This window comes from Strix aluco, chromosome Z (genome assembly GCF_031877795.1).
Source record: "Strix aluco isolate bStrAlu1 chromosome Z, bStrAlu1.hap1, whole genome shotgun sequence".
In the NCBI taxonomy this organism is placed as follows: Eukaryota; Metazoa; Chordata; class Aves; order Strigiformes; family Strigidae; genus Strix; species Strix aluco.
Genome location: NC_133971.1, coordinates 15,181,225 through 15,443,743, shown reverse-complemented (window position 1 = coordinate 15,443,743; position 262,519 = coordinate 15,181,225). Strand labels below are relative to the sequence as shown.

General features: G+C 39.7%; 2 protein-coding genes, 1 long non-coding RNA gene and 1 pseudogene across 7 annotated transcripts; 2 read left to right on the top strand and 2 right to left on the bottom strand.

Annotated features, from left to right (window-relative positions):
- Positions 1-48,319: 48,319 nt before the first annotated feature.
- Positions 48,320-105,660, top strand: SCAMP1 (secretory carrier membrane protein 1). Of its 2 annotated transcripts, XM_074813442.1 has the most exons (9): positions 48,320-48,549; positions 63,956-64,033; positions 78,734-78,832; positions 79,100-79,211; positions 90,018-90,146; positions 96,938-97,097; positions 98,818-98,919; positions 100,729-100,846; positions 102,684-105,660. In XM_074813442.1, the coding sequence occupies exons 1-9, from the start codon at positions 48,493-48,495 to the stop codon at positions 102,846-102,848; spliced, it is 1,020 nt and encodes a 339-aa protein (XP_074669543.1). In that variant the 5' UTR covers positions 48,320-48,492; the 3' UTR covers positions 102,849-105,660. The 2 variants fall into 2 exon arrangements, with proteins under 2 accessions (XP_074669543.1, XP_074669544.1); XM_074813443.1 differs by lacking the exon at positions 63,956-64,033.
- A 3,358-nt stretch (positions 105,661-109,018) lies between these two features.
- LOC141918676 (uncharacterized) lies at positions 109,019-112,070 on the bottom strand (annotated as a pseudogene).
- Positions 109,019-238,306, bottom strand: LHFPL2 (LHFPL tetraspan subfamily member 2). Of its 4 annotated transcripts, none has more exons than XM_074813448.1 (5): positions 238,221-238,306; positions 173,939-173,991; positions 168,458-168,689; positions 127,227-128,013; positions 109,019-113,023 (listed from the first exon to the last, which is right to left on the bottom strand). In XM_074813448.1, exons 4-5 carry the CDS (start codon positions 127,654-127,656, stop codon positions 112,767-112,769), a joined length of 687 nt encoding a protein of 228 aa, XP_074669549.1. In that variant the 5' UTR covers positions 127,657-128,013; positions 168,458-168,689; positions 173,939-173,991; positions 238,221-238,306; the 3' UTR covers positions 109,019-112,766. The 4 variants fall into 4 exon arrangements, with proteins under 4 accessions (XP_074669549.1, XP_074669545.1, XP_074669546.1 ...); XM_074813444.1 differs by having other exon boundaries at positions 168,469-168,689; XM_074813445.1 differs by lacking the exon at positions 238,221-238,306 and adding an exon at positions 192,767-192,898 and having other exon boundaries at positions 168,469-168,689.
- Positions 143,995-147,618, top strand: LOC141917886 (uncharacterized). Its single transcript, XR_012621497.1, has 3 exons — positions 143,995-144,508; positions 146,215-146,352; positions 147,488-147,618. It is a non-coding gene; the product is annotated as an uncharacterized LOC141917886 (long non-coding RNA).
- Positions 238,307-262,519: the final 24,213 nt, after the last annotated feature.

Here is a 262,519-nt window from a genome sequence, read left to right as displayed (position 1 = left end):
TGCCTCCTGTCAGCGACCGGCCGCAGCAGTCAGGCTGCGACGGGAGCCCCAGGGCCTGGCTTGCCCAGGGGCAGAGATACCCAGGCTGCTTGGGAAGCAAGCTTTGCTTCCCAGCCCTCCGCTGTGCCTTGGGCCTACAAAGTATGGCCTATAGCATCAGCTCATTTGTTGCTTCTAGTAATCCAAACAACAAATTTACATGTTTTGCAGTAAATATCGGTACCTCACGCTGACCTCCACAGTCACTATTACAGTAGTTGTAGCATAGCCTAGGCTAACAGCAGCAGTCTACATATGGGAGGCCATAAAATATGAAAGGATAATTAGAAGTCGTCTGACGAAAGCTTCTCCTAATTATTTTCTACAATCTTATTTTCTTATGTGCATCTTCTCCCGCTCCCCCCAGTGTCTGAGGAATAATCTGTGTTCATTAAAATGCCTTTCTATCCATCTCCTGACATAACACATTAGTGGAGTTCAACCTTTTCATCCTGAGAACTGAAATAGTTTCCAAAAGGTTACAGTTCTCAATCAATACTTTTTATCTCAGAAAAAAAAAAAAGGGGGGGGGGGGAGGGGAATGGATTGTCATTTTTCTGAAGCAGCTTTTTGACTTGCCTGTCTTTCTGCAACTTGTATATTTCTGGTTGAAAATGAGTCATTACCAATCAAATAAACTTGACAAAAGGAGTTACCGATGCAGAATTTTAATTATTAAGAGTGCGGTGATGCTATAAGGGCAGTTGTCAATTGTTGCCTTCTGTGGATGCCAACATTTCGGTTTTGGTTTATGATCTCTCACAACTTTTTTCTCTGTAGCACCGTCTCTTGAAAGTCATGGCTTAGAGTGTAAAAGTACTAGTGTGAATATTCTTGACCATCGCCATTTTACCTGCTGGTTTTTTAGACTTCCATTTTTGTCCTGCCGTTTGCATCGTTTACTGTAACAGCCATCATACTTTTCTTTCCCTGTAGATGGAAATACCTTGTTATAAGTACCATAAATGGTCACAGTAACTGTTGATACTCTTCCAATAATATGACTTGAGGCAGACACCTCTTGATCATACCAAGTCAGACAGCATCCTACATTCCAAATTTTAAAGGATCAAAACCCAGAGTAAGCTGGAGAACTGGGTCTGAACCAGGAAAAAATGGACACTTCTCTCCTAAAAGTTTAAGATGTTGCTTTGATCTACAGAGAGATCCAAGAATTCCTATCAGCAGTCATTAAAAATTGACTCTCTCTTTATCAAACCATGAGTTAATTTAAAAATGTAACTGTGAGAACGTTGAACTTTGGTCCCAAACATGGTTATGCTTACATGACAGGGCCCCTGGCTTACATCTTTTATTTGTGTATAAGGCACATACAGTGTAGGAAGGTATAACCTATACTAAACGAAGTCCACAGTTTGACAGGTAGATCTATTGTAGTTTCTTTTAAGACTGCCTGCTTGTTCTCTGAAGAGGTTTAAACTGCTTGCTTCTTTGTATAAATCTATAAAATAAGTATTTATTGTTAGCCATAAGAAATATCTCAAGTACAACAGACTAATTATTTTATTACGTATATCACTTAAAGAGTAATCTTAGAGGAAGGATTAAGAGAATATTTAGAGAAATTTGTGGGAGTACAAATATGGGGAGAAGCAGACATGGACTATTGAGGTAAATGATCATGGGACTGTGATATGAGGAGCATATAATAATAGTGAAGGAGAGCTTGGAAGGGCCTTGAAACTGAGAACTGAAAGCAAATATATGAAGATTTATTAAGTATCATTAAACAGTCATATCAGGATGGCTAGCTATAAGCTCTTGCTATCAACTCTTGCTATCTAGTTTTAGCCTGACATATGCCACAACTGTTCAATAGTCTTTTTCTGGCTATATTAACTCTTCAAAATCACCATGCAGTGATAACATATTTGCACAATGAATTTATACCTGTACTAGATTATGTCAAAATTACTGAATTATGAAACACAAAATAGTACCAAATCTGAATTCTCCAGTTACATCATTGATTATAGTATTCTGTATTTCAAGTTTTTGTGCAGCATAAGAAAAGTAACAGACAAGGCTTAAAACAGTGAACATAGAAGGCTTTTACTTCTCAGTTTTCCAGACATCACGTTTCTTTCTGAAACCATTTCACCTCCATGATTCATACCATTTTCACAACTGCTACTTCTGTAGTATCTGGTAAATTCATAGTTTCTTACTCTTCCACTCATAGATGTAAACAACTATATAACGTGATGTATGGATGTGGGAGACATCGGCCTGTCAGCCTTGCACAGCCTCTGAGAAAAAGCTAGGCTTTGCTGAGAAACAGGCCTTGGGAGAAAGATCAGAAACTGCTGAGTTGTGCCAAGGTGGCAGGGAAAAACAACGGACAGCTGCAGCACTGAACTGTGGAAAAGTACTGAACTGTGGGAAGTTACCGTTGCATGAACAAGAAGGTGATTGATCTGCACAGCGCATGTTAGAGTGGTCTTATGCTGATAGGAGAAAAGGTTGATAGCTGTCTAGTTGCTGATTTGCTAACTATGAAGTAAGAGCTTTGGCGAGAGCATAAGTATGTACTATTGGAAAAATAAACGGCTTTGCTGGATATAACTCTCATAGAGTTGTGCAAGTCTGATATCCTCCCGCAACAAATGGTGACCCCGATGTCCCAGGATGGAGCACAGAAGACACCGCAGGAGGATCCCCGATTGGAGGTACTGTCTACAGCGGGACTGTGACAGGGAGGATGGAAAACAGTCGATCGACGGAAAATCACCCGGGAGAGGTGATCCATCGGGGGCAGCATGGGGCAGAACAAGTCCGCAGAGGAGATGGCCACTGTCAGACTCCTGCTGCATATACTCTCTAAGAGAGGGATAACTTATAACGAAACTTCTGTACGAAGGTTACTTAAATGGTGCAGAAACCACCGCTATCCTGCCGATGCTGTCACAGCCTTTGAAGCAGCAAAATGGGCTGAAATAGGTGAACAGTTGTGGGGATGCTATTTCCAAGGGGGGGTCAGCATGCCAGTGAGCTAGCGACCACTTGGAAGTTGGTTTTGGACACTCTTAAAGCGCGGAGTTGGCGGCGGGGCCCTGGGCCTCACCGAGCCCCCCCATTGCAGAGCGACTGCCTGCGGCCATCTGGCACCGCGCGATCGTCTGTCCCGCCTCCCCCGAACACCAAAAGCGGCAGTTTTTTACAGAAGGTGCTGACACTGTGATGCGGAGTCCCTTGTCCATTCTAAAAGGACTAACTTTAAACCTTTCTGATGGTCAGTACACTAAAGGCTTGATTTAAAAACAAAGAAGGGGGAATTTTCTGGGCACACCACATAATCAACAAGCAATGGATTTATACATTCTTAATGGTGTTTTGATGTTTGTAGTATTTCTCATTTTATGTTGTGTGAATAATAAGTGTAAGGGCCCCCTTTGTGTGGTTGTGTGATTGTTCTGCGTGTGTGAGACGCAGCCCAGCCGCAGCTGCAGAGTGCAGAGTTCTCTACCCGCAGTCCCGTTATCCCGTGAGGGAAGGGGCCGGAGAGGAACGAAGCGCAGGGCAGACTCTGTACCAGTGGGGGGTAGTGCAGGATGAGGGAACATTCCTTAGTACAGAGGCCCCTAGTGCCTGCCCGCTGGGTCAGTGGTGCTGCCAGTTTGTTCGGGCTGTGTTTTAAGTGTCGTAGGTGAAATATCTCCTCTAGCAGGAGGCAGTAATTCTTTGTTAATTGTTGTCTTGAATTTAGGTGCATACTCCGTGGGGAGAGTGCACCCTTGTACCATCTGCCTGAGGGGGATATTGTCAGCTAATCGCGTAGCATTTTAAGGTAAAGTAGACAAGATGGGAAGCAGCCAGAGTGGGGCAATAGTCAAAAAGAGTCCCCTAGGCTGTATTTTAAAATGCTGGAAGAAGATAGGGGGACCTCCAGGCGCAAGTGTGAATAAAAAGACACTAATCAAATATTGCAATCAGTGGTGGTTTATAATAATTTAGTCACTATTGATCAGGCGTGGACCTAGCAGCCTCCGAGCCAGTAACATTATTAGATACCACAATATCCTTGATACCAACAGGAGTATATGGACCACTGGGAAATGGAAAAACTGCATTATTACTGGGAAGATCATCTACAACCTTACAGGGGTTGTTCGTTTTACCAGGGGTCATAGATGCTGATTATGAAGGGGAAATCAGAATTATGGCCTGGACCCCTGTACCCCTGTGTTCAGTAACAAAAGGGTCAAAAATTGTTCAGCTTGTTTATTTTACTGCAGCTCTGAAGTGCTAAGGCTTGGACAACAGGCCCAAGCCAGGGTTGACCTATAGATGAATCCTGTATATTTTATAACTGATAACCATTGTGCTAGTAGGTATTGTACTAGGTTATAACAAACCACCTATACTGATGTAAAAAGTGCTAAAATGTTGAAGTATTGAAGCCTGAACAACAGGCCCCGAGCCAAAGCTGCTAACTTAGTATGTAGTCATTAGCAAAATATGTATGCTCATTAATGAAAGATGTAGCTTAGATATCATATACTCATTACTGATGATGAATGTAATGAAAACATGTCTATCCTGAACGTATCTTTCTTCTTCTTGGTGTAGAGGCAAGTTAACAAAGCCATGAAGCCAGCTGTCCAGCCTTGGGACCAGACGTGTGGCCTTGTTCTAAAAAGAACATAAATAAATTAGATAAGCAGGGAAACTCCCTTAGCTTCTCCCTTGAGCCCTGGCCAGGCTCTGGGGGGGAATCTAGTGTGAGATTGAAACCAGATGTTCCACTGAAAACAAAGGTGCCAGTTATTCTGGCTTGCTGATTTTTGGTATATAAGGCTGGACCCACTCACAGCGACTTTGGATGCCTCACCTACAGATGGATGCATCACGTAGGATTTCCCACTTGCCGGGACAGGCTCTCCAAATCCTCGCTGTAACCGGGGCTGCCCAGCGACTGCGGATCTGGGTGATGGTAACGTATGCAAGTGGTGAGGTATCTTCTTAATCACTATTCTCTCTCTCACGTAGTAATGATTTTATGCATTACCCTGTATTTTCCTATTTGTTTAAATGCACTATTCTGTCTTTTCTTACTGTATGTTTTCTGTATTATTCTGTTATATTATTTAGTTATTTCTGGTAAAATATGCCTGCTCTTTTCACTCTGGTGTCTGAGTTTAATTGGTATCCCTAATCAGCAAAACAGGCTCCCTCTAATAGTATGCCGAGAAGCCAGGGTGACTCAGGATTTGGATCAACAGGTGCTCCTCAAATATTTTGGGCTCAGACAGTGACACAAGGTCGACCTCTGGTAAAATGTACCCTCACCAAAGCAGAAGAATCTGTTGAACTGACAGGCATTTTAGATACTGGTGCGGATGTGACCGTAATAGCTGCGAGCAGACTGGCCATTAGCTCGGGTAACTCAAGCACTTTTCGGGGTTGCTGGTCATGCTGTAATGTTTCAAAGTAAATATCTCATTCATGTAAGGGGCCCAGAAAACCGGGTAGCAAATATTCGTCCATTTATATTGGAAATCCCTGTTACATCATGGGGTCGTGACTCTATGGCTCAATGGGGAACTCAAATTGGATCAAATTTGTCTTAATTGCCACTGCAGCACAACCCACTGCAGCACAACCCCACAGAATCACCTGTGTGGGTGGGTCAGTGGCCCTTGCCAATGGAAAAGTTGCACCACCTTAATGATTTAGTTCAGAAACAATTAAGTGCACGACATATTGTACCTACCACCAGTCCTTGGAACTCCCTGGTGTTTGTTATGTTAAAGAAAAGTGGTAAATGGCGGCTTTTACATGATCTCTGACACACCAATGATGCCATGGAGGATATGGGTACATTACAGCCAGGACTGCCCTCCCCAACAATGATTCACTGAAACTGGCATCTTGTAATAATTGATCTAAAGGATTGGTTTTTTTACCATTCCCTTGCATCCGGATGATGCACCTAAATTTGCCTTTTTTGTTCCCAGTATTAATGATAGTGAACCTGCAAGACGGTACCACTGGGTTGTTTTGCCACAAGGCATGAAAAATAGTCCCACGATGTGTCAGTGGTTTGTTGCAAAGGCTTTGAGCCCTGTTAGAATGCAGGTCCCCCAGGCTGTTATATATCATTATATGGATGACATCCTTATAGCAGCAGAAACACAGGAGATCATGGAAAAGGCTCTTGCTTTAACCAAAGACTCAGTATCTCAAATGGGGTGACAAATAGCACCTGAAAAGGTACAGCGATCATCACCGTGGCAGTACCTGGGGTGGAGAATTTGTGAACAGACCATTGTCCCGCAACAGGTTAAACTTAAAACTGATGTTAAGACTTTAAATGATTTACAGAAAGAGTTAGGAGCCATAAATTGGATACGGCCATTGTTGGGCCTAACTAATGATGATCTGCATAGCTTGTTTGATATTTCGCGAGGAGATCCTTCATTGACATCACCAGAGTACTTACAGAGGAAGCGAAACAAGATCTCCACCGTGTAGCTAACGCCATCTCAGAAACACAAGCATCGCGATGTGTGCCTGGCCATCCGTATCAACCGACATTATTTAACCCTCCAGGGCAGCCCTATGCCCTGCTGTTTCAGTGGGATGAAACACTTAGTGACCCTTTTGTTATTATTGAATGGATTTTTGTTTGTCACACCAAATGCACAAGACGGTCACTGCTTGTCCAGAAATGTTTGCCAAACTGATCATGAAAGGTAGGCAGCACCTACTATTACTTGCTGATCAGGAACCTGTGTGTATCATTGTTCCAGTTACTATGCACATGTTACAGTGGCCAATACAAATGTCTTTGAGCAAACACGGCTTTCACATGCATTTTTTCCACCAAAACGCCAGAGCAATACAAAAAATGTTTTCTTTATCAAGGCGTCAGGCTATAGACATCATTGTGACTTGCCCTGAATACCAGAGGACTCCCTCTCTTCAGCAGCTAGTGGTGTCAACCCTCAGGGACTCACCTCCTCAGAATTATGGCAATCTGACGTCACTCACTTCGCTGCATTTGGAATGTTAAAATATGTACATGTGTCTGTTGATACCATTTCTGGAGCAGTGTTTGCGTCCTGCCATACAGTGGGGAGTCAAGCATCTGACCGGCATTCCCCACTCACCGACCAGACAGGCCATTGTGGAGCGCCCGCATGGCACGCTAAAGCGTCTATTACAACAACAAAAAGGGGGAGATGGAGGGTATCAATCTACACCTCACAAAAGGCTAAATAAGGCATTATATGTCATGAACTTTTTAAACATTTCCCCTGTCTCACAGGTGCCACCTATATTGCGTCACTTCTCATCAGATACCAGATCAACAAGAGGTCCAGGGCAAGGCTCAAGTGTTAGCAAAAAAACCTAGAAAGTGGTAACTGGGAAGGACCAGATCCTTTAATAACCTGGGGAAGAGGTTATGCTTGTGTCTCCACAGGTCACGGTCCCCGGTGGTTACCAGCAAGGCGTGTGTGACCATACCTGAGGCGTGAGAGGCAGCTTCTGGTGGACACTCAGGAGCCGGCTGTGGGTGCTGTGGATGCCCCTGTGCTGACAGTTTGCAATCTCTTCGACTGATCATTTAAGCAGAATGGATGGGTAATGCTTGTTGCTGCAATAGGACAAAATACACTATCTCTGTCCTTAATCACACTACGGTTGCCAACTCTTTTAAGAGAAAATGCTAATAGTAATTACAACTCCTTAATGAAATATATAGGCTTACTAGTCACTAGTGAAAGATGTAGCTTAGACAAAATGTAGTTATTGATAAGGATGAAATGCTGTAAGAATGTGTGTATTCAACTTTCTTTGTTTAGCAATATTAAGAATTAAGAACTCGAGTGTTTAACCTTATTAGAAACTCCCTTGGTTTTCCCCCTTGAGTGGTGGCCAGGCTCTGGGTGGAACCCAACAGGAGGATGAAATCAGATGTTTCCGCTCAAAGAAAATTGCCAGTTATTTTGGCCTGTTGATTTAGAGGCTGGACCTGCTTGCAGCAACTTTGGATGCCTCACCTACAGATGAACGCATCGCGTAGGATTTCCGGTTTGCAAGGAAGGGCACTCTAAATTCTCGCTGCACCCAGGGTTCCCCAGCAATTGCAGATCTGAGTATTAGTACCGCGTTAAATAAGTGTGCTATTCTGTATTTTCCTTATTTTGTAATACTTAGTCATATGCTTTATGGAAGTGATTAGACTGCTTGTGTGGTGAAGACGTGTGCTGAATCTGATTTTGTGTGCATCAGTGGTCAGTGTGATGGCAGTGATGAGAGTGTGCCTAACAGATGGCAGTGTGATGGAGATGCAATGCAGCTCAGGTGAATGCATCCACAAAAAGTGGTGCTGTGATGGAGATCCTGACTGCAAGGATGGAAGTGATGAAGTCAACTGCCCTTCTCGGATTTGCAGACCAGACCAGTTCAGATGTGAAGATGGGAACTGCATCCATGGGAGTAGGCACTGTAATGGTGTGAGAGACTGTCTGGATGGCTCCGATGAAGTAAGTTGTAACAGTGCTATTCAGTGCTCTGGACCTGGCAAATTTAAGTGCAGAAGTGGAGAATGTGTCAATAAAGTGTGTGACCAGCAGAGAGACTGCAAAGACTGGAGTGATGAGCCCCTCAAGGAGTTATCTTCTTTATTTTGTAATTATTTTATGTATATTGTGTTTTCTGAAGTTCGTCTATGTATACTGTGTTTTTTGAAGTTTGTCTAAACCTTAATTGATAAAGCTCTGAAACAAGTCTTGCAGGTGCAGCTGTAAAACAAGGAAGGGGGAGATGTGGGAGACATCGGTCTGTCAGCCCTGCACAGCCTCTGAATCGACAGCTAGGCTTTGCTGAGAAACAGACCTTGGGAGAAAGATCAGAAACTGCTGAGTTGTGCCAAGGTGGCAGGGAAAAACAACGGACAGCTGCAACACTGAGCTGTGGGAAAGTACTGAACTGTGGGAAGTTACCGTCGCATGAACAAGAAGTTGATTGGTCTGCACAGCGTGTGTTAGAGTGGTCTTATGCTGATAGGAGAAAAGGTTAATAGCTGTCTAACTGCTGATTTGCTAATTATGAAGTAAGAGCTTTGGCAAGAGCATGAGTATGTACTATTGGAAAAATAAACGGCTTTGCTGGATATAACTCTCATAGAGTTGTGCAAGTCTGATATCCTCCCGCAACATATGGACATAGCTTTTAATAAGTAATAGCTTCTAATAAGTAATTGCACTGAGCAATAACTTCCAAGGGTCTATGGAAAGGAAGATGTATTTGTCTGGATAAATACATATGCATTTTCATCAAACTCATATATTGTATATAAATATGCATTTAAGGGAAAAAAAAAAAAGATTCACGTTACTCAACAACCTATAATTTTGAAATTCAAACAAACATTACTTTGCTCAGATTTCTAAAGCATCTACAGAAGATATTTTACAATGTTTTTTACCAAGTTATGTCCATTTTGGGTTTTTTTTAAACTTGAGTTGAGCTGCCATATGCCTATTTAGTGCCCTCTTGTGGCTCAGATTATTAATATGCTATTTGTCATGAAAAAGACAGGATGCATTGGTAAGGAATGGAGTTCAGGCTCTGTGTAACAGAAATGTCAAGATATTAAATGCTTTGCTCATATTTTCTATATTGCTGATAGTTTCTGATATACCTAAAATATGCTGGTATTGCAGATCCTACACAAATTAAAAGTTTTGACAATATTTTTTCATAGTAAATGTCATTGATGAAAGACAATGATACAACACAAACTTCTGAACATTTAAGATTTTTCATTCAGTAATGATTTAGAAATCTGATGTATAGTCAGTTACTTTAAAATTAAGCACTGAGAACTCATTCCGTAACCTGGAATAATGGGTTTTCAGTCTGAGGCATGAACTCAGCTGCTAGTATTTCTGAGTAGTTCAGGAAAACTCTTATCCAAATGGAAAAACTAATGGGTCTGAAAAAAACTTTGGTCTGCTTCTTTCCAGTTGAATCCAGATGTGGGACTGTAACCAGTGTTCTTTCCAAAGCACCTGTTCTCCATTCCTTCATAGCAGAGCTGGCTACTATATTATTCACACAAGCTGCTCACATACATGCAGTTGAAACCAGGAGACTCCAAATTTTCTTTTGCTCCTACAGCTCCTCTATAAACTCTAAAATTACACAATATGTGTCTTCTGGCTTCATAAATTAATATTCCTTCGAACATTAAGAAGATTTTGGTTAAACAATGAATAGGAAAAATAGAAAGCAAAAAGCAAAAACATAGAACACAAAAGAGAAGATGTTTGAAAAATAGAACAATTCTTCAATTACACAAGTTCTTTGTAATTTCCTCAAGCATAAACATGAAAAATAGGTATTACTAGAGTTAGAATTATAACTTTCATGTATATATAAATTTAGATTTTACTTTTAGGTAGAGACTATTTTGGAATTAAAAATATTAAGATTATGTTCAAAAGTATTACAAATTCCCAGTCATACATAATGCTCACAGAACTCAAGTAATGAGTTTAAAATGTTCAAAACAATGTTCAGATGTTTAATTCACTGTATCCTAATTTTAAAAAATACATACTACTATAGAATGAGAAAATTTCTTGTATCTCAGATTTATCTTAACTAGGAGAAGAAATTTAGGGTGTGGTGGGTTCTATCAAATACCTTCGCTAGCCACAACTACCTTCCTAATGCAGTCGCAGGTTACAGATTCACTCTTGATCTACCTTGTTCACATCGGTTCTAGGTTTCCCCCTAGATCTGTTGGAATATCAACTATAGGTATGGGTTGGCCAATTTATCTTCTGCTTTTCTTAATCTAGGCAAGCACAGGTCTAAATTAGAACAAAATATTTAACTGTTTTAAGTAATGCAGCTTAAATAACTTTTTAAAACCTTGTGCCTATATAAACAATTTATACTGTAGTGTATCTGGCTGGGTAAGGTTACAGGGCCGAGGTCAGCTCCAGACTTCTTGAGGGATTTGCCTTAACTGACAGACTAAACCAGCGGGGTTTCTGCCTTTATTAGTATTTCACAGTTTGATAGTTGTGTCTCCTAGCCATTATCTAGAAACTCCACTGGATTAGGCTGCCTTTGAAATACATGCCTTGACAGTTGGAAATAGTCCAACTGCCTTATTGGGTCCTGAGTTTTAAAAGAAAATCAAGCTGCGCTTAGTAAGGACTTCAACCTTCACATTTCTAGTGTACCTGTGCATCCTCCATGTTCTACCTTCAGACTGCACTAGAACAGATAACAGATATTTGTCTTTGCTTCCTACTGGTACTGCAAGTGAGTTGTTTGGTAGAAGTAAAGGGATGAATATTCATAGCAAGAATGGCAGGATAATTAGATCTTCTCAGAGTTTGTCTGTATCTTTCAGTCAGTGTACACAAATATTCACTTTTTGAGTTTTGCATTCAGTTTACTGCTGAATAAACAGCAATTACGATGCGTACAACAATAAAATGAAAAATAAGGCAATTTTGAGCAACTAGTCCATAAGCAGGGAGAAGGCTAGATATAAGCACTTCCTTGGTATGGGGTCAACTATGCATCAGTCCTGATGTGGATTACAGCAGTATGGGAACAGGTTTTACTGATGTTGAATGAACATAGCATCCAAATACTTTCCACTGTAGCTGGAGCACAATGTCCTTCAAACATACAGCCTTCTTCTGCAGCATTCAGCATGTACCCTGTCCCATGGGGTGAGAAAAGAGTACACAACAAAAAAGTCTGCGCCCAAGGAGATTTAACTTATTTTCTAGCATTTTTGTGTAATTTGAGGACACAAACTAATCCGACTGTAATAGAAGCAGGCCCATTATGTAAAAATAAAGTGGAGCCTGAAATCAGATAATAGAGGAAAGGAGAAAGTTCTTTTTAGAAACAGGAATGAGCAAAAATGAGATGTGAGGGCTCAGAAAAACCTGGCATTTTTTTCAGGTGGTAGTGATCACAAAAGATAAAATTCTTCATCAGAACGTATATAGGATTTGGGGGAGAAACATAGGAGAGTCTTACTGGAGCAGTAACAAAGTGAGAAAATAAAGGCACTATATCAAGAATGGGTTAGTCCTCACATTTTCCTAAGGGTGAAACACATTACTTATCCTACTGGATTTTTTAAAATGTATGATAATTTATAAGTGGTTTCTGGAAAGAACATAATGAACTGGCTGAGAATCAGGTCTGTAAGCAATTGCTACACTCAAGTGCACTTGTATATGAAAGAGGTGAAAAGGCCAATAAATTATTTTCTTGGCAGATTAAGAATGAGGAAGTTTAAAGATTTATATTGGAAATAACACTGGATACACGGAAGATAATTCAGACAAGGAAAAAAAAAAAAACTTTTTTGTCAGAGACTCCCCTTGCAGTCATGTCTGAATAGTGACCATTCCTAACCTGGAACTCTGAAGTCCATGGAAATGTGTGTTCCTGTTGAACAAGATTTCTGGCTTGCCTTGGAATGAGATAAAGGTTTCTCATCACCCTACAAGTGTGATTCTAAAGCTAGCTCACTTATTTAGTTAATTAAACCTGAAGGTTTTTTCCTATAATTAACTGTTATCTCTCAGACAAGATGTATGTCCTATTTCTTTAAAAAAATGCAGGGAATCCAAAGTAAAGAGAATTTATGTGAAAATTCTCATTTAGAAATATATTTATTTTAATGATTTTATAATTATAATTATAAAATTATAATAAATTTATGTTTATTTTAATTACATTTATTTAATATTGAAATGTGATTGTATTTATAAGTATGATCCTGTAATTATCTTAAATTTAACATTATTAATTTATAAATGAAAATAATTCTACATGTAAATTTTTGTGAAAATATCAGCCTATGTCTCTGATACTTATTTTTTTACTGATTAGACACCTTATTCCACTTATTTAGTGCTACTGAATCACTGTAAACTATGTCATTTTTTCATATTTCTAAAAAGGAACTTCCTTAAAAGTTATGTGAAGAAAAATAGATTTCTCTCATTCATTATTTTAAAGATTAAAACAAAGGAAATATAGTGCATATTTATAAACTCTTATTGTTAAAGCTATTTTGCATGTGCATTCACAACCCTTTTTTCATAATGTAGTCTGCATTTAAATGCAGAATATTTGCAGTCAGTCCTGGTCAGTACATCTCATGATGTACTTAAGAAAACTTGAAATGATACAGAGAGATTGAGATAAAGAATGACTTACATATGAGAAAAAAATGTAAATAGACTTGAACTCTGTGGCCTAGAAAATAGATATTTGATAGAGATCTGTCTGTTTTATGATAGAGATCTATAAGGTCATGAATCACACAGAGAACATGATTCATTTTCTCATCTGCTAGGAGGTATCAAATGAAACTGGTAGATCGTAGATCCAAAATAAAGGGATTTTTTTTTTTTCTTACAGCACAATTGAAATGTGGATTTTAATAGTTGCCATGGGATATTGATGATGGCAAAAGTTTTAGTGAGTTCAAAGAACAACAAGACAAATTCATGGAAGAAAAGGTTATTAAATACAAAGATAACATCTACAGCTCAGGAAGTTCCTGAACCACAAGTTTATTAGAGTGTCATTACATACTCTCCTTGTTCTGATACTCCTCCATAAGAATCTGGTACTAGTCATACTTAAATATAAGTATTTGGAGCTAGATGGACCTTTGCAGGTGCAACTGTTCTTATGTGATATATTTCAGTTGACTATTCCTGTTGCAGTTATGTAAATATGTGGATATTCTGCTGTTTTACAACACAGTTTGGTAGCTGAACTATGGGAAACTGCAACTGATAAGCCAGGTTTGTACAAACCACCCAGAAGTGCTCTGTGGAGCACCAATAGCTCATACACTGTAACTAGAAATTTCAATGCAATATGAAAGAAATAATAAAAATGAAAGAAATTAGCACATGTATTATCCAATGTCATGATTCAATTTCTACCAAAGACTTGTAGTTCAGTAGAATGGGAATTAAAGTTGTGCTACCCTTCTGTTTCCTCTTCTAAGAAAGGGAACACACCAGTCTACCCCATCTGTAGTTGAAGAATGCCACATTATGAGGCAAGTCAGATGATATGGCCTATTCTGATCACAAAAGCTGAATCTTTAGTGAGGCTTCCTGTTTTATTGGAAAGAATCACAGAATCAGAGAATCATCTAGGTTGGAAAAGACCTTGAAGATCATCTAGTCCAACCATTAACCTAACATTGACAGTTCCCAACTACACCATATCCCTCAGCACTATGTCGACCAGCCTCTTGAACACCTCCAGGGATGGGGACTCCACCACCTCCCTGGGCAGCCCATTCCAATGCCTAATGACCCGTTCTGTAAAGAAATACTTCTTAATATCCAGTCTAACCAGAAACATCCTTTGTTTTCAGTCTTATTTATCCCCTCAGGTCGTGTTTGCCATTTCTGCCTTTGAAGTTGAGAAAGAAAATTTGTGTTCACTCCTGCCAAACCACTGTGATCACTCTAAAAATACTACATGTTTATAGGACCATTATAAGTATCTTTAAAATGTACTTGAGATGTTATAACTAGGATGGCCCTTCTGTTCTAATGTCAGGGACACCAAGTCCCAACTTGCTGGTTGTCTAGTCCTTCAGTTGTAATGCTTTGGTGCTGTACAGTTATTAGATCCAGTGTTCCATGAAGCAGGTCACTCCTTCTAATCACTTCACTCAAATCAGACAATTTGACTTACACAGAAATTCTTTTTTCTCTGTAGCAGTAAACTACGGTCTAGGTTTTAATTTCTAGGTTCCAAGCTACTTCAGTCATTCATTTTCTTATGAAAGAAATATGAAATAAGATGATGATGCTGAAGAGGCAAAATCCTATTTTGCCTTCTATACCTCTTTGTTCCATAACTACACTCAAAAGAGAAAAGCTTTCTTACAGAATTTCATTGGAAATGAAACAGTATCTTTGGAGATAGGAGAATTACGCAAACATCAGACAAGCAACTAGGAACTGAAAGCAGAGGTCCTAGACATAATGTACTTCCTTTCAAACCTTGATAAAGTGTTTAAAGATTTGCCAATATGTCATGCAAATCTTCTGACACCATTCTCATCAGAAAATTCTGCTTCTATGGCCTTTGATGTCTGCATTTCTTCCTTATTTTTATCATTAGTGACTGAGTCATGAAATGCCAGTGAAAGAAGACAGCTGCATTTCCATTACCCCCCTTTTATTGGTTGTTCATCAGGGAAAGATAGTTGTTTGTTACTGGTCTGGGTTACTAGCCAATAATCAAGGCTTTTCATGCTTATTTTAATCGTAAAAAGAAATTGATGGGATAAACAAAGTCAAAGTAATGGCGAGTGTTGTGTAAAACAAGCAGCTCTACAGGGGCACTCAAAAGGAGTGTCAACTATTCTGAAACTGCAAAACTGAGCATGCAGCATAGATGAAGCTGGCACACTACTCCAGATAGTGAGCGTATGGGAGTGGGATGAGGAATGCAGTTGGGACAACAGGGAATACCACACCTACGCAGTGGCCAGGGTGGTCTGCATCTGGTTCTCCTCAGCAGAAGTTTGTGTATTGGGCTTTGCTTCTGGGGCAGAAGATAACACTGAGCTTTGGAGAGCACGACCCCACCCATGCACACATTCACTTAGATGTGGGGTTGGGGGGAACTGGGGAAGATGAAAGGACCAGAGAATTCTCCCTTGATACCAAACAGCCTTCATTCTGCTTTGAGAAAAGCATTTCTTTGATGCAGCTTTGTACACAATGTCCTATTCCCTGAAAACAGAGGCAAAGACCAAATAGCAGTTTCCTTCTGCACAGTTTCCGAGCCACTTTTTCAGCAGATCTGGGGCCTCTGTATTCACTCAGGTTCCCATTCACACTTGCTTTTTCTGATAGCTGACAACTTTCTGCCTCTTACCTGCATTTTACCAATCTAGTTGCTTTGGCGAGAGCATAAGTAGTACTATTGGAAAAATAAATTACTTTGCTGGATATAACTCTCATAGAGTTGTGCAAGTCCGATATCCTCCCGCAACATATGGACATAGCTTTTAATAAGTAATAGCTTTTAATAAGTAATTGCACTGAGCAATAACTTCCAAGGGTCTATGGAAGGGAAGATGCATTTGTCTAGATAAATACATATGCATTTTCATCAAAACTCATATATTGTATATAAATATAAATAAGGGGAAAAAAAGATTCACATTACTCAACAACCTATAATTTTGACATTCAAACAAATATTACTTTGCTCAGCAAAAAATCTGCTTGATTTCCAAAAAAGATGAGGACTTACATCTTTTTCAGCAAAAATTAATTTAAGCAGAATTAGTACCTTTAAAAGCAGGCTACTTTTACCCAAGCCTTTGCTAATGAATTAAAGTCTCTAAATTCAGACACTCTCATTTTAAGTGGTAGGCAGTTACAAACACTGAAACACCGTACACCAGCAAAACACTTCTAAATGGAGATGAACTTTCAGTCTTCCTGAAACAACAATAGGTTTAAGCTTTAAGCTACACAGGAACTGAGTAATTTAGCTGCCTAAGTACATCCCTTCTCCAATACTTCAGACTTTCATTAATACTGCTCTTCATTTCTTTCTGTACATTGTTAGTTCTTTTTTAGTCTCTCTGAGTGGCACTCAACTTCCCATATAACAGAAATGCAGAGAAAATTTCATACCAAACACTGAGAAAATCTGGGGGAGCTCTCAAAAGTATTATATATTTTTGCCCTACTCTTACTCTCCTTTGGAGAAAGGAGACTAAGAGATGACTTCATATTCTGACCCACTATGGCCTTTCTTATGTTCTTGTAATTGAGATTGTGGCATGAAAGTAGTACGTTAAAATCTTTTCTATATCAGTAAGGGGAAAAAGTAGTACGAAAGCTGCATGGAACAGAAAATGGGAAGTCAGAAATAAAATTACCTAGAAAACATGGTTTTAGAAGAAGGGTTGGAGGAATACACAATAGAAACCCTTTCCATTGTCTCCAGAACACATAGGTTAAAGACACCAAATCTGATTCTCTGAAGATCTTGATATCATTTACTCATTCCTACCCATATAAAGTAAATTAAAATTCTAAGGCTCCAAGCAGCCAAATAAAAATTGATGTTCATCAGGCACTACCTTTTTTTTGCACTTGAAGTTACTTTGAGATTTGTGAAATAAACTTAGCTTTGGTATTTAATTTAACTTAGTTGCATTAGAAACCAGTGCTTTTAAAACTTCTTTTACATGGACTGATTTCCTGGCGTGGCCTCGTCCCCTGGGAGTCCCTGGCCCTTGCTGCACCCTGATTTGTAAATCCAGAGACAAGGACTGGCTATAGATCCACATTCTCTTTACAGTATAAAGAGCTGTATTCTTAGTATGAATCAGTGTCAAAGGGAAATAATATATATTCAGTTTTATTCTATATTGATTAATGAAAATTAGCCTTGTCTGTGGCAGTTCCAACTTTGGGCACAAGAGGTAGATGTTTTCACATGAAACTTTCGGCAAGTACAACATTACTGAACACTCCCTGTTGAACACCAAGGTAAGCGAGGATCAGGAATTGTTAATTTCCTCTTCTATGTCTATTTACAGAAAGTGAGATTAGTTGTAAAGATGTAATGTGGAGAACGGGGGTAGCCATGAATTGACTTATAATGGACTACCATGTGTTATTTATATTTTCTTCAAGGGGATCTTGGGACTTCAGAGGGGATGCAGTGTCTTGTTAATATTTTGTTCTCGGGACAAAATATTATTATATGCACTTACATGCACTTATGAGATCAGAGGACACATAGTGAAGCCGATTTTGTGGGAGATGGAGAACACATTTCTCTGGCATTCACCTACCCTGCACTGAATCTAATGATTTTCTGCATGGGTTTGGACTGCTTTGTGAGTTACTTCTTGCTCTCTGCAAGCTAAGCAATTAATGACTAAAAGCCAGGAGTAGCTGTACCCTCAGACACTATTAAGTTTTAAACAGTGTTATGTTTACATTATGTGGCTGAATTTTTTTTTTAGTAAGTCATAGGGAAGAAATACTTGAGTCTATTAAAACATTTGAATTTTTAGTATAGTGAGAACTTTTCCACTTGTAAATATCATGGAGAAAAAGTGACACATTACCTGTATAAATTTTCCATAGGGACCCTCACACACTTTGTCTGGTTAACTGCTACCTAGCAGAAGGATTATCAATGATGATTTTTTTAAAGGGGACTATGAAAGATTTTTATATTAATGCAAACATGAGAATTGCTTTACATATGGACCTAAGTTAGATGATTACATTAAAAATATTATCTGTATTTTAATCTTCCAATAGTTACCTAAGCATGATTTTTCATTTTTTAAAAGGCAGCAGTGTAGGCTTTAAACATACTTTTTCATGGACCTGTGAGTTACCCAGACTTACAGTATTCAGTGTAATAACTAATCTTTTTCATTCTACATCTGTTTTTATCATCTGACATGACCAATATAGTAGGGTCTGGCTTTGCATGTATGTTCATTAGCAGACTTATTAACTTTAAGGTAGTTATTTATGTGAGTCAGGATTGCTTGCACAAATAAATGTTTCAGAAAGGGAACCTACTTTATTATATGTTCTGGACTGGAAAGCTTTTGCAGGAACTGTAGTCAACGACAGACAAGGTTTTTTCAAATCACCATTGCTACATGTTATCTGAAGGCTATATTTGTGTTGTCACTAAGAAAATTACTGTATGGAGAAAAATATTTACTTCAAAGGAGTTTGACATTTTAAGTAATTACTTGGTATTAATTTTCTGAAATCCTATGGATCAGTTCCTTTGTTATGTTTCATTTACGTGACAAACATAACTTTTCTGTAATGGAGCCTTCCACTATTTAGAGCATCAGCTTATGCAGTTATTTTGTGATCATCTCTGTTCAATGTGAAAATTGACCAATGCAGATATCCGTATCGACTATACTCACTTTCTTCAGGTGTCTTCGTATTGAATTGTATCAGTTCAATTTCGCTCACAGGTTTGATGCTGTAAGTACATAATCTCTGCCACAGCAGATCTGTAACTGCAGTCTCACACGCTGCAAAATGAAGACAGTATGTAATAAAAGTGCAAATTCTGCATGAGGACGATAGCATTAGTTATGGGTTTTTTACTTGAAAATTTTCACTGTGTACGTTATAACACTAAGTATTTAGGTTATGTTAATTTAATAATTTCTTCACACACATACAGCATTTTCCATGTAAAAGAATCACATTGTCTCATAAATATTAAATCAGTTGTGGAACAATAGCTGAAGAAAACCCCAGCTAATGCAGTTTTGTACTTCCAAATTCACTTCTTCCTTAAGTAACCCTTAAAATGAACAATCCAAATTGATTCTATTAATGTTAGTCATTGAGGAATTTAAGCAGGAGGAACAGAATGAGACAGGCTTGCACAGTTAAGTGCTATCACTGATTGCCTTGGGGTGTTTCTAGAAGTTTCTGTCAGCACAGACTGATTACAGACTTGGTAGGTAAAGAGTCCATGCTAAGCAAAACCAGTCCAGCCTGCAGGAGCTGAATGTGTAAGTGAGCTGCCTTTCTTATCAACCAAAAATCGTTGTTTCATGCAGAGAGACCACAGACATACCCTATCCTGTCACCCAGGCAGCGAGAAGCCAGAAGCAGTGGGTCTCCAGTGGTACAGCAATACATTATTTCAGGTCATAGGCTGGTTCTGTGAGCACAGATTGGCTACCACAAAACACTTCTGTGGTGGTTCCTTTTTTTGGCTCCGCATCTTGACCGACCCACTTGACACATTCTTAGTAACAAGGTTCAGAGTGCAGCTGACACCCCAGATCTTTGCTCTACAAAGAGCAAGAGCAGCCTAATGGAAGGCTGTCATATGCCATAATCACAGAATCATAGAATCACAGAATCATCTAGGTTGGAAGGGACCTTGAAGATCATCTAGTCCAACCGTTAACCTAGCACTGACAGATCCCAACTACACCATATCCCTCAGCGCTATGTCAACCCGCCTCTTGAACACCTCCAGGGATGGGGACTCCACCACCTCCCTGGGCAGCCCATTCCAATGCCTAACGACCCGTTCTGTAAAGAAATGCTCCCTAATATCCAGTCTAAACCTTCCCTGGTACAATTTGAGGCCATTCCCTTTTGTCCTATCACTTATTACTTGATTAAAGAGACTCATCCCCAGCTCTCTGCAACCTCCTTTCAGGTAGTTGTAGAGGGCGATGAGGTCTCCCCTCAGCCTCCTCTTCTCCAGACTAAACAACCCCAGTTCCCTCAGCCGTTCCTCGTACAACATGTGCTCCAGACCCTTCACCAGCTTCGTTGTCCTTCTCTGGACATGCAAAATTTAAAAGACCAGCATAATACATAGAGCAATGCCATAGTACATAGAGCAAAACATAAACTACAGCTGATGAATATATAAACTAGCTTATGAATACATGATCTTGCCTATGATGTGTGATTAGTTTCTATGAAGCAAATGGTCACGATGTACTTATGCAATAAATGCCAAATATAATGAATTGCACCAGGAAACTGAAGCACAATGAAGTTACAAAACCAGACAAGTTTGGACTTCAGAGCTGGATTGAGTTTCCTGTTTGAGCACCCAAAATGTACCAGGCAAGAAGGTAAATGAAGCTTGCAGAACCAGTGAGAAATAATGGGATGATGAATTGTGATCACTACTTCAAATTCAACATCTGCTACCTTAAAATAAGGTGTGTGATATTTAATGCTATGCACTTTACAATTTTTAATGTTTTAGAATAACAATGTATGGAAAAAAACTAAGCATAGTAGAACTCATTTGAGACATTGAACATTGAGAAATATTACAGAGCAGTGCTAATCTTGAAAAGTAATTCCAACTATTAATAAAATGTGAATGTTTTGCAAACTTACTTTTGGAGTTTATTTTTTATATTTTTCAGAAAATTAATCCCATTAATTGAGGGGTTAAAATGCATATTAGCAGTGAAAACAAAATTTAATAGTGAAGTACTGCTTAACAGTAGCTCTCCAGTGACTACGTAGATAACTGTGAAAATGCAATAAACCAGTAATTCCTCATATATGTTTCTATTTTAGCACCATGTAAACTCACATGTTTAATTAAAATAATTTCTTATATGGCTCCAGTCAGTCTTTTTATCATGAAATGAAGATTTGATACGGCCTTCTACTTGCTTGTTAGTTTAATCAAGCTGAGCTGTAAATATTTTTGGGGTTGTTTTTTTTTTTTTAATTTTCATTGTTGATTCCATTTAAGCTATTGTTCTTTGTGCCCTCCAGAGTAATTATCTTATAGGTATCCCAGTCATTGTTCAACAACCTAGTCCTACCAGTATGGCCACAGTAGCATAGACATGATTTAAACATTTGCAGAATGAGTTAATTCCAGAAAGAACCTGTGTTTCTTCATCTGATCCCCTTCATAGACCAAGATACAGAATATGCATTGACTCCTATTTCAAATTAAAAGTATTCTGTACTGTGACTACCATTTAGGAGAACAATGTATATCTTCACTGCATTGACAAACATCCATTAATTTGACACAGTATCTGATTACTCTTGTTAAAATTCAGTGTATTTGAACCAGAATTCATACAATTCAGACTTAGCCTCCATTTTTCTATCTTTATTTGCTAGACCTAGCAATCATGGTTCACTGTGCATATATTATTAAGCATTAACATATACTAACTCTGGCTTAGAACCAGAGTTTGTCATAGTTTTTCCAGTTTTTTTAAAGAAGCCTATGTGGACAGCATGGAATAAGTCACATTTGATGCCTCATAAATATATCTGGAGATATACATCTTTATTTGAATTTTGTACTTTCCTCTGAGATTTTTAAGGGAAGTACTAGTAATGAGATGGTCTACTTCACTGAGAGGCAGACAGCCTGAAAACCTCCTGGTTTGTGCTTATCATGAGATCCAACTGAAAAGTGCACAAGACTTTTTATACAGAGCTAGAGAGGCTTAATTAAACTGCAGTTTTCATTTGAGGAAAGGTGTTGGATACTTAGATATGGGAATGATACCAACAGAATAATTCTGGCCATTTTGCACAGGGAGAATCAAACTGTTGTCAGAATGGGGCTTGTGAAGATTTTTGGTCAACTGCCCTAATTGCTAATAGCATTGGTAATTCTGTGCAGAGCTAAGTTTCCAAAAATTTCTGGACTAATGAACTTGCAGTGAAAAGAAGCCTTTTCTCTAAGTTAATAGCACAAATTCGGATTATCCCAGAAACATGATTATGAAAGTGTGGGATAAACTAGCTAAGCTATTTTAGCAGCTTTATCTGGGAGACTAAAAATCAATCAGAAGTTTTGGCTATTAATTTTAATACATGGCCTCCAAACATATGACTGAAATGAACATTGCTCTCTTTGCTGTCACAAAATGTGAAATTCAAGGAGCTGGTTATATTTTGCAAGAACTTAAGCAGCCCATGTGCCACATATTTAAATTTGTCTCTCTCTTTCATCCTACTGCTTGACTTGCACTAGTCTAAAATTTTCAGATCTGTTTCTTGGAAGATAAAGCTCATTGCTGTTCTTCCAGGACTGCCCTTCTACAATTCATTTCTGCCAAATTATGCTTAAGCATAATTTTCTCCTACTTAAGAAAAGTGAAAGTTAAATCCTATTGTCCAAGTTTTTACAACTAATTATACACAGTTCAATAAGTGGCAGGTTCCCATTTAGGCTGTTGCCTAAAAGGAAGAATAGGAGGATATTTTGCTCTTCTTACTTAATTGAATAATTCTATTGTGCAGATTCTGTGGTAAATTATTTCTTTGTTTCTTATTTTATCTTGAAATTATCAGAAACAATGTAGTAATTTCCTTCATATAAATGCTTGTAATAACAATGATTCATCTCTTTATGAACAAAACCTAGCTTTGGAAAAATATATTTCTATTTAATAAGGAGAATATTGCTATTTCTACCACCCTAACTTTGTATCTCCCTATTGCAAATCCTGAAAAACAGTAGGCACTACATAATTCAGAAATTTAAAATGCATGAATGCTTTCACTGATTAGACTATATGAACATAATTTTCATATTTGCATTTGAATAGTAAGGAACTAAGCAAACATATTCTTTGCTCAGCCTGGCTAAACTTTTCAAAATATACTACCTAATTTGAAAATACCCTTCAGAAAGATGTCAATGCACAGAAGTGTGTGCCAAATGATGATGCTTTTGGAAGCAGTTTGGCAGCGAATCAGACAGCTGCCAAATAGCAAAATACTAAACAGAATAGCTATTCCTGAGACAGTAGTTTTGGTTTTAGTGATTATGGAACAGACCTTAGCACCAGCAAAAGGACACAAAAATTGAAGAGAGATATTATGCTTAAAATTAAGGAAAATTTGCAAATTTCCAATGCTACCTGAGATTTCTAAACTTTTCTAGAAAAAGTGTAGCAATCATCACCAATTATTTCTTATTAGGAAGAATGGCAGAGAAAGGATCCTAAGGAATAGGATTTATTACTGTAGACCAAAGAATTTCATTCTAAAGTAGACATCGACGCTCGGTCAGATATTTCACACCCTATTTCTATTTACTTCTATTTCTATGTCTATGTCTATGTCTATGTCTATTTCTTGCTATGAACTGTAAATGAAGTTTTTGATAAGTAGATCAGATGTGGAGGGATACATTGTAAAAGACAGGTTCGTTTAGTCAAATGAATTCTATCCAAGAAGAGATGAAAATCTGGGCAAGGTTTTGGAGCTGTGAGGCAAGTTTCTGCTCATATTATGTATTTGACCATGTGTCTGAAGACCTGTTGGAATAAGCAAGTCATTGTAGACTTCATGAACCTTGAAAACAAGAGGAAGAATTGCAAGTAAATTTACTGGAAAGCATTGTAGTCCCATGACCAAGGGAAAAGAGAGAACAGAGAAGGCAAATAATTTGTTATATAACTAGTATGAAAATTGTAAGTTCTTTGGAGCCCTAGGTTATGTTCCAAGAAAGTAGTTAAAAGTAGTAGTAGTTACAGGACTATAATGTTCAGTTCTACTATAATTATAAAAAAAATACTGATTAACAAGAGAGGGTATGAAAGAGACTGAAAAAAACTTTTTCACAACTTGAAAAAAAAGTCTTACAGAAACTTATAAATTTATCAGTTCAGTTTGACTGGCTTATCAAAAGAAAGATGAAAGATGACTTTTTGAGTGTGTACTTGTATCTTATGGGGGGAAAATAAAAGTTAACAAAGAATGAAGTCATCCAAGATAAGCACAATAGCAATGATTTGAAATTAAAGCCATAAAAATACAAAAATAAGCTACTTATCCATAAAAATTAAAGTGGCTAGTCATTGGAACAAAAAAGCATATTCAAATGAGGACTAAATGTTTATTTCCTTAAACAGACTCCATATTGTTTGGCTCAAACCTGGATTAACCAGAAAGCTTTACCATTGATGTTACATGGGAGGTCCTTCAGTTTCTGAGTAGTTATCACTGCCCTCTCCCTCTTCTCCAGTAGCATCAGCTATTGTATGTAAAGGGCTCAACCCTCGTCCTGGAAAGCAGTCACTGTATGGTCTGCCTGAGGAAATAATGTGGGTGGCTGTTGTGTTTATGGTGAGAATAAATTTAGTAAGAGATAAATCCCCTTGCATTCTAGCCAGTCCTCAGAGATGAGGGGCTAGGGGCGGCTGGACTTGTTCTTTAATAGGTATGCCAATTGGAGCCGTAACTATAGGTCTGACCTGGACGCCCAAACAGCCTGTATGCTGTAGGTCCGGTTGCGTTCACAAGAAGCTGTCAGATTCACAAATAGTGTGGATTAGTGGCCATCTCTATAGGTCTGACCCAGCCCAAACAGCCCATACACTGTACGTCTGGTTGCATTCAAGAGAAGCAGTCAGATTCACGAATAGTACAGTTTATTTTCATGCAACATCTACAGTTCTTTAAGATTGCCTACGATAAATGCACAAACTGCAGGTTGGCTATATAGCACTACACAAAAGAAAAGGATTGCAATCACACACACACAGTTCCCGGGTATACACCCGGCGTAGCCGAGGAAGTCTTACCAAAAGGCATCCCTTCTTGGCGGGGGGTGAGAGCACAGACCCGTTGATCTGTCCCTCCGATTTGGTGTTGGATCTTCATCCCTCCAAGTTAGGTACAAACTTGGGGTACTATTTATCTTAGTAGGTATGGTGAGTGGGTGGGACTGTAGTCAAATCATTATTCTGTCAGTAATGACATAATTCATTTTGTGGTGCCAAGGGGTACAGCTGGTTTTTGTGGGAAAAAGAGGGAGGATGGAAAGCAAGGTCGACTTGGTGCGAGGGGTGCAGCTGGGTTGTGTGGGAAAGAAGGGAGGGTGAGGCACAGAGTTGGACGGATGTTACAAAAAATCATATTTCAAGGGAAACGAGTAGAACAGGAGATAAATCTGTCCTTGAGAGAAGTGAAAGAATGGGACTGTGCAGCCTGCACCCCGCTTCGCATTCCTCCTTAGCGCCACATCAAACACAAATCACTGGACCTTCATCCCATCCTGTGTTTGTTCTGGGCACTCTGTGTCAAGGAAAATGTGTGCTTCACAGATTTCTCACTGTTTTGTTGTTTTGCCTTCTTCACGTTTCCAGTACCTAACAGTGGCTAATACATAATAATGAAGATACTGAAAGACAATTTAGTAATATGATGAATGTCATGGACAGCTACTTAATTGCACAGCAGAAAGTTAATTCACTACTGAAGTGTCATTATTTAAGTAATGCTTGTCTGTTCAACAGGCATCTGTTTAATAGAGATGTTATTAAAGCTAAATTACAGTAAAGCTGTGAGACATCTCCATCTAAATAAGACAGGCAAGTCAAAATGAGTGATGAGATACTTATTTTAGTAATTTTCAGTTTAGCCATTTATTGTAATTACTATTGGATGCTATATCTTTCATTGCTTCATTTGTCATTTCATGTTTGGAGCCACCTGATTTGTATTTTTGTTGTTCTAAGTATATAAGTAATAAAAAGTAATATGGAACTTTTTTTTTTTAAATGTAAACAGTTATTTACTTGAAGAAGTGGTATGAAAACTGGATGAGATATGAATCAACAGAAATTAGGATTTAATATGACCTAAAATAACCTCAACTTCTAGATGAAAATGGGCATGTGTGAATATCAACTTTAAATTTTCATTCTCTCCTGGTTGCAACAGAAAAGCTTTAAAATATAATAAATTGTTACCTGCAAGATATAAAATTAGAATAGGTATTAAAAACCCTCTGTTGCTATTATTTAAATCTGATTGTTTTAAGGCAAGCTTTTATTCTGGAGCAGAGAGAGGAGTTAAATATTAATATAAGTAATAGACTGCAGTAATACAGATCTTGATTACTGAACTTGTATCAAAACAATACCTAATCTAGACAAAGCCTTAAAAACATGTCCAAAGAAATTTAGGGGAGAAGGAATCCCTCTAAAGCACTCGTGTGCATTTCCTGTTATCTTTATATTTTTAGCACCTCAAAAAATACAAATAATACAATTTAATGATTCCAAAGGCTTCATTGCCAATCAGCAGTAGAAGATAAATGCAACATGTACCCACATTTCTGCAATATTTGGATGGTAATACAAAACTGAAACTCTTTTGTTTTCTATTTTTATGTCCATTACATCTAGAGATCAATATATTGGGGCAGCCTCACAAATTCTGTTATCATCAGAAGTTATTCTGCACTAACTTTGGTGAGGATACAATCCAAAAATAGACTCTTCAAATTTCATAAAGGGGTACTAAGTCTGTTTTCCTAATAATCTTGAGATTTTCTATACAGAATCTTCATTGTTTAGAGCAGGTGGAATGGGAAAATTGAAATTATTTATATTGAATATATTTTTTTATTTCAATACATAATAAAATTTGTATATTTATTTTGTTCTTGAAATTTAATTCAATGCGGACAATTGCCTGTTACATTAATGTGTTCATCTGTTTTGCTTCCTTGGTTCTCAAGTACATCACAGTGGTGTAGTAACTTGTATGAAACAAAAAAGACCACTGATGTCTAAACAAGTTGGTTTGACTATTTTGCATTTACACATTTTCTTTTAATGCTACAGTTTGTAAAATAGTTTCAAAGTTTATTCTTTGTGTATAACATTAGCTTTTTAAATTGCTTAGTGCATTTATTCTCATAAAATATTCTTTCAGTAATGCTAATTATTTAGCAATACTTAGTAATATTTAAAATATAATGACTACTGATACAACATGTTTTTTCATTCCATTGATTAAGATTTGACATTGAAAAAACTTCTTTTCTCCACCTCCAAAGAATGGTTAAACAATAAAAGATGTTTATTTACCCATGGGTCATGTCACGGTTTTACATTAGATTTTAATGTATTTTGTTGTCTAATCTGCGTTTCTTAAAATATGGAAAAGTGATCTGCATTGTGATTTCCCTTTTTCTGCTAGATGGCTAAAGGTTCAGACGAAGGTCCTGACTTGTCATTCTTTATTTGTGTGAGTACTCTTTCATCATTTCAGTAGTTCTCCAGTCTTAGTTGTGTATTCATACAAATAAAGGATGTTTCAGTTAAGCATAAAGTGTGTTTATGCATTTATGCATTCTGCTTTAATTACTTATGCTTGGATTATTTTCATTTTCACTTATGAATGTTTGATATTTTAATCTTTTTGTTCCTTTGATCAATCAATTTCAGAAGTTGTGGCTTCATTTCTTCTTTCAAGAGGTCTGGAGGAAATGTTGCTGAATATATAGCTTAATGTTGCACATTGCTAGTGCAGTATTAAAGGAAATTGTTAAAAAGTCAAGTTTAATTATTCCAGTCTGTCACTGAAGACAAAGAGAGTTTTGATTACAGAGGTCTGACCTCTAAAGTATGCCAGATGTTGTGGAATGAGCACTTAAGAACCAAAATAGGTGTTTACTCTTCACAAATTTGGGCATGTTCCTTAGAAAAGAGGTCCTTTAACAAATTACTCTCATCTGTCCATTTCTACATGAATTGGCTTTTTATTTTACTATATTGAGTGCCTTCCTCCCTGGTAAGTAGGAAAAAGGCTTTATTACTCAGATCGTGACATACTCCATATAATTCCTGCTTCAAAAATAATAACTTAAGAGTAAGCTACAGGCAACATATGATTTCACTTATACAAGGCATCACCTAACACAGTGGAGAAAGTCTCAGTAATTCTTTATCTCTTCACAGTATTTTATGGCATCTTTGAAAACTTTGTTTAACTGTGTCCTTTTATTTACTGATAACTCCCCATGCAAATTAGGACAGTGTTAGTAACTGTTTCAGTTGGCCGTTTTGAAATGTGCTCTTAGACTTAAACATCTAGTCAGATCTATTTTCCAATTAATATTGCCTTGCTTATTAGGCTTAGAAAGGAGGTTTCTTATTAACCAGCATTGGTTTGACCTGGTTTTGCCAACACTTCACAACTTTCTATTTTAACAACAATTTTAAAATATTCTGAAAATGGGACAACTTTCCAAAGCAAGCCTATGGGAACCAGAGCTTACTCGTGAGAACCAACCTGGTGAGAAGTCAGGCTGAGAAATCTGTGAAGCCTTCTTCTTCACTCACCAGCTAACCTCTTCATAACATCATCTTCGTTGTATAGTTACCCAGACTCAGAGTTCTTACTGGTTGGCACCCCTCAAATACTGTAACTTGCCCATATTTGTGGAACAGGACAATAGTGAGAGCCATGAGCTCTAGCATCACTTCTAATAGTGATGTTTAATGATTTGTCCACTTCATAGCTTTTATGTCTTCTAGAAAGCACTAATGTGCCTTCACTTTACAAATAAAAAACAGTAGACTTGCAGAGGAACATTCCAGGAAGAGGTGATGTTAGACACCATATATCCAGCGTGACAGACTGAAGTTTTGTCGGCTGAGTAGAAACACCTTTCAAATTCACAGCTATTCAGTATATACACTTACCTGTACCTGCAACATAATTGCTCTCTTACATGCTTGCTCAGTCAGACTGTACTTATTGGATGCTGTGACAGATCAGAAAAGTACATGAAAGTGCATTATTTCAGTTGTTCCATGTCTGATGTATTAATTCAGTAGCATGTTATTTCTGTTGACCAATACAATGGATATGACACCCAGATTGGCTAATACAAGCAATTACATGTACTGCATTTAATAAATTACATCAGTGCAGAATATCAAGGTTTCTGTGTTGGGGTATTTTCGTTTGTTTTTTTTTTTTTTTTCCAGTTTAGTGTCTAACAGCTTTAATATTTCCAATATATGATACTTGGATTCAGCTTAGAAGAAGGAGTAAATTAGGGAAGAGATGTTTCTCTTGCTGTATTGTGTTGTGTAAACATATTTTAAAACTCTTTCAAATTTTTTTATCTTGTATCAGGCATTAACCAAACAGCTCTTATTGTTTTGAATGGAAATAGTGTGATTATACTTTGGAAACTCTGAAAATTTGCACAACACATAAATACACATTATATCAGATTCAAACTATTGTGTATTTCTGCCTCAGACCAGCTGTTTTTCATTTTAAAATTCATGCAATGGATTTCTATATTAATATTATAGATCATACATTATATTTTAAATATTAATATTATATTTTATATTTTGTTATACAATGTTTTTAATGTTGCATTTTATAGTAGTATTAAGTAATAGTAACGCTTTGGTATGATAAATAATTTTATATATTTTATACATTATACATTGTACATTATATATATTACATCTTAGTATATATTCAGCTGAGTAAATGACATACAGCTGTATTTGAAATCAGAAGGGAAATGCACAGGTCACACACAGAACTTTAAATTATCTATTTCTTCATGACTGGAATTCTGAAATGATAATTCTGTTTCAACCACACATTCTTACCCTGTTTACCTCTAAGATGTACAAGTGCCACTCCTCAACAGTTTCTCCTGTCTTGCTTTAGGATCCATTTGAATAATGCAGAATATTTACCCTAAAGTCTAATATTCTTTTAAAAAGTACAATGCTTTCCTGCCATTCAAGTCATGAAAATGTAAATTCTACAGGATAAATTACAATACCAGTAAGAATGTAATAATTTAGGGTGTACTGCTTATTCAATCATTGGGTGTAATGAGAGACATATAGATTCACAGAATAGTAATAGGACATAGGAGATTCCATATGTGGCCTCCTAAATGCCTTGACTGCTCCTCCTACTTCAATCTTGTATCTTTTGGGAGATGTCCCCATAAGAAGTATCCTCTAAACACAGAAGTAGGTAGGACCAAAGCTGTAGTGGAATGGATGCTTGGCCAGCATTAGCTTTTGGGTTGTGCTTCTGTGGTGGAAGTAGTCTTGCTGTTCAGGGCATCCACCTTCTGTTATACAAAAATACCCCTTACATGGGCATTAGCTGCTATGAGGGCTGAAGAAGACGAGTAAGAGTGCAGGAAAGGCTGTGTGTCTTCTCTGTAGTTCTCTGTTACAGAATCACAGAATCGTCTAGGTTGGAAAAGACCTTGAAGATCACCTAGTCCAACATTAACCTAACATTGACAGTTCTCAACTACACCATACCCTTAAACACTATGTCAACCCAACTCTTAAACACCTCCAGGGATGGGAACTCCACCACCTCCCTGGGCAGCCCATTCCAATGCCTAACAACCCCTTCTGTAAAATAAATGCTTCCTAATATCCAGTCTAAACCTTCCCTGGCGCAACTTAAGGCCATTCCCTCTTGTCCTATCGCTTGTTACTTGGTTAAAGAGACTCATCCCCAGCTCTCTGCAGCTTCCTTTCAGGTAGTTCTAGAGGATGATGAGGTCTCCCCTCAGCCTCCTCTTCTCCAGACTAAACAACCCCAGTTCCCTCAGCCGCTCCTCATAAGACCTGTCCTTCAGACCCTTCACCAGCTTCGTTGCCCTTCTCTGGACACGCTTGAGTAATTCAATGTCCTTTTTGTAGTGAGGGGCCCAAAACTGAACACAGTCATCGAGGTGCGGCCTCACCAGTGCCGAGTACAGGGGTAAGATCCCTTCCCTGTCCCTGCTGGCCACACTATTTCTGATGCAAGCCAGGATGCCATTGGAACTTCTTGGCCACCTGGGCACACTGCTGGCTCATGTTCAGCCGGCTGTCAATCAACACCCCCAGGTCCCTCTCTGACTGGCAGCTCTCCAGCCACTCCTCCCCAAGCCTGTAGCGCTGCTGGGGGTTGTTGTGGCCCAAGTGCAGCACCCGGCATTTGGCCTTATTGAAACTCCTACAGTTGGCCTCAGCCCATCGCTCCAGCCTGTCCAGGTCTCTCTGCAGAGCCTCCCTACCCTCGAGCAGATCAACACTCCCACCCAACTTGGTGTCATCTGCAAACTTACTGAGGGTGCACTCGATCCCCTCGTCTAGATCATCAATAAAGATATTAAACAGGAGTGGCCCCAAAACTGAGCCCTGGGGGACACCACTCGTGACCGGCCACCAACTGGATTTATCTCCGTTCACCACAACTCTTTGGGCCCGGCCATCCAGCCAGTTTTTTACCCAGCAAAGCGTGTGCCCATCCAAGCCACAAGCAACCAGTTTCACCAGGAGAATGCTGTGGGAAACGGTGTCAAAGGCCTTGCTAAAGTCAAGGTAGACAACACCCACAGCCTTTCCCTCATCCAATAAGGAGGTCACCCTGTCATAGAAGGAGATCAGGTTTGTCAAGCAGGACCTGCCTTTCATAAACCCATGCTGACTGGGCCTGATCATCTGGTTGTCCCGCATGTGTTGTGTGATGGTACTCAGGATGAGCTGCTCCATCAGCTTCCCAAGCACCGAAGTCAAGCTGACAGGCCTGTAATTTCCCGGATCATCCTTCCGACCCTTCTTATATGTGGGCATCACATTGGCCGATTTCCAATCTGTCGGGACCTCTCCGGTCAGCCAGGACTGCTGATAAATGATGGAAAGCAGCTTGGCAAGCACCCCAGCCAGCTCCTTCAGCACCCTCGGGTGTATCCCGTCTGGTCCCATAGACTTGTGTGTGTCTATGTGATGCAGTAGGTCACTGACTGTCTCCTCCCGGATTGCGGGGGGGGTCGTTCTCCCAGTCTCTGTCCTCTGGCTGAGGAGGCTGGATTCCCTCAGTACAATTAGTCTTTTTATTAAAGACTGAGGCAAAGAAGGCATTAGGCACCTCAGCCTTTTCCTTGTTACCATGTTTCTCCCTGTGTCTAGCAGGGGATGGAGGCTCTCCCTGGTCTTCCTTTCGCTGTTGACATACTTATAGAAACATTTCTTGTTGTCCTTGATTGCCGAAGCCAGATTAATTTCTAGCTGGGCTTTAGACCTCCTGATTTCCACCCTGCATAGCCTCACAGCATCTTTGTAATCACTGTGAGTGGCTAGCCCCTTCTCCTGAAAGCTGTAAACTCTCCTTTTCTCCCTGAGTTGCAGCCAAAGCTCCCTGTTCAGCCAGGGTGGTCTTCTCTGTTGCCGGCTTGTCTTACAGCACCTGTTAGATGTGTTCAGATTGAAATGGATAGGATCCTGACTTAGACAAAGAATTGATACCACATTATCTTAACCAGAGAACTAGAAGAACTCATGCAGCCATCTTTCCTTTGGCTGTGAGATTACCAATAGACTTCAAGTCATTTAATGAAGAATGAACTCCAAAACTCTTCCTATAATTGGAGACATTTGTAATGCTCCCTTTATAAATTTTCTGGTGCCTAATAATATAGTTTAGTTAATGTTGCAAGTTTTACCTCATTTGGGGTGCTAATACGATCTCTCACCTGTACATGTATTCATTGAAACTTGGAGGAACATGGTATTTTTAAGGGGTATTGATGCACATACAGGCACACACATTGACTGAATAACGGCAATTCATTAGGAAACATTTAATGCAGAATTCCTATGCCTTTCTGCCAACTCTAAGAAGCTAGATGACCCTCTAACAAAACTATGAGATTCATCTAACAGACTATCGCTACAAGAATTACTTTTTAACACTAATAGCTTTAAAATTTGTTTTATTATTTATGTTCCAAATATGCCCAAACCAGCATGTTATACCGCTTTCTTGCCCAATATTAGACAAACAAATCTCACTTCATTCCCAACCTGCTTGTTATGCACATAATAGCAAATCAGTGTGGTTACATTTCTTAAAAAGGTCCTATTACAAAATAAACACTTTGTATACTTTGCAAGTCTAAAATTTTACTTAAAGCAATAAATGGCTAGAAAAGCAGCATCGCTTTACACAGTGCAAACCACAGAGCTACATAAAGAGCAAAGAACCTTGAAATGATAAAGTGGCTTTTTTACCTCTTATATGAGATATTTTCAGATGAGGTATATCCCAAAAACTTACATGTGAAACTCTGACATTTTCTGCCTAATAATTTTAGTGACACTATTAATATACCAATAGGCTACCTTTAGAGTATATATGTATTTTACTTGCAATGCACTTAAAATGTCACAATAAACCAAACTCCTGCCCAGCACTCAAACATGTTCAATATTCAAACATTTTAGTATGTGCAAGAAAAGCCGGATCTTCCCTAACTTCTCAGCACATCCCGAGCCTTAAGCCCCTGCCCCAACATACACAGAAATTAACATAATTTAATGGAATTTTTCAAATATAACCCTGCAGAGACTGGAGGCCCAGAAGCCAGCATACTTCAGAGTCTGGAAATGCCTGCTTTGATATGTAATGAAAAAGAGGGAATAGAGGATCCAATAACACAAAATAAATAGAGGAGTCTTATAATTAAAAAACACAGAAATATCCTCAATCAGATGGTTACATCTTTAGATACAATCTTTTAGTGTAGGTAGGTATATGCACTCTGGTCTTGAAATGCAACAATGAATTTATTAGGCTTCTTCCGTCAGACAAACACAGCTTTGATATACAAATCAGGTGAAGACTTCTTTAGATACAACAATCCATAAGCCTTTTTTCTTTAAGGAATATTTTAAAAGAAACATTTTCATCAAAATGCTGGCATTCAGATAAAAAATTATAGCTAAAATTTACTAAATGTAAACTAGCTTTAGAAAAAAAAGGCCTGTATGCAAGATAAAATATTTACATGAGATACAGAATTCTAGAACTATAAGAGAGACCTACTACTTTAACTAAGAAGAAGTATTTGAAATCACCAGGATATTCTCTTTTATTCAGAACATAGAAGAAATCTGTTTTGGGGAAGACTTTCAGAAATAAACTTAAAATAATGACTCTTCAGTTGTTGGAAAACAGTAGCAAAACCCAGAAACAATAACATTATACAGAAGAAAAAGACACAGACATTTCTTATCATACTTAGCACTTGTTTTAATTATAAAGCCATTTAGGACAGTTGAGCAGGGACACAGCAGAAGCTGGAAGGATTTACCTATTGGAAGCAGAAATTAATATTTCATTATATGCTTATGACTTTATGTTCTTCATACAATATACATACTAAAGTTGGGAAGGATTATAGGAAATGAAGGGTTTTTTTCACAATGTGGATATGCATTAAAATACTGTAAGTTATAGATACAGCATTGTGGCTTAAAACAGTAAAGGATGACAGATGAGTTCTAAAATGTATAGATAATAAATTCAGGTATTTTGGCACTAATGTTCCAGAGAAGGAAGACCTGTTTCAATGAAATATGGAATGACAACTACTTACTCTGATGTAAATGCAGAAATATTATTTCCAGTGAAATTATTTCAGGGCTTTAAAGGAAAAGTTGGACTTTAGTATCTCTTTTGCCCGAATCTCTTAATCCATAGAAGAATCTTAAAGAACTCTATAAATAAAAATAATTAAATGACTCCTAAAGGTTAAATTGTAAGTTAATATGCAAAATAGAACAACTGAAACAATGCTGCAGCAGGACAAACCAGGGCAGTGCTGACACAGAATTCCTGGAGGAAATGCTTCTTCAGAAACACTGATAGAACTTACTGACCTCAATCCTGCAATGTAGCTCAGCCCAAACCCTTCAGTATGAAAATTCTGGCATGCATGAAACAGTGTCCAGAAAGCACAAGTGGTAGTATACAGCACTTTGGGCAATATGGAATTAGCCAATATAAATATATAAGATACATACACATACATTTACATATACAGAGAGTGAGAGGAGAGAGATGTCACTCAGACTCAAAAATTGCACAAGTCTTGAAACAAGGGGAAGTATTTGTTCATGGCATGCAACCCTAGATAACATATTTATAATAGATGTATTTAAAGATAACTATCTGTGATAGAAATTTTTAAAAGCAGTCCTTTATGAAAAATCTCTTAGAAAGCAAGCGGATAAAGCTATTTACCATATGAAATTTCATACAGAAATCTGAAACATGAAAAGGGAATTGAAATTGTTTAGTAATGTATTATTTCAAGGTTATGCTTTTAAAAGACAAAATTCAAAGTCTGTAAATTTATGAAGTTTATTGTTTATGAAGTTTAATGAAATTTATGAAGTTGATGAAATTTACGAAGTTTATTGTTTATTAATTTTATTATTTATATTAAGTTTATTTCTTTTAAATATGAACCAACAGCAAAACATTAGAATGAGCTAATGCAGATCACAACTGTTTAACTCAAAATTAACCAGATAGTGTAAGTTCAGTACTGTCTGTTTCATGGAACATTTTAATCTTGATATAATTAGATAGTACTGTTGTTCCAGATATCAATATGAAATGTAAAATTACACAGGCCCTACTTTATAGAGGACATGATGGAGAAGGGAGAGCTCAAGCAGGGCTGCAAAACTGATGTGGAAATCAATTTTTCAGCAGCATTCTGGGAAGATATGAGAAGTGAAAAACAAATTAGTCTGGGAAAAGTTAAAAAAAATGAGATAGAAGATGATGAAAGCCTTGCTGAAGGTTTTTAGCTATTGGGGCGGATAAGAAAGGGGGCCACTACGACTGCATATTGGTAACATTTTTACTTCACTTTAATTTATGTTTCATTGCAAATGCTTGGCAGAACCACTGACCGAGCTTATCTTTTAGATGGGACATCTAGGTGAAACTGCATCACTTTTTAACATTTCTCGTATAGTTACCAAGTGAATACTTATTCTCATGTTGCACTTTTCACATAAATGTTCCTCTCAATTAAATACCAAACGTGTTATTTTGCTGACTGCATTCTCTTAGCATTTCTACATGTTCCAATAGATGCCCTTTCACAAAAGTAGGAATGGTATGGTTTAGTTGCTAAATATTTCTCAAATGCAAAGTGCATCTCAGAGCAAAGGACATGAGCAGGTAGCAGAAAGTATACAGCTTCTTTATTCTGTTACTATGAATATTGCAAATTGAAGCAGAAATATTTTACAATGCAATTACGCTTTTGAATAGAAATTTTGCAAAATCAGTATTCTTGATTCAAAATTTTGCTCTTTGTGTTCTGTACCACGTCTGGGTTCTGTATGATTCAAATTTTCACTAACTGTAAATATGGATTTTCTTCTGATTCATACATCATGAAAAAACTAAGCAAGTTTTAGTCATAGTTTGTATTAAAAAACAGAAACTCCTGAGTCTAAGTATGTATTTCTTTGTACATTTTCTAAAACCTAACTAGCAAAATTCTCCATTCTTTGAAAGTTGTTCTAACTAAGTTTAGAAAGCAGACAGGCAATAAATATGGAAGACTTTTATTACTATTTTTGCAAAGCCACATTTCACAGCAGGTCCAGACTTTACAGTGCCACTACCAAATGTTTTAAACATCCTGAAGGATGGTGCATTTTTACGGTGTGAATGGAAGTCTGTTTCTAAAGGAATGGAGTTGCACACTCACCAACATTAGTAAAAAAATGTAATTCCTTCCCTTGCTATTTATTTTTGTGGATGGAACTGGAAGGAAGAGGGGGAATAAATACCAAGAAAAGTGTTGAAGACAGATAAGTAGTATTTGACAGACATGCTGGAATAAGTACTTGGACACAAATTGAAAGAACATTTTCTTATTTACAAAAAACTCACAGAATTCCATGTATGAAACTGGTTATTAACTAGTTCTGTAACATAACATACGCAAGGGCCATTCTCGGTTGAAAGCAAGCAATTACTTTCACAAACTCTTGTTTATGTTATGAGTCTCATATTTACTGTTAATGTCCAACATATAACCATACTTTTTCCTTGGAGTCAAGGTGCTAGGAATTCAGCTCTCACCTGCTATTTTTTGAACCATATGTCCTCTCAGGCATTTGATGAACTCCAGTGGGGTTTGTTGCTTACATATTTAGGTCTTAATTCCACAATTTTTCCCCAACAGTTCTTTCTTACTGATGACTAATATCTACTTTCTTGGATCTCTGCAGAGTTATTGTACCATGACAACCAGAAAAATAAGTCTTTTTGAGGACAAAAAAACAATGCACACCTGCTTGAGGGAACCAAGGAATTCAGTAACTAGAGATTGTAATTATTAAACATTGTGAAAAACAGATTTCAAGGTTGTCTGCTATCAGGCTTCCTTTCCTACATCCTCCGGGAGCCCAAGATAACTCAAAACATACCGCTACAACTGAGACTGTGATATCTCTTCTAAGGCCTTTCGCTCCATCTTTGGAAGGTATTTTAACAAACGACCTCAAACGACCCGGCAAGATCTATCTGCTGAGAGCATAACACCAGCAGCTTATGTCTGCAGCAAAGATGCCAGGCCAGCCACGATAGTGCTGGAAGCCTGGGCTAGACAATGGGGTATCTGAGCTGATCAATTGCTGACCTGGCCCTGAGTTTTGTCAGCGGGGCTGGAGACAGGGACAGCTAGTTGTTTCACTCCAGAGGGGATCCTGGTGCTCAGGCAGCATGTAAGGCCCTGGCTGGGTTGGAGAAAGATGACACAAAGCAACAGTAATAGGTGCCCACATTGTCACAAGTACCAAAGCCTGAACCATTCCTTATTAAAATAACAAGCTCATCAATGCTTAGCAAGCACTATGCAGTAATATAATCAAGTTTGTTTAACAGGGTGGTACCATGTTTCAAAGTGAACTTCTTTACACCAATCAGATCATACAACTTCTGGTGACTTTTTTTTATTGAGTTTAGTGAAAGCGGCATCTCACCTATCAAACCAGACACACATATCAAATGCTAACATAAAAAAATGGAAAAGAGGTTAGGGTTTTCAAGGCAAACGTGCTTTGAGAACTAAAATAATAGTTTATTATCTCATCTTTTGCTGGCCACTTCAAGTATTAAACCATGCTGCTAGTCTGTATATATTGATAGTCTAGGATATTGATAGTACACTAGTAGATGAAAAATGAATTCTTAATTTCCGCTAAGAATGCCCATGAGACTTATCAAAGGGTAATAGCTAGCACTTTGTAATATCTGGTTATGAGCTGCACTCCAGCACTTTCAGTGGCTGGAGAGGTTTACATTTATTTCAGGGTTCTACTACAGATTCATAAATTAGTCTTTACTAAAGGACAGATTGAATTTTCTAAGGGGAAAAACTTGATTTGCATTGATTCACAATATTCTAATGGTACACACATACCTCTAGATTTTTTTTCATTCAGTAAACACACAATATTTGGCTGCAGCAGAGCACTCTGTATGGACTACAGCTCTACCACACCATAATAATGATACCATATGATATTTGAAATGGTTTGGCAACCCAGTTTAATAGATCTGCACTAAGTATATATTCTGTCCATCACTCTTTATTCTACATAAATGTTAACAATATTCTCTGCTTCATCTGCAATGCTCATGGAAAGACTGAAACAAGAATATCAATTAACTTTGTCAGTGGCCAATCTCTTTCACCAAAGACCTACATGTTTCCTCCCCAACACTTCAGGTCTCTGTTTACTGAAATGATGATTTGACATTTACAACATCTAGGTTATTCTGAGCTTTGAATTTTCAAGTATCGTATAGAGCTTGCTGCACACTTGTACTCAGATATGTCAAAGGGACTATTGATTTGACTTTAGCATGCTTAGCATTAGCAGTTCAGAGTTGGCATTACTGTCTTTAAAGTTAAGCATTTTTATGAAGTCTTGGATTTCCTTAGCTATTTGTTTTTAGATAATGCTAAAGTTTATCAGTGTATAAAACTATTTTGTGATGTAATTTTTCATTATCTTATCATCCACATAAAAGGCTACATGGTCAAGAAGGGCAATGGGCTGGAATGGTGATTAATGGACATTCTTGACTAATTCTTCAATTTAATTTAAAGAGCTACTTTTGAAACTATAGAAAAAGCAGTTACCTTTTCTAAATGGGAGACAAGGGGATGTGATCTTAACAAGAAATCTCTTGCTTATGAATTGCAGACTTTCCTAGCATGTAAGCCTCTGCATAACTTTAAACTTTTGAGCTAATAATGCAGTTTTGATTCCCTTTTATGCAATGCTTCAGAGATCCAGAATATTTTTCAAAGGCAGCAAGATATTTTTCCACCACTTTTGTTTCCAGTGAGGCTTGATTTAACCACTGAATGAATGAAATTTTAGTAACTGTTAACATTTTAAAGATTGTAATTACAACACTTTTGTACACAACAGATCAGGGTCACAATAAAATGACTGATCTGGTTCCCTTGTTGTATTTCTTTCCAGCAGTTGGATTTAGTGATATGCCTGCTTTATTTTCTTTTTTTCACCCTTTTTAAAAACAAATCTGTCCTAATAAGGAATCAATACAAAATGGAATCAATGTTGAAATACTTTCCTCCAGAGATCTGTAGTGCTTTAAAGAAACAGTACTTTCCGTCTTGAAAGCATGCACTGAGCTACAGTTATTAGAAAAGAGAGAGCAATTACTGCATTTTAAAGATAAAATATCCTTCTTTTATAATTAGGCTTAAATCTGAAGAGGCACAAGTTTAACAAACATTTCATGTATGTTCCTTCTTATTCAGAGGAAGGCTAATCTGCGTGCTGAAATCTGTCATTTTTCATAACCATAATTTGTCCCTTCTGAAAACAAGCCTCTCAAAATGAGTGGGTGGGGTTTTTTAGTTCTGCCAAGATGTTTTTCCTTTTAAGGATCTGAATAATAACCTGTTATGAACATCAAAGGGCAAATTCAAAGAAAGAGTTATTTATTTAAAAAATTGGAAGTATTTTTTTATATAAACCTTTCTGCAATGTCTCTCATTTCAAACTATGCTGTCTCCACAGCTGTGTGCATGAGTAGCTATCAGAAACTTCCACAGCTCTTTTCTGTGTCCATCCCCACGGCTTGCTCAGTTCCCTCCCCCTTCCTGCACATCTTTTTACATACACGAGTAAGATGCAAAAGGTTTTTCAAAAGTCAGCCCTTAAATGGGTGTGCTTTTAAACCCTACACACAACTTCCATGAGGACATAAACTTCTGGAAAGGAGAAAACAAACTCCACGTTTTATATGTCATCAGCAATAGACCACTATCTGATTTTTTTTTGTTTTTTGTTCACAAAAGGAAGGTTCACAGAGATTCCTGAAAGCTGTTGTTCCTATGGATTATTTTATAAAGGGATGCCATATAATAGAAAATACACACTCTGCTTTAGGTCACGTGCCTACTACATGTGATAGGCCACTGTTTCTTGTTCTGTCATTGCCCTAAAAAAAATTCTCAGGAATAAAGTTTGAGCAGAGAAAAACAGGCAAAATCCTGCACGCCATTAAAAAAGATAGTCCTACCCAAACTGGAATATCTGGATATCTGGTTACCTAACTTACGATTTACTGTCAATTCTGTTCCTTTCAGTTGCTGCCATTTCTGGGAATTATTCCTTTTTTTTCTTTATATAAAAAGCAAACATCAACACATAAGAATCATGCCTATCCAAATTAAATCAAAGTCTGCCTTATTTTCCTTTAACACTGTGTCTTTCTTATTTAATGTTTAAATCATAGAGATATGAATCCTTCTGTCAGCTTCACTTCACATCTGTTATTGCAGCCTTCAGAATATCTCCACCACACCATATCTCTCCAGCAGTGTGGTAATCTGCAAGACTAATTTCACCAGTTGATCCTTAGATTTAATCTTAGAATTATCTTTTTTTATATCCAAGAGTTAGCTTCAGACTGCAGGTGACTGACTTAAATTTCACTCATTGTCTAAAGCTGTGGTTTCATGTTTGCAGCTGTGCATTGTCATATTACCTTGGAGTACAGGATTGAGTCAGTTCAGACAAAAGGGCACTTTTCCAACTCCACTGTTCACTTAGCAAGAGCTAATGGTAGAGGTTTTTGGATGTCGAGAAGCCTGATACTCTGACTGCTGCATATGCAGCCGTTCACTTGTCCATCCTCTTTCCCCATGGGGCTCCCTGTGGACTGGCCTCTTTGAAGAGCTGGCCTTCTGTTTATAATATAAACCCTACATTGCTGGCCAGAAACAACTGTCCTTAAAGCACTGCTTCACTACCAGGACACCATTCAGCACTGCAAAAGCAATACATAATTTTTGCTTTTGACTAAGCAGTGATTGCAGCAGCAGATGCATGGATTCTTGCTTGATGACAGCTGTACATGCCCTGATGCAGCTGTATTGAGACCCTCTGTGCCAGGCATGAGCACTTCTCCACTAATGGTCACATACGGGGAGAATAGGTTCATGTAGAAATGGAATGACACCAGGCCAGGCTGCCCCAAGCTTAAAAATTCTCAACATATTGTTGGGCTTTGTGTGAAGATTAGTAACTACTTGCACTTGCGCATCAGAATCAGGAGAGTCAAACTGTGAAGGATGCCCTCTGAGCTATTTTATGCAAAATCCCACAACTGTTCTGCAAAACTGTGTACAGCTGAATTGAAACCAAGAAACCATCATTCCTCCCACCTTTTGTTCTCACTCCTTTTTCCTTGTCCTATGTTGCAGATCAGAACTTCTGACATTTGAGGACCACAATTTTGAATCAGTCACTCCTCAAAGGTATACACATTCCTCCCTGAATTGTTTTGCAGATCCAAGAACTGCAATTCAATTGCTTTCTAACTGGAGTTTAATTGCTTAATAATTACAATTTAATAATCACTCAGTGAAGAAAATACGAGTGATTAGAAAGCAATGCAAAACATAAAATAATCAAAATGCAGACAACTATTTATGTTCAACTATTTACATACAGTTCTAAATTGGAAAGGTTGAGAGACATGCTGAAAAGACATTTGCCAGAATCATTTGGCTGGAAGGGATCATAGCACAAATTCTGCTACTGTCTAGTCAACTCCCACTGAAGTCCACTGGTATACCTCTCCTTGAGGGGTATGGATATGAGAAGAGGTTGGGGACATGTAAGAAAAGGGCTGCAGAAGCCAGGCATCTGCAGTATAATACAGCAAAGGATAAGACAGTGGGAGGAGGAAACAGGTGAGACTGAGGTCTGCTCACTGCCTGAACTAGCTCTTTTATCACCTGCCTTAGCTTCTGCTCTTCCTGCTTGGCTTCACTCCACAGCTGCCTGGAATGCTCTCCCCACTCCCAAATAGCATGCGTTCACTTTGCTGTATCTTCCTTCATGACTGCAGCTTACTATGCATTGCTCCCGTGTGCTACCTTCCACAGTAGGTTAGCTACCCTCTTAAAGGCAGCATTGGTGGCAGTGTATGGCTTCATCCACAGGTGTCACAACTCTTTAGACAAGAGGGGGAAAACTGCTACTCTCCTGTCCCCAGCTTCATGGATACATAAGTCTTCCAGCAGGAATAACTCTTCTATCATGATTACATCCTGCTGCCTTGGCCAGTGCTAATGATTGCTGGGCTCTGTAAGTGTGCTTGTGGGATGGGAAACAGGCAGACACGTTCAGTACGGGAGAAAAATGAAGACACCTTGCTGGTGATAGGTAAGCTGTGCCTGCATGTTCCTGAAATACAGGCATCCCCTGCCATGGGAGAACTGCTTTACTCCTTGGATGAAGGCCAGCAACTGGTCCACAGAAAAGAAGCAGAGGGAAGGATGCTTTGCTGATGATCTACACTTTGTACAGTCCCAGAACAGATGGAACAGAATAAGACTAAGGGGAATATGAAGAGCAGCAGAGCCTAATGGTTCCACTGGGGACAGGTTTTGCTTTTCATATCTAATCTTCATTTTGAATGACATGACACTGAGCAATGTCATTCTAGGTCAGCAAAAATGATTCTTTGCTCATGCCAAGAATGACCCAATTTTCTTATTACATAGCATGCTCTCAGAGCACCTGGACATTAGTGGAATCAGTTACTCCAAGTAGCAAATATGAGATGTTGGTTCTCTGCTGTGAACTAGAGTTCAGTTCTGGTTCCTCTGAGGGGTGTGAGGAACAGTGGCTGGATGCACATGTCCTTATGTCAGTGCAAGTCTGGGGTAGAGCATACAGGGCAGGGTTAGTCACATCAAGAGAGTGGGGTAGAGCATGGGCATGCAGGGCATGAGATCACTGGCAGTACTAGACTGACCTTTGGCAAAATGACCACAACTGGCTATGCATCAGTCACCTGTTCCCTGCTGCAATTCAGCTATTGTCCTGGGAATCCTTCTCCTACCTCTGAAGAGGTGAGCTGTCCACAGAGAAGAATTCCAAATATCTTGCTACAGTTCTGGAACACAAAGATGAAAATCTAAGTGTGGGGCTTCAGAAAGTAGTCAGGATTCTCATAAAAAGGGTGAGATGCTCAGCAGCCTGTGAGTATTCACTGTTGCACTTGTTAGGCGACCCCAGAGGTTTGGCTTGGCCATGCACTGTAAGCTGGCTAAGATGGTTCTACTCAGAAAAGGGTGCAAGAGTACTATCTGACAATAGAACAGGCAAAGCTGCCCCACTCCCAGAAAAAGACTAAAGCTACCTCTTCAAACTATTTAAAACAAGTTTATATTAACTCAACACTTTGCATGATGGAAACACAGAGACTTCAGCAATCCGCACATTAAAACTGGGTTTATTATCTTGTGGAATCAGAGCTTCTTCATTGATTGTAAGAAAGGGAAAGAGAGGTTAAATGGGAGTCTGTATGTAGCAGACTTTTGGAGTTCTGAATGCTGCTGTGATTTCTGCCCTTACTCTTATCTTCTCCACACATTTTTCTTTTAAACTGATGCAAAAGGTTTTGGGGAATATTGCAGCTCATGACCTTCAAGTATTGTATAGAAATGCCTGTTTATCATGCTTCTCTTCCCTCTCTCCTAAATTACAACCTTTCCAACATTTTGTGAGTAAATATCACTGCTGTTAAACCTAGGAAAAGGTTCTTGCTATTTTAAACTGTTCCAAGAGCTGTTATTGAATAACTCTTCAGGTAAAGTTACACCTAACAGACTAGGTGTCTTCTTCCTAAACTTTCAGCAAGACTTTAAAATTGGTATCTGCACATGATCTAATTTGAAGCTGTAACTTGCACTTACACTACCATAGAGTTCTCTTGCTTGTTTCTGCTATAAGTGTGGTTTCAGCTGGGATAGTGTTAGTTATCTTCCTAATAGCTGGTATTGTGTGGTGGTTAGTTGCCAGCTGGGGTTAAACCACGACAATGAGTTTCTAGCAGTAGTTCAGTCTTCTATGCCAGTCATTTTGCCCAACTTCTGTAGCAGAGCCTTAGCTATGTGCTCATGTGGCACATTGACATTCTCCATCCCTGCTTTCTTCTAACAATTACACTTGCATTTGATGCTGCATAGACTGCTCCATTTTATGAAAGGAAACACTTACAAGGGTTACTAAGGCTTATTTCTTACAGTTTGGTTTCATGTTTTGAAGGTCCATCCTCTGTAAAACTGTGATCTACTTTACTGGGACTGCGAGCTGATCAAGACAAATCACGTGGTTGTCTACTCACCATTTGAACATTTTGGTTTGAAAAAAACCTGATGAATTTTCCTCTCAGCTGATACGAGCACTCCTCATCACCATCTGAGGTTGGCATAAACATTGTAAATCCCACAAGTGATAGAAAATTGAGAGAATCAGGACTGAAAGGAACAATATCAAGTCAGTTCCTTACAGAAGATTTCTTAAACACAGTATACAAGTACAGGACTCACACAAGCAGTTCAAATCTACTGTTCTATGAAGATTAAACTCTTCTTTCTGAGAAAATGGCCAATACAGATTAAGATAATTTTGTTTGCTAAGATGGCAACTATTTCAGAATTATTGAAAACCACTGAATGAAACCAATTCCAGGAGGCTGGGGAATTTTCAGTTGAGAGATTTTTAGCTAAATAATGTTACTCATTCTCTACCAGAACTTAATTTTCAATGAACTTAGTAGCATATTAAAAATAAGATTGATGTATTTATGAGCTGTATCTTGTACCAGAATTAGAAATAGTTAATTGCAAGTAGGTAATTCTTACAAAAAAATTAAATTCTACTATTTGGAAAGCACAGTGTAGAGAGGACTTGTAAGGGGGTGGGGGACATCCTTGGCTAATCATGTCTGTTTTCTAATTCTGAAACTCCTTTGGAAGATCATTGACAATATCAATCCTCAGCATCAAACGATGACTATTTATATTGCCCATTATTGCCCATGTTGTTTACGTATAGTACAAACTACTCAGTTGGAAGCATAAACTAATTCTCATTTTCTATTAGCTTGCAGTCAGTTGGTATCTCCCAAACTTAACACTTTTAGTACTAAGCAAAGATGCACTATGGAAGTTCCATCATTTATTCGTGAAATACTTATTATCCTTGCCAAAAACATCCTAATGGAGTTTCATTATTGTCTTGAAACTCACATGAGATGACAGACTATTCCCCTTTAACTGTGCACAAATTATTATCAGAGAAATGTCACAATGTCCATAATTTGAAGCACGAGCAACCACACAGGAAAAGATACTATTTTCAGCCAAACCTTCATTTGTTCATGCATGCATTCATTCATGTTCAGCTGAAAGAGGATGGAATATACAGTTGCCAACACACACAGCTTTTGAACTATCAACACATATCATTGAGCAAGTTCTTCAGGCCCAGTTGTGTTTCATCACATTTTTAGCATCTGCCACAATAGCTATGGGCAAATACTGGAAAACAACATGATTTAATTTGCGGTCACCATAAGTGAGCTATATGAATGATTATGACTAATACTGTAATGTACTTTTGTGATTGTACAACAGCTGCCTTTGTGTTTTTTGAAGTATGAAGTATTTTACACTTCATAGCAGCAAAAAAGTTGAAAGTGTTTTGTTGTTTAGAAGCTATGCTTTTATGATTTGTCCCATTTGCATACCATCTTATAGTTGACAGTCCTTCACAAATAACTGAGAAACTTATGCATAAATTAGAGCAAGCCTTGAAGCAATTATTGCTTTCTTTACTGATCCATGCAAAATCAATTCTCTTGTACATGTAGGATTTTTCCTGACTTGTTGACAGAACACCACCATTGTAATGACTGCCAGTGTCAGGATCAGAGTAACGATATATGTAGAGCCATTAAAATACATAAAAGTGTTAACTTTCTGAGTCAGTCTTCAAAAAACCCTGGATCGTGTGCCCCACAGTTAGTTTATGATTATTACATGGGATAAAGCACATTTGAATACCAAAAGTTAGGCAGCCAGTTTTACTCTCATAGCAATTTCTGTCTGACCTGCCTCAAACCTTTTTTCTGCATTTAAGTGAAAGTTTAAATAATTTCTTTAGAAAGGATGTAAAGAAATTCAGGATTTGCTGTTTTTTAAAGTGTTGCATCAATGTAGACCGTGATATCAAGTATATGGGATTTCAGATTTCAACCATAGCTCGTTCTTCAGTGCTTTAAACTGCTACTCCCATTTATTTGCATCATTCGGACCATGTTCTTCAAACTGCACTGTATTTCTGAGGAAGTACTTGAAAAGTCTTTCAAATAGTTTGAAATGGTTGAACACTTCTAAGGCCTTTTAATGGGTCCGCCAATGGAAGCAGGATTTTGTGACTGTGGTTCAAAGCTATACCCTACCTACAGCCCCTGTTGAACCTTTGTGCAAGACATCTGAGAAGCCATCTGCTTGTCAAGCTATTTATCATGCTGTTTTGGTTTTGGCTGGGGTAGAGTTAATTTTCTTCCTAGTAGCTGGTACAGTGCTGTGTTTCGGATTCAGTGTGAGAATCATGTTGGTAACACACTGATGTTTTAGCTGTTGCTGAGTAGGATTACCCCAAGTTAAGGATGTTTCAGTTTCCCAGGCTCTGCCAGTAAGCAGGTGCACAAGAAGCTGGGAGGGAGCGTGGCCAGGACAGGTGACCTGAACTAGCCAAAGGGATATTCTGTACCATAGGATGTCAACTTGGGGGGAGTTGGCTGAGGGGGAATTGCTGCTGGGGCATCGGTCAGTGGGTGGTGAGCAATTACACTTTGCATCACTTTTCTTGTATTTTTTGTTATATTCCTTTAAATTACAATTATTATATTTTACTTTAGTTATTAAACCATTCTTAATGCATGAGTTTTACTTTTTTGTTCCAATTCTCCTCCCCATCTCACCTGGAGCAGGGAGGAATGATGGAGTGGCTGCATGGTGTTCAGTTGCTGGCTGGGGTTAAACCACAACACATGCCAACAGGAGAATGGAACCAGAGAGTAAATCTGCGGTTTACCAAATAAGGCTCAAATTTGAAGGCTTTCTTGTTACCTTCGAATGTGCAATTTACTTTCCAGACGAGAGGGGCTGTCCTGGCCCACTCTGAGGGGGGCAGGAGTGGAGGAGAGGCCCCGCGCGGTACCGAGTAGCCCCCAAGACACGGTTACCGAGTGGGGGCGACCCTGGGCGAACCGGCGTCTCGGAGCCGCCCGGCCGGGCGCCCGCTCTCTGAGAGGAGGCACACCGCTCCCGCCATGGCCGCTGGCAACATCCGCACGCCCCGTCCAGCTGCCGCGCCGGGCCTGCCACAGACGGGAAGCCCCGAGCCTCCTTCCCCCACGGCTCCCGGCTGGTGCTGGCAAGCGAGGGCGGCGGGACAGAACCCCCCCATCCTGCCCCACCAGCCCAGGCGGAGCGGCGAGGACAAGGAGCGCCCAATAGCCCTCACCACAACAGGTCTTCAGTCCCCACCCACTCTGGCAATGGTCTCTTCTAGCCCTCCTCTCTCCCCGCCCCAGGAATGGTCTCTCTCAAGTCCTGCCCCGCCCCGTCTCCTGCCCGCCCCGGGAATAGCCGCTCCCCCTGCCCCTCGGGACCGTCCCGCCTCGTAACCTCACTTCCGGGGCGGCCATTTTGGGAGGTCGGTGCTCCGTGGCTGGACGGTGGCGGAGGGGGCGGGCTCGGGCCCGGGCCGCAGCGGCGGGTGACAGCGGCGCGGGGGGGTAGCCCGTGAGCGGCGAGTGTCGGGGGCGCCGCAGGGGAAGAGCCTCCAGCTGGTGATCGTAGCGCCCGCCTGCCCCCACCATGTCGGACTTCGACAGCAACCCCTTCGCTGACCCGGACCTCAACAACCCCTTCAAGGTGAGGCTGGGGGCGGGGATGGGGCGGTGGGCCGCGGTGAGCCTTCCTTGGTGTCGCGGCGGGGAGAGAGCGGGTTGCGCCAAGCCACGGGCATCTCGAGGGAGGGGCGGGCCCTGGCCCTGGCCCTGGCCCTGGCCCTTCTCCCGTTGCTTGCGGGGGGGCTGCTCTCTGCCACGGGAGATGGGGAAGGGCCGACGCTGCGGGGTAGCGCTGGCCTGGGTGGGGCTGGCGGGCCGGGGGGCGCTGGCCGGCAGCGCCGGCGGGGGCTGCCCTCCGCGAGGGTTGGGGCATGACGGCTCTTGGGGGGCTTGTAGGATAATCAGCGTTTTTGGAAGCCCTAGAAACGGTTCACAAGTTCAGTTTTCCGTGTTTCCTTCTGTTGCTAAAATAACAGAAATCGCGTTTCGGATGCATTATTTTGAAGGAAAAAAAAAAGATTTCTGGGTTTTGGCGGTAACTTTGTGTATAATACTACTGCAGTCTTTTTTCTTCCGTTTGACTGACCCGGATAGTTTAGCTTAGTGAATTTACCCACTTTTTTCTCTCTAGTTTCCTCACAGCTCCCATCAAGCTTATTTGCTTCTTTACGTTGTTTCTGAAGCGTGCAGAATACTGATGGCTAGGCATAAGTTCTGCCTGTATCTCAAAATGATGTGTTGTAATGTGTCCTAACCTTTGTGTAACCTAACCTTTTAGGTTTTGCACTACTGACTTGCCATACAGCTGAGAATAGTTTCATTACCTGTTGTTCTGGCTTGAGCTGGCAAAATGAGCTGACCTCCTTGGATGCTTCCCTTCCTTACCTTTTCTCTCTTTGTTATTTGAATCCACTTCAATTAATTTATTGAGCTTCTTACGGAACTTTTTTATTGACGAATTTTATTTCATGCTGACACTTTAAAGCATGCACGTAGTATGTGACAGTAAATTTAGAATGTCAGCTGGAATAATTAAGCCTTTTAAAAATTGAGCTGCCACATTTCAAGGATAATTCTGTGCAAGTAGCTGCTGGAAGCATAGTATTACAAACATTTATTTGTTGAAGTTTGTCTGAATCATTAGTTTAGTTTTTATGGTCATAAACTTCAGTTGATAGTATTCCTTAGGCTACACACTGTGTTTTTACTTGATGTTGTACTGAGTGCAGTGACCTTCCAGATGAACACCAGCCTTGTTGTTGAGGTTGCTTCTAATGATAGCTTGGACTGGCACCAGTGGCAGTGAGCACAGTTCTTTTAAATACTTTTGGTACCAAGCACTGAAAAGGTGTCATTGTTCTAGAATGTGTCTTCAGCCACAAAAATACATAATGCTTTTCCTCACTTTTTGTAACAGTTATGCAGATACCATCTAGCAAAATTATTGTGTATAGATACCCAAAGTGGTTAGGGGTATTGGAAGCAGTATAGTTGCCCCTGCATCACTCATCAGCTGAGGTAACTTGTTCTGTGTAGTGTTTCTGAGACCTAAGCTGAGACTTACCTCAACCATACTTCCAGTTTGAAGACACTGGTGGAAGTGCAATAGTTTATTCCAATTTCTCTTCAGGGAAAGACTTATCTTGTAGCTGTCAGGCAGAATCCACACTCTACTTATTAACTGCAATGCATCATGATAAAAGGACTCTGTAACAGCTTTCCTGTAAGTTGAAGCTCACTGTTAAACACAGTTCTGGATTTCTTTTATTTGTAGAAGTTGATTTTGGAAGGCTGTATGCTTTGCCTTCTTCAGAGGATTTTTTCACTTCTTTCAGCCTTTGCTAACTTCTGTCCCATTCCAGTGCAAAAGGCAATCTCGAGTACCTTTACTCATCCACACATTTAACTTGAAGTGGCAGAAGGCCTCATATGTAAGTCAAACCTTGATTGCCATCTTGTGGACATAACAGCTTTGAAATTATGGGTATTAATGCATGTCTGCATTTAAGTTTTGTCTGACTATGCCTTTTAAAATATTTTACACATAGAACCAGTATTTCCAGGTGGACAGTCATGTTGTCTGAACACCTTATTCAAATGTACTAATTTTTATTTGTCTTTGCCTGATAATTTTATGTATGATGTGATTAGTTGTTTTCCTTACTTTTGAAGCCACTTCCTGCGCTACTGTGAAATCACAAAGTAATATGGCAGAGAAGGGGAGGTGGAAGGGTGCATCATGTGGAAGAATTGTTGCCAAGGTCTAAAGATGGATCCTTCTTTTTCTTAAAGATCCTGGCTTTACTGATTGTGATCTATTTGTGAGGTTTCCTGTGACTAGTCTCATGACTTTTAATAAAAAGATTTCATCAGAGATTCTTGCTTAATGTTGAATCAAATAAATATGTTCTCTGGGAAGATAAAGGTAAAGCAGAAACATCTAGTTTGCTCAGTATTTTGGGTAGTTAATTCATTTGGAAACCTAAAATTAAATTTCTGTTTTGTTATCTACTGGAAGTAATGAAATTTAGTTTGTATAATAGAATTTCTTGTTTCAAGTATTAGCTTACTTGGATTGGTGATAAAATGTTGTTGATTTTGAGACAGTGTCTACTTAACCTCTGCTTTTTCTTTTGTTATTTAAAAAAAACCCAAATAAACTTGGAACTGAACCCAAAGGCTGATACGCTTTTGAAGTCATAGTACTCCTCTGTAAATAGCTGTCCTCTGGATGCCATACCAACAAAACCAAGATATGTTTTTGTTTGAAAGACAGGAGGTAATGAAACAAACAGACAAGTAACATGCAAACATGAAAAAGCTTTTGTTCGCAATAAAGTGTGTGGAAGAAAATGCATTCATGTACCATACTGATGAAGATGTGATAATCCTGCTATTATTTGATGTAGCAGGGCAAGTCCATAGAGGGGAGGCAGATCTGAGCCCAAGTTAGAAAGTCAAGTCAGGATCAGGCCCAGTGAAAGTAACCAGGGTCAGGCAACAGTCCCATGATGACTAGGCAAGTCCTTAGTGATGAGGCGAGCACATAGGAGGGGTTTGGGCATCCTCAAGGCCCTGACAGTTTATTCTTGAATAGACTAAACAAGCATGAAATAAATTTTGTATGACAAAACAAAGGCAGTTTTTTAATGTAGCTGTGTTCTTGTTGCCTTGTGCTTTTTTTTGAATGTCATATGATAGGGCATAGTTGTAGTCTTCTGTCTTGGGGGGTGATACAGATACAAAGGGACTGCCCCGGGCAGTGGTGGAGTCCCCATCCCTGGAAGTGTTTAAGAGTCACATTGACCCAGTGCTGAGGGACATGGTGTAGTTGAGAACGGTCAGTGTTAGGTTAATGGTTGGGCTAGATGATCTTCAAGGTCTTTTTACAACCTAGACGATTCTGTGAAAGGTTCTGAAACCGCAGTCTCTTGAAATCCAGCATGTTTCATTTACTCTAAAGCAATTTAGCAATTCATTTACCATAAAAATGTGTTGGTTCTGTGGGGTTTTTCTTTGTTGTTTTCTAAGTGAATGATACTACTACTAAGAGAAGAAATTATTTTTTTAAGTAGAGCTATGAATTTCACAGGCCTTTATGGCTTGGCTGACAGATTATGAAAGGTTTGAAGGATGTTTGTTGCAGTTGTCCAAACATGTGAAATGGTTACTTAGGAGTGGCTGTGGAATTTGGACTTTAAAAACTGAGTTCTGTGTTGAGTTGGTTCATCTGATGTATTTAGAGCTCTGAACAGGTGCAGGTATTTGATACTACAGAAATGATGGTAGGACTGAAAACTGAGATACAGTTGTTTAAATGTGAATGGTGACCTTCAGGTAAAAGCCAAACCGCTATGTGATGTGAATAAAGATTTAAACAGAATAGCCCATGTCTTTTAAGTTTTAGTGTGTAAGGACACAATCATGGAAACCCTCATATGTATGTAATGTTAATTATGTGAGTAGTTTTTTTGGGTAGGATTAGGTATCCAAATTGTTAGCTTTGAGTTGTTGCTCCAAAAAGACAGAGTTCTTTTGTAGTTCTGTTATGACTGCCATTCTTGTGTCTGAGATGCTCTAAGATACCTAAAAATGTTGTTAGGCACCTTAATTGCTCCTACTGAGATCACAGGTTTACTTGAGTCACTAGAGCTAAGTATATCACAGAATCGTCTAGGTTGGAAAAGACGTTGTAGATCATCCAGTCTAACCATTAACCTAACACTGACAGTTCCCAACTACACCATATCCCTAAGTGCTATGTCGACCCTACTCTTAAACACCTCCAGGGATGGGGACTTCACCACCTCCCTGGGCAGCCCATTCCAACGCCTAACTACCCGTTCTGTAAAGAAATACTTCCTAATATCCAGTCTAAACCTTCCCTGGCCCAACTTAAGGCCATTACCTCTTGTCCTATCGCTTGTTACTTGGCTAAAGAGGCTCATCCCCAGCTCTCTGCAACCTCCTTTCAGGTAGTTGTAGAGGGCAATGAGGTCTCCCCTCAGCCTCCTCTTCTCCAGACTAAACAACCCCAGTTCCCTCAGCCGCTCCTCCTACAACATGTGCTCCAGACCCTTCACCAGCTTTGTTGCTCTTCTTTGGACACGTTCGAGTAATTCAATGTCCTTTTTTGTAGTGAGGGGCCCAAAACTGAACACAGTCATCGAGGTGCGGCCTCACCAGTGCCGAGTACAGGGGTAAGATCCCTTCCCTGTCCCTGCTGGCCATACTATTGCTGATACCAGCCAGGATACCATTGGCCTTCTTGGCCACCTGGGCACACTGCTGGCTCATGTTCAGCCGGCTGTCAGTCAACACCCCCAGGTCCCTCTCTGACTGGCAGCTCTCCAGCCACTCCTCCCCAAGCCTGTAGCGCTGCTGGGGGTTGTTGTGGCCCAAGTGCAGCACCCAGCATTTGGCCTTATTGAAACTCCTACAGTTGGCCTCAGCCCATCGCTCCAGCCTGTCCAGGTCTCTCTGCAGAGCCTCCCTACTCTCAAGCCGATCAACACTCCCACCCAACTTGGTGTCATCTGCAAACTTACTGAGGGTGCACTCAATCCCCTCGTCTAGATCATCAATAAAGATGTTAAACAGGAGTGGCCCCAAAACCGAGCCCTGGGGGACACCACTCGTGACCGGCCGCCAACTGGATTTAACTCCGTTCACCACAACTCTTTGGGCCCGGCCATCCAGCCAGTTTTTTACCCAGCAAAGCGTGTGCCCATCCAAGCCACAAGCAGTCAGTTTTGCCAGGAGAATGCTGTGGGAACCGGTGTCAAAGGCGTTACTAAAGTCAAGGTAAACAACACCCACAGCCTTTCCCTCATCCAATATGCAGGTTGCCCTGTCATAGAAGGAGATCAGGTTTGTCAAGCAGCACCTGCCTTTCATAAACCCATGCTGACTGGGCCTGATCATCTGGTTGTCCCACATGTGTTGTGTGATGGTACTCAGGATGAGCTGCTCCATCAGCTTCCCAAGCACCGAAGTCAAGCTGACAGGCCTGTAATTTCCCGGATCATCCTTCCGACCCTTCTTATATGTGGGTGTCACATTGGCCAATTTCCAGTCTGTTGGGACCTCCCCCACATATGTTAGAGCTTAAATTTACTATGGAGGTTGTTCCACTTATAAATTGGATATTACACTTAATCTGAATCACATGAGCACAACTTCATCTTCTGTCTTGTTTGGCAGGAAGTACAAGCTGGAGGTTTGATGCTGAAGCTAATAGTGCAGATGACTGCTGCTTTGTGTGGCAGCAGAATCTATACATTTTACACCTTGATTGCTAAAGTGATAGAAATGGACAGAAAGAAAAAGAAGTCTTAATTTTTTCTGAAGGATCAGAACCCTAATTACTTGAAGTGTTTCTGCAGTATTTGTGCTTTACAATGTTTGTTGTGTGCCTGTATGCATAACTGAGTTTTAATTCTTTTATGTGACTATAAAATATACCCAATTAAGTTCCATCTTTAAATTAACAAAGGACATAAAATACAAATGTTTTTCCGACTTTATTACCTGGCTTCCCTTCACGACTTCAAAATTTATAAATTCCCCTAAATCTTGCATAATTTAATGCTGAACATCATTGTATTGGAAGAGCCTTTTACCTAGCCTACATGATAGCTTTCAAGAGTGCTTCATCAGTGCTGCAACTGCACTGTAATCTATTAAACCTGTAAAGTGTTTTAATAGATACTCAGTATCAGTTATACCTAGAATTTTTTCCAGATTTTCAGTAAATTTTTAGCACATATTCCATTAGTAGTATTGTCGTAATATATATTGAGATTTAATGTTGCAAAGGAGTGTAACAGACATTTCAGAGCAGAGGAAGGAGAAATATTTGAGAGTAGCTATGAGATGGAGCTGATGCTTTCTTAGGCATCCAGTATGCCATTACAGGATGCTGCTGGTGCAAGCTTTAGGACAAATTTCGCCTTGTGGGCCTCTGAAGTTCTTTTTGGTTTCAGAGGTGGGGAATTTGCCTTGCTCAGTAGCTCAGGAACCCTCCATAGCTCTGCTCCTTGAGATAATGTGGCATGTAACAGGCAGTTATTGGGAGCCAAGTATAAGAAACCCCAGCTGGCTACTTGTGCACTATCCTACTTAATAATGGTGTTCTGGCAGTGCTAGAGTCAAAATCTTTTAAATATTATTCTGGGAGGGGGATGGGAAACGGCTGATCGGTGAATGAGATGTTAAAATTGTGAAAGAACTGTTGTAGTGGTTACTCAGATTTTTTTATTTTTTATTATTAGAAGTACAGAAATAGTCTTTATTTTGCATCTAAGTCATTAATTCCTCCAGATGTTACATGTGTAACTTTTGAGGACAATTCTTTCTTGTAGTAAGTGGGTTTTAATCATACGTTAAAATATGCTATTGTAGGTGCAATACATTAAGACTTCCTTAATACTGTTAAATGTAAACTGTTTATATTGCTAATGTACTAATTATTGGAACAGTGGAACATAAAATCTCAAGTTAATTGCTGTTTGTGAAGTTTCTGTACCTTTGCTCATTCTTGGACCTGGGATGATGAAGAAAGAAATAAAGTGTGAAGACCCATCAATGTTTGAGACTGCATCAAAACCCTAGTAGCTTCTTGAAACTTAACTTTTTCATGTGCAACTTGTGGCATGAACAAGGAGTCTTTGGGGAGTTTAGCTGTTTGATTTATACCAAATGTTTACTGAACATGTGCAAGTTGCAATTTCAGAAGCTTAGTCTATCTGAATGTAGAATGTTATGGGACTGAAAAAAACCATCCTTCATGTGCAGGCTGTCTTCTTTTCCAAGTGTCAGGTCCTAATTTAAAAGCTGAAACCTAAGAGTTAACACAGGAGGAAAAAAGCTTTGATATCCATTACTGGCCAAATAAACTTTTTTTCTCCCAATTTTGCTCTCAAAAGCTAAGTTTTGTCAGAAATCTCTCCCAAAAAATGCTCCTGAGGACATAGAGAAAGCAAAGTCTATCATATGGAGAGTTTCAGCTGAAACAGGAATAGCTTTTATTGCTCTCTAGGACTCATTTATGAAGAGTGGGATGGATAGTTTTCTCTTTGATGAAGAAATCAAAAACCTCAGACCAACAAACATAGTTTCAGATATTTTTTCATTGTGTTTTTGCTTAATTTTCTGAGCCAGTGGTGTGATTTTTAGGAAGCACTCAACAGAGCAGGAAGTACAACTGTTCTATAAATAAAAAAACCAAACCTCAGGATGAATTCTTGCTGAAAAGTATACAATTAGTGTTACTCATATTTATAAAAGGCTAATATGAAGTGGGTATAGGGAATAAGTTGTGGTAATGGAGAGCTTAAGTTGAAATGAGAAGAGCTTATCCTTTTCATGTAGCAAAACAAAGCCTTTCAGTAGGAGTGGTGGGGATTAAAAAATCCTAGTTGGTCAACATTGAGTTTGCTAGACTTGTGGATCTGATCTTGTTACTTCCCCAGGGTGGATTCACCAGTCTGGAATCAGTCCTGCTAGACCTCTGGTTTCCGTTTCTATTCTATATACATCAGAGGTTTTTGAAGGAATAACATCTTTGCTGAGCATGTTGAGTAGTTTGGAGGATAAGATTGGGGTTATGTCACTGTTACTTTCTGGGAAATTTCTTCCAAGCACGAAAAGCAACAGGGAAAATGCATAGCTAGGTGAAGGTTGTTATGAAACGGTAAATACTGAAGAAGGTGGTAAAGTGAAGGCTGGTTGATGAAGGCTGGTAAAGCAGTTAGCTTGGATAAACTTATTTGTGGGGATCATGAACTAAAATGAAAAATGTATGGTGGCAGAGCATAAGTGACTGATGAGGAAGGTGCTAGGATTGATATCGTGAATTATTGATAATATAAAGAGACTTCATCTTCTAAGCGTTTTTGCCATGAGAAGGACTGTTTTGGATTGCAACTGCTCATGTCATTAACAGATCATTCTTAGCTCTTGAATTTTAAGGTAGAACTAAGGTGAAAAATGAAGATTTCTACAGTTGTCTTCAGTACCTTCTTCTTCCCTTTGCTGTACTTAAGGAGCTGTGTAACTGATAAGGTGTTTTCCATGTTTTCTTCTTCTGATTTGCTTCACTAAAAATAATTAATCCTCTTCTTTTAAAACCCATTTTTGTGTTCATAGTACATTGTTTTCCTTTGGTCTTTTTTTTCCTAGGACTAACCAGGTGTACTTCTGTCAGTTTACTCAGATATTTGGTGCTGTCCTATTAATTACATGTAAATTTAAAAAAGAAAAATTCTGTCACTCTAAGTGCAGCATTTCAGTTTTATATTCTTTTCCAAATATGATTATTGTGTTATTTTGATTTACAATATTCCTGGTATCCAGGTCTTGATAAATATTTAGTTGTCTTACTTACTTTCCCTTGTCAATCAGTGTTAGAAAATGGGACAATTTTACCCCCTGTTCTTCTTGTAAAAGTCTCTTATGCATTTTTCCCTGTTCCTTTTTCCAGCAATTTCTTTTTTTATCCACTTAGGTTATGTGTTTTTTATTTGAAATTCTTGTTTTCAATTGCTGATGTATTGTAAAACTGTTTCACTCTCTGTCCAAATCAGTGTTAAGAATGAGTGCTTATAAACCCTGTTTCTTGACCTCTGCAATAAGGTATCGCTTTTACTTCCCTGCTAGTTCTTGAGAGCAAACTGAAAAGTAGTAAATTAAACGTTCTGTGCAGACCGCTGATGTCACTTTTGTAGTTCCACTTAGGGGAAAAAAAAAAAAAGGCAACACAAGCACATATTGTCATTGTAACATTTTTAGCCTGTTTTTTCCCCTCTTTCATTCCATGTTAAGTAATTTGTGCATAAGATAAATGCTTTGGCCTTTTTGTAGAAGAAATCTGTGTACCTCAAAAGTGAAAACTTTTTTTAACTACCGAAAGGACAGTTTGGAGTGGACAATTCCTAGTTCACTGGTTTCTTTTCACTTAAAAGAAATCAAAATCACAACTGACAGTGTAAACTTAGCTGATGGTGTTTTTCAGAATATTATTGGGTTATGTATGCCGTCAGAGCCTCTTACTAATGGTAGAACAATGCTGGACCTATTCCCAGTGAACAGTAATACAAAGAATCATTACAGATGTATCTAATTCTTCAGTCTTTAATTTGCTAATCTCTTCTGTATTAATGAAGAATGCTGATGACTAGTTTTGGTCTCCTAGACAATAGAGGTCTCTGTTTAATTTGTTTGGTGTTTTTTTTTTTTTTTTAAAAGCTGTAAAAACTTGTGTAGAATGGATTATTACGCTCCATTTTAAACATTCTCACTTGTAATTAATTATGTTTGTACACCCTCTGTGATAACTGGGTTTACAGTTAATTTTATCTATATCTGGGTGATGCCACAGGAGATGTTTTTCAGTAGGTCTATAGGTGCTCTTACAGTATGAGATATAAATGTGTTTTCTGGTTTTGGTTTGTTTGTGTTTGTTTTGGTTTGGTTTTTTTCTGACTTGTCCATTCTTGATGTAAAGACTGGGGTGCTTCTTGTACCTGACTCCTAGTCATTCAAAGAGTGTGATGCTAATCTTTGCTTTTGAGATTGACATTACAGTAGAGAGAGTACAAGAAGCAGGTAAAATGAAAGATTGGATGGAAAGCAATTGTCCTGGTTTAGCCAGGATAGGGTTAAGTTTCCCCAGCAGTGGGGGGGAGCTCTAGCTGGGTTATTCATATATCATGCTGATGTCACATCCTGGCGTGAGCGCGGGAAGAATTGGTGATCATGTGGGTTGGTGCAGCCAGTTCTCTCTTTGCTGTATCGGTATATACTTTGCTCTGTTCATTGTTATCACTGTTATTGTTATTGTTTGTTGTGTTGCTGTTGCTCTGTTGTATTAAACCTTCCCTTATCTCAGTCTCGGGGCTTTGTATTTCACTCCCTTTGTGGGGGAGGAGCAGCGGCCGTGTGGTCTCAGACCCTGGCAGGGACTAAACCATCACAGCAATTAAGTTTTGCTGGTTTCTTAAAACTCCAGTCTCCTGAACTAATTCAGATCTTGAAAATGCAATCTGAAATGACTGTGTGTGACTTAAATTTGCCAATAGCTACAGTAGCTGGGTATGAAAAATGTCCTGTTCTTAAATTCTGTTCTGTGGTTGATAAAACTAATACTTAAATAAAAAGATCAGAAACTCAGGGGGCTGAAATGGCAGGAGTTTGAGCGAGATAAGGCTGGAGAAGGAAGTATCAATTGGAAGGAGGGAACAAGGGTTTGCACAAGATGAGAATTACAGGGATCGGCACTCAAAGGAGTAGGGACTAGGACTGGCTGGGTGGTTGTGGCGAGGTGTTAGTGCAAGGGCAGGTCCAGTTTGGGCAGAAGTACTGGTCAACCAGGACATAGCTTTCTCAGCCTGAGATTGGACTGCGCATTTTACAGTTGATGCACTCAGTGGTTGACATCAGATATTTACAGTCTGTCCAAGAAATTCCCAATCTTCTGTATTTGCAGAGAGTAACCCTATTTTTAATTACTTAAATCATGCAGCCAGTTGAGGTTCCTGGGTATCTGATGGTTCTAGCCATGCTGGTGCTTTGTGTTGGTGTCTGTATATTACCACCTATTGGAACTTGTCTTTGTGGCTTTTTTTCTGTTTCTTAATATGAAAAACCAAAAATAACCTGAGAAGCATGCATTTTAACTTAATTATCTGGGTGGAATATCAAATATAGAAAAATAAGTTATGCCAGCCTAGGTTTACTTATTCTTGTAGAGCATTAAAGTTTTTGCTGTTTTTAACCACTAGAATATACGTGTCATAGAAATTTGATAACACTCACTTAAATGCCACTTTTTCTTTGAGTATGTGGTCCTGCACGTTTATTATTCAAACCCTGATTAACTTCAAAATTCAGTGTTTTATTACTCTCAAGCAGTGAGTGTAAGTGCTTCACAGGTTGTCTCACTATTTAGACGAATTGGCATTTGCTCCATTTTTAAAATGAGCTGCAGTGAGTGTAAGGTAAATGATTCAAAGTAATTCTTTGTGTTCCTTCCTGATGTTGGGTCTGATCTCTTCGGAAATACTATAAGTAGTGTTTTGAAATATGAAGTGCAGTCCTGTTGGCATCAGTTGTTCGATGCACTGTAGGTATTCAGAACAATTTGAAGTCTAGCAGACTATACCTGGGCACCCAGACTACGAAGAGCTTGTTTCTTTCCATACTGAGGATAGTTCTAGCATTAAGAGAAGATCTCAGCAAACGAGTATAGGAGACATACGGATCTCCAGGCTAGTGATTGCCTCCTTCACCTGTGAGGTTACTCTTCTTCTACTGTGATCTCTGGTTAACTTCTTGACTCTTTCTGCCTGTGGAAGAGATCAGGCCATGAACTTCCATTGAAGTCCAGGCTGTAATTGAGGTTTTCTGAGAGGAGAATTTGAATGCTACTTGCCATAGTGGAGTTCAATTTGTGTAATTCAATACAATTATAATTTTTTAGTAGGTAATGAAACTTTTCTTTAATAGAGCTGATATTGAATGTCCTGAGTCATTCAGGTTTTTTTGAAAGCTGCTGCTGCTTTTGCAAACAATAACAGTATTTGGCATAAGTATAGCAACTGTTAATTCAAAATGATAATGGACTTCTGATGGAGGGCTTCTTGCTCTACCCACTGTGTATTTAAACATACAATTTATTTCTAATACTAAGACATTTGATGTAGTAAGCTTGTTTGGTTCAGCATGTGTTTCCTGTTGTTTGTCAGTGTTAGAATGTCACAACAGCTGTGTGAAGACAACTGAGAAACTTTTTCCCCATAGTCTTCTCTAAAACACTCAAAGAAAAAAGGCTTTCTTTCATCAGATATTTATTATTGTTTGCATATTGTATTTCTAAATATAAATTGCTCTTCTGGATTTGACTTGACTACTCTTTCCTGCTTTTTGGAATCTGTTGCTGTTCTGCTGCTTGCTTTCCTGTTGTTTTTGGAAATCTGCTGCTTGGCAGTCTCATGAGTCTGATATTCTAGTTATTTGCATTTATTGTCCTTTGCAGGCACAGTCAAGCTAAGTTACTTGGTTAGTGCATTCTTCACAGAAGTTTAGTGTTGAAATGTACTTTTTAAGCAGATAAAGTACTAAGTGCTGTTGGAGTTTAAATAATGTAGACATACTGTTTCACTGTGTGGCTGATGGTTAGCTATCACTAGTTTCGTATGTGTATATACTTGAACATTTTTATGTGTGGAAGAGGGGATGATAGCAGAACATTTGTAGAAGGGGTACCATACTGTATGCATGAACAAAGAATAGCATATTTTATGCTCTGCTAATTCATGCTAACATATAAAGGTGAGAATGAATGTACTAGGTCAGGTTAGGATGGAGTTAATATTTTTTCATAGCAGTCTCTATGGTGCTGTGTTTCAGATTTGTGACCAGAACAGTGCTGGTAAGGCACCAATGTCAGCTGTAACTGAACAGTGCTTGCACAGCACCAAGACTGCCTTTGTTTCCCACTCTGCTTCCACCTGAGAGTAGGCTGGGGTTGGGCAAGAGGTTGGGAGGGGACACGGGCAGGGCAGCTGAGCCCAGCTGATTAAAGAGATATTCCATACTATATAGTATCATGCTTGGCAGTAACGTTGGTGGTGCTGATAGTGGTGGTGGGGATGTTCCAAGGTTGCTCAGAGGCTGGCTGGGTATTTCTCTGCTGATGGGAGGTTGTGAGTGGTTCTCCCCACTTATTACTGTCTTTTTCTTTACACCCACAAGTTTTACTTGGTTGTGCCCATCTGATTCTCTAACCCATCCCACAGGGGAGGGCAGTGAACCAGTGACTAGGTGGGAGCTTAGCTGCTGGCTAGGGTGGACCCACCACAGTAAGTTAAAAGTTTTCAGCTGTGTACAACTTTCTACCATCCTGTATATTGAATTATGAAATTGTCTTATTTGTATTAACTTTAAGTTCATCTTTTTTGATCTTGTCCTGATAAGTTTTGTAAACTAATGCCTAATTCAGATGTGAAATTTAATTCTTCCCTTATTTTTTATGATCTTTTTATTCATTGTTTCAAATGTCTCGTAGTTGAATTTTGACAGCAAACGTTCTCCACACACACTTTCCGTTGTTTTTGTTGTTCATGGCATAGTATTTTGTGCCAGTCATTTAATGAAATAGTGTGTTACAATGAATTAGCCCATAGGTTTATACAAGATCTGGTGATATTTTAGTTGGAACAGTGCATTCAAGTCTAAGATGGTAACTAAAAAATAAGGCAAACTTTTGGGGGAGACTGCCACCAGGGTGTCTTTATTGAAATCACTAATTATAGTATGAGTCAAATGTAGGAAAGCTGATTTTGTATTGCTTGTAATGATGTTTTGTATACATTTATAGAAAGGGTGATTCTTGCTCAGTCACCATTAAAATACTGATTTGCAGCTAACTCTATGCTTTAGTCAAATGTGGTAGCATTTTATGTGACCACAAGGGTAGTTTTTTATTTATGCTTATGCACACGAATTTGATTAAAATATGCAACATAGAATTTTTTAATTTTTGAAGCAATGATTTGCTTGTCTTAAACTTTTTTAAATAAAAAAATTTTTTTTATTACCTCATTAATAAATTTTTGAATAAAGATAATGAAAAAACCAGACTTGTTTTCATTTGCTATATCCTTCAGGATTTTAGAGTTGATAGATGTTCTGCCCTGGTTTTTTTTCTAGGTGTAAATAAGTTGACTGCAGCTGTTAAGAAAATACTATTCTTGCATCTGTAGATTAAGTTACTGCTGTCAAGACTAAGCTAATGTCGTAACAGATGCAGATTCTAAGAATCTAGATTATGTTTTTCAGTATCTTAATAGTTTGTATATTTACTTAAGTATAGATTAAGTCATTGTATTTTAAAAAATTAGACAAATATTTCATGTAGAGGTTTTAAATGTAGCTGTCTTTAAAGGAAATATTAATGTAAGTGTATAGAAATGTAAATACTTATGTTCTTCCTGGTCTTTATCAACTCCAGTTTGTTTTCTAATGGTGAACTAGACTGTTGAAGTTAAGAAAATACGTATATCTGTACATAACAGTTACAAAATAGCTGTAACATACTATTTACTATTTATATGTTTGATGTACATATAAAATATTGTACACTTGTTTTGCGCATTTATGTAAATATAAATGTAACCATACTGAATAAGTGGATTTATTAATTTTCAAGAAAACCTTTCTTTCATTCATTCTGATGTTCTGAAGATGCAACCCCTTAAATTAAGGCACAGAAACAACATAGTGGAACCAGGCATCACATGGAATAAGTGCAATTTTTCTTCATGTGAAGTTAGTGTGGTCCATGGTAGTGAGCACTTCTGCTCTTCTGCAGAACCAAGCCTGCCTGTCTCTAGCAAGATAAATGTTTCATTCTTGAAATTGCTTTCTCAAGCTAAACCTCAAGCAGTCTTTCTTACTGTATAGTTCATTGGAGGAAAAAAATTACACTTTTTTCTTAATTTTACGAGTTTAAGTAGAAGCTGAACCAGAGGTGCTTTTAGAATTGTGGGACAGTTTCCTCAGCTTCATTTTTCTGAAATGCTTTTCCTATTCCTGAAGGTGTTCGAGGTACTTCTGGGTACGGAAAACCAGGAGTTACAGAAAGCTCTTTTCTTCTGTTGTTCTTTTTGGGTGTGTAGTTTTGGAGTCCAGTGGTCAGCATAGCAGGGTACAGTTTTATTCTCTTCTCTACTGAGAGCTTTTTTCCTTATAAGTGAAATGTATGACAGATGGAGTTTTCGACTGTGTTAATCTAGGTTTATAAGAAGCTCAGAATGGAATGATGCCATTTTGGAGACACAGAGATGGATGTTTACAGGCTTTTTTAGTGAAAACAAACCTTTTTTAGATCAAAACTAAAGCTGAGTTTTATATGATATAATTATATAGGTGTTGACTTATTGCTTATATACATGTGCATACAGTTACAGAACTGTTTTCTCTTCTAGGATCCTTCCGTTACGCAAGTGACAAGGAATGTTCCTCCAGGGCTAGATGAGTACAATCCTTTCTCTGATTCAAGAACAGTAAGCATATTAATTTCTTAATCATGCTGTTAATATTTTTAGGTAAGATTTGTGACGTATTGTTTTCAGAGTTTGGGACTGACATTGTAAAACATGTGACAGGCTCACTAGAGGTAGTGGAAGATGTGTAAGGATAGATAGTCCCATAAAGTATTTAGAGGATTGAGTGGCTAGGTTGACTGAAATTGAGCTTCGACCTGTTAAGGAAGAGTGGCTCTCTGAATGGGGGCCAAACCAGAATTTAGGTTTTTTTCCCTGTTCAGTAAGACTTCTGGTAGTCTGTCCCTGTGCTTTTATGAATTTTACTTGCTTCAAAGCTTGTGAATGTGGCACACTTCCCCAGTGTCTTGCTTTTGACTTCCATTTCACTTAATGAAAGTGCTACTCAGAATAAGAAAAACATTGCATTTAAGTACAAGTCCACAGGCTATGAGTAGTTTTGCTGTAGTAAAAGGAATAATTTATGCCCAAGAAACACAGTTGCTTTTTGCCTCTGATATGTATAGTTTTAATTTACCTTGTCCTTATTTTCACCCATGGCGGAGGGGAAATACAGTGAATGGGGTAGTAAATTCATACTGAAACAGCAATTTTCAGTGGTTACTTTTGATAGTAATGATCTTGTACAAGATTAGCAAGATCTGTGGATGATTGTTGTCTGTCAGTATAATTTATAAACATTCAAATACTGTATTTTTCAGAAGTAGGCTTATTTCCTATGTTAAATCTGGTAGTGCTGATAAGGAATGTTAGTATTTGAGTCTCTGCAATGCAACTGTAAGGTTTCATAGAGTGTTAAAATGCTAGACTGGAAGAAGCTTGGTTTTGAGTATGCCTTGGATCAGCTTATTAAGGCAGAATATTTACAGCTAGCAACAATATTAAATAAGTCCCCAAAATTTTTTTCTCCTAATTCACAATATGATGAGTTACGCTTGATGTGACTTCCTGAAGTTTGAAGAGTTTCAGAATTGCTTTATATTGACCATAAATTACAAAGACAGTAAGTCTTGTTAAAAAAAAAAATAAAGTTACTCTGACTTTTTTATTACTTATGTACTTATTTTAACACACAGCTCAGTGGGAAAAGGAAAACAAGTATGTAGCTAAGGTTATCTGGCTTTGAACAGTCACCTGTGCATGTATAAAAAGTTCTAATTGCTCATTACAGATGTCACTCATTCAGAAAAGTTGGGAGGATGGAGAAAATCTTTAAGTCAGTGTTCGTATCTGCTGAATATGTGCTATATTCATGCACTGTGATTCAATTAATCATGAATTTGTTAACATCCCATAGATAAAAACCGTCTATTGAATGAGCAGTTTTCTTTCTGTAGAGGGAAAGAAATTTTGCAGGTATTTTTGCAGAAAGCAAGACTGAAGAAATAAAGTATGTATTCAGCTAAGAGTGCAATAATAAGCAACCTTTAGATGATACTCCCCTTCCTCTCTGTGTATCTTGTGGATGATGAATATGTAAGTATTCTGTAATTACATGCATTTGCTTAGATACCTAAGGTTATGATCGCAGTTCCATGTTCTCACCTCTCTTTTCCTGCCAGCGCTGTATGCAAGAGAAGGACGTACTATGCATGTACAAGTAATTGTATGTGACAGGAGTAAGGAATTAGAGACAATGGAAGTGAATGCTTTTAAAGACTGGATGAACAGAGGTAGAAGTAGGGTCTGTGAATTTTAGACTTGGAGGATTGCAATGTCTGTGAGAGTAGGGACAGAAATTAGCATTTTGTGTGCTGCTCAGAGCAAAATCATTCAAATAATTTCTGGGGGCCTTGATTTGCTGGTGTTCCTTGTTCTACCTTTGCTGGGGAGCTGAGTCATCTTGAACAGTTCTGTGCAGGTAATCTCATATCTTACATTTGAAGACCATAATGGCGCTAGTGAGCAGGAAGGATACAAGCTGGTGGTAGCAAAATATGTCCTGGAGATTTCTGTGCTCTTTAGTTTGAGAATTGCTGGACTGTAAGACTTAAAACAGTGTTTGTTTCACCATGAGTAACTATGTGTGGTTGTAGTTTTAAGGAAGCTGAGAATGGTATGCTTCAGTTAGAAATCCAGACTTCTAGGGGTAATGGTGAGATGGTATCTTGCAGTCTATAGCATTAACACAGCATTAACCTTCTTTCCCTTTTTCCTCCAAATTCAAGTTAATAAATTATGCTGGACTCCAAAAATATTTCTCCATTGCAAATCCAGACAGGGATGTTTCTTCTGTGAGAAAGTGACTTCAAACTCAATACTGACATTTGTTATTTTAGCTCAGTTGTATTCTCCCTTTGCCAAGTATTTCAGTGTATTCACCTTTTCTCAGTCAACTTATATCTGTCACATCTGCAGTGGGAAATTTCATAGAGAAATAACTTGTAAGGCATAATAAGGAAAGTGAATGGGCACAGGAGATTTTAGGTCTCAAGTGCCACCACCTTAATATCTAACATGAGAAATCAGGAGGAGTTTGGGGTTGGTTGTTTTTTTTTGCTTCTTACCAAGTTTCAAAGCCTGTCTTATTTTTGATTGTTAAACCAAAAAACGTTTTCAGTGAATGGTATAAATGTCAGATTAAATATCATTGCCTGCATCTTCAGTGGTTTTGTTTCCAGCTCTTAATAGTCACCATGGAGATAACTTTGTCTTTTGTCATGTTTCTGAAATTGACAAGGAAGAGATCAGATTAGACAATTAGTATTTCTGCCTCATGGTTTAATGAAACTATTGTTAAAGAAGACCTTTAATCCCTTCCTGCTTCTACAGGTTTTGCTACTGCATGTTGAATTTATCTGAGCACTCTGTGTATATATGTATAACATGTATAGACACAATAATGCATATAGCAATCACTTTCAAACTGCTGCATTAAAAATTTTGAAAAAATCATTAGTGGAGTTGGGGTGTTTTTCATTTTTAAGAGGCATATTTCAATGGATTTTCTTTTAAGTAAATTCCTGGGCAGCTCCCCTCCTCTTTTGCATCCAAACACAGTGAAGTGTTGATAAGAAGTGAGATTGATCATCCACACCTGGTTTCTATCGGAAGACATTCCCCCCCCGCCCCCCCGCCCCCCCCCCCCCCAATAAACTTTCACCTACATGGAGAAATCTGTTAGAGATAACTTCTTTTGAGCATTTATCTCCAGCCAACCTCTTCTCTTCAAGAGAGGTCGTAATGATTGCTTCCTCCCCCAGTGCAGCTGTGAGAACAGGGCATGAAGTAAGAAGATCTATCCCAGAAGTACCATTTGTGGTAGGAACAAAAAGGGATGTTGTAGAGTGGTATCGGTTGAATTTCAAGGTGCAACTACCTTATCATAATGTGTCCGAGAGGGTCAAAGACCATGGATCTGTGAAGTAAAGTCTCTAAAAACAGTTGAGTTAGTTCCCCTGTCCAAATGTGGGTGGTATATCATGATATGATACTATCCAGTGACGACTGGAGTTTAGTAGAGTTCTCACAATACAAGTCTGAGTAATTATTGATAGAGTTACTCTCTTAAAAAGACAGAATTGCTGACCACCTGCCTTGCTGTGAATGTCTCATCAGTCCTGTGCAGGCTCTAAGTCGGTTGGGTATCTCTTCCACACCCAAATCCCTAGGCTACAAATAGCACTTAGGCAGGCAACCAACAGCATGTGGACAGGCAGGTATGTCAGAATAAGTGCCAAGTCATAGGTTGCAATAGACCTCTGGAGGTCGTCTTTTTCAATCCGGCCTATTCAAAGTTGGTCACTAAGTCACATTGCTCAGCATCTTGTCCTGAGGAGTTTTGAGTTATATACAAGGATGGAGATCCTGTGACCTCCCTGGGCAATCTGTTCCAGTGTTTGGTAGTTCTTACAGTGATTTTCTTTTTTTTCCCCCATAGTATCTAATTAATTTGCTGTGTTCCAAAAAGTAACATGTTGTGTAATAAAAGTAGCATGATCTTTTCCCAACAACCCCATGTGTATACTGATCCATAAGGGAGTCAAAATGTATTTGTTTCATTTCTTATATTTAATAAATTATGTATTAATTACAGCAGAATTCTACAACTTTATCCTGATATGTGAGTGTCCTGGTTTAGCCAGGATAGGGTTAAGTTTCCCCAGTAGTGGGGGGGGGAGCTCTAGCTGGGTTACTCAGATACCATGCGGACGTCACATCCTGGCGTGTCACATCCTGGCGCGGGAGCACTGGGCGTGTGGTTTCATACATCTGCTCCTCTCACTCCTGTATTGGTAGATATACTTTGCTCTGTTCATTGTTATCACTGTTATTGTTGCTGTTTATTGTGTTGCTGTTGCTCTGTTGTATTAAACCTTTCCTTATCTCAGTCTCGGGGCTTTGTACTTCACTCCCTTTGTGGGCGAGGGGCAGCGGCCGCGTGGTCTCAGACCCCATCAGGGGCCAAACCATTACAGTGAGTAAGCCAACCTTTCGTCCAGTAAGTATGAAATTAGGAACGAAAGAATTTTTATGGGATTACTGTGACATTCTGCGCAGTTGAGAAACATAGATCAAGTCTTGTTTTCAAATTTTCATTATTCCTGACATGGGGCCAATTCTTCCATGTTCCAGAAGGATGGATTAGACTGCTAAATTTGAGAAGGGGAGGAAGAAGCTTGACTTCTACTTCCCTGAAGCCACCCGAGAAGCCTATGTCTACTCACCTACTTCTGAGACAAAAGAAGACAGTACCTTTTGGGATGCGCTGGTATGAACTGCATAAGATGTTGGTCAAGGTTCACAGAATTACCTGGCAGGTGCCAGATTCACTGGTTTCCTTCAAAGATGGCTCAGCAATTTTTATTCCTAGAAATCCTGTCAATAAAAATCATAATAACATAGACAAAAGTATGCTAACAGATGAGAATTCTTGTTCTGCTTACTTAATAGTTACGGATCTCACTGTCTTTATGAAACGTCCATTAATTATCAAAACTAGTTCCTGCAGATACCTAGTTTGACATCTTCAGGGTTTTGATAGTTATTGACCAAGTGTGTTTCTCCCACTTGCATCTTTTGTGCTCATAAAACATTTGAGGTGACCTTAGAAAATGGGTGTTTGCTTTTGGTTCTAAATAGCAAATCAGTTGCTCCTATACCTAGCTGTAATCTGACTGCTTGGTAATAGTATTTCCTCAGTAAGATTTACATTTACTATGTACAGTTTTTGTCTTTGCCAACCTTTTTAACAATTTAAATTTGAGCTACTGCTTTCCAGAATGCCTCCAGTTTTAGACTTCATGCATCTTGTACACTGGGGTCATTGCAGACAATTTTTCAATACAACAGCTTGCAAATGCATCTCTATTTCAGAATGTAAGGAACCTAATGTATGCTAGCTAACATTCCAATAAATATTTTTACTGGAATTGTTCTGCAACTTTTTTTATGAAGTTAGTTTAATTCTTAATTGAGCTAACTTCAGAGATGGCAATTGGCGCAAACCTGCGCTTACTCTATATTTAGAAATTGATGTGAGACATTAACTTCGAGAATTGTGCTTTGTACTGTTTCTTTGTACTGTTGTACTGTACAAAGAACTGTCTGCCTTATGGTTTTGTATACCAAGTCAATAAATTATTATTTTGTGTAATTTTATTGAATATGTTTTAATTGCATGTATGAAGCAACACTTGTTTTGAGTCCCTTGTCTGCATTAAGGCTTAGTGTGCATAACCTCTGTTCTCCCTGATTCTTGTTTGTTTGCCTTGTATGCATTTTTATTGTACTTCTGTTTTTCCAGTGATTGCTGAATACTGGGAAATATATAGGACAAAAGACATTAAGTGGTTTCTGATATACTGATATCCTGATACTCAAATAACTTTTTTCATCTTCTTTTTGCCTGTACCCTTTTCTTACTGCTTATGTCAGTCCAATAATAGAGAATCCTGTTATGTTGGCTGAACTTTTAAGTCCGTGCAGTTCTCCAGATCTGCTGCACAGTGCTAGAGCTTGAAGATGTGCCTCCTCTGATTTAACTTCAGTACTTCTTGCTTCTAGGAAAATCCCAAGCTGTACAGCTGTGTTTTGCAGGGGGTTTTTTGTAGTTTTTTTAGGTAGCTGAACAATTTTGCAAGGCAGCTGGATGCTTCTGTTTGTTTCACGTTAAGTGTGGGGTTTTTTTTGCTTCTCAGCTTTGAATATGGTTATAAAAATGAGTACTTCAGTTTGATAGGAAGACTTAATGCAGCCTGACTTTAAAATAGTTGCATGCTTGTCACTTTAAGAACCGTATCTTATGAGCACAGGGGCAGGCAATTCCAAACTGTTGGAAGTCAAGCAAGCAGGGCAGAAGGCTGGTTTGGCTGAGCAGGGGTCTTCTAGAACTTAGGTGGAAGAGAAAGGTGTACAGATATTGGAAGCAGGGACAGGTGACACAGGAGGCCTACAGAGAAGCTGTTCACCACTGTAGGGAGAAAATTCATGCTTGATCAGAGTTCAAGCTGGCCAGCACTGTGAAGGACAACAAAAAGGTCTTTTTAAAAAGTGTTAAGGAGGATCAGAAATAATATTGGTCCATTGCTTGATGAGGTCAATCACTTCACAAATAGGTATGGTGACAAAGCAGAGATGTTTAATGCTTTCTTTGCCTCTATCTTTAACAGCAGTGATGGGCCCTGGGACCCCTGGAGACTTGTGACTGAGGGCATGACAAACTTCCAGCTGACTCTGAAGTTGTTTGAGACTTGCTGCTCCAGCTGGATGCACATAAGTCTATGGGGCCTGATGGGATTCATCCCAGGGTACTGAAAAAGCGGGTTCATGTTATCATAGGACCTCTCTCCATTATTTTTCAATGGTCTTGGGAGTCTGGAAAGGTACTGGTTGACTGGAAGCTAGCAAACATTGTTCCAGTTTTCAAGGAGGGTAAAAAGGAAGACCCTGGTAAATACCAGCATGTCAATCTCACTTCAGTGCCTGTTAAAATTATGAAGAAGATTATTCTGGGAGTTACTGAAAAACACTTGAGAGACAATGCAGTCACTGGTCATAGCCAGCATGGGTTCATGAGGGGAAAGTCCTGCTTAACCAACTTAATTTCCTTTTATGACAAGGTCACCCATCTAGTTGACCAAAGGAAGCCAGTAGATGTGAGGTTTTTGGGTTTTAGCAAAGCTTTTGATACTGTCTCTTACAGTATCCTGCCAGACAGAATGTCCAGCACACAGCTAGACAAGTCTGTAATACGCTGGGTGAGCAATTGGCTGATGGGTTGCACTCAAAGAATTTTAGTGAGGTTACATCAGGCTGGTGGCCAGTCACCAGAGGGGCTCCCCAGGGTTCAATTTTAGGGCCAGTTCTCTACAATGTTTTTATAAATGATCTGGATGCAGGAGTCTAATGTACTTTAAGTAGTTTTGCCGATGATAGTAAACGAGGAGGAGCTGTGGACTCTCTCGAGGGTAGAGAGGCCTTACAGAGGTGTAGATAGACTGAGCAGTCACAAGCCATATGAATTTTAAGAATAGTCAGTGCCTGATTCTGCACCTGGGGTGGGTTAATTCTGGTAATTTGTACAAACTGGGGGACGAGAGGCTGGAGAGCAGCCCTGCAGAAAGAGATCCAGGGATCTGGGTTGATGGCAAGTTGAATATGAGTCAGCAGCATGCCCTGGCAGCCAAAAGGGCCAGCCGTGTCCTGGGGTGCATCAAGCACAGCATAGCTGGCTGGTCAAGGGAGGTGATTGTCCCCCTCTACACTGCACTGGTACAGCCCCACCTCGAGTACTGTGTGCACTTTGGGGCGCCTCAATATAAGAAGGACATCAAACTGTTAGAGAGTCCAGAGGAGGACAACAAAGATGGTGAAAGGTCTTGAGAGCAAGACTTAGGAGGAATGGCTGAGGTCACTTGGCTTGTTCATCTGGGAGAAGAGAAGGGCAAGGGTTGACCTCACTGCAGCCTACAACTTCTTCAAGGGGAGCAGCAGAGGGGGAGGTGCTGATCTCCTCTCTCTGGTGACCAGCGACAGGACACGAGGAGATGGGATGAAACTGTGTCAGGGGAAGTTCAGGCTGGACATTAGGAAAAGGTTCTTAACAGAGAGGGTGGTCCATCACCAGAACAGGCTCCCCAGGGAAGTGGTCACAGCCCCAAGCCTGTCAGAGTTCAAGGAGCATCTGCATGATGCTCTTAGTCATATGGTTTGGTTTAGGTAGTCCTGTGAGGAGCAGGGAGTTGGACTCAGTGATCCTTACATGTCCCTTCCAACTTGAGATATTCTATTATAACAATGCTTTCTTCATTAGATTATTGATCTATAGAAGATGATTTATACTACCTATGCCTGTTGTGCACTGAATTGTGATTTTTTTGAATAATAACCTGGAAAAATAAACACATTAAAGCAATATTGAACTTCTACCATTTGAGGTAGATTTGAGTACTTGCACTTTATTCCCCTGTGCACACACTATGAAGTGATTATGAAAACACAGTAGTATACAAAAACATCCATGGCTTTTTCTGTTCTTAATGAAGAAATACTACTGCATTTCAGCAGCTGGCTGTATCCTGTGAATACAGTGTCTGGAATGCAACTTTGCTGGGATTGTATTCTTAATATATATCAACCTAGCAGAAATTCTGGAGTGATACCCAGCAAAAATGAACAGCAGATGTTGAAGCAGATACATGATTTTTTTTCTTACCTTTTTCTTACTACTTCTGCCTCTCTCTGCTTTTTCTAACATCATGCACTAATACCATCAAGTGATACTAAATAACTCATGAGTGATAGTATACACACAATAACATTCATGAATGGTGTAGACATATTTATTGTAGCTCAAAAATAGCTGCTTTAGATGCACCATAAGAAGAGACTGATCATGTGGGCTTTTTGCTGTTTTGTCAAGTGTGCTACTGGGGTGAGACAGCCTTTAGAAAAGTGGAAGCTATTTTCAAAGAAAACTTAGAATCTTAAACTGTGCCAAGTGTGAAAATGTAGGGCAGCCTCAGAGCTCTGAGGAAAAACTTGTAAAACAATTTGGAAAACTCTTTCCTGGAAGCAGGAAGCTTCTCCCATCTTTAAGGTTGTAAGAGTACATATAGAAGATAATGATGTAGGAAAAAGCTAAATGAATCATTTCTTTACAGGGGAAGTGTCTTAAACTTGAATTCTCAGCAGAATAGGCTTTAGAGAAGCGATAACTTGGCAGAAATAGGTAGTCAGCTGAGCGTTAAGAAAACTAAGATGGGAAATTGCTAAAGCATGAACTGGAATGTACCTCAGCTGGCTTCATACCAGAGGAAGTAAAATTGACAGCTGTCATACTCACTGTAGAAAAAGCTTTTAAAAGGATTCAAGAAATTAAGAGGCCAGAAGGTACAAGTTCTTTACTGGATTAGTCAGGGTGGGGGGGAGTCATGGAAAAGTCTACTAATCATAAATGGGTTTTTGTTGTTTCGTTGGGCTTTTTGTTTGTTTAGGGTTTATTTTGTTATTTTTTGGCAGACCTTTACAAAGATAGGGGCTTTAACCTTCAAACAGACATGGAAGTTGCCTTGATTCCTGCACCATTCCTGTGTTAAGTAATGAGCTGTAGCACTCGGCTCTAACATCATCATGAGACTCAGTGCAGCTGTTTCCTTGCATTGCAGTGCTTGAAATAGTAAGCCTGGGGTGTCTTCCTTCAGGTTACTACGATGATATGACTGTATGTTTTTTGAGGGGCTAAGGCCTGAAGGAATGTCATAATCCCAGTCATATTATTACAGAGTATCCAAAGGTATGCGTGATTCTTAATCACGTATAATTCTTGTAAAAGTCACGGTAGCCTTTCAGTTGCAAACCTCCATGATGGTCCAAATAATCAAGTCAGTTATACTGGTTACTGTAAGGATATGTAGAATATGAGAGCATCTGCTTCATTAAGGTTATAGACTTTTTCAGTTTAAAGGGAGTAATAAGTAAAAGGGAAAGCAATAAACAAAGGCAGAAGCACAAACCTGATAGATAAGAGATAACAGAGACAAAATGGAAGACAGGAATTCTTCAGACACTGATTTAGGGACTTTGAAGAGGGTCAACATGGACTTTTTAACTGATAAGAAGGGAGAAACAAGATAAGCATGAATATTATGGATAGTTGAGGGGAGTCTGTGGGACTATGCAAAATTTGTTAAGTCCTATTTAGAGGTGTCCTAGTTTTGGCTGGAATAGAGTAGATTTTCTTCCTAGTAGCTGGTACAGTGCTGTGTTTTAGATTTAGGAAGAGAATAATGTTGATAACACACTAATGTTTTAGTTGTTGCTAAACAGTGTTTACACTAAATCAAGGACTTTTCCAGCTTCTCACACCACCCCACCAGCAAGTAGGCTGGGGTGCACAAGAAGCTGGGAGGAGACACAGCCAAGATGGCTGACCCAAAGGGATATTCCATACCATATGAAGTCTTGTTCAGTATATAAACTAGGGGGAAAGCTGGCTGGGGGCTGCTGCTCAGGCTGAGCAATGGTCAGCAGGTGGTGAGAAACTGCATTGCGCATCACTTTTTTGTATATTCTAATTATTTGTTGTTGTTATTGTTGTTATTTTGCCTTCCTTTTCTGTCCTATTAAACTGTCTTTATCTCAACCCATGGATTTTTTTTGTTTCCTTCTGATTCTCTCCCCCATCCCACTGGGAAGTGGGGGGAGTGAGTGAGTGGATGTGTGGTGTTTAGCTGCCAGCTGGGGTTAAACCACAACAAGGGGAATAGTCAAAGATGTGGAGCAATTGGAGTCTGGGCAGGAGCAAGGAGACTGGAGAAGAGGATGGATTAGAAGGAGCTGGTTGTATGTAAATTGCTACCAGTCAGTACGCTTGTCTGACAGCCATGTTCCTAATCACTGCAGTTATTGTTAAATCCTTTCTTAACTGTCTTTCTGTGACATTTCACACTCTACCACATCTGTGAGTGCTGCAAAGTCTAGGTGCCAGCAACTGGAGACTAGAGCGAGAGATTTAGGTGTCAGCAACATGGTCAGATCCCAGGTAGTAGCGGTTCATATGTTTGTGTTTTAACAGCTGAGCATCTGGGTGTCAGCAGCTGGAGGGACCATGGGTCACAGGGCCCATGTGTTTGAAGTTCCAGCAACTGAAGGGACCAGTGTGTTTTCCTCTGTGTATATATGTGTAATTCACGAGCAAACTTCAAGCTGGACTAGCTGGGAAATAGGAGAAAAACCTCTCTATGGAAAGACTCAAAGTCTGAGCCAAAAGTAAGTAAGTAAGTGAGTCCACAGTCTGGACTTGAATATACGATAAGCTGAGAGCCCATTCCGGTGTTTGAGGGAGCTGCAAGTGTGGAGGTTGCTTGTGACACGAGCGTATGAGTGCATGAATCTTGTAGTGAACGTCAAGCTGAGCTAACTGGCAAACTGGAGGAAACCCATATACCAGGTAAGAGACCTCCAGATCCAGACAGCTATATCGGACAGGCTGAGGGCCCACTGCTCATATCTGAGGGATCTGCAACTGTGGGTGTGCTTGTAAATCTAGAGCATAGCATGTGCTTTCAATAGCGAACTTCAGTGCTGATCAGCTGGAGAGGAATGGGATATGACTCTGTGTACCTATGTTCTATGTAGTTTTGATAGTGTTATGTGGGGGTGTTATTAAAGGCACTCAGCTTGCTACTAGCTGAAGCTGGAAACAGGAAAGCCATAGGTATCTCTATCAGCCTGGAATAAAGAGCCCTCAGAAGGTCTCAGGGTGTGCTGGGCTGGGCTCCAGCAGCTGGAAAGGGGGAGTCCCCAGGTCTCTGAGTCTGCTGGAAGGGGTAGCCTTTGTAACATCCCTTAACAGCTTTTGTCCCCCAGCTCCTCTTGACTTAGGTTTCCAGAATGCACAGCCCCTGCTACAAATCACTGGTGTGGTCTCATTTCCTCCAGGGAGCACAGGCTCTTCCCTAGGAACCGGGTATTTTACACAATTGTCATTGCGTGCACAGTGGACAGAAAGTCTAACACCATACAGATGGCCAGCTAGCATATAGTGGAACCTAAACAGTGTAGAAATCTGAATTGGAAGAATCTTGTACATAATTTTGTACATATTAATGTCATATATCGTCTATGCTGTTGGCTAATATCTTTGATTATGTAGGTCTAGTGAGCTTTCTGATTGGTTCCTTTATTCATAAGCATATATGCATGTTCCAGTCATTAGCAGCACTGTAGGCTGTTTGGACAAAGCATCTTTCAACGATGAATATTTTGAATTCATTGTTCAAATATTTTCTAGTCTGACAATCCACCTTTTTACACTATTACAGGTAATATTACTATTACTTTTTACAGTATTACTGGAGGACTACTGCAGTTCTTGCTGGAGATTGTGAACAGTCTTGCTCATTAGTTTAGCAGACAGCTGCTTATGAGTTATGCTTTCAAAGCTGTTGTTAATTTAGCGACGAAGCTACAATAATCAGACTTTTATTTTTGGCTTTTGTAGCACTGCTCTGGCCTACAATGCATAATGCATAAGAGTTTTTGTTCAGTAGCTTTTTGTTACTTTGCTGTAAGTTTTGTATCTTGTATTTGAAGCAGGAGGTGATCATTGTGTAGTTTTGGTAGGAGTTCTCATACAGGCCTTTTTCCTTATCACAGAACACTCCAACGTAAGGAATAGCAGTATTAACTGTCTTTAACCAGCTTCATAGAATCATTTCAGTTGAAAAGACCCTTAAGATCATTGAGTTCAACTGTTTATCTAACACTGCTAAGTCCACCACTAAACCATGTCCCTAAGCACCACATCTACACCACGGATGGTGACTCAACCACTTTCCTGGGCAGCCTGTTTCAATGCTTGACAACCCTTTCGGTGAAGAAATTTTTCCTAATATCCAATCTACACCTCCCCTGGCACAACTTGAGGCTGTTTCCTCTTGTCCTACGCTTGCTATTTGGGCAAAGAGACCAACACCACCTCGCTACAACCTCCTTTCAGGTAGTTGCAGAGAGCGGTAAGATCTCCCCTCAGCCTCCTTTTCTCCAGGCTAAACAACCCCAGTTCCCTCAGCCACTCCTCACAAGACTTGTGCTCTAGAACCCTCATCAGCTTTGTTGCCCTTCTTTGAAACACTCTAGTACCTCAGTGACTTTCTTATAGGGAGGGGTCCAAAACTGAACAGTGTTTGAGGTGCAGCCTCACCAGTGCTGAGTACAGGGGGGGACGATCACTTCCCTAGTCCTGCTGGCCACGCTATTTCTGATACAAGCCAGGATGCTGTTGGCCTTCTTGGCCACCTGGGCACACTGCTGGCTCATATTCAGCTGGCCGTTGACCAACACCCCCAGGTCCTTTTCTGTCAGGCAGCTTTCCAGCCACTCTTCCCCAAGCCTGTAGCATTGTGTGAGGTTGTTGTGACCCAAGTGCAGGACCTGGCACTCAGCCTTTGGCTGTCTACATTTTACAGCACTGACTAATCTTTCTTAGGATGAAAATCTTAAGTCACCAAGCATTTCTGAGAAATGAGACCGCTTTGATATATCAGTATTCTGTTAGGAGCTGATGTATGAGGTGGAAAGATAATTTTGAAACGCTGGAATCAGGTGATGTTGCTGAGATACGCTGCAATATAACACACAGAGGTGGAGTTTACTCAGGCATGATGTTTTCTCCTCAGTGTATTGCATTTGTGTATTTCAAAAGATGGTTAGAAAAGATGCAGATAATCTGGACCAAGTTATAATTTGCTACATCAGTGGTATTTAGTTGATTCATGCTTTGTTTTAAGGTACTTTTGTATTGAAAACATCACACTTCTCACCATATTTTTTTTCTTCATTTCGGTCTTACTAGGAACAAGTGTTTATCTGTCTTACAAGATCACAGAACAGGGAAGCCTTTCATGTTGCCAGCTCTACACAAAGAAAGAACTGTAGTTTCCCCCCAAGCATATTTAAGAATAAAATAACATCATAGTAGTGCTACACTGATCTGCTTTGGAAAAGTTCAATTGATGACTTCAGTCTAGGCAGTAGTTTTTTCCTTGGTTTGATAGCTACTGGTTAACATTGTGTATAATAGATAGAGATGTGGAGAAAGTCAGAGAAGATGACAAATGGGAATAAGGAGGAGAGGATTTATTAAAAAAAGAAAAAAAACTGCACTGAGCTACTAAAAGCTTCTTGTAAGCTGTATTCTTATAGGTAGTGACCAAGTGAACAAAGTGCCAGTGGTACTTGAAACTAGATACTACGGTATGCACTGGTGGAATAGTTAAGAAACAGGTTATGGATCTTGAACTGGAAAATTTAATATGGTACATTGCTTCTCTAATTAGCCAGGTGATACAAGCCTTTGTTAAGTAGAAAGCTCTGGAATACATTAGTAATAAATGGCATTGTGTTTCAGAATAAGAATAGATCACTGTTAAATCCTGCAATTCTCTTAAACAGTAACTGTCCTTACTCATGTCTGAACAAAATGAAATTTCTATTTACTTTCTACTGATCCCTAAAATTCCATGTGTGTTTACAGCAAGTAGTGCAGTGTAAAAGCAAATAAGAAAAACACTGCACCACAGAATATAGTTAACTTCTTTTTCCTAAAGGTTATAAATATTGCAGGCAGCATATCAGATTTTCAGTTTATCAGTAACACTTCCTTTAAAACAACTAGATTGGTTCTTACAGAGTTAATGAAAAGATGTTTATTAGAATAGGAAACTGTTTCCCTATAACTGTCTCTTGTTTTCTTAGCCTCCTCCAGGAAATGTGAAAATGCCTAATGTACCCAGTACCCAGCCAGCAATAATGAAACCAACAGAAGAACCACCTGCTTATACACAAATTGCAAAGGTTTGTCTAACTTTGAGGCACTAGATTCCTCTTAATTATACTTATTTAAATACACTTCTGGAATAATGTCTTTTATAAAGCATTGTTCTCCTAATGATTTATGAAAAGTAATACTGCCTTTAAGTAATCGGTTAATGCATGAATTCATGCAGTATTAGGTCAGTCTTCATCCATAACTGGAGATGCTTAATTATAGAAAATAGACTTGGAATATTTATTTTATGTTCATATTTTTTATCAATACTTAACGATGCTTGTTTTCTTTAGGAGCATGCCTTGGCCCAGGCAGAACTGCTAAAGCGTCAAGAAGAATTGGAAAGAAAAGCAGCTGAACTAGATCGCAGAGAAAGGGAAATGCAGAGTCTCAATCAGCAGGGGGGTATGCATGAAAAAACCACTTCTTTAAATTGCAGAAATTTCACTTTATCCTATAAACTGTTTTAGTTTTAGAGTTACGTTGTGAAACAGATCAAAGATGGGGTTTTATAATCTCTTCAGGAAAAGAAAGTTTTATCTCCCTTGAGACAATGCATACAGTGAATAAAAACTGTCCTGTCCTGTGCAGATTTTCACTGTAAAAATTTTAAATGTGGATTCTGTTACGTGTTACTCTCTGCTATCAGTTATTTTTATTCTAGGAAGTAATACTATTTAATAGAAATGGAGCATTTTGAGAAGTAAAAGTAACTTCATAAGTAACATCTCTTTGATTTCTCTTCTGCCAGTATTTATAGCCGTAGAACTTCACTGTTTTGAAACATTTTCTTATCTTTTGCTATGTTACAAGCATAATATTCTATGCAAATAGCAAAAAGATCTATTATTAATCTTTTATTAATTTTTCATATGACACTTTGGAACCCATAATCAAGATCAGTATCTCATTTTACCACAAACTGTAAGCGTGCTGTACGAAAACATCAGTTTTTGTATGACAATTTCACAAATGAGAACATTTATGTCTTCTTAACTGAAGTTACTTGCTGGTAGTAGATCTATGAGAGTATTCCCTTACAAAAGGAAGAACTTCAGACAAGTTAGGAGGAAAAAAAAAAAGCAAAACACAAAACACTGTGTGCAAGGCAAACTTTGTGTAGTCTTTCCACTTGTATCTAGAATTCTGACACTTTTATTTCCACAGGTGCTGGGTTTTTTTTGAATACACAGTAGTACAATTCCAGATTGCATAATTGTTTAGTAATTCAAATTCTCAGGGTATTTTATAGAATAGAATAGATTCAGTTGGAAGGGACCTACAATGATCATCTAGTCCAACTGCCTGACCAACTCAAGGCTGATCAAAAGTTAAAGCATATCATTAAGGGCATTGTCCAAATGCCTCTTAAACATGGACAGGCTTGGGGCATCAACCACCTCTCTAGGAAGCTGGTTCCAGTGTTTGACCACCCTCTCAGTAAAGAAATGTGTCCTCATGTCCAGTCTAAACCTCCCCTGGCACAGCTTTGAACCGTTCCCACGTGTCCTGCCACTGGATCCCAGAGAGAAGAGATCAGCACCTCCTTCTCCACTTGCCCTCCTGCGGAAGCTGCAGAGAGCAGTCATATGCCAGTCATTTCCTAGGATCTGGGAATGGGGAATTGCTGTGCTTCTCCTAAGGAAAAGAATCATGGTGATATTGTCCCTTCATTAAGCCATTTTTATTTTCTCAGTACTTGTTCTTTTCAATCTCTATTAAATTTCTGTACCTCTTCTCCCAGATAATGATTTTTTGGCTGTTTTTTCATTTTCTTCTCCATGTATTGCCCTTCATCTAATTTTACTAGCTTATGTAGATTGTCTGGATTGATTACTTTTCTCTTCCAGGCTTTAGGAAAATGACAGTTTTGTTCATCTATGTCTTAGGGAATGTAACTCTGATACCCCATGCATGTTTCAGGGTATTTCTAAAATGGGTATTTGTTATTAGGTTGCAGTTGTTCACATTAAAGCGCTTGAATAATCCATGAAAAATTTAACAGATTCTTTGGGAAAGCTAAACAGAAGAGAGAGCTCTTAAAATGTTAAATAAGACATTAGTTTTTTAACAAATGACTGTACAAAATGCTGCAAATCAGGAATTGTATATTGTGACTGAGGAGAAAAATAGAATGACAGAATCACAGAATCAACTAGGTTGGAAAGGACCTTGAAGATCATCTAGTCCAACCATTAACCTAACACTGCCAGTTCCCATCTACACCATATCTCTCAGCGCTATGTCGACCCTACTTTTAAACACCTCCAGGGATGGGGACTCCACCACCTCCCTGGGCAATCCATTCCACTGCCTAATAACCCGTTCTGTAAAGAAATGCTTCCTGACATCTAGTCTAAACCTTCCCTGGTGCAACTTGAGGCCATTCCCTCTTGTCCTATCACTTGTTACTTGGTTAAAGAGACTCATCCCCAGCTCTCTGCAACCTCCTTTCAGGTAGTTGTAGAGGGCGATGAGGTCTCCCCTCAGCCTCCTCTTCTCCAGACTAAACAACCCCAGTTCCCTCAGCTGCTCCTCATATGACATGTGCTCCAGACCCTTCACCAGCTTCGTTGCCCTTCTCAAAATATTTTCTTTCTGATTTTTTTTTTTTTCTTTTGCTCACTCATGGAATCATAGAATGATTTGGATTGGAAGGGACCTTAAAGATCATTTAGTTCCAGTGCCCCTGCCACAGGCAGAGACACCTTCCACTAGACCAGGTTGCTCAAAGCCCTGTCCAACCTGGCCTTGAACACTTCCAGGGAGGGGGCAGCCATGGCTTCTCTGGGCAACCTGTGCCAGTGTCTCACCACCCTCACAGTGAAGAATTTTTTACTTTAAGCTAAATCTACCCTCTTTCAGTTTAAAACCATTGCACCTTGTCCTGTCACTATATGCCCTTGTAAAAAGCTCCTCTCTGGCTTTCCTGTAGGCCCCCTTGAAATACTGGAAGGCTGCTGTAAGGTCTCCTCAAAACCTTCTCTCCTCCAGGCTGAACAATCCCAACTCTCTAAGCCTGTCCTCATAGGGGAGGTGCTCCAGCCCCCTGATCATCCTCGTTGCCCTCTTCTGGACCCGCTCCAACAGCTCCATGTCCTTCTTATGCTGGAGGCACCAGAGCTGGATGCAGTGCTCCAGGTGGGGTCTGACCAGTGCAGAGTAGAGCAAGAGAATCACCTCCCTTGACCTGCTGGTCATGCTTCTTCTGATGCAGCCCAGGATGCAGTTGGCTTTCTGGGCTGCAGATGCACGTTACTGTGTCATGTTGAGCTTCTTGTCAACCAACACCCCTGTCCTGGTTTAGCCAGGATAGGGTTAAGTTTCCCCAGCAGTGGGTGGGGGGGGGCTCTAGCCGGGTTATTCAGATACCATGCGGACGTCACATCCTGGCGCTGAAGCGAGGCGGTCGGTTAACACGTGTGTTATGCCATCGCTCTGTTCTCATTGCTGTATAGGTACATACCTTGCTCTGTTCATTGTTATTACTGTTATTGTTATTGTTATTGTTTGTTGTGTTGCTGTCGCACTGTTGTATTAAACCTCTCCTTATCTCAGTCTCGGGGCTTTGTATTTCACTCCCTTTGTGGGGGAGGGGCAGCGGCCGCGTGGTCTCAGACCCCGGCAGGGACTAAACCACCACAACTTTTGGTGCCCAACGTGGTGCACGAGAAGGCTGAGATAAGGACAAAAGGAAAAGGTGTGTTAGAGCAATCCGTTAGGTGCAATTTTTCTGTTTTTATTTGTATTTGTTTGATAAGAAACATTTGCAATGCTGACCAATTTGCTTGCGTGGTGGGGCTGGATTAATCCTTATATCCACTGTGTGCTCCTAGTGCTGGTGTTTGTTCTCGGTGGAAAATGTGTCAAGGGTCTTGTTTTGCTGTATTGCCTGCAAACTACTTATAATATGGTTGTATCACTGCTTGTGGGGGTGAACCAGTATCTGTTTGCTGCCTGGGCTTTTGTTAGGGGTCTCACCCCCTCTATGGGTGAGCCAGGGGAAGAGATCCTCTCGGTTTTTGAGAGTTTCAGCTATCCCTGGAGCATCCTGACCACTGTGTTTGCGGCACAATGCTTTCTAAATGCCTGCCAGATCTTGTTTTGGGCCATGCGGTACTTCTCCAACCATAGCACCACCCGGAAACTTGCCCTGAGGGCAGATAGTTATAAATGGCAAGGTGTGTGGGAAAAGATGGGCAAGTGCCTGAGTCAGTGGTCACCCCCAGTGCTTTGGGATCTCACTCTTGAACAAGTGCAGAGTCCTGATAAACTGGTGGAGTGTTTGGAAAAGGTGTGTTGCCAGTCTGACAAACCCCGGGAGACACAAATCCTTGCGATGTGCTGGGGGCTTGCCCATGCTTACCGCATCGCCCTTAACACTGATCACTGCCCTCAAGGGGGAGAAAGGGCTGCAGGATCTGAAAGTGAACCTACTGGTACAGCAGCTGGGCCAGGGGGACAAGCAGTGCCAGTACCAGTCGCCTCCACCAGCACAGCAGCTGAGCCAGAGGAACAAGCAGTACCAATATCAGTCGCCCCAATACGGAAAACCAAATATACCAAAAAATCCCCTCGCAGTGTACAGGGTGGTAATGAACCAGGCCCATCGCGAGAGCAGGAGGAAGAGCCGGAGGTAACCATCTGATCCCTATCCCTGAGTGAGTTGCGAGATATGCGGAAGGATTTTAGCCGCCTTCCAGGCGAGCAAATTTGCACCTGGCTGGGATAGTGGAGCTGCTGTTTTTGAATTGGAGGGGAGAGAGGCCAAGCAGCTGGGACCTTTAGCCAAGCAGGCTGGTATTGACAAGGCAATAGGGAAACAGGCTCAAACCCTCAGCCTTTGGAGGCGACTCCTGCTCAGTGTGAGGGAGAGGTACCCCTACAAGGATGATGTTCTATGTCGGTTGGGCAAGTGAACCGACATGGAAAAAGGCATTCAAAACCTCAGGGAAATGGCTGTGTTTGACATGGTCTATGGTGATCTGAATGATGAGCGGTCACCAATGGATCCAGATCGGGCCCCTTGCACACAGCTGATGTGGCAGAAGTTCCTGCAAAGTGGACCAGAGGCACATTCCAAAGCATTATCAGTAGCGTCCTGGTGGCGAGACACCCAGACTCAAACAGTGGACGAAGTGATTATCCAGCTCCGGCAATATGAGGGAAGTCTCCCTTCCTCCCAACATGCTTTGGTTTCAGCTGTTGAGGAACTGTCTCAGAGGCTCCAAAAAGTGGAAGAGGACACGTCCTACATTCCACCTGCACAGGCCGATGTCTCAGCCATTAGAAGCAGGCGTTTCCCCACCCAAGAGAAGGGCAATGGAAGACACACACCACGGGGCACCCTGTGGTTCTTCCTCTGCGACCATGGGGAAAACATGAGGAGGTGGCATGGACAGCCCACTTCCGCCCTAGCTGCACGAGTATAGCAGCTGAAAGGGAAGACCACCATGAAAGGGGAGTCTTCCAAGAGGGACGCAGCTCCAGTGTCCAGTTGGAAATCCCCCAGACAGAATGGAATGGCCAACACTATGCTTGACCCTCTTGAGGGGACCAGGAAGTCATTCTTGCAGGAGTCACTCTTAGATCAAGTGAGTGATGGTGAGCAGGATTAGAGGGGCCCTGCCTCCAGCCAGGTGGAGGAAAGGGATAATCGGATTTACTGGAAGGTGTGGATCCGATGGCCTGGCACATCAGAACCACAAGAATATAAGGCCTTGGTAGACACTGGTGCACAGTGCACCCTGATGCCATCAAGCCACAGTGGGGTTGAACCCATCTGCATCTCCGGAGTGACAGGGGGATCCCAACAGCTGACCCTGTTAGAAGCTGAAGTGAGCTTAACTGGGAAGGACTGGCATAAGCACCCCATTGTGACTGGCCCAGATGCCCCGTGCATCCTAGGTATAGACTACCTCAGGAGAGGGTACTTTAAAGACCCAGAAGGGTACCAGTGGGCCTTTGGTGTAGCTGCCCTGGAGGAGGTTGAGCAATAGTCCACGTTACCCGGCCTCTCAGAGGACCCCTCGGTGGTGGGGTTGCTTAAGGTTGAAGAGCAGCGAGTGCCAACTGCCACCAAGATGGTGCACCGGCGGCAGTACCGCACTAACCGAGATTCCCTGGTTGCCATCCATCAGCTGATCCGTTGACTAGAAAGCCAGGAGGTGATCAGCAAGACTCATTCACCTTTCAACAGCCCTATATGGCCAGTGAGAAAACCTAATGGCGAATGGAGACTGACTGTGGACTACCGTGGCCTGAATGAAGTTACGCCAGCGATGAGTGCTGCAGTGCTGGACATGCTAGAGCTCCAGTATGAGCTGGAGTCAAAGGCAGCCAAGTGGTACGCCACGATTGACATCGCTAACGCGTTTTTCTCCATTCCGACAGCACCAGAGTGCAGGCCACAGTTTGCATTCACTTGGAGGGGTATCCAGTACACCTGGAATCGATTGCCCCAGGGGTGGAATCACAGCTCCACCATTTGCCATAGACTGGTCCATACTGCACTGGAGAAAGGTGGGACTCCAGAACACCTGCAGTTCATTGACGATATCATTGTATGGGGGGACACAGCTGAGGAAGTCTTTGAGAAAGGAAAGAAGATAATTGAAATCCTCCTGAAGGCCAGTTTTGCCATCAAGCGACAGAAGGTTAAGGGGCCTGGAAGGGAGATTCAATTCCTAGGAATAAAATGGCAAGATGGGCATCACCACATCCCAATGGAGGTGGTAAACAAGATTAACAGCCACGGCCCCACCAACCACTAAAAAGGAGACTCAGTCCTTCCTGGGCGCTGTGGGGTTCTGGAGGATGCACATCCCAAACTACAGCCTGATTGTGAGCCCTCTCTACCACGTAACCCGCAAGAAGAATGATTTTAAATAGGGCCCAGAGCAACAACAAGCCTTTGAACAAATTAAGCAGATTACCCAGGCAGTGGCCCTCGGGCCAGTCCGGACAGGGCAGGAGATTAAGAATGTGCTCTACACCCCAGCCGGGGAGAGTGGCCCTTCCTGGAGCCTTTGGCAGAGAGCACATGGGGAATCCCGAGGCTGACCTCTAGGCTTTTGGAGCCGGGGATACAAAGGCTCTGAAGCTAACTATACCCTGACTGACAAGGAGATACTGGCAGCGTACGAAGGAATTCGAGCTGCCTCAGAAGTGGTCGGCACTGAGACACAGCTCCTCCTGGCACCCTGACTGCCGGTGCTGGGATGGATGTTCAAAGGAAAGGCTCCCTCCACACATCATGCAACAGATGCCACGTGGAGTAAATGGGTTGTGTTGATAACACAACGGGCTCGAATAGGGAACCTCGACTGCCCAGGATTGGTGGAAGTGATCATAAACTGGCCAGAGAGCAAAGATTCTGGGATGTCACCAGAACAGGAGGTGAAACGTGCTGAGGAGGCCCCACCATATAACGAGCTGCCAGAGGAGGAGAAGCGATATGCCCTGTTCACTGATGGGTCTTGTCACATTGTGGGAAAACATCGACGATGGAAGGCTGCAGTGTGGCATCCCGCACGAGAAACCACTGAAGCTGTTGAGGGACAAGGTGAATCGAGCCAGTTCGCAGAGGTGAAAGCCACCCAGTTGGCTTTGGAGATTGCTGAGCGAGAAAAGTGGCTGAGGCTCTATATCTACACTGACTTGTGGGTGGTGGCAAGTGCCCTGTGGATGTGGTTGTAGCAATGGAAACAGAACAAGTGGCAATGCAAGGGCAGACCCATCTGGGCTGCTGAAGTATGGCAGGATATTGCAGCCTGGGTGGAGAACCTCGTTGTGAAGGTGCGCCATGTGGACGCCCATATACCCAAGAGTCGGGCCACTGATGAACATCAACACAACCAGCAGGCAGACCAGGCTGCTAAGATCGAAGTGGCTCAGGTGGACTTGGACTGGCAGCGTAAAGGTGAACTGTTCATAGCCCGGTGGGCCCATGAGACCTCGGGCCACCAAGGCAGAGATGCAACATACAGGTGGGCTCGAGATCGAGGGGTGGACCTCACCATTGACACCATCGCAGAGATCATCCACGGATGTGAGATGTGTGCTGCGATCAAACAAGCCAAACGGGTGAAGCCCCAGCGGAATGAACATCGATGGATGAAATATAAATATGCAGAGGCCTGGCAGATCGACTACATCACACTGCCACAGACCCGCCGAGGCAAGCGCCACGTGCTCACAATGGTGGAAGCAACCACTGGATGGCTCGAAACTTATCCAGTGTCCCACGCCACCGCCCGGAACACCATCCTGGGCCTTGAAGACCGAGTCCTGTGGCGACACAGCACCCCAGAGAGGATTGAGTCAGACAATGGGACTCACTTCCGAAATAACCTCATAGATGCCTGGGCAGAAGAACACGGCATCGAGTGGGTCTACCACATCCCCTACCACGCACCAGCCTCTGGGAAGATCAAGCGCTACAATGGACTGTTAAAAACTACATTGAGAGCAATGGGGGGTGGAACCTTCAAACACTGGGACACACATCTGACAAAGGCCACTTGGTTAGTGAACACAAGAGGATCTGCCAGTCGAGCTGGCCCGGCTCAGTCAAAACTTCTGCGCATGAGGGACCTGCTGGGAAAAATGGTCTGGGTTAGTCCTGTGCCAGGCAAAGGCAAACCCATCCACGGGATTGTTTTTGCTCAAGGACCTGGGTGCACCTGGTGGGTGATGCAGAAGGATGGAGAGGTCTGATGCGTGCCACAAGGGGACTTGATTGTGGGTGAAAACACACCGTGAATTATACTGTGCTTTTGTTAATTTTTCTTTGTTATTGCTAATTGCTAAATGGCAGCTGGATGTGATGCACATGGTATAGAATAAAGGGGTGGATTATGTCCTGGTTTAGCCAGGATAGGGTTAAGTTTCCCCAGCAGTGGGGGGGGGCTCTAGCCAGGTTATTCAGATACCATGCGGACGTCACATCCTGGCGCTGAAGCGAGGCGGTCGGTTAACACGTGTGTTATGCCATCGCTCTGTTCTCACTGCTGTATAGGTACATACCTTGCTCTGTTCATTGTTATTACTGTTATTGTTATTGTTATTGTTTGTTGTGTTGCTGTTGCACTGTTGTATTAAACCTCTCCTTATCTCAGCCCCGGGGCTTTGTATTTCACTCCCTTTGTGGGGGAGGGGCAGCGGCTGCGTGGTCTCAGACCCTGGCAGAGACTAAACCACCACAACCCCCCAAGTCCTTCTCCTCAGGGCTGTTCTCAGTCCACTCATCACCCAGCCTGTATTTGTGCTTGGGATTGCCTCGACCCATGTGCGGAACTTTGCACTTGGCCTTGTTGAACTTCATGAGGTTCGCATTTGAACTCTTTTGGAAACACTGTAGTTGTCTTGATTGGAGGACAGGGTCTTTTGCAATACTCCATCTATTTGCATTCAGTTTAAGATGCTGGCTGCACATCTAGGACACTGTGGTCATATGCAGTTGACTACAGTGCAAAGATCTTCAAGCTGGTAGGTCAGCTCAGCTTGATGCCTTCAGTCTTCTCTGCTCAGGTGCTGTGCAGCATTGCATTTGAGTTAATTAAAGCATGCTGCTTCCTGTTACAGCTAGTTCATTTGGGCATGCCTGAAAATGTCTTTCTGTGCTTGCACGAAGCTAATTTGAGGGTGTCTACATTCATAGTGTAGACACACCATTGAAGTTCTGTTAATAGGCCTGGTGGTAACTTTTGTTGAATGAAGTAACTCTGAGCTAGCTCTTTGCTTATCAGGATGCAATACTGGAATATGTGTATCCAAAGTGTATTTAGAAAAAAACAGCTTGGTTTTTCATCTCAGACCATCTCACCAAGCTCTTTCAGTCTTAGTTCAGAATTTTGAAACCTGTACCACAGCAGCAGGAAAACACATGAAATATGATTCTTAAATAGTAACTTGAATTATTATAACTGAATTTTTCCATAACTCTGCCTTGAAACTATAAGTCCTGAGAGAAATAACCATATACTGCAGAATGAAGATCTGAATTATTATCAGATATTTTTCACATAAGAAATACCAAAGTAGTTTTTAATATGGATGGAAATATTACTTGATTGCCTTTTGTATGCTCCCTCTGCCAATCCTCTGCTCTGAAGGACTTGGTAAAAATTTCAGTAGAAGAGGCAGGAAACTTAGAAGATACTCAGTGCTTTGGACCTCTTTGGACAGAACTGACAGCTTCATCTTGTCTGAGTGGGGAAACAAGTAAGAAATAATGCAAGTAAGCTTTGCAAGATTTCTGTTCTTACCAGATGTACTGCTAGTAAAGGTATGGTTGAAGATAGAAATTGCAAGCAAAACCTTGCCAGAATTTCAAATAAAGGTGCCTTTAGGTTAGTCTGTAGTTCAGCTCCGCTTCTGGAATGTGGTGATTAATTTATCTCTTGCATCCAGAATTTAAAATGTTACGGGAAAGGTTTGTTGCAGTTACCTCAGTTGAATCTCTGCCTCTGTGCTTGGTATGACTTGTGTTTGGCAGAACGTATACTCTAGCCTGTGAGCAGATCAGCATACGGGAAATCCAAGTGTCTGATACTGTGTCCGTTGTGGTGTCCTCACTCTGGCATACAACTGTATCAAAATACAATGATGCTGTAGGGCATCTTCTTGTAACAAAAAAGTAGTTCACACCATTTCAATAGCTGCCTTTCTTGAGCCTTATGGGCTTTTAGGTAAAGCTTTGACTATGAACTGTATTGGGAACTAGTTCAAAGTGTTAGAGATAGCCTGGCATTAAAATACCAGAATTCTGAGAATGAAGAATGCTTTTCAGTCCTCAGTCTGTGTGTTCAACAAAGTATGCAAGTATGGTGTGACTTTAGGGAAATGTAAATTTAAAAGCCAAGTAACTCTGAGAAGTTGGTTTTCTGCCCATATCTGCTTGTTTTGTGAAGAATTATCTTTTCTCATTACTTTATAGGAACTCTCAGAGGCCTTCTTAGTCTTTTACACAGATACAATATTGTACTTTCCTTGATCTGCCTGCACTTCATTGTGTTTTATTTCTGAAGTTTATTTTCAGTATTGTGTGAGGATTGCTGATAAAACTCTTGGGTTTTTGTAGTGCACATTATCCATATGGTTGTGAAACTCATGCATAAAACAATTTGAACAAGTCCAAATGCATATCTCTTTCTAATATACAGAGATTAAAACTGTATTATAAAGCTCTTTTTTTTTTCTGTTTTGCAGGTAGAAAAAATAACTGGCCACCTCTTCCTGAAAATTTTCCAGTAGGTCCTTGTTTCTACCAGGATTTTTCTGTAGACATTCCTGTAGAGTTCCAGAAGACAGTAAAGATTATGTACTATTTGTGGATGTGTAAGTATTTTTTTTAAAAGAAAAAGCAAAGCGCCTATTCAGCTTGATGATGCATACCTGCTACTTTGGCTTTTGCAACATCTGTAATGAGAAGTTGTTTTAAATCCAGAAGTCAAACATTGCAGTGAAATCTTTTTGTTAGCTTCAATTTTAAAAGTATTGAATTATGCAATAGAAACTTCCACAGAAAAAAAGGAGGAGGATTATCCTTAGGCAGTTTGGTTCTAGTATATTTTATTTTTCTGGTTTAAGTATCTCTGTTGTTGTAAAATGAGCTTTGGCCATTCATTAACTTAGAAATAATTTTACTCTTTTTAAAATCAGCTTATATATTAAAAAATATAATTCACAATCAGTGTTAATAGACTTGCGAGTTTAAGAAGTAGAATATCCATTTGCTTTAATATACATAGTTTTATATAGTTTTTTGTCTGTAGTGGAGACTTAGTATCATTTTACTCTATTTAAAAAAATAGAGTAAAGTCAACCAGCTGAAGAATCAGTCCATGTTAAAACTATACTTTGTACACGAGGAATGCTCTATACCATCTTTGTGGGGTTAATTTTGCCCTCATTCGGGTGCTGTGTTTTGACTGGAGAAATGTGGGATAAACCAAATGTACAGTTGCTACAACGTTTGTTTCTTCTGCCTTGTCCATTGTGAAGGGAGCCTAATAATTACTCTGAGACTGAGGAAATTCCAAAGATGTAGGTGCTTTGATGCCTTTAACATATTTTTAGCATACTAAGGGAATGTGAATTTCAGAACTTTTCTGTGTTTTTTTCAGGGCTTCAGATTTAGTTAGCAAATCTCCATAATTTTACCTGTTAATCTGATAATTTTATTACTGTGATTGAACCACATAATTGAAACACAAAATGAGCAGTCAGCACTGAATCAAGTGAATTCCACTTCGTCACAATCCACAGCTTTCTGTATTCATTGCTGGGTCATTAATCTTCAAATAAGCAAGTAAATCTAGTGTAGAATGTGTGACTAGTCACTCTCATAAATCTGACAGACATTTAGGATTTATACGCAATCTAAGATCAAGTACTCCAAAATTTTAGGATACTTACTAATTCTGACCATTTGCAGGACTGAGTTCTGAAAGTGCTGTATGTTTCAAACACAAGATGAAGTTGGGCAGTGAGAATTGGAATATTAATACTGGTTTATTTTTTCTCTCTTACAACAATAAATAAAGGAAGCAGCAATGTTACAGTATTTCAAAATATATAGGAGTTGTGCTTCTATACTAACATGACAGATTTTCTTCTACGTAGACTGAGATTTTAACTGAGCCCTCTTGCTCTTTCCCTTCTTTATCTCTAGTACTCTCCGATTTAGGGATTACTCAGGAAGGAAGGAAAAGGGCACAATAGAGGAAAAGAAAGACAAAATCTATTTCAGACTAAAAAAAAAAAAAATAATTGAATACTGAACTCTGGGCCTTAGGGCTGGCTGTTGAATCAGTGCTTGTGACTCTTCTTTCCCAGGATCATACTTACATGGTTTGGCTCACTTTTCATTAGATCAGCTATGCTTCCTCAGTGGAAGCACTTATTACCATAGCAAACCAGCCTGTTTCTGCATGCTGCTCTACCGTACATTGTATTTCCTCTTGCAGAACTTCATAGCTCTTGTAAGGCCTAGGGGTTCTGTGAACATAATCACATTTGGATAAATCTAGTACTGGGTGCTCAGCACTTTGTAAAGTAGGTTAGTTTTCCTCTGCCTTTTTAGTGGCCAAAAGAAACAAAGCTTTCAGTTCCAGTTTTCTGTGAGTTTCTGTGGTTAGTAGGAATTTTTATATCCTTATTCTTGGTCTTTATGTATCTGAGGAAATTTTTTTACTTGTTTCAGATCTAGATTCTCTTTATTTCATGAGAAAACAAGTCTTGTTTGTATCCCTATTCCATAATTTCATCAGTCTTTTCTCTATTTGTGTCAGAAGTCAGAGTTTTCTTATTCCTTGATGTGGTTTTATCTTTGCACATTTTAAAATTTTTTTTCTTCCCTGGAGAGAGCCTTTTTTTTTTTTCCTGCCTGCTCCCGTGTTTTTGTGAACAACAGCAATCAATTACCAATGGTTTCTGTTAGCTGCCAGTGGAGCTTTTCTATTCTGTCTTGGTTTTATGACCACTGCTGTGCTAGTAGCTTGCAGATAGAATGACAGTTTTCCTGGCTCTTTAGCACTGAGCCCTACTTTTTAGATGTTTCTATGTTGTTACTAGTGAAATGTCATGTCTCTTGACCTGTATCTAACACTATAACTTTTTTGGCTCAAAAGCCTGTGTTTTTCAGCTTTTTTCCCACAGGCTGATAACATGTACAAAATGAGCAGTACTGATTTTCAAAGAATATTTCTTACTTGAAGTTACAAACCAAAGAGCTGCTTAATGTCATGGAAAGGTTTTGTGGTGTTTGGGTTTGTTACTTTATATAGGTTGTGAATGTTTCCATTCTGTATGAACAAGACTTTTAAAAGTTTTCAAAGGCCAGTGACTTAAACTGTAGATTCTGGTAGAAAAACCTGAAGTGTCAACTTTTATGGTATTTTTTCTGTTCAGGAGAGTTTCATCTCATCCATGCTTCTGTCTGAGGGTACGATCAATAGTAACATATGTCAGTTTGTGTTGATGTTTGTTCTGCCTGTTCCTGAGAACCTCCAAGGATGGACACTTCATAAACTCCCTCCAAGCCGGTTCTAGTGTGTTGCTGTTTTTTATCATTAGAAGATGTTTCCCAGTATATAATTTAATTCTCCCTTCCTGTGTTTTATCTTCCATTTTCTGTCCATTGTTGTTATGGAGAACACATTTATCCCCGTTAGTCATCTCCTTTTGGCTTAATTAGCATAGTTATTCAGTCTTTCTTTCTAGGTTATGTTTTCTAGAGGTCTGACTGTTTGGTTGCTGCTTGGCTCACTCCATATTATTATGTATATTTTGGTGTGTAGCATCAAGAATTTTACAGTGTGGACTGTGTCCAGTATTTTACCTGAAATCCTAATGTACTGTGTAGAGAAAAAAAACACCTTCATATTTTTGATAGCATGTGCTTATGTGTCAGAGAGCAACTGAGCACCACACAGCTGCTCGCTCACTCCTTCCCCCTCAGCGATGGGGAGGAGAAAATAGAACAAAAGGCTCTGGAATCGAGGTAAGGACAAGGAGAGATGACTCACCCGTTATGGTCACAGGCAAATGACTGACTCCTTAGGGGAAGAAAAAGAACATAAATTTAATTTAAACACCACCACCTCCATTTAGTTTAACAATTAAACAGCAGGACAGTGAGAAGTATAACCACATCTTAAAAACGCCTTCCCCCCACCCCTTCCAGGGCTCAGCTTTGCTCCCAGTTTCTCTACCTCCTTCCCTGCAGCAGAGCATGGGGACAAGGGATGGGGGTTACAGTTAGTTCATCACCCACTGCTTTTTCCTCCTCCGGAGGAGGATTCCTTCCCCTGCTCCAGTGTGGTGTGGAACTTTCTCCAACATGAGTCCTTCCCACAGGCTGCAGCTCTTCCTGAGCTGCTCCAGCATGGGTCCCTCCCGTGTGTTGCAGTCCTCCCAGCAACAGACTGCTCCAGTGTGGGCTTCCCTCAGAGTCCCTGCCTTCTTTGGGTGCAGCCGCCTGCTCTGGCGTGGGGTCCTCCCCGGGCTGCAGGTGGGCATCTGCTCCACCAGTGACCTCCATGGGCTGCAGGGCACAGCCTGCCCTCTCACCACGGGCTGCAGGGGGGTCTCTCCTCTGGCGAACCTCCCCCACCCCCTCTCCTTTCTTCAGCTGATCTCACAGTTTGCATAGGTATCTCCCTCACAACTCCAACTCCTCCTGTCAGGTTCCCTTTCTTAAATATGTTATTGCAGAGGCATAGCCACCATTGCTAATTGGCTCAGCCTTGGCCAGAGGCTTGGAGCTGGGGGAGCTTCAAGAAGCTTTTCACAGGGGCCATCTCTGTAGCCCCCTCCCCTGCTACCAAAACCCTTGCCACACACACAAACCCAACACGTTATGTTGTGTGCTGATCTAAGCCTGGTTTATAATACATTTTTTCCTATGGAAAAGAATTCTGTCATTTGTAAGGCATGTTTGCACATGCCTTACCAGCCCCCTCTCCAAAAAGAGCAGAACAGTCAAGAAAGAAAATCCTAAACTACATTTGAAGCCACACTGTGCTCCAAGGTTATGTGTGATCAAGCTTCAGCAGCTTTGTTCTCCCTTGTCAGTTGCCTTGTGGCTTCAAAACCCTCTGCTTCATAGGCATCCCATTCCCCTTGAGGCACCTTGAGGGTGACAGTCCAGCTGATTCCTGGGAAGAGCGCATTCTTTTGTCATGTGTCCTGGTGAGGACTTCGGTTTCCTGAGAATACGGTCAATAAAACACTACTGAAATGAAACTTACTACAAAAATCTGTTTTCGTACAGTCCCAAATGGGATTGCAAAACAATCATCTCTCAATAAGGTAGATGCCAAATAGCATCAGTGCAACTTGTTGTCTTTATTTACAGTTTACTTTCAAACTTGGATTTCTATAAATCCATTTATAATTAATGGATTGTAAAGTGTAGTTAATTCAGATAGAAAAGGTATATCTAAGTAGGATTCTTCTGTACAAGGAAGTTTACACTAGTAAGAATGAAGTTGAGTCTGAATATTTATTAAACTGGTGTAATTTCCCATTGTTCAGTCTGGCATGAATGCCCTTTTATTTTTTTTAACCTCAACTGCTTCCACAGCTAAACTAGGAGAAGACATTCTTAGATCAATTCACACTGAGTACCTTATTGGTATAGCTGTGAAGTTATTGTCATACAGACATTGCATGTTGCAGACTTCTGCCAAAGCCTTTGGTCATTTCAGTCCCTAGGTGGTCATTGTCTTTTAATAACTTGTATCATGGTTTAATCTGAAGAGGCAAGTACGTAGAAGATACTTAAAACCATTACCCTGAACATAAAAACACCTCTGTTCATACAACAGCAAAGCTTATCTAGGTCACTTAACGAAGTTCTTTGAGCCAACATGAAGGTGTTGGCTCAAAGAACAAATGCCTTTCTGTACCTTGCAGCAGGCAGAGAGAAGGGTGAGTGGAGCAAAGGGAGAATTGTCAGTGCAGTCCTTCTTCATCTGTAGCTTGCTAATACTTGATTTTTACAGCAGAGATTCTCTGTGACAGTAGTGAAGCAGACCCCTCTGTGGCTGGTTTTATTGTGCTAATGAGTATCAGTAGTGGGTGTTCGTTTCAACTCTCTTCTGCACTGATGGTATTCTTTTAAAACTTGTTATCGTAATTGCAATTACAGAAAACATAGTAATTTTGGAAAGTTCAAACCACACCAGAGTCTGGATGTTTTAGTAATCTAGGGGGTCTCCCTGTTTTCCAGTATTAAGTGGAAAAACAAAGAATACCGCATGGTAAGCTTTCTCATATTTATCAAAGGAAGGCAGGAATTTGGATTTGTATCCTTTGTTGTGCTTTGAGGCATACACACACAAATTCTGAAATCAGTTGCTTTGCTGACCTCTTTGAACAGTGCTAAGATATGTAGGTGCATTAAATGCTTATTATTTAAAAGTGCAGAGTTTTCTGTTTCTGGTGTCTCTGGAAAATATGATATGTTTGAGGGAAATGTTTTGATTTTCATCAGCCTTTCATGCAATGATGTGGGCATTTTTTTTTCAGAGTCTTTATTATTTTTCCAGTTCTTCTCTTAACCTTGCCTTCCAGTAGAATGACTAAAATATGTCGCTGAACTTAAATAAAAAATCATTGCTGCAAGGAGCAGCTTGTGCGCTCTCAATTATAAATACTCAACTTTATCTTGGTCCACAAGATTAGAAATGGTCTTCTAAGATAGTAAAATCACTCCTGAATCATTGTTTATTGCTGAACAAAGACAGAAATTCATGTTCATCTTTTAAGTCTGGCAGAACTAACTTCTGTGCCAGATAGCATGAAGGTAGTAGTTGTAATGTTTCTTAATACTCCTGTATCTTGTTCTGAGAACTAAATATGTTTGAAAGAACCTCTGAAGTTGGAATGCCAATGCATTTTCTTCAGTAGAAACTCAATAGTTAACCTGTAACAAGGTCTGCCACTGAGAAAATGCTAGTAATGAGCTAAGAACTGAGCACCAAAAAGGCAAATGTGTAAGACCAATGTCATAAGAAATACTTGAATATGCAATATGTCTTAAAGCATCTAGAACAGCTTCTTGCAGGTCTTGTTTTATTGAGAAACATTTTTACTGAGTTGGGTTTTTTTTGCTTTATTACGTGGAAGACAAACAGCTTTTCGTTGGAAGAGGTTTTTTTGAAATTTTTATTTTCAAACTAGAATGTGTACAGTGCTAAATTTATGATGCGTTTTATATAGTTTATAAACTTTCTCTCCAGAAATATTCAATTGTCTGTTAAATATCTGTATCCAGTTCTTACTGTAGAAAAAGCATCAATTATTGCAGCTGTGGAAACCTTTTTTCATCATTTTAAGTTTGAAGATGTCTTATTTTTGTGACAGGATTTTTTTCCTTCATCATATACCTGATAGCACTTGAATTTTCATGTTCAGTACTTTCACTTGTGAATACAGGGTTTACCTGAAAGTTAGAAAACTGTATGAAAATCAGTGTATTGCTGAGGGTGTTGAGAGAGATTTATTGTTAGCATGCTGATGTTTTGTTTAAAAATGCTCAGTTTAGGTATTACTTTAAAAGTTGTAATGATCTATTGTATAAACATAACTTAATAAAGACTATTTTGCTTTTGCTTCTACAGTCCATACAGTGACACTGTTTCTTAATATCTTTGGATGTTTGGCCTGGTTTTACGTTGATGCTACACGAGGGGTTGATTTTGGATTGAGTATTCTCTGGTTCTTGCTTTTTACACCTTGTTCTTTTGTCTGCTGGTACAGACCCCTTTATGGAGCTTTCAGGTAACAACTTCAGCTTGACTTAGGATATTTAAAAACTTGTCAAAATGCATTAACATTCCAGAATTTGCTTGATTATTATTATTATTATGATAATCCTTCAATATGCTTTCATTAGAAACAATTAGTATGTTTGCCATTGATCTAGTTGTTGTATTTGAAACATAGATGGCAATAGTTAGGAATATCCTTTGAAGTATTTATAGCTTCTACCACTGACAAAATATTTGTAGGAAATATTTAACTTTGTTTTGGGCTGACTACAATTTTAAGGAAAATTCTTATTAAATCTCTATACGTTCACACCGAGAATTTCAGTAGGTTAATAGTTAAGAGTGTCTTAAATTTTTGGCTTCCTAATGAACTTCATAAAGCTCTACACTTAAAAATCTCGTATTGGCGAGTGACCTACAGTGTCTGTAATTGAAGTAGACTGAGATTCTTAAGAATGAGTAGAGCAGGTCTATAATCAAACTCTAGTGGTTTTCCTAGCTTTTAGCAATCTTTGCAGACAAGTGTGAGGTTTGGTAGTTTTGTGTTTAAGAATAGAACGGTTGATTTGCATACAAAATTGAACTTTTTTTTTTTTGTGAAAATCAGCATGTAGAGATTCTAAATTTGGTACCTTTATAGCATTTCTTGGTTTGTTTGTTTTGTTTTTTACATTGAAGTGATTCAGGATATTCTCATTTAAAATATACTGATTCTTGTAGAGAAAGATTGATGGCCAGAAATTGCAGTTAAGTGTAACCTGTAGACTAAATGAGATGTTTCTTTTTGCTAACCAAGGAGGTATTTCTGTACCCACACATCTTTGAGGAATCATGTAGTTTAATTTGCATTTGCTCTCTAGTAAATCCATAGCTTTTCTTAGTAAATATTGATTGGAAAAGGAGAATTACTACCTCCATATTCAACTTTTGGTCAGTTGCTCAGAAGAAAATGAAATAGTTATTGAACTGAACTGGTTAAATAAACAGAATTAACAAACTCCCTTCTGCAGGAAGAGTTATTAAGGGCAAAATCTGATTCTGTGACTTAACTGATTTCTACTTTCTTGAGAACTCTGGTAACAAGAAAATCATATGATCATTAGTTTTGATAGTAGTAAGTTGAGGTCTTCATTGAGATTTTGCCTGTACATTCTTTTATTTTATTTTTTAAAAATTTTTACTTTCAGTCTTTGTCAGGCTGGCATTTTAGTCATTTTAACAGTAAACCTATTTTGTATATTTTGCTTTTAAGCCACACCCACTTCAGTATTCTGGTCTGCACTATGTTCACTATGTTTCAGTAATTCCATATTAGATTTTATTTTCTTTTACAAGTAAAATATTTTCTTCCCATCCTGCCAGCATTGTGAGCTTCAGTCTGAAAGTGGAGTAGAATTCTGTTCTTCATGCATTGTAGCAAAACTTCTATGTTTAGTCTAAGAGGCCCTGCTGTGTGCTGAACAGAACACTAAGGAATAGTATCTTGCTGCTATTCTCACCTCTGTTAGAGGTACAGATGGCAAAAATACTATATTAAAGATGAAGGAGCAGCTCTTGTAAATAAACACTCTACAAACCCACAGAATTACTGATACTTCAAGTCACTGTCAATAAATGAAAGCACTTTTCCTCTAGTTAATGCAGAAAAAAGTTTTTAGATTGGTACTACAGTATTTGCAAAAAGTCATTCATTTCCTGGCTGCTTTAATCTTTTTCCCCCCCTCTTTCAGGAGTGACAGTTCATTCAGGTTCTTTGTGTTCTTCTTTGTATATATCTGTCAGTTTGCTGTACATGTACTTCAAGCTGCAGGATTTCAAAGATGGGGAAACTGGTGAGTATTCTGTTTGCTGTAGCATTGTCTGTAAGACAAACACTCATATTTGATATAGCAACTGCAATACACTCTGTGTTCCAGAAAAATCTTGTGTTCACTGGAATTGCTATATTTAGCACTCAAAAAAAGCATTTTTGCTTTTTTAGGAGAAGTGAGAGAAATTTACCCCAAGACTGTGAGGTACTTCTGTTATTAGGCTGGTTAAAAATTCATCCTTCAATGTTAAGCCACTTTGAACTGTTATACATGACCTTGTCTATTTTGGTTGTGTGTGGAGATACTGCTTTCTCTGTATTTAAGATAAAGACATAAGCAAAACTTAGAGAAGATAAAAATAATTTGGACAGTAATAATATACTGTTTGCATATTATTTTGTATCATTAGTTATTTCTAATATATAGTTACTACTTATTAAGGAAATTTATGGCTAAAATTTGAAGAATGAGTCAACAATGTATTCAAGTGAATATAGTTGTATATCTGATATTATTTGAAAAGCTCATTTGTCCAAGTCAGCTCCTTATTCTGTAACAGTTGATTTTTCTTTTTGATGCTTGTAAGTATATAAGCTTTTACATGAAGCTTTTATGTATATTATCATTTATTTGAGTCTTCGAGGTTTAATACTTAGCTTTTACAAGGAAAAGCTATTGTGAATTGATTCCTGTCCCTGGAAAAAAAACCAACAAACTTGTGTTAACTAAAAGCATGGTTGTAGTAGCCAGCTGGTAGGACGGAGAGCTATGACTGGCAGTACTGTGGCTGGGTAATGACACTTCTCTGTATCAGTGCTTTTTGCTGCTAACCTCCAAACATATGTAAGGCAGGCAAAATAGCATTGTTTTAGAACTGTAGTGTAAGGAAAGATCCTGTTTCATTATTTTTGCTCTTGAATCTGCTGGTTTTCTTTTTCATAGATACATTGAGATCAACAAAATAAAAAAGTATTGTAGTATCGAAGTATGTGGAGTGTGCTTTTAAGGATGCTTGGGGATGGGGTATGAAAGAGAGCCAGATCATCAGAAAATGCTAATTACAGTTTGGATTTTGGAGTTCTGTGGTATAGTCCAGTTGGACATAGGGGATATCAAAGCAATCTGAAACAGTGGAGGAAAGTTTAAGGTTGATGATTTACAGAAATTTTTTGCTTTTTTTTCTGTGGAAGAATCTTTTCCATTTCAATGTTTTATTTTTCTTAAAGTCAACCTTCTTTTTGTGGTTTCAAGTTTGATACTGTATTTTTCTGTTGGTGTTTCAATTTTGAAGAATGGAGAAATGTTTGAAGTAGATACTGATACAGCAAACTTTTCAATTAGTTAATGATGCTATCTAGTTCAAAAAATCACCATATTAACCTCAACTGAGAAGCATCACTGTGTGGATACAGTTAAATGAGGCTTCCCACATAGAAGCACTGTGTGTATGGCATGTTTTTGTTTTATGGTTAAAGAAGTTCGAAGCTATTTTTCTGGGGACATTTTCTCATCCACAGAATTATGTAGTCTTAAATTAATCTGAAATAACAGTATGACCAAAAAAACCCCAAGAAGTTGATGAGCAACTCTAATTTGTTCACAATTCTGCTACAATTTTTCATATAGTTTCACTGCATGCATTGGTAAAAATGGAAATTAAGCTCTAAAAGTTTACTAATAAACCGAAATGTGCTTATGTAAAATTCCCATTACTTCAGAAGTACTCAAAGTCAGAACCAGGAGGTTATAAAGCTTACCTCGATGTGAATACCCGTGATTGAATGGTTCATGTGCTGTGCTAGTAAAGTTTGTCCTTTCTTTTTCCTTCAGTGGGTGGATTTCATCTCTTACTGGTCTTAATAAGAGTATTCCTGTTGGCATTATGATGATAATCATAGCTGCACTTTTCACAGCATCTGCTGTTATCTCATTAGTTATGTTTAAAAAGGTAAGTTACATATTATTTCCCTCTTCTGTTTCCTATATTTGTTCTGGATCTGGCTTTCCTGTTTGAGAGGTACTCTCTCACAGAGTAAGATTAAGGGGATTAAATAATATTCTTGGGGGTGTGCCTTACCTATTAACAACTCTATGTTTTTGCTTATACTGTTGTGGAGTTAGGAAATGCAGTTTGTAGAAGGCACATACTTTCTGCAAACTAAAATGGTGAAGGATAGCTCTCAATAAGAGAAATTGGGAGGTAAACCCACAATGAAAGGGTAGGTGAATGCACTGGACTCTATGATTGTACCTGTAGATGCCAGGTTGTAATTTTCAAATCTATAGTGACTCAGCTGAGTGAAGTGTGATTCAAATTATTGTGAAGTTTCAGCTCTTAGGAAAATCATTCCCATTAAAATCAATAGAAGAGGGAGGGAGATGCCTGGCACTTCATAAAAGGATTTTTATTTCTCTGTTTCTATTATTTTAACATTTTGTTGTCAATTAATATTACATAGCATGAAAGCTCAAAGAAAGATGCTTTTTTCTCTTGGTTCCTTTTTGTGAATTTCCATCCAGAAGACCTAAGTTTAGATACTAATATTAGTAAGTTTTTGATGTTGTTTAGATAAAATGTAACTGAGAATTTTGCTGATGATGTGCTGGCAATTCTAATAATTCAACCTCAGTTACAGTTACACTTAAAGATTTTCACATACCGAAACTCTTCTGGCGTATTTACAGGTAGCTAGAAGTCTTAAGGATTGCTTGGAGATGTCCCTTCTCCATATTTCTCTTCTGCATAAATACTCAGGTACAGAAGAAAGAAACAAGCAAGAAAAGTGTACGGTGGAGCATTCTTTTTTACACTCTTCCTACCGTATGCATCTGGATTCTTTTCAAAAACCTTCATACTCAGCTGTGACCTGGTGTATCTTTATGGATGAGAAATAGTCACATTTATAACAAAGAAAAAATTTAAAACATTAATTTTCCTGCTACACTTGAATGAAAATGTCTTTGCAGTAATATTTGATAACTTTATTGTGACTTGACTGAATATGAGTCAGAAATAGCATTTGAATTTTGATAGTCAGGTAATTGGAAGTTACTCAGGCTTTGTTTTTTTGTTGTACTAGAGATTACATGCCATATTATTTAGTGCTTGTAAGACATCGTTTAATACCTCGGCTTATTCTGCAGAGCTATTGGTCATCACACTAGTTTAGCAGATACATATCTGCATTATTATGATATTTTATACTTTTTAATATTCAGTCATAGCTTAGCTTGTTCTTGTAACTATCAGAGAAATGAAAATGTTTCTAAAAGTTGACATAGAAGAAAGTTCACGAAAATGTTACTGACACAGTGAACTCAAAACTACTTTTTTGGTTTTGTTTCCTGCTGTTTTTTTTTAACATGCACGCTTATTAACTCTCTTAATGAGTAGGACAAGTTGTATACAAATTGAGACAGAAGACATTTTTGCAAGCTGTGAGCCCTGTGTTATGCTAAGGATGCAGCCTGTTTGTGTATTTAAATATGCTATTTCAGACAGTAGATACCAGGCACATTTTAGTAAAGATTTATGAGGCCCCTCTGAACTTGCAAAAAGTTACAGGTATTCCTACAGTCAAACTGTGCATGTGGCAGGGCAATCAAAAGTTACAGTATTTGTGGGGAAAAAAGTCCCATTTTCTCATTTCTGGATTGTCCCAAACACATGAGCAAAACAGATTTCCCCACCACACAGTTATGTTTCATGTTTGAGACTTTGCTATTAGCCTACCAAGAAATGGAAGGCTCAGCACCACTTTCTCACTGCTTTTCCACCTCCCTAGGTGCATGGTCTCTACCGCACGACTGGTGCTAGTTTTGAGAAGGCACAGCAGGAATTTGCAACAGGAGTGATGTCCAACAAAACTGTACAAACTGCTGCAGCCAACGCCGCATCAACAGCAGCAACCAGTGCAGCTCAGAACGCGTTCAAGGGTAACCGAATGTAGGGGAACATAGAAAGTCATCACCATTCTCTTTGATTGTACTTTATTTTCCAGTCACTTACTGTATTCCCTAAAAGCCTAGATCAAAATTCACACAGCATGTTTGTGTCTTCTGCAGCTGTGCATGGGTGAAATGGGAAATGTTTGGTTATTTTATTATAAATTTATTTATTTTAAAATGATAACCATTCTTTGCCCTTCTTTAAGATGTTGCATTCTAGAATATAGAGCCATCCATATTTTATGGAGGATAAATAATTTTAGCAATTGCCCTGAGAATTAATTGTGGTATATAATGATCAAATAAATGTGTTAAGAATTTGGAAGTTTTTTAGTGGTTCACTCCAGTATTTTTTTTAACTTCAGGAAAGCACTTTGGATCAATTATTTTTCTTCGTAAGAATTGTTTTCCCTATTTCTACTATAAGAAGTGGGGTAGACTGGGAGATGTAGAAAGTTAGATTTGGCTACTGCTTTTGCAATTTCAGCAGCTGCTGGAGGACAAATACAAGTAAGGTAGATATTATAAATTCTTTTCTTGGGGTTTTTTTTAGGATAAGTCTTTTGATATAAACCTGTAAGTTTGCATGAATACTGTTGAGTTATCTGATCTTGTTTAAATAGTGTTTTGGTCCAGAATTTACCTGCACCACTTTATAATAATAGCACTTGTTTGTATCTATTTTCATGGAGTATTCTCTACATGTGAGAAATGACTATGGTGCATAAACATTCTCTGTAACAGAATGTGTAATGCGGTGTACAGTTTAAGGAAGTTAACTGATGGTTTCAATCACAAAGCTAAATGATTATATATTTGCTATTTTAAATTTCAGATTCATGTCTTGGGGTAATAATTTTGCTGGCAAAGAAACCAGTATTGACTTTTTAGAACACTAGTTTCTTGCCCCCCTCCCCTCTTCTACGTGCAGTGGTATTTTTGTTGTATTTGGGATTTTTGGGGGGGTTGTTTTTTTTTTTTTAAGTGTAGATTTGTGTTTAACAGTGGTACTAAATCTCTAGCCTAGTCAGTCACTCTGTTTACTGCTTGTCCAAAAACCTAACTATACAGTATTTAATCTTCTACCAGAAATACTGTCTAAACCCAAGCTTCTTAAGCAATGGCATTTAACAGATACTTGAATTCATTTTAACATTAACTCAGCCATCTCTGTGTTGTGAATTAAGGTGGAGGAAAAAAGCTTTTAAACTATTTTGAATTGGAAACGTGAGAAATATTCATCTTTAACAATGTTAATTTTTAAATCATTTATCTGGAGGCCTAAGAGGTTAAATTGGTGCAGTGGAACGGAACAATCCATAATGGTACATACCATCATAATATAATAGAATATAATCAGATTTTAGTATAACATCTTGTTTTTCTCCTTTGAAGATTATATTCTTGAATTGCCTCATGAGTCTTATACACTATACTTGGACTGTTTTTTCAAACTCTGTTTTCGAAAATGAAAACAGGAAGGACCACATCCCCACAACCTGTGTAAGTATACACTGTGGCTGAAATGAATTCAGCTCTTAAGGTGAATCACCTTAAATTCTGAGGCCCCTCCATGTTCTGAACATGGACTGACTTTCATAGATTCTTTTTCACTACACTGTATTCATAATAACAGAAGAGCATTACAAAAAATAAATGCCCTAGCTTAATCCCTGGATCAGTATTGTACTGTTATCATGAAGTCCCTATTAGTCTCCTTTCTTCTATAATTTCTTTAAATCCAGCTTGAATTTGGATAAATGTTGTAGTTTCACCTATGCTGAAGTTCTTATTAATGAATATACTTGCTTCTAAATGTTCTTTGCATCATGAAGTTAAAAGCAATTTAAATATTCTTCGTAATAGGGGCTCTAAATTTTCATACTAGTGGACATGCTAGCATTGAACTTAAATTTGTGTGGAGTATTATTAAAAGCTTTCCAGATAAAACCCACCATTTGCTGTTGAGATCAGGCATCATCCTTCTAGCAGCTGTATATCAAGACTGTTCTTTTGATAGTGTTTTAGACTTAACTTGGGGGTTGTATCTAGAAATTCTATTATGGATTACTTTTAAATCTAAATTCAAGCAATTCTCTTGGTATCTTTTGGATAGGAATCACAGGGACATCATCCTTGCAATTTAACTGAAGTTGAAGATTGTATAATAACATACCAGAATATATTATGGAAAAAAAAAATTAGGAATAAAATCTGAATTTGGCAGGTAGATTTTTTTCCCCAAATGTTTAAAGGCTCTTTGAGAAAATACATTTAATGTTCTATGTATAGGGAGTGTTGATTTGTAATGTGATGGGTTGAATGTATGGATTTTAAACTGAAGTGAAATTCAAGGTTCAGTTACACAGGAATTGTTTAAACCAGAAATGTCTGACACTTTGCAGCCCAAAAGGCAGGGAGAAGTTTGAGTTTAGCTTTGACAACAGAAGGCTGGTATTTGTTAGAATATTTTGTACCTAATGTAAACCAGATTTCACAGTCCGTTATTAATCAGAGTATGGCGCCCACTTAAGTGTCATTTTGTAGTATTGTGGCAAATTGAGTACAAAGTACAAAGTTTAAACACTGGAGTGTCAGTAGTCATTGATCTGTAATTTAGAGTTGATTTTATTTATCTGAGGGATGTTTGTATATTTTGTAAATTACTAACAATGCTCCGCCGTCCTGGTGAATGTCATGGTTCTGTACAAATGCACTTCTCTGTCCCTCTGTTGCATGTCTGAGTAGTTCAGAAGTTTTGTATATTTATTGTATTAACACAGTGTCATAGAATAAAAAAAGACTTTTTTCCTGGGTGTTTGCTCTGTATAGTTTTGACCAATATAGGGATTTTTCTTCTAACAGTCAGAATAATGTGCAAAGTGGATGATCTGTGTAAAAGTCTCACTTGTTTTTTATAAATCTGTATATAAATGCTGTAATTCTGCTGAAATGGGGAGACAAAATGTCAACTGTCAAAATAATACATTAGGGTATTGAGAATTGGTCTACTCAACTGTTACGAAGAAAATTCTTGAACACTTGCAGCTCACTTCCTTGTGTTGTAAACTCACGAGTTAAAATCTTAAAGATGTTCTGTCATTACTGAATGAAATTCTACAGGTATTAAGTGAATCCTAAAATGCTATTGAAACTAAAATGAAATTGCTGAAAACAGCATTGCTTTGATAGTGTTTATCTTCCTAATTTCTGCCTACGAATTGACTTTTTCTGTTATCACTGCTGTGTCTTGCTTTTTCTGGCTTTTTAGGCACTATCACAGTCTGGTTTTTTTTAAATAGGATCAACTGCTCTCTAGTACTGAATTTATTAGTGGGTTTTCTTTGAAAGGCAGAATGACTTCATCTAGACTACTGTGATGTAGTTATGTTTGCAAATGCACAGTACAGAGAACAGTGCTGTGAGGTACAGTCAGGATTATTTTGGGAGATAGCAGATGTGAGTTTTTGAAGACACCTGTGCACGCATGCATCATTTACTAGTGAAATTCTTCATCAACTCGATGTGTTTCTTTGTAATGTACAGATCTAGGATGGCAGTGGCAGCAGACTAAAGGGATGGTTTTTGTACAAATGGTAAGCACAGCTGTGCAGCATGATCCAGTCGCGTTTTATGGTTAGAATTACTACACAGTTTAAGTGCTGGTGTGGGGACCTAATTCCTCTGGTTTGTGGAGGCTAGTTTTCCCCAAGAAGTTGTATGCACAAAGTTGGGAAGGCATGCACACACAGAGAAAACAGCACAGGGAAGAGACTGTGATTAAAAATAATAATACTTCTGCAAAGATATTTCTGTCAAGGAAAAGGCAGGCACCTAGAGCATTCTGGTTATGAATTGCTAGTAAGGCACAGTGGATCAGATAAGCAAAACAAGTGTGTGTTAGGTTTCACTCAGTCACATTAAAATGTGTAAGAATTAGTCTGTACTCTTTTTCCTACAAATTAATTTTGTGTTTGCAAGTAGCTTTTCCTGGTTTTTCTACTGATAAAATTAAGACTTAGAAAAGAAGTGGTGTAGATTTCTTGTCTTGGCAGCAGAATACTAGTTTAACTTTATGCTAGGATTAAACTAGGTAGCATGTCACACACTACTGAGGGGGCAAAAAAAGGCGTTGATGGGAAATATGACTTGTGGATCACACTGCTGTACGTTTTGTTCTGGAAAAAAAGTTGTGCAGCTGTTTAGTGGAAGCATATACAGCTCATCTGAAATGTGCTTTTTGTTGGATGAATGGATAGTGACTACACCAAACAACAGTGCTTTTAATTCGTTTGACTGTTTTACTGCCTCTCAACACACTTGGTGCTGTGATGTGACTAAGTAATGTGTATATATATATATATATAAAATGTACTGTCCCGCTTTAGTGAGTGTTCCTGCACCTTGTTGTTATGTCACTCAGAGGTGAAGAAGAACAACACTTCAACACGGAGGAGTTGCTGTGCAAAATGTTGAGAAGACCAGGTTTTACTTCTTTGTACCCATGATTCAGGAAGGAAAACTTTCAGCTGGTGAGATGGGAAATGTCAGAGACCGATTTTTGGTAATAAAGTTGGAGGTTGTATTAGTTGTTGGCAGCGTGCCTGGAAGAGGGCCATTGTAGGCCTGGAAGATGCAGCCTGCTTTGGAGTCCAATTACCTGTGACCATTCACTCTGCTTTTCTGCTTTGCAAATGTGTACAGCTAGAGCTGGGTGGGATACACTGGCTGGAGCCCAGGCCATCTGATGAAAAAACAGCTGCCTCTGACCACTGATGCCTCTGCAGCATCAGCTGGTCTGCCACTGTTTCAGCTGACAGTGCTGCAAGTAGGTTTTACAATGTTTATAGCCTAATTAAACAATCTTAGATCATCTGAGCTGTAGTCATGGCACGCATGCCAAAGCATGCGTTGCCATTTTGCAGTGCAGGGCTGTTGTCTTTGCTATGTATGTATTTTTGATGTTTAGAGAAAAAAGTGGATATGCTGGATTGGGCAGTCAAAGATAAGAGAGCAATTGGAAGTGGTCAGAATAATGTGATTAAATTTGGAATTATTTTTTCTGTACCTTTCGCAGCTAGACCAAATTACTGATCCCACTGCATCTGAGTGATACCTAAAGCTGGTTAGGGACACGGATTCCTACGCTTTCAGAATTTCACTCATGCGAAGATACCAAATCAAAGAAAAGAATCTATCTGAAAGCAAGCTTTTGGTGAATCACAGGATCAAGACATCTTTATATTCATGTCCCCCTGATATTACTAATATACATTCACCTTCTCAATGCATCACCATTCTAAACCTAGTTGGAGCTTGGGGAAGAAGTTACTAGAACACAGAAATCTGCAGTAGTTCACACAATTAAGAGAACTGAATTCTGCATTCCCTATTCCAGCTCCATTAACCTTACTGAAAAAGGGAGGTAGTACTTTTAACTATACAAATCAGTACTTTGTGATTTCTTTCAGCAGTATTTTGTATTTGTAGAATAACTGCTGTATCTGTACCTGCTTTGAAATCCATAGTTGCCTAATGTGGTAGTGCACTGAGTGATGCCAGTCCTCTAACTTCTTCTGGACTGTAGGTTTCTAAATGTTCCAAGTTTTAGCCAAGTACTACTTCTCGGAAGTTTAGAAGTGTAATTAAACTAAACACAATTAATTATATGTAAATTTAATTGAAATGGACCACAACAACTATGAGACAAATGTGACAGACTACTGAAAGCCTTACTCCTAGTTCTGCCATACATTTGCTTAGAGAACAGCATGTAACTTCTCTAGTGTTTGTCAAGTCACAGGTGAAAAGTGAGACACATTGTGGCAAACACCATTTTAAAAGTCTGTGTGATTAAGCAGTATTTGTATTACAACCTTCACTAGCCCCTTCCATAAGGAAGGAACTTCAGTTCTTTAGTTGCAAAATGAAAAACATTTATCAGACGTATGCAATTACAAAGTCTCTTTAATGCAACTATATAACACATAGCTACAAATTCCACATACTTACTGATCAGTAAGTGGTAATAATTGTTAATTCGGACGGAAATCTGAAACTCTGACAACATCTGTGGGCTGGGATATTAAATGCTATTAAAGCTACAATTACAAGCTATCTTGCTGTGGCTCAACTTGTCCAGTATGTTTGAATTAAGGTAGTCAGACTCCTGTTAAAGTTTGAAAACTCACATTTTAATTGAAATTTAGATTGAAAATAACATCACATCACTCATGCTAACAAATGTACATAGTGGTGACTCAAGAACAGAAAAACAGTACCACAAATAAACCATGGCTCAAATCTACTCTAGCTGTTCCTATACAAAGCGGCTGTGGTGTATACGTTGCTGCCTTGCTCTGCTTTTGTTGGGCTCCGTCCTTTCCTTGAGGTAGGCACCAGCACCCACTGCTTTCAAGGAAGACTTGAGCTCCTCTCTGTTTACCACTAGGAGGTGAGATACTCTGATGTGGGGTAACAATGCAAAATGGAAATGATTTGGCTGAAAAAAAATCCCTTAGAAGCCAGAGAACTTTATTGAGTAAAATAGATACAAAGGTGATATAGACAACCCAAAACCAGCTCAGTAGCAGTGTTTTTTGCAGTGCCACATTATAGATAAAGCACATTAAGAAACCTTGCTGAGCCTTTTCAGTTTTTAGATTATATATTGCCAGAGATGGACACAGCTTCACATTTGAATTGCTTGTATTACATAGGTCTGAGTATTTCAAATCAACATAGAAGAGATTTTTGTTAAATCTTTAAGCTGCTGTTACTAGTGGTGTACTAATCTTCAAAATCAGTGATTCTGTTGCATTACTCTATGCCTTAAGTTTTTGTCCACACCACCAAAACTCCAGCCACTCCTTCCTGGGGAAGTCCCTTTTCAAATATCTTGTTTAAAAGCAAAAAGTAATGGAAAAAAAAGAAACCACAACAAAACCCATTCCTGGTATTGCACATCTCACACAAGTTTGTGTATATATATATATATATATATATATTTTAAATATGCTACAATTAAAAAAAAAAAGGGTCTATGGCACTTTACAGAATACAGGTTTACAAAGTTGATCAAACCACAGATATTTGAAGAATTCTTCAATACCACAAAAACAAAATTAAATTGAACTAACTGGCACACAGGTTTTAAAAAATCCCCAGCAACTTCTAGATTCTAGGCAGTGCATATAATTAAGAAGCAGTTACACTCTGCAGCCCCCTCATGAAATAATTAAATTAGCTTGAAGCTGACTTCTCTTTTTTTCCAAAAGATCTTTGAAAGCTACTGCTGAAGTGAACTTCAGGAACAACTTTAAACAGCTGTCAAGCTGTCAGATTTAATGAGTGCACCCTATACCTGAAAACCTCATCCAAAAAAAAAAAAAAAAGCTGTTAATACATACCATCTTATCACTTGCTAGAAAAACAGAACCCTGAGAAAAGAAATTCTGATTTTTTTTTTTCTGTATTTCTTCCCAGCCTGTCTTCTATGTGTGCTATGTGATCAACATGGATATTCTTATAAGTTAGTTATTATGTTGTTGCAGAGCAAGTTGATAGTATACCAGCAACAAGCAGAAAAGCTGGTTCTTCTTGGTTATAAATGCAAACAAAAGCAAAACATACCACTGAAAATACCGCCTTTGTACTTAACAGCGGCACTATTAAATTTTTTTAAGTGTTCTGTAGATCACAGCAGAGGTCAGCGAGTAATGTAAATGAAGGTTGGTCACTGTTTACTTCTAAGCCAAAGCAGTATATGCCCTCTCTACCTTCTGGAAGAACTTTGGCTGAAGCCAAAGCAGCATTTCTCGCCCTAACACAGTGTCACGATTCGTTGGCGGTGGCGACGTGGACATCGGATCGCTGCCCACCAGAGGAGAGCTCAAACCGCGCATCCCCCCGGCAGCTCCCCTGCCCCTCAGGGGCGCGGCCAGCCGGGCCGCCGCCGTGCCGCGCGCTCCGGCAGGGGGCGGAACGTCCCACGGCGGCCGGCACCGCGCGGCGCCAGGGCCGGTTTGTTAAAGCCCGGCTTTGTGCAGGCAGTTGGCAGAACTGGTTCCAGACCGCGGATTGTTTTTTAAAAGTAAGTATTTAAAAGAAAAGTGCATTACCCGTTTTAGACTAGACTAGGGGGGGGCATGGGTTGCAGGAGCAGGTGAGCGCAGGAAGAGTCTAGGTTAAAACAAACAATCCCTTTTTAACCCGAGCTCGCGTGTTGCAGAGCGGCTCGGCCGTCGGGCAGGCGGCCGAGGCACCCGCGGCAGGGCCCGCGCCGGCGGGGGGCCGGGCCGAGGGGTGCCGCGCTGCACCGCGGGCGCCGGAGGGGGGCGCCCACCCCGCGGGGGCTGGCGGCCGCTGAACTGCTCTCGTACTGAGAGCGACGGGAGCAGGGTACTGAAACCGGAGAGCTACCTGCACGGTAACAACCCTTTTTTTCAATACCTATAGATAACTAGTGGCACACTTTAAGGCACGGGCCAGGCATAAACAAGAACTTCTGCTCCGTATTATACAGTGAAGTGACAGAGCAACACTGTCATTGGATGATGCAAAACTACCAAGAAGAGTCTAGAATTCACTTAGTATTTCATTAGAACTACTTCTCAGATGAATTATCCCCCATGCTCCTATGGCACTGTTGCATCACTCCTTTGTTTTTCAAAATACCTGTAAAATTTGTTTTCAGAAGTAGTTCTAGTAAGTGATGCAACACCACAAGTAATACAACCAACTGCCTTTAAGAAAGGAATGTCATTTGTGGCAAGGCCTGTTTAATTTCTGCTGATTGAGTTGGAAAAGGGTCCATACTACATGCAGTTTTTTAAAAAAAGGAAAAATATCTTCCCAGCCATGTAGAATTTGGCAAGACTTCCTGAAAAATGTAAATTTCTTAAGGACTCATGTGGCCCTGGGTCATGAGACAGACCGATCTGTAGACTAGGAATGAGGTTTCACTGGCAAAAGAAAGAATAATACTGTTGAAGTCCAACACATGATCTGCAGCTGTAGGAGAGGCTACAGCCCAGGCCAGGCTGTTGGCATTCGCAAGATAATGCCCAGTTGTGCAGTGGAGAGTTGTCAGCTGCTTGGGATTTCAGGCATTTTAATAAGACTGTAGAAATATTTCTAACAAGAGTTATTTCAAACAATTTTGTCAGAATCAGGTGAAAGCCAGTATAACAGCTTCTCAGTCTAGTCAGTGGAAACAAAACCATTTACCTGCTAAGTAACAAGTGGCACACACCTTGCACTATAAGCTTCAAGACAAGGAAACCTGGCAGGGACTCAGTTTTTTAAATGTTTAAAGACTGGTGTAAACTGCATCACGTCAGCTTTGCTCTCTCCAACATATACCTACTATCTGAGAAGGCACTGTACTTTAAGGAAGTTCGGTATCAAAAAGCACCTCAATGAAAAGTATGGTACCAAATCAGGTGGTGGTGAAATATTCACAGGTGAGGGGGGGCCCTTGGAAGGAAAGCCTAATTAAAATAGGCTTCTCTTCTGTATATAAAAAAAGAAAATGTGCTGGCTTTTATTATTTCAAATCCAAATTCTTCAAAGTGACCAAGGTGGGTAAGGCAATCTGATCAATCAGAATTTGTCAGTTACAACAACAACATTCCTGCTATATACACATGATTCCTCACCTTCCCAGTCAGATTAATATATTCCACTGTGTCCTGAATATAGAATGAAACTAAAAAAATCCCCAAGTATTTACATTCTGCTTTTGGGATCCTTTCTCTGATCCTCATTGCCCAGCAAGGAAGAAAGACCATTTCAGTAGTTCCGGCCTGGAATGCATGGGGCTCAATCACACAAATGGTAGAAACAGGTAAGTGGATCTGCTTGCCCAGTCAATGGAAAGCAGATTAACATCCAGGCGCTGGTATTTTTCCCCACTGGACTTAAAGGAGGCAGATAAGGTTTTTTCCTTCTTCAATTTCTTCTTGCACTTTGTCACTGGATGTGGCTATTTCAGCTTGCGCCGAGAAGACTGCACAGATGAACGTCAGAATAGTGCCACCAATAGCTGTGTAGAAAGCCCAGCCCAAGGAGCAGTCTCCTAGTTTGTAAGCAGAAGCATAAGGTCCACAATAGCTTATTGCTTTCTGGCATCCCCAACCTGCAGGGTAAAGTATCAAGCCTAAGATAAGGAAGAGGCCTAGAAATAAAAACAGAAAGACAGAAGTTTAACAAACGATCAGTTTAACACCTGTTAAAACACAAGGCATGTAGTAATGGTTATCATGGTCACTACTTACTCCCACGCACCAGGATTGTAAGATTCTTCCTCATCCATCCAGTCTTCCTTTACTGATTGTTCCCTAGTATATACTATTGCAGTGTTTTATGTAAACTTGGAGCTATCCTGTGGTTTTACTTGTGAAAGGCTTATTTCATATGATAATGGCCTAGTTCCTAATTTTAATCTCTGTATTCCTTCTACATCCTTTGTTTTCACACCTTATTGCTAGGTATACAGAGCTTGCAGAATATTTGAGCATTTCTGCCAACTGTTCATACTTGCACTTTTCAAATACTTAGGAATGTTTCCATCCACTTTTGAGTTTGTGTTTTGCTAGGCCTCATTCAGCTTTATTTAGTCATTCATCATAAACATTTTTCCTCTGCAGTTTTCCTACATTGATTTTCTCGCATAGAAAAAAAATATGAAAAAATCTCACACTGCATCCTGCTTATTTGGCCACATTACGACATAGTAGAAAAATAATACTGCCAGTTCAGTAAGATGCTTTTGTAATAAAGGGATTCTGGAGTCAAGACTCAGACAGATCTAAGTACCAACGGCCAGTGCACAGGTAACACTGGGATCCTTTAAATAGGCAACTGACTGCTGCAGAAGGCAAGCGCATGCAGAGCAAAAGCCTCAACTCACCATCTTGTTAAACTGCTTGAACACCCTGCTGTGCCTCACTCTGGAAGTAAAAAGCTCAGACTAGATGTTTTGCCTGTCCCATATTCATAGTTTTCTCTCCTATGAGAGCCAATCTTCATCTAAGCAGTGAGGGCTTCATTAAGGAAATTAAAAGTCACACTAAAGTCCACGCACACATGATGTGCCTGTGCACAAAGATGAGAGATTTAATCAAAATGCCTAATATGCTAGTGGCTACAGTGGTCTCTAATGGGCCCTGCTAAAAATAAATCACAAAAGCAGACCTCCCTCATACAAGGTATGTAGGAAGGAGCTAAACATCAGGACAGCTCATAGGTATCAAAATTTTCTTTCTGTTTTCTTTAAAATTTTACTCAGAACAACAGGAAGAACTATGAAAAATAGTTTTTGCATAAACACAACCAGTTTATCTGGAAAATGAATACAGCCTTCCAGATCCCATAAACATAACCTATTTATTTGTCATGCCTTGTAAAGCCCTTTATGCAACCTGGCACCTTGACAAAAATAGCTGGTAAAGGTGCTGTCACTTTCTAGAAGTGGGCTGAAAGTTGTACTTTTTATGTATGGTGATGGTTCACCCATTAGATTTCATCTAATCGCAAAATTTCTACAAAGTAATAAAATAGAAAACAGTCCTCTTCCCTATACTAAGAGATTACCAAGAACAGCTGTAAAGTCTTGTTCACATATTCTTCAATTCAGCTGGACTAGCCTATTCTGCAGTATGTTAGGTTTCCGTGTTTGTTTAAAGAAATTCAGCCTGATGCAAGAAAACTTCACTGAGAAAGAAAAGTTGGGTCCTAGTTAGTAAGCAGTTAATATACACAAAATGCAAAAACCATCATCCAACTGTCTAAAATTAATGTCTGTGAATGCCAGACATTTCACAAAAGAAAGTCCTTCCTCCAGCGTTTTTCTAACGATGACACAACACCATGGCATGAATGAACTAAATGTCATTATTCTTTGGGGCGGCAAAATCCATTAGCGAGTGACATCCATTCTCTGTGAAGGGATTTCATCACTGCTTACATTTAAGAACCAAGTGACAAATTTTATGCAGTGTTTCCTGGCTGATTGGCCAAACTACATTAAGTATTGCTTTATCTTGGACAGACCTGGATAAGCTGTGCTTTCATCCTGCTGAGCCCTGCAGCTGTTTCAGACTAAACACCAGCAGTTCCTTCACCTCTATTCATCACTAGTTTCCTGTTCTGCATAACCAACATGACCATACTATGTATTTTTCTGACTGTATGCTGGTATGGGCCAGTTGCCATTTTCTTTTAACGATCACAAGCCCTTTGATAGTTAAAAATTACCATCACCAAATTAAGAAGCTGGATCTGAAATGCCAATGTTGCTGCTGCCGACAAGCAAGTTTTTAAAGTTTACCACTCCATCGCTCACAAACCTAGAGAGCCTGTGTTAAACAGCAAATCTGGCTTATGGCTGAGTCACAAGCAGGACTAAGAAGCTACATCCATCTCTATTTACTAGAACTAGAGCACTGAACAACTCCTGAAAGCTACTGGTTCATGGTATGTACGCCCCAAGTTGAAAAGTTGTTACCCAAAACTCAGCCCCCCCCCAAAAGGCTGAAGCACTGCTGACAAGTGTCGTCATCAGGACTTTACTGAATTAAAACTTTTTTTTTTTTTTTTTAAGAGTACAGAAAATGCCTGGAGAAACATTGACTACAGCCCGTAACTGATAAACTACAGCTGTTTTCTCACAGATGAAAACAAGACTTAGAGAAAAGTTTTAACTATGGACTTGAATATGGTCAGAGTCTTACCTGATTTTTCCTTCAGATAGCTGACTTTGTGAAGCCTATACTGGCCTAGCATAATGAAAACAAACAAAAAAGTACTGTTTTCACTACCGAGCCTACCTTCTACTACTCCATTTCAGTTCAGACAGCTTCTCAGGACATGCACCTCTTCTCACTATCACTAATATTTATGATAATTTCTCATTTTGTTAATACCTGGTTCCTACTTGCTAGGAAAAGTGAATAAAGATGATTCAATTAAGCCAATTCAACATACCCTCAACAGAAATGGCACTCCTTGGATTTCATGCTAACAACAAGTAGGGAGGCACAGTCCTCATCATGTATTCAGCTCAAATGTCCAGTACCCAGAGCAATGGCTGAGCGGCACAGGGTGGTGAGATCCCTTCCTGGCTCTCCCTACCTGCCCCAAAAGGGGTGCTCAAGTAAAAAGATCCAGACGAGCTTTGCCTCCAGTTTCCCAGTAACTACAAAAGAGACAGTCACAGGCTACAGAGCTCATCTCAAGGACTGCACCTTAAACAAAATAGAAGGTGCTTTACCACCCACCAACTAATGGTCTAATGCAGAAGCCAGCAATCCAAAGCACTTAACTGTCCAACTACCTGTAACTGGAGCAGCAGCTTTCAGAGACCCCTGAAAAAGAACCAGCTCTCTGCTCCTGGGAACACGGATGCAGAGGAAAGGGAAGCAAAAATGCCGATGTGGAAAGAACAAGATAAGATATACCAGAGGGCTGTTTCTACAGCTATCAGTGTAGCCTTGAGCTACATCTAACACATGTGCAAGCAGCTGCAGTTGAGCAAAAACCACTTATGGGCCAGTCTGTAGCAAGACAATGTACAAGGGGAAAAAACATGGTAAATTCTCAGTGCTTGTTTCTCATACCGGCATCCATGGGGCAGAGCCTGGTCAGGTCCCTTAACATCTCTTTGCTTCTTTGATAGAAGCTTAAGCTTAACTGCCTATATCCCCGCCTTTTTGTAGCTGCTGCTCAGTCCCTGGGGCTCGCCTGCCTGCAGCTCTCTTGTTTTGCTTATTTATTTGCATTACCACAGAGCCTGGCAACTCGGCTCACAGTTTCTGCCTCCAGTAGCTGACAATCTGCTTTTCAGACAAGACACATGGAGATGGAGCACAAGGCCCAAGTGAGATAACCCCAAACAGCATACTGGCAATAGCTTCATCAAATCTATAGCCTGTTGGTTACCAATTTTTCTTTTACTGCCTCTGCAACAAGACAGTCTTGAGAAAAATGTTGAAGGAAGAGAAGTGGGTTTTCAGTTGCTTGTGGACAGCACAAAGCAGCATGGGAGTGCATGGTTTTGTTTTCTAAATAGTCCCCAGGGGGAAGGCGGAGGAGGGCAGTGGATGGCTGCACGAAGCCAGGAGCTGGGTATCTTGCCAGTGAATGAAAGATGGCAGAGAACATGGCCTGGAGCTTACAAGGGACTGAAAAGGGGAGCCAAGCGCCTTACCCGTGGCATTCATTTATAATCAGAGCGCACAGGAACACAAGACCAGCTCCTAGTACAATCTACAAATTCATGTATAAAAGTTGCTCTTGGGATTAACTAGGTTCCTTGAATTTGATTCAGTTATTCTTACACTTGACTCATTCAAATATACTTCTGCATTTAATCTGTATTGCGGGGCTTTCTAAGCCATCTAATGATGTAAATTAAGATTAAAGCACTTAAGCTTTTGTTAGCCATAGAAGTGTAAAGCTCAATTTTGTGTTGTATGATTTTATGTCAGCATAACCTGATAAAGCAATAATTATCTCCTGTCAACAGTTTGCCTTGAGATGTATCTGGCAGGACAATAAATATTAATGATAGAGATTTCTTTTTCTTAATAACTCAGTTTTTGCTCTTGTCTCAGTGTCTTTGAAGAGAAGCCAATCTTCAAGAGAAAGAACAGAACAAAAATCAAGTACTCTGTCTGAAGAAGTTTTCTGCAGTGAATCCTTTCAGTTCGTCATGCTGACACACAGTAATTGAGAGTTTTAACTCTCAGCTAATCTACCTGCAGAATTATTGCTGTTTGTTCCTCCTGCTGGGAGGAACAAATTCATTTGGAAAACATTACCAGCTGTTTTCCACTGTGCTCCTCTACTGGCTGGAAGAGCTCAGGCTTGCTCTGTTCTAGATTTAACCCCCGCTCTGATCACAGCTGCACTGCTGGGAGTGCAGCTTCTGCTGTACACATACTCTTGTTCCTACTTCTTAATTAGCTCTATCCCTCTTCTTTAAATCAGTATGATAATTTTTCAGAATTACATTCTCCTTTTTGTTAGTTGTTGCCAGCTCACCATTACCTTTCCTTTTAGGATTACTTAAAACAGAGGTCTGAAGGAATGCTACACAATGCTGCTAAATGCCTAGGAATGACAACAGAAAACTATTTCAATTACTTTTCTATCCAGAGACCTCATTTACAACTCTTTGGTATAAGTGTGTCAGCAGAGAACATTCTCCCATCTTTCACTGAAGGCAATTTGCCCACATAACATTTTATTATCAGTCCCTAATTACCCGCTTTCAAAAAGAAGCCTTAAGAAATACAGAATTTAGGTGAGATTTAGATTTTATTGTTATTATTAGACTAAAATATATTTCCTGATTACCACACAACCTGTTAACCTAGAACAGCAGTTCCATATTCAAATGATGTAAAAGCAACCCCTTTCTCCAAAAACACCAAAGCAAACACATACTGTGCACTATCTATATAAATATAGCGGACTGCACTGCTGTGCAACGATGTTTCTGAGCACAGTTCTGTAATGCTTTTTCTATAGGAGAAGCCTTTTTGTATTTGTGCACCAAGAGTTTTTTCCCTTTTAAGGGCCTGAAACTGCAGCAAGCAATTGCTTCTCCGGTTTTTATACACTGCAGTGGCACTGCCAGGCTAACATCGTGGAAAACCAACAGACCAGTCTATCGTTATGGGCATTTGTCACATTATGTGCTGGAGTCAGATCTGAGTAAAAGCTTTTTCATTCCATCCTTGGAAGCAACCCTCGAGACAGGGGTTAGGCAGATGCTTGTTTAGTTAAGTGAAGGCATGCTATTTAGTTTTGACAGTCTCCTGTGCAGCTGCTGTTGTGCCATATTAAACAAGAGCATATACTAACAAAGCCAATTTCCATTGCAAAACCTGAAACTATCTTCTCATTTCCTAGCAAAATAGCAAAAAAGCTTTTAAATGCTGCTGAAGAAACAGGAAATTAAGCAGCTGTGATCAATGAGGTGGCACTGTAACAGGCTCCCATAGAGCAGCACAACCAAGTAAGAACGTTTAAGAGGAAAAGGGTAAAGACAGGGATTAGCCTTGCACAACACCACGCAGGCAGCGCAGGCGGGTTGCTTCCTCAGTGGCAGTGATCCTGGTCATTCTCATTTTCTGTGCAACCACAGGAGGTTAACACTCAGCACCAGCCAGGCAAAATAATCCTGCCTTTATTGCTCCTATTTCCAAATGTATCAATATGATACCTGAATACCTGAACAATTTAATCTGTAAAGCATTTGTACTAATGTACTATGCTAGCTTAACCCAAGGAGGCTTTCTTATATGCAAACTTTCCCTGAGAAACCCCTACGCAGCAGGAATACTACCAGGTTGCCATTTGCGTGCTTTTGACCACTTCATCCTCTGACAGACAACCAAAGCGACAGTCTCCTACTCGGCAGCTGTGTAACAGACACCTTCAGCCCTGTGAAATGATTCAGTAATCCCATTTTAATCAGAGGAGAGCTAACGAGGCAGGCTCAGGCCAGCTGACATGCTAGTCTCAGCACTCCACACTGGCTATAGGAAAAGGGTGAGGGTGGTGTGGGGACACTGAAGGGAGTGCTGGTTACAGTACCCGCAGCACAGGGCCCAGACCTGCCTCTGCAGCTGCTCTCCATCCCCCTGGATGACTGTAGACCCACTGTATGCAAGCAGCTGACCAGAGGCAAGAAGGACTTTGCCCAAAAAGAAAGGGGAGACTCTGCAACACCCTAGTGCCTTGGAGACAGCCTCTGGCCCACTTGGAAACATTGCAGAACAAACAAAAGACAAATTCATAACATTAAGATCAATGTTTAAAAAAGCCTACCTGGACACCACACTCAATGCAGGTTCACACAAGCAGAGGGGATTTGGGATAAATTAGAAGCATGGCTGTTGAGGCTAGGGAGGGTTGCCAGTGGGCAGTGCACCAAGGCAAGGTCCATCCGTCCATACCTGCAGTCACTGTGAAGGACTGCAGCCATGTACAGATTTCTGCATACCTGGGATACCCCAAGCTGAGGCAGGAGAATGAATTATTTAAACCTATAACCAGGTGATGGCTCAGAACCTGAACATATATTTTTTTTTTTCTGTTTAAAATTGTCTCAGGGTCATAATAAGGGTAAGCAGTTACTGGAAGAAAAAGCAGTTCCCTAACCACTGCCTTCCCCAAACTGAGGAATAGGATAAGATCCCTACTCTTTTCAACAATAAATTAACTATACTATTTGCTTATGCGTCTTTTCCCATTTATTAAGCACATGAAAGATTCTCATTCATAACCAAACCTATGCAAAGATATGTAAACTGCTGATGGCATTACTGATGTTTGGTGTGGAAACAGGGATAGGACTACAGTGCAGGTGGCTACTGGTGGGAGACTCAACTATTAAGTATATTTTGCTACTCACAGAAAAAGCTAAAAATAAGTCAGTTTATCAGCTTGATTTGGGTTGCTTTGGCAGAATGACATCATATGGGGGATTCAGGGTTTGTTTTTTTTTTTAATATTGGTGTGATCTAACTGCTTGGACTTCTCTGTAACAAAGTGTGAGCCTGCAGACTGCTGTTTTTAGGAGAGGGGAGGGCACATTCAACATTAGCTTTTGGTGAAAGACCATTAGCTGGGAGGAAGGGAGATGCGGAGACTCAAAGAAAGATCAGTCCCAAGCCCTGAAATGACACCACTGCCTCTTTGAGGGCCATCAGCCATGTGGAGTCATGTCACCACACTACCAGGGGCTCCTGTGCCGCGGATGCTAACCCTGCAATTAAGTCAAGATAAAGCACCTTATAAGGGAAAAGCCAAATGTCGCTCCTCTCACTGCTGTATTGGTATATCTTTGTTCTGTTTATTGTTATTACTGTTATTGCTATTGTTACTGTTCTTGCTGTTGTTCGGTTTGTTGTTGTTGCACTGCTGTATTAAACCTCTCCTTATCTCAACTCTGGGGTTTGTATTTCACTCCCTGCCCCGTCCGGCTGGAGGGTGGGGGAGGGGCAGTGGCAGCGTGGTCTCTGGTCACGGCAGGGCCTAAACCACCACAGCATCCTATATACAAACTGCATCATCAGTCTTGTCTCTGAGGCCTGGAAGCAAAAATCCAACTGAAAGGGAGCTCTGCTACCCTCCTGCTATCCCCTTGGCCTCTCAGGGGACAGCCAGAGCTCTCTTACTCCACATCACCAGGGCAGGGGTGTAAAGAAGTTTTTGGCACCTCACCTACACCAGTACAGGTAAGGGACCTCACCTTGGTGTGCACATGTGCCACAGTAAAACACTTCTCAGTGGGTGGTGTAAGAGTCTTACTCTGAGCACCATTTTATGGAAGAGATTTATGCCTGCTGAGTAAATCAGCTGCCAAACTTGATCACTGAATTTTTTGTTGAATTTTTTATTCTTTTTGCAATCTGCTGTGTCTTTACTGGTTCCCACGTGCCTACCTTCGTAGGGCAGGAGATGAGCCGACCACCAAATCTAACAAAACACTGAAATCTTCACTTGATTTCTTTGAAGTTGCTAATACTCTCCCTCAGGCTCAACAGCAATTTAGCACTTGAACTCAGTTTTCCTTCCCTGGCATATTCCAACCCAGCAGTCCCCTTCACTTGAACTTTCAGCAGCCAAGTGTGTATTAGATATCATGCTGGCATTTGGCCATATAGGTTACAGGAAGCACTGTACCGCAGACAGCAAAAGCAGTTCAGACTGTCAGGATTTCCATTAGAAATCCCCCCCCGTCTTTTTTCTTTCTTCCCACCCCAAGAATTCAGAACTCTGGCATCAGAAAAGAAAAACTCTGAGCTGAATCCAAGAGGAAATATGCTTTTTGAAAAATGCACGCTCTGCATTTTAGAAAGACAAACAAGAAGCTTCCTTGCCTTCGAGGGCAAAACCACTCTCGCTCTGCTTTCCTGCTGCCTGGGCTCCTCAGCTGAGCGACAGCATCCATCATCCACAGGCAGTAACGTGAGCTCACAAGGTGCTTTTTTCCTTGTTTGCCAGCTTGGCCCCTTCTCAGATAAAATAATGCTTTTTTACAGCACGCTGCTGCCTACAACTAAATATCCTAAACTACTCTGCAACTATCATAATCTTTCACATCATGCTCCAAGAATTAAAGAGCTCTAGTAGCCTCATGCCTCCTCCACAGCAGCTTGCTTCTCCTTCTGCGTTTTCTGCCCTCACTGAGGAACGTCCTGGCTGACCTCCCGCTTCCCGCTCTGCAACTCCCAATGGCTTCCTTACCTTCCAGCAGCCAGGGGTGTGCAGCCACATGGGCCCATGGCCTCATGCACCATGAGCCCACCCTTCACAGCCAGATCCTACTTCATACACCCCCTCAAGTAGCTCCAGATCCCTGTTCCCTTCAGATGGTTCCCATCACACTCTGCTCAGGCCATCTTCCAAATCACGCAGGCTCCCAAAATGAAATGATGACCAATAAATATAACATGCTAAACTATTTCTTAGAGCAAGAGATGTAAAACAAACTCTTCCAGCAGCAAAGACAGACTGTTACAGACACAGCTGGCTTCAAACTGGGTTTCACCTCTTCGTGTTAGAAAATTGTGGAGAAGTTTCCTTGCATTTGAGGGTAAAGCTGCTCTCCTGAAACTGAACTATTGCCCAGGTACTGCAGTAGTTTCTGACAGAAGAACTCCCCAAGCAGGGAACAGAATACATGAACAGTAATAAAACGGAACAAATAAGAAATCAAGGAAAGGACAGAAGAATGAATGCAGGGAGAGCTTGTGAGATAACTGACAAGTACTGTAGAATACACTTCACTGCTTGGGACTGAGCAGGACAAGTGCCAGTGGCAAAAATCAGCCTCCCAGAATAAAGCAGAGGTACAAGAGGAAATGCTGGGCAGGACTAAAGTAGGGTGAAATGTTAAGAAAACCTCAGTGCTGGGTGATGAGAGGAGAATACTAAAGTAGGACCCTGGAAAGGAAGAAACCGAGTCATCCCCCAGCAATGCTGGAGGAGAAACTGCCGGGATGACGGAGGGAAGCCCAAACCTGCAGCATCTGGGCCCAAGCAGACAGACTCCAACAAAGTGGCCAAGGGAACTTAATGCTCCTGGCCTGCCTGCAGTGGCCTTTGAAGACACAAATCTCTGCCTCATCTGACTGGACATACATCTGTTAAAGGTGTAACTGCCAGCGGCCCAGCCTGCTAAGCCACACGACAGTAAAATGCAGCCACGCATTCACCTGACCAAACCAGAGACACTGTTTGGCATGTGGCTTGGGACACAGGACTCCTGACTGATGCAACCCAAATTTTACATGCTTTTTTTTTCATGTTTCTGTCAGAAACCTCTTTAGTCAAGCCCCGTTAGACCTAGAAGCAAGTGGACTGTGAACAGAGAAAGTGGTGAGAGGGGGGTGAGCCACGAGAGGCCTCCCAGATGAAGTCATCAGCACTCTGAAGACTTTAGAGAAAAGGAGCGATTTTATCCCCTTTCAGTAAACCTGCCTGGAAACATAGCCCCACTCTAACGTGGCAAAGCAGGAGTAACAGAAACTGAACTCCCAAACCCAGCTGCCTTCCAGACACACCAGCACCCTTTCCTTTCTGCTCTCTCCAAGGCTTCCCAGGCACGTGATGGCATAGCTCCTCACAAGGAAACACAGGGGCCTGCTCAAGTTTTGCGGTTGAGATAATGTATGTGCTGCCAATTTAGCTTCTGCCTCCTGGTGCACAGTCAGGCTGTTGCTAATGGGTTGTGGCTCACCTGAAAGTCAGGCAGCCACTGGCTGAGGGGGACGGGGCTTTGTCCACCCAGCCACGATGCTGGGGGCCAGCTCTGCCCAGCTGTGCCCTTAGAGGTTAAAAGAAAAAGTCAAGAAAAGTTGCTGATGATGAATTTTATAAAGGAAACTGTCAGAGACAGAAGCCGAACCAGTTTTAGGCTCTGTCCTAAGCTCCCCTCCACCCTCCTTTGAGGCCAGGTTGTGTTTAGATTATGTTACTTAGTGAAGTACCCAAGCCCAGTTAAGGCTTGTAAACACATATGCAGCTATCCTATATGCATACGAAGGTAGGTCAGTAGGGGATCACCAGTTATTTACTTCCTATAACTAGATAATTACTGTGAAAATTTACTTTGAATTCGTTCTTATCAGCTACCATGCAGTAACATGCTGCCTCTTCTAGCCTCTGCATTTCAAGTGATTCACAGACTGTAAAAATAGAATACTTTCCCAATAAAGACACTTAAATGAAAGTCTGCCTAGTCTTCATGCTATTGGGTAGTAATTATGTATTTAATTACATGGCTCCATTCTTTGCACTCCCTATTGCAGAGAAAAAATGCTTTTCCAGATGAAACAATCCTCAAACATCTCCAAAACCAGGGCCACTGTTTACTGTTTCTACAGCTCCAGAATTGAAAGGCATTGCAGTCTGAAAATAAGTGGTAGGTCTTGCTCTATAACAAAGGAATTACAGGAGTTTAAACAAGAGCCATATTTTCTTCCTTTATGGCTTTGTAATTCTAATTTTCTGCCACAAAAAAAGCCCTCTATGGACCAGATATATCTATGGCTCCTTCCCGTTGACCTAAATGAGAGTTTGCACATTTGTCCAAGGGCCATAACAGAAGAGATGTTGCTTTCTGTTCTGTAATTTCACCATAGGCATCATCCAGGTCACAACCAATGCTGCTAGGCTGAAAAGATGTATCCGGTGTCTGTTATTGTTTTTTCATTATGAATTCCAGGAATAAATTAACTTGTTGTATGTTTTTAATTATATTAAATCTCAAAGATATGGAGATTTTAAATGAGATTAAGTCTGCAAGATCCTGAGTTCCTGTAGATGACTCTACCATGGGCGCATCTCATCTTTGAAAATGAGATGTTTGACATAGTTGCAAACATTGGACTGATACAGGCTGACAAACAAAATTATTTTGTGAATTCTTCTCCTGTGCTTATTAAAAACATAATTGTTCACATTTGAAAGAATGATCTTCTGCTTAAGATTATTAAGGCAGGGTTGTATCTTGTTGTCTGGTCAGGGCATTAGTGTAGCTATCATAATCCCTGTATGGATTAACCATGCCGACAACTGTCCTTGAACAACTTTCTTAAGCATTTTCCAAAACTCAGGAACTGAGAAAGTTGAAATTAACAGCTGTGATAAGTCATAAGGAAAGTAATTTCAACTAAGTAAGTAGATGCTGTAATGCTACTGGCGCAAAGTAGCAGTGGACCCAATAAAACTAATCTTGAGAAAACCAGTTGCTAGCCACAAGGCACCTGGCTGCAAATACTGGCAGGCGTATTTCTTATAGCAACGGTTTCAGTAACGTGACCTTTCTATTACCAGTTTCATGCTGTGTCATTTATCTGAACTATAAGAAGGTAAGTGCTTCTATGCTGAGTACAGCTCAAAAAGGACTGATCTGTCCTCTAACATGTAAGAAATGCTTTGTCAATCATATTGTTCAATTCTTGAGGCCACAAGTCCCCTTACAGGTACAGCTGGTTTGATAATAAAACATAAAACTGTCTTTGCATGTATTTTCTCACAAATACATGGTCTCCAGAACAGTATTTTAAGATACAAGAACCTCCTTCCTGCTAATCTGGATGTTCAACTAGATAGTTTGAGATGGTATCAGAGTTGTAAGTAATCTTTTCAAAAGACCCAAGTCTGACATGCTAAACATCTATTTATGCTGCTAACCAATCTCTCCCATACAAATACCCCTCCAACAGAAAAGAAGTAGTGTCATCTCCTGAAAAACAGGTTTCATGGATTACTTCTGAAGTAAGAAAGCAAGGAGCTAAAATCTTCCCCTGGCTTAATCTGCACTGCAGAGCTGCTTCCTTTTGCACTGATTCTGGCAAATTCTGTAAACCAGGAGTGACTACAGCAAAACCTGTAATTTTTGTCTAAAGGACATTCATCTGCTAATTGTATGTCATCACGTGAACAGAAGCATCTTGAACCAACTCAGGGATCTAATTCTGCCCCAGAGGCAAGCACAAACCTTACATTGTGGGTGACGTGAAATAAGCAGTACACTTTATACCAAAGATGCATGAAGTGGAAGACGGTGAGAGCCACTGCGCTAGTGCTTCAGGAGCCAGTGTCAGCTGGTCCCTGGACCATACCACTGGCTCTAGAGGGCTGTAACAGGAAGCAAATTCAGTTTTTGCCTACTTCCCCATGTGTGTTTAGAGTAAGATTAATTTAGATCTCAACTAAGCAAATTAAATCAACAAGCTTCATAAAGGTTTGAACACCTATCATTGTACCTCCTGTCTAGGTACAGCCACCACAGACGTGTTTGGCCACCTCAGTGGAGGTGAGGAGAGAAGCCAGATTCACATTTCAAGTAAACAAGTTAAAACTCCTAATTTTTGTTGTAATGAAACCATTTTATGAATTGAAAACATCTGCTTAAGAGCACCACCAAGAGGGAAAGAGGAGGCGGCCCTGTGCATTCCCTCCCTCCTCACAGGTCTCTGAGGGCTGCCAGAGGTAGGGCAGAAGACCGCTCTCCTCCTCCAGATGACCACACACAGAGAACACAAAAGATGAAGACCTGCACTTGGGACAGGTTCTCCCCAGGGCTCGCTGGTGAGTACAGAAAGCCAAGTACTTCTCTAACGAGGGCTGTCCCGTGTTCGTTTACTAACAGTCATTTAATCTCTGTAAAATCCATGGGTTTAAGCAGAAACACCAAATCTCTAGAACCGATTTATCTTTTCAGGCAAAGCACAGCTGATACTGGGACAGTGAAAAGATAAGCTTATTGGACTGTAACTGTGGCTGAACAATAAGCTGGCTAAAGGAAGGGTTTATCGTAAGGTATCGCTTGTCAAGCTCACAGCCTTGAAGGAGGCTGCTTAGCATGAAATGCTGGAGAACTGGGTGTGCAACTGCAGGCTGTTCTTATTGCCTGGGGTGGTTTTTGCTCTCACCACAGTCATGAAGCCTCTGAGACACTGAGAAAACTGCCTTTGGTCCATGGAAAAATTACTAAAGTAGCGAGAGGGAGGTAGACTGCCTTAATGTGAGTATTAACTTTGCTCTCTGCTGGTAACAAAGGAGAGAAGTTTTTGTTACCGAAAGAAATTCAGAGGGAAAAAACTTAATAGCAAACAAAAGCAAGACTGGTCAGTTCATTCTGGCACACATCAGGCTGCAGTTCTAATGCCAATGTCAATGTATTACATGCTGTGTAGCTATAAATTTCAGTTGTCTTTGAATAAACACCAGCATGTAAAACTGCTTTGGGTCTGCCTAATGCAGTCTGTCTGTAAACAGGACAGAATCACTGTATTTCTTCAGCTGAATGGCCCAAAAATTAAAATCTTTAGTTGCTCTCAAAGTACACGTACCTGCAATCCCTTGTAGCAGCCCACAGACATTAAAAATGCTTTTCTTCATAATACTCTGCACACACATAGTAAAGACAGACACAAATGCCACGGCACAGAGAATCATGATTCCCACGGCTAGGAAAATAGCGGTTGCCTGCCAGAACCCACTGGCAATCTCATTGAAGTTTTCGGCGTAAGGACCACAAAGCGTGTCTCGTCTAGAAAGCTGCATGTGGGAGATTCTGGTGCAGCGCCCGTAGATGCCCAATGTCGGGTGGTAAGGCTCCTGCGACCCCCCCGTTCTGTTGTCCACATCCTCAGAGCTTGAAGGCTTTGCTTTGCCAATCAGCCAGTCTGCACTCATGAAAGCAATGAGCTCTGCAAAAGCCACCACAATACTCAGGAGAGTCCATAGCATTGACCGACATGTTACAATGACATGACACATATTGATGTCCAGTGCTTGTGATCAGTGCAGCTGACAGTCTTAAAATCCAGGCACAAGGGGGAAAAAATTAAATTAAGGAAGAAAAAAAGGATCCTAAGAAAATCACTGTGGCTGCTCTGCCTGTTCTTTCAGCTCTCTCATAAAGGCCAAGATGAAATTTCTCAGGAGAAAAAGTGAACAGCCCCAAGTTTTGCAAGCAGTGCAGTCATTTGATCTCTCTGTTTAGTTTCTCCTTTTTTCTTTCCGGGATGCTGAGCTCTGAAGTACACTTTTCTTTCTTAATATTCATACTGGCACATGATGCTGAAGGCTGTCGAGGGAGGCTGCAAGGACTGCCCACTGTTTGACATCACACACCTACAAGAAAAAAAGAGACAACACATCAGCAGTGAGAAAAGTCTTCCTTTCCAACCCCACAACAAGCCAAGATCTTGCACAGAAACACATCCAAAAACTCTAACAAGGGTCTGTCAAACAGAGCCTGCTGGAAACCTCCCGGGTTTGCCCCAAGGGAGTGATTAATCTCCCGCTGCCCGGCCTTACACATGGTATCTGCTCTGTCCCATCCCATTGCACATGTTTGTCAAGCACTTTGCAACAAAGGTCTCAGTAACACCCAGCGGTCCCACCTACTCCTACCACCACGCCCCCATCATCTTCCTCTGCTAGAAATTACCAAGGTTGCTGGCAGTTACCCAGCAAAATGTTTGAACACGTTCAAGCAGTTTCACAGGCATAAGGCTCCTGCCTTCAGTTTGGGGAGGCAGCACGGCACTCCTTTGGGAAGGAAGCCAGATACAGCTCCACATGCCACGGGCACCTGGGTGCACGGGGCAACGAAGGAACCTTGTTCCAACCTCCTGGGCTTCTGCTGACTGCAGCTGAGTCAAACCCAGCCTCCAGAGGAGACAAACAGGATTGCAGCTGGGGATATCCTGCCCTGCGATGTGGTGACACAGCCCACCCCTTTGAAGCCTGGGTTTTGCAGGAGCGGCACTTCTCTGGGTTCTGTATCCAGCCAGTTCTGTATCCACCAGTGTTTCAGAAAAGCAACCTGCCTGCAAGTATGCCACACATTTCATCATGACCTGATGCCAACACTGGCAGCCTCTGGTGACTTAGCCACTGTAAACAGGAATCTGTGGAAAAACACTCCAGTTGCTGTCCAGTGGCCAAGAGCCCCACTGAGAAGAGTTGCTAGTCAGCCTTGAGCTTCCTGACTCCTCTCAATTCCCCCCTTCTACAGTCCTGTGCATGCTGGGACTACAGCAAAATGTTCCACAGAGCTTTCCCCAAGCATTTATGCTGCCTTTCAACAGTAGCTGATGACATTCCCAGAGTTACACTTAGTACAAGAGGCAATCAGAGATCACTATACTTTTAACTCATACCCAAACACTGGCATCAAAATAACAGACGGATTAATCTCACACACCTCTGAGCTTGAACTGAAACTATGTCGTCTGAAAGCAAGGGTGGGAGCAGGAATGCCCTCATGTTTTACCCCCTCTGTGATGAGAATGTAGCATTTCCAAGTTTTCCTCACAAAAACCAAAATACTGACATTGAACTGGAGGCAAGAGAGTCGAGAACCAGATCTGGACCTCACTGCTGCGCTGCTGCCAAATAGAAAGGGGTCAGCAGACACCAGAAAAACAGACATCCCCAATTTTATTTTTTTTTTTTAGCTTTGTCATGGGGTTGGTATTTACTTTCTTAGGAGTTTTAAGCCCAGTGGTTGAATCCTAGTCCCACTGAACGCGAAACGGAACACACACCCACAACTTCAGCACATTCAGAACTTCATCCAGCAATTTCCACTCCTTCCTATACTAGTTGTAGTGAATCATCCACAAGATTTTATCCGCATTTCTTTTCCTCATTTAGATCTGCAGACTCCTCTGGTACTAGCAAATACACAGACTTAAGCTGCTGGGCCAACAACTGAATTTGGTCGTCTTTAGTTTGATGTTACAGCATTGCCTTAGAAAAAGGCAAAACATACTTAGTTGTGCTTTTAGCCATACTGAGATAACAGTTCAGCTCATTTTCCATTTTTGGGGGAAAGCATTAAGTTTTTAAGCAACCTGACATACTGATGACTCAAATACACCCTTTGTCATAACAGAGAGCTGACGTGTCAGCCTGCCAAAAAAAAAAGTTAATTCTCTCAGTATTTCCACTTTAAATAACAACTGGAATGTAGGAAATGTCCAATACAAACCTACATTCTTCTGATGTCATCTGCACAATTAAAGAGAATTTAATACAAAATGTCTTTATTTTTTAAGAGAAATTCCAAAAAGCTCTAGAATCTGTATTTCTGTGCAAGCACCACACCCATGTGAACTCCTCATCTTTGTGATTCCAGGATTTCAACTGAGGTGCAAGGGGCACAGGAGTTGAACACCCATCATAGCTGTTACTGCTTACTCTGTACTTTCTGAACATAAAATACTGTTTATTGAACAGAGATGAGAACAAAGTTCATATTTACTTAAGTAGGTGGAAATTCCAGATGAACACTGGCAGCCACAAAAACATGGCACTGGTAACAAATATGGGATGCCATATTAGAATCAGAAGTAAAGACCAAAGGGATTCTTTTCCATTTGAAATGCAAGTACAAGAATAAATTGCAGTAACAAAGTCACTGCCTAAGCAAAATAGCCTATCTAAAGATGATATGGAGGTCACGTCAAATGTCAGGACTTCACTGGAACATACACTTCCCTGTTTTGCAACACAGGAAAACTTCACCGCACCTAAAAATTAGTAAATGTCATTGATAACGACAGTTCAACAGAATATATTTTGCTTTCCAATGAAAACTTCATAATTTGGCTTTTCCTAGGTAACGAGTACTTCATTCTGGTACAAAAAGTGTCTCCAGAGCAATGTACACTTATTCATGGGAGAACTTCTCATAAATTTATTCTTGCACTAGTGATGCCCTCAAATGGCAGTGCCACTCACAACTCCTTTTTGTGAGAACGGATGGACAGAAACACATGAAGGAGGATGGCGAGACCAGATGAGGGGCAGGGGTCACTCTCCTACAACTCCTTTTTGTGAACAGACAGACAGAAACATATTAAGTAGGATGGTGCATAGACCCGAGGAGGGGCAGGGGCACTTCTACTCTGTGAGACTTCGCAGATAAAGTACTGGAGATAAGTTAATAGTTCAGACACGTTTGTGTAGTTAACCTCTTCCTTCCAACACACCCCACCTTGAGTTTCCAAATGAACCTAAGCAATTCTCACGTGGCTCCAACAGCATGTTTGTGCCATACATTGAAGCCTTTCCAGCTACTAAATACTGCTAAATAACTGTGCTTCATGAAGCTTCCCTCCAGGACTCTGCTCACCCCTTTTCTTCCATTTTTGCTCAACAGAAACTCAAGCTAGGTCCTTGCAAGGCTGAAAACTGGCTGTTTATTCCTCCTCTCACTTTCCCATCCCTTGGCAAGTTTTCTCCATGACAGGACTGTATGTTCTTTACAGCACGCCACTCAATATCCAGCTCTGACCGACTGTCAAAATATTTGCTCTGACAGCCTGAATTCAAAACATACAATGGTTCTCTAACCCCTTTCATCTTAACATATTCAAAATAATTCTCGCTGAGGAAGCAGACTACAAAAAGTAGGCTCGCCCCTTAGTCATTTGGGCCTCCCCTTATTTTTACTATTGCATTCAATTGTACAAGCATGGAAGGAGGCCATCTAAGCTGGGGAAGCAGGTGCCCCAGGAGGGAAACAGACCCACACCCCAAGCACCATGTGAGCCACACACCACAGCAGCTTCCCAGAGTGAGGGTCTTGGCAGCACCATCCCACCCCACCAAACAAGGCACTGTTCCTCGGCTGGACAACACAGCTCTTGGATGGGTCAAAACTAAACCTTCAGCCTCATTTCTCTGTTCCCTGAACCATGGTCATGGTCAGGCTCTGCAATAAATGAAGTCTAACACAGTGAAAAGACGTCAGTGAGAACATCAGATCCTCACAGCATCCAGAGAGAATAAAACTGAGTTCTTGAATGCAAAAATATTTTGGTTGTTTTAATCTATCAAAACAAACCAGCTTAAAATATCACTAAAATGTTCTTCCTCTTTAGACGCAATTTTGACAGCCATACACTCTGCCTCAAGTTATACTTGCACATCTCTAGCTAAGACTATCCAGCTGTTGCCTTTTACTACACAACATTGCTATATGTTAAGTAAATAAATGATATCTATTTTTCTGAACTAGATAAAGAAACACACTTGTCTCCATTTTGCTTATACTGCCAAAACCAGAAAGTCAGAAGCTGATCAAAATTATAATATTTGAATTAAGGTTTTGAATTTAGAGATGTTGAGCTGCAGGGCTTTGCTTTGGCATACAGGGCAGATAGGAAGGAACAGCTATCTGAGTTCAAATCTGAGTCAATCACATACCATGGCTGTTTATTTTTAAAAGGTGTCCTACAAGCAACTTACAAAAGACCCGCAAGTACCTTCCAGAACAATGTTATGGCCAGTCCTTCATGCTCTCTTTATGGCTTGACTGAAGACAGGGGCTCAGACTAAACCCAGCTTTTACCCTTCCCAGCCTGGTTCTGTCAGCTCAAGAGCAAGAATAAATCATCTTTAGATGAGGGGCCTTTGGCTTGGCTTAAACAAACAGCTGAATGGAAGGCCACACAGACTGCTGAAACGGTCCCAATTTATAAAATAAATCCAGGCACAATTAGACATTTTCTTCTGAAGCTTGCTACAGTCCAAAGCGCAACTATGCAGAGCAGTTTCTAAACCTTGTTTACAATACACAAACTTGAGCATCTCATAACCAAAAATGTGCAAACCTTGGAAGCCCGGGCTCTGTTTTCTCTGAAACATTGTTTGTTAACAGTTACAAACACTGAAAATGCTTTGAACTGTGAGAGTGGAAGTGGCTCCTATTTATATTGATGTTTGCAGACTCACTATGTAAAACAAACAGAAAAAGGCACACACACTAAGACTCAATTACCACAAGCTGACCCCCACCCAGGTCGACCTGAGCTCTCGCTTTATGCATCTTCCATCCTTAGGCGTTGCTAGACAAGCAAGTCAGTCAACTGTGAGCTCACCCTGCCTGGCAGAGTGAGGTAGCCACCAAACTACAGAGGCAGGAGGGACAACACTTAGACAATGCGGGATGAGCATTAGAGATTATTCGTTTTCTAGGTGAGTGATAAATGTGAGTAAAGAAACTTCTCCTTCCACCTGGTCCCCTCACAGGAGGTGTGTTCTTCCAGGAGCTGCTGCCCAGCAGGAGAGGGCAGGCTCCTCCCGACTTCCACTCAGTCTTCAAAGTAGTGGACCACACACCAAGTAGCGTTTCTCAGGAGATACCACCATGAACACCAACCCACCTTGTTAAACGTGCACTTCTGCATTTTTATCCCCACACACTTATAGATGACTTGAAAACGTAAGAAAAGGTACGTTCATCACAATCCCATCACAAGAGAACAGGGATGAGGATTAGTACTTAAGGAAAGACAAGTTGCCCCAAAAGGTTTGGAGTAAGCTTTCTCTGCAGACCACGAGGAGCTCTGCTGGCACTGGTTTCTGGTAAGCAGTGCATGCTCACCACGGGAAACACCTGGACCAAGAAGAGGAAAGGACACTTGATACTTAAGCGTGTCTTTGTTTTGTTTTTTTACATGCAAAACATTTCAAAGTCATCAAAAATATTCAGGGTCAGATAACAAAACCCAAGAAGGTGCTTTAAAACTGAAATGGCTGCACAGCTTCAGACAAACAGCAGAGAATAAGCAAAGGATTCCCTCCCCTTCCATCCACCTTCATATTTTCATCAAATTATTGCCTACTAAAACAACATTCCAGAGCAGAGCTTTTTACTTGAACAACAGAAGACAAAGCTTTGATTAGTTGTCACTTGTGAATTAAAGACCAAGAGCAAACATTTGCATTTCTCGTAAATATTTAACTGTTATAAACCTGCACAGGCATATTAATGAGTGCATTATTGTGACAGGCTGTTGAAATCATGCCATACTGTTCATAGACAGATGCATTTCACTAGTAATAGAAGGAATGTAGATTTACAGTGCATTACATCTTGTTCCTGTTGGCACAATGTAAGATGTGAAATATAAATAAAATATTTTGTAAAATAGTTAAAAGTCACTGAAGTATCCTAATGTAATCCCTATTTCCTTGCCTTTCATTTGAATTCTGCCCCGTTTACTTCAGCCACTTCCTAGCAAAGGCAGAGCTTGTAGATGTAAAATCTTAAATTAAACTATCCCTTATGTGCCCAAATGCCTGAATTCTATGTACACCAACAAGTAAAAAATAAATACATAAACAACAACAAAAAATGTTGACAGTGACTGTTGTTCTCCTGAGGCAGCTCGAGATGGTAATTCCATCCCATTTTGCAACTGGGTTTCTTCCTGTCATGCTATGGAAAATGCCATCTAATTACAGGTGGATTTGTTTCTAGAATACATCATTGTAAAAGAAATGAATATAAAACTTATTTCCAACTTTAAAAAAGAAGCAGTTGAAATGTACTATTCTCTTTCTGACCTCATTAAAAGCCGTGGCAAAACTCCCACTGACTTTAATGGGGTCACTATATCACTGAAAAATCACTAGAAGAATGAGAGTTTCCAAACTTTCAGACCAACTGCCCGGGAGGTTTAAACACAGGACTTATTTCCCTCTTCCCTCATCCAGCCAAAACTTTGCTTATTGCCCCCCCACTAAGAGGAGATCAAGCTAACTCAGATTTCCAGCATCTCCTCTGAACGACAAATTCTCAAGCAAGAGATTTGTTCCATTGCTCCATATTTATTGACTTACAAAATTCCTTAAACCTACAGCCATTACATTGTTTTGAAAACTTACTCAAGATCTTGTGCAATTCCAAAATTTATTAAAACCTATGAGGCTAAGGAAAGCTAATGTGTAGTATTTCTATTGTTGTTATCTCAAGAGAAAATTACACATCACATCAAAAATCATCACTAAGGGAGCAATCTTGGCTACAATTAGTGATAGCCTAACTGCTCAGGAATTTACCAACTGGGAGTGGAATCATGAGTTTCCTTTCCTACTAGCTCACTGAAGTTTCCATCTTCAAGAGTCACATCTGAAGCTCCCTTTCTTGTTTACCTGCAACATCACATCTGTTAAGCAGACTCAAATATTCATTTCATTGTGATTACTTCTTACAACTCTTAACTACAGCTTCTGAATGACTGGCAGGGGACAAAAGGTGGTTAAGAGGAAAATGGGAAGTCAGAAGGAAAGTACTACTAATATTTGGTAGCAAACAAATCCTTGCTATTTTTACACTAAGGCTTTTTACCTTAAAAGGAAGCTAAGCTTTGGCTGTTTAAATAGTTAATAGTGTGTGCATGAGCTTCAGCATCAGCCCAAAAAAACTTGGAATCTGTGCTTGTTTCGCTCCCATGAGTTCATCATGACAGATTTGGAACTACTCTTAATAATTTATGAATATTGCATTAAGACAATTATTATATTAATATATTGGTTATTGTTTAATAAGAGGCTGGTGAGAAAAACAGGCAAGAAAGGAAAGAATGACTCAGTTACGCCACTTCTCAGCAAACTCTGGAGAATTGCTTACTAAAAAGACAATACTAAGACAGGAAAAGCCTCGCAAACACAGCAGATCAAAGATGCAGGACTGTTTAGGAAGGAACAGTCTGAAGGGAAGAGAAGCTGTTTGGGACAAACAAGCTTAAGAAAAAGGCACCTATTGGAGGTGCCTGTTGAAGTTAGGCCAACACAGGACACCATATTGGGCTCCTCATTTTAGGCAAAGCAGACACCCCTGCAAACAGCCTTGGTTCCCCGTATGAAGGAAACACTGCTTCAGCTAATTCTTGAAAGGAAGCCATTGCCATATCAACTTTCACACTTATGGCTGCGTTACTAGAGTGACCACAAAGGTTATGATCTCCAGCCTGTCTGAACAGCCTGGGGTGGGTCATTCTTCTGCTGAGTCAAGACCTAAGGCTGCAGACCTGAGGAAGAAGGACTCAGAGGTGACTGCACTGTTACTCACTGCATATGCCTGTAAACAGTCTTCTACTTCAGCCCCTCCAGAAAGCCACCAGTTAGCAAGTCACCTCACAGGTATCGACTGTTCCTCAGCTTCATGATGTGTAACATTCTTACAGCATGGAAAGGAGACACTTTCAGCAGAACAGGATGTGCTTTGGATCCAAGCCATACAGCTAAAGCGAACTACCCAGCTACAATACCAGTGACAGATAAGAGAACCTATCATGTTAACTTATATATTCATTTATGTTCCTAATTCAAACTGAAAGTAAAACATCCTTCAAAAATAATCAATACAGACAAGCAGCTTAGCACAGTAACACATACAAACTTGTGTACCTGACAGGAACACCTTTATTGAGCAAACACTGACTTTTCATTGTACTGGAGCTGAGAAGAACCAGTAGTGACTCAAGGTAACTGAAATGGGTTGTGATGGATCAGAGCTGACGTGTTTCCATACTGGAAAGGTATGTAGACATTGGAAATATCTGGGCACCCCATACAACAGAAACCTTGAAAAAAGTGTATGAAAATCCTTTTATCTAGTCTGGTAAAAGGCAACGTACTCAAGAGAAACACAGGCGTGCAATATGTCTGTGAACATCTACTGAATGTGAGTTTTAACCATTATTAATGGCTAACCATTTAACCACAACCAAGAGAGAACTGAAATGAGATGTTGCTGATATTGCATATTTCATTAATTAATAATTACAGGAATGATGTATTTAGTTGGGATCTCTAAACTTTAAAGTGGAAGCTCACTGCAAAGACCTTGGAAAAATCTAGACTAATAGTTCAAATTCTGTAAACTCCATTTTAGAGCAAGAAACAAAAAGAAACAGATGATTTATTTTAGCAACTAGATTCAATTCTAAAGCCAAGATTGGACATACTTCTAGAAGCTGAGCCATGTATAAAATACTGGCTTGTTTTAGCATTTTGACTTGCTAGACTAGGTACTGGTAACAGATCTTTTCTGTCATTAAAGTGTACACGACTGTGAAAATGAGTAATAAAAGTTTTTAAAAGTTGAAAAGGGCTAGAGGAAAAGACCATCTGCACATTTCTCATCTTCACTTTCTCTTAAAATGCTCTATCATCTCTCTGCCACTGTTGTCCTGCGGTTTGTGTCACAGCAGCACTTAATGGACAAAACTAAAACTGGACCTGTGTGTGGATATGCATACAGGTAAGGTAGTGCTATGCCTTCCTGCCATCTAGATATATAGGAGAAATGAAGAAGGCATCCTTCTGCAAGTGACAGAGGAGCCAAAGAGGAGAGGTGCTATGCTGGACCTTGTTCTCACCAACAAGGAGGGGCTGGTAGGGAGTGGGCAGCTCAAGGGCAGACTTGGCTGCAGCGACCACGGAAGGAGGTCAAGACCCTTAGGGCAGTGAGGAGGGTGCACAGCAAGCTCACGACCCTGGACTTCAGGAGAGCAGGCTTTGGCCTCTTCAGGGATCTGCTAGGCAGAGTAGCATGGGATAAAGCCCTGGGGGGAAGAAGGGCCCAAGAAAGCTGGGTAATATTCAAGGTTCACCTCCTCCAAGCTCAGGAGTGATGCATCCCAACAAAGAGAAAGTCAGGCAAAAACGCCAGGAGGCCTGCATGGATGAACAAGGAACTACTGGACAAATTCAAACACAAAAATGAGGCCTACAGAGGGTGGAAGCAAGAAGGAATAGAGAGAAACTGTCTCAGTAGCCCAGGATCAGCCCTGATAGAATTAAACCTGGCCAGAGATGTCCTGGGCAACAAGAAAAGCTTCTATAGGTATTTTGGTGATAAAAGGAACCCTAGAGAAAATGTGAGCTCTCTCCAGAAGAAAACGGGAGACTACCCAGGATATGGAGAAGGCCGAGGTACTTGTGACTTTTTTGCCTCAGTTTTCACAGGCAAGGGTTTCAGCCACATTGCCCATGACACAGAAGGCAATGGTGGGGACTGGGAGAATGAAGAACCACCACTGTCGGAGAAGATCAGGTTTGAGACCATCTAAGAAACCTGAAAGTGTGCAAGTCCATGGGACCCCATGAGACGCATCTGACAGTCCTGAGTGAACTGGTAGATGAAGCCACTGTTCGTCATATTTGAGGAGTTGTGGCAGTTCAGTGAAGTTCCCAGTGACTGGAAACAGGGAAACATTGCTCCCATTTTTAAAACAGGAAAAAACGAAGACCCAGGGAACTACATGCCAGTCAGTTTCACCTCTGTACCCAGCGAGATCATATGCTAAGGCACAAGGAAAACCAGGAGGTGATTGGTGACAGCCAACATGGCTTCACTAAGGGCAAATCGTGCCTGACAAATTTGGTGGCCTTTTATGATGGGGTTACAGCACTGGTGAATAAGGGAAGAGCAGCTGACATCATCTACTTGAACTTGGTCAAAGCATTTGACGCTGTCCCACACGACACCCTTGTCTCTAAATTGGAGAGACCTGGATGTGATGGATGGACCACTTGGTGGATAAGGAACTGGCTGGATGGTCACACTCAAAGAGTTGCAGTCAATGGCTTGATGTCCAAGTGGAGAGCAGTGACAAGTGGTGTTCCTCAGGGGTCAGTGTTGGGACCGGTGTTGTTTAACGTCTTGGTTGGCAACATGGACAGTGGGATCAAGTGCACCCTCAGCAAGTTTGCCAACAATACCAAGCTGTATGGTGCGGTCGACATGCTGGATGGAAGGGATGGCATCCAGAGGGCCTGGACAGGCTTGAGAGGTGGGCCTGTGCAAACCTCATGAAGTTCAACAAGGCCAAGTGCAAGGTCCTGCACGTGGGTCAGGGCAATCCCAAGCACAAATACAGGCTGGGCGATGAGTGTATTGAGAGCAGCTCTGCGGAGAAGGACTTGGGGGTACTGGTGGATGAACAACTGAATATGAGTCAGCAATGTGCACTCACAGCCCAGAAAGCCAACTGTATCCTTGGCTGCACCAAGAGAAGTGTGGCCAGCATGGTGATGCAGGTGATTTTTCCCCCTCTACTCTGCTCTCATAAGACCCCACTTGGAGTACTGCATCCAGCTCTGGTGCCCCAACATAAGAAAGACATGGACCTTGTTGGAGCGGACCCAGAGGAGGGCCACAAAGATGATCAGGGGGCTGGAGCATATTCCCTGAGAGAGTTGGGATTTTTCAGCCTGGCAAAGAGAAGGCACTGGGGAGACATTATAGTGGCCTTCCAGTACTCAAAGGGCGCCTACAGGAAAGAGGGGGAGGGACTCTTTATCAGGGAGTGTAGTGATAGGACAAAGGTTGATGGTTTTAAACTGAAAGATGGTAGATTTAGATTAGATATTATGAATAAATTCTTTACTGTGAAGGTCTTGAGACCCTGGAAGAGGTTGCCCAGAGAAGCTGTAGATGCCCCCTCCCTGGAAATGTTCAAGACAAGGTTGGATGGAGCTTTGAACAACCTGCTCTAGTGGAAGGTGTCCCTGCCTGTGCCAGGGAGGTTGGAATTGGTTGATCTTTAGGGTCCTTTCCAACCCAAACCGTTCTACAATTCTATGATTATTAACCATCCCAGTTTTCCAGATGAGATGTTCCTCAGTCATATAACAAAGTCTGTAGCAACACTGGAAACTGAACCTGAATACTGTCATTACAAACCCTAAAACTCTGTGGGTTTGACATACTCCGCACTGTGCCAACCACTTTTCTTGTCATCCTTCAAACACAAACTTCAGCTATTCCTCTGTCACTTTCAATCTCCAGCCCTGACATGCTGCCTGCAAAGGTATTCCTCCTTCTCTACAAGGTATGACTATGGACAAATGATATCAAATGGAATTATCATATCTCCAACAGTAACTCTGTTTTTGGTGGTCACCAAGAAACAGTTTTGTTATTAATCTGTAAATTTCTCTACAGTATTCACTGTTGAAACACATAATTCTCATAGTATCATGCCACAACAGCTTGTCCATCATAACAGGAAATACAAATTCACCTGCAAAGAAACAAACTTACCTCTGTAACTAGTCTTCTCTACTTGTACTTTAGAGAAGAACATAACTTCAGTCATAACATCTACAGGGGATGATTCTGCCCACACACATACCTTACTGAAGAGAACAAAGCTATATGACAATAGCAGATATTCAACAGGTCCCAGGTTACAGGGAGACTTCAGTACAGACAGCCTTTTCGGGTATTGGGTTGGTAAGTTTTCTTTTTAAGGCTTTCACTGACATAAATCCTTTTGAAAGCAAATGCCGTCTACAACCTAGTGTAAACACAGCATTTGATTGTACTATTGATAAAAGGTAGAAAGTTCTTGATTATGTCTTCCCCTTGGGAAATGCAAATAAACCAAAATCAAACCTGTATATCTGACGATCTCCCAGTGCCTAGATAGACATCTATTACTAAGAAAAAGTCCCTTGTACTATCAGCTTTAAGAAAATCTCTCTGCTCTCTAAGTTTCAAACATTAATTAGATTCTGAAAATGATCTTTAAATATAAGATTACCTATTAGGTCTCTTTGTTGCATTTCAAGCTCTCTATAAATACAGAACTTCAGTGCAAAATTAAAAGTACAGTGTGTATGTACAGAGTACAAGAAACAGTCTCACTAACTGTCCAACAACTTGCAGTTTCAAAATAATTCTAAGCAGTACACTGTATTTTGTAAATTGATAACAGCAATCATTAGCATTAGTTGGTTCTTTAAATACATGATTGCAAACTATAAATTTTATCTTCCATTTCCTAATAAATGCTCTCCTAGAAAACTGACTCATTTCATCAGGGACAAAATTAAGCAGATGTGAATATTCATTAACAGCATTTATAAAATTAAAAGAAAATAAGGTCATGCAGACCAGACATTTATTTAAACATTTATCAGAATTTTACTTAGAATCTTATCTCATGAATCAACAAAAGTCTTTCAGTGTCACAGTGTAAGCTGTACACAGTACCACCATTTGCATATATTCTTGTCCACAGTATCTTCCTCAAACATGTATCTCAGTTATGTTCTGCAACAAACTTCATAGTCCACGTAGCTGCACATTTATCTCTATCTCAGGTGGGCAGATCTTCTGCCAGTCTTTGTCTATTTGGTTAAGACCATAGATTTAATAGTTCAGATAAAGCAATCGAACAATCAAAACCATTTGAGTCTAAAATGGAATATACTGAGCAAACCAGGTTTGGGGTTTTTTTTGTTTCCTTTTTTTTCAAGATGCTTAGCCCTATGTTCTCTCACGGTTGAGTAATAACATTGTAAGATGGTCCAAAGCATCAAAGGAGCAAAAAGAAGGAAAAAAAATCAAAATAGACTACCTAAATGTGGCAAGGACAAAAACATACAGGTAGAGAGCAAAAGGCCAATGCTATAATCTCCACAGCTAGTATCCTTTGGCAGTAGGCCTTTGTTTTGTTTTTAATGAAGCATTGCTTACTGTACTGAAATGCTTTCCAATGACTGCTACCCATTACTAAGCTTCAGATCTCTCATAATGTGTAAAATCTTGCTATTTGACACACCTTGTATATATATAGTACAAAAAGCTTGGAAACATTCTCTCCTTACAGAGTAACTCTGCATTCTTCCTGCACAGAAGTTGAATCAGGAGACTTACCTATTTTTCATTGTAGCAGAGAAAGATCAGGGGACACCAAAGTTCTTATTTTATTGAGAGTTAACCAGTAAAAATACCTGTATAAAGAGCTGAACTTCAAAAATTATCATCATCTCAAAGCATTAAGAAAAAAAAAAATCCGTCACAAATTCAGCAGTCTACTGAATAAATCAAAATGGAAACAAAGCAGCTTGCATGCACATCCAGCATTCTGCCAGTCTCCAAGCTCCTATTGTGCCAAAATGGTACAGCAGGCTCCCCTTTATATGACAGGGAATGCAATTTTACATGAAATTGGACATAAAATTAATCAATCTGTGTTCAGTGAATCCCCTCTTTAAAAAAGTAGGGAGTTACTTCTTTGGGGTATTGTTTTTCTCTTAAACTTTAATTCACTGTCTACAATAAGAGTTGACAGATCAGTTTTTTTGTTTTGCATAGGATAAATTCCAAAAATACACTGGTTGGTATACACTACGCTTTCTGTACTAGCTAAAACAGAGCTTTCCAAGTCAAAACCCAAAACACAAACAGGTTCAACTGACCACTGAGTCGTTGCTCCTAGAATCATTTTTGTCTGTGTATTCTCTGAGCTGTTGAGATGGCATAGGAGTAACAAGAGTAGAAGCTCTCAAAGCTTTCTGGTGAAGCCTGGTCCATTTGCAGCACAGTCAGAACATGCCAAAAGATTTAACTGGATTGACTCATCATTTGGATAATGATCTAATCTGAATTGAAGCTGTGAAAATACCCAGTGACTTGAGATGACGTAACTGCTGTTGCAAAATCTAGATTCTCTGCAGCTCTCCTAGAAAGAGGGCTTTGTTGGAAGACAGATATGAGAGACTCTTAAAGCAGACTGTCTTGGAGATGTGCCCAGAGGACAGCTGGTACATGTGCACAGCTAGGTCAGATCTGTCAGCAGTCTCTCAGCAGCAGGCTGTCCTCTCCCAGCTGCAATTTGTGTCCTGTACCCTTACTGGTTCTGCGGTTGTAGGGTCGAGATCCACCTCGATTGCTCACCTTCTTCCTATATGGAAAAACTTACCACATACCTGACTTTGATAGTGGAGCTGTCACCACTGGCTTCATTGCTGGTGGCATCTGCACTGCTGGTGATGCCTGCTTTGGTATTGAGTCTTTTTGCAGCAGTATTTTAAAAGGCTGCCTGAGCAGCTTTGGCTAGAGCACTAGAAAACACAGCTTATCTTTTACCAAAATTGACAGGCTTATCTTCTCTACACTGCAGGAGATGAATGAGAGTTGTGCTCCTCCATGTTCAAGGTGTGTGTCACTGACTACAAGAACACTCACATTTGTTTATTGCGTATTTTTTTCGCAAGGAAGGAAAGAACTACTTTGTTCCTTTTTCACTACAATCAAAATCTGGTATCCCATTCAGGGAAGGGAATATAAAAGGCAGATGATACTAGATGTCAAGGATAACTCGTGGAAGTCATCCTTGTTTTAGTCAGTATGGTTCTGCTAAACAGTTACTTTTGAACGGTTTCAAAGCCAATCTTAGGGTAATTCCTGCCTTCTACGCAATTTTCATATGAGCATGACTCTGCAGTGTGAGGTAAGACTTCTATGAGTCCTAGTAGCTGTATTGAACTCTTGAATACTTTTTCAAAACACATAGTTACAAAAGAAGAATATCAGTATTCATTTCAAGGAGGTTAATATAGAATTATCAGAAAAACTCTAAAGCATTCTGAAGAGTTTCAGAAGAGTCTGTTTACCTAGGACACACCCAATATCTTGTCTCCCAACTGCAGGCTGAAATAACAAACTGCAGGAACTGTGGAGCAACATAGCTGTGCAGCAACATTGCACTCAATTGCCATATGCTAAAGCCAAATAATACTTGCGGCATATGCACAGCCCTGATTCTCTTTGTTATTCCACACTGTCTTGCACACATGAGGGCTTAAAAGCAGTTGAAACTCCAATGAAATATGCTCCAAGAAGAACAAGAATGCATATATCTCCCTACCCCAAATATGGGAAAACTTCTGTGTACCAGATTTTGGGTTCTTTATGAGCTGTTACAGTAAGATTGGTCAAAAAGGTACTCGGCAAGTTGGTTGGTTTTTAGAAAAAAAACCCAAACGTGAAAGATTAGGTTAGATGAGACACGTGTCTGAAATGTAAAACTAACGTGCTGGTCACAGTTATACCTAGATCCCCTCCCTTGTTTTCAAACCCATATTTATGTTTAAGGATTTTTTTTTACAGGAAGCTATAAAAAGAAACAATAAGCATAAAGAACTTAAACCACAAGCAAATGCAAGGAAGAGATAAAGTGGAATACTAAAAATAAATTTGGAGCAGTTGCGAGTTGGTGAGGAAGGAAAGCAACAGTAAAACATCCATGTCTTTATGCAAATATGGTAAAAAAGAAAATAAAGAAATTTTCTGAGAGAAAGAGTGTGGTGGAACAAAGCACACTACAAGAATGCAACATAGGCTGTTACAATAACCTGCACAGGAAAGCCACACGCATAAGAGAAGGTCAATGCACTACACTATGCTCAAAGACAGTTAAGAATGTGCTAAAATATGAAGAGGAACAATAGAAACAATGGACATTCAGTTGCACCTGTGTGGAGACTGATGTGCTTGCTCATGGTCCAAGAGACTGGCTTCTGAAGGCTAACTCAGAAAGCCTGCACCATTCTCCAAGGAAACCCAGCAGGGCAGCTCAGCAGCACCACTGCTTCTTGAACAACACTGGAGAAAAATAAGCTCTGCCTGACCCGGGGCAAGTCTGACACAAGAAGGTATCCTCACTTCAGGTGCCTCTGAGCTGCAGATGCTTTATACCACTCACCAGTACAAAAAATTACATAACCAGAAGTCTTATAATACAAACATTTAATGATGACCTAGAAGAAAGTGATACTGAGTTCTGTAAGAATCTGTAGAAGAATAGCAGATAATTGAAATGTGTGCAAAAGAATGGCCAGTGATGGCTTAACCTTTGAAAGCTCTTGGGGAATTTGTAAAAAGAAGTTTAATACAGAAGACTGGAATTTATCAAACATAGCAGTAACCTTTCAACACTGAAGAATGTAGTGCTGTGGGGAAAAAAAAAACCAAAAACAACCCAGCCTCAACTAAGACCAAGACTCAGGACACCTATGAACTCTTGTAAGTAATTCTCTGAAACCCATGAAGAATATGAGTTTACAGAAATAAGTCTGAACTTTCCACAGTGTGCTCCTTTAGAATGACAGGCTAAAATCCAAAGCTTAAACTATTATTTCTTTGGGAAGAAAAGATCAAGAAGGGTCTTGGGACAAGCAGGCAGTTATCTCTCCATGCAATTTAAACTACATTTTGTCTCCTGAAAATACTAGGAAGACATGCAGAGAAGAATGCTGCTGAAGACAACCTGAATTAGGCTAAAACTGGATACATCCCTTTATCAGATCCCAAACAACCCCATTTCCTAAGGGTAGTCTACCATTTAAACTCTTAGAACTGAGGAAGCAAAGCATTCAAGAGTTCAATGCAGCTGCTAGGACTCATGGAGGTCTTACATCACACCACAGAGTCATGGCCTTATTGTCATGATGAGCAATTATGAATATTGCTTAGAAGGCAGGAATTGTCCTACGCTTGGTTTTGAAACTGTTCAAAAATAACTGTTCAGCAGCATCATACTGAGAAAAACAAGTATAACTTGTCCATTTTCTCTTCTGCTTTCTGAGACAGCAGAGAAAAAAGCATTCATTTAAGGTTTGTTGGTACTGTACTTATGTGGTAGTTAATCACTCAAGAACAAGCAAGGCTTTTGTAAGACAAATGAGGCATGGAAACAATTAACACAGAAAACCTCTGCCTTTTTTTTCCTCTTTGCCTTGGTAGACATAAGCCGTATTTGCACTGATAGTGAAAAACGGGATACTTCAACACTTCCATTACTGCACCTTTCTTAAAAGCACCTATGCTGATTTTAAAAACATACTATAAGGTAGCATATAAAAAACATGTACTTTTAAAAAAATATATTTAACTTGATAACATTAAGAATTAGCATAAAGGTTTTTAAGTACTTCTACATGTATATCTAAATTAATTCAAAGTCATGCTCCACCACAGTATCTCAGGAAAGTGTTATTCCCATACTGATAAACTGTTATACATGCTGTCAAACAGATGCACTGTAAAAACCAGTCAGAGAGAAAATAGAGAACACACCACACCCACTTTTTTTCCCCTAGCTGTGAAAGCAAGAAACTGAAGCCCATTTGATTCCCAACAACAAAATCCAGGCAATGTTCACTGGGGAGGAGTGATGGGGGTGTGTATTTTGTTTTGTTTTACTTTGAAAAGATTTGCTAGATATATTCTGCAGTAACTTGTCCTGCATGATTTTATTTAGCTCCTAGTTAAAATAAAATTGTGAATTAAAGCACAAAATACAGACTATGACACCAATCTTTCAGCTGGCAAAATGCTTTCATGTACCCACCAGAATATTAAGACAAAAATCCCTTTGGTTAGTCACATTGTTTGAAATCTGTTCTCAGAAGAAACTAATACACAACATCAAGACTGTAGATATATCAGACTTCTCAACTACAGCAAAACATTTGGAATGGTAAATAAGTTTGCATAGATTTTTATTTTTCCTGTGCAGAAAGATTTCATAGAATATACTTAGAACTGCTCAGTATCATTTAAAAATTCTAACTTCATTGCCAACAGTTTATGAACTCATCGTTTCCATAAGGCTTGCCTTGCTATTTGGTCACAGGAATACAAGCTTCTTCTGAGCATTAACATTCATCTACCACTGTAATCTTAGAAACAAAACAACAAACTGACTCAGTTACTATGTTTTCACTTAGATTGTTGGTATTCAGGAAGTGAGACTCTGATTACTAATCATCTGAGAGAGCCCTTGAAATGATGAGTGACCTTTTAGAAGTTCAGAAGAATAACATGTATCATGAAATCACTGGGAAACAACGTCTTAAAGAAAACAGGTAATGGAGAAACTTAGTTGAGAGTGAATGTATCACTGCGTGTCTGTCACATTCTGACTTTAATGTTTTGAACATGACAAGGCTGAGCGCCAGTACTCTCCAAAAAACAGGGGTGCTCGTTTTTTCTCTTCACAATTAAAACCAATGCTTACATTATATTCACATTGCCCATATATACTGTAACACTAGAAGGCCATCTATGTCAAAAAATTCTTGTGCTGTGTTGCAATATTGTGAGCTGAGACGCACTCAGCTCACACTTAAGACTTACACTGAGTCCATCAAGCAGCTATCAGAAGGTACAAACAAGTAGGGGCTTTCCAAGAAACAGAAACATATGAAAAGACAGTGAAAAAAATACAGTAAGCTGAAACGTAACCCTTATGAAATCTCACTGTAAGGCAGACATGATCTTAAGTAGCGGAATTCAAGAGGCATCTCATTGAAATAAGAGTCAGTAATTGGAGCTGTCTATAGCAACTACATATCATAAACACAGTGAACTTGAAGCCTTGATACATATCAAGGACTACGAATTAACTGACACCAATGAGATTAAATGAGGAAAAGTGCAATAATAGAATATTGATGCATTTTGGAACAGCTTTGCTGCTTTCTCAGCCAGAAATGCTACAGGAGAAAGATAATTTTTTGCTGTATCTCAGGAATGTATGTATTTGCGTAGATGTCCAGAAAATTGCAGACAGACAAATCTAGAAAGTTTCTATTAAGAAAAAAAAAAAAAAGGGTGGGTGGAAGGGACCAGAACAAGCCCTACTTCAGAATTGTTCCATTCTCCCCTTCTTAGTCAGAAGGAGAGGTTGAAGTTTTGGTTTTATTTTTAAAAAATAATTGAAGCATCCAGGAATCTGAACATAGCAGTAACACAGAACAATACTCAGTTATTTCTTGAAAGTACAACATAAAACAGCATGAAATCAAAAAAGACAACATTCAATGAGGGCAAGTAGCAAGAAAGAGAAATCAAGTCTATAAATACAGAGCGAAGAACAGCTAACAGAAAAGGATCCAACTGCAAAATGGCTCGCAACTGAGTAGGAGTTGAAAGTATGACAAGATGACAAAAGCAAAACTAAAAATTTCTAATTCAAGGATGTGATGGTACTCTTCCCAGGACACAGAAGGCAGTGATTCCATGCATTTTCAATGTATCCAGATGTAGACAAGAAAAGAGAGACCAGAGAACAGCAACAAGCATGGTTGGAGATCTTAAAAATGTGACATATGAGGAAAGATACAAGGAGCCTTCATTCATATGAGAGTAAGTCTATAACATGGTATTAACTGAGATAACTAATATGACTAGGATCCTAGAAACAGGGTTCACAAACAGTGCATAAACCCTTAGTAGCTGGATGTTTTATCCAACAAATAATTTTGTCCTTAGATATGTGACACAGGCTAATTAGAGTACTTGTAAAAACCACTGCACTGCTGAATAGAGCCATAGGAAAACAGAATGGAACAGAAAAAAATCCTCTGTGGGGTTAACATTCAAAAATCTGCATACAGACTTTCTTTTCCTTTCTCCCATTTTCAAGTTTCAGAAAGAACTATGAAAGCAGCTGTGGCTGGGATAAGCTCAGATAAGGCTGGACAGAAGTGTGGTAAGAATTTCAGGGTGATCTAAAAGGAGGTTTCTTTCACGGTGCCATCAGTCAAACTCAAGTTTGCCCTTCACATGGCCAGTCAATAATGTACAGGACAATCAATCAATCAAATCAGGATGTGAAGGCAGTTGCTGTGTTTCTAGAACACCTCCTCTGGGATGCAGACGTAACTAAACCCACAGAGTTTTGCAGTAACTTCCAGCCCAGGTGATGCACATGCTCAAAACAGTCCAGAACTAATTATAAAACTGAATCCCATAACACAATGTGCTGCTTGGCTTCCTGGTGGCATCAGCAGAGTGCTGTAGGAACCCACAAGAAAAGCTTTGTACACCGTCACAACCCAAGGATATTCTCTCTGAAGCTTTAGTTATGCTAGCACAGAGCTTCTCCACATTTCTCTTGGTAATAGCTAAGGCTGCAGAAAGTAAGTATGTAAGTGTTAGAAAAAAGTACAACTGACATGGCTGTTTGTTTGAGAATTTCAAGTTGGGTAAGGGCTTCACCTTACAGGAAAGGGGAATGGAAGTTGTTGCAGTTCAGCCTGAAACTCCAGCACAGGTTTTCTTTATCCACCAAAATGGAAGTTCTGCCTTAGTACAGAGATAATTGAATGCTTTCCACTCTTAAATTTCATTGCTTACAACTTTGCCAAAATAGCAGTTTGGGCTGAAACTTTCCACACCAGATGCCTGCCTGAGGCTGAATTTTCTTGCACAAGTTTCAGCCAAAGAGTTCAGATGTTTTATAAAATGAAGCTACGTTTTTCAGCATTAAAAGTTTCTGGTGACCTTTTCTTCAAGAAGGACAGACATTCCTGACAGATTTCAAATGCCTGTTTCCTTGACAGAGAAGTAAGATTTGTAATGTCTATGGGACCGGATGGGATACACCCGAGGGTGCTGAAGGAGCTGGCTGGGGTGCTCGCCAAACCACTTTCCATCATTTACCAGCAGTCCTGGCTGACCGGAGAGGTCCCGACAGATTGGAAATCGGCCAATGTGACACCCATACATAAGAAGGGTCGGAAGAATGATCCGGGAAATTACAGGGCTGTCAGCTTGACTTTGGTGCTTGGGAAGCTGATGGAGCAGCTCATCCTGAGTACCATCATACAACACATGCAGGACAACCAGATGATCAGACCCAGTCAGCATGGGTTTATGAAAGGCAGGTGCTGCTTGACAAACCTGATCTCCTTCTACGACAGGGCAACCTGCTTATTGGATGAGGGAAAGGCTGTGGATGTTGTCTGCCTTGACTTTAGTAAGGCCTTTGACACCGTTTCCCACAGCATTCTCCTGGCAAAACTGGCTGCTCGTGGCTTGGATGGGCACACGCTTTGCTGGGTAAAAAACTGGCTGGATGGCCGGGCCCAAAGAGTTGTGGTGAACGGAGTTAAATCCAGTTGGTGGCTGGTCACGAGTGGTGTCCCCCAGGGCTTGGTTTTGGGGCCACTCCTGTTTAACGTCTTTATTGATGACCATGACCATCTAGTCCAACCATTAACCTAACACTGACAGTTCTCAACTACACCATATCCCTAAGCGCTATGTCAACCCGACTCTTAAACACCTCCAGGGATGGGGACTTCACCACCTCCCTGGGCAGCCCATTCCAACGCCTAAAAACCCGTTCTGTAAAGAAATGCTTCCTAATATCCAGCCTAAACCTTCCCTGGTGCAATTTGAGGCCATTACCTCTTGTCCTATCACTTATTATTTGGTTAAAGAGACTCATCCCCAGCTCTCTGCAACCTCCTTTCAGGTAGTTGTAGAGGGCAATGAGGTCTCCCCTCAGCCTCCTCTTCTCCAGACTAAACAACCCCAGTTCCCTCAGCTGCTCCTCATAAGACCTGTGCTCCAGACCCTTCACCAGCTTCGTTGCCCTTCTCTGGACACGCTCGAGTCATTCAATGTCCTTTTTGTAGTGAGGGGCCCAAAACTGAACACTGTAATTGAGGTGCAGCCTCACCAGTGCCGAGTACAGGGGCAAGATCCCTTCCCTGTCCCTGCTGGCCACACTATTTCTGATACAAGCCAGGATGCCATTGGCCTTCTTGGCCACCTGGGCACACTGCTGGCTCCTGTTCAGCCGGCTGTCAATCAACACCCCCAGGTCCCTCTCTGACTGGCAGCTCTCCAGCCACTCCTCCCCAAGCCTGTAGTGCTGCTGGGGGTTGTTGTGGCCCAAGTGCAGCACCTGGCATTTGGCCTTATTGAAACTCCTACAGTTGGCCTCAGCCCATCGCTCCAGCCTGTCCAGATCTCTCTGCAGAGCCTCCCTACCCTGGAGCAGATCAACACTCCCACCCAACTTGGTGTCATCTGCAAACTTACTGAGGGTGCACTCGATCCCCTCGTCTAGATCATCAATAAAGACGTTAAACAGGAGTGGCCCCAAAACCGAGCCCTGGGGGACACCACTTGTGACCAGCCGCCAACTGGATTTAACTCCGTTCACCACAACTCTTTGGGCCCGGCCATCCAGACAGTTTTTTACCCAGCAAAGCGTGTGCCCATCCAAGCCACGAGCAGCCAGTTTCGCCAGGAGATGAATCCATCTCAAAAAAGGGGTCAGTGATCCAGCTCCCAGTTGTAATACTTGTGTTTGAAAATAACAGCAGTGAGGTGGTCAGAGAAGCAGCGCTTCTGGCTCCAGACAAAACAGTCCAGCCTTTGTTAAGTTTGACACTGAGCAGGAGGGCTGCTGTGACCAGATCCAGTGACCCTGGTGCTGGCACACCAGAAGCCTTGTGGTCTCACCAGTCCTGAGACACCTGTCAGAGAACCCTTGTGCTGGGCAAAAGCCCCCAAAGTTTCACAGAGACGTGGGGAAGGCAGATTCTCCCATGCCATGGGCTCAGTGCAAGAATGCTGATTGTAAACGTGAAGCTACTGACCATCCTGGAGCATGCAGAAAGACATGCACAACTTAGCTCACCAAATAGTTCCCTGCAGTTCACTTGTTATTTCACAGACATACAGATCTGGCTGTGTCCTCTTGACTCTCCATGATCCTCCCAGACAGAGCTGGGTCTGCATCACAAACCTGCAGCATGAAGTGTCTTGGAGCAGGGGTGGGATTACCACACTGCTCTCCAGCTACAGACTAGCACCATTCATCACACCAGCTGACAGATTAGACTTGTGCACTAGGGGAAAAAGGAAAAGCAACAAAAACCCCACCACACACTGAGCGGTCTGCAGCAATAATTAAAGATTCTTGCATCACATTCTTCCTATGCTGCATTCAGGGCCTTTTTTGGCCCAAACTCTCTTCCTGACCTCATCTACCATGACTATCCTCCAAGTCTTGTCTCAAAGCTCATTTCCTCAAAGAGGCTCAACAGTTAGAAATTGCAGCTACACGTGCACATTAAAAAAAAAACTAAATATGCACAGACTGTCCAAGCAAGCTCTCAAAGAACGAGCTTTCAGTTGGTTTAGTCATCCAGTTCCAGCAATTACTTTGTTTCAGCCTGTTGTTCTTATCTTCAAGACATTAATTTTACTGCAGGATGCTTTCTGGGGACAGAGCACTTTTGATATCAGAACATCAGACACTAAATTCTGATGTGGGATTAATGAGAGGTGGTCTCTGTTGGAGGCTTCTCTGGGCTCTTGGAAGGTAAAATATACCTGTTGAGAAGCTCCATCTCTTTCTAGACCGTCAAGCGCTGAGTGCTTTTATTATTACATACATAATTGAACGTACCTTTACTCTCATGTCATGTGAGTTGGGTAAACTAATCCTAAATGCAAAGTGTGTCCTTTCAGAGTTTTAAAGAATCAGTGTGAACACCTACATCAGAAAGTTCCAACTGCAATAAATATGTATTTAAAAAATTAAATGTTGCAAGTGTATATCATATAGAAGAACAAAGTACATCTGTAATTGTCTGTAAGTGCACACAGTAAAGAAAGCAACAAGACTCAGCTTCCAGCAAATAATAAAATTAGTAAATTTGGTTTTTTGTTTTTTTTTTTTTTAAAAAATCACCTTTTCCTTCTTCCCTTCAGGAAAAGCTGATACTAACTTAAGTAATTTGGTTTTCAGATAAGAGACAGGAAAGGATTTCTCCAAGAGAGATTAAAGGATTTAGGTAACACTGTATATACAATTAGAATTCCCAAATGTTTGCATCACTGGTTGTTTCTGTGGGTGCTGGGGAAAGATTAAACTTGATTAAATTGCAGATTGTGCAAGTATATTTATGGACTCAGCTGTGAAACAGAGAATAAAAGTCTATTTGAAACAAAACTATTACCCATTAATCTGTTGGTAAAATATCTGGAGTCAGTTTCCCAATTAATTTCGACTTTAAAAAAATATTGTTTTAATGTCAGCTGAGAAATAAAGTCCAGTGAAAGTGTTAGATGGGGAAGTAAAGGGACAAGCAAAATTATTTCAGTTCAGGGGTCTAAAGTAGAGATTTCACTGCCTATTTGGCAAAAGTACATGGTTCAGATGTGTTTGTTGCATGTAATGTGACATTACTGCATGTAATGACCTATTCAACTCAACTGGCATCTATTTTTAGCACTAATTATTCATTAACACACACATTTTGTCATGACAAGGTTTTGCTAACATGAAAATATTTCCTGGATAGTTTGGAAGCCCTACCATATTCTAAACCATACGCCCAGAAGGTTGATTAAAAAATTGAAATCCTAAGAAAATAACCCCACAACAGTACAATAATGTACTGCAACAACAAAATTGGAGGTCAGAGAGGGAAGGACATGAAAATTCAGCAGAAAATTCCTTACAGTCCATTTTCTTCCTGAGACTGCCCAGGACAATCAGACAACCATGCATATTCCTGTTCCTCAGGGGGCACCTGAATGTACTTGATACTGACAAAATAGGTTTCAACCCTAATCTAATGAACTGAATATAGACTTGAAAGATGTGTAAGAGTTTACTCTCAACTCCAGCAGAGGCAGGATTTAATCTGTTCAACCCACTTCCCAGACTACTTTATAGGGAGGAGCGCATTCAGTCATTTTTTAGATTTCAAAGCTGTAAGAGAAAAATCTGAGGCGGAGTTGGGTTTGACCCCCTTATTGCACCATGCCAACAAGATGAAAAAGTCACTTCTGTTCCTAGAAGAGTTCAGACAGTCCAAAAGCAAGCATTTCTCTTCAGGAAGTTGGATTTACAGGCATTAAAAAAGACCGTCAAATTAACTCAAAATGTAGCTGAAAAAAAGGCTGCAGCTTCCACTGCTAACTTGCCATGTGAGAAAAACAAAAGCCCCAAAACAATTAAAATTACAAGTTAGACCATGAAATATTCCAGTCTTTGATATTTTTTTGTATTGTCTCAGTTTCTCTGGGCTTTTAAAATGTCATAAATTGCCTCTGTGCCAGAGAAGTTGCCTTTCCAACTCACAACTCTAAGCGTTTGTTTATGTGACATACACTGCTGAGTTAGCCTTCACCCCTAGGTCTAATCATAAATTATACTGCCAGGCAGTTTTCAATAAAAAACTTTTAGCACTGATTTAGCCACAGAGATTGAAAAAAGGATGCCAAAATGGAAAAAAACACAATCATTGATGGAATATTCTATTACTTAATCCATGTGTTAAGAAATCCTCTATACTGTTTCAGTCACCCAGGCAAAAGACAGAAGTCAGCCCTTCAGGGCCTTTCATAATGTGATACAGGCTGAAGAATTGAATTTGCAGAAAAACCCTGAAAGCAGTAAAGGGGCTTGTGTAGGGTAGAGCTAACTGGCAAGAAGTGATCTTTGTGCATAGTATATGACAACACGGGAAGTGCTCTGGGGTGGGTTAAGCTGCCATTTGATGTCAAAAGTCACAGGTTAATAAGTTAGCATGCCCAAAGAGAGTAAGATCCTATGTGAAAGTGAAGTTTTACACTGTGTATTTGGGATATTTTCTCAGTCATTCACCTTATTCTCCTTAACAGAGGCCTCTGGCAGTAAAAGGAGAAGCACAACAGCTTTCCTTGCTTTCTTTTTGTAATGCCAACATCATTCACGTTAACAGCCTGTAAGAATATGCTTCTTTTTTAATTCTCCTTACTTACCTAATAAACATACAAATGTGCCTGGGTTCTGTGTGTCTGGCAATGAATATCTGTTTTGCAGGATTATAGTGGGCTACTTAAAAAAAACCAACCCACAAAAAACCTTTTTGAGAACACTCTTCTGGCTATGAAGAGTCCTTGCAAGTTGAGTTTCAATGCTTCCAACATCCACATTCTGAAAAACACCATTCACAAAGCTGAAAACAACCCATTATTCTTTGACTGCAGCCATCAGCAAGTGCTGACAGAGATGTTTGAAATGAATTTGAAAAGAATATTCAAAATATACCTAATTCAGTCAAGAGTTAGCTTGCACACTTTCACTAGAACATATAGAGAATATATCCTCTCCAATCAATCCCACAGAGTTAAAAGAAAGTGACATATGAAAAATATGTACAGTAGTTTGGATACAATTTCTTCTCTAGTGTAGTAAATTGTATTCAGCTATTAGACACAGTATTTTTAACATGAAGTGAAAATGACCTTTTAATGCCCTTTGTAGCTCAACATTAATTCACGTCTTTGTTGATAACTGTCCTTCAAAAAAAAAAAAACCTGAGCTCCTTAGGTGTGGGTGGAGTTTATTTTCCTGTTCTGTTTCACTGACATCTTAATCTATACTTTTCAATTTCTGTCTAAATAGCTTCTTTCTATAGAGGTATAATACCTGGGAAAGAGAAAAAGAGGGATACTTTAGTTTACCTTTCCCTCCCCTGTCATTCACCTCTTCCCCACAAAGTGCAGTCTGCAGGCTCTTCATTTATGAATGTTGTCGGTATTATCCTAAGAGCCAAGGAAAACTATCTTTTAAGACTATCTTTTGGCAAGTCAAAGATAATTCCTTACACAAAATGCTGATGCCTGAAGTCAGATTTCTCTTTTAAGTAGGAAGGATGTAAGGTTAATTTCCTTATGCTGTTTGGCAAGTTGTTGAAAATTGCATTTAAAGCCAAGAACTGAGTTCTGAGAATAGGAAGAACTTCGACATGTTCATCAAAACTTAAATCGCCTCCTTCAATAGCTAGTATGAGACTATTTTAACAGATAAATAGACAGAAGAATGCAGATCCAGTTCACAGGTACTCAAAAACCAGACTATACAAGTCATCATATACTTCTGTAGGGGTATATTTGACCTTGGTCTACCAGTACAGTCATAATGTGGACCACTGAACCACAATGGTAGCAAGACAAGACAAAGAGTATATTTTGCCAGTAGATGCTCTCAACACTTTGTCTCACAGATACCCAACCTATCTGCCTATGAACACATCTCTTAACATATCCTTAGGAAGAAACAAACTTTCACTGCAAGATCTCCTCTCTCAGAAAGATCCTGCATTAACTTTTAGAAATCCAGTGATAAACTTTTTCAATCTCTAAGCAAATGTGTTAGTTCTTTGTAACCATGTACCTTTTCCTTCAAACAAAAGCTCTGATGCTGCTGGCTGACCTGATCTTTTGCAAAACTAATGACACAAGTGGTCTCAGGCTGGAGCAACTGCAGAAGCTCACCCTGTCACTCACCCTGGTGTCCTGTTGGTCAATCTTCCCTGTCACTGTTGAGATCCATAACATTTAGCTACAGTTAAAAGAAACAAATGTCTTCAGTTTGGCTGGTGTTGGAAGAAAAAAGGAAAATGATGACAAACTGATAAGGAAAACAAGACAAATTAAGAAAATGTGCTATGCTTTATCTGAAGATAGGAGAAAGCATGGTGAAAACAGAAAGCATGCAAATAGATGAAATAACGAAATATAAAGATACTAGTAGCCTGGAAAAGATCATGCAGCTAGCTCATGTGTATGTGAGATGTAACTACCTAACCTTACAAAAATTTTTTTTAAGAAAGGTAATCATTGCGAGTCTATGTTTGGGACCTACAATCTCACAGAATAATGTTCTGCATAATCGTTTTTCTTCTGTGCAAATATTTATATTGTATTAGTGGAAGAGTAACCCATACTCTTCCCTGCCTGGATTAAAGCATCACCACCAATTTACACAAGAAGTCATGGCTAACTAGAAACAGCTGCTAAGCCACTTGTATCTCCGTTGCTTTGTAATAGTCACTAATAACTCAGAAGGATCATATCTTCCATCTGCTTCTCTTCTATTGTACATCAAAGTCTTAACAGATAGCTTGTAAGTGAAGTTGTCATAGAAGCTAGGTCTTGAGGAGAGGCACAGAAAGCTATCCTGTGGTTGCTGCAGATGTTCCCCTCTGTACGTATACTAATAGCTGCCTGCTGAGTTTTAACATTCTTGGCAGTAGAGTTTCCAGATGTCTCCTCCAAAATTAATACAAATAACCAGGAAGTTTACAGAAGTGAGACAATCTAAAAATTTCTCCTTCCTCACTATTTTTTCCCCTGCAACCTCTGATATCCATAGAGGAACTGTACACAACAACACGGATTTGCTGCCCAAACACAAACACGCACAACAACAGCATACCCAATAAATGTGTTGCAAAAGACCCCGTATCGTAAAACACCACTTTCACATACCAGAGACAGCTCTTCACGCTCACCAGCAGTGGTCAAGCCACTGGGCTGCACTGCCTCCTCCTGGTGCCAAGCATTCTGTTCACATGCTATCAGCATGCCAAAATGGGGAGCTAAGGCTTCATCTGGCATTAATGCCGATCACCTCAGAGGAGACATTATACATAAGGTCTGAAAGCACAAAATGAGATACAGAACTCAACACACTAAAATTTAATGAAAATTCACTCCAACATAGACTTGACCAACATTTTTTTGCCATCCTATCCGACACTGCCCTGAATCAAAAGCATCTACTCTATTTTCCAAGTCCTTTGAACACAAAAGAGAAACTAAGGTATATGATTCACACATTCAAACTTTCAAATCATGTTTTATTATAAAATGAAACTCTGCCAAGTCCCTTTATCAAATTCATCAAATATTTTCCTGTTTCTCAAAGAATGAATGCAACCACCCTATTCATATTAAATAAATAAAATTAAAAAAAAAAAATCAAAGAGAACAGATTCTACTGAGGAACCAAGCTTCAGTGACTGTTGTATTTCATTCAAGGACTCAAACTGCTTCCAGCCAGCAACCCACAACAATGGCCTCTGAGTATGTATACATGCATTTATTTTTCAGTGACAATTTTATGAAGATGTACATACACAAAACAGGTCCCATGCAGGCAGTATTTACAGCCTTCCTTGCCTCTTGCCAGAAATTTTTCTTCTTCAAACAAAGCACTACTGCTTTTCCTAATGGAATGAACATTTCTAAAGCCCCGGAAATCTAGCTGCAATTAGGCAATATAAATCAAACCACAGTAATGAAGCACACAGATGACCCAGTTTTCTAATGAACATAGCAGGAAGGTTTTTCTGGAAGTATTTCTAGTGATTTTTAGCACTAGCATACAAGAGATTTTTGTCTGTCAGGCAGCTATTTTCTCTTACTGTAAAAAAATTTTGAATTCTGCTTCGTAAAAACAAACAAACCAACCTAAATACGTGTAAGATAAAACAAAAAACCTGCACTACAGCTAAAAGCCATAGTCTATATGGGAAAGAAGAAATCATTCAAACTTTCCTCCAAGACCCAGCATCACAAGAGTTAAGAATAATCACTTCAAACACACACAAGACTTCCAAGATTTTGACCTAATACCAGTAAACAAGGCACAGCTCGGGGCTTTTGGCTGAAATGGGAACCAGCTACTTCCCTGTTGGCTGTTTCAGAGCAAACAAATCTGACTCGTTTGCACCAGGAATTCCATTCTTGTCGAAGTCTGTAGTACACACCTATGAAAAATGCTTGTTTATAAATTTTCAGGTTTTAAGAAAGTTCATGGAAAATTCTTCAACAGCTTGGTATCAGGCAGCGTCAGCTGGTAAATGGCAAGTTGAAACAATTGCAAACTGTTCTGAAGAATACTTCACGCAAGTTAGAAAGAGTTGATGAAAGCACATTTCAAAACAGTCTTGGCCCAATATCCTTTTCCAGACAAGCATCGTGTACTTGCCATTGACCAACATTCAAACTGTTGCTATAGAAGCTTATCCATCAGTCTCCCATCTGCTCAGAACCTCTCTATTTTCCTTCCCTTCTTGAGGTAAAAGTTGTCTTTAAAATGTGAGTGGGATAGCAGTAAGACTTAAAACCTGAGACAACAGACTCTGCCAAGAACTACTGTCTTATTATTAATCCTGGGATGAGAAAGAACAACAAACCCATCACTCACTTCCAAGAGCCACCTCTTCTAACTCACAGATCAAGCTTCACTGTCCACTCTCCAGTCCTACCCACCACAGAATAAAAGTTGTTGCTCTCACTAAAGTCACAATAGTATCCTCTTTTTAAAGAAAGAATTACATATTGTCCCTCAGACCCAAAATTAATGTCTCAATACTAATTATTTTTTGTAACATGTAAATGTCAGCTTATAACAAGAACAACAAAGAACTGCATGAAGCAACTCTGGATTTCAAAGGTGGGAGCTATGGATAAACAAAATACTGTGCTAGAATACTGCACTGACAGAAGCTACATAATTTATAGTTTCTACAATACTGCAAACTCCAGAGGATATTCCTACTACAGCTGAAAAGAAGCAGAAGTTAAGCAACACTGAATGCTCTTCTCTGAATACCGCTGCAGGAAGGCTTTCCACTCAGCAAAGACTGGAATCTGCTCTTGATTCAGTAGTATTCAATATGCTGCACACAACTCCCAGAATGTCTGTGTGATTTACAGTCCCAAGGTTTTCCTTTCTTCCTTCTGCAAAACCATAGTTCTCCTTAGCCTTCTGTACTTTAGAAAGGACAAGTAACCTACTGAGGATTGCTCTGTACCAAAAGTTGAGCTCCCCCTTGGAACAAAGGGTCACAATTCAATCTACCTTTTAAAAGGAGCAAGCAGGCAATTCCATCCAACTATAGCTAACAGTAGTACTATGTAACACTAATGCTAACACTGGAGAATTAAAGATGATGATAATGATCTGGGACAATGCCTCTTATTTTGTTAAAATTATAAAGGCAGTATGTTAATCAGCATAGCTGCCATCAACCCTTATTGTGCAACTGTAAGCCATCATGCACAAGTCAGCAAAATGCTTTAGCAACTAGAAAACTCAGTCTAGACCTTTATCAAAAGACGATCAGAATAATAAGATCACAAAGACTTGTGCATCCATTTAATTAAGATAATATGTTCTTCACTACAGTATGTACCTCATCACATTTAAGCAAACATCAAACTAACTCCAATTCCATCACTGTTTAAACAACTTTTCCACAGCAAAAACATCTATTCTGTTACCATAAATTTAGATCGAATGATAAATGTTTTACTCAGACTTTGTTCTAGACTATGTCATAGATACAGGCTTTTGAAAATAGATTTGAGTCTGACTAGCTCTTTCTCATGTTCCTCAAATCACAGAATTTATACAAATGAAGTTGTAAGCTGTAAACTACCCAAAACTATTTAGAAATTAAAAAGCAGGAGAATTGGAGCAGTTCACAATTCAACAGATTTTTCCATCTAAATACACTTATGTCCCAGAGAAGAACACGGCTTTTGTTCCAAAAATAAGTAGGGCAATGACAAAAGGTCCAATGTTTTATCTACTGTTTTCTATCTCTGCAGTCTTCTCCAAGACTTCTAAATCATCTGAGGCTAATATTTGTTACATTTCTCGCTGGGCCTCTTTTAACCCTGTGATTTATAGACTCTAGAGGTGAAGAAAATGCCTCAAATATAATGAGGTGAAAGAAATCAAACTACTTAAGTGTTCTAGTAACAACCTTTTTGCAAGCTTTTTCAAATAACATGCCAAATTCTGTGAAGTTCTAGAAGAGCCTTTTAGGATAAGGTGTGTTTCAACATATACTCCATTGTTAAGGGTGTAGTCACTGCTCACTGAAGCCAACCGGAGTTTTTCACTTACATTCAGCGGAGCCTGAACAGAGATGTATCAGCATTACTACTGATACAGAGATACCCTTCCTTCATTCAAACTTAATTGCATGCACAGAAAAGTCATTGGACTAGCTCTTGAAAAAGCCACAGCTGTTTCTCACTTCAAGCATTAAATCCAGGTGGATCATGTAACAACTCTTACAGTTGTGCTGATTATTCCAAGTCTGAACACAGCCAACATTTTAAAAATGCCTAAAAAACCTGGGTGGATTAGGCCACCCTGGTTGGAAAATCTGACAAAAGACATAACTTCACATAATTCTCGCTGATTTAGGCATGCTGCAAATTGCTGTAACCTTACAATAGACACTGCATTATTGCACCCTTTGCCAGTTAGGAAACAGGACTAACGCACACACACAAACAGCTAAGAATATGGAATTAATACATAAATTAAACTCAAGTGGAGAATAGACTCATTTTCTCTGCATCTAAGAGTCTACTATTCTGACTTTCATTTCTTGTGGACAAGAATGGAAACAATCATATGAATATCGAAAGCCCAGTTTTATGGACCTATTTTGGAAAGTCATCCTTTTATTAAATATGTGGTATTTTACAATACAGTAGCTTCCAAGGAATCAAATTGTAAAGATCTGTGTCACACTATTTAATATCTTATGTTTTGCCAATATGAAGTCAAACTTATATTGTCCCTTAGTGAAGGATGGGTATAATTACATAGATCAATAATAATTTCACCACCTGGCACAGAAAAAGTTCTATCATCAAAATACCACTGCACAGTTCCTGGTGATATTATTTTCCTTTTTATTAGCATGGATAAGACCACAAAAATATGCTGCTAAGTGAATCCACAAGCATGATCCTGTAAAGAAATGTGCAACTATAGCCCATACCAATCGAAACTAAGGTTGCTCAGATGATTTCCAGCTCTTGTGATTTTATTATGAGTCATATCTGGTGTTTTCCTTGAGTCATACATTTAGGAACCTCAGCAGTGGTGCCCATAATTACATTTTACAAGTTCATTACTGTGGTGAGGGGGAAAGGAATCCGCCTTTTTACATATATGCATCCAGATACGTGAAGCATGCAGGTGACACCCTTGGTCACATGCCAGACTACTGGTTATCAGATTTTGTTGCACAAAAAGCAAGAGATTGTTACAAAAGTGCTTTTCATCTCTTAATGATAATTTCTTAGTGACAGTGCACTAGGATCCACAGACATGGATTTCAACACGTCTTCTTTGTTGTGTACTTTCACTAATGAGAGAACTCCCTTTTTTTCCTTTCAGAGAAAAACAAGTATTTATTTATTTACTGCACAGCTTATGATAGAAACGGTATGACATTCCACCCACAAATTAGCTGGAACAAGTCAAAAAACTACAAGAATATAGATGAAGCTAAATTTTTTTTTCCCTTTATCAACCAAATAAATTTAATGAGTAGTATCAGTAAGAAAACAACATTGGCTGGGCGTCTGCTGTTAAAAAGTTATTCTGTTGTATGTTTTCAAGACCATTCAAATACTACTCAAGATGCAAGTGGTCATGTAAGAATCAACACTATCTAAATCAGAAGGGGAGAGGGACAGCATGCAAGTGCTTGCAATACAAACATACTTAACACATTTTACAATTCAGCTCCTCTGAATATCCTCAAAACTCTAAGTTTCTGAAAAGCAACTGACACAAACAGATTGCCTTTTAATGTTCACATAAACCTCTGTAAATCTTAACCATTGTCTGAAGCATATACTGCTATTCCAACAATGACCAAAACAGTATGAGTCAGTAGAAGAACAAGAAAAAAAGCTTCTCGTGTCCTCATTTCCAATACTGAAAGTCTTACAACTTTCTCACAGGTTGCACCCAGCAGGAAGCAATTCTGCTTCAGCAGTGGATTAAGCAGATATCTAACATATCTCTGTCACATCAAATTTTGATGATGTTCCACTTTTCATTTAATAAGGAAAATGAAAAAGACCCCAAAGTAAACTCTCTCCACAAGACAGATACAAGCAAGCACAAATTTAAGGGCTCCATGAAGCTGAATACAGTCAGGGAAACACAAAACCGAGGATGAGCATCTAGAGTAAGATTGTGCTCTGGCTGCTATTCTTACAAACATCCCCATCTGGCCTCGGCAAACGGGGACGAAAAGTGATGCAATTTTCATGGCACCCACATCCTCAAAGCCAGACACTCATCACCTAGGTGTCAGCAAGCCCCTACACAAGTCTTCTCAAATTACTGCTTCCCACCAAGACCTGAAACTGGCTCCCTTTAACATCTGTTAATCTAATTGGTTCCTATAAGCCTGTAACAATTAAACTGTTGTTGCAAGGAGCAAAAGGGAAAGGGGATTTTACATATCCACAGCTGGGCTGTTAGCAGAACAAATGGACTGCATCTGACTCAATGGCTCTCACCAAAATCCAGTTACCAAGCTGTGAGAACAAGCCCTAAATGAAGCTGATGGCCTCAGCAACTGGGCTGAGCTCAAAGTGCTTATCAGCTGCTCTGCCACAGCAGCAATCACGAGGGGCAAAGGCCTCAGAATTTCTCTAGTCAGTAAATTTAACAATCCCGGAGAAAGGTAAGACAATAATCATGGCAAATATGGAGTGAATCACTCAAAGTGAAAATAGAATTTTTGTATGATACATTACGAAGCTGGCAATTTTTACCTGGCCTGTATTAAGAAGTAAAAAAACTGAAATCAAAGTCCCTGTTTAGATTCAAATTATTTTTACAAAAAGGGAAGTATTGCAACAGCTGAGAAAACTCAGCTCTTACGCAAAATACTTCAGTGGATTTAAATTAGAAGTAACATTCTTTTTTTCTAAAAGAAAAAGTGAAAATGGAACAAAGTGATACCCAGTTCAGTATTGGTCCCAGTCCCATTTCCACAGACACTCAGATGTCTCTCTCTCTGTGTACTTACAGGAGATTCTCGCTTTCAGAAGGAATTCTCATACATCTAAGCAATGTGCATAAAGGTTTGCAGAGCAGGAGCTGTAGGATCTTCTGCATCATCACCATCCAGTATAAGGAGTGGAACTAACACTTCGTCATAGGTTTTGTAGATCTCTAAGCCTGAACATCTCACAGCCTGAGAAATCAAGTGAGCCCTGCAGTCTTCTTCCAGTGTGCCAGATTAAAGTCTTATACAGCTACTGACGTGCGGAGTCACGACTTTACAACCAGTAAGGTTATAAAGAAGGTATGTTTATTCAGCGCTGGGTGCACGGGGGATCGCTCCTCCACAAACGTGCACATTTTGGAGCGAAAAGCAGCTCCTTTCTATAGCGTAAGTGTTTACATATTCATGATAATCCCGAGAATAGGGAGAGATATTACAATTAGTTTTGAGAAATCATTATCACAAATCCCGCCCCAAGTCCCTCCCCGTTGTGCCTGCGCAATGTCTCCTGATGGTCTTGGGCAGGGGTCTTCAGGATGAAGATTGAAGATTCCTCTTCTTCCTCTTATGACTTTTCACCCAATTAGGTCTCTTCAGCATGTCAATTTAGCATTCTTTGAATTCCCCTTCCTTATCTTGGGACTCAGTAGTTGCAGCTCCTCCCTTATCTCAAGAGCTCATCCTGCTGAGAGCCCATCCTGCTGAGAGGCCTGCATCTATTTCGTTAAGGTTTCTCACTTCACTACTTTCTTGTCCTTTCCACAGTGCAGTTTTAAAATGACTAATGAAACACTTTTCAAAGTATTTTTGCTCTACGGTCTCTACTATGCTTTCTACCCCAGTATTATGCCACCTAAGCAACTAGGCACAATGGTGTACTGAGGTGACACCACCACAATCCTTTGAAGTTTCTCAGAAGCTCTTGCAATATTCTAACAGACTATGCATCTCACACGTGGGACATCTGAGAGTTTACTAGTTCCCATCTCAGGGTGAGGGAGGAACAATAAGTGTTAGTTACCTTACAGGATCCAGGGAATTAATAGTTTTCAACCTTTGTTTCTTTAAGAACTCTCTAGCAACTGGCTTTTATTTTTTTAAGTGTTTTGTTTGCTATTCATCCCTTTCTTAATCTGCTCCTCTAATTTTTACCAATGTTTGAAATTTCACAAAGTCAACTTTTAAACCAGAAATGTTTCTAACAGTAAGTTGAGACTTTGGTACTCTTAAGTGAGTAATAGAAACTTTTCACTTTTCCAGAGTATCATTGAAAAAGACCTACATATCCAAAATCCTTCCCCCCCCCCCCCCCCCCCCATTTCCGGATGTTTCCTTAGATCATCACAATTGCGGACATCTATTACTACATTCCATAATGTCAGCCAAGAACTCAAGAGTTAAGTAATTCCTTTTCTCTGATGACTGCAAAACAGTTCAAACATATCTTAATTACAATTTATAATCATTCTGAATCAAACTCAGTCAGCATTAGAAGGTTGCTGATGGCATATAAAGCTATTTGATGCCCAACAAATGAGGTAAAATCATTGAAAGTGTGCCAGTGTTACCAGGTTTCTTTTAAGGCTACTCAAATATCTGGAAACACCCAAGACTCCCAACAAGCTTTGTGTAGGTATGAAATTCTGAGCTGTACATCCAGGCACATTTGAAAACAGCACTAAGGGTCAATTAGCATCTTTGGGCTCAGAAATAGCTTTTAAGTTAGAGCCTTGCTATACCATCATCTCATGAAATGTCTCTTCACATCATTTCAGGTTAACAAGGCTGATCATCTCTAGTACTTTCAATGTTTTAAGAAGTTACTTTAACTCCTTTGAGCTCTTATTTACCTCACTTTCATTTCTGCTCTGCCTAGAGTGAACTCTTCCATAGCACAGCCAAGATGGAACAGAGAAAGATCCTGATTCACCGTGAACACCTTCTTCCCCACTGACACTGTACATATATCTGCAGTCATTCATCAATAAGAGTGACAGGTAAGCTGCTACAGGCACAGCAGTGAACACAGACCACTGTGACAGTGTCAGAATATAGGACAGACATGAATGCAAACAAGCTATATCCAGGCCTAAAACAACATAGCAATCTTTCAGACTGTCACAAAATATGTTAAAAATTACGATTTTGTGCTGCTAATCCTAATTCCCATCTCATTGCTGGCACTTGACTACCATCCTAAAACAGAAGTAATGAATTTTTGAAATCATTTGCTGAAATGTAGCACAAATTAAAGTGTGCTATTACTGTTCACTGATTTCCTTTAATAAGAAGGAACTGTACACACAGACTGGTGATTAAAACAAGTAAAAATAAATGGGATAAGGACTTTCCAAGCGAGCATCATGGCATTTGGTCAATTCTCTTTTGATTCACTTAGATTTTGCATGTGTAAGACTAAGCAGCATTCCCTCTATATTTCACAAGCATTAGTATGCTAGTAGTACATCTGAGGTGGAGTCCCTCCAGCTACCAGGAAACCAGTCATCAAAAAAAACTCAGTAACAGAGAAAAAGAGTTTGATAACCAGCCATTAGAAGATGGACTGGTGAGAACGACAGGGAGGGAGACCCAGAAAATGCTTTAATTGCATTAAATATAATGTTGTCTTGAAATCTGTGCATGCAAGAGTACTTTATTATCATAATCCTAATGGACTGGACAGTTTCAGAAGGGATATGAACGGTATCCAATTTCCAGAGAGAAATATGCTCAATGCAATCTGGAAAACTAGTTGGATTTCAAGGGATGTTTTCAACTTCCCCAGTATAGAATTTCTTTTTGTTCTTCTCAGTCTCAACTTTTCCAATACACAAAAGATGTAATTCTCTGCAGGGAAGGATTTTTTCCTCATTTAATAAAATCTACAAATCTTTAGAGACTATAAACTTTTTCATTTTCTGCTGCATTAAATTTTACCCCCAAAAGAATCTTTATGAAAATATTTATCTTCCTGTATTATTTGTCTAGGAGGTAGATTTAAAAAATGACCAGTAAAGGACAATTGCAACCTTCTACCAACTAGACAAAGCTATTTTGCTTTAGGGGAAAAAATGTAAATAAAAAGTGATATAAAAAGTTAAAAATGAAAGAAAATCATCAGCCTACATGTGGTACAGCAATTTTTTCAATTATGGCACTATCCAATTTTATCAAGAATATTAACTATATTTCCCAGGAATACAATTCTAATATTTCAGAATAATAACATATTAATTTTAAAGACATATTTCACTGACATATTGAAGCATTTTAGGAAGTATATATAGCATAAGACGACATTCACCTTTAGGTCAGATATGTTACCTCACCTCCTCCTATGCATTCCTCCCATTTATTCCATTGCACTGAAAGACAATAATATTCTCTCACTGCTGTTTACTCTATGTCTTAAGTCCTTCCGCATTACCTTGCAGAGGGAGCTGCAGTTCCTGGACTGAGGGAAGCACTGCTCCTATGCAGAACTGCAGCCGCATGATCCCTTGAGTAAGTCACATCTCTACTGATCTCATGCTGTTTTAAAAATCAGTGAAGTAGGGATTTTGGTGGTTCCCTGGTATTTGTAAAAAGTTCAGCTAGTAACATTTGCTCACCAGGCAGACCAGTTCTCAGTTCGTAACTCTCACTGAATGCTTTTTCCATGGTCTGCATAAGTTACTGGGAAAAAAAAACCCAAACCATGTTGTTTTCTTATGCTTCAATTCCACAATGTATTTAGATACACGGGTTTGAACAGCCATCAACAGGTTACTTGCAAGCTTGCTTAGAGGCCCTAATACCTCCCTCCTTTTAATAGCTTTGGAAAGTAATCTAACAGCTCCAATAGCTTAAGCTTAGAGAGGGACAGAAGGATATAAGAGAATTCCTCTGTGGGACATAGAGAAAAAGGGTAAGTCAGCCTCAAGAAATGAAAAAGGAACTATTTCTTTCAAGCAGTTCAGTTCTACTTGGACATAAAGTACTTGGCTCCACCACTGAGTTCTGTGTGCTGCTCTACTTTCTGCATAAGGTAACCCTAATCACAGCCAGAGTGGAAAGCAGGTTTCAGTGGTAACATTGGTGATTCCTGACAATCAGTCCTTCTCAATCTAATAGATTTCTTCTTTCACTGACAGCTTCTTTTTAAGAATACCTCTTCCCAGACTTTATGATGGCCCCGTCTCTAAGAAATGATTTGCGTGCACAGGTTCAACACATCTGCTTATCTTCAGACACATCTAGAGTGTGCAACTCACAGATCTGGCACTTTTGAAATAAGTCAGTGTACTGTAGTAAGTGATAGAAAGAAGGAAAAAAAAAAAGGTAAACCATAGTCTATTTAGCACATCTGAAAATGAGCTCAACCTCTGTTTAGTTCCAGCAGCTGCCTATAATGGAAAAAATGAAGATTGCTGTTGCCAGAAAAGTGGGCAGTAAGAAATAACAGATGTGAAATTTGAGCAACACCATTGGCTAGGTCAGTGGTACAAACGGCTTCAGAGCTGGGGTCCCCATTGGGCTGCAGTGTTCTCAGAGGCATGCTTGCTTTTTGAGCTGCTGAACAGTTCCCCTTGCTTAGTTTAATTTACTCAGCGACCTCACCCATGAATGCGATTGGCAGGAAATATTCACATCCTCACAAGCATGTGTGGGCTGTGCATAAAAGCTCCTCAATTAAAGTTAGTCACTACATTTTCCAAAATCATTTTAACATATCACTTCTCTCTTCCTCCATCCCAGACACCCCTCTATTTCATGGACACTTAGGGCGACTGGGGAAGAAAAGACAGGTCCTTCAACAAAAGATCTTACTAAATGAGGCTCACAAAGAAAGTAAGATCAAAGAAACCAGTCTAATCTGATGCATACATTTTTAAGAGGAAGGGCAGTGGGTAAAAAATGCCCTTCAAAGAGTCAACTCCAATTACAGAAGTCATTTTCAAAGAAGAATGAAGTTTCTTGACAGAGTTTAAAGGGAAAATTACAAATACAAGGTCTGTATAATATATCACATCAAGAGCAACTTCTGTCAGCTCAATTTTCAAGATTAAGTGGACTTCAATTTAAATTAAAATTAAATCAAATCAAAGTTATATTTAGGCATCAGAAATACGCCTTGAAATTGTAATGTGGATCACAAAGATGATTGCTACTTCAGAAAAACCAATTATAAAGCTATATTAGAAGAAAAACACTTCCAGTGAAGAATATTCAACAGCAGCAACTAACATCAGCAGAATTGAAGTTGGGCTGTCACATGCATTGCAAGCCATTCCTCTGCTACGCTCAAAATCTGGTTGTAAAAATGCAGCTCTTAATAAGCCTAGGTTTTCATGCTATGTCTCATCTGGTGTATTTATTACCTGTTGCTGATAGAAACAGTACTACTCTCCCCACCTACTTCCAGCTGCTTATTTCCTCTTTGTCCCTTGTGTTACATCTAGCAATTTCTCAGCCACAGGACAAGTCAGGCCAGCATAGTTATCTGATGTAGTTTTCCTTCCCAGGCAGTTTGGGGTTTTTTATGGAATCAGTTGCTTACCTTGAACTCACCTTGGGGCTGGGAGCTGATGTGAGAGAGGGGAAAAACAGGCTGAAGTGGTACTGCCCCTTTTGGCATCAGCCTGCAGCTGTGCAAGACCAGATGCAACATTAAACCATACTCTGAATAGTCTTACTAGCCACCTTCTCACAGAATGAATATTCAAGCGTCTTCAGGATTCCACATCACGCAGTGGGTCCCTGAGAGTTAATGTCACAGCATGAGAGCAACTCTGCAAGTAAAAATAGTAATGTTATAGCAACTGAAGGACTCCACAGGCATAAAAGCGCCTCAGTTCATCTCACTGTGCAATATCTGGACAAAAGGCCTTGCAATCTAAACAGAGAAAAAGAGTAAAAAAATCAATTAACTTTCCTAGCATCACTTATCAGGTTAATAACAGAGGCGGAAATCAAATACAAGAGTCAGGACGGGCAACTCTATCCGCTACGCCACACTTCTTCCTGTGGCTACAATTGCTATTTATTCACTGCTTGTGGCATGGCATGTCCATATCAGAACTGCACTAGGTTCCAGAAATAACAAAATTAAAATTAGCCATTGTATTTGTTGCTCCATAAGCAAATTATCAGCTCTATGTGGTTTGCAACATCTGAAAGTTTCCAGTGCCTTCCCAAGGAAAGAACTCCAAAGCTTAATATTTTCCTGACTTGGTACATCCTCCCTCCCCTCTGAGGATAGACAAAAGGAAAGAAAGTGAACAGATGTCCACTGCTATTTTTGTTTCTATTAAATTGAACTGGGGTGCAATTTTGGATTAGTGCTTTAAAACCACCTTAAAGTTCTCCAAAGAAGGAGTAAATAAAGATAAATTATATGAAAAAGAAAAAAAAAGGCAAAGCACAGACACAGAAAAGAGATTGATCATAGAGGAAAAACAGTACATATGTATAACTTCCTATTTACTCCCACTGTTAACAAAAACAAGTAAAATCAGCAACACTGGCTGCAGCTCTATTTTTTTTGGCTTCCAGAAGTAAAAAAACCTGCCCTGTCTCTGTGCTGTTATGTACATAGTACAAAATTGTACTGATATAAAAAAAACATATATCCCAAACCAAATAGAAATCCCCCAAATCAACTCTCTGTCCCCATCTGTATTCTGCTGTGAACTACATGTGATTAACACACAGTACCTCAAAACTATTACCAATTTTTATATTTTGGGCTTAAGATATGGCAGGGCTTCATCAGAAACCTGGAGCATAATTCCTGAAGGTCACAAAGCACTGTCATGAGGCAAAGTTCAGCCATAGATAAGATGACAGCTAGAATCTTGGGCGAACCATAGCTTTCCTTTATCTATGGGTTATCACAACATGACCAAAGACCTTCAGAAAGATACTCTGCTTGCTTTCCTTCAACTTGGTGTCTCCCAGCTGTTCCCAAGGCCAGAAGCACAACCCTCATCCTCCAGTGCCAACTGGAACCCTATGCCGGAAAGCTACGTAAGTAGTATTATGTGAAGAGGAACTGGACTGGCTGGTCAGAACGTTTATTTTCATGTAACACAGAAGAATATTTGTCACATCAGCTTGAAGGTTCCAGAGTAGCTGGGATGCCTAAAGCCCATGGTCCAAGAACTGCACATGTATCAACCTGTGGAAAAAATACTGGCAAGTGACTGGTGAAACATCAGCTATTAAGAGGGGATCAAACCTCCGAATCTTCAGGGACTAGTTTCACTGTCAACCATCAGTCCTCAGGCTAACATTCCCCAACCACATTAACAACTGCTTCCAGAGGTGCCCAACAGCAACATCTAGCACAGTATCTGATCATTGCTGAGTTATCTCACTGGGGCGTGGATCACTGTCAGTGTCATGTGTTGGTCCTAGAAGAAGCTTAGCAACCACTGCACTAAGCAGTCAACTCTTGATTAACAGTATTTTAATTTTACATATAATAACTGGTGCTTTGCTGCCTAATACAATTTCAGAGTCTATCTTTCATGTTTCTTAGAAAAGGCATTGTAAAATGCCTGTATCCTACTTATATTGAAACAAAATGAGTATACATACAAGTCAGGGAGTATGTGAATGCTTTTTTAAAGGAAAAAGAAGAATGAGTATGCAAAACACAAAAGATTTTATTAAGAACTTATCGGAAGGTAATTTTATCCTTTAAATCTTTATCTCAGTTGTTTATTTCTTGCTTCCAGCTACAATTTTATTAATTATTTTATTGCAACTGAAGTGAAGATTTTTATGGAATTAAGTGATTACCTATTTTCAAATGTTTCCTCAAGACAACCTATGTAATGCCTATGAAGAAAACTCAGACAACTAGGCCTTTGCTGTGCTCATTAGTACATCTGGAGAAAAACTATATTATTTGCATATTTCATTATGAAGGGAAAGTTATAATTTCAGTTTTCTTTCAGCATATTAGATCTGCACAGAGCTAATCTTATTAACTGTGCAATTTTACCATCACCACTACACTTAACCCTCTACACTGGTGTCTCACCTACTGCTGCTGACAGTTGCTCAAGCCATTGTTTAAGTTAGCTTCAAGTTCTTATGTGCTAGTGTTTCTGTTATGTTGCTAAGCTTTATAGAGCTCCCCTCTTAAATGGTCTGAGGCACATTACTATAAAATAGCTCACCTTACCTGAACGCTACCCAAGAAGCAATTTTAAATTAATAAGTAGTCTCTTTAATTCTTAACTAGCAGCTTCTAAGAGAGCATCAAACTTGAAAGAATCCCTGTATTCGTTGTTAGGTAAAGCAATACAAACTGTCTACAACGTACCAACACCAGACAGAGTACCATGCAGTACACAGTTCTCAGCCCTAGCTGTCAGCCCTAGTAAATACTGTGCAAGTTTGATATGGTATCTCACTATAATCTATAATATGAGTAAGGTTCCAGCTTAGCAAAAGCTGGTTCTTCAGCTTTTTCCCGGTTCAACAAAACTCTTAAACACCTCCTTAGTTTCTAAACAAACAGCGTTTTAATTGTATTTCGATAGCCCTTATGCATATCTTCTGATTCTCTGGTGAATCAGGGCCTTGTTTCAGAGCATCCCACCAGAACAGCTACCATATTAATCATAAAATAACAAGTATCAATGCTCTGTAAAGAAGGAAATTATTTCAGTTTGAAGTCATGCAATTAAATGTCAGTAAAAATCCAGAAGTTGCTTCACATGAATTATTGTTTATAAGACTACTTTTAAACACACTTGAGTCACCAACAAGCAGCATAAGCAGTCATAAGCAAGTTTTAGTTACTTTTAAAAACACTGAGTATATTTTCTTTAAATTTCCCTTAGGTGATAGGTATGTTTAGCTTGACAGAAGGATAGTTTTTATTTTTAGAACATTTGGGACAAGTGACTTCTGAACAGACATATGGTACTATCATATCCTACATGTGAAGCCGCACTGATCAGAACTGTCCGTTGTACACTGGTAAAGAAACTTCACAAGAGTTTCAGCTTTTTGTGAGGTCACATAATACATGCAGTGGAGTGGTACCTGTTGGGTTAACACACCTGTTTCAACATAGTGGCACATTTGTGTGTTGTGGAACAGGTAACTTGCACAGAGCATGAATAAATGTGTCACACTGGAACACAGGTAAATTAATCCACCCAAATAAATCCATATACATGTAGGTATCTCAGCAAGGCAAGACTGGCTGATGAGGTTTGATGTTGTTTGGATTCCTGCTTGCAAAGATCTTCATGATCCTGAAATTCATTGTGGCTTCTATTAAGTCTACACTTCAGGGTGAGGGCAAGAATACGGATTTTTCTATGGGAACCTAAATGTTGTTTAGGTCTTTCTGATATCCACTGTGACCAAAAATATCTTACATAACTGCACACATTCAAAGTGGGCAAGGACCTGTAACATTTATCCTAGAACACTAAATGAACTAATATAAATACCAGAAAACATACCACTTATTTTTGAGGACTCTTGAATGCCTTGGCAAACACAGAAGTAGGAAAGAGAAAGTTTCATTCTTACCAAGGAGGAGGAATAAGATGGATGGAAAGTGCACAGGAACTATCAATTCATTCCACCTGTGCACTGATGACACCATGAACTCAGCAGTTTAGTCCTGAGAATTGTCAGGGGGTGGAGGATGGGGGCATGGGGGGGTAGATAAATAGTAGGTAAAAAGAAACTATCCAAAAATAACTGACAAATTCACTTAAAACTCATTTACTTGCTTTTCCTGGTAAAATACAAGCAGAAATAGAAAGAAAATAGTAAATCTAGAACTACATGAAGGTAGATGTTCTAAACTGATAAATCACTTCAAAGTTTTAACTAAACAGTATTTCTAGAAATTAAGAACTGCATAAACATAACTTTCAGAGGTCATTAAAGTAAAAAAGAAGACAAAAACAAGGCAAGACTTTCTCACTGTATTGTATTTGGTTCTTGGTCATGAAAGTCAACATACGCACAACCAAACGCATGGGTGTTAAACACTTATATTTGCTGCCAACAGCACTGAAATCAAACAAGATCCCATAAATACAAAATATTTTGCATAAACTGGCTCTGCTATGGAAACCAGAGAAATAGAAATATTACATTATTCCAAGTAACAATCTCTTGGCAAGAAAAAGAAGTTGCTTTTTGAAAGTTTTATTATTATTATTATTAATACCACTACTATAACTAGGTACAATCAACAGTTGGTGAGTTTATCTCTGCATTTGTAAGTCTGTCTTTGCCAGCCTACACCTACAGACAGGGAAGTGAAGTGCAAATAATATATTTATGAGCGTATTACTAAACAAAACTCATTTTAAAAAGTATTTGAAATTTTTAAAGTTCTTCCTTAAATCCTTCCTGCACTCTTCTCTAGTTGCAACAGGTACATAATTGGCACATAGGATGCAAGGAATCACCAATAAGCAGGGTGTAGGGGATCAACAGAATGATCTATCTTTATACAGGGCAGCACAGTTTGCAGAGGTGGAGTTAAGAATCACAGACATAAGCTTGGGTGTTCAAAGAAAGAAAAAATTCAGCTTGCAGTAATTTATTAACTTACCTTAGGTTTCCATGTATTCTAGAATGATATCTGATTTTATAATTGCTTAATGTAGACACTGGCATGATTCTGAGAAGTCTGGATTCAGGCACCATTAATTTAATACAATGTGTTACAGTGTATGTTACTGTTTCAACAAGTATAGATGGAACTATTCTACTTGAAATACTTTAGGTTCAGTATTTTCTAAGTCAAGGTGGTGATGGGGAGGAGGTTTCACTTATCAAAAGCAGTCACTTAGACTATCTCCTCTGCCTTAAAATCTCTGCTTAAAAAAAAGTCAGATGAATGCTCTGAACAGGAACTTGGTGCTCAGAAGTAAATATTCAAAAGGCATAGCCTACTGCACACCTTCCATCCCACAAACAGCAGTCAAACTTCAGAGTCAGACACCATATGAAAACAGCAGATAATATAATCTGAATATCATTTACTCACCACTGTTCCAAGTCTTCAGGGCTTGGTCAACCACTTCAGACACCTGGCAATACCTAGAAAAATAATTGACGTAAAATGTAAGAAAGGTACAGAGCCAAAAATATTAAAACAGTATTTATGATTAGTGTTAGTGGCTGGAATGGTACAATTCCACTTGTAAGAGATTATATGCACGCAAGTAACATTTCACTACCAAGACACTTCTGCTTTGCTAGAAATGCAGCATTGTGGACATCACTCCAACCACTAACGAGCTAAGAAAAATAAGCACTTGTGAAGGAGTAACACATAAAGAGCTAAGCACGCACAAAATTGCATCTTCATCTCTTCCTCTGTTTTACTAACAAAGTATGCCAAGATTTGAAAATACATTTAAAACTATTTGTATATTCTATTCTGATTTATAACAATATTTTAAAATCAGGTATGACTTAGGAAGAACTCCAAAAGTTCCTGAACCACTGGAATAAAAATCTACACTGCACAGCATGCTCACTCCACAAGCTTAAGAAACACACCTCCAAACCCCTTCTGCCACCCCACCCACGTATTTCATGGAATTCAACAAGGAGAAACATGAAGTCCTGTACCCAAGATGGGCTAATCCCTTGGACAGGCTGGGCACTGACTACACAGGGCACAGCTGTCTGAAATGGATCTGGGGGTCTGGGCAGACAGGGGGTTAAACATGAAACAGCAGTTACCCCTGAAAACAAGGAAGGCCAAGAATATCCTGGGGTATATCTACAGGCTAAGCTCCTGGTAATAAGTGATTATTTGCCTTTAGCCAGCACTCCAGGAATACACATCTGGAATTCCACATCCAGTTTTGCATCCCCAGTACCAAAAAGTAATAAAATAAGGTGATAGAGGTAAGATAGTTCAGCATCATTGAATCAATCATACAGGATTTACCGCAGTAATAACAAATTCTGCATTTTTATACATACATCAGGACAGGATACATGAAGAACCTCCCCTTATATAAAAGAACAATGTGAGTCAGTAGGTCAGTAGACTCTTAACAAAGAGAGCTACCAAGGACAGAGGAAGACGTACTGGGAGCACTGGAAAGTCAAACACGGCTTAAAATGGCCTCTGAATTCCTGGCACATAGAATATTCCTCCAGGAAAAAAAAAAAAACCCAAACCAAAAAAACAACTGGACTAAGTAGCAGTGATTACTCCAACTTTTCTGTCTCAAAAGCAGTTAACACAGCAATGAAAATATAGTACTGTCAGCAGAGACAGAGACTATTTTTCATGAATAAAAAAGACCAAACTGTTTTCTTTTATACTCAAGCACCCAAAAATGCACAATCAATTTTAAGTATGTGAAAACGACGGATTGCCTGGACAATTAGAATTAAGTGGTGCTTTTAAGGAAAATTTCCTTGCAGGAAGCCTGGGTTTCTTAAAAAAGAGAAATGGTACAGGAAGGGTAAGACAGGATCAGCCCATCAAGGAGACTGTAGAAGAGCTTCCTCTCACAGATCCATCCACCTGCCAAAGGGACAGCATTGATCATCTTCAGTCACACACAAGAAATAACAAAAAAAAACCCAAACCAACAAACCAAAGAAGGAGAGCAAGTATTATATTAAAAAGAAAGGCTCTTTTTTGCCACCATATCTGTGACAAAGCTAGTAAGAAGAAACTCCACATGCCTTCCACTGCCCCATCACCACACAGGCAGTGTGCACTTTCCTTATGCCGCAGATGGCCAAAATGAACCTCAAATCCTCCCAAACAAATCGGAATGAGAAAAATACATGTATACTCTTTCTCTCAGGAGCTCTTTCTTACAAATTTTGCAATAGCACAGATGAATTTTTACAACACCCAGGAAAAATACATAAAAACCATTTCTTCCATTCTACTCAAGTAGCTGTAAATTCGGCTGCATCAGAATGACACACCACACCCCCCGCCATCACCACACCCCTCCCCCCCAAAAAAAAGAAAACGTTACATTCTTCATTTTTACCTCCTTTCTCATTTTCAAGGGAGAAATGTTTTTGTGTAATTTGGGGAGAAAGAGTCTCTATACCAAGCAGAGCCACTGATTTAAAGTTTTTTATTTGCAGTCAACACGAGAAGCAAATAGGGTGGACACTGTTATAAGAACACAGTTGGTTTGACAACATCTCCATGTCACAGTGTACCCTGGCTCTGTACACAACAGGAATTGGGTATACTTAGGCTCCCCAGCAAAAATAAAATTAAAAAAGAATACAGGTATATCTGCTGTATCTTAAAACATCCTTTTCAAGTAGTTTTTTCTTCAGATGTACTACTGTGCAATACTTCCATGTATTATATAACAGCAAGTATCCAAATCAAAGAAATATTTAATTACTTCAGGAAGGTTTGCATGACCAATTATGTCACTATGAATAGAAACAATGCATTCAATGGGTTCTTTGTCTTTTGCTGTCAATGCAGAACAGTATGAAATAAAAAATCCCCATACTATTTCATAGGCGTCATTAAGGCTACTTTTAGAAATAACAGCAAAACAACAAGGGGAAAGTATTTTATTTTAGGGCTAACAGGTTAAAAAAAAAAAAACCTCTAAATGAATTACAATGCTAAACACCATAGGAAACTAACAGCTCAGATATACAATAGATTTTTTAACATTTCTTCTCAGGTTAATTATTCTGTTTCACACAACCCTACAAAAGAAAAAAAAATACAGCTTTGCTCTTTGTATTATTTACCCAATTTGTTCAATCTATAAAATCATGCATGCTACATGCCTGTATGTATGTGATTTAAAGCAAACTCAAAAGAGCATACCATATAAAGCAACATAATTTGCAAGCTATTTCAATGAGAACAAAAAAATTCTCGCTTTTTTACACTACAAAAAATATTTCACCCAAATGCACCTGCCCTGAAGTTTACACCTAATAAAAGCCAGATGTACTTCTAATACACTGCTGATCCCTGCTTTTAATGCCTGTTTTCCCACTGCACCACCTTAACCAAGAAAGCGGTACAGCATAGTTTTACACATCATTAAAATGTTTAAACCAAATATTACATTTTTATAATCCTAGCAATTCCCACAAAACTAAACAGAATAAATACAGAAGCACTAAGAGACCTGCACTCTGAATGAAAGATCCCTCTTAGCCTGTTACCTAATACAATAAGCACCTGAGTGGTAAGTGAATCAAATTACCACATTTCTTTAACAAGTCAGTCATTACTAACTGAAGCAAGCGATACGCAAATTTATTTTTAGTAAAGTTTTCTCTAAAATGAGTTTTGTCTTCTAGGATTTATTTTACCTAAGTATAAAACATTATTTGAAGTTAGCAATATAGAATATCAGCCAGGTGCCTGATCCCGTTCACTGAAATCAGTGGGAGCTCTTATCTTTAGCGTTACCCATGAGGATAAAAGGACAAAAATTGTTTACTTTAAAGGAAGTGTAAAAGCACTGAATTTCACTTTACAACATGCTTCTTGAGTCACATCTCTGTGTCACAGGGATAGTAAAGCAAAAACACAAGTCACCCTCCCATGGCACCACCAGGAGTTTACACCACAGGCAGAGCTTTGGTCTTGCTTCATACAACCCATCACTTCTGCCAGTCCAAGGCAGCAAAACCCAGCAGCTTTGCAGCAGTATCTCCAGGAAGAACACAGACAGTCACTTAAAATGTCCCTTGGCTCCATTTTGGACATAAAGCTGCTCTAGGTGGCTGCAGCTTGGCCACCAAGAGGAACCTGACAAAAAGTGTCTCAGAAAGCAGCTTCACCCTGGGGCCAGCACTGCTCAGCTACCTGCTGTCTGCACACAGATGGTGAGAGAAACAGGTGAGAGAAACGGGTCCCACGGTCAACCCAGCAGTCATCGGGCAAAGGCAGGCTCCACGTCAACCCCACAGCAGCTGGGACTGGAACAAGCACACTGACAACACAGCTCCAACAAGGATTGGGTGGCCCCAGGCTGGGCTGAAAGAGGCTCCTGGGCCCCCAGGCAGGATCCAGGGCAGGACCAAAGGGAGGCTGAGCCCTGTTAGTGCCCCGGGGGCCCTGATGCTGGGTTGCTAATTAAATGCTCTAACCAGTAGCATGCTCCTCAGCAGTGAGCTAGAATCACTTGGCAAGCTCAGGCTGTTCTTCCTTCATGTCAGCTGGCTTAATAAATAACAACTTCTGATGAGTATTATTAGTATCTGAATTATCGCCCCCAGATTACCACACACTGTGACCTGCAAAATACTAAATTTTCAAATAAAGCCATCTTCTGGCAGAAGTGGAACAGAATGACTCCAAGGGAGACAGCTCAGTTATCTCTTCCTGAAGGCCTGGAGATGGCAACGGTGAAGTTTTGTTAAGGAGTAAGCAATTAACGCACTCTTACTTAATCAGTAGACAGTCTGAGCCTGTTGCAGAAAGCTGGAGAGCTATCCCATTGTGAAAATCTGGAAAAAAAAGACACATGATCGCACACACTCACAGCGTCTTTCAACCAGCAGTTGTGAGGTTGCTTTGTTTTCAATCCAACACCTCCTTCTCAGGCCAAAGTTATAGTCAGAGCACCTTCCTAGTGACAAAAACTGTGACTATTACAAATCAATGAAACAATCATTAAAATGTCTAAATTGCCTTATAAAATCTCTACATTTTCCAGTACTCCTGCACCATGATTGTATTAGGAACCTGTTTGTTTTGTGGTTTCAACTGAAATAAAAAAATGCCTTAAGCACAATCCTCCCCCCCACCAAAGAAAAGCAGACTTGTCTTAACATTCAACTTCCTTTACGTATAAGACAAGGTATCTAGCAAAGCAACCAAACACAGATTAAGACACAAACAAGTTGTCAGGAGTCCTCAAAATACAATTTCAAACTCCTCTATAATGTCAGGAAAACAGCATTGTTTATTTTAAGCATATATTCCATATTGGACTAATTCCCATGCTTTCCTCACAGCTTTAATCTTCATAGATTCAATTAAAAAATACACATACAAAGCATCTTATCAAATTAAAGCACTCACAGGTACTACATGTGACCTTCCACTAGTGAGAAGGTGGATTTTCAATCATGAAACACTTCAGTGATTCATGTAATGATTATGCTAAGTGACAAAATCTAGATCTTAGCCCATTCAATTTGACCTCAAAGCAAAGTTCCTTCTACTGAAAATAGTATATCTGAATGCTATTCAACCAGTAGGCCTATCATGCACTCAAGACCTTGATTCAAAGCTAAAAATAGAGCACATCAACTTGTTTACTTTTAGCTCTTCTCCAGCTCATGTCTCAGAACTGATTTTCAGTCTTGTATAAAACCAAAACCCAACATAAATAAATTAAATAAAGATGAGTCCCCAAGCATAATTCTATGTGTCTTTCTTGAGTGTTTCAGTAAAGTCATGTTATGGAAATAAAAAAACCTTACTCAAGTCTTATCTGCCCAGTTTTCCTGCTCTGGAGAACATCTGGGAGTTTCTACAGACCTCTCAGTCTTAAATCATCTTCATCCAGCCTGCTTTTCCAAAGGGAGCTTACAAGCCCACAAAGAGGCACTCCTTTGATGCTAACCCAAGGAAGGCGAAATGAGCTAGCTACTGCCTGGTAAGAGTTAAAAATTATACTCAGTTTGCAGATGGAAGAATTAGATAGCCCCAGGGATGGTGGGAATTGAACAGCAACTAAGAAATATATTAACTCTCGTTTTGTTTACCACAAAGAAGCTTTCCTTTGCCTTTTTAATTTTTGTCATTTTAAGCTTTCTCTGAAGCCAATTTGCTTAAACACCGCTAGAGAAACAATCTTTTCAGAAAATGTCCTGGTAATACAAGAAATGAAATGTCTGGGTTTAGCTTTTCCTGAAGCCAATAATACCCTCTTTGAAGACTGTCACTGCACACACTTTGTAAGAAGTTCTAATTATTCTTTAAATTCCTCTAAAAATTCTTTAAATTATTCTTTAAATTACATTTCTCAGTAAAACTGAGATATAACTTCTTGTCAAATTATGAGCTCCTCGTGATAACATTTGATTTTCCCTAGACTTCTATTCTTTTTACTATCTGGAAGAAGATTGTGATTGTCTCCACGTGTAGATGTACACACAAAGAGGAGAATCACATCTAAAAAGGTCTCCTGATTCAGAGGGCAAAGACAGATCTCAGTTTCTGCTTTTCTTTCCCCTTTCAAGATTATTACAAGCTAATTCTTTAAAAAGATATACTGATTGTTACTTTTACCATTTCCTATACAAAGGTACTTGCAAGGCTGAACTGGAGTGTCATAGGCCAATTTCAGACTTAAACAATGGGCTTGCAGAATAATCCATGAAGGATTCAATTCAAACAGGAATGGCTGGGGGTTCAGGCAGGGCAGAGAAGGCTACCTGACTTTTTTTTTTACCCCTCTTTCCCAGCTGAGGGTAAAATGACCGTTGTCTTCAGTGATCCCTTCCAACCTGTATAGTTCTAACTACAAATAACTGAATATAAATTTTAGTCAGATGTGTTTCCCTTGAATATGCATTCTTGGGCTTCCTGCTTGCTTATCTTCTACCACTGATTAACCTTTACGTTCCCAAAGGTAGGTATTCAATTTCCAAGAAAGTTTATGCCAATTGTAAGATCACCCCTAAAATTCTTTACTGAAACTCATGAGAGGGTGTTTACCTGACCCCAACTTTTAAGTTTGATGCAAAACTTTTTAAATACTTTTATGTCTCTCATTTAACTTTTATCAACAACTGTGGGAGTGATAGAAAATTCCATGCTTTTCTCATGTCTCCAACTGAGAAAGTGAGATGGTGATATGAATCAGTTCACTTAACCTGGGTTCATTGTATAACTTTTAATAAAAACATGGTACTTCCTCATTAAACAATTATTTTCTAAATTAAAGCAATAATTAGAAAAAAAATACATCTTTCTTACAGTTCAGGTGCATTCTCCACCAGATTCACAGAGTTTTAAAGTTTACTGGTAGCCTGAATTCCTAGAGAATGGTCATTTAATATGCAGGTATCATTTTGAGATGATGAAGACCTTCAGAAGCATCTCGTAACTGATCTTGAGCCTGTTGGGCAATACCTCTAACAAGATATGGGGGTGATGAATATCAGTATAATCTTAGAGCATATCAAAAAAGTTATCATCAGCCCAGAGAACATTATTACCAGTTGCTGAAGACTCCAGTGAGGTCTTACTTTGAACACTACAAAGAATTCTTATTATCGTAAGTGAGGAGCAGGGGAAGACATCCAAGTTGGATTAGGAACACAGAAGGAATACTGTACTGATCAAGGGAAGAGAGCTAAGAAAACATACGAGGTTTTGCCTTCTTTAGCCTATCAAAATGGTGACAAAAATGAAGTATAATTGTTTCCCACAGTTGCTGTAGGCAGCTAAGTAGCAAGGAGAAAGAAGATATATTTAAATTAAAAGCCAACATTGCAGCAGGAACAAAATAACTGTGAATTGACTGTGAACACACTTAAGATGCAGGTTAAAAGATGATTTCTAAACCATCTGAAAAAGCAAGATTCTGCAACAGCCTTTCAACAATAAATGCAGAGGCAAGAAACCTTCCTAGTTTTAAATCAGAGGCTGATGACACAATGAAAGGAATTGCATAAAACCTGATTGCCTGCAATAACAAGGGAACAAACTCCTTTACAAGGGCCTTCTCATCCAAAGATTGTACATATTTTACAGTACGTTAACATAGCATACCTTTCAATCTCCTCTCAGAAAGTATGTATTTAATAGCTTAAAGCCACCTCAAACCCCACTCTTAAAACCAAGATACACATTCTAAGTCCATTTAAAATACTCTCAAAGTATTAAACATCAAAAATGCAGTTTCTCAGTTTTTAGGCTTTACCAGCCCCACACAAAACTAATGGCTGTATCCCATGCTTTCGATTATTAAAGGCAGCAGATAACTGCATTTATTAAAAGCCTTGATCATGCACAAGATACCTACATCAACTACATTCACAAAGTCATGTTTAAAGAACACGAAATACTTTTATGTCATTCTAGACAAATGTTAAAAAGCAAGACACGGGGGTATAAAGATGTTTATTTTGAATGTTATTATCTCTTTTTTTTGTTTGCAAAGTATATAAACAAAGAAAAATCCATGAAAGTTATTTTGAAACAAAACACTAAAAACTAAGGTCAAGCAGACCTGCTCAAAAACAAAGAAAAGGAAGAAATTGGTCACTTCACAGAGCACAAGCAATCCAGAGCACAGGAAATCCATATGAAAGTTTTTTTTTTTTTAAAGAATACATAAACTCTGGTATAACATTCACACATCTCTCCAGCAGTCAAGCTAAGAGACAACTCTCTGGAACACAACAAACATTTCTGAAACTTCCTTCTGTTCTCTCCATTTCTCAAAACATTGTATTTTTCTATTTTATTAGCAACAAATATTTTAATTGGCACTGGCCATTTGCTTGATACCAGAATAAACACAGTGATAAATGTGCAAGGTGAGAAGTTAAGGAACAGCCAGCAAGGCAGTGAGATGGAAGACTCCCATTCCTTGGAAGGCAAAAAAATGCATCACTACTAATCTCCTCACGCCCCACTTTAAGTTTGGGGGGGTGACTCCATTATTTTCCGGAGAAAAACTATCTGCAGCTGGGTTCACAGCCCTCTTAACCCTTCAATATAAAATGATAAGGCTAATTTTAAAACTTCCAAGAAGGTTTGAAAGCTTCCAAGGAAACACTATAAACCCTGAAAGAAAACATAATCTGGTCTGTTTAATCAAGTTTGCCAAAATTTAAGAAGCAACAAATTTGTTAGGTTCTTCCCTCCCCCTTCCTTTTTTTGCAGGTTCAGGAAGTCAAATTATTTCCAGGCTACACTGGATCAAACAACTGAAAATGATCTTATAAGCTACACATTTTAACAACAGCTTCAATCCTGCAGCAACTGAAAATGCAGATTCCTACTAGTAGGCACGATTTTTCAAAGTCTATACTTATATGAGAGAGGCCAATCACAATGGAAACAATTATCAATAGCCCTGTTTCCATGAGCTTTCTTATCATCTATGAAGAAATTAATTCCCAGAACAATTTAAAAATTCCTTAAGTCTTAGTGACTGCCCAGTGCACTGATTCCAAATCATAATTCTGTAAAGTTTAAAGCTGTAAATTCCAGAGTCCCTAAATACTAACCTGTTCTGCCCCAAAACTAGCTTTCTGAAGTAGTTGTATGCACTTTTTAAAGTGATTTTGCCAATGAAGACTGAGGTTTAGAATACAACATGAGTAAGTTTTCTGCCATAATTGCTTTCTTACGGTACTCCAGCAATTGACCACTGACGAAATCTCTTACAGGCAGAGCTGGTTGGTTTAAATCATTGCTTTTGAAAGCACACAGATGATAAGCTACTACTTTACTCCCCAATATTCTCAAAAGATCTCTCAAATCAAGGAAGAAAATTACACATATATACACAATCCTGCTTTAGTATTCATACATATAATATATCCCAGCTCCATTCAGGTAGTCCCCCGAGGTTTTGGCTCTCCAGAAAGAGTTAAATATCTGAAACAGATCCTTTTCTTGTTCATTTATTAGTACTGTTTTCAAAGGACCGTTCAGAGAATGAAGCCTAAGAAAAATGCAAATTCTCCACTCCATGCTTGACTAACAAAGCATTCAATCAGTTCCCACTGAACTCCAGTTCATTTCGTGTCCACATGCAAGTGATTAGGAGTACATTGTTCGAAACTTAATTCCACATCTGTTCTTCTGTGGGACTTGGAAAACAGATGAATTTTTCCGACAATTGTTTGCAGAGTGGGTAATCACATGCATGTGTAATAGTATCCCAAAGTGCAAGGGAAAAAAACTCCATGAGTCTAAGAAGCTTTTTTGCTGAATGTTTCTGTTTCTTTTCTAAGATAAAAAAATAAGATGCTGTCAGATGGAAATCATTAATAAATGCTTGAGAAGTCATCCACTGTAACTAAAAAGGCAAAGCAAAATCCAGCTTTTCTTCCTAAAGGTCATAATTTCATGTCCCAGTAGTTTACCTAGAGACCCAAAATCCATTTTATGGCCTGACAGGTAACTTCTAAAAATTATGCAGAAGTGGCAAAATCCCACAGCACTACAACACAGAAAATACACTGTTTCATCATGGAGATCTGCAGTTGCGAGAGAATGTTCCAGGCTATTACAGTATGAAAGACAGTATCTTTTGAACGGATCACACATTTAAATGATAACAATGTATTTTCTTTTGATCTCTATAAAATGCTGATAAGCACAGAAAGGAAGAATAGATAACAACTCTTCACTGTATTTGCTAATGCAAGTGCTGACAGCATCAAAACATATTGGGGAACTTAAGGTTCAGAAAGCACTTATTCCACACAAGACACAGTTATGCTGAGGAAATCTGCCACAGTTTGCCGTGGATGCTAAATTCCACATTTGCTCAAGAAATAATGGGACAAGTTAATGAAGAAAGGATCCACTGACAGCCATTAAACACAACTGCCTCCTTTGACCCAGTAAGTCCTCAAGATGCAGAGCAGTGGAGACTATGAAACCATCAGTGTAAATTTGCTCTGTCCTTTAGGCCACTGGTTATTGTCAGATATTGGGTTAAATGAACATCTGGCTAACTATTTTATTTATGGCCTTATGACACAGGCTGGAGCGATGGGCTGAGGCCAACTGTAGGAGTTTCAATAAGGCCAAATACCGGGTGCTGCACTTGGGCCACAACAACCCCCAGCAGCGCTACAGGCTTGGGGAGGAGTGGCTGGAGAGCTGCCAGTCAGAGAGGGACCTGGGGGTGTTGATTGACAGCCGGCTGAACAGGAGCCAGCAGTGTGCCCAGGTGGCCATGAAGGCCAATGGCATCCTGGCTTGTATCAGAAATAACGTGGCCAGCAGGGACAGGGAAGGGATCTTACCCCTGGACTCAGCACTGGTGAGGCCGCACCTCGATGACTGTGTTCAGTTTTGGGCCCCTCACTACAAAAAGGACATTGAATTACTCAAGCGTGTCCAGAGAAGGGCAACGAAGCTGGTGAAGAGTCTGGAGCACATGTCGTACGAGGAGCGGCTGAGAGAACTGGGGTTGTTTAGTCTGGAGAAGAGGAGGCTGAGGGGAGACCTCATCGCCCTCTACAACTACCTGAAAGGAGGTTGCAGAGAGCTGGGGATGAGTCTTTTTAACCAAGTAACAAGCGATAGGACAAGAGGGAATGGCCTTAAGTTGCACCAGGGAAGGTTTAGACTGGATATTAGGAAGCATTTTTTTTTACAGAAGGGGTTGTTAGGCGTTGGAGTGGGCTGCCCAGGGAGGTGGTGGAGTCCCCATCCCTGGAGGTGTTTAAGAGTCAGGCTGACATAGCGCTGAGGGATATGGTGTAGTTGGGAACTGTCAATGTTAGGTTGATGGTTGGACTGGATGATCTTCAAGATATTTTCCAACCTAGATGGTTCTCTGATTCTGTGACATTACCTTGGACCTTCATCTGACCTATACATGTAACGAACACAAGAGTGATATTATCTACAGTGATTGAGAAAGAAATTCACAGAGAGGGCTCAGAGTAGATGACTTTTTTTAAAAATTTTATTTTACTTAATTGTGAGCTTAAAGCAACAGTTAGTCATCTATGAGGACGCATCAAAGAAAGGCCAAAATTTCAGTTCAATCACACCAAACTGATGACTCAGTCAAAGAAACCAGATACTGCTGCCAACTCCTACAGTGTTACTGTGAACTTCCTAATACTTCGTGTTTTCTCAAAACTGTGGGTGCCAGAAATATGCGATTACCTCACATTTTTAGAGGTGTTTTCAAACTGTTTTCCACAGTCATTAGGGCTAGAAACATGGACAACAGGAAGCTCAACAAGGAAAAAAAAAAATAAAAAAAAAAACAACCACACACACAAAAAACCCCAAAAACCAAAAACCAACAACAACAAAAAAACCCACAAAAAAAGCCACACACCAAACCAAACCACTTCGTTTGTACAATATGAAGCGTCATTATTTTCAGTTCTGTTTCCCCCCCACGCTGGTACTGGCAACAGTGGAAACCAGGTTAAACCTGAGTAATCCCATACATGGCCAGTGCTGAAACACTGCGTCACCCTGGAGAAAACAGAGGAAGAACATGAATGAGAACCAGAAAGACTTCCTAGAGTGAAAACAGAGAAAATGTACAGAGGAAATCAAGTTCAAATAACAGAATGCTTATAATTTATGTCAAAAGAAGCTATACAGAAAAGGAAAAAAAAAAAATGCCTTCTACAGCAAAGGACACTGATGGGTTCTAAAAGTATTCTGCTCAGCAAATTGCTATCTGACATTACTTAAATAGGACTTCCATTTAAAATGCATAGGATAACCAGTTCCTTAAACCAGAAGACACAAAGAGGAACTGCTGCATATGATAATTATGTATTTCCAATTTTATTAGCTAACTTAAATTTATCACAAAGGTAAGATTTATAATGCAGAGCATGAGATCAGACAGCATTGTGCTTTGGAAGAAGTGTTTGTACCAAATCTGAATTAAAGCTACTGAAACGTTAAAAGGATAAGCAATATTGCTTGGCTAAGAATTAAAACACAACAAATACCCTTACTTATAAGTAGGCAGGTTATGCAGATATGATTACCATACCCCGCAACAAACTGTAAACAATAATAACTTTGAATTTTGTTCTTTCATTTTAAATGATGTCATGTAAAGAATCACTGAAGGCTCTGTGTGAGTAAGGAAAGATTAGCCAAGTCATTAATGGTCTGCAGAGAAAGATCAGGTGAACAAACAAAATTCCCTCTTGCACATCCAACCGTGCTGATGCCAGGACCACACCAAAGCTGAGCGTCCATGCTGCCAAGTTATGTACCAGTCCCACGTGAGTCTGCTTACTCCAAATGTTGGGAAACGTCCCAAAGAAGAGTCTTGAATTTTCTTTCATGTGCCATGGGCACCGGAAGAGAGGTAATTCTCATTTTTTAGCTTGAGTACCCTCTGCCAATACCACTTCCTAAAACACTACAGCATGCATATACACATATATACGTATTTTTAAAAAGTGCAACACCCTCATATTTAAACCCCAAAGACCACAAACATATATACTTTAAAAAGACTCCTATAGGCTTTTTTCCTGTTAGTGTGACCAAAAGGCTAAATGAAATTCAATACACATAGGAGTCCCACAGGTCTCTTCCACTTTGTCCTTCTGTAATTACACTAAAAGCTTTGCTAGAGTCTCTCAAGGCATCTGGACTTGACACTTCTCCTATTTATCCAGCTAAAGAAATGTCCCCTGCTTCTTCCCTGCCAATACCATCAAGAATTTAATGTATCAGCAGGGACTTGAAGCTTGAAACTCAATCCAGTATTTCCATAAAATATTTCACAGACTTGCACTGACTTTTTTTTGACTTAAAAGAGCAAAGGGTTTCCGTACAGCAATTTCGGGCTAGATTAATCCACTCATGTTTCAGCAGCGGGGGAGGGAGGAAGAGCCCCATAACATGCAGCCACCAAATTGATTTAACATACTGGAGACAGAAAAGAAATCCTTATTAGAGTCCCTTCATACCTTCTTAAAATATCACAGCAGTTATTTAATGCCTCCTATGAAATAAGGAGGGATAAACACCAAGCAACAGATAGCAAATTAAGGAAATAAAATGCGAATCAAGAAAAAAGAAGAGATTGTTTTTTACTTTACAGGAGGTAGGACAGTGGCTTGGAACTTAATTGTACTCTATACCAATACACAAGGTGACAAGGAAAAAGAAAATCAGAGGAGGATTTGGATCAAAGAAGCACTCATTTGCAAAGTTGAGCTGATCCCCCTTTTCATAACTAAACAACAAAACAAGTACTTAACACAGAAGAAAATCCTGTTCTACCACTTATACCAAGTGTCAACAACACTTCCACTTTTATTATACCATCCAGTAAAGTAAGCATCAGTAAGGCTAGTTAGAATTCTAAATTTGTCTTTTTGAGAATGGACTATTTTTTGCTTGCTACTACTCTGACTTTTAAATATTGCTTGTGCAAAATGGCATCTTTGAAACTCGACATGTCCTCCATTAACACATCAGTCAAGCATCCAAGTGTGCAAAACATTAATTTTATTTAAACTAAAAAGCCCCATCCCAGCCTTTCTGAAACAGATCAGAAGTTTATACTGGGTTTTCTTCCAGTTATATAACTGTTCAAAGTGAGAGAGAAAGATAGCTCTTGAAGATGAAAAGAAGCAACAGAAGAATAAAAACCAAGAAAATTAAATAAAGGCATTTCTTTTACTTCGCTAATGCTTTTTTTAGCCACCAGAAATAAGACAGAACTGCTATTATTCTATATAGAGTGTTAAATAATATCAACTTACATAATCTTAAACATCCTTTTAATTCCCAGGGCACCCACTGCCAAGATCCTAAAATCTGTTTAAACCTTCCAAATTCTGAACTGAGGTCAAAAACAGAGAGTCAGGATTTACAAACTTCAGTCTTCAACTCTTCAGAAATATTTGACATAAGCAAGAAACAGGTTATAGAGTAATTCAGAAGCACAGCAGAAATAAACTCATCATACAACAAAACCCTTGGTTTACATACAATCATGCACTGAAGAGGGACATCAGAAATATGACCTGCACATAACAGGAAGACACTTTCCATTATCAGCAACAGAAAGTATGTATCTTCACAAGTCACAGGCAGGATAGATTATTTCGCAATCACGAAACCCAGCAAGGATAACAATACACTAGAATAAACACTAAAATTTCTGCAACTCTATTCAGTTTTCTGGAAACAAAGTTAATCCAGCAAAGGCCGTTCAGAACTGTGCATCCAGGTACAGTGTTCCAGTTCTACACATGGCAAGCCATCTAGAGGAAAGGTTTAAAAAATTCAGTCAATTAACAGTACCTGTCCTTTCTTTGTCTTCTGAATACTGTATATTCTTTTTAAAAATATTTCACATGCTATCAGTGATTTTAGGGAGAGTATACTCGTAAGTACATCAATGAAAGATTCCTAATGGTTAACTCAAAATCCAACTGAACTAAAAAAGAGCCACAGAAACTAATATTAAATACTGCTAATTCCTGAGTGTGTATTCCAGGCACTTGTAACATTCCTCTCAGATGTTAAGGTGAATTAATACACCTTATATCAGGTTACATGTCATAGTACACATATAGTTATCTGTAAAGCGCATTCTAAAAGCCTGTATGTCTGTAACAACAGTTTGTTTGTTTGTTTTTTTCATATTCCTACAGCCTAAACAGTTCACTTTTAATGGAAGACAAACAGGTTTGGATGACAGCATATATCGCTATTAAGCTTGGCTCTCAAACCTTTGTGCCTAACATAATGGCTTCCTGCAGAGTCAGTCAAAAGCATCTTGCACCCAGAACAAATACTTTTTAAAATAATCAGAAACAAAGATCAATTAACTAAATGCCACTTCATTTTCTCTAATCATCAACATTATTGTCTTCCCAAATAATACATATTTTTTCCATAATCACATGACAACCAAGCTCCAAAAATATTTATATGTGGTTTTAAAAGCCTAGTAAGGGAAGCTTCTTCCTGGTCGGTTGGTTGCCTCAGTCATTCCTTTTGACAACATTAAGAATTACATGGATCAGCAATCAGGAGCCTGTGAGGCCAAGGACTTAGTTTCACATAGCCTTTAGTCATACTTGATAATTTTTTTCATGTTTTTATTGAGTAATATTAAGATGCATATCACATTTGGCTTGTTAAATTGTGTTGCCTACCATTATCAGCTAGGAAGAATGAAATTCAGAAGCAACTGCTGCTATTGAACAGGGAAAACAGAAACCTCTTTCTGCATCTTCAAAATCAGAAGCTCTGTGAAGCTTTTGGAAAATTTACATTTATTTAAAACCAAAGTTGAATGTTAGGCTACAAAAAGTAGGTTCTTCATTAAAATAAGTATTTATGACTTTTAGGTTTATCACAGCATTGCAGTCAAAATTCTTAGTAGTGAATTTCTGTTAGTTCATTTAAAGCTTTAACTTACCCAATATTATTAACTACCTACCACTGAACAATTAAATGATTAACATTCAAGAATCCTACTACTCTGGGTCTGCTTTTTATGGTAAAAGACTTTATTCCAGCAGCAGGGCCTTAATGGTTGAAAGGCAAAGTCCTGCTTATTGAGAACTTTTTACAACTTTGTTTAATGCCTGCTCACTTTCAAAGAACTGAATGCCAAGACAAGAAACTGCTGAAGAGTGAAAAAAATGAACAGCCCGATGGGCACTGTCTGAAGATGAAAGAAAGTGTATCCTCTGTAACCACAGAACACATTTAACCTGAAAGCTATTCTGGATCTTCACACTGGGACAGTGATCCAACAAGCTTGGATGGACAAGCCAAGGAGCTTCTCCATAGCAATGAACTGGATGGATGCGAAGCCAGGTAAAATCTAAGCTGCAGTACTAAAGAGCCTGTGGCCAAACAACTCCTCACCACCACACGAACAATCTGGCCACAGAGAGCAATTTATTTTTTTTCCTTTCAGCTTTATGAAAAAAACCTCATTTTCTTCAGGAATCTTGTTTTAGCCTGCTAGGGATGCAACTCCTGGTTTTCTGCCTATATAAAAGAGCAACCTTGTTCAGAACTTCTTTTAAACATTAACTTTGGACTAATATTTTTTGATTTGTAGCACTGATGATCTAAAGTGGAAATGTCCATTTAGACAAACCATTAGAAAAACTAAACGAGAAAGAAAAAACAGTGGAGGTGGGTGAAGATGCTGTAATTACTCATAGAGGAACAACAATCCTTCCCTTTAATTCCCCATTTTGTGAACATCTGCATGAAACAAATTGAATGCTTTTGTCTAGATTATAAAACAAAAGTCCTTATAAAACTCAGCACAAGATGGTAATTATACTTAATACTTTCAGCAGAAAAACAAAACAACTTTGAGATTTGCGCAGGAAACCTGTAAGGCCAACCATGAGGCCAAAACACATTTTTAATATTCTTAGCAAACAAAGAAACAAAAAAGCTTTCATGGCAACCTCCTATGCTGTATTTATGCAGTGATCGAGAGTGACTTTAAAGCCACCATTAACATATATAATAAACAGTAGGAATTGATATTTAAGGCTATTGCCTAAGCATAAGAAAACATGAAACTCCTACAAGTGCTTTTGAATATAGTGGAATACAGGTCTCTTTCCTAATGAGGCTATGAGCAGCAAAGATATTTTCTTCCTTCCTCCTTAAAAGACAAAGAAAGAAAAAAACAACATATCTGCAGTCCCTTATAGTTTACATTACTTACTGTATTTATAGGCTGTGTAAATTACTACCACTTAAAGCAAAGCATTAATTCCTAAGGGAGATCATGAAGGGCACACTTCCTTCACGTAAGTGTTTTGGGTAAGTAGTATGTTTACATTGCCCCAAACAACTATTAAATTCAATAATTCTACCCCCTTTTACAAAACAAATACATTCCTGTATTCAGTAAAAAGGGTATCTGTAAATTAAGAGTATTTTCCTGGTTCAACACAATGTTAATGGATTTTCCATTTGTTTCCTGTTTGAATTTTAAGGAAGGGTTTTTCTGATAAATGCATCTTTGTTATTTCTGAGTATTACCCAAAAAAAAGTTAAGGAGTTATATTTGCCAGACACTCATCCACATGAGTGACAGCAGCTCTATTCACAGAGCTCCACACCATGAAAATCCATCTGGCTGAGATGTTCTGATATGCATGTAGTTCATTTTATGGGTTACACAGTCTAACCTCACACCTAGTATTTTCATTTTCTTTCTTCATGAATTCACAGACACACAAACTATACCACAGCCACCAAAACCAATCACAACCAGTCACCCCAGAGATTTCAAAAGTATGCTTTGCCCTAAGGAACTAGGCCAGCAAAGTAGAACTGGTTTTAAAACAGAATACTTGTAACTAATGCATACTAGGTTAAATTAGTGATACTAGGTCAGCTTCCAGGTATTTCCTGTCCCCCACCCACCCCAATACAAATATAAAAACCAAACGTTTAAATCAAGATGAGATCCACAGAGAGGTTTGCAACTGTTCACTGTTTTAAGGCCATTAGAACAGTTTCTGGAACAGAGATGAGATCTCCACACTCTTATCCTTAAGTGTTATGAGCTAAATAATGAGGTCAGGGCCAACCTCTCTTTCCCTACCATGCAGAGGGCCGCATTCCCAGCTGTGCAGTGGGGTCCAGAGAGGGTGGCCCCATGCTGGTGACCCACTGGCTCCAGCCCCTCCGGCCAGGAGAGGTGAGACAATCTGAACCACCTTGCAACAAGGACTGAAATGCACCTTCACAACCAAGTGCTCCAATGATTTGGTTACCACAGAAGTGGGGAGCAGAACAGCATCTTAATACTCCAGTAATTCCTTTTTCTTTTTTTTCCCCTTGCAAAAAAAAGAGTGCAGTCATTTATCTGCAGGAAAGGGCTCCAGCCCAGGCCTCCCTCCTGAGTGACAACAGTGTGAAACCTTCATGGGGGGCAGGTTTCTTCCCCCGAACATCCTTGCCATGGACCATTTGCTCCTCAGGGAGATACAGTAGCTGAAACATACTTAGGCAGCTTTGTCCTGCATTCTAACATCTTCGCTCTCTGAAGCAAGGAAGAGACACACAGACCTACATTTTAAAAATTTACTTTAAAAATAATATAAACGCATTCTATTTTCACAACAATACTGAAGCCTATACAGACAGCTTGCTGCCTCTGGTTCCCCCCATACTTGAATGTACCTGGGGACCAGATCAAGAAGTCCATGTGTAGCCAAGATGCCCCACTTGCAGGTCACTGCTTGCTTTTTGGAAGCTTTCCTTTTGCCTTGCAACCAGCCTCCTCCAGCTGTGTTTGACTGCTCAGCTACAACATCTCTGCTCCCTCCAACAGTTGTTCTCTCTCCCCATGCCCCACTCCAACATGTTTTTTAAACGGCTATACCAATGGCTCTTATCATTGTTCCCTTTCCTGTAGAAATAAATATTTCTTGAAACTTTATGCCTCCAAGCAGCAGCTAAGGAAACCAGTTTTATCTAGTGTGCAATTCTTCCTTAGCTCTGCCTACTGTAAGCCTCTGGATTTAGTAACTCGTCTATGCACAGACAGATAGGCTAGCTCATCTACCCCAGTCCCCTCGCAGAATCAACATGCAGAAAGGGGATGTAAAAGCAGTTACAAGGATATGAGGAGTTCACAAAACCATACAAGTTTTCCTTCAGTATCTTAAAATTGCTCATAGACAAATTCCCCCATTCATTCCTATATAACTGACCAATTTAAAATCTTTACTTAAATGTATTCTACAGCTTAAGAGTTTAAGATTGTAATTAAAAGAGGGAGGATACTTCTTGCTCTTTTTACTTTCGTAGCATAGTTTTAACCCCTGTTCAAATGGATGTTCAGAAAACAAAGGGTCTGGCTAAAGCGTACATTTTCTAGAGTATTTTTAGCTTGCTTAACACTGAAGGAATTCACTACAAACTCTCCATGGCATGGAACAACGTTCCCACCAGTCTCTCTGTTACAAATTAATGAAAAGCTGGCTTCTCATTCTCTGCCTAAAGGCATCTACCATGCATCATAAACTTCAGTCATGGGCACTGAGGAGTACATCAGGGTACAGCCTTACCCAAATAGTCCAGAGAAAGCTCTCTACTTCGCATTCATTGCAGCAATATGACCTCTTGAGCCTTTTATACAATTAATTCTCATGTCCTCTCCTCTCATTACCAAATTTCTCCAAAAGCATCACATGTTCAGAAAAAAACTGAGTTCTCAGATCCTCTTTAAAGCACAATATGCAGGACAATCACATGTATTTTTAACAGCCACACTCCACCACTGACATGTAATGTTGAGTTTGAATGAAAGAACAGGAATCAAGTATTTGCAAAATTACATCAAAAAGACTCAGCGGTGATCTTTGCATTAAAAGCCCTGCTCTAAACAAAACCTATAAAGCATTTAAGCTGTGTACTTTGGAACAATGCCTAGAAACACGGCTACAAAGAACCCCCCACCCAAACCACTTCTCTTTGAATGGTATTTATCAACAGTAAAGCAAATATAAAATTATAATATGAAATCACTTAGCTATGAAAGAAAAACATCACTGAAGCAACAACAAAAAATCTATTCTAAGCAAACTTCAAAAGTGCTAAACACTTTTAATTCAACTGCTCCTGCTTGTGTCAGTGAGAATAACTTTAAGCTATTACTGGCTACTATAGAACAATTTAGTTTTGAAACACTAAAAATACTTAAAGACAGTTTTAATACTGTACTAAATTTGATCTATAGGGCTTATAAACTTTGCCAGTCAGAATTTACTGTTTCTAAAGAAAAGTGACATTTTACAATTTAAAATAGAGAAGAGCCAAAGGACTGTAATAACCTAACTTAAACATAGTTTGAGTTATCAGATAATAGTACAAGTGATTTATTTTAAAAAACATGTTTTAATTAATCATTTATGATCACTGGGCTAGAAAGCATTAGCCTACCTGCCAAAACCTGTGGTTTGCTTTTGACTTCTGTAACTCAGAACAACATTGACAAATGTGCAGAGGAAAGACCCATAAAACATTTTCCCTTATTTTTAAGTTTGGTATTTCACAGCAGGCCACATATTTGTCCCGCAATGTGGTCTTTATTCTGGTCTCCTTTCCCCAGTTAAAGTTCTTCTAGGTATGCAGCTCCAAATAACACCTACTAGATGATGGCATGGTCTAGCGCAAACGCAACTTCCAGCATAGAGTTGCAAACTGTACATGCATAGTATCCTCCATGCAACCTAGCAAGCAGTAAGGACAGAGAAGTCATCCATCCAATCCTTCTCACCACTAAGGCTCCTAATACAATATATGAAGAAATCACATAAAACAAAGAGTTTTCATCAACTTTCGGAGGAGTGAAGTCTGAATTAATTAAAATTTATAGTGTTGGTCTGCTAATGGAAAACTTGCATCTAAACTAAACCCTTATATGGTAAAGAATTCCTCAGCTATGGAAAACTAATTAAAGCAAGTAGTTTCATGAGCTCTGCTACTAATGAAGCTTATTTTTGTCAGATTTGTGCTTCAAGACTTCTGACAGGACATTTTACAGTTCCTCCTCCAACTGGCCACATATTTTTGTAAAATAGAGGTACCCTGATGGCTGAAATCAATTGACTGAACAAAAAAATTGCATAGAGAAAGAAGCACCTTCAGATCCCAGACCAGAAATGTAACAGCTAGGGGAGGACAACACCTTGTAACAAGGCTGCACAAAAGACACTTGCTGGCAAGGAAGGGCTACGTGCTATGCACACTCCTTACCCCCTAATACCACAGAATGATGCAGTTTCCTCCCAATACAGAAGTGAACAACTGAACAGGACTCAGACATTTTCTTTGCTGGGCCACTCGGACCACACCCCACCAGCATCTCTGCTGAATTTCCTACAACCACCTATTACCTCGTGCTCAACACACTTTCATTCAGCAGCGCTGCAATGCCCAGCCCTTCCAACTACTCACCACTTCCTAATCCTCCACACCACATAGTGCTACTGTACGTACCAAACGTGGCACAACGCTATACCCATACTGTCCTTTCCACTACTGTATGCCAAATATACTCACTCTCACTCCTTTGTGCAAGGCCATAAAGGTGCAGCATAGCCAAAAGGGGAGTAACAGAACATTTGATAAACCACAGACAGGCATATATGGTTGACTGACGGGCAAAGAGAGAGGCACAGCTAAACTGCCAGGGCACTAGAATAGAACTCATTTACAGGCTCAGCAGATTGCGTTGCAGTTCAGATCCACTTCACAATCAGGTAAATGGATTATTTTCTTTGCAACAAAGCCCAAGTGTTTCTTATTTTAAATTCTAAAGTAATTTTATTCCTATTTAACTGAAATTTTACATAACATCTTGTTTCTCAGCCTTGACAGCTGTTTATCAACATGTTTCTCAAACTATAATAGGATTCCCTTCATTATTCTCAAATTTTTATATAAAAGGAGAAACCATAAAAATAGAGCTATTATGAATGCTTTTAGCAACCAAAATGCCTGTGGAAATATCTTTCATCAAATAACATCAGCCACTATTAATGACTATGTACAGCATACAAAGGGAGGAACTTCAGTAGTATACTACTTGTGGAAGTTATCACTTTGAGAACTACAATCTGGTTCCTCCTTAATTTGTACATGTCATCTAACCCATAATATATGAACATAGGTCTTCACAGAACTTTGGTTAATCAAAGAAATCTTAACTCAGTTTTACTGGTAGCAAAGTAAAAAAATTCAGTGCATTGGCCAACAAGTGGATGACAGTGCTTTCAGTGTTGTGAGGCTGACTCTTACATCAGAGCACTGTCAAACCTTCCAAGACCAAAACAACTGGAGATCTTCAGCAAAGAAGAAAAATTACCAAGGAGAAGAGCACAGTGGCTGACAGAATGACTGACATGTGGAAGAGTCAACAAGGAACTATTTATCACAACAAAACCCAGTGGGCAGCCCACTAAATGGCAGATCTGTAACAACTGAGGAAATGCTTTCTCTTCACAATGTATACCTGGGTTCTGGAATCATTGCAGCAAAACACTGGACACACATAAAGCACAAATGGACTCAAAAAAGAACTAAATTCTTGAATGACAGATCCACTGCTGGTTATTTAAAACACAAATGCTTGGGTGCAACCTTTAGCTAAGGAGGTCCCTAAACCACTAATTAAGGGACCTAATCATGGGAAAGAATCACTATATATACTTCATGCATTTCTTAGATTTTTCTCCCCAAGCATCTTTAGTAGCTGCCTTTGGAGAGAGTGTGGAACTAAATCAACACTTAGCCTGACCAGAACATGGCTGTTCTTCTGTTCTCATGAAATACTGGAAGACATGCCAAATATCAGACAAAGCCAGACAAACCAACAGGCACAAAATGTACACAGATATTAGACTCTTATTCCCCTCCCAGTTCACAAACAGCATTAATCACCATTTCTGCAAACAGCATGATATAATGTAAGACACAACAGATTTGGACAGTTATGTGTAATTATTGTGAGAAACAAAAATTACAAATGAGAAAAATTATTTTACCTCTCACATGTGTGGTTTCATTCACTACTGGGATACAAGCCATGATCCACAGCCAACTCTGAAGCAGGAAAACAAATTAGGTACAAACAGATTTAAAAGCCAAGGCTGTATACTATAAAGAGGTTAAATGTTGGTACACTTTTAGAAAGCTTTTCTAATTCAGTGGAAATCGAGACTGGACAGGTGGACCATGTATGTGAGGAATGCTCCATCACAGTACATAGATCCTGCCCAGTATAAGGAGTGAGAAGTCGTTTAGGCTAAGATTTTTCTTCCCTTCATGTCTTAAATGGTACTTTCGGTTAACTATTAAATTTCCATCAAGATCTACAGTTGCTTCAGATTTGTAAAACCAGTCAGTCAAATCCAGCTACACAGGAATGGGGTCATTTGGGGGTGTTTTTAGGGTTTGTTTGGTTTTTAGTGTTACAGTACTTATTGCATAAGTGATAACGCAAAAAGAATTAGGAACAGGAATTTTTCACTTTTTCTAAAAATGAGGCTGATATTAAATCTGATATCTTTTCTATGGGGAAAACAACAAACTGACCAAGATTTAATTTTGTCATCATCTGTTTGTCATGGAATAGGATTTTGTTCTTTTGGACAGAATTTGCCACCAGATTTCTATTTGCTGCTATGCTCAATAGCCATCAGGAATGACAATGATACTTCAGCCTGGAAAACTAGCATGACTTGGATGCCTGTAGCAACTGAGATTCCCTAATCCCCAGTTAGGTGACATATGACAACCTGTTCCTTCTAGTAAAACAAAATGAAATCAAGAGGACAACAGTTTTGGCACAACTACTTTAGTTATTAAGGAGAGTTAAGGGGAAAGAAAACTTACAGGTTTGTCCAAATGGCTGAGAATGCCTCTGTCTTCTTTAGACAGAGTTAACTCTGCTCCCATGATTACTAATATCTGCCTGTTGGTTCCGGTCATAAGCAAGTCCACTGAAAAAATATACCACCTTACTGCTCTCTGGTGTAAGGTTTTCCACAGGAATGAGCATTCCTGTGGAGCTACATCTGTGTCGAGAGCCAGTTAGTTTCCCTTAGCTGAAGTTGTTCCTATACCACTAAAACTACAGGAGGAGCTATAAGAAACTTCAAAATATCATCTTATCTAATTTCTACTGTGACATACAAGCAAGTATAGTTAGATCCTCCTTGAGACTTTTTTTCTGTCTAATCTGTTTCTGGAAACCTGTAATCTCAAAAGCTATTCCATAATCATCTATTTCAGTGACTAACTATGCACACAAATGAGTTACTGAGAATATGTAGAGGGCTAAATCACATAATAGACGCAGGGTATTAGGCAGCTGCCACAGAAACTTTCATGCCTAAGACAGTTCTTTTTCTATTATCCATCCCAAGTCATACTACTTTTTTTCTGCTCCTCTAATGGAAGACAGTATATCCTATAAAACTTTTCACTTCTCATGAGATGTCTCTCCCACAACCCTTGTGTTTTTCCTATGAGATGAAACAGTCACTTCAAAACTTTCTTGCAGGTCATATTATCAAACCATTTTATTACAGCTGCTGTATACAGTCCTCTACCTGAGACCTCATCAGTGCTAAGCAGAGAAGAACAGCTATGTCCCCTTACATGTGACATTCCTTGTTCACAGATCTCAGACGATATTTGTCCTTCAACTATAAACCCCAGGTTTTCATTGGCTAGACTACTTTAGCTTTTTATTCCTTTTTCAACAAACATGCAAAACATAGCAAGTTGTTCACATCTTTCGGAATTTCAACTCATTGTGTTTGGACTGTCTCTCCAAATTGTCAAAACAACGGATTTTCAACCAACATTTTTCTCCTGTGGGAACCCCTTCAAATTTTCCAGCTGAGGCATAGGACCCTGTGTAGTGAATTTAGGCCTACTGATAATAGGCTTGCTTTTGTTAGTTAGCCTTCATGACTCCTTATAAGCAACCAGTGGATTCACAAGATCTGCAGACCACACCTTGAAAGACGTTTACTCATCACTCTGAACCCATCTTGAATTTCAACATGCTAATGCAATCCCAACTTGCTGCTGTCCACAAATACATTCTCTGTATTCTATTAGCCAAGACCAGGGAGGTCCAAACAGATTGGAAATTGGCCAATGTGACACCCATACATAAGAAGGGTCGGAAGGATGATCCGGGAAATTACAGGCCTGTCAGCTTGACTTCGGTGCCTGGGAAGCTGATGGAGCAGCTCATCCTGAGTACCATCATACAACACATGCGGGACAACCAGATGATCAGGCCCAGTCAGCAGGCGTTTATGAAAGGCAGGTGCTGCTTGACAAACCTGATCTCCTTCTACAACGGGGTGACCTGCTTATTGGATGAGGGAAAGGCTGTGGGTGTTGTCTACCTTGACTTCAGTAAGGCCTTTGACACCATTTCCCACAGCATTCTCCTGGCAAGACTGGCTGCTCGCAGCTTGGATGGGCACACGCTTTGCTGGGTAAAAAACTGGCTGGAGGGCCGGGCCTAAAGAGTTGTGGTGAACGGAGTTAAATCCAGTTGGCAGGCGGACAACAGTGGTGTCCCCCAGGGCTCAGTATTGGGGCCACTCCTGTTTAACATCTTTATTGATGATCTAGATGAGGGGATCAAGTGCACCCTCAGTAAGTTTGCAGATGACACCAAGTTGGGTGGGAGTGTTGATCTGCTCGAGGGTAGGGAGGATCTGCAGAGAGACCTGGACAGGCTGGAGCGATGGGCTGAGGCCAGCTGTAGGAGTTTCAATAAGGCCAAATGCCGGATGCTGCACTTGGGCCACAACAACCCCCAGCAGCGCTACAGGCTTGGGGAGGAGTGGCTGGAGAGCTGCCAGTCAGAGAGAGACCTGGGGGTGTTGATTGACAGCCGGCTGAACAGGAGCCAGCAGTGTGCCCAGGTGGCCAAGAAGGCCAATGGTATCCTGGCTTGCATCAGAAATAGCGTGGCCAGCAGGGACAGGGAAGGGATCTTACCCCTGGACTCAGCACTGGTGAGGCCGCACCTCGATGACTGTGTTCAGTTTTGGGCCCCTCACTACAAAAAGGACATTGAATTACTCAAGCGTGTCCAGAGAAGGGCAACGAAGCTGGTGAAGGGTCTGGAGCACATGTCGTACGAGGAGCGGCTGAGAGAACTGGGGTTGTTTAGTCTGGAGAAGAGGAGGCTGAGGGGAGACCTCATCGCCCTCTACAACTACCTGAAAGGAGGTTACAGAGAACTGGGGATGAGTCTTTTTAACCAAGTAACAAGCGATAGGACAAGAGGTAACGGCCTCAAGTTGCGCCAGGGAAGGTTTAGACTGGATATTAGGAAGCATTTCTTCACAGAACAGGTTGTTAGGCGTTGGAATGGGCTGCCCAGGGAGGTGGTGGAGTCCCCATCCCTGGAGGTGTTCAAGAGTCGGGTCAACATAGCGCTGAGGGATATGGTGTAGTTGGGATCTGTCAGTGATAGGTTAAGGGTTGGACTGGATGATCTTCAATGTCCTTTCCAACCTAAACGATTCTGTGATTCTGTGAAGTGCCTAATAAAAATGCAGAACAAAACCAAACAATATACACTGGAGCTATGTGAAATGCTCCCTCAGTTCTCAGTGAGCCATTAACAACACTTGGAGACCTTTTCTCAATCACTTGTGTGTCCACTTTACAACAATTTCATGTGCAGTTCCCCAGTCATTTTCTCTGAATGTGTGAGACAGAGTCAAGAATATCACATACAGTCACTACATGAGATGAAAAAAAAAAAAAAGTCAAGATACCTCATCCATCTACCACTCATGTTTTATCTACTAGGCTAGCTATATTGCCAAGGCAGGAAATTAAAATTGTCTGACACAGTTTCATCTTGATAAATCTATACTAGTTGCTTATCAATTTTATTATTCCAGAGGTGCTTATAAAGCAAGTGTTTAATAACATTAAAAAAATGCGTGGGGATTAAGGTTTCATTGACCAGCTTGTAATTCCTTTCCTCTTTAAGGTTTTATTGACTGGCTTACAATTCCCCTCATTTCCCCACCATATACGTTCTGTACATATATATATATATATACACACACAGAGAAAGAAAGAAAGAAGTAGGGAATGTAGGTTTACATTTGCCCTTCCCCAGTTCTCTAAAGAAACTCCTCCTGTCCTCCCAACAATTCTCTGAAGAGTCAGACTAAGGAGTCCCTGACAAAGAGGAGGATAGTGCTGACTTCTCAGATTAGCAACCTCCCAGTTCTTACCTGAGCACAGTAAGCTATTGAAATCAGTGAAAGAGCAAGTTAAGTTAATCACACAGAAGCTTAAACAGCATGATGAGGTCTCTGGAGAGGACAGAGAGTAAAATGATGAGAAGCGGACTTCACTAAGGGTGACTCCTGACCATCTAGATAAAAACAACTCACTAGTTTGCTGCCTCAGGGGATATCAGTAGTTTAGATGTTTTTTTAAAAAATAATAAAGATAGGAAAAAAAACAGCCTAAGCCACTAACCTTATTGCTTACCTTCAAAAGCCTGTTGAGGGGCAGTAAAGCAGACTGGTTCAACACATATTTCACAATATACTTCTGAACAACTTCGTAAACCCCTTTGGCCAGATTTGGTAGGCAGGGGCCTGCTTGGGTATTGCCTTCAACTGCACTGCTGGGAAAGCCCAGGAAGCCAGTGTCTCCATCCTCCTGGACTGAGGCACTCCTTATTGCTATAGCAGGAGGCTATTATGCTAATAGCAATCCCCTGTGAGCTCTCAATTGTTGTCAGCAACTGTCTCTTTCCTGCCAAGTTTTCCCAAAACGTGAGTGCCTAAAAAAGACCGGTAGTTAAGAAATTCTCCATGAGACCAGGAGGCAGCTCACCCTGTTGGGGTCAGGAGAGACACAAGCCATTCCAACAGTCTGTCAGGACCCAGAGAATGTAACAAGAACAGCAAGATGGCAATCTTTTTTTCCCTCTGCCTGCCTTGAAGTAAATGTCTCTTACCTAGAAGATAGGCTGAACACTGGATTCAGCACATGAAGAAGACATTACTCCACTCATATGTGTTGTTACACACTCATCAGTTAAAGCAGCCTACCAGTACTGACGGAAACAACCCTATCATATGTGCACTGATTTAAATATTGGTCACGCTAACCTATTCAGCCATCAGGGATCATCAAAAGGTGCTTCTCTGTTTTGGGGGGTTTTTTAATAGAAGAAAATTAAAGAGAAGGAAGTTTTTAAAGAGAAAGAAGAGCAAGAGACAGTGATCAAAAACTGTGTCCCCAGTTTACTCAACACAGATAATTTCTGGCATTTATGCACTCTGGTTCCACTCTCCATCAATGCTAGCTGCTACTACAGATGCTGAGTTAGGTTAACACATGCATTGTAGCTTCAAACCTACCTGTAGCCTAGCAAGCGTAATAGTAGAGTCACTCCCTTTACCAGTATCCAACCATCAGTAAAATATCCATACTTACTCTTTTACCTTGATCAGGTTCAGGCCTGTGATATTACTTATGCAGAATTACTGCACAATTTCAGTTTGCTGTGTTCAGTGCATATATGGGACTCAAGTACAAGGGCTCACATCACCTGTATGCTAACAATACAGTGATGTACCTCATCAGACAGTAGAGAACTAGAGCAGTTAAAAGACTTACACCAAATCCAGTTAGAAGAACTGAACTGCATACTAGCACACTAGAGAGAACCACAATAGCATACATGGATGAAGGAGGACTGGATTAGCACATTTCTTATCCCTTACTATTGGCAAATATCCATATTTCATTAACTAAATTCAGAATTTGAAATGTTTTTTGCCAGCACTAACTATACCTTATCATTCAACAAAGACTTGGCTGAAATCAACAATGCCTTTACCATGACATCTTAAGAGTCATTCAGAAACACTGCTGGCAAGGATTCTTCATCCGCATTGGCAAACATCAATTTAGGTAAGCAGGAATCCTTCCACTGGGATTTGGATCAAAATTTTATTGAACGGGATCAAGGTTGTAATACCTATACTGATGTTGTGGTTTAATCCCAGTCAACAACTAAGCACCTCACAGCCACTTGCTTACTCCCCCTCCAGTGGGACTGGGGAGAGAACAGGAAGGGTAACAGTGAGAAAACTCATGGGTTGCATTAAAAGCAGTTTAATAAGTAAAGCAAAAGTCGTGTATGCAACCAAAGCAAAACAAAGAATTCATTCACCACTTCCCATTGGCAGGCAGGTGTTCAGCCATCTCCAAAAAAGCAGGGCTCCATCACATGTAACACTGACTTGGGAAGACAAACAGCATCACTCCCAGTGTCACCCCCTTCATTCTTCTTCCCCCAGCTTTATCTGCTGAGCGTGACACCATATGGTATGGAATATCCCTTGGTCAGTTGGGGTCAGCTGTGATGGCTGTGTCCCCTCCCAACTTCTGGTGCACCCCCAGCCTCGTCACTGGTGGGGTGGGATGAGAGGCAGAAAAGGCCTTGACTCTGTGCAAGCACTGCTCAGCAACAACAAAAACATCCCTGTGTTATCAACACAGTTTTCAGCACAAATCCGAAACACAGTGCCCTACCAGCTCCTATGAAGAAAATTAACTCTATCCCAGCCAAAACCAGCACAACTGGACTTCAGATATACTGCAGTGACTTGAACAAATTCAGTTTGATTTATAAAGTTATGTACTAGCAGAAAAAAAAAAAACAACCACTTTTCACAGAACACGGCAGTTGAAGGAATTAGACTGTACAGTCTCTTACTAGGGTAAGAAGAAGAGAAACATACTGACTGGCTGCCTCTGACTGATCCGTTGGTCAGGAGCAACATACTTCCACTGATACGTTGCCATGTGTCTGAGTATGTCCCTGTAATAGACACACATCACACTGCCTCATTTGTTTCCTTCAACTGTTCTGTACAGATCTAAAGGTAACACAGTGATGAGCTGTTACACCCCTGTCTACAGCACAGCAAGAGAAAAGGCAATCCAAATATTTAACTAAATTAATAGCTGTCTTTCTATTAATTTAAAAATATACACCTACTATTCACATGATGACAGAACATCCTGGAAAAGAAAAATGGTGTCTTGACCCACAGTCCATTCTGTGTTTTCTCCTTCTACAATATATAGCTTTTCATTAGGTATTTGTTTGTACGGGACTTAAATAAACACTTTGTTTAAACAGATCCTTCAGTCTAGGATGGTTTATAGCTCCCAGTTTAAACAATTACAATGGTGCATGCTCGAATAACAGATTGCCTTAGCAGACCTTAAAAATTCACAAACTTGCACAGGAAACATCATAGAAGCAAAAGTGCCAGTGTTTGAAGAGTAAGCATCAGCATCTAGTTTTACTTCGTAAGAGTGATCCCAGTGAATTCAGTAGTACTTTTCCTATAGATGACCCAAAACCAGGGCTAATTCTTTCTCCATTTTTAATCACAGAATCATTTAGTTTAAGACAAAACCACATTTATCTGAGCTGAATAGAGATGAAGGTTTTTAACAAGACTTTGCCAGACAAACCTGCTTTCAGATACATAAAATATATTACCCCAATTAACTTACATTTTTGCTACATATGATGTAAACTCATGTCATTAGAAAACTAATTAACGTGTTTCTAATGACATGTTAATTCATGTCATTGGAAAAGAAAACATGTATTTTTGAATTATACACCTTCCCCTCCCAACCTCTCAATAAATTCAGTCTCCATCTTTTTTTTCTTTTTTTTTTCCAGGATCTCAAGTTTTAGTACTGATTGTCTATGTGAGTACTCTTGTTTTATCTAAGGCAAAGGAAACTATATACATACATATGCAGTGGATATGTTACATCCTACAAAAATAAACCAAAAGCTGATAGCTCCCCTTCAGAAAAATAACCTGTCTGTCTTCAAAAGGAAGAAAGGAATATACTTTTGATGATATCACAATACAGCCTGGGACCATATGTTTCATTTGTCTTGGTTTTTGTTTTTGTTTTCCTTCCCTCTTGAAGGAGTAGAGCAAGCTCTATTATGCATGGATTCGGAAAGTACAAGTCAGCCAAAAGTCGCAGACCTCTCTGTATAGACACGTCCATCTGTCATTTCACAGCAGGAGAACAATAGCGGCTTCAACATAGACACAACAAGCTCACACAATCCTTACACAGCCAGACAGAAAATCTGCCTTAGCTGATAGCTCGCTGCCTTTGAAACTCCAGGCAGATGTTTCTGTGTAACACCAGGATCAATCGCTGCTTTCCTGTTTCTGTATTTTCAAATTGCTCATTTGTTCACAGCACCCAAAATACAGTCAGTTTACTGCTTGTAATCTCTATAGAGCTTTGGGAAAATCAGATTTTAGAAGCAACAGAACTCAAGACATAAAAACACGAAGTACACTATTCTTTAAACTGCAATTTTTCTACTCTTGGGGCCTATTTTAAAATTAGGTGATCCATAAAGCTTGACAAAGACTGCGCTTGTATTTGTATACTGATTTTCTAGAACTATGCTCAGCAGCCTCCAATGATCTTCTCCATAAATCTGTTTAACAGACAGCATATTGCATTGCTTCTCCACTGTTGGAAAAAATCAACTTTGTTTTTTTAATAATTTATTTCATATCTGTAGATCTTGAAAACAAAAGTTCTAGACAAAAAAAGGCATTATTTGTAAAATAGCCTAATTTAATCTTTAAGTGGCTAAGCAGAAAAATTGGCAATGCATTGGTTACAGCTCAAGTAAAAGAAAGTATTACTGGTAACACTCAACAATTTACATGTCTAAGAATAATCTCACCAGGCCCACCTGTAAAACTTTTGCTTCAGTAGTATATAGTTGGGTTTTTTTCCTAACAATGAGTCTTACTGGGTTTTGATTACAGCAAATTTGCAACACTGGCTCCTTCACAGTTCCCGCATTTTCTGGAAGTAAACAAACAGCTCCTTTTAAACAACAGGATAGTGCTGGTGTCCTGTGCCCTACTATAAAGTTTGCCTCATTGAGAATAAGCTTCTAAAAGAAGTTTTACTGCCAGTAACTGAGGGCACACTGAAAATGTACACCTTGGAGTACCTTCAGAAGTCAATGTTGGGATTTAAAACTAAGCAAACTCCAAATTAAGGAAGAGAATCTCAAACATGACATAACTATACGAGATGAAAGCTGACATGTTATGCTGTAAAACCTCACCAGTTTTTGTTCAAGAATGCTATTGTTTGCACTTCCTTTTTTCAAGGACCATAAAGACAGAGAACGGTGACAGTCCAGGAAAGGAAAGAAAATAAAAGAAGCTTAGGAAGGAGCAAGAATAAAATGCTCAAAAGATGAAGATGAAATGGAAGTATATGCATATTACTGATAGAAAATATGCTTTATACAACATTTGAATTCCAAGGTTTCGCTTCAAAAATTAATCTGTGCCTCTGAAATATTTCTGGAAATTTTCCAGGCACTGGATGCAAACTTCTCCTTATCAAAATCATTCCTTTTTGAAACTATAAAGCAAACTCATTTTCTTTTGACATCCCACAAAGATGTAGTTCAGTCCCCATCTACCAAAGGCAATTAATCATGCATTAACTCTTACTCCTTTAAAGTTTACTGGGTAGGAACAGTGTATAAAACTTGAATAAAGAATATCTCAAATCCCAAGACAGAGTATGTATGTCACAGCAGGGGTAAAAAAGGCAAGGAGAACTTTAGAGGGGCTTTGTTTTAGTTTGGTTTTGGATGGCAGGGGTTGTTTGCTTTCTCATCTGTGCTGAAGCCTAGAATAGCCTGAAGCCACAGATAGCACAGACTGAGCAGGAGTAAGAGTTCAGCTGGAAAAGTCAAAAGGTAACATCGAATCGAATTCCTCACTGTTAAGCAACACAACAAGAGTTAATCCTGACACAAAGGAAAATTAAAGCTGAAATAATTGCTTTTCACTTGTATCCAAATCTGCTAATACAGCTGGTCACTCTCCTTGTACATCACCACTTTTTGTGAAGCCATATCATACTACATAAGCCCTGTATTTTCCAGTAAGAGATGCTTTCCTAAATAGCAGATTATTTTAAGCACTCTTAAATTAATTTCTCATTCTGCAAAACATGCTATGTTCTACCTAGTACAAACTCTAAAAGGTCAATTTCCACTTTTTAGCAAGATTAACAAAGCTGACTTAGTTGATGCAAACATATCCTTCAAAGAAAACAAAGTTTGAGGTAACCATTACAGTTTTCCTTTTTTCCTTATGTCAAGGTCCACAGATCTGTTAGAATGGGACCTGTGCCTCCAGGAAGCAGAGCACAGAAATAGTCTCCTGGTGTGGAGATACAGCACACTATAAACGAGCATCCCCCTTCTTCCCCTGGTCTTTTGCCCTCTGCTTTTCCCCCTCTTCTCTGCTCCCTCAGAAATTAGATATACTGATTACACCTGCAGTAAATAAGGACCAAGACTGAAAAAGAAAAGAGTACAATACTGAATTAGCACTTGACAGACAACTAGAACCATACTCAAGTTGTTGTTCAGGGCAGAAAGTTCCTAAAGGACTCAATATTAAAATAAAGGAGGAACAGTTTTCAAAATAATAGTGAATGCCCATGACAGTTACAAGGAATGGTTTCATGATTTAGAAACATTTATTTTTCCTAGGAAAGTTCTCAAATTCAAATAAAATCTCCCAATGGAGATAGAACTCAAGATACAGCGAGACATTTTAATATAGTATTAGGAGAAATGAAGTCACAATCTATAAACTGCAGGGTTGGAATAAAATTTGTACCTTAAGGAACCATTTAATGCTGGGATCCTTGCAAAGAACACTTTTCTTGCATGTGTTAATATCATCAGTATAATATCATCATACTTTTGCCCAAAACTCCCATAAAAGTCATTAAGTTTATGCTTTACATGTTTTACATGGTATTTAACTGCCGGACTTTACATAAACCAGTACAACACTTGTTGACATCTTTCTGGAGCCTAGCTCAGCAATATACCACATCATCCAAACACTCCTTTTAAATCCACATGAATACAGATGGAAGCCTGCTATTCACCAGAAAACTCCCTCTGCCAAGGTGCATTTGCAAAGCCTCCGTGTTTTGTTACACAAACCAAAGAGCAACAAGTTCTGCAGCCATCAATGCATAAAAATAGTGTCAGGGCTATTCACCAAGTCCTATCTTTGTTCCATTACAGGCCACCACTGAAATTATGAATAAAATTTTTAAAATTTTATCCAAATACAGACTTAAAAAACAAACACCAAAAAAAAAGGCAGAAAACCTCACCAGTTTCCACTGTGTCCTCACACACTGGCTGGCAGAATGGGATTATCATTAGCAGTTTCCAGATGCAAAGAGAATGATCACAAACTCATTGACAGGACTCATGATGTGCTACATACTTCTACCCAGCTGCAAGAGCTGCTCTGCCCACCAGCACCATCACACAAGCACCAGTCCATCTTCCTTTATGTAAACACAAGAAGTGTGTGGACAGTTCACAAAGCAATGGGAAACTGATTCCTCTGGCACAGGGGAATCACTCTGCAGGTCAGAAATAACTGTAGCTTTCATAACAAGCATTGGTGTACACAACGGCACGTGCCTGCTATTCATGTAGGCAGGAGCAGTATGACACCTCAGGGAGTGGCAGGTAAATGGAGCAGATCCTCCAGTGTTCTTTGCCTGAACCTAATCAGGAAGATCCCTTCAAAATGAAGTCGGTCTCTACCACCAACAGAGGCAGAAAGGGACAATACCCACAGCAGATGATGACATGGAAAGGAGACATCCACAGTCATCAGATAAGTAACTCAACCAGTGAGTATGTCTCTGCAAGACAGCAAATATTTTGCTAAGTCTCAGGAGGAGATAAGCCTTGTTTCTGTGATATCACTTACTCCTCACCACTGACAAATGTGTCTGTTAACATTTTTTTAAGCCATAGCCTTGTACCTCATCTTAGCATGGCTAGCGCTCATCTTAGCATGGCCAGTGCCATGTCTCCCAGTCACTCCTCAATTCAGAGTACTATGTACAAGGGCCACAGCATTACAGCTCTCCTTGTTGCATAAAGCACTACTTTGATTTCCAGGAACAGACCAGCTTATTTTCCTCTTTCCAAAACTAACATTAGTGCTACTGTAATCCTGGAAAAAGAGATACCCAGGGGAGAATCAAACAGTAACAACAGAAGTTGTGAAAACAAAATGGCTTCCTTCCATCTGTGAAACATAACCACTGGGGAGGGTAAAGGGGGAATGCTTTGAAGAGCAATCTCCACATTAAGAATTTATTTAGATGTGTCAGACAGGCAGTGTCCTGCTGTGCTTGTCCCCAATTATCTAGAAGTAGAAATAAGATGGGGAGCAGATTCCAGAGCTTTGATCTGAAGCAGAGCAAGGCTAGCTTCATGGTATCAGTCATGTTGTGGCCTTTACAGGCAGCGAAGGCTGAGATCTGTTCCTAAACCTCTCATACATCTTATAGTCTCCTGTATGCACTGACCTCCTTTGATCAAAATGATGAGTAGCCTCTTTTGCACCCAAAAGGAAAGCATCTGATAGAAGAAAGTGCCCTGCACGTAACCCCAAGGCTGCCGTTTCAGGAGCAGCCAAACTACTTTGACGGTTTCTTGCTACCCGAAAAGGAACACGACAGAAGCCTTCCCCCTCCTGCCCTCCCTTCCCACTGCCCAGCACCTGGCCACTCAGTCCCACCTCCTTCCCTCCCTTACACCACCATGTGACAGACCCTCGTAATAAGGCACTGCATTTAAAAGTCTGGATATTTTTTCTCTTGAGTTAGTTTGGGAGAGGAGAAGGGCAGGGCTGGTCAGGGGCAGAGCCAGGGTATGCCCTCACTCGGTTCTGGGGCATCTAGACACTGGGTTGCTCTCAAGACTTCCCTCTTCAAGTACCATTGGGAAAGGTTCATCTATGGGATTTTAAAACATCTCTAATTTGCCCTATCTGTAATATTTTTTCTTGTATCATTTGACAGGAGTCAGGCCTACATATTATTTTTTTCTGATGACTCCAAACATCTCTGCTTTCTATTAGGACTGCAGTAGTGAATGAATACTCAGCCTTGGTAATTGCTCATCTAAGGTGTTCTGCAGTCATGGCAAAGATAAACAGAAACTCTCAGATTTAGGAGAGACCTACCTAAAAATGTTACTAGATTGCTTTCTCGTTTTAACAGACTGAAGTGTACAACAGTTTAGCATAAACAAAACCATCTTCTTATTAAGTAATACATGTTTGTAGAACACTATTTCATTAAAATAAAACATCTGTAAACTAAGTAATGAGAGCATGCTAGCATTATGTGTCTAAGTATTTTAACACAGACATACTCAATGTATTTTGTGCAGTAACCAACGAATGGATGTAGTTTACAAATGTGTGCATAAAATTATCCCATTTCAGGGATAAATGCACATTTCACAGTTTAGTTAGAAAATATGATGCTTCCATGGAATATTATACCTAGTGCGTGTCCTTCATTTGTTTTAGAAAACAAAGTTTAAAGTATATGATAATAACTGCTGATGATTTACTGACCTACATTTTAGGATACTTAAATGTTACAACAAAACACACACCTGCCTCTTTCACTATGCAAGTATCCAGAATCTCCTAGAATACCCCATATATTTTAAATAGCAATTTAGAATTACAAGCTTAATTAAAGAACAGGAATTTAAATGGCCTAAACTTATCCACCAGTTAAACTAATTTATCTGACCATATCTGATCACTTGAAGTATGCACCAAGTGATAAAGCACTTCTGCTGTGCAATTTTCAAATCGAGAGAGACAATGCTTAAAAAAATCTGCCCATTTACCACTGTTTTGAACATCAGAAAAGCTCTTCAATGGTCAAATGACTAAAAAAGAAAAAAAAAAAATATTTGCCTCATTCTGTCTGAATACTCGTGCTTAAAGGAGAGTGCCAAAATTATGTCAGGGTAAACTTAGTATGCAACAGTGGATACCCTCTGAAGCTAAATTCTCCCTTGATAAGAAACATCAAGAGTTGGCTATTATGCAAAACAGACCTTTATCCTTCTAAGTGATAACAAAGTACATTGTGACAGTGAAGGAAGCTCTTTTTTTCAGATAAGATTTCATTTGCATCCTTCTTTGCAAGCAAGAGAATTGGCAAGCTCATCTCTTAAGAGAGCAGAGATTTAAAAGAAACCCCACAAAACCAAAAAAACCCCACCCACCCTCTTATAAAGAATTTCCAAGCTTTCAGGAACATCACTTAGTTATCACAAATTTGGCACACTAGTAATATAAATACAACCGTCCTTTGTAACAGATGAGATAAAAGACACAAAGCTTCCTGTAATTCTGAGAGTAACAGAAATGTATGAAGTCATACTGCACAGAAAAACAGGCATATTAACATTCAGTCCAGAAATGCACATGCCATGAGCAAACCACTGGCTACAACTCATCAAGGAGCAGCTCAGTGGCACTCTTGTTGACTACATCAAGTTTCGTCAAACCTGCCTGCAGTGGATTCTGTTGGAAACAGTGGAATGTTTTAGTTCACTTGGTCAGAAGGTATTTTCAGTTATGTTCCTTCAAGATAGTCCGTATACCAAATAAAAGGGAAAAAACACTCAAGAAAAGGCCACTCTGTATGTCTTTAGCAGAGCCCCACTTCTTTGCTCCTACCCACCCACAGCAAGACCTACCTTCCCAGAAAAATGTTTCTCTTCTTGCATGCAACCAGTCTCCTTATAAAAGAAAAAAAATGCTCCTTTTCCTGATCAGATGCCAAATTAACTCAATCCTTTTCTTTTTAGCTCTCCTCTCCATGTCAAGCTCCCATTACAGGTGTTGCAGAGAAAATCTGACCGGGCCATAGTTTTAATTAATCCTCATGTGGCCAGTATACTACTTACACGGTAAATACAGTAAAGCTCAGTTCTCAGTAAATTTTAGGATAAGTCCAAAACAGTCTCCAAGACATTCCAGATTTTAAACCCATCTACAAAAGAACTAGTTTTAAATCAAATTAATGCATTTCCAGTACCTACGTATTTCTGTGTCTGTCACCTGCATCTCTAGCAAGCAAAGCTCCATGGACCTTTAGTTAACTGCATCAGTAAATAGTTCCAATGGTTTCAGGGCGGAAAAAAAACCCAAACCAACAAACCACAACCCTTCTCTAGCAACAACATGAAATCAAATTAGATCCCACTGTATTTCAGAAAAAATGTTCTTAAACCCAAGAGTTCAGTCAATAAGCATTAGCCCCTTACATCAAGCATAGCTTATAAATGATCAAGCTCTAACAATCCCCACCCCACTCTAGAGGGTCAGATAAAATCTATTGCCTCTTAATTGGCAAAATATTTAACCAGTCTGAATAATCATCACTTAAAGAGAAGTTAACCCTTTGATTCCATGTGTTTAAACATTAACATTTTCAGTCTGCAGAAAGTATAAGCCAGTTAGCCTTAAAAAAACTACTTGCAGCCCATCTCCTTTGATGTGGAAATATATACAATAGGCACTAGCAAATGGCAACATTTACACATGAAGTAACTTTTTTTTAAGGTTTACTTTAATTACAACTTGGAATCTGGTGGTCTGAATGCTATTTCTGATTCTTTATCATCTGAGAAACTAATTTAAACCAATTTTCTCAGTTAGAGTCTTTACAATCTTACCTAACAACAACAACAACAGAAGTCTGATAAATTTACCTGGTGAAACATTTGAAGTCAATCGATGGATAAGTCTCATTTTCTCAACTAGCAGTGAGCAGAGTCTTATATTTCTTCAGAAGTTGTCACCAGTTTTAGAAAACAAAACTTTTTTTTTAACAAAAAAATCAATTTCTGACAATCTCTTTGGAAAAACTAATATATATTAGCACAGCTCCAAGTAAGCATTCTTAAGCAAGCACCAAAAGCAAAACATAGCAGAACAGATGAATTCTACCTTTAATCCTAGCACATTTTAAGAAAACCAAGCCTACTTCCCCTTGATCTATGATAAAAAGCTGTCAGGGATAGTGAGTAGTACATCTTCCACTGATTTTTACTGGAGCCATTGGTTTTCAGCTCCATGGAAATAATCAAACCTTGAATATGAGGAATGTCTCACAGTGATAAAGGATACATCACATCACACACTTTCAAAATATACTAGCAAATACCAAGTATTCCCTTCTTCTGGTGATACTGTGAGTGAAATTTTCAAACACAGATGGTAATTAGGTGTGTAGTTAACATCAAGTTGCTTACGCTGGCAGGTTGTTAGGCGTTGGAATGGGCTGCCCAGGGAGGTGGTGGAGTCCCCATCCCTGGAGGTGTTTAAGAGTAGGGTTGACATAGTGCTGAGGGATATGGTGTAGTTGGGAACTGTTAAAGTTGGGTTGATGGTTGGACTGGACGATCTTCAAGGTCTTTTCCAACCTAGACAATTCTATGATTCTGTGATTCTGTGAAGTTAGCTTCTGAAATACAAGTCTAAAGAGATAATGGCGCAGCAGTCAGCTTGCCTGCTCACCCATCCCATGGCACTGACAGCTCAGCACTCAGCTCTTTGTTGGGCTGGAAAGTTTCTTTCACCAGTGTCAAAACATGGGCACTCTTCAAACACAGAACTGTACCAGAAGGCCCACACCTGCCTTCATCACCCATCACAGACAACAACCCAAAATTCTTATTAAAACATGAGATGGATGTGATGCTTCACACTCCCCAGACTCTTTGGACATTTTATATTGTTCATGTATTTAAGAAGCCACCTAAAAACAGTCATGCTCCTAAGCATAGGGACCAGAACCAATAACTCCCCACTTCTGACTGCAGGCAGCACTCCTAATTACACACACAGAAACAGGTTTCCTCAAACAATTTCTCCTTCCTCCTTGCTTGCCTACCCTCAACATGAGTAGATCAGCTTCAATAACAGGGGAAAATCCTCCAGCTCCTCTCCCCTGGACAAATCCATATCCTGGTGGTGAGGACACACCACTCAGAGGTGGTGACTACACATGGGTCGCCCAGCCTGCACAGAGATGTGAATACAGGTCATTCATTTTCAGTGCAAGCACCCCAACTGTCAGGCAAAGGGAGGTGACAGCACTACCTCTTTAACCAACATGCTGTGGGACTATGGAGCAGGGCACACATCTTTTACCTACATGTCCTCAGGAGAGGATCCCATGTTCACAGAGATGACCAGCACCCACAAACCAAGTGCCTTTCCTCCAAAGGTAGGCAGGAGAGCAGCAACACTTTCCATGGGCTAATTCTGCAAGTCTCACCATTCCCTTGGGAGATCTCTGGTTCTCTTTACTGACTCTACAAACACTGCAGGCTCTAAGCTCAGGTAACTTGAATCAGGTGCTGAATTTTTTCACTCTACATGGGATTTGTACATGGAGTTGCTTTGAAGTTGTACCCAACATTTTTATGACTTAATATACTGGTACATCAATTTCTGGCAGAATTTTAAAGCTAGCCACTCTGAAAACAAATTTATGGCAGAAAAATGAGTCAGGGGAGAGAACGATTCAGTTTCCTTTTACATGCATGACTCATTTTAATTATCACCCTGCAGGCAGATCAGTTAATTGCTAGAAACAACTGATTATTCACTCCTTTTCTTACTAGTTAGAAGTCACTGCACACTCAGACTGAAAAATTGTAACATGAACTAAAAACAGACCTTGCTTGGTGTTTTTAGCATTCTGACTATTTTGTATTTTTACTCTATTTTCAAACTATTGTTTTTGCAAAATAATGGTAAGTCTACATTGCTCAGCCATGTTTTTCATTTGCTTTTTTAACATCTGAAATTGGTTACATCAGCTAATAAAGCATTGTACTACCTATTTTTTTAAGCTAAGTATCCAGATACGTCTATAGAAGTTAATATTTAAATCAATCCATTATGAAGGCTTTATTTTACAGCGTAACTTAGTACACAGGATTTTCTTCAAAGCACTACATTAGATCAAGGTTTTTTTTTTATTTTACTATACCATAAGGGATCTCAAACAAAGCTGCTTTGGCAGGGAAAGGCAAAAAAGACAAGAATTTTAATTGATTTTTTGAGTTGGGTGTTTTGGTTTGATTTGGTTTGGCTTTTTGTGGAACAGCAGAGATCACATTGGAAAGAAAAGTCTTTAAAATCAAATAGAGCTTTGGTAACATGGCAAGTGCTCAGCTAATGAGATCATGCCAAAACAAGCACCTACAATAGATATACAATAGAACGACAACGACAAACTCCAAAAAAGGTATCTTTCCTTCTGGCCTTAGGAAGTTGTGTACTGCAGCTGGGAAGACTCTTTTTTAGAAGAAATCAAATACACCTTTTGGTATTTCAGCCTAGAAATAAGACACGGCAGGTATAAATAAAGTAGTCCCCCAGCTGCCACAGTTTATTATTGAAGAGTAATATATCTAGAGAAATTATCTGGGTTTACAGACGTTCTCAACTACATTCAGGTCTTCAAGAATGTATCACTTCATACAAGAGAAATCTTCAAAAAAGCATTCAAGCTTCTGTGGGGGAAAAACTCTAGGCCACAGGTTGCCGCCAAAGTAAGCACTACTGGGGGCCATCTGGCCAGATGGCAGTACTGCACTGATGTGTAGATGACTGCGCTGTAGGAAGTACCATCCCAAAACAAGCTCACCAGCATAGAAAAAACAGCCAGAGATGCACTGCTGATTCCAACTGACATGAAAGCAGTGCTACAGCTCAGCCAATTTCAATTACTGCTTACTTTTTTTTTTTGGTCAGGACCTTTTCTAGAGTTCTCAAAGTGCAACACCTTAACGGACTTCAATGTTCAGGAGTACTGTATAGCACAGATTAGCCCAGAATATGACATATGAAAGCCATGGTTTTGTCAGATGGCCTCTGTGCAAATACACACAGCTAGAAATACAGCTAATCTTCTGACCATCAAGTGAAATGTGTCCTGCACCTGGGTTTGGGCAACCCCTAGTACCAATACAGGCTGGGGGATGAAGGGATTGAGAGCAGCCCTGCAGAGAAGGACTTGGGGGTACTGGTAGATGAAAAACTGGATATGAGCTGGCAATATGCACTCGCAGCCCAGAAGGCCACCCCTGTCCTGGGCTGCATCAAAAGAAGCATGGCCAGCAGGTTGAGGGAGGTGATTCTGCCCCTCTGCTCCTGTGAGACCCCACCTGCAGTACCGCATCCAGCTCTGGAGTCCTCATTACAGGAAAGATACAGACCTGTTGGAGCAGGTCCAGAGGAGGCCGCAAAAATAATCAGAGGGATGGAACATCTCTCCTGTGAGGAAAGGCTGAGACAGTTGGGGTTGTCTAGCTTGGAGGTGAGAAGGCTCCAGGGAGACCTTATTGTGGCCTTTCAATACTTAAATGGGGCTTAGAAGAAAGATGGCAACAGACTTTTTAGTAGGGCCTGTAGCAACAGGACAAGGGGTAATGGTTTTAAACTAAAAGAGGGTAGATTCAGACTAGATAGAACAAGAAATTTTGTACAATGAGAGTGGTAAAACACTGGAACAGGTTTCCCAGAGAGTTGGTAGATGCCCCATCCCTAGAAACATTCAAGGTCAGGTTGGACAGGGCTCTGAGCAGCCTGATCTAGTTGAAGATGTCCCTGCTCATGGCAGGGGTTTGGACTAATGACCTTTAAAGGTCCTTTCCAAACCAAATTATTCTATGATTCTGTGAAACAGATTCATACCTTAAGGAGCTAGAAAGGAAGGACTGCTATGTAACTCAAGCCATATAACTTCCCTGAAATAGTTCAGTGTTGATTTACAGTTTTATTTTTCAGAGTGAAAAAAGTGTAATCTTGATTCTAGAACTGCCCGTAACTTTCTTACTGACACCCTAAACCAAATAAATACATTATAGGGCATAGTTCTCAGTCCACTATAGATTGCTCTGGCTCTACTCTGGTCACAGTCAACACCATCTTTGATTCATGCACATTAGCACAGTATTCTAGGAGCAGTTGTACCAGTTCCTAATACATGATATAACCTCTACTCCTAAGCAGAGTACCTAATTTTTTTAATAACCAGGAATCGCACTAGTCCTTTCCAGACATACTGCTACATTGAGAACTCATGTTGAGCTGATTATCTGCTGCAACCCTCTATTCAGAGTTGTCACATCTCACACAGGATGTGCCCATGGGAGTTATTCATGTTTCCAATCAGGATGACTTTGACTTCAGAATTGCCATCAACCAGACTCAGCTTACCAATCTATCCACATCACTGTCTCTGTTATTTGTCATTTCACTAATTGCTGTATGTTATTGGTGGGGAAAGGAACGATTTTTCCATCACTGATGATTTTTAAATTCACATGGAATGCTCTTTTTATGTTGCAGCTTAAACAAGAATTAATTCAGAAGTGTCCTAATGCCTCCATTGCCCAGGAAGTCAGGCTGCCTGACCACGGGGGTCCTTTCAGGTCTGCAAGCTCTGGTTTTCTGACACTTCAGATGTTGGCAGGGTAATGTGATTTTTGGTTTATGCCACCAATAAAAAGATCAGTGAAAAGCCAGCAGCTTATATGCGAACCCAGCTAAACAATGAAAACTCCATATTTACAGTTACATCTGGCACCTGTCATTTAGCCAGGTCAAAGCTGATGCTTTCATTTTGGTTTGTTCTACTTTGTGAACAAAAATGGGTATTGAAAGGTTAAATGCTTGACCTAAGCCTATGACATCTTTATCCACCAACTGAACTTGTCAATTCATGTAAAAATATTATCAGACTAATTTTATCAGATAGATTTTCCACAAACCCATACCAGTTAGTATTAGTTTTATACACTGTCCACCACCTATTAATTCAATCCCATCATAGACAGTACAATGTTCCACCCTAAAGCCTGGCTTTTCCAGCATTTCCATCCAGCCCACCCAGCATCATTTTCCTGGAGGAGACCGAGTGTGGTCTTCAGGTAGCATCCACTGCTTGAGGAGCAAAATATTTCTGCCTTCCACAACCTGACACAAGGAGTCAGGATGATGCTGCTGGTGATGGGAGCCAGTTAGCGCTTCTGGTGTACCACTGCCCACCACCATCAATCTGCTCTACCTCCTGCGGCAGCAACAGCAATCTGACTGTTCGGGGCTGACCGCGCAGTCCACCCGCCCATCTGTACATCCAGCTGTCTTCGCAACCTCTCCTCCCCAGCAACCCATAACAAAACCCAGATCCAGCCTACAAGTCTGTGTTGTATAACATTAAGTCATCCCATGTAATCTAATAAACTAGAGACAAAACACTTATGTCATATTCTAGTCTCTGAAATTTCTCCAGAAGAAAAAAAAAATAATAATAAACTGGGGGGAGAGGTGGTGAGGATGGGGATGTAAATCGCATTAACTGAACAGAGAACTCACTGCTTGGTTTTTCCAAATTTTCTGTATGCACTTTCTCTGGCTCTGGTGATTTTAAAGGATGCTATTTAATGGCTGGCGTTACTGGACTGGAATCTGTTTTGTTATAAACCTGTGAAAAGAGTTACAGTGTCTCTTACGAATACTGAACAACACTATCTAATAAAATCCTTCCTGGTTTTGCACTCTCATTTACAGTTATACCATTCCTATTGAGTAATACACCAACTGTAATGCTGCAGTTTGATTTGCTCCTCATAGAATAAACTCAACAGCCCTGAACACAGTGTTCAGAACAATCACACCCACGGGGCAGAGTCCTGGCTTCTTTTAAACAAGATCTGTAGCTGGCTCCTCTTCAGTGTTCAGACTGAAGTCACCTGTGAGGTGACTTAGGAGACTAAGTTCTGAGAACACTGATTATTATCCCACCCTAATAAATTAAAAGACAAAGGATTATTGTAAAAAATAAACTGCTATTTTTGTATATTTGGAACCCAATACAGACGAAACTAGAAATAAACAGATGTCTAGAGTTTAATAGGTAGCACTGGGAAGCATTCTGAGTTGCATGTCATGGTGGGTAAAGAGAGATTCTGAGAATCTCTTAAAACTGGAAATCTATGTATAGCTGCATTCAACAGCTGGAGACCAGAATTTGGGACCCAGAGGCCCTGTGGCAATTCTTTACTTTCAAATAATTCACAATGAAAGTGCCTGGATGTTCTGTCAGAATTTTATGGCAACTGACAACTGGCATGGGGCCGCTGCTGCTGAAAAAAGGGCTTTAACAGTGACTACATCAGATATGCTGGATTGGGTTTTTAATTAAGTCTCCAGCTTTACATTTTGCATTTCTGCAATTTTTTTCTCATATATGTGATCCTAAGTATATATATCATACATACTCTTGATGGGTGGAAACCATACATTTCAATTAATTTGCTCTTGCCCTGCATAATACCTCTATAAACTTACATCAGATGTCTACTGGAACTGCAACACAGCCAAATGTAGTCTGTCTTTTAACACTTTTAGGAAAAGTAATTTTCTTTTATTTTAGATCAACAGATTCATATAAAGTTAAAATACAAATATACGGCTAAAGGCTGTCTACAGCTATTCCTAGGTATTAAAATTTCCAGCATCAGTTCCTGTTATAATTGATGCTGATATTTTCCCATAAAGTTAGTAAGCAGAGTTTTATAAAGGAATGGAAGATTACATCTCTTAAATGCCAGTCAGCTTCTGAGACAACTTTAAAAAGACCCCGAACTCTCATCAATATGAACTCAACACTGCATAATGTCCTTAAAAAGAGAAGCTCCAGACAACATTAAACAGTAATCACTCCTGAAGAGAAAGAGAAGTAGACACAATGCTCATAGCATTATTTAACATTCTCTGGTTCCTTTTTTAGGTTTTTAAATCCCCAAATGGAAACTGTGTCCTGTTGCGCTAACAACTACAGTTGTCCTGAAAGCACCTGCAAGTACATCACAGAAAATTCACGGTGTAACTGTTATCTAGGCTTACCATGTTTTAAGAATTGGAATTCATGTCTTCAATGCTATATTAAATAAATAAATAAATGGAATTAGGCTTCTGTGATTGAAAATTTATTTTCCAGCCCAGTTTTACGGAGAAAACTGCTATTCACCAAGCACTCAGAAAATCTGACCTCAACTAGGTCAGTATGATCAATTCCAACCTCTTCTGAGCAAAATCAAACATTTCTCAAGCTGCGTCTAGTGGTTTCCTTCACAACCCTCTAAAGTTGAAAGGCAGGGCAGCTCTGCGAAAAAAGTTTAAGGCAACAGACAAAAGATGAGCGTTAGCTTTTCCCTTGGCCATTCTGAGATTAAAAGCTGATACAACATATGCAACACAACTTCCAGCTTCAGGATGGATGCGGCCCGTTAAATGTTTGAAGGTTTTTGTGCCCTGTTCATTTGGTACTGCATGACCACCTCCCTGTACTAGACCCCCTCTCCAAGGCTGCTGATATGCAGTCTCAGAACCATAAAAAGTAAAAATAACACTGTGATGTAGACACAAGAAGTATGACATACCACACAAGCATGACAATTTCTTGCTCACCAATCATAATCCTAAAGGCAAATTTGTATTTCAGAATGGGAAAAGAATCAAATTTCAAGAGTTCTCCATCAGGTATGGGAGACTAATGAGATCTGAACATCAAAAGGTAACCAAAAGTGACATAAAATGGGACCATATGCCCTGAATACATGAATGTACACCACACACATGAAGAGCACGTGGAAAATACATTAGTGTGCACACCACATCGGTCAGTGTGTGCTGCCTTGATAACAGCAATCGATCTCTTAAGTAAATAACAGCTTCCCTCTTTCACTATTATCTGCACTCATTTCTTTCTCAAATGCTCAATGTAAGCTTTATTAATTGACTAAAGGAATAATAAATACAGGCTCTGAGGAACTGGCAGGGGCAGGAGATAAAATAATTTGAGGTATTAAAGTGACATTCACTCTTTTGAAGCAAGTATCCTTATTTCAGCTGAAACAAGACAGTCTCCTTTTAACAGGCATGTTTTTAATATAAAAATCAATACTTGAAATTTTATCTAGAAACTGACATCACACAGTCAAGATGGTTCAAATTTCTGCTGCCCTGTTCTTGTCCAACCAAAGAGAACTCCAATTTTTTTATCTAATTTTGCATCATTCTGCTTATAGGAGGAAAGATACAGCTGGAGCCTGTCTTAGAATAAAACCAAATCAAGTGTTACAAATTTACAGAAATTGTTTTATATGATCATGCTAAAAAAAATTCCCTAGCTATAAATGCAAGACCAAACTGATACTGTACATGTTTTACTAATCACACAGTAATATCCCTCATTTATGGTGGGAGGTTTCTGATTACTGAGGTTTCTTAGAAGTCCTTTTTCCTCAATAGTAATCGTGCCAGAATACGGATGGTTGAGGATTTGGTTGCTTCTTTAAAAGTCAACCTACTCAAACCATTCATGCATTTAAAAAGCCTAATTAGTCAACAATGCGATGAAAAAATAACTGTAAAGAGGAATAAGCTATATTTGCCTTTAGGAATTTTGTTCATTTTTTTATAACATTCATCTTTTTAAAGTATCAACTGTAAATGCACAAAATAAAAAGAAAAGCAGACAGAATCACAGAAAGCTGTCTGAAGTTGTGCAGTATGCAAGTGACTCACAACTTCAAAATTTGCATTTACTGTAGATATTTAATTTAATAAACCCCACTTCCTGGCAGTGTGCCACAACCCACCTCTTCAGGAAACACCAGAAGAATGTATGACTACGATGTGGTTGGTCCCCGAGTTATCTGAAAAGTACACTGTGAGCAGTACTTTTTAATTCATAAGAGGGTACTTAGTTATGAGGTTTTGGAAAGGGAATGGAAATAGTTCAGCTGTTCCTCCTGTTCAAAAAAATCTGTGTTAACATCTCTCCATTTTTTAAAGCAGAGGTCATACTTGCTTGTTTTGTTCAATGCAGTTCATTGTCTGGTGGTTACATTTAAAGTTTCCAATTAATGGTTTTATGAACCACCTCTTCACATCATCACACATGAAAGACTGGGGACTTTTCTACCAGCTGTACCATCACTATCCAAAATATACAAGTCCCCAGTATTTGCCCACGTTTTTAACGTAATAGTGACTTCAAATAAGCTTGATCTAAGAAAAAAGAATTGCATGGCTATGTCTGGTGGACATTCAATGAAACAGATTGTCCACCCTTTCGGTTACTGCAAGACACACAGCTTCTCAAATACACAGTCGTAAATAACTATATGCATATACTCCCACACAATCAAAACTTACAAATCCCCGTTAAGGTAACAAGTACAGTGTGGCCTCTGGTTTCATGATTGACACATGTCCTCTGGTCACATGGCCAGACATCCACAGTAGACAAGTACGCAGTGCTGCTGCCTGGTGGGACTGTGAAGTCCTCATAAATGAGGGAGATGGGGGGCAGGATACAGTCTGCAATTCATCCAGCTCAGTGTACTCTCTCTGCTTATGACTGATGGGCCTCAAGAAAGAGAGGAGATGGGAATGACAGGCACAACCACGCTATTACAGAAAATAAAGAAGAAAATCATAAAAGGGGAAAAACAATGGAAAACATGCCAGTTTAAGTGCATGAAATGGAAGAGTTTCCCAAAGACAGAGAGTGAGGGGGTTAACTACAAACCTACAACATCTAAGTATTGCAGTGACCCTCTAGGTTCTGTGTATTAAGGTCAATATTCAACAAATATTTTCATCACAACTTCTAACACAAGTTCAAGAACTAGTGAACTTTAGTACTAATGAAGCTAAAGTTCGTTTAAAACCAAACCAAAACAAGCCCCACAAACTGTTCTTAGAAACTGGAGATAGGGAACAGTCTTCTCAGTCTAGGTCAGTGCAAGACTGCTCATTACAGCACTGCTTTCTGAGTAAAGCATCCTATTTAATTTTATCATATCTGACTAATGCATTTTTAGTATTTGACAGGAAACAGTTCCAGAGAAAATTATTTTAATACACAAAGTAACACTGATACACAGCCCACATTTTCTTCATTTCATCCTATTATCACCTTGCTTCTTTGACCTCATTTCACCACTGTTAACAAAGCCATTAAGAGTAGTTTTGTTTTCCTCATAAATCATCCCACCAACCCTTTGATCCTTTTGACACCTTCTTCTTAATTCCTTTGATTCTGTCAACATCTTTTCATAACAGGTACCTGCCTGCAATTCAAACAAATGTAAATGTACTCCAGGACAGAGAGGCATGTTATAAAACAGGGAAGAAACAATTTCTCTTTCCCCCACTTCTTGGTCCATAGAATATTTCTACAGACAACTGGAACTGATCTTTTTTTACTACTATCTCAAACTCAGATCTTAAGTGTTTTCCCATTTCTTTAAATATTAACAGGTTTTAGGTTTTTCAGACCCATTTGCTTTTTAGTTTAAACTGCATAGCTGCATAGTATTAACATTTTTTAAGATAAAACTCAATATGGTATTTTTCCTGCTGATACTTAATTTGGGAGGCTTGATGCTGAATGAGGGATGATACCATGATGTCTATCTCTGATGCTATTTTCTTAACAGATTCCTGTCCTGAGAAATTATATATTAGTTCTGCACAAGACTGATCTGAGAGTTCTAAAAAATTATTTATGAAATCATATCAATTATGATCAAATAATACTTTTTTCACATGTCCAATCAAACAAAATAAAAACTATCTGTGTACCTAAGACTCAAAATAGATCTCAGAAGTTAACTATGTAACAAGCAAGCGCATTATTATAAATATTAAGAATCATAAAAACTGCAACACACAGTCACTTGCTTTGATAATATTTTCCAGACAGTGCATGTGTTTAAAAATTTAACTGTTCACATATTTAAATAACTATCTGCCTTGTGCTGGAACAAACCAATGCATAGGTGGTGGATCTTCTAGCCGAGCCGAGCAAAAACATTAGCACAGAGACAAATAAGTGAAAGGGAGCCAAAATAACTTCCCTCTAAAGGCAGAAACTCATTTAAGCATATGAAAAAAAACACAGTCATTAGGGAAACTAGTTTATCTTCTGTTTCTGAAAGAATATAATAAGTAACAGACACAACTACAGTGTGGGCCACATCCAGGAAATCTGTGAGGTCTCCTGGACCACACACTCCCTCCACAAAGTCACACGTAGAAATTATGAAGCAACTAACCCACTCAGGGCAATGTTCAGATCACTTACACATGGCTAGAAAATTAAAGAGAGACATTCACCAAATGATCAGCAGCATCTCAAGAACTACTACCATTGCCAGACTGAACACTAGCTATTCCAGTGACACTTGAGGATGAAGGAACAGCTACAGGCCTCTGCATAGGCTTGCACTCCCAAATAATTTCAATGTGACAGGAGAAACAAATTCAGTTTTAGACAAAGTCTTCCACTGTCCATTTATTTTTTTAAACTTCAAGATGCAAAAGCTTTCAGAACTGCAGAGCTCTCTCTGAGCCACAGTCAGCAACCACAGAAGTCAGTACAGATCATCTTGTGCCAGCCTACAAATTACAAACATCTAAACCTCCATGCAAAAGGAAGGGGAAAACCAACTACTTCCTGATCATATTAAATTACAAGAGAAGGAATATGAAATTTTCCATTCAATGGTTGCTTCTGCTCCAACTGGCTGACAGATAAAGAATGTCTGCCCTTCTCAAAAACCAAATATACCCTATCTTTAAAACAAGATAGATAAAATAGGAGCCATTCAAAAACTTGGCTCTCAGCAGAGCCATAACCCAGGTGGAGGGACCAACTACTGAATCATTTATTCCACTGTGAGAGCATGAGAACTTCATAGAAAAAAGGAAAAAAAAAAGAAAAAAATCAAGCTTCTGCTGCATAGACAGGTTTAGGCTGACTATAGCCATATATAGTAATTTTCCCCTTTAAATCTTTATCTCAGTCAAATGAAGATGCATGCACACAAAAAACTAAAGTATGCACAGGAAAATTAAGATTCAAAGCTTAAAACGTGGATCAGCCTCTACTCACTCACTAAGGACACTGCTGAGCACCAATTTTCATTCCTCTCAGTTCATAAACAAGGACTATTACTACATTACTCAACCATTAACCAAGTAACAGCATGCGCTGTTTAATCTGAACTAGTTAAATACAGAGCTACTAGGACATATAACTCATCCAGGATCAAATAATTTAGAGTTATATGGAAAAACAGAACGGTAGTGTATAGCAAAGAGACTTCAGGAAGTTGCCAGTTGTGAACAGCAGACAGAACTGGTAGGTGGACATATTTATTAATTTTTAAACAGGACACTAGTTTTACTGCAAGACCAGCAGACAGACTATTTCTATCATGTGATAATAAGATAAACACAGATTAAGAGGTACACTGTTTGCTTCTCAGAAGCAAAATAGAGATGTCCGTCGCAATCCAAAGACAACAGAGCAGTCCCTGCCCTAAGCAAGGAAGCTCACAGAAAGCTGTTGGGGAGAAAGAAGAGATTTGCAGGTTTTGCCAGGACAACACCAGATTTTGCAGCCTGTTGAGCCCTTGCACCCACTCTTGCACCATCACTTAGACCTTCTGCCTGCTCCTCTCTTTATGAGGATGATGCCCCGCACAAAGCACACTTCTAGACATCTGTGAATATGAAGTCAGTGCTTGTTACTATTTCACATCATGTTTTAGCTATTTTATCTTTAGATAAAACAAATGCTTGACTGTACCTGTTTCCTCTCCAAATAACGAGACACATAATGATGCTTTGAGCTTCTGAGAATTTGCAGGAAACCATGAGAAACTAACGTTAGAAACAAACAAGCGTTTCAAAAAAAAAAAAAAAACAAAAAACAAAACCACGGGAAATCAGCTTTATATTTTTTAAAATTTGTCTGAGGAGGAGCACATAATGGTCTAAGTCAGTCCACAAAAAATAAGTATCAGCTAATTTTGTTTCCCCCTAGATTGCAAACTGCTTCACCATGATACTCAGTGGGACCCTAACTGCCCATTCTTCATTTGTCAGATCAACATCTTCCTGAAATGGGCTGTAATGTCTGAGGATTTCAGAGATAATGTGTTTCCATGTGTTTGCAAAGATGGGTACACATGTACTGCTCCCCTCAACTGATGAACGATGCCTCAGCCCAGACAGACAGACACAGGCCTGATACACTGAATTTTAATTGACCAGTGCTTATAAATAACCTTTCACACTACCAGATACAGAAAGACACAAGTGAGTAATAACAGCATCGATTCTGATCAGTCTTTGTCTTTGTTCAGTCTTTCCAGTAGAGGGAAGTACATTGGAAAGATATATTTGTTTTCCAAATTATTTTGCTTTTGATGTAAATCTGAACTCTTCATCCACACTAAAAAAAAAATAAAATTGTACTCAATAAAATAATATATTCTACTTGGTCACAAGAGCAAGCATGAATTGAAAATGAAGCAATAAACATCAATGCCTGCAAATGTAGGCTGTCCCTTGGCAGAGAACTCTATGGCCATAGGTAAGGATTCAGAATTAAAAACTTCAAATGGAAGATTTGTTAATTGGTTATTAAATTATTTTTATGACAACATTAGAACTTCTTGTGCATTTGAGACAATTTCTGACATCTTTAGGAACTCTATAATATAGAATGAAGAATAAAATAGTGTGTGACAACTTTGATAGATATGTCTTACTATTATTATTACTATGCTCAAAATTTTAACCACGATTATTGCAGAAGGAAAGGACAGTAGTAAAGACTTGTTTGGATTATCATTTAATTAATAATCTCCCTTCCATAATCTAATCTCCAAAAAAAGTGTTTAAAAGTTTTCTCCTAAACAGTATGGCTGGTTACATAAAAACTTCGAATAAGAACCACTACCATAGGTACTATGTCTGAGGCTAATGATCAGCTGATCAGCTGATTGATGGCTAGATACTAGGCCATTTTTCTTTTCTTTCTCTTGCAGTATAATTCAATAGCAAAAGCCTAAATGGAGAAAAATCATTAAAAAGATTTTCTTTGGACTGTTTTCACAGACTGTATCTAAAGTATGAGCCCCTTGAATGCAGTCCCTGATTCTCTGGCAAAGAACTTTGCACTATTCTTCAGCTGAAAAGCAGACTGTTATGATATCTAAACAGTAGCTTCATGTTACCTTACATACTTGTCAGAATAACCAGTTAACAACATGGCCAAATGTTCCCCTGTCCATACAGGGGGAGGTGTTTTAGCCCAATGGAAGAGCTAGACCACTTTCCTGTCTGAACAGAAAACTTACCTTCCTTTATCAATTCCAAAATACCCAGCTGTGGTGCTGTTGACTATGACTAATTGCTTTTGGCACAGCTTTAATAAACCTTCGGAGAAGAGAACTGTATTTGTTATATGCAAATACATCATCAGTTCAAATACTTGCAGGTATCAGATGATGATATCTGAACATGAATACTTCCGGGTTTTCCTACAGTTTATTCTTAAGGTAGTCACAAATGAATTCTGCTGTAGTAACATTAATTAAGGTTCACTCAGTGTGCAGAGATCAAAGTAGCTACTATACACAAACATCCCAAAAACAACAAAATAGCACTCACAGTTATTTACAACAAACTTCAATAGTCTCCACCTACACAAACTTAAATGTTGCCCTTCCTTCCTCACCTCCAAACCACATACTTCAATAAAGCCCACTTCGGCATGTGAAGTAAATTGTACGGAGTTTCAGCATTATCAATCTACTTCAGCAACAGACATGGAAACAGACTACAAAGGCTCAGGCAGGAACTTCGTAATACCTGCATGATCCTTGTGCCTCTTTAAGCCAGCCTCTGCTGCAGCAATACAGGATAATCTGGAAACTCAGCCACTGGTAACATGGAATGGTCTAACACCTGGTACAAAAAAACCCCTCTGTGGCAGTATAATCACTGCATAGGCTTTCCACCTCCAGGCAAAGTTACTTTCCCTCATGCCCCAGACCACAGAAAAAAGGATGATAAAGTTGTTTATTTGGTTTTACAAGAACAGAGGAAACATTTAGGTGGTAAGACACAAAGAAGCCTGCAGATACAGTCTGGAGTGAAAGGCACTGTTAATTTAACCCCCATAGCCACTTTGGAAAATGCAGTGAAAGCATGTTAAGTATATCAATACATGAGAGAAAAGTAAAGAACGCATGTGCAACACATGGCTGTGTCTTCATTAATGTCAGATTACCATCTGGTACATTACCATCTGGTATGATCACCACGCAATACAAATCTACCCCCAAGCAGGTGCGGACACAATAACATTTCTGTCAAGTTTGCCAGAGTGCAGGATGCTGCATTCATGCCAACTCCACACCAGCTGAAGGAGGACGAACAATATCTCACCTGGCATTGTCAGAGTCGTAGAGAAATGAGTAATATCTGGCAGAGCAGAAAACCTACCAGTATGAGGTTAACATTAAAATGGGGGCTGTTAAGGTACGTTTACACGAGGTGTTTGCATCGAGTGGTTATGGGTGTTTGATCTGCTGGCAAGTGCCCTAAAGATGTACCATTGAATCAACACTCTAATCACTCCAGCAAATCAGTGTCTGTGGAATAATGAGCAACACAACATCCTCCCCACTCTATACCACTCTGTCCCCATCAGAGATCTAAGAGCTTTCAGTCTTTTCTCTAACTCTGCAGGGAATCTCACATATTATGTGTTCATATCAGCAGTTAAAATGTATCTATAGTAGAATGGAGAAGAGCAGAGAAACAAAAAAACTTCCATATTAAATACAATTTCACACACACATAGGAGAAAATCAATCTGAAAAAACAAGTTAGGATTACAGACATAGCTGCTTAGATTGCCTAAACGAGACAATATGTATTATCTCATCTGGCAGTTTAGCATGACTGAAATGAAACATAATTTGTAGTTGACGCCAACTGGCAAGAGACAGACAAATGTTCATGGTAATTTTTGTGTTTTGTTAAAAATGTACTTCTGTCTTAAATTATAAGGGAAATGAATAGGAGGCTTTCTGTCTACAAAGTACAAGATCTGCAGATGCTACCCTGAGCTGCTAACTCACAGAAAAATGTGTCTTGACTTTTTACAATTTGAAAAAAACAAATCTAAAATTATGCCAGGTCAAATCTTCTACTCAGTACCCCATCTCCAAGAGCAGCCAAAAGCAGATGTCTGGGGAAGAGGATAAGAATAGTGTACTCATTTAGTCATACTTTCCCCAAATACTCTCCAGTCTCCAATAATTTGCAGCTCAGGGACTTTCAAAGCCAGAGGTCATGCTTATGTATTTAATAATCCCCTACAGACTTTTTCTTCCATTCATTTTGTCCAGTCTCCCTTTGAATCGGTATAAATTTTCAGTATCCACCACATCCTGTGGAGTTACACAACTTAATGATAGGTGCATGAAACAAAATTCCTCTTTTTGCTATTCCAAACCCAACACCTGCTAGTTTCATTTTCATGCTCATTAGTTCTCGTACTGGTGGAGACAACAACCAACCTATCCTTATCACCCTCCTCATGCCTTCATGTTTTTATAAAACTATCATCACACCTCAGGTGTCTCTTCTCACCAACTTAACTGTTCTTTGTTTGGAAAGTGTTATGCATCTCTGATTGTCCTTGCAGAGAACAGAAAAAGCAAAATATGCACTTAGACTTTCTACTATGGCCTTACCTTCCCCAAATGTTCTTTCTATTTCCCAATTTACGTCTGTTTAAAATTTCCCAATTTTATTTCTGTTGCCCCTACAGACTCTCTGTAGCAGTCCTGCTCCTCAACTTATTTCTCAAAATCTTTTCTAACCTGCTTTCTTAAGGACATTTAATTCTGCCAGTTTGACCTTTCTGTTTTCTTCTTTCACACACAACTTGTACTTTTTTAACTACAGCTACTGTCCCTGAAACTGCATTTTTAAACAGGCTTTGATTACACAATGAACTAGTATTAACATTACAAAAATAGACAAGGATGGAGGCCAGCAGTTTCTTGTGAAAATATTTACCTCCATCACCTGTAAACTAATGGAAAGACTTGTGAAGAAAGGAGGTTTCCCTCTGAGCATTAGCATCAGCATGAGTTGCCTTCCCCAGACCACAGGACTACCAAGAGTACGGTGAATTTTTCTTTCCACAGATTCTTCAATACACATGGCTAATTTAAATCACTTACAGTACAAGAAAATACTTTGTCCTAAAATTTTCCCTCTCCTTCCCTGAAAAGGATCATTACAAGCAGAAAAAAGAGACTTAGACAAAAAAATTTGTCCCTTTTTGGTAAGATTTCCAAAGAATATTTGTTTCACAGTATTTTCAGGATCTGTATGATGTGATGAAGTAAGCTATTCTATTACCAGTCAATGTTAATCTAGAAAAGGTAGCATGTTTATTGGAGGAAAAGATGAAAATTCAAAATGACGAACTGGAGGAATGACCTGAAAAAACACTGTCATCTTCAGTAAGAACATGTGCAGGATGCTACAGTTAGGCAGAAATAACTAGCTATAAAATGATGAGTGGGAACAGTGTCTTAGAACACATGTCCTTGGATGAGGATCTGGTGGATCCCTGCCTGACCATGAGAAAGAGTCAGAGTGCTGCAAAAGAGACATGCATCATGTCAGTAAATATAAAGAGGATCCCATTCCATTTTATTCAACATCATTAAAACCTCAAGTGAAACACAGTCTTAACTTGGACAGAACAAAATAGATGTGAAGTAATGGAATATAACCCAAAGAAAAGCAACAGAAATAACTGGTGTACAGAAAGCAGCACCTGTGAGGTGAAAGAATTGAGCTTAAAGAAATAGCAGGCTATGATAGTTAAGAAGAAACATAGTAAAACATATTGTAAGAAGAAAAACAATTACTTGCTTTGTCCAAGACAGACACAGGATGAGCAGTTACGGTGTTAAACTGCAACAAGAAAGGTGTGAATTGGGTAACGTGAAAAGAAAATTTTCTCATGGCATGATGATGTAAGGGAGACTGTTGAGTTCCTTAGAACAAGTCACAGATGACAGCAATGGATGATCCCAATCTGAGGTAGATGAATGGACTTAGATGACTTTATAAGGCCTCTTCCGGTCCTGTCTTTTTATGATCTTTCCCTTGGGACCTGAGGCAGAATCTCTTCTTTTCAGTAATTTAATAAATAAATTAAAAAAAAGGAGAGGGGATGGGTGTTACAGGGCTGCCTTGGAAAAAATGAGGTTACAAACAATCTGCTCATACATAAACTATTTATTCAGACCTTCTCTCTCCCCAACTCCAAGAAGCCTCTGGAAAGAAGGTAAGACTAGCAACCAAGACCTGGAGAAATTGTGCTGAAGCACGGACTTCTATTCTCTGACCTTCCCCTGGCATTTTTTTAAATGTGGGTTGGAAGCAGATGCATGCTATGCAGAGTACAGTGCATACATGCATGTGCGACACTCCTGATGCACCCTGAAAGCAACAGATTGCACATCTACTGTGCAATGCACGCATTGTGCAACAGAAAAACTAGGTAAACTCTGCTGATATGGGCCAGTGAGTTAGAACATTCCTAAGGCTCTGTTTTAGATTGGACTTTCACTCTTTCACATTAACATGTCCCATTCTTGCACTGAGCAAGCTCAAGAAAGGCTAGATATTTCTGTACTCCAAATTTGGCTGCGATGAAAGGCAAACCCTAATTCAAGCTGTCAGGGCTGTCATGGAATGCAGTCTGGGTCACTTAGATATAAAGATTGGTTGAAGGTAATTACACTGATTTTATGCAGTCATGATCATGACTAATGACTGAATAAACATGTATGCGCAACACAAACCTCATGCACATTTCTGCAAACTGGATACCTCTGCTAAATTATCTAGCGTTTCAGCAGAGCAATCAGCTGGGCAGTGTGTGGAAAATCTTGCACGCCAGCTGTCATGTACCATGTCTATTAGTAGCTTAAAGAAAACCTAAAACAGAGAAAAATGAGATCTTTGTTAACACTTGAAAGGTAAACCATACCAGAGAAACACTGTCCTGAGAAAAATCAAAGAAGAGAGAGAGACATAACATTGCATGGAACTTCCTGTTGAGCATAGAACTATAATTTCATTATCATGCCAAACTTGGCCCACTACTTAATGCTGAACTCGTAAGTTAAAACTTTCTAAAAGCACAGAAAGAAATCCACAGATACAGAATTTTTTAAAAAATACTTAATTTCAAATTAACATACGTGCAACTAATCTTGACATGTACAAGCTATAAAAGAATACATTATCATATTTAGACTAGAACTTGCATTTGAAATTTTTTTGTAAACTTTAAATTATTCAGCCTTGCCTGTGCAGAATGATGCTCAGGTTTTATCAGGTGTCTGTTCTGAAATAGTTACAATTGCTAAAATTGTCACAATAACCACGTATACTTACTGCCTTATTTTGTGAAATAAGTGAGTTCCATAGATGGCTGAGAGAGGTATTTGCATGAGATACCCTCCACTGTTTATATTACAAGCACAATTCAATGCATACTATTCATCAGTACTATATAGTTGTGCACAAAGATGCTGCCATTCTTTGCACATGAAGAACTCTCTTGAGAAATTCTGTACAAATCTTGATCTAGTAAACTCCAGACATCTGACAATTGTACTCTTAGCTGCAGTACCTTCTCTTTTATAGGTACTTTACTTGCAGGAACAGTAACAATATTTACACCACTGCATATATATCACTTATTTAACATTTCAGGAAAAAAACCCCATCACCTCTATATATGAAAATATTTTTTGTTACAGCTTTCCCTCCATGAAATTACTGTTTGCACGGGGACATATCAAAGCAATTCGTACACACTAAGAAACAAAACAAAAGTATGTAACCATTAAAATAAAGCTGCTCTCAAATGCATTTGCCAGTATGTAAGATCAGTGTATTAGCACCACCACACTCTTTAGTGATTAGGTCAGGTTTTGACAAATGAAAGTTGAATTAAAACTCTGAAAAACCTGTTTACAATGATCCCAGACACAAACCTTTCAAGCTGCAATTCACTGACCTATGTAAACTGATATGGCTTTCAGATAATCTCCCAGTGAATACTATTGCAAAATCTATAAACACAGATGGCACCAACCAGCATCCTATCTGCAATCTCAACAGAAGATCAAATACAGAGACTGAATTTATCCTCCTACATCACAGGTTTAAGGGATTATGCCTGGAAGCTAAACCAAGAAGGGTCTGTCACAGCTACCCAAAGTCTCAGCCACCCTGAGAAACTGTACTGCTTGAACAAAGCTGGTTTAAAAAAATATGTGGCTTTTAACAAACCCATGAAACATTCAGTTCAGACCAGCACCAGGTTAGAATTGCTACAATTATCATGTTGACCATTTCTATTAGCAGTAAACTTATAAAGCACCATAACGAAGAACCTACTTGGGATCAAAAAGAATCCTGCAAGATGAAAAGGCCAACAACCTACAGTCAAACTTTAAAGTAAGTATCAATTGTACTATTAAAGCCCATTATATGATTTTATCTACAAAACTTACTGTTATTCATCTGGAACAGAGTGACAGCATTAATACTGTTATTGGTGAATTGTCATAAATGATGCATGAGAATACAACCAATGTATATGATGTCAGGTGTTAGAGAACATGAAGGTCAATTAGTGAACTCTAAAGCTAATTCAAACCCAAGATATTTTCACTGGTAAGATGTTAGATACCATGTATAAAACACGAATCTAACAATACCTCCACCGTCTTTAAAATAAGATGACAATAGTAAGACAAAGTAATTTGAAATGGAGCATCGACACCAATGACAAAGGAGGCTGTACAGCTGCTTCAGCAATTTTACTTTGCTAATCTATTCTGAGCACTAGAAGCTGTATAAAGGTGAAAAATAAAAGATCTGAAAATCAGCTTAAAGTAAGGCTTCCTTCTGTGTCTGGGCTCATTCATTATAATCCTCTCACTGGCTGCAACGCAATATGACACTTTCTCCAAGGCATTTTTTCCCTCTTTTTATACTATTTCATTCTCATGGTTTTTCCATGAATTTAGTTTCCATGCTTTCACCATGGGCCTGAAAGAAACCCTCAAAGAAAACCCTAACCAACAGCATTTAAACCAATATAAACACGAAATGTTTTAAGGAACAAATATTGCTGCAGCACTCTGCTCATGCAGCTATGTCTTGAATATTCTGGATTCACCTTTGAAGAGCTCACATCTAACTTTATTATACAGCTCCAAGCTGAAAAAGATAGTACAATTATGAAGACCAGAAGACAAGGAAAACTGGAGAAATTAATCTTTAGCAACAGACTGTGATTTTTTTTCCTAATTGTTTATTACATATACCAAATCAGAAACTGGATCCTAGAGCACAATGGTCTCTAAATATCTTTTGCTGTGATTTATTTGTGCTCGGTCATGGAAAAGATAATTGCCCAATTGCTACATGTATTCCCTGATTTCAGAACTTCAGATATATTCCTGATCTACTCACATAGACTGGGCACATTTGCAGTCATTTGCCTGCTTTATATTTAATATAAAATAATTTAATTATTTTTCCATTGTGGATTTTGTTTTGGAATTACCTTCCACAAATTTATCTTCTAGGAAAACACTTCTAGGAAAATTGATTATTCTCTGATTAACTGATGCTGAAATGCTTATCCATGGTTTATGTCTGACCTCCTAATGTTTAAACATAGGGAGAAACAAAGGCAATTAAAAAAATTAAGATCTCAGATCAGCACTAAAATACTTTCCAAAATGCATTAACTACTTCCAATAATATAACATGAAAATTATTGAAACCATTTGGTTTACTTAGAAGATTGTTTAAAAATTAAATAGTAGAACTGTTGTTTACACAGCTTTCAGAGTATCTGACCATACCTCCCCAGCAATTTTAAGATAAGTGATAACAACACTAGTTTTTTATCTGGGCTTTACAAAGACCCTACATTCAGTTTAATTCCAGTTCATCTGTTTGTAGGAAGATGATTTTGGAAGAACACACCCTGTTAGTTCCACATTTCCAGGGCTGATTTTAGGCACCATGACCCAGGAGAATCCTGTCAATTTTTGTGAAAGCTGGAAAACTAGAAGGGAGAAATAATCTAAGCAAAAGTCTTTGGCATCATTTTAACAGACTTGTCAGCTATAATCACATCAGCAACTGTCTCTGCATCAAAGAAAGGGCTCTGGGAGCCAGTAATACCTTCCAGCCACTCACCACCTCTGCCCTTGTTCCCAGGTGAGTTCAAAATGTTGACACCCCAAATACAGAGAGGAAAGTGGCAAATGGGAAGACACAGAAAGCCCCTGTTCATGAGGAATGAAGGAATGGGGACACAAACCAGCTTCTCTCACTGTCAAAAACCACCAGCAGTTCAGAAGTTGATCTTTGCTCTCCTCATCACAGGCTGGATGGTGCGAAGTGTCAGCCAACAAGAAGAGCCATACATACTTGTGCCTGTGCATGAACACACGTGTGCGTAGGAAGTGAGGACACTTAGGGACAGCAGAGCAGCATCCTCGTTCCCGACTCCGAGCTTCACACAACAGCTCTGGGACTGCTGCATGGTGAGGGGCAAGCCCAGCCACTTTGGTGGGGGCTATTCGTACATGAAGAGACTCTCTTGTAACAAGTTGGCTTTAAGATACTGAGGGTGAAATTCCTAGAAACTGTCTGATGCCTATAGTGGATAACCAGGAATCTTACATCAGCTAGGAGCTGCCATCCCGTGTTCAGCACGCCCCCTTGTCACAACCACTGCTTCTCTTTTACTGGGGAGCCCTCCAACTGGTACTGAATGTCTAACATAGGAGAAGCTTCTGGAACTACAAAAATTTTGATGAATAATAATTGTGTTCTTCACATCACTCAGAAAAAGAATGAATTCTCCTTTTCATGTAACTATTATTTAAACAGCAATGTCTACACCATACACAATACAAAACATTTGGTTTTTTGCCTGGTGCCAGCTATATGGTCACCTGCAGCCCAGCCAGGTTCTGCTGATGCAATAGCATACAGCCCTTAATATGTCATTGTCCTACCGCATTACAGAACACCACAAGCCATTTTCACAGCCACAAACTAGAACATGAAAAAGGATCACGGCAATTACTGGCTTCCTTTCAGTCTTTATCAGCAGTATTCCTGATCCAAACTTACCAGCCCAGCACAATCAAGGGTGACTTTAGAAGATGTGGAGGAATATGCTTTGATTAAATAGGTAAAAGAAAGGACTATAGCATTTTTATACAGAAATGCTGTGTCCAGTTCCCAGGATTTACACTCTTAAGAGCAAATGACACACTACTGCTACTTGCCTGACATGTGGGTACATCATCATGCAAGCATTTCCCAGAATGCTTAATAAAAACAGATGATTAACCAAAAAAAAGTAAAGTGGGCAATTTCCTACATACTGATTAAATCCACTCCATGACCCAGACAGAGGAAACTTGTGAAGAAAGTAGTAATGTAATTAAAGCTGGAGTGGCTGCAACTAGCATATGCAATGAAAATCAAGGAATGGTCCCATGAAACTGTGTCTGAGGTAAAACCCTCTCATTAACAACTGCTCTAATTCTGTCTATAACCTGCATTTAACAATGGGTGGACATGGAGAAAATACTCAAGCAAGTGCCAAAGATTAATTGGGATTATATTTCTGCAGCATGTTTTATTCAGAAAAATGAATTGGAACATTGATTTTAGTGTCACTGACACTTTCTAATAAGCCACTCTGTGCACAGCACATATTTATAGGCCCCGATGAGTTACAGCTCTGTAAGGTTTCTGTGACCAAAGCAAATCCCTGAAAACAAGGCTTTTTGCAGGTGTGAGCTTGCACAGCCAGAACCCACTGCAGGACTGGGACAGAGCAGACTTTTTTTTGAGGTATCTGCAGTAGTGTTCCTCTAAGAGAGACAAACTTTTTAATCAACATATATACTATTTTCTTCCAGATGGGGTCAGCTAGAGTTTCTTAATTGTTCTCAGTTATTCCTAATGACACATCTCATCAGGATGCACTCATTCACAGCGTCTCATCTGCTTACTTCTGGCTTGGTGTACCCTGACTGCGATGGAGCAACCCAGCCACTCCGTCACCAGGTACTGGCAGCGCGCGCACTTGTCCGGACACAGCACTGCCAGACCATGTTGTTTTACTTGATGTTGCTCCAACGCACCCGCAACTTCTGAATTATGGGGTCCAATCTCAGCGGTGTGTTACCGAGTTTCTTTGGAGCGACGCCTAAACTACCAACAAGCCTTCACTAGTAACTTGTGCCATCTACTTCTTGCCCTTTCCTGAGGGGCCCTGAGACACAAAATACACTCACCCCCGCCTCAAAAACTAAGCCCAGAAAGGCGAGGGGAAGGAAGAACTCGTGGGAGATGGGAAGGCGCTAAAGCGAGCTTTGAACCCTGGCTCCCCCAGGCAGCTCGCCGAGGAGACGAGCGGCCACCACCCGTCCCCCCACGGGGGGCGCCCCCGCCCTGCCGCCCGCCTCGGCCCCCCCCCCGTCTGCGCCCCGGCTCCTTACAGCGCTTCCCGCAGAAACGCAACAGGAGGGAGCGCGGCAGCCCCCCGCCGCCCTCCTCGCGGCCACCGACACCCCGACGGCAACCGCGACCGCTCGGTGCTGCGTACGTGCGCGGGGAACCCCCTCCCAGCGCCGCCGGCCCCCGCCCGGTGCCGGGCGGCGAGAGCCGCGCCCCGCCGGGACCGCCCGCCCGGCAGCCCCTCTGCGCTGGAGGGAGAGAGGGAGGCAGCCCGGAGGCTCCGGGCGCCCCTGCCGCGTCTCGCCCTGGTTCCCCACCGCCCCGCGGGGAAGGGGCGAGCGGGTGCTCTCCCGCCCCGCCGCTTCCCCGGCGGATCCCGGGCGGCTCTCGCCAGCGCCACAGCCCCGGCCCCGCCGTTACCTCGGCGCCGTGCTCCCTCTCCCCGCGGCACTTTCCCGGCCCGAGGGAACCCGCAGCCCGGCCGCCGCACGGGGAATGAATGGAAACGCGCCCAGCGGTCCACGTCCTCCACCCCTCCCTCAACTTCAGCAGCGGCGCCGCCGCCTCCACCTCACCTCCGCCCGGCAGTGGCGGCTCCTCCGCGCTGGGGCTCCGCTCCCGCCGCCGCCTCCGGCCCGCGCCCCGCCGGGCTCGCCCTCCCCCGCGCCCGCCGCGAACCATGCACCGAGGGAGGAGGAATGGGATCGCGGCGAGCGCCGACCCGGCCGCCCCCAGCCGGAGGGAGGGAGCCGCGGCGAGGGGCGGGGAGGGACGGGACGCGGCCGCCCTGCCCTACCCAGGACCGGCCCCCTCACACTGACGTCCCTCGCCCTCACACCGCCGGCCGCGACGGGGTGCCCGTGCCCGGGGAGGGGGAAGCCGGGAGCGCGGCCGGCCAGGCGGGAGGCGGGCGAAGGGAAGGAGGCCCCGTCCGGGCCGCTTTGGGCCCCGCCGGCAGCCACCGCCCCGGGGCGGGCACCCGGCACCTCGGCGACGGGCGGCCTGGTGTGTCCCCCGGTCCGTGTCCCAGCGGGCTGGCCAGAGAGGAGGGTCTCTGGACACAGCCCCAGTAAACGCTGACCCGCCATCCTGGCGGTTTAAATAGACAACGGTCCTTCATCTGCCTCCTCCAACCGGCAGCGGCCTTCGCGACTGGCGGTGTCAGGCCCGGTATTAACTATTGCACTGCTCACCACAGTTAATCTGCCCCTTTGGACCGAGTCGTGGAGCATGAACTGAATGGAAAGCGGGAATGGTAAACACCAACTCCCACAGTTTCCAAACATTCCTCCTTCTCTAGACCTTCTGAAAAAATGCAGTTAATATTTATACAATTTACATTGCAAGGAAATGTCTCAAAAATTGCCTGCAAAGCTTCTGGTTTTGAAACTTTCCCCGTCAGAACAAACAATTTCCCACCAGTCTCCCTTTAAAATCCCAGTTAACACTCTTCCAGTTTCAAAGCAGCACTCTGATGACCCAGCATTTTCAAGAACTTTTTAATTTTTCAAGTGTCTTAAAATGTCTAACGCTAAGCACATACATGTCTAGTAGCAGCAACACTCATTTAAAGCCTCTGCAGAGAAAATTATGGTTGAGGCTTAGACACGTCTCTGCATGCCTCTGCTGTTCCCTGCTGTTGTGCCCTCGTGTAATACACTGATCACTGCAAGTGGATGACAGGTGTCTAACTTCATACAGCTCTTCTCGATGTCAGCTTCACTTGCTGGATTGGAACTGGCTTTTGCAATAGATAAAACTGGCTGTTAAGTGGGTCAATAAAATAAATCACTCTGGGTATCTCAGAGATATAAATTAAGTGCTCCACCAGTGCAAAACTTGATTTGCTGCAGCTAAAGCTGCCCTCCTCGTAAAAAAGTAATGAGTTCTCTTTTCATGGCTATCAGAACGGTATCTTTCACAAACACTGCATTTACTTGAAGCTATGGTTTTGGGCTGAATTACTCTTTCACTCTGATGATACAGAGCGATCAGTGCAGGTTTGCCCCACTGACTGCTTGGGACTCCAAAGTCTTCAACTGTGCAAGGACACACTCCATCTGACTGGGTCCAGTTGCTGGATCTGTGCATTTTTAATTAGTGTCTGCTGCTCAGAAAACCAAGAGTCAGTGAATGTTTTCATAAGTACGTAGGTTTAGGAGGAAGAAACAAGCACAAAAAACCAAGAATTATGTTCCTGTGGCAGAAACATTACAAACATACACAGCTATCTACACTTACTGAAAACAGAGCATATGCTTTCATGTCTGATTATTGTCCAAACTTGTATCTTTTTGTTACTTTTCCCCTTTCTTTCTGGAAAAATCATCAAATGAAACATTCTAAAAAAGTTTTCTTACAGACATTTTTGTTTGTTCCCATTAAAGACTCTGAAAATTCATTTTCTACAAAACAAGGGTGTCTTTGTAAAGCTGAACTCTCTGTGACCTCTGAGAGCAGCTACTTTAACATACAATAGGAGACAACTCAATAGGCCTGTCCAAAATAAACATCTCTTTAAAGAATATTTTAACCCTAGAGACTTCACACCAATAGAAGAGTCACAGTGCTACTGCTCTATTAATAATACAAAATTACCATAATAGATGTATTAATTTTCAAAAAGCTATGAGACCTTCTGCATTCCAGTTTTTAAGTGCACTTTGAGCTAGTCTTCCTAATAGATGGCCATAGATAGTTATACAGGAACAGTTACATAGTCATTGGATAAAGTAATTACTAATGGGAATGATTACACTGGATTATAAGAAAATTATGACCCACAAAACATTATGATAAAGTTTTTAAGTTTTTAACCGATTTTTAAAGTTTTTAACCAATTACAGACTCACAGCATTGCATGTAATACAAAGGGCAACTATGACTTAGAACATTATAATTTGGACTATCAGATAGTCCAACCCCCTCAGGTGCTGTCTGGTCCTCAGCACAGATCGTTACAGATAGTTTTTACCATATTATCCTTGATGAAGAAACTTGTGTGGCAAGCTCGGTGCATCAGGTTGTGAGGCTGAATGAGTCCACGAGTTAGAAAACAGTCACGAGTAGGCAGTTTTTACTAGGAGGTAGGAAGCAGCACTCTGAAATCCCCTGATTTGGCCCTGAAGGCCAAGGATAGGCACCCAGACAGATCTAAGCATAGCGTATCATTTTCTTGATTTGAAATGCTTATTTATTTGGAATTGGTGTGAGGAACTTGGTATTTCCTTCTATCAAAATAGCAAGGTTTTAATGCTAACTAATTACAGTATTGGCTTTGATGTGCAGCTCTAACCATTTTTATTTTGATTATCTGAAATCCAACTGCACAAACAAATAACTCATCACCACAACTTAACACATATGCATTATCCAAACAGGAAACGGAGATGTCAAACAAGCATACTTTGGATTAAGTAATATATGAGATGGAAAAGATGATATAATGGTTTTTCCTCTTGCTCATAGATCTTCCCAAGTATTAACTTCATAGGCATCCATTTGTTTAGTTTTCCTCTCTAAACACTGGTTTACTTACAACCTCAGATAGTAATACCTGACATCATTTTGATTGATCTATTTAAATTCTCCACAGGCTGTTAGAATGAAGGATTATTTTACCCTGAAATTTCCTGAAGTTCACCTGAACAAATACAGCCTTGGATGTGGCCCAAAAAAACATTCTCTGAAGGTTATAAGAATAGAATATAGACAGGGCAGACAAAACAGGATAGCAGAAAGTACAACCAAAGGCTGTGACATCCAAATAACTAGCAAATAACATATAGGTTGGAAAGCAGAACAGACACTATTTGGCTCAAAATGAAGCTCTTGCTGAGTCTGTGAATAGTCACTGGAAACTATTAAAAATGTTGGAGAAGATACAAAAATGTCTATATGGTGCCTACAAAAAGCTAAAAATTAACAAAGGGAATATCATGTCCGCATACTGCAATTAGAAGAAGTAGTTAGACTAAACAGCAAACTTTATAAGCTTCAGATATATTCATATTAGATTTGTTCCCTAATTGTATTTACTTTACTGTGGTTTTTTTAAGTGTCTGCTGTTCCAAAACCTTCTCACTGTGGAAGATTGGAATAAATTTCAATATTCTATTGAAATGAATGGTCTGACTATAGAAACACATAGGGAAGAATTTTACCGGAGAAAAATAAAGTTGGAAAAAAATGCTAAAATTGGAACTTGTCCTAAGAACTCCAATGAAAATGGAAAGAGGGGAGTTAAGGAGACAAAAAGTAGTGGGAAATATACAAAACAGAGGACTCAACTCTGGAAGAGTCTGAGGGAACTGACTGAGGGCACGGGTGTTATTTTATTGCAGTTTGTTTGTTCTTCTACCCCAAAGAAAAGTAAGCTGAGATAGATCTCCAAGAAAATGTATCTTTCTCATGTAATGCTTGTTTTTGTTTACAGCTTCAGAAATCTCAGTTCCTGTAAGCACTTAGTTATGACATCTTATTTTTCAGCAGTTCATTCCTCTAGCGTTAACCAGCATATGGTGTTACAGAAAAGAATCTGATCCCTCTACCCTATCGCCAGTGAAGGTAGGGACAAAATATATTTATACATTTTGAAAAGTGGGGAAACCCATCTGTTACAATTTGTTTTACCAAAGCTTGTAGGAACCTTGGTCATGGATCATACTCACACTGTACTATAAACACAGAGTAAAATCAGGGTGTCCTGGACAGAAACATCTTATACTCTAAACAAATCAGACAAAACCCCCAATGCCTAGGCACAGACAAGCAGAAGGATGCTGAGAACTAAATAACTACCACTGATCAGCATTTTTGGCAAAAGTATCAATTATCAATTAAAAAAAAAAAAAAAGCCCCAAATTGATCATCACTGATTGTTTGTAATACAGTGGACACTTTGGAAGCAAATGAGAGATGACAAGAGGCTGTGGTTAAGCTGAAAAAGACATTCAAAATTAGCACTTTATGTTGTAGATAATAAAAAAAGGGTGCAACATCATCCTGTGTGGGTAACAGCAGTATCATATGGAATCTATCAAGCTAAGAGAAAAGGAATTTTATAGTGCAGACCCAAAATAAAGTTTATGTGAGAGTTTTAACCATGGACAGACAGAAAACATATTATCTAAAAGTTATTATGCACAGAATAAACATACAGCATCTAGACTATCTGCATGTGAGGGCGTAGGGAGAGATCAGTGCGGAGTGGCAGAGAGCATGGAGATGTCTGTAGAGAGAAAGGAAATGGGAGGAAGGTTTGGAAGGAAAGACTGGGAGCTGTCTTTAACCATACTGATTTGAATTGATAGCTTAATTCCAAAATATCCAGAGAGATATCTTGAGATTTTCACCTCTACAGGAGAAAGTCTAAGGTGACTCAGGAAAGTTAGTTTAACAGCATGTAGATTATTTCAATACTAGGAACAAGTAAAGGGAACAAAGGACAGCTGCATAGAGCTTCCATGGGAAAGTGATGAAGAAAACACTCTTCCAGATATGCAGATCAATACAAGGCAGCAGTATGCATTCATCAAAATAAAAACAAATTGAAGAAATAAGGTCTGTTAAATCAGAGTGTCTCAGACTGAGACCTTTAAAAGGAAGACAATGAGAAGAAACAAAGGCCTTTGGTGGGTGTCAAGAGATATCTATTGACCCTGCTTGAGTATGCTGAGGTCTGACAGTCCAGCTCTGAATCAAGTTTGGTGTTTTGGGGACAGTAATTGTTAAACTAATTTGGGACTCAGCCAGTGTGGTACAAGCAGGAATCCAGCACTGTATTTTAAGAAGGCTGTAATTGAATACAGACACTCAGGCTCACTGAAGGGATCCAGATTTATCATTGTGTCTAATCTGTATTTTTGAAACACATATTATTGTAAGTAGTATGAAAAAAAAGCTGTCTAGCCAAATAAATGTTGCCTGACACAACAGCAGTAACAGCTGTTTTATCTCCTTTCACATAATTTGGGGCTCTAGGACAGAGAATATTTTTAAGTGCACTTTGAGACAGCAATTCATGAGAATTTAAATTAGCAGTATCCTTTCTACTCAGCAAACCAAGACATCTATTAGGTGTAAATAGTTAAAGAGGCTGGGTTTTAAATATGACATTCATCTACTGAAATTCCCACATTAATATGCAGCTATGCTAATCTATTTCTCTTCTAATGTCTTAAAATTTCTTTTCATGTCCTAAGAAGTGCTAAGAGAAAACATATATGGTCAAATGATTTAATGATCTTGAGCAGGATACTATGCATATACTTGAAATTACTCTATCAACTCATATATCCAGTTGAAAAAAACAACTCTGATATGTTCTTCAACTACTAGCTTATTTATCACAAATGAGGCATTTTCTAGGACTTTGTCCAAAATATCCTACAGTTCTACTGGCTGTGTTACAAATTATAAAAGGAAATAATCTAGTGCTATTTCTAGGAATTATATATCTTTAAATTATTTAATATTTTTCATTCATCAGTGCTAACATCATTAGACATAGGAAAATCTCAAAGATTATATATAACACTGCCAAGTTTTTAAAAAAATTTAAAACTTGAAGAAAATGCTTAAGAATTGGGAAGATTCACCTAAACTATCCAAAGAAATTCAGTGAAACAGTCTTCTTACTCCATAACCCCAGTTCTAGACTAACTGCTTGAAACATTTTTCAGAATTAAAATGGGCATCCCAATGAGCAATCCTGCACAGGGAATAACTCAACCATGATTAATTACAGTAAGGCTTCCCAAACTCAATGTGGCAAGTCAGTGAGACCTGGAGTAGCAAAAATGAGAGCAGTTACAGACATTGATTACTCCCACTGGCAGTTTGTGCTGCTTTTGAGCTAATTTCCACACATTCCCCACATTCAAGGATGGGAAGTGGATTCCTAGCATATTTTATGCTTATCTGGATGCTCAGAATTGTACACACTGACCATGGCATTGCCAGGATGGAAAAAGAAGAAAAAATGATGATGCAGATTGGTTTTTGTTGGATTCCTCTTTGTCTTGTTTGTCCTGTAGACTATCGCATTTCCACACCTTGCACTCTAATAAAACAGAAGATATAATGATGCTTTCCAGCCCAGAAGTCTGAACTAGTCTATCCTCATCTTCATTACTTGTCAGCCACCTGTAATACAGTACTTTAGGATGGTTTTTTAATCCTTTCCCTTTCTTCTTATGTGGCTCTAGTTTCACTCTATTTTCCTTTCTGGCTCTTATCACAAATATATTGGAACCCTCCCTATTTCTGAATATGGGTAATATTAAATGATCACATCCATCCCCAAAATGAAATTATATAACAGGTTCAATCTATCAGCTTTTTATTTCCAGACTGTATAAAAGGGTGGAATCCTCTTTTACATGTATACAGTTAGATATACTGTCCTGAATCACACTTTCACCTTGATCCTTGTTTCTCTCTCAGAACCATTTACTTTCTGTTTTGAAGCTTATTGACTGTAAAAGCAAATTAGAAAGAATGCAGTCTAGCACTTTTGCCAACATTATATATTTTGGTTAAACCAGAACTCTGAAAATATACCAAAAAAAAGAGTTGTTCTATGCTTAATTTTGAGCTTCCTGAGAACTCTTTTTCCACGTGCTTGGACCTTGCCACAGACTATTCCCATGCACTCAAGATTCAAAAAATTAATCTTTGGAGGACATACTCTACAAGCCATCTTTGTTAAGAGAATGTATTTCATTTTTCCAGAAGGCAGTTAGCATGTACTATATAATTTAAAAAATAACCTTGAGACAGTTTTACCTGTAAAATACCTGCAATACCCACCAAATATGAATTGAAAATAATGTTACAGGTTAGAGTAACTCTCTCAAAAAACAGCCTGCAATAGCATTAATGCATACTTCACATCCTGTGGGGCTACTTCATGTTCACATTTATGGCCTCTCTAGAGTGCTAATCTGACATATGTCAGATTAAAGAGATTCAGATGTCCTAAACAGCCTGGGGCCACACAACAGCACATCTCTTATAAAGAACGAAAGATGTGCACAGTACATATTGATGTTAATTTGGGGATGATCTTTTAATATGAAGGATCAAATACAGTCTGTGTGACTTGGAAGAACCTGGATCTTGCTAAAAGAAAAGACATGTAAACTAACTGGAAAATGCCTTTTAAACTTGAATCTTGCATTTCTGGTATGGCCTGTTTGCTGACTCCAGCACCCTCACAGCAGGAGGCTTTTCTCTGTCAATCACTAATCACAATTAAGTACTAACAGTTACAATGTAGTAATTTCCTTGTAACTGAGCAACTACAGCGTATTACGATATTAGCTTCCTTGGGACATGGTCATGTGTTCTGAATTTTAACAGAGAAAATTAGTGTAAGATGTACAAAGAAGTTTACGCTTGATACTTTAAAAATTCAAAAGTTTTTGAAATGAGATTTCATTGTGCAGTGCAGAATACAACAACAAATTTAAGACAGTTGGCCTAAACATTAGATGCTTTCAAGAAGCATATACTGAATAAACCTGGAAGAGCGAGCAACCATTTGCGTAAAACTAGCAAACAAACTTGCTAATTTTACATTAAACATATAACCTCAGAAGTTGCTCAGAGACCTCAAACAGGGGCCTAGAAAGAAAAAAAAAACCACAAAATTTGTGTCAGCACACTTGCAATTGTTCTGGTACCTGAAGCTGTTAATAACAAAGTAATGGAATTATTTTTTTCGATAATAATGTAAAGCCAAGAGAATACAATAAACTCTTATTTTTTATATAACACATTAAAGTGCTTGTCTTCACATAGAGCATAGTGCTGCATAAATCTTCATTGAAAATATTGTGCCTTTTCATTAAAAAATGGCATTTCTGTAAAGCAATACTCTAACTTTGTATTTCAACTTAATAATAGCTGGTATTTATTATTAAGCCACAAAATGTTCATTGAGTGTTTTGGTTTTAAATTCCATGTAATTGAGCTTACTGGTTTTTAGCAATGAAGTGTTGTGCTGACCAGAATTCTGGCTAAAACAAACTTAAAACACAAGTTTAATGACCGAGAAAACCCTGTTGAAGGAGCTTGATAATCAGGATTTATGACATTTCCCTGTAGAGAGTATTGTCCTTCTCCAATTATTCACTGGAAGCTGAACCGATCACTTTGTTTGATATGGTATCTCTACATCAACTTTAAAAGAATGTGAAAATCAGCCTCAGTAGAAATAGATGAGACCTAAATAGAAGCTTTTGCTGGTATAGAGGTTGAGGATTCTGGACCACAGGCTGCTAAACATTTTTAGGGATCCAGTCCTATGCTAAAATATGTATTTCTCACTACCCTTGGCTTTCCTTTAAAATAAAGACTGGCATTTTCGTAACACTTCCTCTCACCTTATTGCTTATTTACCCTTCAGGTTCATATCTGTGTCTGTTAGCATAGGAGATCTGTTGGAATCTTTAACTCAGGCTTCTCCTTGACACATTATAAAAACTCAATATTTGAATCCTTTTCTTAAAATAGGTTGATGGCTCTCATTTTTCACAGCCCTTAAAACTACACTGTAAATACTACTGCACCACCTCACTACAAGGGACGTAAATTTCTCTTCTAAGACACTCATTTGAATTTGTATATGTTTAGTGGTAGCCCTGTCTTCTGATGAATTAATTGCCTTATCTCTGTGAAATAATCAAATAATCTTATTCCCATTTTATGGTCAGTTCTGACTGCAGCATAAAACTTGCTTCTGCAATAGCTATCCTTGTTAAAGACAGTTAATTCATGATATCTTGGATCACACACTTACAAGCACTAGAAGAGCTTTTATTTCTCAAAGATTCTCTCATGTGCTGAGTGCTGACAAGTCACACTGCATCTTAACTATTTTGTGTGTAAGTAGAAAACTTTAAATTGCATTTTTATGTTTTTCATCTCTTGTCCTGGCTTCAGCTGGGATAGAGTTAATTTTCTTCTTGGTAGCTGGTACACCACTGTGTTTGTAGTGTGAGATTTAGTGTGAGAATACTGTTGATAACACATTGATGTTTAGCTGTCGCAAAGTAGCACTTACACTAAGTTAAGGATTTTTCAGTTTCCCACCAGGACAGGTGACCTGAACTAGCCAAAGGGATATTCCATACCATAGAACATCATGCTTGGTATATAAACTAGGAGCAGTTGGCTGGGGGGGGACGGATGGCTGGTTGGTCAGCAGGTGGTGAGCAATTGCACTGTGCATCACTTGTCTTTTCTTGGGTTTTATTTCTCTCTCTTTTTGTTATATTACTTTTCTTCATTATTATTATTATTTATTATTATTACCATTATCATTATTATTGTTACTATTTTATTTTACTTTATTTTAGTTATTAAGCTGTTCTTATCTCAACGCACGAGTTGGGGGTTTTTTTATTCTCCTCTCCATCCCACTGGGAGTGGGGAGGAGTGAGTGAGTGGCTGTGTGGTGCTTAGTTGCTGCGTGGGGTTAAACCACGACAATGTGTGTAAGAATTAAATTAGGTTTTCAAAAAGTGATGAATGATCTACATTAAAACACAAATGGAAATGTTTAGCTGGAGATAACATTAATGAAACACTACAGTGATTAGTCCTAGGAATTCATGCTTTCGTTATTTGTACAGATAAGATGGAATCAAAATAATAGGTTGGAAACACAGTATTTCCATTTAGCTGCAGATGGCACTGACATTGCAAGGACACTGTATTTATTGAGATTAATAAAAAGAAAGAAATAAGAAATGAGAATTAAAATACCACAGCTGATTAAAAGTAAACATTGTTAATGATGATAATTATAGGGCTAATAAACTCAAGAGGAAAGAGAAAGGAAGAAACCAATTACAGAGAAAAATAAGGCACATATTGACTGAGAGTAGGTTGCATAGACATTAGTGCATGCTTTTCCCCCAGTACCAAAACATTTTAAGGAGCTGTAGTGAATAAAGAAAATTCAGACATCTAAAGCCAAAATAATAGAAATTGCAGTTTCATTGTATAATGATCTTACTTAGCTATTACCTACACCTTAGGGCTTGGCATCATAGCCAACCAAATTCGGTAATTATACTGTGTATCAGTTGTAGCTCACAAAATAATAGCATGCTGGCCACCACACAGAAATAAACCTAGCTAACTATCCCACGGAAACCTTTAAAATACGTGGTTTTGTTAGGTGAGTTAGTTTTAACAAAATGGCAAATTTCAGCTAGTACTACTTCTCTTAAGAGATTTTTTCCAGCCTTTTCTTATTTGGTAGTTGGGGGACGGTTACACAAGGAAGAGGCAGGCACATTTGCAAAGTCACTGAATGACAAGTAAGCAAAAGTTGTATCTTAACATCAAAACTAATTCAGCTGATGAACTTTCCTGGGAGTCACATTTGGTTACGAATTGTTGAAACAGCACTTGAAGAAATTCCTAAAGAATAAAGTTCTAAGTGTAATTTAGAAAACTGAGAAGAATTAGACATCTTTTCTCCAATAAAGGGAGATGCTTTGTAAATTCACAGCGTGTCAGGGACACGTGCAGTATGCATGGCCATTCTGAGCACTGCGGGAAGACAGGAGATGCAAGGTCATTAAGAAATGGTTTCACACAGCAGTTTCAGACCAAGTACTAGACAGTGAAAATTAGGATTAAAACCACTATTAATATACAGTATATTCTGGCTTTGGAACAGCGAAGAAAACCAGTCTCCTATGGCAAAGTGCACAGGGTTTCCCAATGATGTAACAGCAACAAAATTAACAAAACCTTAAGCTAAGGGTATGGCAGAAGTTTCTATGTATGTCCTCTTCTTACTGTGTGTATGCCAGTCTTGTGGAGTCACATTTTTGGAACAGTCACCATTTCTAACAAGTTAGATTCTTGTGGTTTTGGCTATCTGATTTCAGTTGAAACATCTGACTCAGAGCCAAATCATGGTCTTTCTGAAACTGATTGTAGGCCAAGTTAAATTGGCCTATGCTCTGCATCAAAACTGCTTCCATAAAGAAAAAAAGATGGGTCATTGTCATAGGAGACTCTCTTCTGAAGGGAACAGAAGGCCCAATATGCAGACTGGACTCACTTCTTAGGGAGCTCTGCTGTCTCCCTGGGGCCTGGGTTAAAGATGTGAAGAGAAAGCTTCTTACCTCAGTATGGCCCTCTGATTATTATCCATTATTGATTTTTCATGAGGTCAGTGATGAAGTTGCAATAAGTTCAAGGACAACCAAGACAGACTTCAGGGCCTTAGGACAACTGGTTAAGGGATCAGGAGCACAAGTAATATTCTCCTTTATCCTTCCAGTTGTAGAGAATGTTGAAGGAAGAAACAGGAAGAACTAGCAGATCAATACCTGGCTCCAAGCCTAGTATCACCAGCAGAATTTTGGCTTTTTTAGTCATGGGTTGGTTTACATGACACCAGGACTGCTAAAGACAGATAGGGTACACCTGTCCCAAAGGGGAAAAGAATCTTTGCGCAGGAGCTAGCAGGCATCATTGAAAGAGCTTTAAACTAGAGTTGAAGGGGAAAGGGATAAAATCAGGCTTGCTAGAGATAAGCCTGGGGGCGGCACACCAATATTTGAGGGACGGTGTGCTAGTGAGGTCCTTCAATCTGCCATCTCAATGGAGGTAGGAGATGGAGATCCATGCAGCAGCAAAGACGCAGGGGTTAGAAACCATGAAAGTGCCTGCGAATGGTCATGTAGGAATCAGGGCTTCCCCCCCAAGAAAGGTGGCGAGATCAATAGCCCAACTGAAGTACATCAACACCAGTGCATGAAGCATGAGCCACAAACAGGAGCACTGGAAGCCACTGTGCAGCAGGAAAACTATGATATAGTTGCCATCATGGAAATATGGTGGCATGCCTTGCACAACTGGAGTGCTGCAATGGATGGCTATAAACTCTTCAGAAGGATAGGCAAGGAAGGAGAGGCAGTGGGGCAGTCCTGTATGTTAGGGAGTGTTTTGGTTGTCTAGAGCTTAATGATAGTGATGACAGGGTTTACTGTTCATCGGTAAGAATCAGGGGGAAGGCCAACAAGGCAGATATCATGGTGGCTGTCTGGTATAGACCACCCAACCAAGATAAAGAGGCAGACAAAATATTCTATAAGCAGCAGGGAGAAGTCTCACAATTGCTAGCCCTTGTTCTCGTGGGGGACTTCAACTTACTAGATGTCTGCTGGAAATACAATAAAGCAGAGAGAAGACAGTCTAGGAGGTTTCTAGAGTGCATGGAAGATAGCTTCCTGACACAGATGGTGAGGGAGCCAATTAGGGAAGGTGCCCTGCTGGGAGGTGTTGTTCGTGAAGCACTTGTGGGTGATGTGGTTGTTAGAGGCCATCTTGGGCACAGTGATCACAAAATGACAGTTTTTGGTTCTTGGAGAAGTAAGGAGGGAGGTCATCAGAACTGCTACCTTGGACTTCCAGAGAGCAGACTTTGGCCTGTTTAGGAGCTTGGTTGACGGAGTCCCTTGGGAGGCAGTCTTGAAGAGCAAAGTAATCCAGGAAGGCTGGACATTCTTCAAGAAGGAAGTCTTAAAGGCACAGGAGCAGGACGTCCCCATGTGCTGAAAGTCAAGCTGGCAGGGAAAAAGACCGGCCTGGCTTAACAGAGAGCTTTGGCTGGAACTCAGGAAAAAACAGTTTATGACCTTTGGAAGAGGGGGCAGACAACTCAGGACGACTACAAGGATGTCATGAGGTTATGCAGGGAGGAAATTAGAAGGGCTGAAGCCCAACTAGAACTTGTCTACTGCAGTAAAAGACCATAATTTGTCTAAATAGGGCCCCTCACTACAAAAAGGACATTGAATTACTTGAGTGTGTCCAGAGAAGGGCAACGAAGCTGGTGAAGGGTCTGGAGCACATGTCGTATGAGGAGCGGCTGAGGGAACTGGGGTTGTTTAGTCTGGAGAAGAGGAGGCTGAGGGGAGACCTCATCGCCCTCTACAACTATCTGAAAGGAGGTTGCAGAGAACTGGGGATGAGTCTATTTAACCAAGTAACAAGCGATAGGACAAGAGGTAATGGCCTCAAGTTGCACCAGGGAAGGTTTAGACTGGATATTAGGAAGCATTTTTTTTTACAGAACGGGTTGTTAGTCATTGGAATGGGCTGCCCAGGGTGGAGTCTCCATCCCTGGAGGTGTTTAAGAGTTGGGTTGACATAGTGCTTAAGGATATGGTGTAGCTGAGAACTGAAAATGTTAGGTTAATGGTTGGACTAGGTGATCTTCAAGGTCTTTTCCAACCTAGACGATTCTGTGATTCTGAGAATTTCCATCCTCTGTTGGATGCAGGGGGAAACATGACAAAGTATGAGGAAAAGGCTGAGGTACTTAATGCCTTTGCCTCAGTCTTTAAAAGTAAGACCAGTTCTTCTTGGGGCACTCAGACCCCTGAGCTGGAACACAGGGACAGGGAGAAGAATGAAGCTGCCATAATCCAAGGGGAAATGTTTAGTGACCTGCTACACCACTTAGGCACACAGGAGCTCTATGGAATCAGATGGGATCCACCCAAGGGTACTGAGGAAGCTGGCGGAAGCACTCACCAAGTCACTTTCGATCATTTATCAGCAGTCCTGGCAATGCAGGGAGGTCCCAGTTGACTGAAGGTTAACAAATGTGAAACCCACCTACAAGAAGGGCTGGAAGGAAGATCCAGGGAACTACAAGCCTGTCAGTGTGACCTCAGTTCCCAGGGAGGGTTATGGGCCAGATCATCTTGAGTGCCATCATGTGGCACATACAGGACAACCAGGTGAACAGGACCAGTCTGAATGGGTTTATGAAAGGCAGATCCTACCTGACCTAACCAATCTCCTTGTATGACAAGGTGACGCACCTAGTGGATGAGGGAAAGGCTGTGGATGTTGTTTACCTGGACTTTATAAGGCCTTTGAAACTATTTCCCACAACATCCTCCTGGGGAAACTGGCTGCTCATGGCTTGGATGGGCATACGCTTTGCTGGGTAAAAAACTGGCTGGATGGCCAGGCCCAAAGACTTGTGGCCAGTTACAAGTGGTGTTCCCCTGGGTTCAGTATTGGGGCCAGTTTTATTCAATATCTTTATCAATGACCTGGAGGAGGGGATCGAGTGCACCCTCAGTAAGTTTGCAGACGACACCAAGTTGGGTGGGAGTGTTGATCTGCTCGAGGGTAGGGAGGCTCTGCAGAGAGACCTGGACAGGCTGGAGCGATGGGCTGAGGCCAACTGTATGAAGTTCAATAAGGCCAAATGCCGGGTGCTGCACTTGGGCCACAACAACCCCAGCAGCGCTACAGGCTTGGGGAGGAGTGGCTGGAAAGCTGCCTGACAGAAAAGCACTAGCCAGCAGTGTGCCCAGGTGGCCAAGAAGGCCAACAGCATCCTGGCTTGTATCAGAAATAGTGTGGCCAGCAGGGACAGGGAAGTGATCATCCCCCCCTGTACTCAGCACTGGTGAGGCTGCACCTCAAACACTGTTCAGTTTTGGGCCCCTCCCTATAAGAAAGTCACTGAAGTACTAGAGTGTTTCAAAGAAGGGCAACAAAGCTGATGAGGGTTCTAGAGCACAAGTCTTGTGAGGAGTGGCTGAGGGAACTGGGGTTGTTTAGCCTGGAGAAAAGGAGGCTGAGGGGAGATCTTACCGCTCTCTGCAACTACCTGAAAGGAGGTTGTAGCGAGGTGGTGTTGGTCTCTTTGCCCAAATAGCAAGCGTAGGACAAGAGGAAACAGCCTCAAGTTGTGCCAGGGGAGGTTTAGATTGGATATTAGGAAAAGTTTCTTCACCGAAAGGGTTGTCAAGCTTGAAACAGGCTGCCCAGGGAAGTGGTTGAGTCACCATCCGTGGTGTAGATGTGGTGCTTAGGGACATGGTTTAGTGGTCAACTTGGCAGTGCTAGGTTAATGGTTGGATTTGATGATCTTAAAGTTCTTTTCCAACCTAATTCTGTGATTCTACAATTCTATGATTCTATGACTTCAGGGATCCCACATAGAGTATATGCAGCAAAATAAGGGTCCTTTTTTTCTCTTGTCTTTCAAATTAATTAAAGAACTATAATGGCCCTGAACTTCCATTAGTGCTATTATAATCATAATAAATTAACCACTCTTTCTTTAAAACAAACAAACAAACAGCAGACAGTCTTGTCATAGAAAATAAAATCCAGTGAATAAATATTCTGCAACTCTTAGGTCTACTAGACCACTTAAATGACAGATATCTTCCACTTTTCTTATGTAAATACAGAGGAAGAAGAACTGTACAGTAACTCGCAGGAATAATCAAGATTTTTTCCCCTGTGCTTGGGGAAATCCTGCTTATTACCAGGGAAATGAATGGTCTGTGCCAGAATTTGAATAAGTGATAATCATGGCTTGAGGCAGAGATCCAAAAACTGAATAAATATGAGGAGATTACACATTTAGGCATTTAATGAATCATCTGCAACATCCTTCGCCCCCAAAATTAGTTTACAATGGAATGATTCTCCACTTAGAAACTGTTAAAGAAAAACAAACATATTAAAGTGTTCAGCTAAAATAACTTGTAAACAATAAGTAAATCAAAGACATGGGGTAACATGGTTGTACAGTAAGTGAACTACATTCAGCATCTTTATACTGCTTTATTTTTCTCTTAATGTTCAAACTAACAAAAGTGAAAGATGTCTTTTTTACCCCATTAGTACACCACTAGAATTCAGTTTCACTGATTATAATTCACCATCCATTTTTTTCTCTAGTAATTTTATTTTAACTATATAATTAGGATTTCCTGTTGGCTTTTCATTTTAGTTTTTCTGATTACAGTCTTCCTTTGTTTAAATAGAGCATGCATTTATATCTCTAACATCTTCCAGAACAGTACCAAAAACCCCTACCAGAAGCAGTGAAGAATGCATAAATGAGTGACCCTTAGACTTGTGAGTCAACAGAGAAAGTTGATACAATCCGCCCTCAACAACAACAGCACATTCTGTCAACTCAGCTGAAGTTGCCAATATCATCACATTTGTGACAGAGATACAACTATGGCTGGAAGATTCCCACAGCCCTGCCAGATTCCTCAAGGGGATTAGCACTTGTCTGATTGCAGTACACAACAAAGACATTGTTAAAATATCACTGCATCAATCAGGAGGAATTTGGAAACTTTGAAGTTTAAAAAAATAAAACAATGGTGTGGGGAAAAGAAGCAGTTACAACAGTTAGGTGCAGTTATGTTCATCTGATTTAGTTAAATGACGCTCTGTGATGAGAGTTTCATTCTTAATTTATTGGTAACAAATTTAGAAATAACTTTTTCTAGAAAAAATAATATCAAGAATTATTTGGAAGTAGTTCACCTTTATGTCATCTTTTCACACAAGGAAGAAACTAGCAAAATATAAAGGAACATTAATCACTGTTAACCATGAGTCTCAGGCTCCTAATTAATAGAGTGCAGAGCCTGAGACTGCACTTCCCTACACTACTGCCGTGTTCCTTCCTCCCAGCAGCTGATTTTAGAAGGCGGTGCAGAAAGTCTAAGGTGGTGGACCTATTAAGAACAGGGTATAGTAATTGCCAATACATTCTCTTCTAAATGCCTCTCTGCTTTGTAGGCAATACATAAATTTCAGCTGTATAACATTCACTGATAAGAGCGACAATGAACAATACCCACATCATTTCCTATGAGTCATTGTGCTGGAATTTACTGTTGCGACCTCCTTATAGTAAACATACAGGCTTTTATTTTGCTAATTTACATCCATCATTTCTGTCACTGTTTGGGCATGGATTCAAGCTAAACGTCATATAACAAGGTGTCAACTATAGGGATGTACTAAAACTCAAGGTGTAAGAATTCACCAAAACCTTGCTATGATTTCCCAAGTAATTTGCACTAGCTGCAGGAGTGCACTTCTCAGATCTTCTTATGCAAGTCCAGCAAATATCACAGTTTTAAGAAATGTTCCAAAAATCAATAGCTCTTCAAAAGCATCTTTTACAGATTAGTTGCAGAAATGACTAAGGATGCATGAATTCAATACATGGGGATAAAGTGCAGTACATTACCTTGAAAGCACGGAGAACTGCAACCAGAGATTCCCTAATACTGCTCTCCTTACTACATTTGTTCCTACTACAAACAAGTCTTACGGAAGTTTACACAGTTTCAACTGAGTTTGCAGCTTGTGTCATGCTTGATAAGTCTTTCATTGCAAATAATCTGATTTTTTTCAAATAGCACTGAGGTCTTCCAATGAAGTCAGAGGGCGTGCTGACACCAGCATGAACTTGAACAAATCCTAAACGAGAACAAGCAGACAATGCAACTGGATAACTTTCTTAGTCCAGAGTCCATGGACTTTGCAATTACCATTGTAATTATTATTGTAATTATCCATCAATTATAGCATCACAGAAAGAGGAATAAACAAAAATGATAGTAGCAAGTAAAACTGTATGGCAATGTGTTTGCTCTATCCAGTGTGTTACAATGCCATTCTACAACCAATGCAGCTAGTGGTCATTGGATGAGCAGGTTTATGTGCTCTTAGGACAGAAGTGTGCTTGGATAGATATACTGTGCTCACAAAAAAATTGTCTGTTTTTAAACTGTATAGCTGGCCGTAACCATCACCATATCATCGGCAGAGAGTTAACGAGTCTGTCAGCAAGAAATTACAGACTGACTAGGGTTGAGTTACTCACTCTGAGCATGAAAAGATCCAATTGTTACTGCTACATAAATATGCAGAAGCATGCCACCACCACATGCTTGCTAGAGACCAGAAAAAAAAAAAAAAAAAAAAAAAGAAGTAGAGCTATATCGGCCTCCTAACATAAAGATTTTGGCTCTTCTATGACTCTTATTATTCCTCAAGAGTTTGGAACAATAGGGCTGAAGTAAGAGAAACATGAAAGCATGAATTCTCAGTGAAACGTGCATAACTAGATGATGTGAAGAGAGCAGGAACTGACAAGAGAAAGGCCAGGTCATGAAGCTTTCCATTTGTATGTAACAAATCATTAAAGCTGCATGAGGAATTGCAAATGCTACACAATTTGAAAATCTGTTCTGCCTTTAATTTTTGGTTTACTGCCTTTGAGAGGAGAGGAATGAAGAGTGTCAGATTACAAAGTGGAATTCCTACTGCTGACCAGAAAACATTGGATTTCCTTGTTCAGACCCTAAGAGAAAGAACAGTAGCCACTGTTACAGCTTTTTGGACTTGATTTCTAAGCAGTAACATAAAGCTAAATACGGGTCCATTTTAGAACTATAGAAATCTACCAGATTCACTGTGCTGTCCGTCTATATGGCCTTTATTATTGGTCTACCAAAAGAAAATTCTATCTTAAACATATTTTTTCTTTCTAGGGTTTATAGCTATCCTTTGATCTTTATGAAGAACTCTCATTTCTAGGTTTTCAAGGAGAAGAATGAAGAAATAGAGATTATAACATTTTCAAGGCAGTAAATTTTATTAATGTTGGTTCCTAATATTAGCAGGTCTGTTTCGAAAATGAAGTTGTATGAATAAATGCATGTTTGGTATCCTTCTCTGGAGTAATATCTAGCTAACATTTATTTTAAAGATAAACACACAACGAAAAACTAAAATAAAATTAAACAAGAATAGAGTGTTTCTAATATGCATAGATTTAAAACCCGAGAGAATTATTAACTGAGTAAGTCTCTCTTCTTCCAACAGTGACACAGGGTAACAGTTGTCAGCACATCAACATCTTCAGATTACTGTTCAAAATAATCCCATGATTCCACAACAAATATAACTTTATCAGCAAACAAGAATCAAAGAGGTTTCCCTGAACTGAGAACATGATTCCAGTTTATATTATAAACAGGAATCGTTAATTCTGCTCTACAACTGGACTGGAACAGTTCACAAAACAAGCTGGAGCTGTGACTGCACTCAGGCTGAGTGACCAATATTCTCAACAAACTTTTTCCAAAAGGCTTTGGCACAGCCCTGTCTCTATTTCTCATAATATCCTCTCCTCTCCCTCTTGTTATATGGACATCTAAGACACACAGATTATAATTAATCATTAATTCAGAATCTTCTGAGCACAGCTCATGGGCAAAGATCTTTCAGGAACACTGCATTTACTTGAAGCTATGGTTTTGAGTGAATTACTCTGACTTTCACTCTGACGACACAGACAGATCTATGCAGTAACCAGCTCCTAAGAAAACAACGCTCCGAGGGTGCTGCAGTTGTGTGGGCATTTTGGGCTGAGAGTTATGGAGCTAAACAATACCAGATATCTGACACATTTAGAGTTTTGATGATTATCAAACGTATTATAGTCACTTATGGCCTGGCTAATGTTTAGGATGAAACAAAGTGTTCCTAAAACATTTTCTGTTATGCTAATGCACATCAGCAGTACATTTATGCAAAGCACAATGAAAATAAACTACAGATAAAATCAGCACTTACATATAAAAAGAAGTCATTACTTTACTTGAACATGCCATCAAACAAATGTCATTAAATCACATTAAGTAAAAGGATAGATAGTGGCTGCTATTAAAAAGTCAGCTTTTGCTAGCAGCTCGGACGCTTTCAAATACTTTTCTATATGACATGAGAAGAATGGCTGTTAAATGATGTTGTTATAGCAGGGTCTTGGTATCATCACTGCTTCTGAAAAAATAGATGCTAATGCACTGAGTAATTTCATCTTGGTATTTAGAATCGGAGACCGAAAATGTGAAATTTAAAAGTACAACAAACTTAGATAAAACAGAAGCTTGCTTTGTTTGGATTTGGGTTTTAGATTAGTTTCATACATATTTTATGTCACAAGTTAAACATAAAATGCATAATTCATTGAATAGTACAAAAATCCTCAATAATATTTGTGGGTTAATAATTAGATTCACCTCTTAACACTACACTCAATCTTTACAGCCAGAAAGATGGCTTCTTGCAACTTTATTTAATGCTATAAACAGAATAAACATTTGTACAGAAAATCTTCCTTTTTGTAAGAAAATGCTCTCCATTTTCTAGTGGTGGAATAATAATTAAGGAAAATTTTGCTTTTAGCCACTTTTTACTATACCATGGCCTTTTCTTCATTATAAATACAGAAAAAGCGTGAATTCTAAAAACCTCTCCATGTAAAACAATGTATATTAAATCCCTGTATATTGTGGGCAGAAATAATTACCAAAAAATCCTGTTGTTAACAAGCAATTATAAAGGAAAGGACTTTCAGACATCTTATACCTCCTGCATCTAAGAGACAATCTCTCAGTCATTCACTTCTGTAAATGTTTCTTCAGAGTGGGCTACTTTCTAGGGCAAATATAAACAGAAATGCAATTGTCCTATTCTATTCCCTCCTACATTTTTCATAAGGGATATTTTCATAAGTCTTCTTTCATTATAAATGTGCCTATTTTTCACTCGGCCAAAGGCTGTGCCGTTTCAGCTGTTCTGGATTTTCTTTTAGGCTGAATTTATGGTAAAAGAAAACTATCATTAAATTCTTAGCTGGGCTTCTCCACTATATTAGTCTTGGAGCTTTAGCTAGAAGCAGAATAATGGTAATGTATATGTTGCTCTTATCCAATTGTTTAATATACCATGACCATGCCCTCTTCATTATAGAGTAAAGCCAAAACAGAACTGAAAAGGCAGAATGACTTTGTTTCTACAACATGTCACTGCTGGGGCAGGGGGGTGTGACCAGACCAGACTAATAGCCACCTTGGGATTATTTCAGACAGTGCTTCATCAATCAAGTATGACTTGTAAAACAGAATTTTGAAAACAAAGCAAAGGGGACAAGAATTAAAGTGAAAATTCAGTACATCTGTAAGGGCCACCTATAGGGCAGCAGTGTTTTCATGGTTCTTGGGATAGCAGTTATGATTTTCACAGCCTTTTAAAAAGGTTCCTCTTACCACTAATACACAGAGCTGAGGGGAAAAAATGGTGATCCTCCAGAAGTTGACTGTTTTCATGGATAAACCCACACTGGTGAGCAACATCGAGAAAACAGCTTAGAATCCCAGAACAGCTGTGACTGTAATCTGGAGAGACAAAAAAAATATATATATTTGTTACAGTGAGTTAAGTAGAGTCAAACTGGAACTGAGAGTATGTCTACTAGATGTGAAGCCTCTGACTTAATGTTCTCAACATTCATCTTCTCATCATCCAGAGAGACCCATAAAACTTTTTTTCACAGTAAGGCAGAATAAATGTGAGAGTAACTTAAGGGCTCAGATGTCCTTGAATAAGCCATTTCAGAGTTTTCTATTCAATAAAAATTGATGACTCCTACTTCATGAGTACACAATGAAGAAAGGTTCCAACACTCCTGGTTAATAGGGCCATCGAGTGATGTTCCCAACAGAATTGTAGATCCCATGAAATAATTTGGGCAGGACACAGATGTCCTGATCAAAGTTTTCCATTCATTACCATGGGCTCTATACCCAAAACTACTCAACAAGCATTGCTGAATGCTGAACACAGCTTACTTTGTATGTGTATTCCCTGCATTCTAACTGCGTGTTTGCTTGAAGAAATCACAAGAATGCATGACACAAAGCAAGACAGAGCTCTTTTATTTTTATCACTGTCCTGAATGCCAGAATCTGGCGGCCCAGAACTGTGGCTTTGGTGTAGTACCTTGCTGTGGCTTTTGAAGACCCGTCCAAACAAGCACTGCATTCCTTAGATCCAAATCTAGTGATTCTGACTGTACTTTTTTCTAACTATAGTCCTGAAGACAAAATATAGTGCCTTTGTTGCTATTGAGTTTAGCCAGAAATTAAGGGATCAACATCCGGTAACTGCTTTGATGATGGCAGTGAACAGTCCCTTTTATGAAACTTGGCAGCAGATATATCACCAACCTTTCCAATATCTCTCTACTCCACCCCGCAAAAATAACACTCTCAGGAGGGAACACTAACCCAACAAGACCTTAATGCATCACTCTCTTTGCCTCTGCTAACCATGGTATGCAATTATCACAGGGCTGTCACTGAACCCGTCCACGGTTGGATGGCTGACTCACACTGCCTGCTCTGTGCCAAAATGTTTTTACTGTTCCTTGCAGCAGTTCTGCTCGATGTAGATGAGATCATACACACATTGTACAGCACCAGAAGAAGACATGTGAGAGAGCACTGGAATCAGAAAAAGCAGCCTGGGACCCCAGGGAGCTCTCTATATTGCATATTTAACCTGGATCTTCCCATATAGCAACAAAACTTGAAACCAAATCAAGGCCACTGCTTGCAGCTGACAAAAACAGTAAGCTGAAAGAGTTAAAACACTCAGTTGGAAATCTGCTGGCCAAAAAGTTGCTTAAAAGCCTCCTCAAATTTAGAACTGCTGGAGTTTTTCCATTTTTCTAGCAAAAGCATTACTTCCCCATTACAGAGTGACATGAAACCTATGGGTCCACTTAAGGTGGGGCTGCAAAGGGGCTGGCAAGGGAAGGGCTGGGCTGTAGAAAGGGTCCTCTGACCCCTCCATCACGTCAGAGCTAAAGTTAACGTTATGAGAGAGACACAGCTTCGGGGTGGAGGGGGGCCTGCAGTGGGCTGGCAAAGGAGCAGGGAGGCAGGAAAATGAATTCTCCCTTGATGACTGCTATATCTTGGAAATGGTTTGATGTTCCTAGGCTAACCACAGCTCACACCTATGGTTAGATTCTGGATCACCTTATATTGTTTCACATTCTGTATTTTTTCTTTGTTTAGTTTTCTTTCATTCAGACTGTTTGACTTCCGTGTTTTGTGATTCACTTGCCTACTTCTCATTTGAGTTTTCCTGGCCCTAGGATTACAAACATGGCTACACATACAGACAGTGTGTCCTCGTGTGCCAGGCTCCATCACACATGCCGTTATCAGTGGCTCTGTCACTATCATCCCTTTCATCAGGACACTTTTCTAAGTCTGCAATAGGGTGGCACTGGTCTAATAGGATTCTCTGTGTAGCCTCAAGATCATTTACTGCTTCTTAAAGAAAACCTGGAAGACCTTTGGGAATATCCCTAGTAGCCTTATTACCATTAAACCACTTTGTCAGAAAGTAAAATCAGAGCAAATTCACAGAGGCCAACAGGGACTGCTAGTGGAACTTCAAATCCTCACAGACCACAAGGGTTTAAACTCTGGGTTCTTCTGTTCAGAGATTCTGAAGAGGATTAAATTCAGAGTTTCATCCAAGCCCCATTTATCAACTTTAGGAAAGCTGGACATATTATTTAATAATACAGGGCCTTTGACTCAAAAGCAGGTCCAGATTCTCTGTTTTGCTTATAAAATTATCCTTTCCTTGTTTGTGTGGATCTTTTTGTAAAAAAGCAATGCAAAATGAGTAGCCAGTGTGAGCATTCTTCCTAAACCTGATCACTTTTCTGAAGCTTAAATCCTTTCTACAATATAATAAAGAAGACTTCTGAATTCAAAATCCTCAGACATTTGCTAGTTTAAAAATTAATCTTAATTTGGAAATGGATGAAATGAAGTTTTATTTAGAGAGTTAAAAATGCTTGCATTTCTGAATGTTACTCAAGTAACCACAAAACATATAAAGAATTATTTCCCAATTTGAAACGACTGAACACTATACAACTCTTTGCAGATGCCAACCTAAATGTGTCAGCCAGATGTTTTTTTTCCCTAACCCAGTTAAATTAAAATATTTTATGAAGGACCACCCATGGAAAATAATTAGGAAATAAAAGAAGTAATTATGTGTACCTCAGCTGAGAAAATAATGAATCATTGGATTTTAAAATATAACAAAAGGAAACAGAGGGTGAATTTGATACCTACAGAAGACAGTGACATGCCACAGTCTCTTCTGAGTA

Excerpts from the sequence above, each read along its gene's own strand:
- LHFPL2 (XM_074813448.1), bottom strand. The coding sequence starts at position 127,656 with ATGTGTCATGTCATTGTAACATGTCGGTCAATGCTATGGACTCTCCTG. Across the intron at positions 113,024-127,226 it reads GCTGCTACAAGGGATTGCAG|GCCTCTTCCTTATCTTAGGC; the intron begins GTACGTGTACTT and ends TTTTATTTCTAG.
- SCAMP1 (XM_074813442.1), top strand. The coding sequence starts at position 48,493 with ATGTCGGACTTCGACAGCAACCCCTTCGCTGACCCGGACCTCAACAAC. Across the intron at positions 48,550-63,955 it reads ACCTCAACAACCCCTTCAAG|GATCCTTCCGTTACGCAAGT; the intron begins GTGAGGCTGGGG and ends TTTCTCTTCTAG. Across the intron at positions 78,833-79,099 it reads CTTATACACAAATTGCAAAG|GAGCATGCCTTGGCCCAGGC; the intron begins GTTTGTCTAACT and ends TGTTTTCTTTAG.